General features: G+C 53.3%; 3 protein-coding genes and 1 pseudogene across 19 annotated transcripts; 2 read left to right on the top strand and 2 right to left on the bottom strand.

Moving 5' to 3' along the window:
* The first annotated feature begins 6,052 nt into the window (after window positions 1–6,052).
* On the top strand, window positions 6,053–21,847 carry LOC118603973. Of its 11 annotated transcripts, none has more exons than XM_036223512.1 (6): window positions 6,053–6,088; window positions 6,920–7,035; window positions 8,652–8,766; window positions 9,585–9,716; window positions 20,252–20,368; window positions 20,659–21,847. In XM_036223512.1, the coding sequence occupies exons 2-6, from the start codon at window positions 6,980–6,982 to the stop codon at window positions 20,707–20,709; spliced, it is 471 nt and encodes a 156-aa protein (XP_036079405.1). In that variant the 5' UTR covers window positions 6,053–6,088; window positions 6,920–6,979; the 3' UTR covers window positions 20,710–21,847. The 11 variants fall into 11 exon arrangements, 7 of the variants coding, with proteins under 7 accessions (XP_036079405.1, XP_036079403.1, XP_036079406.1 ...); XM_036223510.1 differs by having other exon boundaries at window positions 20,252–20,377; XM_036223513.1 differs by having other exon boundaries at window positions 6,055–6,088; window positions 20,662–21,847.
* Window positions 21,848–23,932: 2,085 nt separating this feature from the next.
* Window positions 23,933–60,760, bottom strand: BTBD16 (BTB domain containing 16). The gene is made up of 14 exons (XM_036223627.1): window positions 58,750–60,760; window positions 54,786–54,859; window positions 52,813–52,956; window positions 49,771–49,860; window positions 48,563–48,677; window positions 47,744–47,813; window positions 46,370–46,500; window positions 39,352–39,471; window positions 30,288–30,379; window positions 29,370–29,452; window positions 27,729–27,806; window positions 26,600–26,698; window positions 25,050–25,232; window positions 23,933–24,001 (listed from the first exon to the last, which is right to left on the bottom strand). The coding sequence occupies exons 1-14, from the start codon at window positions 58,920–58,922 to the stop codon at window positions 23,933–23,935; spliced, it is 1,521 nt and encodes a 506-aa protein (XP_036079520.1). The 5' UTR covers window positions 58,923–60,760.
* A 6,789-nt stretch (window positions 60,761–67,549) lies between these two features.
* TACC2 (transforming acidic coiled-coil containing protein 2) lies at window positions 67,550–243,832 on the bottom strand. Of its 7 annotated transcripts, none has more exons than XM_016149087.2 (24): window positions 243,720–243,832; window positions 227,006–227,084; window positions 220,860–220,919; window positions 213,455–213,564; window positions 192,546–197,828; window positions 191,897–192,010; window positions 160,138–160,263; window positions 148,830–148,964; window positions 111,568–111,704; window positions 104,793–106,104; window positions 100,996–101,056; window positions 99,663–99,864; window positions 93,338–93,399; window positions 92,177–92,292; window positions 90,797–90,968; window positions 89,365–89,505; window positions 88,434–88,523; window positions 82,030–82,173; window positions 81,542–81,618; window positions 78,076–78,119; window positions 72,432–72,592; window positions 72,123–72,229; window positions 71,644–71,764; window positions 67,554–68,106 (listed from the first exon to the last, which is right to left on the bottom strand). In XM_016149087.2, exons 2-24 carry the CDS (start codon window positions 227,036–227,038, stop codon window positions 68,041–68,043), a joined length of 8,874 nt encoding a protein of 2,957 aa, XP_016004573.2. In that variant the 5' UTR covers window positions 227,039–227,084; window positions 243,720–243,832; the 3' UTR covers window positions 67,554–68,040. The 7 variants fall into 7 exon arrangements, with proteins under 7 accessions (XP_036079807.1, XP_016004573.2, XP_036079802.1 ...); XM_036223909.1 differs by lacking the exon at window positions 243,720–243,832 and adding an exon at window positions 240,730–241,041; XM_036223910.1 differs by lacking the exon at window positions 220,860–220,919.
* On the top strand, window positions 188,001–188,120 carry LOC118604122 (annotated as a pseudogene).
* Window positions 243,833–248,271: the final 4,439 nt, after the last annotated feature.

Genomic DNA, 248,271 nt, shown 5'->3' with positions numbered 1-248,271 from the left:
TGACCTGGAGAAAAAGGCTTTACAGCGCTGTGCGCCAATTCTTCGCTCCTCACCATTTCTCTCTCCCTAGAGCTGTAGCTCCACCTCCTACTTAATAGGACAGAAGGCCAAGAGAAACTTAAAGGATTAGTTAAGATTCTTTTAAGAAGGATGGTGCATAAATATGCATTCTCATAAGGATTCTTAAGTATTTAACATACCTGTTGAGCACCTATTGTATGCCAAGTCCCGTGATAGGCACTAGGCATACATCTGGGAGGAAGACAGACGGTCGTGCTTTCATGGAACCTGCAACCTTTAAAGGGATCTAGTCTTTAAGCAAGAAAATCACAGATTTCAATGCAATGGAGACACTGAGCGAATTAAAGAGAAGGCGGTGGAGGAGGGGCTCTTTAGAGAGGGTGGTCAGGCAAGGCTCTCTGAGGAGCTGATATCTGAGCTGAAATCTGGAAAATGAGAATTATTCAGATATTCAAAGAGCTGGGAAAGAATGATATGCCGTACCTTTCACAATGCATGGCACACACTAGGCTCTCGATAAATATTTGTTTGTGTCCTTCCTTTCCTTCCCCTGCATAGCCTTGGGTCACATCCTTCCCCCTTCAAAATCTGTATCAACACCTTTCAGAACATCCTTCCCATGTGACGATGTACAGGAGACAAATTGATGTCGGGAGGTAGGACGAGCTGTACAGCTGCTAGGACAAAACACAAGGTAAATGCCAATGAGCCTGATGACATGGCGGGAACCTGGACCGCTTAACTCCTTTTTTGTGAACCAGGTTAAAAGTCTGTGATCTCAGCCTGGCCTCCTGACTGGATTCTGTTTATGAGGCACTAAATCGGATTTGGAGTTTGTCTCTGTTAGGATCCTGAAGGAAGCTTAGTCTTTATCTCACCCGAATCAGTGGTGAAGTGAAAGACAGGCTTAGACTTGTCTGTGGAGATTTACCTGTGTGACCTCAGGCATCGTGTGATACTGTGATGTTCTAGCCCTCAGTGACCTCAACTGCTCTCCTTACAGAATGTTCTCGGAAGCCCATAAGTTGGTGGAGGTGAAAACACTTTGCAAACTTCATAGAAAACACTTTGCAAACGTCCCAACTCTTTCAGGCTGTTCATCTTCAACATTTCCATGACTTTTCTGTTATCTTCTGAGAAACCTCATCTGTGTAACCTTGCTGACACCTGTCTTCCAGAGGCCCCTGGCTTCATCAGTAGTTTGGCTTCATCACAGTTTATGAACCAGCCAAAGTACTGTTTCCTCTGGTCCACAGTGGATTTCTGTTTTTGTAACTGAATGTTGCTAACATCTTGTTGTAGGGAGAGGTCACATAAAAATGCAGATGTCACCTGCCTGATCTCTCTAAACATTTGAGCTTGCTTTCCCTGGCTAGAAGGTCTGAAAGGTGGGGGTAGGGGGGGTCTCCAGGTCTGGACTCCTACAGGATTCTAGATAGGATATTTGGGACATACTTAAACTCGGGGAGGGGGGGTGGACGGGGAGGGAGGGAGGAAGACCCCTTACTTACCTAAAATTCAAATTCAAATTTAACGTCTGGTATTTGATCCAAAAACCCTAGCGGAGGGATCGACTGCAGAAGCGGAGCCTCTCACTCCCCCGGGGTAGGACCCAGAAGCAGTTTGTCCCCTATTGTTACTTCTTTCGATATTATTGACTGAGTGGTTTTAAATTATTCCTTTGCTTTTTTGTGTGTGTGTGCCTAACAAAGGTCATTTGACAGTGAGAGGCACTTTTACAGACACTGAGGGAAAGCAGAGATGTGACTCAAGATGCCCAAAGACACACAGCAAAGGAATCCCAGGGCTGCTTTGTAAACCAGACCCTGTTTACACCCTTCTGTGAGGAAAACTCAGGATCAGCCAATAAATGCGGTAACAAAAAAATATATTCTTTCTGCTTTTCCTCTAGCTTTTTTTTTTTTTTTTTTTTTTTTGGATGGAGAGCTTTATTATGTAATAGTTCTTTCAGTGTTATTCTTTTTAAAGTATGTGGAATATTCCCTTGTTAAAATTACAGTCTGAGAGAAAACCAAGAACATTCGGGACACACAGAGGGCACTGAAGAATGCTGGAATATTCCATGGATAATTGTCATCTGAAGAAAAGAGAGAGGAGGAATCTGGATTCCAGACTCTGCAATTTACCTTTAAAACATCGTTCTCATCCTCCTTATTCATGCCTTGCGTGTGTAAAGCCCTTCAAAGTTTTGTTCAAAAGTATCTATTGAGCTCCTTCTACATGCTTACACGCTGGGGCCTCCAGATAGACATTAACCCCTTTGACAACACGAAGCAGAGCAGTGCGGAGAGGTCGTGTGACTGATCCAGAGTCACACAGAACGTTTCTGAGCACCCGTCGCTCCTCTGATGTTTGACCTGCCCTTCCCTCATGGACGCTTCATGTCTCCCTTCCCTGCTTTGTTCTTCTCTCTTCAGCTGTAAAGATAAATATTTCACTTCTTTATCTGGCTTATTTTCTGCATGCCTCACTATAGTGCAACTCCCACACGGCCGGGATGTTATCTGTTTTGTTCATCACTGTATTCTCAGTGCCTAGAACGGCAATGTTATTTGTTCACTGATGAATGTCACCAGCCCCCTTTGTGGACTGAGTCAGATTCAGAAATCAACAGAAGGAGCAACTCCAGACTACTCCCCTGTTTTTGTTACTGGACCGAACCGGGTCCAGTTGCTCAGTGGTTGCGAGCCAAAAGACAACTCAAAGGTGATTTTATGAGAAGGAAATTTATCGAGAGCTGGCAAGCAAGGAACCCACTGGGGAATCACTCCTAGAGCAATGTGTCTTTGAAAGCAAAGGATTGAATTAGCCTCATTCAGAGAAATCCTGCTTCCTCATCACAGGTATAGGTGGGGACATTCCTGCACCTACGCAGTTAGCAAACATGCCTATACATATGTCACATGTTCAAAAATATTGGAAAACCCCCTCGGGGATATAATGAGAAAAGTTCATGAGGAGGTCAGCAGAGGGTCCTCCAGGCTGCTTGGGCCAGCCCTGAGCGTGTTGAACTAGATTCTCTCCCTGGTTCTGCAATTTATCTCATCTCCTTGAAAAGACAGGTCTGACAATCATCAAAGTTAGGGGTGGAGTAAGTACGGAAGAAAGTTTAAGTCTCAGCCCTTCTGTTAAAGTCTGAGCAAATCATAAGATGTAGTTAGCAAACCTTCTAATAATTAGGATGATCTAAGTGGGTTTACAGGTTAATCTAAGTAAAGTTATGAATTCTAAATAAGAGTCTGTGCTAGGCTACCTGTAAGGCTGTATATGTATCCCATATATATGTTAGGTTACATTCTCACTAGAAATCAGAACCAAAACAGAACGAGAATTAAACACGAACCACTTTCTGAATCCAGCTTTGTTCCTGTGATGTCCCCTTCAGAAATTGGGTAGCAGAGAGTTAAAAACAGCATTTCTCTATTTTTCGGTGTAAAATGAAACCTGGGGAAAGAGTCAGTGGGGCTGTTTTGTGGCCGAGAAGTCAGAAGGCTGGCCTTGCTGGCCCTCCCACATACCTGCCCTCGGCCAAGGCTAGAAAGGATGCTGCTCAGTATTTACCGCAGGTGGGGTGGAATTAAGTGACCTGCCCAGAATACAGATCAGGTGACTGGATTGTCCTTCTGAAACTAATTCTTGTGTCCCAGGGCTGAAGCACAATTCTTCAGGGAGGAACTATGCGGGACCATCCACGTGCCATAAACAGGATTTGTGAACAGGTCAGCAAACAACCAAAATTCCAGGCTCATAAAGGAAAAAAAAAAAAATCTGGGGTCAGGGGAGCTGAGTGCCTCCAAGATTTTTCGAGAGCAGAACCAGGTATTTCCTGCTTAGACTCAGCAGGCGACAAGGAAGAGGAACAGACACTGAATATCGCCTGATGCCACAGGAGCCCTAAAGATCTCTGGGGTCCGGTGCGTTTCCTGCCCCGGCGGACACCCCAGTCAGGTCATACGTTAACTGTCCTGACCACATAGGGCAGGTCGGGGATGCCGGTAAGCCCTAAAATGGTGCAGAACAGAATGCCTGCTCTTGCTCCAATGTGGTACAAAAACTTGAAAAGGAAGATTTTCTGAAGCTCAGATGCCTGTCCAGGGCCACAGCTGGGTTGCTAATTGCCGCACTACAGTGGTGGAACATTCTAGAAAGTGAACGTTCTAGACAAAGTTGAGAGGGGATCCAAGAATGAATTCACATGGGGCTTTACCAGATCTTCAGCCTGTGAGAATTTCCTGCTCAGACCCTTGCAATTTTCCTGTCCAACAAATCAAAGGCCACCAGTTCCTCTTATCCATCTTGCCGTTTGTCAGAGGAGTTTACTTCTGTTCGGCAATAAGAACCAATGCCTCAGGTGTCCGGGAGGGCTGCCATGCTGACTGACACCCAGAGCACGAGAAGCAGACGTCACAGCTTCCACCAGCAGACCCCGTGGACTTCACGGGCCCTGTCCCAGGAAAGGAGCGCAAGGAGCCTGGGCCCCAGAGTCTGTCGTCCATCAGCACCGACTACCCAGGACCGTGGGCTCCTTAACCTCAGCTCCCTGGGCCTCAACATTTCCTCATCTGTAAAATAGAGTTGATCGTAATTCCTCCTTCACAGCCTCATCATGAGCCTTAGAGGAAATAACGCATGTAAAGTTCTTAGCAGAGTGCCTGGCACATGTTGATGGCTCCACCAATGTCAGCGACTGTTTTATTTAGTTTAGCCCGACTCCTACGCTCACCTGGCCAAGGCGAATGACACAGTCCCTCATCTAAGCAGTGGGTAGGTTTTAGAATGACTCTGACTGCTGTGAACCTCACACATAATCTGGGGCGACTCGGATGGAAGTGCTCGTTGTAGACTGGGGAGTTTGGTGTGGCCGGAGAGATTGGCCATGTGGATATGGTGCTGGGAAGGCAGTAGGGGACTAACTCGGAAGGATCCCGGATGCCAGCGTAAGGGGGATGTGACGGCTAATTTTATGTGTGGACCTGACAGAGCTAAGGGATGCCCAGATAGCTGGGAAACATCATTTCTGAGTGTGTGTGTCAGGGAGTCTCTGGAAGAGAATGGCGTTCACATCAGGAGGCTCAGTGAAGAGCTCCCTCCCCAGTGCGGGTGGGCCTCACACGATCCTTTTAAGGCCTAAATAGAACCAAAAGGCAGGGGTAGGGGGACATTCGCTCTCTCCGCTAGAGCTGAGACATCTGTCTTCTGCCCTCAGACTTCGGGCCTCCTGGTTCTTGGGCCTTTAGACTCAAAGTGAATTATACCGCCAGCTTTCCTGGTTCTCAACTTTCAGGCAACAGATGGTGGGGCCTCTCGGCCCCCATAACCGCATGACACAACGCCCATAATAAACCTCCCATACACACCTAGATCTGTCTGTATGCACGTAACCTGCTTCTTTCTCTGGAGAACACTGACTAATACCAGCGACTTCGATTCCCTTTCCCAGGTATACCCTACCCTCTTCTCTTGGCCGCACACATAAATATAAATAAACTGACTTAGGTAAACTAGAGCAGGACTGCGATGTCTTCTTCAATCTTTTCAATCATCTCTGGCTCCTTTAGAAACATTTCACTTTCACCTAAGAGATGAAAGATTCCCCGCCATCCGCAACCCCCATCACCCTTCCCACTCCCCTTTTCCCTTCTGTCCCCCTCCCCTCCCCCTCCTCGTCCCCCATCCAGCAGATTAACAGCAGGGGCAGCTCTAAAAATAGCTTGCCTTCACCAACCCCCTAGCATGTAAATACATCTTTGTTCCCCGGCGGGCATTTAATAACTGTACTTTACAGAGAAACAAAGGCTGTAATCAGAGCCCAACAATAGAAGCTGCAGGCAGCTCTGAACAATACTCAGAATTCCCGTGGCGACTTCCACCCCCCAGCCGCAGCTGTGAGAACCAGAAGTCTCAGGCACACGAATTCCATTCACAATTATTCGTCTAGCCCCACTGCGGCTTATTGGAATCACGGCTTTCCTGCCTCCTTAGCTGGGTTTTCAAGATGCTGAGAGGGATGCCAAGCCTGGACCCCTACCGGGAGCAGGCCGTGCAGGTGTGCACGGGGTGGGGGTGGGGGGCTGGCGCTGAGAAGCCTGCAGAGTCGCACGGTGACAGAGCCAGACTGCCCGAGGCTAGAGACTTCAGCAGCCAGCGGTCTCTGCACCAGCGCTTCATGCAAGACTTCCTTCAGATAAAAGCGCTTTGCACTGACTTCCTTCTGGGCCCGGCAGTCTGTGCATTCCAGGATAAGGCCAGCAGCTGGCTTCTCCCAGCAGGTTCAACGCTTAGAACCTCAGAGAGGGTCGCTCTTTAAGGACAACTCCAGTAGGTCTCACTCGGGTTCTGTTACATGTCAGAGTCACTGGAATACTTAAAAAAAAAAAAAAAAACAAAAACAAAAACATTGAGCATGAGACTCCCACCCCAGACCAGGTGAATTAGAGTCTCTGGCAATGAGGAATCAACTTGGGTATTATTTTTCTCCTTTCTTTTCATTTTGAAGTATAACTGAAATATCAGGTTATGGATTGAATATTTGTGTCCCTCCCAAAATTCACATATTGAAGCTCTCACCCACAATGTAACTGTATTTGGAGATAGGGCCTTTTTGGAGATAATTAAGGCTAAATGAGGTCATAAGGGTGGGGCCCTAATCCAGTAGGATTAGTGTACTTATAAGAAGAGACACCAGAGAGCTCATTCTTCTCCTTCCCCACAAAACAATGGAAAGACTCAGCTAGAAGGCAGCTGTCCTCGGCTGAGAAACAGTTCCCACCAGGCACTGAATCAGCCAGTGCCTTGATCTTGGACTTCTCCAACTTTAGGAGTGTGAGCAATACATTTCTATTTAAGCTACCCAGTCCATGGCATTTTGTTTCGGCAGCCCAAGTTGACCAAGACATACAATAAAGTCTACACTCTGAAGTATAAAGCCTGATAAAGTATGCCACCACCATCCACCATCCTAACACCCTTGAAGTCTCCCTCTGCCAGCTCCAGGTAACCACTATTTTGATTTCTATCACCGCAGATGAGTTTTGCCTGTTCTTGAACTTCATGTGAATATAATTGCACGCTATGTTACCTACTCTTTGGGATCGAACTTCTTTTGCCCAACATTGTACCAGAGATTTATCGACGTTATTGTGTATTGTAATAGTTTGTTCTATTCTATTGCTGGGTAATGTTTTGTGTTACGAATAATGCACAATTTATCTATTCTCCCGTTGATAGACATTTGGTTGTTGCCACTGTGTCTTTTTTCGTGCTAGTTCCTCAGCCCAGAATGGCTTTCCCATCTAGCCCCTCCCCACCCCTAATCTGTACAAACAAAACCTTACCGCACTGAGAGGTCAGCTTTAAGAACCCAGTCACAACTCATCCTGAGCATCTTTCTGACCTTTCAAAGAGAAGTGGCCGTCTTTCCTCTGTGGCCCCACTGGTCCCAATTTTGAAAGTATAGGGGCATCTCTGCTAAGGGACCATGATTTCTTCAAGGTCAGGAACCATATCTGAATCATCTCTGTTGCCTCAGCCCCTAGCATGGTGCCCAGGAGACAGGAGGAGTCTAACTAGGGACAGTGGCCTGTTTGGAGAGGCAGGTCCACCGCCAGGGAGCGGACCTGAGGCAGCCTGGCTTTGGGAAGGGAGGCTCGCAGAAGCGATGCAGGTTCTAGGCCTAGAAAGGGCCTCAAGGCCCTGAAGGACAGCTCGGCAGGAAGTCCAGTGGGACAAACTGGGCATGAGCCTGATTTGTGGCTGTCCAGGGCTCGCTCCACGTGGCAGCCTGGGTGACCGAACTCTAAGCCCCCACGCTTAGCTCCTGATGCACAACCCCATGCACCTGAGGAGACGGGCTCAGGGCCCTGGGAGAAGGGGACCCTTAGGCAGGGCATCAGCGGGCCCGGGGCTTACGGGTCTTGGCACGGCCCAGAATTCTGTCTTGAGCACTGCAGCCTGGACCCGGTCCCCTCTGATTGCTGCCCACTTTCCAGGGGGGCATTTGGAGCCACCCAGAAAGCTGATCAGAGGAGCCCCGCGAGGTCCATTGCATTTCCTGCTGCAAGTTCCCTTTCCTCTGATCTCTGTCTCCTCCTTCATGTAAGTCACTTAAATAAGGCCATCGGTATGGTTCTCAGTCCACTGAGGCGACCCAACGGCAGGACTCAGGAAGCCAGTCTCTGGATCGATAGCTCTTAATCAGTTCGTGCTTTTTGTCAGAGAGAAGTGATCAGCATTGTTTAGACCATCTAAGCTTTTGGGCCCATGATGCTTTTGCAAGGAGAGGCTATTGGCAACAGACAGACCCGAGCCGAAACCTGTTGCTTGCTGGCTGCGTAACTCTGAGCCGCTCACTCCAGTGTTCTGAGCTTCGGTTTCCTCATTGGCCAAACGCTATCTCTATTGCACAGAGGTTATGAGGATAAGCAGGTGTTTAACGAGTGGCTGTTATGTCTCCTGAGCCATCGTGGGCGGCGAACGCCCCGATCCTATGCTCATCGTTCTTACTTCCCAACGACAGACAGGCTTTTCTCTGGACGCCGTCCTGGTTATCCTGAAATGCCCTCCCCCACCTCACCCGGGCGCCCACGCCAGACTGTTTGTTTTGGATGCAGGAGGCCAGCCAGGGAGTGGCGGGCCTGCCCATGCGGTTCCTTGAAACAGAAGTTGCTCCCTGACTCATTGTGGGAGAAGCCAGCACATCCAAGCACCTACACAGACATGTCGGAGGTAGGCTGCCCCGTGGGCAGGGCTGCCGGTGGGAGGGGGGTGCACAGACTGAGCGATGGCAGACAGAGGGCCTGCAAGCCAGGCGGGAGGCCGAGGCTGCGTCCTGGGGGGAAATAGAGCGGAGGCGCTCAAGGGTTTTAAACGAGAAAGGGACATGGTCAGATTTGTGGCTTAGAAAAGTCCTTCCGGACTCTTCGATGAGTCTTTCTGGAAGGGAAGGCCCCACCTACATTTCAGCATCATCTCCTTCCTCTGCCCGGCACAGGTTTTCTGCTCTCGCCAAATCCCTAAACGCTCTCTGCACCTCTGCCCTGCCGGGGCTCTCTCCATCCGTCCTTCCCTCCCCCAGAGATTCTCCCCTGGCCCCCCACGGCTGTTCCCTGCTCCCTTCCCAGAACCCAAGGTTCTCACCCACCCACCCAATGGGCAGAGCCACTCCGAACTTGCTGCCCCGTGTGGCTAATTCTCGGAGCACACAACGCGGTCGAAAGAACAAAACTTTTGCGATCGGAAGACCCTAGTTCAAGTGCACGTTCTGTCCGTAGCAACTTACAATCTTCGGCATCTCACTCGACCTCTCTGAGCCACTCTTTGCTCGTTTGCACAATAGGGCAACGTGACACATCTCCCAGGATTGTGGTAAGTATCAAAGGAATGTAAAAAAGCACTCTGTAAATAATGACTTTGAACACAAACTAGAAAAGCCATGGCTACGGAACCCAGAAAACCCAGGGTGGGACCTTGGCACTGTCTCCTACTGGATGACTATCTCTAGATGGGTCACCCAGTCTCTCTGGACTTGTTCTCCTCTTCTGTAGGTGGGGAGCTTAGGACCTGCCTCGGAGATTAACGCGAAGATCAAGCGGGTTAAGGCATTGGCACCATGCCTGGTAATGAATGTTGGTGCCCTGCCCTCCTCGCTGCCAAGCAACAGTGCTTTGGACATGGGAGTACGTATGTGTCTTTTGCTTGCCTGGCTAATTTAATTACGGACCCCCAAATAAAGGGATGGATGCACAGGTGGGTGGGTGGGTGGGTGGATAGGTGGTTGATGGATGGACGGACAAATGAATGTCTAACTGAACAGATGAATGAATGAATGAATGAATGAGGGTGACCAAACCGAAAGCTGAATAAAGTCAAGGAGCCAATGAAAGCCTCAATGAATGAGCATAGAATAGAGTGAGTGAATCGCTGGATGAGTGACAGGAGGGACAGGTAGTAGAGGCCTGACCTCCTTTGGCCCAGAGCTCCCCCACCCCCACCCCCGGCCTTTATGGTAGGAGTAAAGCCTTAGAGTAGTTACCTTCTAGGCTCTCCCTAGTGGCAGACAGATGTCCCTGCCAGGTAACCAGGGCAACCAGGTTCCTGAGGAGAAGCAGCACTTGGCTCCAGAAAGTGCATCCGGGCCTGCCTTGGCGACAGGGTCAACGTCCTGGGGCTGCGTGGACCCGAGGAAGCGCCCGCTCTGAGCAGTCGGCGGGCGCGCTCAGGCCAGGCGCCCTCTGCATCCCGGCTGGGGCTGTATCCTCGGCAGCCACAGATGCTCCCATTAGGGAAGGGGGGTCGTCTTTTGCTTCGTTAGAGAAGGTGCAACCGGCACGAGCAAACTAGGGGAGTGGGCCCGAGGAGGAAGACATCTGGAGAGAGGTGGGCCGTGGCCGCCGCCTGCTGACTGTGAGTCTGTGGGCCAGGAGATGGCTCCGTCAGTCACGGCAACCCCCTTGGGGCAAGGAACAAAGACCCACTGGCATAGGCGTCCCAACAGAGGAGCCAGTCACGGTGCTGGTTTCTTCCTCAGAATCGTGCTCGGAGGCAGCCAGGCAGCGCCCACCCACCCCTCTGCCGACCCTTACACAGATAAAGAGGCCCAGTGAGGGAAGAAGACTCGCCCAGGATTCAAGAGCGAAACAACGGAGCATGGAAAACCCCAGTCTCTCCACACCCCCACCCTTCTCTCCGGGCTCTCGTATGCAGCTGAGACCCACCTTCGGTTCAACGAAAGGTCCCCAGTTACATCCCGAAACAGTCCGGCCCAGCCTGCCAGCCGCTGCTATCCATTGCCGGATCCTCCCCTCCAGACTTTTTTGCACCCAGCCTTTCACCACGTCTTTAAGGCAACAAAAGAACTGCGGACTCGCGATCTCTTGCTGGGAACACAGATGAGTAGAGCAGAGCGAACTGCCTCGCAGACCAGGCGCTGCTTGGGGTTTAGATGCTGTTTTTCGTATGTTGTCTCACTTAGAGCTGACAACGGCCCTGTTGGGTATTTCTTTCTTCTACTTCACAGATGAGGAAACTAGACTGGCAGGTGAAAGAGTCTGGACTCGAGGCCTGAATTTCTTCCCACTCCAACCATGGCTAATGGACATAAACAAGGCCGGAGATTAATTGAAACACACGCGCACATGCGCACACTAGTTCGTTGTAATGTCATAACCCCTCATGCACAGCGCTCCGATGGGAAAAGCGAGTCCTTGCTCATCAAAACCAAGGATAATGTCGCCGGACACGCATGTGTTCGTCTAATTTACTTGCATGGAATGGGGCCTCCCACAATGTATTAAGAGCTGGTGATTTCATTGCCTAGCTCACAGGCTGTAGATTCATATATTAAAGAATAAAGAACACTTTTAAGATTCTCGTCTTAAACGAACTGCCCACCAATCTGCACCATGCCCTCTAAAGATGCTCTGTGGACGGGTACCAGCACACAAACATTTATTATCAATGGGACGTGTGCAGGCGCTGAGGGTCAGCATTTAGAAACATGCACAGCATTTTGTCGTTATGACGTACCAGTGCATGGTCGAGGAGGTTGTATTTTGAAGGTCTGTTTTTGCGGTCACTCCTCCTTCATTGTATTTTATGAAGAGTCAGTCTGAGATGGATTGGGGGGGAAAATAAAAAACTGGTCCCCACCACAGAAGCATTGCCTCTGAGGCCTGCAAGAGACTCAGATCAAGAACATTTGGGATTTTGAGGACTGGCTAGCAACTTCTAGGCGATGACCTTGAATAAACAGAGGCTTTCTGGCCCTCCCTCTCCCCTCTCCCATGCCCCCTTGTGGTACTACAAATTCGAAATTCTTGGATGACTCAGGACGCCCTGTTCTGAGAAAGGTTCAGAGGTACACTTACAGCGCTGCTAAGATCTTTTCGTGAAATGTTCCTAAATACAGGGTGACCAGGGGGAACCTTCCCAAATATCCTTAATGTCCCGCCCAGAGGTGCCAAGCTTGAGAAGGGAGAACAGGCGGGGGGTGGCGAGCGCGGGAAGACGCGCTCCGTAGCAACGCCGCAGAGTAAGGCCAAGGAGGAGAAGGGAGGCGGAGAAAGACCCCAAAGGAGAAGCACCTCTTGCTTCTTCCTCCCTCTCCCACCCCGAGTCTCTCCGGCACCCTCCGAGAAGAGTAAACTGAAATGTGTCAGGAGAGCCTGGCCGACTTTTCCAGAGCTTTCCACTGACCCTCGCTCGGGCCATCCCCATGGAAAACCACTTCACGGGCTCCCTGAGTCTTTTCCACTTGGCTGGTTTCTGGTGTTTTCCAGCCCAGCGAGCAGTGGACTCAGAGGCTGTGGATGTGAAGCGGGAAGAAAACAGGGCGGCAGGGCGGAGCGCACCTGGAGGGGTGCAGGGAAGCCGCCCCAGGGGGTGGCCCGGAGCTCAGCCCTGAGCGACGAGCAGAGGCCCGCCGCGTGAGGACGGGGAGGACGGGGACCGTTCCCGGCAGAGGGCCAGAGGGTGCAGGGGCTCCACGCGGGACAGGGCTTAATGTGTTAAAGCAACGGAAAGAAGCTTACTGTGCTGGGGCGTGTGGAGCAGGTGAGAACGCAATGTGAGGCCCACAAGGTGGCGAAGGTGGGACCCCAGCCCCTTGGTCAGGGTGAGGAGCTGAGGCGGCATGCGTCGTGTCCGGTAGAGTGGAAATAAGATCAAAACGGGACACTCAGTTAAATCCGAATTTCAGATAAGTTTGGGGTCATGTTATAAAAAAATTGTGTGTGTGTGTGTGGATTATCTGGAATTTGATTTTCACTGGGCATCCTGTACTGTTATTTGGTAAGTGTTATTTCTAACTCCTACTTGGAACACTTTAAAGGATAAAGCAACAGAGTGGCGATTTGATCTGGTTGATTCCCTCTTTGTGCTGTGCGGCTCACGGGCGGAAGTGGGGCGGGAGGAGAAGTGGGGACGGCAGCCGAGATCAGGAGAGAGAAGAGGCTGCTGGACCAGGCCGGTGGCCTGGGGGTGTGGCCAAGCAGGTGAGCGCACACTCACCGCCGACGACCTCAAAGCCTGTCCAGCGAGGGGCTGCCGACCGAGTGAGCACTTGAGCAGAGAGCACGTCAATTCTCCAACCAGCCCTTGATGGAAGGCATCCTTGCCACCAGCAGCAGCACTCCTGGGGTAACGAAATTCCGAGACACGAGAAGCCTTGTGACATGCAGCGTCTCACGCGGCCACCACAGGTGATGGCCCTCCAGGTGCACTCAGCCGGAGCGTGGCAGAGAGAAGGAGTTCCCAGAGAATCACGCATGAGCCCTAGTGAATAAGCCACGTTACAAATGTGAGGTGGTCGCAGCTGCTCCGGGGGCGGAGGGGGGTGCTGTGAACTAGGTCCGCGGAGCGTCTGGAGAACAGCTGTCCCGGAGAGAAACCTGGGTGGATGGCAACAGTCGGGCCGTGCAGTGACCTGAGGGTCCCCAGGCCTCGTCAGTGGGGCGGGGCACCATCCCGCATTCGCCTAAATGCCAGTGGCTTGTGTTTACTCCCCAGACTCACTGCATTATTTCTTTGGGGGAGTTTCTAGGACAACCTGGGTCCTTTACCTCTAATCTCTGGGTGATACCTGCTGCCTGCATGGCCCCAAGGATGGCATTTCTCCACTGCCCCCTGGGCAGTGACCCGGTTGAGGCAGGCCAGCAGTCTTGAGATGAAGCTCTTGGGGGCGAGAACATGCCAGGCAGTGTTTACTGAGCTGCAGCCAGGCCATGTTATGTGTAGAAATGGGGCAAACGCTCCCTACTGCCTTCTGTGTCCTGCCTTGTCACTGGGCCCCGAGGAAGCACAGCTTGGACTCACGAGGCCAGCAGAGTCCCTCGGAAAACGGTTTCCTCAGCTCTGCCTGGAGACGGTCCCCGCTGGACTGGGGCTCGAATCTGGGTGACCAGGCACAGAGCCACTCACTGCCCTCCTTGGCAGCAGCTTCCCTCATGCAAATAGACACCTGACACCTCGCTGGCTCATCAGGCACGCCCACTGTGTTTGGGCTCACCTGGCTCTGGCTACAGCACAGAAAATCCTTCCATTTGCACAGGATTTCATGTTTACATATCATCCTGTATTTGTTTCCTGTGCCTGCTGTAACAAATTACCACAACTGAGAGGCCTAAAATAACACACATTTATTGTCTTACAGTCTGGAGGCCAGAAGTCCTGTTTGTCGGGGCTAAAGTCGCTGTTCTTTTTTATTTTTTTTTTTGAACACCTAACGCACCTGGTCTTCCTAGGTGGTCTCCCATCCAAGTACTAACCAGGACTGACCCTGCTTAGCTTCCATGATCAGATGAGATCCAGCCCGTTCAGGGTATCATGGCCACAAATGAAAATTTGTTCCTTGCCTCCTCTAACTTCTAGAAACTGCTGGCCTTCTCTGGCTTGTGGCCACATCCCCCAATCTCCGTGTCCATAGACTCATCACCTTCTGCCTCTCGGGTCTGTTACCTTCCACTGATGAAGACCCCTGAAATAGGCCCACCTGGACGATCCAAGATAGTCTCCCCATCTCAAAACTCTCAAATGAATCACATCTACAAAGTCCCTTCCGCCATATAAGGTAACATTCCCCAGTTCCAGAATTAGGACATGGATATCTTTGGGGCCATCATCCCCGTTCATGACCTCATTTTATCATCATGATGGCTCTGAGAGGACGGGAAACCGTGGCTCAGAGAGGTTAGGCAACCCGCCGGGAGTCACACAGCCAGAGGCTGTAGGGAAGGTGGGGCGCGGAACCCAGGCCTGTGTGGTTCCACCTGAAGGGGACAGATTACGTAGCAGAGAGGACGACAATGCGTCTGCCACGCGGAAAACACCTGCGGCTTTTCTCCCCGTGATTCCTTCCCCTCCCCATGCCGGAGCAGGCCTTCGCCCCTCTTCGTTCTCGGGGAGGGGGGCGGTTAGAGTTGAGATTGCACAAAGAGGACACCTGCAGACTGTCCTAGTTTAAGGAGTGACCCACATTAGAAGAAAGAGCCAAGCAGGCCACAGCTGGGGCCCGGTCTTCATGGCAGTTCAGGAACTGGTCGCACAGCACGTGCAAATGTGGTTCGGTAAGTGATGTTCTCAATTAGCCCATGAGTTAATAAACCTCCCGTTACTTCCGGAGTGGCTTCATATCCCCAAAAACCTTCCACCTTGGTTCAACTGCCAGGAAAAGGGGAAAGAAACGGGACTCATCCCTTTGGCTCTGAACCAGCAGAAGAAATAAAAGACTTTAAAAGCAATATTATTTTGTTTTACAGCGGGCATCGTAGTGTTGATATCTAGTTGGTTGTTGGAGGAGGACAGCCAGCATAATTCACTCCCTGGGTATCTCAAGGGCACATAAAGGAACAGCCGCTCCTGCTCAGGCCGCAGTAAGACACCGAGTGACTCACGCTGAGCTTGTCGGGGGAGGCCAAGCAGTCGGCCGTGCTGTTCGGTGAGGCAGAGACTAAAGAAAAGTTAATCATTGTGCGTGGGACTCACGGAGCCCGTTCTGGTGAGCCGGGCGGACACGTGACAGCTCGCTGGCTGCCAGCTGCGGTCCCATGCATGCCTCCTGGCTTCCTGCTGCTGTTTTCTTCATGCTGCACCTGGACGATCCCTCGCCGTAAGGGCCTCTGAGGAGTAAATTGGGTCCCCTGAAATGGTTCAGGAGAAGATGTCTCTGGGCAGCCACGAAACCGGGAAAGCCCGTGCAGTGAATATAAAGGTGGAAGTTACCTTTGCTGCAGCTCACACCAGCTCTGAGGGTGGACTAACCCACCTCTCAAACTTCATTCTGCAGCCGGCTGGTGGGAAATGATTCGGACCTAGAGGAGCCGAGGATTGCGGGTGAGAAGAGAAATGAGGACGTCCAGTCCTAGGGAGCAATTTACCAATGTTGAAGTTGCCTATGCCTTCGGACTCATCAATTTCATATTAAAATAGATTTAAAATATGCGTATTTCAGTGGGATCATATGTACTTTTAGAAATTTCTTTGTTTTTCCAATTAACAGTATATTCTGGAAATATTGCCACTACAATGCTTCGGTAGTAACTCATTGATTGCACAGTATTCGTACTATGTGCTGTAGTCCGTCAAATTCCTGGTCCAACATCCGGGATCCTGCAGATGTTACGTATTATAAATAACACTGCAAGGAACACCTTTGTCGCCAAATCGCTGGCTATAGTCTGGATTTCATTCTTATTGGTATAAATACCTAAAGTGGATCTGTGTCATTAAGAGGGTATGTATTTCAACATCGATTGCTGGGGGCCACGCCTCTTCAAAACTTAGCGGCTTTTTCTTAAGATCCTAAGGGTCGACTGGAGAAATCCTTCACGGTGTGATCTCCTCTGGGGTGACTCACCTCGCTGCATTCCCACTGGGCTGGAAGGTTCCCGCTGGCCTGACTCATAATTCCGGGAATCGGCGTTGACACTCCGCTGAGGCCCTCAGTTCTCCACGTGGCCTCTCAGCCTCTAGCAGGCTCGTCTGGGCTGCCGCCCGGCTTGCTCCCCCAGTTCCCAGAGGGCAAGAGTGGAAGTTGCAAGGTCCCTTGAGTCCAGACTCTGGAACTCACACAATGTTGCTTCTGCTACCTCTATGGGCCAGCACAAGGCCCAGGGCCGGCCCAGATTCAAGAGAGCAGAGAAATAGACAGTCTCTTGATGAGGGGCGCAGCAAAGCCAAGGGGTACGGACACCAGCAGGTGGAAGTCACTGGGGCCATTACCGTACGATCTATCTCAGTGGTTTCCATCCTAAGCCCTTTGCTCATATGCTGCCAAATTGTCCTCGGAAAGGTGGCACCATTTCCACTGCCGCCTGCCAGTGCCCTCTGAAAACATTTTTAAAACAAACTGGTGCAGCCACGTCTGGAAGAGCGCACACTCTGCGCGATGGCAGAGGAGCCTTCTGTCCCCTGAGTAGCCACAGTCATGTCCCTGGGCGGTGACCTGGGACCTGGCGGCGGAGCCAACATTCACGCGGGCCCATCAAGGATGGTCGCTCTCTTTGGACAGAGTGGGGGCTGAGCTCTGTGCCTGTTTGGCAGGGTCGTCACCCCTGCCCAAGCCCCCTCACCTCTCCCTGGACCCTCGAAAGCCCCTCTAATGTGCTCCTTTCTGCTCCGCCAGGCCCCACTCCTTCTGACACAGGGCATCTAGAGTGACGTCTTCAAAACGCAAATTTCACCAGGGTAGGCCCAGGTTTAAAACTCTTCCATAATCTTGGCTGCATTCCCGAAAGAGACGGACGTCCGTCACGTGGCCTGCAGGTGCTGACGAGGTCCAAAGCGCCCACAGCTCCAGCCAGTATGCCTGCTCTGCCAGCTCCGGCCACGTGGCCTTCCTCCAGGCCTTCCGAAGGTGGCAGGCCCTCTTCTACCTACTGTCTGGGCTGAATCTTTGCTGGAATGCTCGGCTTCTCCTCTGTTTATTTTCGACAGCTTCATTGAGATATAATTCATATAGCGTGCAGTTCACCTGGTACGGTGTTCAGTGCAGTGGCTTGTAGCACATTCCCAGGGCTTGGTGTTCCTTTTTCAGGTCGCGTAATATTCCATCGGATGGCTAGAGCGCATTTTGTTTGTTCGTTCATCGGCTGATGGACCTTCCGGGTGTTTCCACCTTTTGGCTACTATGAGTAATGCCGCTATGAACGTCTATGTCCAAGTTGCTACGTGGACATATGTCTTCACTCCTCTTGGGCACGCACTTGCTGGACCTGCGGGATCAGACGGTTACTCTGCGTTTGTTGTCTGGGGACCTCCCGGCCTTTTCCCGAGCGGCCGTGACTGTTCGCGTTCCCGCCAGCAGTGTGTGAGAGGTTTCTCCAGCCAAACCCGTTTTGATTCCACTCCTGCCTCAGCTCTCAGACTAAGCATCGTGGCTTCCTTGGGGAGCCCCTCCCTGGGCCCCGACCGGCTTCCATGCTTTGTGCTGCCGAAGAGCTGGGCTCCCTCCGGCAGTTGCTGCACAATTATTCCATCCGCACTGTCTTTCCCCACGCGGTCGGCCCCGTGACGGTGAGGCCTGTCTCGTTCACCTTTAAAACCCTAACCCAAGCCTGTCCTACAGCAGCGGCCCGCCAGAAGTCTGTGGAATAAACGCATGAGCCAGAGGAGGAAGGCAGAGTCCCAGAGGGGTGATGGGGGAGCCTCCTGTCCTATAGCCACCTTGTCCCATACGGTAGCCACGTGTGGCCGCTGAGCACTGAAACGTGGTCAATGCTACTGAGAAATTAAGTTGTTTCTTTTAATTCATTTTAATGTATTTGGGTTTACAGAACCATCAGTGCAGGTAGGAGCAGCAAGGTGACATGAGGACCCCGGCTGCAGGGCTGAGTGTTCTCGCCTGGCGTTAGGACCTTCCCTGCTCCCTGGTGGCCGCGTGGGGTGGCCGCGGCCTGAGCCTCGGGCATGGCTGGCCACTGCTGCTTCACTGCTCCTGGCTTTGCGGCGAGGCCGAGAGGCCGGGTGTGCCGGAGGGTCTCCAGGGTCGGAAGGGTCGGCCCTCGGTCCACGGCGGGTTCCGTCGTTACTCTCTCCTTGCACTTATGGCTATTTACGTTCAAATGCATCAAGATGAACCAAAATTAAAAACTCGATTTCTCAGTCACACTAGCCACATTTCAGGTGCTCAATGGCCACACACGGCTAGTGGCTGCTCTGTGGGCTGGGGTGGATCTAGGACACGCCCACTGGTGCAGTCCTTCTGGACAGCACTGTCCCTGAGGTCCCCCTCACGGAGGTTTCTCCCCTCTCCATCTCCCCCAGGAGAATCTGCCCTCCCTGTCCCCAGCTCTCAAAGCCTCAGGGCCTGTGAGTCAGGCTCTACTGCCTTCTGTACCAGTCCCCTGTGTGCAAATGGGGTGAAGGACGTTCCCCACCCAGTCCCTGGGGAGTCCACCCCCGTGCCCAGCTCTCGCCCTTCTCATCCTAGGTTTATAAGGCCCAACACTTCCTCTCTCCTCTCTGGTCCTATAGACACACCAGTTGCCCGGATGCAAAACCTTCTAACGAGGAGAGGCGAAAAAAAAAGTGCCTCTCACTCTTCCCAATTCATTCTCATTCCGATGAGCCCATAGCAAGACAAGACAGTTCATGTTTCACCTCCGCCGTCTTCCCTCTGGCTCATACGTTTGACCGTTTGCTTCTGCTCTTCTCCACTCGTGGAGTTGGAGGACTCGATGACGGCAGCTAGAAAGTCTACGAAGAGTACCCGGGTGGGCCTGCCTGCTGTGCACAGGGCGCGGCATGCGCAGAGAAGGGAAGACTTCGCACGATCGCACAGCGTCTTTCCTCACCTCCAAGGACTAGAGGACGCCACGCAGCGAGGAGGAACACAAATAAATCGTGTAAAGCACCTACTATGCATCGGGTGCTTTATAATCGCACGTCGGCTGATTTACCACGTATCACAGGTTTTATTGCCAATTTCGGTTTAGACTCGGAGGCTCAAGAGGTTAGGTGCCTTGCCTAAGACCACACAGCCAGTAAGGAGCAGAGGGAGCTAGGACTCCAACCCTTGTCTGCCCCACTTCAGGAGCCAAGAGTCGCTGTGCAGAGAACGTGCTCTGGGCCCTCCGGGTTGGAGGGAGAGGCGGGCGATGGCACATAAAGTGTCCTGCTGACCAGCCCTCGTGGTCACCGCTTTGGGCATTGTTAACTACAGGGTTTTAAATTCTAGCCTAAGACCTTTTCACTTGTAAGAAGAGCTTGTTAGGATCTTAAGACTTTTCGTCCCGTAACTTATGCTCCCCAACTTCAGAGATCTTTGTGACGTCGACGCTGTGAATGTTCGAATAACTCAGCCTCACCTGGCAGGTACGAGAGCTCACTCTGAAACACTGAGCAGGGAGGAGGACCACCGCCTGCTGCAAGATGACCCTTTATGGCGCGCGTTTCTGCTGCTGAAACGCTGGCTCTGGTTTTCCGCGGCAGAGCTCGCCCCCTGGTGGGAAGGGCTGGCCTCCCCGCGTTACAGCGGACGGCTCGCCCCCAGGAGGGTGCCTCGTTGAGGTTCTATTTATTTTATAGTCTAGGAAATTTGTTTTCGAAAATAAAATCAGCCAGGGTGGTGAAATAGTCACCGGTTTTTGTGATCGTTGGATTTTTTTGTCACTAAGGAAGACAATCGGATGTGTGGGTTCAGTGGGGAGCCCTGCTGTGGGATGGCTGTTTTCAGATTGAGTCCTTTCTGGGTGCGATTACAGACTTTCTGCTTCAGATTTCCAGGTGTCTCCCAGACTGCGAATCGGCCCCTTACAGCTGGGACCCCGGGACCTGCCGCGGCACCAGCTCCCACGTGATTCCAGTGAACACAGTCCCAGAGCCTGGAGTGGAGGTGAGGGAGGTGAGCCTGCTCTCAGCGCTTTGAATCTCACCTGTGTGCCATTTGCCATCAGTCCTCCACCTGTGAGGACACTGTGCCTCCCCCAAGGCCCACGTATGCGCTCCCCCCTCAGTGAGACCACCCTCACCCCGTCCAATCCCCCCATCAGAATCTAATGATTTCACACTGCGCAGTGTGGCCCACTGCACCCCAGATGCTCAGTGCACAGTTCAGTTGAGTGTATACAGTAGGTGTTTGATGTATTTGAATTAAGCACCGTAAAACATTTCCCCTCTTCTCAGCAGGTCACAGAAGGAAACGGAGACACATGGGTTCTGGAGGCCAAGCCTTGACGCAGCCGGGTCGCTCCGGCCCCTACCTCATCCCCAGCTGTGGGCTTCTGGACCCTTGGAAGTTTAGTTCCGCTTCTGCTCTGCAAGCTTCCGCCTCTCCTGCAAACTCCAGGCGCACATTCCGAATCCCTAAGCTAGGCCTGGCTTTCCACTCAGAAGGAGCACAGCCAGTCACGTTCCAGAAGTGCTTCCCAACAGCCTCCTCTCTCTTGGATGTGTTCAAACTGGTTTTTCAGAAGTTTTTAGTCCTTATCTTCCCTGTCATCCCATAGGACTGGGGTGAATGTCACGAGGCTGCTCTTCTCCTAGAGCCAGTGACGTCACGCCCTGCATGTCTGCACAGCGGCTGGTCCGTCCAGGGGCTGTCCCACGCAGCAAGGCCTGCGGTACGCACGGCCCCGAGAGGGACAGACAGGAAGTGAAAACTCGCTCCTCGGACTCTGCACAATTTGTCAGTTTGGAGGCGAGACAAATGTATCAGCACTTTCTTCCCCAGATACCACACTCCTCTATTACAGAAGCCATCCCGGTTAACGCTTGAGAAAAGAAAAAAAAAAAAAGTCACCTTCCAAGGAAGCGAGCCCTGCACAATCCCGTTTCGAAGGGGAAGAAAGCCATGAATGCACCTGAAAACGATTCCCAAAAGTCGCCTGCCAAACTTCTGAGTAATGGGAATCCCGGCGGATCATATTTTCCTCTTTGTATTCTCTCGTTCTCCTTTGACGAGCCTGGGTCATTTTGCAGGAGCAACGTTTCGTTTTTAAAAAGGGAAACCAGCAGGCATGTTCGAAAACAAACTGCAGCTCCCTGTGAAAACATGGCTGGGTCCCTTCGACGTGACGTAGCATGAAAGAACACAGGCGTGAGAGTCCGAGCCGTTTGACTTCGCTTATGAAATATCCAAACCGAATGGCCAAACACGTTAAGGGCGATGGAAGTCCGGATAGAGCTGACCTTCGAGGGGTAGCGACTGGGGGGGCACAAAGTGGGGTGTCTGGGGTGGGGACTGTGCCATTTCTGACCCGAGTGCTGGTTATTTGAGTATGTTCGCCTTGCGGTAAGTCATTGAGCCGCATCATAGAGGTTTTGTGTTGCTCTTGATTTTTAAAAATATTTCATTAAAATCTTATTGTCTGGATTATTGAGTATTTTGACCCAAGGTGGGTGCTTCGCTTGCCTCACTCTAGTCCCCGCCCTTCGGATGGAATTACTGGGGCCACGTTTTCTAACGATCCACCCTAAAGGGCCACATGTGCAAGCTCATCAGAACCCCTTAGATCAGGAATAACTCTGGAAAGCGGAAACTACTCTAGGGATTTCGAACAAAGTAAATACAGAGAACCGATTGTGCGGATGAAAGAAGAACCAAGAAGGCCAACAGAGGAGAACGGGGCAGCCCAGGGACTGGCAGCCCCTGGGGCTGGAGGGACACAGGGACAAAACTCAGAAGCAGGCCCCTTCGACAGGTGCCGGGAACGTGGCAGGAAGCTACGGGGTAGAAGCGATGGCGGCGGAGAGATCCGGAGCCGTGAAGGAGACGCAGCCCCTGTTGGAACATGCCCTCCATGGCTGAGAGGGTGAAAAGTCCCTGCTTCTCCCGGCTTCCTGCCCTCCGAGTACTTGTCACCGCTTCCCATTGGCTGGACCAGGCCGGAAGCGGGCTGGGGAGCGAGACGGCACGGGGCTTGCAGGCGGGGGCAAGGACGCAGCTGAGAACAGACCCCCCCGCCCAGCTCCTCCGCTTCGGTTCTCCCACTGGGCTGCCTTCCCCCAGCCTCCCTCGCCCAGGTCACTCTGCACAGGGCATCGGTCCTCTGCTGGGAAGAGCGATGCTCCGTCGAATTCCCAATGACACTGGGTAACGCGCTGTGGTGGACACACCCCAAGGTGGCCCCTGGTATACGCCTCTCCCCTTGGGTGTGGGCGGAACATGTGACTGACTTCTAGCCCAGAGAGTACAGGTGACGGCATGTCGCTCTCATGATCATCTGCTTCACAAGGCTCTTTCATAACAGGCTGGAGTGAGAGAGACTGGTGCTGGCCTTCGGGATGAGCAGCCATGCTTCGAAATGTCGATCTAGAGGGCCATGGGGCAGGGAAGTGCAGGGGGCCTCCAGGACCTGGGCAGCTTCTCCCAACAGCCAGGAAGCGGCCAGGTCCTCAGCCAGACAGCTGCTGACAACCTTGTGAACTCAGACCTGGGTTCTCCCAGTCGCTTTTTCAGATGAGAACACAGCTTGGCTGCAGCTCGACTGTAGACTTGTGAGACCCTGAATGGGGGACTCCTGACCCACGACTATTACGAAATAATGAATATGTGTCGCTTTCAGCCACCAAACTGTGGTGCTCTGTCACGCTGCAATGGAAAATAAATCCACAAGGTAGAAAGAGAGACTCTTACCTTACTTTTCCCAAACCACGGGGTTCCATTTAAAAAGGGAGAACGGTAAGTAAAGTAAGTCACTCCGAACCTGATAACTGCTCCCTTCCCAGCTCTTGTTCTGGCTGAGCCTAACTGCCAGGGACAACGTCCAGGTGTGTCGTTCCGCGCAGCCGGCGGACGCGTCACGAGGAAGGAGAGTGCGTGATGCTCCCAGGAGAGCGTCGTTATTGCCCGTGCTGCCCTCGGAGGATCCCCAGGAGCGTGAAAAGTTAGGGCAGGACTCAAGGTGCTTCGGGGTCGGCGACGGCAAATGGACTCACGGCTCTGGCGCTTTCCATCCTCAGAAGGCACAGATGTGGGTTGCACGGTCTGAATGTGTCCCCCCCAGAATCCGCACATTGATCCTAACCCAGAAGGTGACTGTGTTTGGACATGGGCCCCTGGGAGGCATTTAGATTGGGAGGGCGGAGCTCTCACAAATGGGATTAGCGCCCTTGTAAAAGAGGGCTCAGAAAGCCCCCTGGCCCGTTCCACCGTGAGAGAGAACCCAGCAAGAAGACGGCCCCCACCAGACACCACACTGAATCCGCCAGCACCTTGACCTTGGACTTCCAGACCCCAGAACTGTAAGAGAACTGTAAGTAATACATTTCTGTTGTTTATAAGCCACCCAGTGGCTTAGTCCTGAACCGACTAGAACAATGGGCAAAATTTCTAATGAGATCATCGCTAACGAGGAAAGTCACCTGGATACTTGAGTAGTCCCCTTAATGCCATTTTATTTCCTTTTATATAGACCAGTAGAAGAAGAAAAAATGTCATAGATTCTTCTGGAAATAGTCAAGATCCTGGGAAGATGAACGAAAAACTCACATAGATGGGGTTGCCCACAGTTTGGATTTTCAAGACCTAAAAGATGAAACAAAACAAAACAAAATAGGACTTTTAGGATAAACACAATCGCCCTCTGGAAGAGGGTCGAGGGAGGCTAACAATTAGGTAGGGTGTTTGTTCTCAGCTCCAGCTGTACATCAGAATCAACGAGGGACGGTCTTTAAAATTAGATTTTTAAGCATAACTTAAATATAATAAAGTGCACACATCTTAAAGGCACCGCTTGATGAATTTTCACAAGTAAGCCCTCCTGCGTGACCCCCACCCCGGTCGTGACAAAGAGCACTTCAGGGACGTCAGACTTCTCCTTCGGATCCCATCCTGGTCCGTATCCCAGCCTTTCCTACTCCCGCCTCTACAAAGAAACCCGCTATTCTGATTTCTAACACTTTGAAGAATAACTTGAGAAGCTTTCAAAGAAAAAATACTGATACCTGGGCCCAACCACAGCAGACCCAGTCTCGCGTGATTGGCACGCAGGCCTGGGGACTTTGCAAAGGGCCTGGTGGTTCTGATGTGTGGCCAGGACTGAGAAGTACCCTCTGGTTGAAGGCCACGTCCCATTCCCCACGGGGCAGCACGGGAGGCCCCAGACCGCCTAGGAGTTCCAGACGGCTTCTCCGGCCATTTTTTGGATTGCAGCCATCAGGAGCCAGGCCGGGTACCGAATCCACCTGGATGCCGGCACGGCCCACGGAGGCAGGTGGATTGGGCCGTGGGCGTTGGCAGAAGTGACGGGTGACGTCCAGGCAAGAGTGGAGGTGATGGCGGCAAACACACTTCCCCAAACCTTTCTCCCTTCGGAGAAACACCCTGGTCGCACCCAGCATCTGGTGCGACCCACATCGGTCTGAGTTGGGGCACCTTTTCCAGTATCCCTGGCCTTCCATTCCAGGAGGCTTTTTCTCTTTAGCATCATTTGGGGCTGTGATAATCCTTAAGAAACTGAGCACACTTCTCCTGCAGGTCACCGGAGATGCGAAGCCAGGGATTCCCAAAAAGGGGTCCAGGAGAGAAAGAGCGACAACGCAAAGGAAGAGAAAAGGCAAAGACGAACACTCACGTGGCTCCTGCAGGACAGCTTGACCAGCCGAAACTTCTGCATGATTTCGTTTGTCCTGAACTCCTGCCACCGGCCGCCCACCAGGGTCTGCGCCGTGATCTCGTACTTGACCAAGCGCTCCGCCCGCAGGCTGATGAGACCGTGCTCGCAGAGCGAGGGGTCCGCGTCCGTGTGCCTCATTCTCTGCAAGGCAGACAATCCTACTCAGATGGGACCGACGCTGGGCCGGCCCAGAGGGAGCGGAACCCGGTTCCTGGCACGTCGACCCTCCCGTCTAAGTACGCAGGGAGCATTTCCCCAGGGCTCGTGTCCCGAGCGCCAGCCACTGCTGCGGAGTCAGTCGGTGTTAGAGCCCTGACCATAGGCAAACCCCATGGACTGGGGTGCGGCCAACCCAGAGAGACGCCATTACGCCAAGCTTACTGAACCGGAAGGTCTTCGCTATCACTTTGCCAGGATTTTAAAATTAACGTAGGATTCACACGAGCGTTTGGACTGGCGTCGTTACATAAAACATCTCTTTCGACCAGTAAGATCCATTGCGTAGGGAAATGTGTAGTCACTGAGGACCAAGGACTGACCCACGGAAGAGACGTGGCTCGCTCAAGGGCGCGTAATCGGGGGGCGGCCAAGTGGGGCCTGAGCGTCAGGTCTCGTCACTCACGCATTTATTCATTTACCCATTCATGATATGAACGTACCGCCTCTCTGTTCCAGGTACTGCGATTACTGGTGACAATAAAAAATCAATGATGATTTCTCAAGGAGCGTGAAGTCTTGAGACTTCCAAAGCAAACCTTCAGGGGAGCATGGTAGCCTGTTACCGTAGTCGTCACAGTCAATATCATCGCTATGGAGAGCTCTATGTGTCAGGCCCTGTTCCGAGCCCTTCCCGCAGATTAACTCGTGAATACTCCCCAGTGAGGTTGGTCCTATTACCGTCCTCAGCTTGAAGGTCAGGAAACCGGACACGGGGAGATTCATGGGCTTGCCAAGATCGTATGCCTCGCTGGGCAGTGTGACTTTAGACTCTCCGCTCTTGAACACAGCCCCATCCTGCCTCTCCTAAAAGTCCGGCAGGAGCATGGAGGCAGAGCCATTTAGCCTCCTGACTTCCCTGAGGTCCTGTCTGCCACCCCGCTTTGCCACTCGAAACGAGACCGTTCCTTCTCCCCTGTGGGCACTAGCGGCGGCCTCCATGAAGAGCGGCCATCCGCAAAGCATCACCCATCGTGTAGGAACTGAAGACGGACTGAGCCCCACACGTCGAGTCCGGGTCTCAACTGAACCCTGGCTTTGCCAACAGAGGCCGCGTGAACGAGAAGACACTGAGTTCTGAGATCCTCGTCTGATCGACGGGTTGACAAAAGCGACCTCACGACAATCCAGTGACATCACACGTATGAGCACGATTAGCACCAGCCGTACAACCCATTCCACGTTAGTCATTAACTAATGATTAACCGATTATTATGAATTCGGTGTGAATTGGCTCCGACCCTAAAAGGCTGCTCCAGAGGCACCCCTCTCCGGTGCCTTGTCCTGCTTACCTGCATGTAAAAACTATAAGAGGTAGTGTCATTTTTGATTCCCTTTATCTCAAAGAAGAATCCATATATAGCAATCATTTTTGAATGAGTCGTATATTCCTAAATTGGGAAAGATAAACGACAAAGTGACGGGGAAAATCATTGGCGTCGAAAAGCGGGAAGACACAGCAAAATAAATTCTAGTTACCACAGAAGCGACTAATTTGGCAACTGATTTAAAACAATTTTAGCCTAGGAAGCATAGGGAAAGCCAAATTGTAGTGACTTCACAAGTCCTACAGTTTAGGGCTCAGTGACAATATTGGGGGAACAATGAGTTAGGCATGATCTTACATGACCTGCCACCTGTAGACTTGGAAGGAAAGTATTTTGCTGCAACGTGATAGGCCTAAGAGACACTCCGCGCTCATGGCATTGCCAGGTGTCCTGCCCCTGTGGCCTGCAGTCTGTCTCTGCAAGCAAGTGGCGGACCCAGCCCATCCGGGCCTGACCCCGGCAGAGTCTCCGATGATAGATTCAGGGCCCCCCAGGGCCTTGAAACATGAATTCTTTTTGAAATCACTACCGGGCTGGCTTTAAAGACGTTGGAAATCAGTGATTTCTTGGCGAATCGTGCCCATCACAGGGAAGGCGGGGACGGCCACCGGCCCAGACGCTCCCATGGTGACTGAGCCACCAGACACCGTGCGGCCGAGCTCCCCGACCCACTGTTGATTTGGTTCTGGTGCTCGTCAGCACCACCGCCCAGAGGAGGAGGTTCAGTCTCGAAACCGCAAACCCGGGCTCGGAGTGGTTTCTCTCTTGATGTTTGTGGGGAAAAGAACGACTTGCTCACCCCAGTTTGCCCAGGCCTTTCCTGCTTTTAGAATGGGAAGTCTGGTGTCCCAGGGAAGTGCCCCCACCCCCGGGAAACCAGAACGGCGGGGAGGACGTGGGTGTGTGCAGCAGGTTTCTGCGCGGCCAGTCCTAGGCCCTGTCTTGATAATTTCTTAGGGTGGAGAAGAGACGCCTGTGGCTACCTCTTCTGCCCTGACCTTCCTGCCAGAGGTATGAAGTGACCCTACGAAGGTCCCTAGCCAAGTGCAGGTGGGGACAGCTCCTCCCCTTTCTCAGACCCCGTGATCAGTACCTGGTTGAACATCAGCCCGAATCTCATGGCCTGGGTGGCGAGGTCGCTCAGGTAGGTCATGTCACCCCCGTTCTCCAGCTGAAGGGAAACACACACAGCTTACTGGCAGCCTGACCCCCCACATCGTCCTCACACCGGGCCCCTGATCCACACGACACCCCTGCGCTCAAGAGACAGTCTGTCTGGGGACTCTGCTCTCAGCCACTCGGCCGGGCTGCGGGGCTCATTGAAATCCTCCTTGGTGCCAGGTGCCGTGCACGTTGCTCTCAGAGGACGCTTCTCAGAGAAGAGGAGACGTGCCCAGGGAAGCACAGTGACCAGGAGGCGGAGGACGATCACAGCCCTGCAGCCAAGGGCACGGGGCGCCCCGCATGGCTGGCTCCACGTGCGAGCTGAGATTTCGGGAGGCTGGCACTGGCGACCGGGGGCCAGAGGAAGGAAGCGGGCAGGGTCGGAAGGACGTGAAGAGGGCAGCGGGGTCTTCCCGAGGCGTCCGGCCCCGGAGCTCGGCCTCCCCTCCCGCGCTCTGTGTCACAGAGCAGTCCTGAGTTCCGTGGCAGAGAAGCCGGTTCCACGGAGCCCTTATCTGCTGCGGGGGCCCTGAGCTCCGTGCTCTGCCCATTACAATAGGTATTTGTTGAGCTGAAATGAATTTTAACTGGTGACTCATAAGTCGTCCCAACCCAAACACTGCCCCACTTCATCGCTAAAAATGCAAAGCTGGAAATATAAAAGCACGACAGTTTGCACCGACAATCCACAAAGGGAGAAATGCCCCATGGAAAAATGTTCCTGGTGAGCAGCAATAAAAGAAAAGCACGATAAAAAATGAGGCGCTGTTTTCGCCTCTCAATGAACAAGAGTGGTCTGAAACGAAAAGGCCACGTCGCTGGACACGTACTAAACGAGGCACACTCGGTTATCCCTGGGGGAGAGTATTTGGTCCCAAACTTGTTAACGTAAATCAAGACTAATTGGGGCCAGAATATTCTACTCTTGAAAATCTTCTATAAGAAAATAATTCCATGTGGAGTACAATAAACCATGATGTACAAATCTGTTCTCCATCCGGGTATTCATAATGGCTAACAATCAGAAACACTGTAAATTTTCTACAACGAAGTCAAAGTAGCATTGGTTATAGACTATCCTTCTGGCGGAAGAGTTTGCAGCCCCTAAAAAATGGTGTTAGGAAGCCCGTTTAATCAAGTACGTTTAAAAGAAAAGGGTGAAAGGCAATAAAATGCAATGAGATGTTAGCTGTGGTTGTCTTTGGGTGGTGGGTTCGAGGGTATGAGATTCTTTCAATTTCTCTGCATTAAAAACATTGTGTCAGTAATAAGCATGTGACATTTGTGTCTGACGGGGACTCGGTTGGGAGGGAGGTGTGGCTGGTGCTCCCCGACCCCATCTAACTCTCTAGGTCAACAGGACGGATGCTCTAAGCACTGGCCTTTCCAAGGCTGGGCCCCCTCCCACCTCCCCTTCCAGGCTTAGCTCACCCCGCTTCCCCTGGGGGAGAACCCAGATAGCTCCACCTCAAAGGCCCAGAGGTTTCAAATGCAAAACACATCTCTGGAAAAAGCAAAGTCAGAAAGGCGATAAGTTTTGCTAACTGTTTCCTTGCTGAGCCCCACTCACTGCGTGGTAATGGTTGGCTTTGACCCGGACCAGCCAGGACGTGGGGAAGAAGTTAATGTGCTTTAACTCCTCCAGATCCTTGCCTTGGAAGAAACACAAAGGGAACAGGTTTATGGATTTATTCCTAAGAGAATCGCAGAGGTCTCACTCACAGAGAGGAAGAGGGGGAAGTCAGAAGCTGAGAACGGTAGGCCCGGGGAGGCAGAGGTGTGTGGGGCCCAAAGGGGACATTATGAGCACCTCCCCCAAAGCTTCCCAGCCCCCGCCCCCACAATGCTGCCCCAGGAGGGCAGGTTGCAATCACATGATCAGTGTCTTTGGAGTGTCTAGGAGCAACTTGAACAAAGTTGCCTGGGCTCCATCATCTGTCCGTGGGTTTTAGAGCTACTAGGTTTATCTGGATAACTGGAAATGGCTTTGGAAAAGTTCTCGAATGTCCTTTTAGATGCAAAGATCTCACTGGGTGGCCTGCTGCGCTGCCCAAAACACACTCTCCAGTATTCCCCTCTTTTTTCCAAGTCACTTTCCCCCTGGGTCCAGAGTACTGAGGTTGGGGGAGGTCAGGTCTGGAACACAATTCCAGACTTTTCTCCCGAACCAGCAAACGAGTGACCGAGAGGAAGCAGAGGGGTCGCTGGTCTGAGAGGTGGGGTGCTTGATGAGACGACAAATCACGCAGCCTCTGGAGGCTGGAGCTCCTTCAGAACCGACAGCCCCTCCCGCCCATCACACTTCACAGACGCTCCGCTTAGAGCCATTTGACAGACAAATAAACTGAGACCGGGCAGTGACTTCCCCAAAGTCTCAGGGCTTGGAAGTGACAATATCCGACCTCAGCTGCTAATTCCCTGGGGGCATCGGGTGGGCCGGGGCCCCGACAGCCTTCCCGTGGGCGCACGCGCAGGGGCCGCCGCTTACCTTTGGTGACGCCGTGCAGGCGCAGGCAAAGGAAGAGCGACATCAGGCCGTGTCCCATGTCTCGCTCCAGGAAGGAACACTTCTTGGGGAAGCTTAGCAGAGGCACAAAGAGGAATAAAAGGCCTTCAGGACACTCCTTCCTAGAAGGAGCTAGGTAGGGCTAGTGGAAGCCACATCGGAAGGCGAGTGCTTCCACCAGCCAGGCGAAGACGGCGCCTGGTTCTCTCTGGAGGGGGGACAGGGATGGAAGGGGGAAGCGGCTGGATCACCTTTGCGAGGGGCGACTCTGGGGATCACAGTGAGACCCGTGGTTCTGCTCCCCTCGCCCGCTATTGCTGAGCCCTGTGCACAGCGGGCGCCCAGCAAGTGCTTATTAAATCCCCGATCAACGTTTGTTACTTTACAGATGATTTCGAGACACGGCGTCTCACTTGAATCTCATGAACTTCCCAACGGCAAGTATCATCGGCTTCATGTTACGGATGAAAAGCCAAGGGCTCAGGCAGGGCTTGATCCCGGGACTGCTGATGCCTCTTCTACACAGGCTGCCTTTTGAATAAGCGGCCAACTAAGGCACCGCGGAAGCCCTTTCTGGGGGAGTAAGTGGCCTCGGCGGTCGGTTTCACGACCGGGTCTGCCACAGTCGGTGTTGGTGCAGAGCCCCAGTGAGTTTCCACGTGGCCAAAGGTCAGGGCTGGGAGGAGACCCGGTTCCCCTCGAGCAGACACACGTCCCCGGCTCTGGGTGAGAAACAAGTTGCTTCTTAACATGGTCACTTTTCACATATGGGGACAACGGAGAATAATTTTTCCAAGTCCCTTTGGAAACTCAAAGTCATTCCCTCAAGGCAGATCCTGTGGGAGACCAGCCAAGGGCACTTTTAGATTATTTTTCCATGAATCAAGAGTGATGTCCACATCACACTCTGTCCCGGCCAGACTGGACACACTGCTGGCCCCGCGTGTGTGTCCCGCCTCTGCTGGGGGTGACTGTGGACCTGCCGCAGAGACCATTTGTTTTCAGAAGATCTGGGAATTCCTGGGCTTCTCCGATTCCTCTGCACATCAGTGGTCCCCAGAGACAGCTTTAGGGGTGCTTAGGAGTTACGGGAGGGAAGAGGGGTGCAGAGGCAAATGAGTTGATTTACATCAATGATTATTTATTAGAAGGACGGTCTCTGGTTTACTAGGTGCCTGTCTCTGGGAGGGGCCAGATCCAGCGTGAGTAAAGGAAGGCTGATGCTTTCAAGAGTGTAGTGCTGTTGATTCCGGGACCGGCCCTCCATTCGGCAGGGCAGGTGGGACAGGCTAGCGGGCTGCCCCTGAGGAGTGAGTTTGCGAAGCTGCAGCTCACACACAGTTTCAGCCCAGGAGAGAAAGGGTTTCTCCTCCAGCTCAGAAGTCCCCAGGCACCAGCTCTGCAGCTGGGTGGGGAGGCTGCTGGGTGAGCAGGAGAGAGCCTGTGAGAGGTACTCTGACCCCATGGAGCACCAGCCAGGGCCTCGCCAGATGGAACTCCTCTCCCCAAGGATTCAGGAAGAGCTCCGAGATGAGGGATTGGCCTTTACGAGCCCTCTGGGCCACCGCGAAGTGGCACTGATGGTGTCTGACTTGGAGAACTCACGGGTCAGCTCGTCTATCGTCCGGCCGTGCATGCTTCAGGTCCCTGAGCTTGGTCTCTGGAGTCAGACAGACCGAGCTCCAGTCCCGGGCCCTCTGACCATCAGTCATGGGACTGAGTCTCCGTCAACTTCGGTCTCCTCTGTCAGGTGGGGACAGTAGCCACATGTGCCTGCCCGGGTGTTTGAGAGGAGTCAAGGTGACGAGGCTCATAAGGAGCCTGGCGCAGCTGCTGGGACCCAGCGACTCCTCGGTACCCCGTGATGACCGCCACTGCCCTCTCATGCCAGGAAAAGTGATCTGGACTCAAGCCGGTCAAGGTCATGGATCGCCGTTGGGGGCATTCATTATCACTGCCCCTCTCTACACCGAGCCAAGGGCCACCTCAAAGGAAGAAAACGGTGGCCTCCACTGCTGATTTCCTAACATTTCCAAGCATCTGAGGCGCGTGGTCCACCCTCTTGAACCAGTCAGTGCAGCCCCGGCCCTAGAGCCCAGCAAGGTCGAGCAAGGTCGACGGTGATAAAGCCAGTCTCCACCCAGGTCTCCCGAGTCCAGCCCAGTCTGCTTGCCACCACACCTGGCTCCTCTCAGCTGTCTGGGTGCACAGACGTCTGCTCCACCCATGACGAGCGCATTCACCCAAAGTCACCTAAAGTGGGAGGGGGCCGGCTGCTAAGTCGGGGGAACTCTCTGCGTGGCTTTGCCAGCAGAATCAAAGGCTGGCCCCGCTTCCCCTGGCACCGAGCTCTGTCTGTAAAAATCCCCTTTGAGTTGAGCACTGACTTTTTTGGGACGAAATTCAGGCCATGGTTTCTGCCTCCTAAAGTTCACTGAGAAACCTTGGGGCATGGCCCCTGAAGGGAGGGAGGACTGTTCCCGGGTCCTTGATACTGAAAGACACATCCAGGTTGGCCCCGGGTCCTGCTGTCAGGCCCTGGGGACAAATTCCTCCTGAAAGGACAGAGGCCCTGAAAAGGCAGTGCCCAGGGCAAGACTCCTCCCACCGCTAGGACTGTAAGTTGAGGGATGCTCTGAGCCACGACCTTCTCGCTTCTTCCACTGTTCACCCTTTCTGCACAGTCTCAGACCCGGGCCTCCATCAGCCCCAGCCCTGCAAACGTTAGCCTTAAAACACGGATGCTCCCTGACACACGATGAGGCTATGTCCTGATAAGCCCATCAAAAGTCGAAAATACTGTTAAGTGGAAAATGCATTGAATCCACCTAACCCACTGTTAGCTTAGCCGAGACCACCGTAAACGGGCTCAGAACCCCCCCATTAGCTACGGCCGGACGAGATCATCTCCGGCTTCACTCAGCCCAACGAGAGCATCACATCGCACCGCACATCATTTGCCAGGGAGAGGGTCGAAATTCAAAGTTCAAAGGAAGGTTCCTCCTGAATGCGTGCCACCGTCACACTGTTGTAAAGTTGAAAAATCCTAAGTCGAAACCATCAAAAGTTGGAGGCCACACGTATACACCTCGGAATTCTGACACCTGCTACGACCTGGATCAAACGTGGGGGCTTTCTGCGAAGTGAAATAAGCCAGGCATGAAAGGACAAATACTGTGCGATTCCACTAACCTGAAGCACCTGGAGTAGTCGGAGTCATAGAGACAGAAAGTAAGGTGTTGGTTACCAGGGGCCGGGGGCGGGGCGCGGGGAGCTGTCATTTAAGGGGCATAGTGTTTCAGTTTAGGAAGACGGTTCTGGAGGTGGGTGGTGGCGAGGGTCACCAGCAATATGTAAAAATGGTCGAAATGGCCAATTTTATGTTATGGATCTTTTACCATGATAAAAAAGAATTAGGGTGAAAACTTACTTAGGGTTAAACATTTTATGTGAAAATATCTGAACTAATAAATTTTAAGGTGAAGTTTAAAAAAAAATACACATTTGAGGGGCAACAACTCGTGATAAGGAAGGAATACGGTTTTACTCAAAACGTAGCTCAGTATAGAAGACCCAGGCATCTCCTGAAACCCAAGAACCAGGAAACGGTCACCGCGTTCAAGAGCTGTGCTGGACTTTTCTCCGAGCCAGAGCGCACCGATGCACTGGTCCTGATAAGCAGGAGTTGTTAATCATCGTGCCGAAAGGTTAGGTTCTCGCCTGAAGTCTTCCAGCCGATAAGAGGCAGAGCTGGTCTCAGCCTCAGGGCCGTCAGCGTTGAACACACACACGCACGTGCGTGCACGCAGACCAGGCTGACCTTCCCGTGCTCGTGGGGTCCCGTCTGCTGCCCCAGGCTCATGTGTCAGGCCACACCCTATCAGACATTCTCAAGACCCAATTCGTTCCACGTCATCCTGACTATGAAATTGAAGACGGGCCCGCCCTCGCCCAAAGGCAGCGCTGGGCCTAGAAACCCGTCTCAGGGTGAGTGCCCTGCCCTCCGCAGCGTCTCCTGTATCCAGACACGTCAACTCCTGTGTTCCTCCCATGTCTCCACGTCCTGTGGACGCCAACCGCCTGGGGCTGCCCAGTATCGGTAGAAAGTCAAGAAGCCGCGTGAGGGAAGTGCCGAGTGCGTAAGGAATAGTAATTGATGATATTTGAAAACCTGGAAAAGAAGGGAGAATCGGATTCTAGGGAGCCAAACTAAAGGGGGGTCAGGGCGGTGCTGGTCAGAGCCAGAGAAGAAATGAGGCAGCAAGAAACCCAAAAGTCAAGCCACGAGAAACCCCACTGTCCTCAAATACATCAGCCTCCCCGCCTAGGGCTGGGGGAATGATCTGGAGAGAAAACAGTTTTATGGTCCTTCTGCCCATGACTCACGGGGTATTTCAAAATGAATGTTCTGGTAAAGAGATCAGAGTTGCCATGCCAAGGTGCCTAGTTTCATGATGGCTCCGTGGCCGCATCTGCAAATGCCATCCATGAATCGCAAGGGACACACGGCCTCTGCCCATCCTGGCACACAGCATCGTAGAGTGTTCCCCTCGAGGCATCAGTGGGTTCCAGGGCCAAGGGTGGCTCCCCTCGCACAGTATACGGGGGAAGGCGGGACTGGGTTTGTCGGGCCGGTGCACCCTACGCAGCCCACGCATGTTCTCATTCTCTCTGCAGAGAGAAGCTCGGAAGAGGAAAGCATTCCCTGTGCAAGTGAGATGCTGGAAGGCTTCCTGGAGGAGTCCTTGGCTGGCTCCGTAAAGGCTGGGTCAGACCTGGACAGGGCACAGGAAGGGGGAGACACCTGCAGGGGCCGGGGAAATCTAGACGTCGGCATTGCATGGAAATTGGCTCCACTACTTTCGATGACCGCCTTCCAGGGTGGCTGTGAGCCCATCGCGGGAACTCAGCTGTGCAGTGTCTGAGAGGGACCCACTTAATGACGAATAAATCAACCGGGGACCAGAACCGAAGGTCCGTGAAGGACTGGCTCTCACCTCCGAGATCTCTGAGACAGGCCATGGCTGAGATAGAGCATCTCGTTACGGGGCCGGTCAAGTTCTGCTCCTTGGTCAGGGTGCTGATTAAACAGGCGGGTGCACTCGTGGAAATTCACTGCTGTTTACGTAAGGCTGGTGTGCTTTTCTGTACATCCTTTATACTCTCGTTAAAAATACTCTTTAAAAAGCGAACATTTGCCTGCCTCTGGCTCTCTCTCCTCCAGCTGATGAGTCTTCATAGTGTTCCTGGACTTCTCAGACTGCTAAGTGGAGTCAAGTGATGACATTTCCTCCACGGACCAAGGCAACAGCTTTGCTTTTTTTTTTTTTTTTTTTCCCCTACAAGGAAATCTTAAATTTAATTCTGGACGGCCTGTTTGTTTTTCTAAAATAACCACTGCCAGGAAAACAGGCTGTGGGCGCCGAGGGGCGTGTGTATGTGTGTGTGCGTGTTTACTTCCTGTGCCGATATACTTGGACGGCAATGAAAATAAGCTCGAAGATGCTCCTGAACACCTGGCCAGGTAGAGAAACTGCCCCTTCGACTTTTCCCGGCACAAGGTACATGTTCAAAAACATTAATTGAATGCATGATTGGGGGGAAAAAAATCAATGAATAAAAGAGAATGGGAGAGTAGAAAAGGCCTGGGTTTATTCGCAGGAGGAGTCAACTCTTCAAAGCCTTAGTCCGTCTCTGGATGCCGCTAAGACAGCCAGGAAAAGGGGCATTTGATTCATTTTACTCAATTACTGCTCTAAACCCTTTTCGGATGCTGGGCCAGCCGGGGCCACACCCCTCATTCTTTGTGGGTCCCGGGGCTGGTTATCTAATATTCATGTGGCTTGTCCCTCTGCCTCCGCATTATGGAAATAAAGTCCCATTTTGGAAGTTCCCATATTGTTACGGCCTGAGAATGTCCACTCTGGACGTAGCTCGAAAACCACCCTGCCATTTAAATTATTTCATCACGAGAGGCAACTTCACACATGGGTCCAGACAGACGACTTCTCGTTTCTCATTCCCAAGCCTGTGCACCCTGTCTCCCACGGGGTCCACCCCTCCGCCCCAGCTTGAAATGCTCCTAGCATGTCCCCATCAGTGGCCACAGATTAGCCACCCTCGTTGGCTTCACTGAACTGTGAAGATCACCTTGTCCGGTGGCCCAATTCTGCCCCAGGCTGATCGTGACTTCCTGCAGGCTCCCTTCTCCATCCCTGGGATCTCAGGTGCCTTCTTGCAGCCCTGGCCTCGGGCCACCAGCCCCCCAACAGCTTCAAGGCCCTGCACTGCTGCTGATCAGCCCTGGGAATCCTCAGGAAGGAGAGGCAAACAGGGAGCACGGGGCGCCAGTGTCTGCTCCCGCATCCGGGCGGATGTCAGTAACCTACCCACCGAGACGTTCTTTCTCACCGAGCCTAGAGAAAGCCTTAGAACGCTTCCCAGTCTGGTGCACCAAACAGGCATCGCCTGTCAACAAGAACGGACATTTGTCTGTGGTCCCTATGACCTCTGGTCGCTGCAGACACACTGTTCTCCGAATCTCACACCAGCACACTGAGATCCGCTTCTCTGAGGGTAATCGGCCCACATGAAAATGTCTGATGAAATCTCATTACTTCACACGCTATCATGTGTCCCGCACAGTGCCAGGCGAGCTTCCTGTAAGCTGCTCATGATGTCCCTGGGGAGGCGGGGCACGGGCATGCACCGAGGGGTCCGGAAGGCCCTGGGTGGAGAGGCGGAGAAGAGCAGGCAGCACAGATGGTGGGGAAGCGGGAGCATCAGGCCGGGGAGCCTGGGGACTCCGGGACACCATTCGGGAGGTGGGGGCCATTGACGAGGGTGCCCGTGATCGGTGCCACCGGTCTGGGGCAGACGAGTGAGCTGGCATGGGAGGAGGATCACCCGCGATCCTACACAGAAGCCACGCGGTCCTCGAAGATGGGAGAGGACGGGCCGCCGCAGCACAAGGGCGTCCGAGGTCCAGACTGCCCCATCTTTCCTCCTGAAGGACACAAAACCTGCTGAAGGGAGGGGAGATGGAGCGAGGGAGGGGGCCGGGGTAGGCGCGCGGGCGCCACTCCCGCAGGGTGCTCACCGAACCTGGGGCCCGGGTAGGAGACACTGTCAGCATGCCTAGGTGGGGACAGCGAGGAGATCTGGAAATACACAGATGGTTTCCAGCATGGCGGTCGAAATAGAATTAGCGTACGTTTGAGAGGAATGGAGGAGCCGCCAGGTGAGAAACGCACACCTGTGAGGGGCGCCTTCGAGAGCCCAGCCCGGGAAGGCCGAGGAAACCCCACTTTCAGTGGAGGGGGCCAAACACTCCAGCCCTCTCCTTCCTGCCTGTTGCTCTCACCTTAACACGGTTCCCGCGCATTGCCGGCATTCTAGCTCACGTCCCACCTCCTGGTCCCCGCACGCTTTCGGTCTGGGAGCCAAGCTGCTGCGCGTGACCCGCAGGACAAAGTGTCTCCAGGGTGATTGAAAGCGTAGGGGGGGCGGGGAAGGATTAACACACTGGGGTTCGGAGCAAATTATATGGAAGCGAAGCAAAGGACCTCTCATTCTGGCACCGAATATCACTTTCCCCAAATAACGAGGCAGAAAAAAATGGCCTCTCTGGCTAACACGGCACACAGATGTTCCAGAAAAAGATCAAGTGCTTCGGAATGATGCAGGCAAAGCCTGGCTTACGCGGTCCGCGTGCCGATGAAGACGTGGAAGACGTGTTTATCCGCGAAACGCGCACGTGCAGAAGGAATGGAGCGTCTTGCTCCCTTGAACACCCTGTGCTGCTTGGGGGCCCCCATTCCTGCTGATGTGGGGGGCGGGAGCATCGACCCGACATTGAAGGCATGGCCACCGGTCACTTCCTGTCTACGGCAGAGCTTCCGAGGGCCATTTGGGACTGTCTTTGGCTACAGGGCCACCGCACTCCACAGCCAGCTTGGGGGACGTGAGCATATGTCACACAGTTTTAATAGAGGCTCAGGAGGCACCACGTGGAACCCATCAACTATTGCTTTCACACTCACCCCCACCCTGCTTCTGGCCCCATGCTGCCCCGGCTAATTCGGCTCATGGGGGCACTTTTGATAGACAGAAAGTGCTCACAGGCAGAGGGGGACACAGGGATGGGAAGACATGCACCCCAAGGCTGTAGCAGCCGTAATTGGCTAACGGCACCACCGAACCTAGAAGCCGGCTCAGGATCTTTCCGAACACCGTGCCCAGGGGGCTGCCCCCAAACCAGCTGGACCGGCAAGAGAGGGTCCTCTCTGTCATTCTAGGAATGGGCAGTAGAGCGTCCTGGGATTCAGAGGGTCTGGGTTCAAGTGAGACTCCACCCTGTATCAGTTGCATGACCTCTGCCAGCTCTGCCTTGGCTCCCTCATACGGAAAATGGGAACCATGGCACCGGCCCCTGGGTATTACGCAGATTCCATGAGATCGCAAACAGAAAGCGCGAGTCGGAATGACTACACTTAGTCAGCAGAATTAAAGGGAGCCCATTATGATATCGCGATTGTTATTTTTCACTTAAATGTTGAGATATACAACTTTCGGAATTTATAAGTTTAGAGTATAAGAAACGAGACAAAGTCTATGAAACCTTTGTATATTTAAATGCTTTTTCATTTGTCCAGAAAACTCAGCATTTCATATGTTGTCTAGTGACCTATCAATGAGAATGACCTGGTCTAATTCAGGTACATTTTAAATAGGAAGTTTTAAGCTCAATGCAGCATGGCATTTTCCTGCATAAAAGAAGCAACTTTTGTATCATGTCTTCAACTGGGCACGGAACATGACTATCTCATATTATTAACACCTACATATCATTCGCTTTTTCAAGCATCTAAGTTGGTCAACGGTATCGCACAGTCTTAGGCCCCATACAGAAAACTGCATTCTGTGCACTCCGAATGATGCTGTGAAAAATAATATCACTGACATTTTCTCCTGATAGTACAAGCAAAAAAAACCCCAAACCCAATAGTATATGTGCATGTCATCAATCAACAGTAAGTCGTGTTACCTGTTAAAAAATGCCATCACGGTCTCGTATGCTGGAAGCGTCTGAATTCTGTGGTTTAGTTGCAAGTAGACCCACAAAAGCAGTGTTTTCAGGAGGTGAAACTCGCTAAAAGTAAACAGCCTGGTCGAAAGGAAAGATGGAGAAAACCTTTTAGAAACAGTAAAAACCGAACCGTCGATAATAAAACGAACAGTTGAAAGTGAGATTAGGAAAGAGGCAGCACCACCCGAGTCTGTAAGGCAGCCGCACACACGTGTGCGCGCACATGCACACACACACACACACGCACACACACGGAGCGACGTCGCGTGACGTGCTGAAAGCCGCTCGGCTGGTGAAAGGCAGAGCGGGGGGTTGAACCTCCGCGGCTGCACGCCGAAGCCTGAGCTTTTCTCCGCCTGCCGCCGTCACCGAGTGGCAGACGGGCAGTCCCCAGGCGTTTTCGCCCATTTTTATTTCATTCCGTGCCACAGTCCTGCGAAGCCGGGATGGATAGCCCTTCCTCTTAGAGATGTGGACATCGAGGTGGATCCCACGTTTACCTAAAGCTCATATTTTGTCCACCACGGTCTTCCGTATTTTCATTTTGAAATATTCGACTGAGACACGCCTATTCTCGATGACGGAGGGCTTTCGATGCCCCCTTACATTCTGCACCTGCGCTGAGGGGCTCTCTTGTCATTTGGAGTTCCAGCCTGGACCGAGTGCTAAAACATGAGTAACTTACCCGAAGTCACACAAGCCTGGGGTCAGACCTGGGCAGAGGTGGGCTTTGCCCCAGACTGTCTGCGAACTCCGCCTCAGGAGGCTGAGCGGTCCTGCGGCCGCCAACACATCCATGAAACGGTGACGACAACGGCTGCTCAGAGGACGGTGGCGAAGGCTCCTCGAGGTGACACACTGTACGAGTCTCCCATTCCCGCTGCAACAAACTGCCGTGAACCCGGAGGCTTAATAATACCATAATATCAGCTTATAGCTCTGCAGGTCAGAAGTGCACAGCAGAGCTTGCCGGGCTGAGATCGAGGCGTGAACAGGGCCGCGTGCCTGCTGGGGGCTCGTACGGAGAACCGCCCCCTGCCCGGCCCAGCTCCCAGAGGCCGCCCGCATTCCCGGGCTTGTCCCCGCTTCCTCCATTTTCAAGCCAGCGGCACAGCGTCTCCAAACCTCCCTGTGATCCTGACCTTCGCTTCTCTCTTCCGCACTGAAGGAACTTTGTGATTCCATCGGGCCCACCTGATCATCCAGGATCACGGCTGCATCTTCAGGTCATCCTTACTTTCATCCGTGACTGTGATCCCCTTTGGCCACGCGACCTAACATGCTCACAGGTTCCGGGGGTTGGGATGGGGACATCTTCGGGCACCGTCACTGAGCTGACCGCACACATACGGATGGCACGGCGCGGTGCCTGCCACGCGTAACGTGCTCGGCGGGTGGCGGCTCTAACTCCCGAGTGGCAGGGCCGGGTCCTGGTCCACGCTTCGCCCGCAGCAGCGCGAGGCCTCTCATCAAGAAACGAGGGACGAGGAAGAGCGGCGACCGCTCTCCACGTGTGAAGTAGGGACGTGTCCCAGACGGCCCCTCGAACGGCCTCTGGAGACCCGTTATCCAAGAAGTCGTGTCAGTGTTTCTACCTCTGACCGTGGAGATGGCTGCCTGGCTTCAAAATACATCCCAGCCTTTTCACCCACCGCTAAGTGGCTGTGGTGGGCGGAAACCCAAGCTAAGTCATGACTCCGAAGGGCAATGGAAATGTCACCCACCCACCTCTCATTCTATTTCTGGACACCGTAGAACTGTCTCTTTCCTCTTAGTTGATTTCAGGCCACCTACAGATACATGGGCTCTGACCATGGCCAGACAGCATCGAATTTGTCACTGTCTGGGCAATAACGGTTAAGGCAGGGGGGCAATGTCACTTGGTGTGATGTCCCCACAACGAACTTTGACAGGACTTCAACCACCGCTGTGCTGGGGAGCAAGGTGACTTCTGGGGCAGAATCCATGCCGGAAGTCCCCGAGCCTCGAAGGTTCTTAGTGACCTTACCAAAGACAGGAGGGTAGCAGCCATGAGGGATGGGAGCATCACGAATCGGATCCCGGCTTTATGTTTATGTTGAAGGGTAATCGTGGAAATGAAGTCCTCTGTCGTTAGGCCCAGTACTAGGACCCTAGAGCATTCGTTTCTTCATGAAACAGCCACCCTGAGTACATCCAAACGCATTTTCATTTGCCGAGGAACTCTGCTGGCCTTAAGCGAGACGGAACGGGCAGAGACCCCAAAGTCCCCCCAACGGATGAACGCCCAGGCTGTTCTAAGTGTGTTTACCGGCGCTCGCTAGGAGCTCTTGGGGTGTAACTAGTGTCTGTTCTTTATAAGAAAAAATGTCCTCCACAAGACACTATTGTCCTTTTGTTTTTGTTTTTGAGAAAATTGTATAGACATAACAAAGGCCTCCTTTTGAATACAGACCCTAAAGAAAGCCACGAACAAGAAAATATGAATAAGGGTGCTCACCGCAGCACCGATCGTCATAGCGAAAAATGAATCCACGCAAAACAAAACAAAAGGTCGTTAGGAAGGGAACGAAACAACTCCACGGAATGTCTATCCATTCATGGGACGTCTGCACGATTCAATTAAAAATGCTACTCAGATATGTCAGCATCAACGTGGAGAGAACACATCGTGGGGTGTTAGTAACAAAGTTACAGAACATTACAATCACTGTGAGAACGTTTATTTGAAATTTAAACCTTTGCAAAACAATGACACATGCTTTGTGGACATACGTGTATGCAGTAAGGATGTAGTCACATGGATTGCGTTGTCTTTAGGGAGGGAGGCTGGAAGGACAAGGACTGTGGCTGGGAGGGGACGCAGGTGACTTCTGCTTTATCGGTAACACTTCATTTCTTAACTTACGACAAAATGTTACCATTTGCTCATTTGGGAGGTGGGTCTGATTGGGTTTCGTATTATCCTGCTACGTTTGTAATTTTTTCCAATGAAAAACATGAGCATTGATATCCTTAGTGATCTTGACCATCAATCAGGAAGAGAAGCCTGGAGCAGAGCGCGCCATGGGCTGGTAATGATGGGTCTGCAGGCCACTCAGGACTGAACCCCAACTCCCGTGCTGCTTGTGGGGAGCTCGGGCCAGTCCTGTATTTCCTGGTACCTCCATCGCACGGGTCAAAACGCAGGTAGCAAACAGACCACGCTCCCTGGGTTGCTGCAGGAGCCAGACCTGATAACCTACTCCGAGTGCTCCATACACAAGTGCTCAATACCTGGGGGGTGTTTCGTTATTAGCCAGAGAAGCATCAGCTTAAGGAACTACGATGTTCGAGGGACGCCCACAGGTGTTCCAGACACTAGAGGAAAAGCTGTGAGACAGGCAGGCCGTGGAGGACTGGGGTGGCTCTTCCAGGGGAGTCCTGAGCCCTCAAGGCTCTTGAATCACAGACGGGAGAGGTGCACACACAGAGAGGGACGCGGTCCCCTCCCGGTCATGCAAAGAGGAACTAGATGACCCTGCGAGTCCTCTAGCTTCCAGGAAAACAGAACTCAGCACGAAGCTTTCAAACATTACAGTTAGAGCAGGGGAACCTAGCGGTGACCTCTAAGAAGAAAGTTAACGGGAAACCAAAGGCCCGGGCAAATGAACGAAGACCAGAGGCCCAGGAGGGCGGGGAAACTGTGTGTATTTTATCCCAGGTTGTTTACAAGCTGGAAAGCGAAACCCGGAGGAAGATGAGGTCAAAGGGACTTCGGGAGGGGAAGGCGGACGGCACCCGAGGCCGAAGCATCTGCTGACAGATGGATATTGTTTGTCGAGGCCGAGAGACCAAACACCACGACCACGAGCCTAGGGGACGGGCCGCAGTCTACGCTCAGCTCAGCGGGACCGAGGGACATTCCGTCCCTGACCGGGGTGGGGGGTGCTGACGTTTCCACACAGCTGCTCTAAGGCCACGTGACTTCCCGGGACGCTCCAGCCCTGCCGGGAAACCCCAGCCCCCACCACGCGTGAGGGGTGACGCGTCGGTGTTGGTGGGAGCCTGGACCTTGGAGCGTGCGCCGGAGCCCAGCCCAGCCGTTTATCGTCCCTCTTATCTCAGGGACAGTAATTTCACCTACTGCCTGGGGTCGCGGGGACTGAACGAGACACCGCACGCTGCACGGCGCACCCCAGAAGTGGTCGATAAGTCTCGACCTGCCCAAAGGTCAGTTCTCAGTCACGTGGTCTGTGGGGCCCGAGCGTTAGGTAAATTCCCACACTTGCACCTGCCGCTGGGTGTGGCCCGAGCCCCTCCTCTGCGCCCTCTGCTGGCTCCCTCCCTCCGGCGCGGAGCAGGTGGCCCCTGCACACCCACGCGGCCGGGAGGTTTCGCTTCGGAAAGTGTGAGTCGGGGAGCCGTCGGCCTGGTCACTCCAGGGCACACGGACTGATGACATGTCCGGTCCACGCAGAGCTCTTGCCTGCTGGCACCGGGAGAGCCACGGGCGGTCTGTGCAGACAGCTCGTGGGGAGGGGCTCAGGGGCAGGACCCAGTTTCCACATCGGTCATGTTTCCCCAAACGTGTGAGTCTAGACGTCGGACACGTAATGTTCCTGATTTCTTTCCCTGCCCGGCGTGTTTTCTGACGCCTGGGCCATGCTAACGTCCTGGCTGTGGTCAGTTATTTTTTTCCCCTTTGCCAGGGAGGGGCAGCTCAGGCTCCCCGAGGGAGAGGCGGTGTTGTGAAAAGTCTGATGGATGAGGTGTTTCTCTTCTCTTCACCAGTCAGTTGTGTAACCCTCGCTCCGCTGGGGGGCGGGAGAACGGATCGGTGGGGGATGGACCCGGCGGCCCACCCAGGGCCCCGGGGCCGCTTCTAGGACCCGCACCCCCAAGGACTTCTCAAACACTGTTCCACTGACTTCATGTCTCTGTACTCTGAGGGCATCGCAAGCTGCTCAGTAAATCGGAACCAACGGGGGAAATAATTCTTTCTAGATCTAATTTCTGAAATCAGAAATTTTCTCACTACACAAGCATGAGTAAAGATTTCTTTTCTAATAGACCATTCAAATTTTTCGTAGAATTTAGTTCTCACTTTTGAAATCCACCCAAAAAGAATACAATTGTGGTAACCTGGCAGTTGGTATCAAAAGTCTTTCAGAGAATTCCAAAGAGACATGGCAAGGCAATGCAGCATATGACCCTAAATGGTCCCCCCCCCAAAAAAAAAGGTATAAAGAACAGTATCGGGTCAATGACATTAAGCCAATGTTAAATTTCCTGAAGTTAATAACTGCTTTGTGATTGTATTTTAAAATATTCTTTTTATTAAGCAATAATATTAAGCAATAAACACTGAGGTTCTGAACCCTTATAGGGCAAATAGTATATGTTTCTTGCCCTCTAAGGATTCGAAGAAAAATAAAAAAAGTGTGTGTAGATAAACAGGTGCAAATGACGGAGCAAACAGCAGCGTGAACAAAGCAGAGTGAAGGGTGTGCAGACGTTCTTTGTCCTATCCTTGTACTTTTTGTTTGTTTGAAATTATTTTTGTTTGAAATTATTTAAAAACACTAATAAAAGCAAACAGAACTTCCTTTTGACGTAGTCATTTCACTTCTAGGAATTTAATTTATATGGTCGAACACTGGAAATAATCTAAAAGGCTAAGCCAGGGAGGTGTCCGGGAGCACTGGAAGGCCGAGGAGGAGCCGGCTGGGAACAGCCGCTTCAGGCGGGAAGGGGCCAAGGCGCAGAGGACCCGTAGGTGGCAGGGAGCTCAATGGGGCCGGGGCCGCAGGAAGCGGCCCTGCTGCCCCGAGGCGTGTGAGGAGGAGGCAGTGCCAAAGGCCCTTTGGCCGGGGATGTGTGGGAGTCGAGAGTGGATGCAAGACCCTGGGTCAGAGGTCCCTGGGGATCCCGATGAGACGGGGTGGGGGGGGGGGGGGGGGGGTTTGGGCTCTAGCGGGCGTCCATGGAGAGAGAGGCCCCCGGTGGCTGGCGCCCTCTGGAAGTTGATCTCCCTGCACCGGGGGAGTGAGCATGAACTGGCGTCCAGGGCACTCCCAAGGTGCTCGCTTGAGAGGCCTCGACACTGGGGGGAGCGGAGGGGGCAGTAACAGGGCAGGGCCACCAGAGGTCGGGTTTTGGCCTTAACTGGCAGAGGTCACACAGGTCACTGGATGTCTGGGTCCAGAGCTGGTCACAAGAGGAGTCGGGGCTGGAGATAGAAACTAATTTAGGAAAATAAACTAATTTATTTTCCTTCTTCTGTTTTTCCCTGTTCCCCAAAGTTTCCATCATGAATGTATATTAATGTTGGCAGGATTTTAAAAAAATTACTTAGGCAATTATTTAATGAATTACCGGGTGAGTAATGAGACGGCGGCACCCAGAGGGACCTTACCGCGGTGAATGGCGTGAAGGGTGCCCCCGCCCTGTCCCCACACAAAGCACCCCAGTTTTGGCCCCGACTCAAGGCCCGGCTGTCCATGAGAGGAGGAGGTTTGGGGTGGAGGGGGCGCTGCACACTGGGCTCGTCCAGCAGGGGTGCGGGTGCTGCCTCTGCTGGAGCGTGGCAGCCCCGTGCCCCCAGACCCCACCAGGTCCGACGCTGAGCACATGCGTGCACACACACACACACACACACACACAAACTCACACACACGTGCGTACACATACACACGCAGGCACACACACACATGCACACACACCCCAGTCAGCACACACACATGCACACATGCGTGCACGCACACACACACCAACTCGCAAACACGCACATGCACACATGCACACACACACACATGCACACACACACACACTGCAGTCAGCACACACACAGGCATGCATGCATGCACGCACACATGCACACCTACCCACATGCACACACACGCACACACACACGCACACCCCCCACACATGCACAAACATGCACACGTGAACACACACATGTGTGCGCGCACACACACACACATGAACACACACACACCCCAGAACTGGCTCTGACCTGGGCGACCTTAGCACTTTGTGGAGCAGCTCCTTTGGGATTTTCCGGAGGTGGATCTGCGTCCCCATCACAGGGACCAAGTTCACTTCCAGCCACTTCTCGCAGGCGGTGATGAGCTGCTCCTCCTTGTACTGAGAAGGCAAGAAAAGCGGATGGGTAAAGGAATCCCTGACCTTCAAGCGCCCTCTGCTGGACTGCAATGAGATGGCAAGCGTGCTCTCAGGAGTGTCACGCTGTAGATGTGCTCAAACCTTTTTTCTTCAGGATACGTAAACTGCAGCAGATAATATTTCGCCCTGCTCAGGGTGCTGCACTAGTTGGATTTAAATCAATCCTCATTGCAACCCCGTGAGGTAGGTTCGTTATTATTCTTATTTTCTCAGGGAGAAACTGAGGCTCCAAGATTCCTGCTTTTACCTGAGGTCACACGAGTAAGTGGCAGAAGCCAGGTGCGAACCCCGGTGGTCTGACCAGAGGGCGTGCGCGCTGAAATCCCTGGCCTGCAGCCGGTGACTGATGACCATGCAGGGCGAACCCCACGTGGGGTTCTCAGGCATAGACCCCAAAACGACAGCTCAGCGGAGTGGCAAAGGTCTCCCAGGGCCAGGGAGCTTGACAGGGCCTAGCACACCTTCCTTGTCCTCAGGGCTACGGTCCTCTCCAGACCAGAGTGCCTGAGAAATGCTGGCCGGAATGCAGAGATGCCACCCACCGCGTGACTTTCTGATGACCAGTGGAGTGAAAGGAAGGACAGTGAGTGGTCTTTGGCAAAGCCGGCATTTAGAACATTCTTAGAAGCCAGTTCTAAGAGCATCGTGACACACTGATTGTGTGTGAACCAAAGGCGCGGCCAAGCGTGTCTGTTCCGGTGTGTGTGCCCATTCGGGACCACGGTGGCCTCACGGAGGAGGGCGGAATCAGGAGGCCTGCGGTTCGAGCCCAGCACAGCCACGCTACGCCACGTCGCCCTGGCGGGGAAGCTCCCTTCCTTGGGTCTTGGTTTTCTGAGTCAGAGTACATCGTTTATTCCCAGCACTGACATGCTGACTGGCCCCAGGTAGGACACATTTCACTCAACTCCAACAAGAATATCCCGGAAGGTTGTCTGCTATTTTGGCAAGAAAGGCTGTGACGTGCCCTCCCCCCGCCCCCCGACTCTAAGATCAAAGTTTTCTACTTTTTGAAGTCTTAAAATATCATTTTCGAAATGGTTTTTCAAACTCGTTCACTTGGCGAAACGAAACACTTCACCCTCATGTTGGTGCCTTTGGGTAGATTTTTTTGGGGAGCTGGGCCTGGTGTGTGAACGCCCAGAGTCTGGGTGCTCTCGCATGCCCCCCGGGTGCTACCTGCCCTGTCCGGGCTTGTCCTCACCTTGCGGCCGGTCAGGTAGAAGTCTTTGATGTTTCTTGGCTCGAGTCCCTTCATCATCATGGCCACACACCTGCAGGGACAGGACAGGAACTGCCCCCGAGGTCCCCCCTCCCCGCCAGGCTGCTTTCAGGGAGCAGGCGGCTCCCGGGGTCCACATTCGGCGCCAGGAGGCCGGCTGGCGGAAGGGGCGCCCTCTGAGGAACGGGGGCTCCTGTCGTTTCCCCCAGGTGGGCCAGTGGGACCCGCAGGCCTGGACGGAGGGGCAGTTTTGACTCTGATCTCTGCCCTTTTCTCTCTCCCGTAAGATCTGCAGTGCCCACGTGTCACGTGTGTAAAAACAAAGATGCTATTTATAAGGAAAAACAAGTCTCTATCGGAAATGAGTGGGGGGAATGAGCCCTGAAGGTGATGGGAAAAGTCGGCTTGTCTTCTCACGGACAGGTTTTGTGCGCGTGAACGAAATGAACAGACTTTTGCAGCCGAAGAGAAACACGGGTGGAGGTGGTAAGCACGGTTCGCGTGCCGAGGAGACACTTAGCGCTTGGGCGTCGAATCCCCCGCGTTTGGGTTTCATCCCTGTGAGTCAGGACTCATTGATCGGAACGAGCGTGCTGCTGGGCACGGGCTCCCCTATGTGCTGAGGACGTGTTCGTGTGAAACGGAGCTTGGTTCCTTCGCAGACGCAGAGCCGTGCTCTGCGCAAAGAAACCCCGGATGTCCTGGCCCCCAGAAGAGGAATGTTCCATGAAATGGATCGGGGGACCCCCTTCCGATCTCTCCCAGGGCTGGCCCTGGCTGCGCCCCGCCGAGACCCCTCACCTTTGAAACAGGCTGCTGAACCGGAGGGTGTGAGCGGAAGCCAGTACGCCCAGCACGTCCTCCAGGCTCACCTCCGCCTGGCTCACGTAGAGGTTCTTCAGGGCTGTGGCGAAGGCTGGGGGGCGGGGGGCAGCACCGAGACAGAGCCATCAGCGCGGGGCTCTGCACCCCACCTCCCTCACTCGCAGGCACCGGCCCCCGCCGCTGCTGGATGCTCTAGTGTCCGCTGGCTGGGCAGCCACAGGTGCATTACAGACACCGCACAGGCTCCCAGCCTTGCAGAAGAGACCGAGGATGGAGCCGCAGCATCGGGGTGCCTGCCGCAAGCACGCTCCCGCGAGCCCGTCCTTGGTGTCCGGGGCCACGGTTCTCTCTTAACCCGGGGCCCCGGCCCGTGCAGGGAGGTGATGCCCAATGCGCAGAACGCTGTGTGTGTGTAGGTGCAGTTTTTTTCCTCTGGAGATGACATATAACTTACAGGAGATTTTCCTCGCAGTCTGCAGCCTTTGAAAAGATCAAGGACTCCTGGGAGGAGCCAGGAGACTCGGGGACTTTAGGGTCTGAGCTCCTGTGAGTCGGGAGCAGAGGTGCGCGGCTCACTCCCAGCTCCGCCTCACCCCAAGCTGTGGAGGGGACTGGTGTACTCCGAGGACAACTGGCCTCACCAGGGCTTAAGGGGATCATTGCCTGACGCACTGATTTACAGACCGAAACGCATGTGACAACACGTATATCACATGAACACAGAAGCATGTCCCTAGGTGGCCAGGATGGGCCAGGGAGGGGGTAAGCCCAAGGGAGCCCCCCGAGAGAGGCCTCTGCTGTTGGAAGCCAGCCACTGAGGGGCCTGGGCAGGAAGCGGTGAGTCGAGTGCAGGTCAAGTGCTTGTGGGGGGCAAGGGTGGTCCCCCGTGACCCGGGAGGGCAGTTACATGTTCCCTGGGTCTGTCCGAGAAGCTCGTGACTCGCCTCCCCCTCTGCGTCCCCCATGTCTCTTTCCCGAGGACCAGGACGAGCGGCCATGTCAGCGGCATTCTCCCGAGTGGCCCCGCCGCCCCTCCCCCGCTCTGCGGACCGGGCAGAGCCGTCTGTGGGGAGAAGCCCTGAACGGCGTGCCCCGGGCTGGCCGGGTTCCGTTTGTCGTCGTTAGCGTCTGGGTGGCCATCTGTCCAGCGGCCTCCTCTGAGAGGGGGGAGAGGTGTACGTTACCAACTTTAGTGACCAGGGGATCGTTGATCTTCAAGGAAATGATCATCTTCTTGACGGGGGGTCTTTCTTTGGTCTTGCGGGGTGCGGGCCCTGGTGGAGGAGGCGGCGTAAGGGTGCGAGGCCGTGACGCCACCGCGAATCGCGGGCGACGCCGCGTCGGGCTCGCTGCCTTCGCCCGGCCTGGCCCCTGGCGCGCGCCCGTTCCGTTTGTTTGCTTGTTCGTTTAGTGGATGCATTGTTTGAAGCGATTATTCATTCTGAAGTAGTCGAAGACTCACACGAAGGGGCAAAAATGGTAGTGCTCCCGCGTGCCCCCCGGTCAGCTTCCCCAGCGACCTCGCGCGGTCGTGGGAACCAGGAAACAGATGCTCGCGCTGCATCGAGCAGCACCAGACCCGCCCCCTTCCTCTCCTCTGCTCCCCGCCTTCTCTCACTGGCCGTGAGCAGTGTGAGGAGAAGGGCTGGGACTCGGACTTCCCTTCGCCCCGGGCACCTGGCTCACGCCTGGCCCATACCTGGCTCGAGCAGGAGCACAGCGACCACCTGCTGAAGGACGAATGTGGGACGGAGGCGTCTACCCAGTGGCTCTAACACTTTGCCCCACAGGTCTCCAGAGAGGGGCGTCACCACCAAAGGCTTCCGGGAGGAGGGGAAGGTACGGCCTGCCCCGCCGCCATACCCCCCATCCACTCGGGGCCATTCTAGAGTGTGAGTCCCAACGCACATGACCCTCAGGTCCCCTGCAGCATCTCAGGCCTCAGGCCCAAAGCCAAAGCCCCTCTGGTGGCCCCAGGACCCTCCCGCTGGGCCCCAAACCTGCCCTCTCATACTTTGTTCCACGCGAGAGTCTTGGGGCTCCCTCTCTCCCCCATCAGGAGCCTGCCTGACCTCATAGGTCAGGGGGCACGCCCTACCCCCAAATGGGCTTTGGTTTACCTGCTGGACTAGCCCCTGCCGTTACCCCGCCTGCCGTTACCCCGCTTGCCGTTACCCCGCCTGCCATTCCCCCGCCTGCTGGGTTTATCTGTTGGGCAGACACACTGGACGGTTTACTTGCCACTCTGTCCCCGGAACGAGCCCAGTCCCGCACACACTAGTGCTCAGCGAATGTTTGCCGAATGAATAGGATGAATGGATTCCATTACCGGCATCGCAAAGCCCAGCAAGCTCGAGGTTCTGGGCCACGGAAAATGACATGAATCAGGAGCAAGAAAGTCTGTCACACTTTGCAACTGCAAAGACTGCAGAGGAAAAGAGAGAGAACGGAGATCCATTTTCTTCAGGCAAGCCAGGCCCCCGAGCCTTTCCTCAGCACGCGCACGGCACCTGGCTCCGCTCAGGCTCTCATTTGGCAAATACTTGTTGAGCACCTACTAAGTGCAGGGCCTGGCTCCTGGCTCTGTATTCCTCTCCTGGGTCACTGCACGGCCTCCCGTCCACATGTTCCATTCTCTCAGTCACCCGCACTGGGAGCGATTAATGAGATGACGCACGTGAGAGCCTGACACACAGTAGGCACTCAGGAGGTGGTGGTCAGTATCATCATGTGCCGTGCTATTGTCATGCTCTATCATCATTGCGAGTGACTAAGTTCCTAGCATAATGCATCAGTTAAGTACTCAACATTTGTGGAAGGAAGGAAGGAAGGAAGGAAGGAAGGAAGGAAGGAAGGAAGGAAGAAGAAGGAAGGAGGAAAGAAGGAAGGAGGAAGGACGAAAGAAGAAGGAGGAAGTAGGAAGAAGAAGGGAATGAAGTTAAGGAGGACATACTTTCGGAAGCCTTCCGTCACTCATGCCTCCTCCTGGATGTCCTGTTACTTCCTTACTGCCGCCTTTTCATTGCCTTCCTACTCATCCCTCCTTTCCGTCCTGCTTCCTTCTCCGTCCTTCCTTCCTTCCTTCTTCCTCCCTTGACTTTCTTCCTTCCTCTTCCTCCGTACCCTTCTTCCCTTCTTTCTTCCTTCTTCTTCCTTTCCTTCCTTTCTTCCTTCCTTCTTCCCCTATTCTTCCTTCTTAGGACCGCTATACCCTAGTCAGAGTAGGTAGAAGACAGAATTAACATTCCTCCATTTTAAATAAAAATTCAAAGCCTGTTAGGACGAGGCCTTGGCTTTCCCATGGCACCTGCTTATGAGTCGCGATACTCTGGCCACGTGCTTCTGAGGTGCTCAGAGGCCAGAGCGGTTCGATTTTGGTGGAAGAGTGCCCTTTCCTTCCCGGACATCCTCCTGGAGCGTAAGCGGGCCCTGCCGAACCACAGCTGACCCTGGACGCTTGGCGGAAGCCACGAGCAGCTGGGACAGCGTCGTGTGGCCTGCACGGGGGTGCTCGAGGGGGCTGCGTCTCCACAGGGCCCGCCGCCCCGGGCTTGGTCAGAAACGTCCCCTGCTGCTAACCCCAGGGCAGCAACGCAGATGCCGTCAAGAACACGAAAGCCGCGATTGTCCCGAGAGGTCGCCAATCTCTGTACCCAGAGAAGAGGCTGGTGAGGCTGCCGGAGAGGGACGGATGGGCAGATAACGGGAGGCTGAGGGTACGAGGGTCAAAAAAGGAAGGAAAGAAAGCAGGACGTGGCCCGAACACTTTTTTGGAGTGAGGTGGTGTGAAGAAAACAGGGAGGAAAAGAAAAATCAAGTCGATGACCACGCGTAAGCCTCTGAGCAGCAAACTCAGGGCCCGACGAGCCGCCGACGGCACAAGTGTGGCCATCGGGAGACTCCGCACAACCCACAACCTCCTCTCGCAGAAGCGGGCCGAGGGTGCGTCCTGGCTGGCGGACAGTGCCCGGTAGTTGTGGGGACAATAACGCGTTTGCCGAGAGCGCCGACGTGGGAGGCCCGTCGCGGGACCGTCCCAATCACCTCGGGTCTCCGGTAAGAACTATCACCTGCTTCATGGCTGGGGAGACCGAGGCAATGCCCTGAGTCACCGCGGAGTGACCGTGGTCCCCACATCGAGCCGAGCTGGAGTCTCTGAAAGTAGAGGGTGCCCGGGCTGCGTGCTGGGTGCCCGGGCTGCGTGCCGCCTGCCGGCGAGACCGTACCTTGCAGCAGCTTCTCGAGCTCCATCACGGGGTCTGAGGTCTCCTCTCCCTGGGCCGCCAGGTAAAGCTTGGTCAAGGTCTCGGACTGGAAAAGTTGGGGCAGGTGGAGCTCCCATTGGAGGCCCAGGCATTCGAGAATCACAACTGAGGAGAGAAGACGGCGCCGAGCGGGTGGCTCGGGAGCACGCGTCCTGGAGCCGCGGGCCCTCCTCCCACGCTCCTCCCGTCCCGCCACAGTGACTGAGCGGACAGCAGCGGGCAGGTGGCTGTGCTCAGCCTTCCGGAAATGAGGTGTTGGAGATGATGGCGAGGGCCTCAGGGAGCCTCCTGGCTCCCAGGGGCATGCGACGGGCAGACCCACAGGTAACACAGGACGCGATAAGAGGGTGGCCGGCCAAAGCCGCAGGACTTTGGGGGCTCATGGGCTGCCCCCCACCTGGGGGGTGCTGCCTGGCACACTTCGGAGGGCCTCGCCTTGCCTTTCCCCATTATAGCGTTTCTCAGCCTCGGCACTGTTGCCACTTCAGGCTGGATAGTCGTCCTTGGTGGGGACTGGCCTGTGTGCTGGGGGATGTTTGGCAGAACCCCTGGACTCTCCCCAGTAGCCCGGTCCCCCGGGAAGTGACAGTCAAATGAATGTGTCTCCTGACACTTCTCAAAGTCCCCAGGGGAGCAAAATCAGTGCCCAGCTCCCTGTGGAAAACTAATGGGCTATCGGTGCCTAATTATTACCGTCCTGAAAGGCAAGAGCCATCGAAAGGCCCATCGCCAGGGAGCAGAGTTCTGTGAGCCTCACTTCCCTTGAGGGAATGAAGACCGTTGAGAACCAGCTCACAGGTGTGGAAGGAGAGCAGGATGTGAGACGTGACGAGGCTCGTCGCAGGCCGGAAAGGGCTTTACGCGAGGGAGGGTCTCACCCACAAGCAGCGCAGACGGCCAAAAGGAAGAGGGACTGACAGGAGGGGCAGATGGCCTCCAGGGACGCCAGGCCAGGCGAGGCCTGAGGGCTGTGCTGGCCGGACTCCCCTCAGCACAGAGCTGGCGGTGCTCCGGGTGACCCCCAAACCCCGAAATCTCAGCGCCGGACGCGCCGGACGCGGACCTTGGGGGCCACCAGCCCCAGCTACTTCTTTCCTGTTTTGACTACGTGACCTTGGGGACCCGTTTCCTCTCCCGCTATTATTATTGTGGTTGTTGTCATTCGCCAGCTCTGCGACATCGTTTGGTGCCGGGATTCAGCACCTGGGTTCACGTCTCAGATCTTCGATCAGTCCCCTCAGGTGACGGTCCTGTTTTGCTGGGTTTGAAAGGATCCCACCCCGCTGGGGTGGTTTTAGCCAGGAGGAGAGACCTATGGATAAAGCGCGTGCCTCACTGGCCGTCCACTTCTGCTTACAGGACGGCAGATGCAGGCGGACATCGTGACCAGTCCCAGGCCTCTTCTCCGGGGCCAGGAAATGGCCTCAGGCTACTCAGGCCCCCGTCAGCCGGAGCTGACAGGCAACAAGGACTCGCTCAGCGCCTCCGGGGAAGAAGGCTGGCTCTGACCGTCCACCATCGCTCCTTTAAGGAACTGACCTGTCTAGGCTCCTGTGAGGCTCAATGAGCCTCTCTCAGCTGGACAGATCTAGTCTGGTTCTTGATTATAACTCAGGAAAGCCCTCTGGTCTCGTTAGAGCTGAGAGGAACACCTGGCCCGTGCTTGAAAGGGCTTCTGTTCGGTCTCCCGATTCAAAGCCTCCTTATCAAATCCACACCTCTGCCTGTCCCGTGACCATTATTAGCCCGTGAAAACGTGTTTGCTCAGCTTGGTGCTGTTCATCCTGCATCTGGCAAATATTTACAGGCATCTATAACAGGTCAGACTCGGTGCAGTGGGCAGCGACTGTGGTCTGGTGTCCTCCCATAGGAGACCACAAGATTCCCTGAGGTCAGCGACGTTCTGACCGAATCCCCTGGCGACAAGAACTCACCGGTGTCCCGCCTTTGGAGGGCCTTGTTCTTCAAATTCTCAGAGAAACCCTTCCGACTCTTCAAAATGCACAACCTCAAGGAAAAACACAAACGAAAGATCCAAGAGTCAATATGTTTTTCTCCAACCGCAACCTGTATCACCCCTGTCAGAGGAAGCGCCCCGAAAGCACCCGTCAATCAACGTGATCATATCTCGCCCTCGGGGGCAGGGTCCTCCGATTGCCATTTGTCTGCCGAGCTGGTAAACTGCAATCTCGGTCTGACGGCTGCATCGGAACGTTGTTCCCGTGTTCGGTTTGTGGGTCGGCCTCAGTGAGGTGTCTGAGGCCATGTGTGGCTGCCTGAATGGCACCTCTTTGAGTGAGTGTCTAAAACAACGTCTAGCACATAGTAGGTACTTGATAAATATCTACTAGAGTAAGGAAGAGAGGGTTCTGGCATTTCTGGGGATGTCTGGAACACGCTGTCCGGGGGTCACGCACTCCCCAGTCTCGATGTGACTGAAAACTCCACTTGGCATCTACCCCGGACCACGCCTGCTCCTTCGCCAGGGTTCCCTGTGTCAGGAGACGCCTCCACCAGCCCCCCGAGGCCCAGGACAGCACACTGAGCTGTCACATCTGATCTCCTGCCTAGATCTGATGAAAGATCATTTGCGTCCATCTCTCGTTGCCCTCGTTGCTTGGACCGTCCTCCGAGCCAGCATCTCTCCGCCAGCACTGGCCCTCTCCCGCCCCCCGCGGGCTCCCTTCTGATGCACACCCCACCCTGCAGCCCAAGGGACCACCCGAGATGCATATCTGGCCTGGCCTGTCTTTGGCTGAGGTCCTTCGGTGTCCCCCAGGGCTCCGGGGGGGAAGCTCCAGTTCCTTAGCATGGCCCCCAGGTCCCCGCGTGTGCCTGTGCTCTCGTCCCCTCCCCGCTCTGGCCCCCCTCAGCAGCCTACCCCGCCGTCTTGTTTCCCTTCCGCTGGACGCACAGCTCCCTCTGCCCAGAGGGCCCTTCTCGCCTTCTCCCACTCATCCGAATCAGCTGAATCATTGCTTTCTCGGGGCAGGCTGGGCTGGCGGCTCTCCCTGCTGCCCGCCCGGGCACTACCCCCATTAAAACTCTGTCTACAGTGTCTCGGAGTCACCTGTTTACTCATGCATCCTCTGCTTCCCATAAAGGCAGACGTGGGGTCTATTTACTGCTGTAAGCCTAGCACAGCTATGGTTCAAGGGCTCAAAAAAACACCTGTTCAATGACTGAACGATTTGTAAAGATAAGGTGCTTTTCCGTAAACACTGATTCATCCCGCCGAGCAAGGAAATGAAACAAAGTCTGAGCCACATATTCGCAGCTTGAAGACGGTCACCCCCAAAAAGCCAACCAGCCAAGGGCTACGTGATGACCTCAGCTGGTCAGTGTCATCCTTGCCATGCTGTTTCAACGACCCCAGGAGCCTCGTGGGCCAGGCTGCGTGGGGGAACCTGCGTCCAGAATAATATCGACCATGTGACATCCCTTCCGAGTGACTCAGCCCCAGGAAGGCGGTGAGAGCCTGAGCTGTTTACCCAGCAGGAGCAGGGGAGCTGACCTAAGCCAGACTCAATGGCCCTGGTGGTTGAGGTCACACGTCTGGGAAACGCTGGCCAAGGTCAGGAGTTCAGACCGTGATCTCAGAATGAGATCCTGGAAACTATGGGGCAATGCCCCTGAGCTCAGCTGCCCTCACAAACACCAGTGTCGTCAGCGGAGCTGGGCGGTGCCAGACGAGGAGAGAGCACATCGCCTCGGTCACTCCAGGTGTCATGGCTGCTGGCCCAGATGTGCCATTTATCACACAGGTGCTGCGGATTCTAAGGGCTGCGTTCAGGTTAAGACCGTTAACGAAATAAATGGCATCTGTGAGTTGTTCTCTTCACTGTTGGGGGCCAAACGGTCTGTGATATAGTGGCACGTGAGGATGCTGGGGATGCGGGGTGAGGCTGGGGGCTCGCTCTCCCCAGGAATGACCCGTGGTGGAGCAACGAGAGGGGAAGGGGGAGAATTCTGTGGGTTTCTTAAGGACGCATGGACGTCCTTCGGCAAACCATCCAAAGGGCGTTGGCTCGTTAACTGCAAACCTCCGCTTTGATTTCCTGCCCTCGACTTTGAGTTTGGCCATGCGACTTGCTCTGGCTAAGGGGATGTTCGTGGATGTGACACAGCTGAAGGTTGGAAGAGCATGCGTGCGGCTGAGCGATCGCCCTCGCCCTCTGCCATCCCCAGGACGAGGATACGCCCAGGCTAGCCCGCGGTCTCAGGAAGAAGGCAGAGCCTGAGATGCTTGCCGAGCTGAGCCCCGGTCAGCTGACTGCCAGACACACACGTGATGAGCCCACTCGGAGTGCCGACCTGCCTCAGCCTGCCTCTGGATCCACAGCATCCCAGCACCGCCAAGTGGGGAGGCAGGTCGGCCGTGCTGCAGGAAAGGTGCTTCCATCTGGGGAAGGCGCTAAGGGGCAGACTGGAATGTGCGGGTGGTTGGCCGGCCGGCCAAGCACAGGGATGACTCACCCCAAAACTCGGATCGATAGCTAAAACGGCTGCTAAGACGATCGCTCTATTTATGGAGCATCTACTATTTGCCAGAAGCAGGGCGAAGCATTTCCCATGTACTGCCTGATTTAATCCTCAAGATAACGCCTCCAGGGACGTGCTGCTATCACCGCGTCACGGATGAGGAAACTGAGGCTCAGCGTGGTTACACCACTGACTAAAGGTCACAGAGGAGAAGGAATTCTACTCCTGCCCGATGGACTGCTTTTAGTGGTCCTAAAGCCCAGCACAACTGCCATCATCGCCAGGCTTCCGCGCCACAGCCCTCGGCCACCTCCGCCAGCCCTGGCTTAGCTCAGTGATGCCACAGACCAGCCCCTGGAGACCTCTGCTCCCGCTGCCCAGCCACCCTCGTCAGTTTTCCGGATCAGTCTGCCTACGCTCCCGGGCCCAGCTCCCGCGCCCGCCTCCCCAGCCTGGCCCAGGCACCGAGGCAAAACCCTAAGTACTAAATAAACTCAGGATAGTTTAAGGCGATCAATAGCCAAGGCCAGAAATAGCAATTCACAGCAGGCAACTTTTCTAAGGCAGGGGCATCAGAGAATTTAGACCCCAAATGCGGATGGATTTTGATTTATTCGAATGTATGTACCACAGTCAGTCGTCTGTGGGGGCGGGAGGGGCCTTGGAGCAGGGCTGGCCAGTAGGTCTGGAAAGGGAAGAGCTGGCTGCTTGCTCAGCAAACACAGAGCCAGCGGCTTTTCTGCAGCAGGCGATGCCCGGGGACACTGGCCACGCTCAGGTAGACTGGACCGTGTGCTCATGAGGCGGGTGCTGCCAGTCCAGGGAGGGCAGTGGCATCAGGTCAGGTCTAAAGCACCAGGGAAGTGAGGTGGCCCTTCTGCAATAGAGTCCAGCTCTGGGTCCCCGGGAGAGGCAAGAAAGAACTCGTAATGCGGAGATGTGAGGCTCTAGGCCTGCTGCTCGGAGCCCTGCTCGGAGCCTTGGGAGTGCGGGGTGGGGCCAGCTTCCCACCGAAGGAAGCCGGTGACCGCGTGGACGTGTGGACGTGCGCGTTCACGATCATGCTGCAGGCACTGAGCCAGGACTAGCGAAGTTTTGTGTGTCAACAAATCAGTTGATAAACTTATAACAGAATCCTGTTAGGGGCCAAAATTCCCAATGCAAAGGAAAATCCAGGGAAAAATAAAATGGTCAGTCTCTCTCTGGACGTCTATCACCGCCCGCAGACATTCTCAGAGGAAGTGGTCACACTGACCCTGTGCATCCCTAAAGGATGAGCCCAGAGGCGGCCTTGCTCACAGATGTGCCCCGTGACGGGCCATCGGCCCAATCAGGGGGCCTGACCACGGGGCGTGGGCCGGAAACGCGATTCGCCCCCAGCAGGCGCCCCGCGCCGTGGGCCGTTGGTCTCCCCACCTGTCTGGGTCCTTCAGGGCCTCATCGAAGTCTATGCTCATGGCCTTGCACATCTGGGAGAGTGCCAGCAGGTCCTGGGAGAAAGGCTCTTTGGGAAAACGCCACCGGTTGGTTGAGCCGGCTAGCCGGCGTTCCAGCCGGATGCTGTGCTGTTTGGGAAGAAAGAGAGTCATTTTTTAACCTCACAAAAAGGCCGGGTTTCCCAAACTGCACAGCAGAAAGAAAATCAAGACGTCAGTTTTCACACATGGCCCATACGTCTCATGAGCCATCTTCTCAAAGCGAATACATTCAGTAGACAGAGGATTTCAAGCCACAAAGTAATTTGGGATTTAGGACCTAGGGTGGTCAGTGCAGAGGCCAAGGTCAGGGAGGAAGGTTGTTTCTTTGCAGTTAGCTCTGAAGCACCCACAAGCAGAGATGGGGTTACGCCTCGAGAAACTGTTCCCTAAGTCCTTGTCCTAATGTGTGACCCATTCGGAGAGATGCCAAGCTGGGGGGAACCTGGGTAGGGAATGGTTTTATTTTTATTGTGGCAAAATGCACAAAACACAAACCATAAGATTCACCATTTTATCCCTTTTGCAGTGTAAATCGAGTGGCATTTAGTATATACCGTCTCGCCACCTAGTTCAGAACATTTGCATTATCCCCAAAGGAAACCTCATCCCCATGAAGCTGTCACGCCCAAGTCTCCCACCCCAGCTCCTAAAAGCCATTGATCTGCTTTCTGTCTCTGTGGATTCGCTCTTGTGGATATTTTATAGAAATGGAATTACACGATGTGTGGGCCTCCAAGTATGGCTTCTTTCACTTAGCATCATGTCTTCAAGGTTCGCCCAAGTTGTAGCAGGTGTCGGATTTCATTCCCTTGTATGGCTGCATAATATTCCATTGTGTGGACGGGCCACGTTTTATCCTTCATCAGTTGGTGGACACTCGGGTCCTTTCCACCTTTTGGCTGTTTCCACCTAGAGCTGCTATGAGCACTCATGTTCGGGTTTCTGTTTGAACGTCTGTTCTCCATCGTTTTGGGTCTACGCCCACGCGTGGAACAGCTGGGTCCCTGGGCAAGGACTTTTGGATGTTTTTTCAGTGATTTCCTTAAGAGCGCAGTAGAATATGCAGCCTGGATGAGGATGAGGACTCAGACATGGTGGCTCAAGCAAAGCGAGCCAGGAAATGTGCACCATGAGGGACCCCGAGGAATGGGTGTGACTGATCCTAAGCCACGTGTGGGCGCCAGCGCCGTGGTGGGGAGACCAGGGGCCACGATAAGGAGGGTCTGAGTTCTAATCTCATTATTGCCAGTGACTAGGTGTGTGACCTTGGGCAAGCCATTTAATGTCGTTGAGCCTCCTGGTCCTCACGTGTGAAATGACAATGGTAATGAGGATCAGGATGCCGATGGCGGCGGTGCCATTCAAATGACAAAACGGGGAGCCACGCCTCCGTGCGGAATAGGGAGGGTGGTCGGAGACCGTGTGATGTGAACGAAGGTGGCTCAGGCAGCAGGACTCTGACTCCGCTTCCCAGCGGTCAGCCGGCAAAGCTTGAGGTCCCCGTGGAGCAGGACCCTCCCCGCCTGGAGACTCGGGGTGCACCTGCAACCAGGTGCTTCCGCTGCCCCTTGGGGAGCCGATCTGCTTACCGGGTTCAGCATTTTCATGAATGATAGTGGCGATTACACGGCAGGGTAAGAAGCACCTAGAAGACAAAACGGGTCAAGTTCGAATTTCCAAAACATTTCCAAAGGGTCTATTCAAAATATTATGGAGGAGACCGGCCTCAAGGATCTACGTTTAGCCACAAAAGTAACAACGAGCAAAGCCTTGAGTGCGTGTTATCCGATCAAGAGAATACTCAACTTTTAAAGCGCAGTAGTAGACTGGCCACTCTCTGCTTCTGTGCTGGGAACGTGGCTCAGACAAAGCGAAGAAGAGACAACCTGTGATTCTTCACCCTGTCCCGGGGGTCGGGGACCAGAGGGCTCTAGGTAGGCTGATCATACAATTTGCTACTCGCGATGGTCCCTGGACTCCCAGACCCCCATCGCCTCCCAGACTGGAACCCCGAAGCCCCTGCCCGCCAAGCCGGTCACTGCGGATGGAAAACGTTTCCAAGTGGATGAAAAGTACCCGCCACACTTACCACGCTGAAGCCCCCTCGCTCACCACCACGGGCGCTTACGGGGGCAGCTGGCCGAAGGGGGGCCCTCGCATTGCGGGGTCTCCGGATTGCGGAATCGCTGGGGGCCGTTCACCCCTGAGGCGGGCTCCTCAGAGCGCTCACGACATCTGGGGCTCGCTTTTTTCCTTTTAGGGGCCAAGGTGCTTTGGCAGGGGCGCGCGCCTCTGGTTTCCTCGGGGTGTTGTGGGCACCGTGGCAACGTCAGGGAAGGTTCTGAGCACTTCCTGTTCCGGGCGCAGGGCTGGGGGCTGCAGGAGATGCGGCATCTCGCGGACACCAGCCGCTGGGGTGCCACACGCTTCCTCCCCCCTCCGTAGGGGAGGAGCAGAGTCATTCTGGAAAAGGAGGAGACTGGCCTGGAGGGTTCTCGGGTCCCTCCCAGCTATGACACGGAGGAACGTGGTTCATCGAAGTCCTGGACCCCCGACCTATGGGGGCACCGAAGTCCCCGGAGTCAGTACAGCTCGACAGAGCGAGGACAGCCTCCCTCCGGGGCTTCACGTGCAGCTTCTCCCGTGAATCGTAGGGCGGAATGGGAAGGCGGCTGCTCGGCCCACCTGCAACCACGCTCCACAAACTATAAACACCCTGTGGATGGGAGGCGCCTCTGAACGCGCCCCCTCCTCACCCTCAGGTCTGGGGTTCTACTCTCCCGACACCCACGTCCTGCCTTGCAGAGGAGCTGGTTGCCGTGGGGTGGACTACGGCAGCTCAGCCACCGTGTGTCCCCACAGAGCCCACGACCAAATGCAGCCCTCGGGACTACGGGCTCAGCCGACGTCTCCTGACTTGGATAATCGGATGCCGCAGCACCTACCTGCTGCTCTGCTTTTGCCCGAGGATGAGCACCGCGCGTGTGCGTGTGTGTGTGCACACGTGGTCACGCATGCGTGCGTGCGTGCGTGTGTCTGCTTCTGTGTGGGCCACAGTCGCATCTCGGCAGATGTCTCGGCACAGACGGACCGATTCGCTCCCCCTTTGTTGCTCTGTCCCCTCCACCCCAACTTTGCCCAGCCACCTGCCCCTGGAACGTAGAGCCCCAATGTCAGATTTCACTCAATGGAAGGGTTTGAAATACATTGCCCTGGACCAACGTGTCCACTACGGGCCAGCCGGGGTCCCTCGGGGACCATTTCTGAGGCGCGTCTGGGAGCAGGCCCATGGGCGCCCTCTCGTGGCCACTCGAGGGACACAGTGCCACACTCCCGAGTTCCTAAGCCAGATGCCTGCCTGGCCTTGGCTCCATCCACCCCTCCCCACAGGGTCTGAGTGAGGCATGGGGCGAGGTGGAAGGTGAGGGCCTGAGAGATTTCATGCTCTCACTTGCCCTGCGATGTCATGTCCCCGACGCATCTCTTGAAGCACGGGCTTCCTTTTTCATTGACAATTTTTTGTTACTTGCAATGTTTTTAATGTAAATTTATTTGATCAATGAAATATATTTGCTGGTTGATTCTTAATAGTTATTATATTAACCACATAACTATTTTTAACAAGACACTCATGCGCTTCCCTAAAAAAGTCACCTTTTCTACTTTTTTTACTCTTGCCCCTCTGAGCTCACGGTGCACAGGGTGTTGGACCAGTGAGCTACGGAAACTCGTCGGAGGAACACCTGAGTGTATTAAGCATCTTTCGATTCCGATGCTTTGATGTCGCGGGGCCTTGCGGACTCCGAGGGACACGTCCCTCAGCGCTGGCCAGTTCGTAGAGATGGTAAAAAGGACCCGCATGCAGGTGAGGCTTCCATCTGCATACCAACCCATCCCAGGTCCACATCCCAACCTCCTCCTCTTTTATGGGGCTCTCTCCCTTGGGGCCACTATTCCTCTGTCCTCCTACCTGAATCACCCCAGGGCCAGGTGCCAAACTACGGTCAGCCCCTCTGCCCCAGAGCCTGCTGCAATGACCCCGTCCAGCCAACCCTAAGCCTGCTTACCTTGCCTCACCTGCGCCTTCCTGCAGAAACCCCCAAAGAGGCTTCTGCCCATCACTGGGGCTTCTTCGTGTGGCCCTGGGTGGCTCCTCCTCTTAGGAACTGTAACAAAATATCTTTTCAGTGGCAACTGTCTCCAGATCTGTTAGCCTTGCCCTATCTGAATAATACAAAAACCTACATTTTGAAACAATGCCCAGGCCTGGAGGTTTCAGGAGGGTCCCCTGGAGGAAGTAAAGCAAGGATGAGACCTACGGGAAGAGGAAGTAAGCTGAGATGGGGTGATGGGGTGACAGTGTGACTGTCCCAGGTAGAGGGCACAGCCTGTGCTGGACTGGACTGGAGAGGTCAGTGCCTACTGAAGAGATGACCATGCAGTCAGTCTGCTCCCTGGGGTGGGACATGGGGGGAAGGGAAGCCGGAAGGGGTTCAGGGGCCGATCTCCCAGTGCTCTTAGGGGCCGAGGAGTCTGGGTTTTGCCTGGTCCAACCCCTTTTGATCTCCAAGTTGCGTTTCCCAGGCACTAATAAACCTGTAAGACAGAACTGTGAATTCTCCAGATTCTGCCATTGCTGTTCCGGACCAGGGAACTCAAAAGCCTGGCTGGGTGCCACCAGCTTGGGGCAGTGCCATGGGACTGCTGACTACCTGACTATGAGCAATGCCACTCACTCACATCGGCCTAACAACGCTCACCTGGGCGAGCCCCTGCCGCTCCCAAGCTCTGAACAAAGAACAGGCTTTTCTCGTCCATAGAAACAACCCGGGAGCCGGCCAGACGCAAGGCAGGGCCCCAGTCAGACCAGCTCAGGAAGGGAGGCAGGGGCAGCAGGCACTGGGCCTTCCCGCCCGCCCGGGCCTTCCCTCCCCACCACCTGCTGCTTGGACTTCCGTGCAGAGGCAGCTGTCGGCCTGGGGAACGCAAGGCGCCTCGCAGTTGCTGAAGACCTGGGCCCCAACACTGGCTGCCTCATCGCCTGGCTGAGCAACACGGGCACGTACCCAGGTTTCTAACTTGTTTGAGCCTCCGTTTCCTTCTTGTAAAATGGAAATAAAAAAGTTCCCACTACCGGATTGCGAGCTAGCGCGCCAAGCCCGAGGGAGCCCCGGCGGGCGCTCGCATGTAGACACCCTTCTCCTGCCGGCAAGCCCTGGGTGCGTGAGCACCTCCACCCTGCCCACTGGAGCGCCCGGCATGCCCGGCTCAATTCTCCAAGTGGAATGTACTGGAAAGCAGCAGATGGGCTTCGCTAAGAAACCTCAGTATCCTACGTGGGCCACAGAGTAAACGAAAGGGACCCGGGCGCAAGGCCGGGCGGTCCTCACTCGGGTCCCGTCACCTCCTTCGCCTGCCCCATGCAAAGCCCTGACCGCTCCCCCGAGTCAGGAGCCTGGAACGGACAGGTGGCCTCAGGCCCTTCGGATCTCACGCCTAAGGCGCTGAGCCCCAAACGTGAAAACAAAGAAACCCCCCAGGTGCCCCCGTGTGTCCCCCACGGCCATCGGTGCCTATCACCCTCTTCTCTGTCTCCCTCTCCGTCCCGCCTACTGTCCCCCTGAGGCAATCTTGGTATGGAGATAAAAGCACCTTTACCTTGAGAGCCCCAAGGAAATGCTGAGCCGAAAAAAAAAGTTAGTAGAAGTTCGAAATTTCAATGGACCTGGCAAACCCAAGTTCACTTCTAAGAGACGCTAAGAATCTCGCAGTTGATGGTGCCGCTGCCAGGGGAGCTCTGGGTGACCAGTCAGGGGCTGGTGTTCTGTGCTCGGCCCACTCAGCAAAGCCAAGTAACTAGACTAGTCCTTAGCAGCCATCACAAGGGTGGACGTTTACGAGGGTATGTGGCATTACACAAAGTGAATGGAGGAGAAAAGGTGGCTGACCCCAACCCGCAGGGGGCTTGGAGGCCAGACACACTGCACAGCGGCCCCAGGGGCAGATGTAGTGAGGTGGCCAGGCATGTAGGTGGGACTGAGGCCAGGCTCGGGGTCAGCGTGTCCCAAGCTAGGCTGGGCTGATAGGCAGCAGACAGTGACCGAAGCTGAGGGACCAGTTCCTATGCCCCAAAGGGTATGTGTGTGTGTGTGTGTTGGCGGGGGGGAGACTAGATAAACGATAGATTAGATGGCATGCGCGCGCGCGCACACACACACACACACAAATATATAAACACATCCAGCTTTACCTTAGTCTAGTCTTCTCCTTCCAGGTGGGATTTACTGAGATACGCAACCTGAGAACTGTCTCCATGCCCACAGCTTCCAGTACAGAGCAGAGCTTGGTACTGCTTCCTTAAGCCCTCCCCAGAGTCATCTGACCCAAGCCGGAATTTCGTACAAGCCTCTTCAGAACCCCCCTTACCGACACACCCCCGGCGCCCCCTAGTGGCATCACCCACCACTGCAATGAGCAGTAACCGCACCTTGTTCAATCACAGGTGTGCTCCCAGTGGCCTTCGGCTGGAGTCAATACAGTGACCCCGTCCACCTGGGTTACCCACTTTAGGATTTTAGCCTACGGAGAGACTCATGTTCATAAACATCCATGCAAAAGGGTACTCATTTCCTCGCCCATGAATAATGATAGCAAAACGCTGGACGTGATATAAATGTCCGCCGGCGGGCCAGTGGTTAAACACATTTGGTGCCACAGAACACATGCAACCATTCAACATGATGGCTGAGAGCTAGATCTGTCAATATAAATGTTAACCACGACACAATGGCCACGTTAGAGTATTAGGCTAAGAAAAGCTTACAACACAGCACACAGGGCCACCCCAGATGGCCGTAACTAGTGGCCACACAACTCCAAATAATTCCACTTTTATAAAGAAAAATTTCAGACTGTTGTGGTTCACTCAAAGCTAAGACCCACGGAGCCAATTGAGATGCATTGTGAGCCTTTATTAGCCGGCCAGCGACTGACTCTACTGCTCAGGGTTAGAGGAGATCAGTCCTGAGCTTCCAGAGGAGGCAGCTTATAAAGCCTAAAACGACATCAAACAAGCAAGCAGGTTTACAGAAGCAGAAGTTGGCCATTAGCATATCTTTGCACAGGATAGCTCCTAGAACCACACCCTGGTTAACATTAGCAGAAGTTGGCCATTTGAAAAATTTTCCCCCTTCACAAGACGTCAACAGAAAAGTATAGAAAAAGAAACACAAAAGCATTGACGGTTATCATCTCTTGGTCTGAGGATTAAGGGTGGGTTTTCAGTCTTACCTACATTTTAGATTATCACGTGAGTGATCGTAAGCTTCCGGGAGACGGGAGCCGGGCTGCCGAGAGGACGGGGGTGAGGAGAGACGCCCGGATGAGGGGGCAGGAGCCCCTGGATGGTCCCTGAGGTGCACCAGGAGGCTGCACGGAGCAGATGTTGCTGGGCAATGGGACCGAGCAGGCCCCTGTCCCGGCTTAGAGTGCTGGCCGTGAGGCGAAGGAGGCAGTGGCCCTAGAGGCTGAGTTCCTCTCCTGCAGAGGCAGCTCTGCCTGATGGAGCCCAAGAGTACACGGTGGACGACTGCCTTTCTCTCCTGGTGCTGCCCGGTACCGCCGAGCTTCGCCTGCCTTGTAAGTTACAGAAGAGACCTTCTTACCCTCCCCGCCCCTCCACACACAGCGAAGCCTGCCCAGGCCTACCCCGCTTGGGGCCGCGGGTGGCCCTATGCGAGGGCAGCAGCCCATAGCCACTGTGCCTGGGTTATCAAAGTCTCAGTCTGCTTTCTAAGCTTATTCCGCACACCACACATGGTCCCCCAAAAGGTACGTCCACATCCTAACTTCCGCTACCTATGAACGTGACCTGATTTGGAAAGAGGGTCTTTGCAGATGTAACCGAGATCATCCTGGATTCGGGGTGGGCCCTAAATCCTGTGACTGGTGTCCTGATGAGAAAGGAGAGCAATCTGAGACACAGAGAGGAGAAGGGCAGGTGACAGAGGCAGAGACCGGAGTGACGCAGCCACAGGCCGAGGAGCGCCGGCCACCACCAGGAGCTGGGAGGGATGTCGGCACGGGCTCCCTCGGAGCCTCCAGAGGGAACGAACCCCACCGACACTTTGATCTTGGACTTCAGGCCTCCGGAAGCATGAGAGGATAAATTCACGGTGCTTGACGCTGGTAAGTCTGCAGTGATTTGTTATGGCAGTCCTGAGAGGCAGAGACACCTTCTCAGCCCCTCCCCCCCCCATATGCCCACCCTGCAGCTGGGGTCCCTGAGGATCAGGGGCAATTAAGAGATCTAACTAACGGCAGGCACATATACCTCGTTTAATATCAAAAGTGGCTTAACAACCTGTCTCCCACCGGTCATTGATCACCCTTTCCCGTTCCTTTAGAGGGAGATGGATATTTCGGGGTTGGTCTGCACACAGTGAGGGAAGAGGCCAATAAAGGAAACTAGATTTTGCCCCCTAAAGGTCAAAGAGACTTCTTAAAAACAAAATCCGAGCTAATTCAATACATTCACTTAATTATTTACGTAGCAAGTCAATATTTCCCATTAGTTGTTACTTATAAACACAGCCATGATGACGAAGGAAATGTTATTCAGGTCTGTGGACAAAGGAGTGAGCCCAGGCAGAGAAGAGTAAAAAGCCAAATCTGATAGGATTTAACAAAGGCAAGAAAAGACTCAACCCTTCCCAGAAAATAAATCACAGCCACACATATTGCCAAGATCCAAAGAAAAAAATTTATTTACAATAGAGAATTTTATTTGAAACATGCATTTTCTTTTTTTTTTTTTTTTAAACAAATCAGCAAATGCAGATCAAGTTTACACTCCTTAAGGCAAGAGTCCCTGTGTAAGCTGTACATGGTCATATTAAACCCAAAAGCCGCTCACCCTGGGAACTCATGTACAAAGGGCAAGGCCAAGGTCAGCGATTTGTCTTTTATTAGAGAATCAGACAATCTCCCTGATACAGGAACTCTGAGGTCAACTTGCTATGAAGGATACTAGGAAAAATGCAAACCAATAGCAAGAAATCCTGATAGTCTCCTTAGTACTGCATACAATCGAATCAACGTCATTTAGAAAGGAAATACAGCAGTGCATACGAAAACGTGAAAACGGGGCCTGTCCCTCGAGCCGGAGGGACAGCAGTGTGCCAACGCTCATATTGCACGCAACGGTCGAGGCCAGACGTCTGGTTCCGAGTTAGCTTTTCCCCATTTTGGCAATCAGTTCGTCACAAATCTTGGTGAGTTCTTCTATCTCTTTATTCTGCAGGCGAAGACAAAAAAAAAAAAGAGAGAGGTTGCCGAAATCTCTTGGTTGTCTGAAGTCGAGTCAATCAGGATGGCCATTGGATTTTCAGGGGCACGGGGGTCTCCAGACCTCTTGGTTCCCCTGGGAAATGACTTGGAGCCGAACGATCTATACACAGCCCAGCTCTAGCTGCGCAATGTAGGGCAAATTACACAACCCCTCTGAGCCTTGGCGGCCTTATCTCTACAATGTGGATAATGGCGTCTGTCTGAGGATTAACGTAAAGCTCCACGGGGACCAGCACACGAGAAAGGCCTAACGAGTACTGGTTCTCTTCCTCTGATTTGCCTCTGAAGGATGCGGACACTAAGGGGTGGGCTGGTGTGAGCTCTTCGGGGCCTTTTTGAGACATGCCACCAGGAGGGGTTGAGCCAGTCTACCCGAACAGGGGTCGCTGGCATTACTCGGAGGATGCCTGATGAGGCAGTGCCCTGACACAAGGGGTCGCGGGGAGGGCGGGGGACAGAAAGAGATGGCTTCGGGTGTTCCTCGTGCCACGCCTCGCCTGTCCTCTGAAGCCCCGTCCAGGGGAGCCACACGTGCGTCCCACTCCGATGGTCCGACAACACCGTCCACCCTCTAGGAACAGGGATCCAGGGGGTCGACGCCTCCAACTCGGCCGTGGGGCTCGGCTCTCCAATGGGCTAGATGCTGACCTGACGCTGAGCCGGCTCAAACGCCCACCCCGAATGGCCCTCTCTACGGGGGCTAGATCTTTCGGGTATCCTGGGAACGTTTTGCGGCCGGCTTTCCCTCTGAGTCCCCCTGGAAGGTGAATCTGCATCTTCACCTCAAGCCTGTCCCCTGAGGCTATACCGAGGCCCCCTCCTCAGAAACTCAGAACCGCCTGTGACAGGTTCCAGCCTGGAGCCACCTGTCCTGTTTCTGGGTGGGGCTCCTGCGGCCGCTCAGCACTGTGCCAGTGCCTGGGAAGAATCTGGGCTCCTCAGTGGAGAGGAAATTCAGTGCTCACTGCAGTCCTGCGGCCCCCGGCCCCCCGCCAGCAGAGAGCCCCGCCTGGAACACCACCTCAGCCTGCCTCCTGTGGGGAGTTCATGGCCCGCTGGAAGGCGGGGCTCTGCAGAGAACGCAGCGCGGACCCCTAAGCCTGAAGCTGCTGCCCCTGCCGCTCCTGCCGCTGCCGGGCTGCTAACGGTGATATTCCCGCCACTCGGAGGGCCTTCCATGTGCTGGTCACCATGCTCAGCACACCCCGTTCTCACGACAGCCCCTCCATGGAAGCCCTGGACGTCACCACCGTTCAGCGAGAAGACTGTGAGGCTCAGGGGCGTTAAGCCTCGTGCTGGCCAGATGTGGCGAGCACAGGACGCAAACCCAGGCCGGCCTGGCTCCCACACGGCTCGGCTGTTTTACTCATCAACCTAACGTCTGGTGACTGATGGCTGCTGAGAGGCACTAGCGGACCCACTAGCTGCCGACTCCTGGAGGTTCTCCGCGCTCGGTCTTGGCACCACCAGCCCCACTGCAAGGCGAACCGGCCCATGACAGAGCTCAGCTCACTGGGCAAAACCCCGTAGGAAGTGCTGAGTGGGCAAAGCGCCCAACACCTTCCTGCAAGAACGGCCTGGGGAAATCGCGCCTCTGGATCTTTTAAAAATAGAGACTGTCCCCTCTCTATCGCTTTAGGGAAGAACCGTCATTCCTCTCGAGTTTTCTTTTAGGACAAAATCACATTTCCACATACGTTTGTATCTTTTCTGTCATCCAGCACTGTGCGACCCAATTTCTTCCTTGTCTTTTAGTTTCCCAAAACACCTAGCATCATCTTCATTTTGCACCTGCACAGTCTGAACAGTCCGGGTGCCTTGAAAACATCTATCCTGGTTCACGTTTGACCTCTGCTTACTTAGATTGCATCAAATTGATGCAACTTAAACACCATCACATCCTGATGGAAAGGGGAGGGAATAATCTCAGACAACCAAACTGTTACATTTCTCCCCAGAAACATTTACTCTACGACTCCTTTAACACTCAAAATAACTGGGGAACACGGTCTTTCATTTAAAGGAATATTCCACTTTTCAAGAGTCACCGAATGTGCTATGTGTGGATTATCGACATTCAAAGAATAAAAATAAACACCCACTCAACACTAAGACTGCAGCGACGCCGGGTGAGGACTGTGTGCGTGAGCGAGCGCTGGCGTCTGATGGCTCTGAGCGCCCTGCTCGTCCCTGTGGCCACGCACAGAGCCACCGCTGGAGCCTGGAGGACAGGCGGTTAAGCACACACAGCATCGTCCAGGCTCCTTGGACGTGAAAATGCCGGTCTCTACGATTAAACCTCTGTCTGTCTTTTTCACCCCAAGAGGAAAAGGTGAAGGATGTGAAATGACCTGGTGGACGTGAGCATCCTGGGTAACCAGGACCCAGCCGACTGTGGGGCAGAGGCAGCTGGAGGCCGAGTGAGCACGTAGCCTCGAACCTCGGGGAAATTCATTCGGTTACTAGAGCCACGTAACCCTCAGTGCGAGAGGGGATCGTCTAGCATCTGGTTTAGTCCCCCGGCATTACAAACCCGGACACCGAGTGAGGCGTGAGGCCTGCCCTGGGCCATGAGGAACGGCAGGGCAGGGGAAGGACCTGGGGCTCCTGTCCCAGAGGTCTTTCCTGACCCCGCACAGGTGAAGAGAGAGGCCGTATCTGCCATTGCAGGGATTAGCACTGCTTGGCCCAGACGTCCTTGGGGGGCCCTAGCCAGCCCCACTGGAACCTGGCTGGGTGTGGGCACCGGAGCGGGCCCCATCTGAGGCCATGTGGGAGACGTGCCAGATTCCCGATGCCACCTGCCCACAAAGGACCCCCCACAACTGCCCATCGAGGCCCCAGTACATGAGAAGTGCTGCTCGCCCAGGCACCTGGGCTCTCTGATGACTATCCTGGGGAACCCTAAGGCCCAAGTTTGAAAACGCACCCGGGGAGGGGGCCTGCCTGGCCCACGCTCACCCCGACTCAGACTTGGACGGGCTCCTCGGCAAAAGGGGCTTCTCATGTGGACACCCAGGGAGACACTGCATACGGCTGACCGAGCACCACATGGGAAATCAGAAAACCCGGGGACAAGCTGAGGGACTTCAGAAGGAGCCTCCACCCGTCCATGGAAAGACGAGCACGCGGCCAGTCGCTTCTGCGTCTGCCCACTCGCCAGCACGCACGCTGAATGCTGGCGTTGACGTACCACGCCCGGCCCACCGCGGGGGCTTAACAAACACTTGACAAACAAACGAATGCTAAGAAGGAATGAAAAACGGCAATAAACACCCCAGTGAGCAGCTATTCCCCCCGCAAAGGCAGAAAGGGGGCCAGTCTAGGGCTGGCGTTAAGCTTGCTCTTCAGAGGGAGGGCAAGGCTGTGCTCACGAAGCAAGGACTCGTCCCCGGAGGGCCGCTGCGGAAGCCCAGCCTCAGGTCGCCGGAGCGTCCGGCCAGCCCTGCCTGCCTGTCTGGAAGCCACCGCCCGGGCCTCTTACCTTCTGCTCCAGCGTCCTTTCCAGAGCGTCCACTCGCAGCTGCTCCTTCCGCAGGCTGGCCTGGTAGGCAGCCTGCTCCTGCTGGGCCTTGCCCCGGACCTGGGCGATCTCAGCGTTGGCCCTGCGGGAATGGGGGCGAGGGGAGGATTCGGAAATTATCCTCCACCTCTGCGGATGCCCCCCATCTTCTCCCTGCCAGCTCTGTGCTGGGGGACCCGTCGGGCTCCAGCTCCCACCAACAAAGGCCCAGCACCGGAGCGCGCGAGAGCCCCTATTCCGAACCCTCACTGTCATGATGCCGAGGTGCTTTGAGTGGGTGCCCTGGAAATTACAACGTGCACCCTTCGCTTATCGACGTGCATGATCACGGAGCGTGCACTCGTCACAGACTGTGCTGAATTGTGCTGAAGAAGCGACTCAATGCCACGGGTGCTGCTGGAGCCCCCAGCCTGCCGTGGGAGCGGCCCCGGCCGCGTTACCTGTCCAGCTTCTCCTCCGCGTGCACCTTCAGGGCCTGGTACCTCTGCTCCTCCTTCTTCACCCGGGACAGGTACTCCTGCGCACACTTCTTCAGCACCTCTTCATTCTGACACGACAGAGGACAGGGGTGGAGCCCACGGAAGGCATGCCGACGAGTGCTGGGGACCCCAAGAGCTCTGTGGTGAGGGTGTGACCTCAGACGACCACGTCCGACTCCCCGGCCTGCAAGGACGGCCTTCCGGAAACCCCGCCACCTCTCCCCGCCGGATCCGCCGTCTCCCGCCCCACCCATCCCGAGCACAACGCACCTTGCGGAAGCCCTCCAGGACCTCCTTCATCTTCTCATATCTCCTGAAGAGGTCGGCCAGAGACTTCTCCACGGAGTTCAGGTCCGCCAGGGCTTGCTCCTTCTCCAGCACCAGCTGCTGGACCGTCTGGTGCGAGACCGACTTCTCTCTCTGCTCGTCCTCTGGCAGAAGAGACAGGAACAAAGCCATGGAGCCCATAGAACCTGGGCCTGGACTCAGGGGCTGGCAAGGCCTCAGTCTAACCAGTGGGCATCTCAGACTTGGGAGACCCTCGCCCGAAGCCCACCCGGACTCCGCCTCTAAAGGAACAGACTCCGCAGCCCCTGCATCTCAAACCCGGACCTGTGCAGTAGCAGATGGGATGGGTGATAGCTACTATTCTTTGGTCTGATCAGTGCAGCCCCGTAAAAGTCTACACTGCGGACCCCAGAGAGCCCATCTGGTTGTTGACAGCAAACAGAGAGATCTACAGGTGAAAAAGAAAACATCGCTACTGAGCTTTGCATTGGGCAAGGTTAAAAGGTCCTGTAGCCTGGCCTGTGAGGGGCTGGCCTTCCTAATTGTCACCAAAGGGATGGCCATTGGAAAAGAAAACGGTTTCTTCATCGTTAAAACACCCCATTAACCCGAAGTCCACGTCATTGTCACCCCCAAAACTCTGCTCCACACGGAAAGGGGTATTTTCTCTGATAGAGCAGGTGTCTTAATTCTGAGAAAAGTGGAGCTATTTCTGTCCAGGTGAGTTTCTCGGTTATGTACAAAAGGATCAAATTCTGGCCCCGTTCAGAGTGGCTGGTCCTGGGGTCAGGGACTGCTCTGTCCTCAACCCACCTCTGGGCCATCAGGTGCTAACACTCTGCCCAAAGGCCTTGAACACGTTTACGGGTAAGGCTTTCTCTGAGCACGCTGTGTACCACGGCCCCTTGCCTGCACGGGGCCGGCTCCTGTATGCCGACCTGGTGCTGCCGCAGGTGGGTGACGGACCTCTTGTCGTGGTGTCTGGGAGTCTGGTGACAGCAGGGAATGGGGAGGAGAGACGTCCCTACTCTGAGCTCCCGCGGGAAGGGCCTCCGCGCGCCCGCCGCTCCGATGGCCCCAGGTCGCCGGGGAGGGGGCCGCCCGCTGCCCGGAACGGCCTCCGAGGGCGGCTGCCACAGGATGGGCTTCCGGAATCCGGAAATGACGACGGTCACGACAGCACGGCGGCGAGCATGCCGCGCCGCCCGGAAGTCTACACCGGTCGCCTCCCTCCTGCTCGGAGCCCCCCAGGCGCCTGGGAGTGCAACCCCCAACCCCCGCACCTCTGTCCTCTGGCCCCGGGGCTCGGCGCGGCTGTGCCCTCTGCCGGGAGCGCGGGCCCCAGGTGACCTCCCCAGAGGCGCCTTCTCTGAGCATCCGCGGGAGACACCTCCTCTCCTCTCCCTATCCTCAGATCAGACGTGGGTGTGCACGTGTGTGCACGCACACATGTCTGCTGGCGGCCCATCTCCCCCGGGACGCACGCCCCGCAAGGGCAGGGTTCTCAGTCAGTTTTGTCACTGCTCTGCCCTAGGGCCCATGGCAGTGGCTGGCTCACGGGACACTCAACACGAGGGGCGCCTGGAAACAACCCGAGGCAGGTCTCTGATCTGCATTTCGCGGCAGGCGCCAGGGTTGGAGAAGCTAAGTCGCTTGTCCGCTGAGGAAGCGGCAGAGCCAGACCCGAACCCATGGGCGTGCTCAGAGCTACGTCTCTGCTCGGGCTTCTGAGTAACAGACCTAGAAGGAAGCAGCTCCCTCAAAGGCAGGGAGAGGCTGCTTTGGGCGCCTTCCCCCAGGTCGGCATCTTGCTGTGCCCCGCAGTCGGGCACCTTTGTGTGTGCCCTGTGGAGGGAAGAGGGTGCACAGGGGCCCCACCCTGGTGTCGGCTCTGGCCCTGACATAAACTCGCTCACAGGTCCTGACTCTAGGAGTCCTAAGGTCTCATTTACAAAATAAGGGGTCTTCCCACGTGAGCATGCATCCAAACCAGAGGGCTTTGTTCAAGCACAGACTGCTGCACCCCAATTCAGTAAGTCTGGGTGGGGCCAAGAATTTGTGTCCATGACACGTTCCCCAGAGATGCTGAGGCAGCTGGTCCACGGGCCATGCCCGGGGAACCGCAGGCCTCAAAACTGCCCGCTGTCCCTCCATGCCTGCCCCTCAGAGCCCCACAGCAGGGCAGAGCTGAAGGCCCCAGAGCCACAGTCCAAGTGCCCGGGCTCAAGTCCTCGCTCTGCTGTTCCCGGCTGGGTGGCCTGGGACAGGGTGTCTAACCCCTGAGCCTCAGCCTCCTCATCTGAACGGGGGATCACAGCACTTGTCTCATGGCCTTTTGGGGAAGAGTGAACAAGAAAATGTATAGAAAGCCTTTAACGCACAGTGAGAACCCAGTTCGGTGACCCGTCATCGACGGCACCGCTAGCACCCCCAAGCTGGCGAGCCGCCGCGTCGCGGTGACCCATGAAGGGGGAGCGTAACGTGCAGCAAGCACAGAGCCGCCAGCGGCCTGCGCGCCCCATCCCGACTCCTGACGGGAGGGGCGCCCCCACGTCTCGCCAGCGGTCGGATGCCCCTCATCCTCTGGGTTTTAGCTGCTTTCTCAGTTCTCAGCACGTCGTACAACGCACGTTCCGGGCTGGTGTGAGGTCATGTACACATCCTGCCTGGCTTGGAAAGGGGTCATTTATCAAACGGCGTTCATCTGATTTCCTGGATCCAAGGCTCGGTCCGCCTCAGAGGTTCCCATTCCTCCCCCACACAACCCTCGTGACAACGGAATTTCCCCGCTCCCAAGAGGCCGAGAAGGCGACAGTGCCGCTCACAAATCTTGTTGTAAATTACAAATGCAGTTAGGTTCCTCAAATCAGGAAATCAGCCCCAAACCCAAGATGTTTCAGACTCAACCACAAAATGATATCGTGAAGATTTTCTGGCTTTTCCAGGCAAAACATATTAAACCATGTGGGGATGCAGCCAATACACAAAAGCAAAAGTAACGAAAAAAGAAAAGTAAACAAACAAACAAAGGTTGCAATGGGCAGGTGTCAAATTAGGTGAAAAGCATTTACTTACCGGGCTTGCCTGTTTGTTTTGCAAGCAAAGGGCAAGAAGCAACAGAAAATGGAAGCAAAACAGATAATCAGGGCAGTTGTTAGAAAGCAGGAAAAAAAAAAAATCAATTCGCACCGACCCGCAATGCAGAAAGCACAGAGGTCTCTTTCTGATCTGAATTCTAAACATTCACGACTTGAACATAAAACCACCTCTTTAGGAGCACGGGACGAGAACGGACCGCGACGGCAATACAGATGTGGCGCGGACGCGAAGCCCGTGCGGTGGTTAAGCGGAGGCCGCCACGCCGGGAAGGGCTGCGGGCGGGTGGGCGGGACCCACTCTGGTCCTGAACTGCCCAGCTCTCTGGGCCTCGGGTTCCCCTTCCACAAGGAATGCTGGTTAGGTGAGTGAAAATGAATCCAGATGAGAAACATGGTAGTTTCTTCCACACGCGGAGAGACGCGTGGGTCACCCGCACGGAAGGCGCATCCCGCCCACAGCCACCGCGGGTCCCGGCTGTGCTGCAGCCTGCAGTCAACCTCCTACGAGGACACGAGGACCTCGTCGTCTACGGTGGCCCCGACCCGTGACCTGCAGTAACGATGGACGGATGACAACCACAGATGCGCCCCTTTCCGCTGAGAACCAACTCTGGAAAAGCAGACGGTGAGCGAGGACAGGGAATGAGGGGTGGACACACGGCGAGGCGCCGCCCTGAGGGGCCACGCTGCTCCCCGCTAGGGACACTGCAGGGGTCTCGCGGAGCAAACTGCGAGACCTGCAAACACCCTAAAATGAAGACATCCAAAAGGGGCAGGTTCCCAGCTCTTAAAGCGAGGGACCCTCTCAGCCCGATACCAGCTCCCTGGGGTGGGGGGTGGGGGAGGAGAGGCTTGGAGTGCTGGGGGGCAGCGGTGGGCGTGTGCGGCCGTCGGGGGGCTCCTTCCACACAGACCGTCTAGAACTGAAGCTGCTCTTCTCGCTACTCTCGCCAGCTACCAGGCTGCAAGGAAAGCGTCAGAGTCGAATAAGCTTTCTCCCGCGTCGAGGACAGGCCACTCGTGCAACGAGAGAGATTCTTCACTCTCTTGGTTTTCAAGAGGCGACGTCTTGTATCAAAATTGCCAGCCAAGCAATGAAAGATGCCTCTGGGCAACCTTCTCTGAGTAGCACGGGCTCCTGGCCTGTTACCCCCATTTCGACACTGGCCTAAACGTCATCACCAAGAGCGAAAATGAAAACATATGACTCTGAGACATGGAAGGACGTCTCCAGACGAGCCACCGGAGGTCTGAGTGGCGTTTCCACAACCCGAGGCTCCAGGAGGCCAGAAGGCTGTGCTCAGCTTGCCAAACGCTGTATATTGGAAGACATAAATCCTTCACCCTGGCCACGTTCACCAGCAGTTTCAATTCCAAGAGCTTTTTTTTTTTTTTTTATCTTATCCATACGTATTCATAAATTCTTACACCAATTTAATAAAGAGGTTTCATTTGATAGAAAGCAGACACTGTGAGGCTAATCCTTAGAAACACCCAAATGGGCTTCCCCCTGAGCCTTTATTATATGGCCTTTATTATAATAAATCAAATTTAAGGGTGCTTTGAATGGAAAACAATTGTCAGCCTCTTCAGCATTCCCAAGGCTGCTCTCATATTTACCTTGGGAGAAGCCAGAGGTGCGGTACGACACACATCTACACGTTTGAAAGAGACGGGTCATCTGCTAGCACAGTTTCAAACTTGGACACAGAAACCATGGTTCGCAGAGAGCTGGGGTTTTACTTCATATATTTGTAGGAACACGAGATTTTTATTAAAAACTGGTGTCACGGACCTAAGCGAATAAATAAGCAGGAAAGCAAAAACCCTGCCTCCCCTTAGAGTCATAACATCATTTTTGCATCATGATCATTAGTATAAAAAAAATTTGAGCTTGGGACTTCTGCAAAATCCTTTTCATTACAAAAAAAAAAAAAAAGGCTCAGGGGTGTGTAACTCGGCACTCGAGGCCTTGTTTCATTGAGAGCCAAAGCGGCCTCCGGTCTTGCTGCCAGGACGCTGTGTCGAGACGGGTTCCGAGGCCGTGCCCCACCTCGGGGAGAGAGCACTGTGATCAGGTGACAGGGACTGCCACGTCACAGGGGAAGCAGGGGGGCGGCAGCTGGACGGCCACACGCTCTACGACCTTTGCCCTGGACCAGGTATGAAGGCTGAGGCGGGTATTGTGTCACTTGAGTTTAAACTACTTTAGAGTTTAGGGGTTTGATTCCTAGTCTCTCCCCCAATCATTCCAGGAACGAACACAATCTCTTTCTTCAGGAGGTGGGCAGTCCTGGCCGGGTCACGTGATGCCCACTGAGGTGACTCCCATGGGCATGGAGGATGCTGAGGGACCTTCTAGCAGATGTTTCCAGAAGGCCCCAGGCTCTCTGCTCTAGACGGCTGCCTCCCCCCGCCCCAGAGGGACCTCACGCTCTAAGGGGAGCGTGCCCTGAGTCTACCTTCCAGGCCCCCCGTAGCTGAGAACCCTCAGGCGGGCCTGAGCCCCCGACGGGCAGGACACTCACCTATCATCTGAGCGATGGTCTTCTCGTACTCGGCCACTATTTTCCTGCAAGAGAAGCGAAAATGTGTTGGAACCGCGACCACAAAACGGTTTTTAATTTCACACGCGGCCCACGTGCTGGGCATCGTCGCCCTGCCTAACGCGCAGGGGACAAACAAGTCCTATTTGTCACGGTCACCCCACTTCCGCATCCGGATAGGTTCATTTTCCTAGTGGATCACCCTGGACGCCACGCCCTGGTGCCGACCCTCAGTGTCACCCCCCCATTGCCCACTGATAAGAAACAGGAGGCCAAACCGTAAGCCGGACAAACGAGGCCCTCTGCCACCCGGGCCCGGTGTCCCTCAGCCAACCCACGAACACAGTGGCTCAGTGACAACAAACGAGCTCCTGTCTGCTCGGGGCTTTCTCACCGCCAGGCCCCTGCCCGTGCCGTTCACGTCCCCTCTCTATTTCCTCCCACAGTCTATCTGATTCTCAAGGTCCAATTCAGATGTTATGTCCTCCAGGAAGCCTCCCCTGATTTCTCCTTACAACTCCGTAACATTTTATCTGAATCCTCTTCCGAAACAACTCATTCATCAGGCATCGGAGTACATGACTGGAAGCTTCTCAAGGACCAGGGCCACCCCTCAGTCACCTGTGTTTGATGGGGTCAGGACGGGGAAGCGGGTTAGAAAGAATAGCACGTCCTGGGTAGCCGCAATAAACCGTAGCTGCACAAAAGCACTAAGGTCCCCTGCTTGTGTGAATGCCTCACTGCTGCCCCCAGGTGGGAGAAAAGGCCTCCCCCTGCAACCCCGTCAATCTTCTGGAAAGAACCTTTTGAAGAAGACTTGGATAATGGAGGTTTCACCTACATTATCCACTAATTATTCTCTGCAAGAGAACCAGGAGCTGCTAACCACCAACACACCCAGTGCCCTGAGTTACAGCTGACCTTGCCTCTCCTGGCTGCGTGACTTGGACTATGTCAGTAATGAACCCTGAGGGCTCAGCTTACTCCCCAGTACAGCGAGGATGACCCTAGACCCTGACTTTCAGGGCTGTGGGGGAAGTTACATGAGGCTAAAAGGGATAATAAAAGCAGAGTGCGTCCTGCAAAGTCTGAAGGCCTCGCAGCTGCGGGGCATCTGTGCCTGGCTTCTCGATGGTGGCCCCGGTCAGTGCCTCGCCCCAGCGCAGACCCACAGTAAGAAAGGTGACCATGACAGGAGCCCACTGGGTTCTTTCTGAACCTTACACAGAAGAACTCCAGGTTTTCTGGGAATAAACACCTCCCAGTGACCCAGAACCAGCAATTGGAGATGGATCTTTGTGGCTGCCCTGTCCGAACCCATCACCACTGAGGACAGAGGCTGGACCACAGCAGGCAAGGGCCGTGCCCTCTCAGACGTGCTGGGAGGCCGGAAGCCGCAAGCTGCTTCCGGTGAGCTGTATTTTCATCTCATCCTCACGATGACCCCAAGAGGCGGTGCCCTCTCTGTCCCCAGAATGGCTGATGGAAATATCGGGGCACAAGGCCATTCAGGAACCTTCCCAGGACCCCAGGACCCCTAAGTGGCAGGGCTAGGCTTCGAGTCCAGACACTGGACTCAGGAGCCTTGTTCAGAGCCTTTATGCTCTGCCGCCTCTGGGCACTGGGATTTACTCCTCTTTCACAGATGACAAGTCAGGCATAGAGTTAAGTGACAGGCCCAGATGCAGCTGGGAAGCAGAGCTTGAGTCTTCCCCAGTCTGGCTCCAGAGAGTGACCAGGGCTGCCATCTGGGCCCTCACTACACCAGTACAGCCTGCTGGTGACCCTGAAACCCTCCCATACCAGCGAGTGAAGAGCACCCCCTGGGGCCTTCGTTTTCAGTGCGGGGAACAACTAAAGCCACCCTGTTCCTTCTCCCGTCCCCTCATTTAAACAGACAGATGGATGACAGACAGATAGATCGATTGATCTGAAAATGCAATGGCAGGACCTCAGTTTGAATGCGAAATATGACAGTACGATACCCTCCAGCAGTGATCCCAGAGTGCATCAGCAGGAAGAAGGAGCAGGAGGATTTTCAGGAAAAACTACTTAACTGAGAAAACAGGAGCTGTGATTACCTAAACTGTCTGCCTGCTGCTTAAAACGGTAGTCAGGAACGCATTTGATTTTGGTAATAACCTAGCTCCTGTCATTGCAATTAAGTGCACTATAAAGGTACGAATTCTTCAACCACTAAAAAAAAAAATCACCCATTCCTTTACTCTCAAGCTTTGAGACTTAAAAATGAAGCCAATTATGGACTTTCAACATAGCGCCCGATCTTCCGCCTTGTTGAAATGATGGTGCTCTGATCCACATCGTCTCCCGCAACTGGAAAACCCGAGTCCGTCCAGCTCGTGCTGCCGAAAGGCAGGGGTGTGAGGATCGGAACCGTGTTCCTCCCTGATCCCCGCAGCGGTTCTCAGACCTGGCTGCAGCCAGAATCCGGACCGTGCCGACTCAGCCAGGATGGTCAGGGCAAAGGCGTGGGCAGAAGTGGCTTTAAAAACGCCACTGGCGTTACAGCTTTAAAAACCACATCCCAAGGGTAAGTTCTGGCCCCAAAGACAGTTTCTTAGTTTCTAAGACTATGATAAAAGGAAAAGGGAAATATAGGGAAAAAGAGACATTGGAAGTGAGAACGAGGGAGCCAGGCCGCTGGGTACGGTAGGAAGAGTTTGGGTTTTGGAGTCGGAAAAATTCACGTTCTTCTAACCAGAAGCTCCGGGACCGTGGGCAAGTCGCCTAACCTCTCTGAACCTGCTGCTGTCACATGGAGCTGACAGTCCCTTCTAGAGGTCCAGGGAGGAGGGGAGGGGACAGGCAGAGACTGTGTGTCTCAGGCCAAAAGCACAGCACCTGCCATGGGGCAGGCACTTAATCCACGGCGGCGACCGTACGCCTGTTACAAATGCAGCGAATGAAAATAAATGTTTCAAGCGAAATTCAGGAGACTACACGTTTGTCCACTGAGATCGGAGAAATTAATTACGTTATAACCCTATGAGGACTCTTGAGCAATAAATAACGAGGCAGAGATAGTTTATGAAAAATCCGTCCATGCTAAGTTAGAAAAGAGTTTAGGACCATGGATATTTCCGCTTTCCATTCCTGAGGATAAAGGAGCCTATAGATACATTCATGCATTCGCCATCAGAAATAGAAAATTCTGGAAGGATTCACGAGAAACAGTACACAGAGGCCAACTGAGGGATACGGAACTGAAGGCTGAGGAGAAAGGAGATTCGATTTTCACCGTACGTTTATTTATTGCATTATTTAACTCATGCGCATGTTTAATCACAGCAACAGATTAAAAACACTTGCGAAAACATGAACCTTGGCGATAAAGCACAGATTACTGTCAAGAAGGCACTGAGCGCGGCCGCACCAGGCCCAGCTGGTACGAACCACAGGTACCCGAAGCCCCAGCTCCACCACTGACCTCATTTCCATCACTTCCCGCCGGCTTTCTTCGTATTTGTCTTTCCACTCGGAGACCTCTCTCTCCTTGGTTATAATCTAGTATCAAGGAGAAGAAGAGAAAGGTCAGCCCCGAACGAGGGAATTCGGATCTGAGCCATTCACGGCCCGAGACCAGAAGACACTGAATCAAGGTGGAATTAAAACTTCCTCCGCCAAACAATAACTGCATTCAGAGCACCACCCCGGGCAGGACACAGAAGCCAGCCGGATATCAGCCCTTCGTGATGCCCACGGGGGAATGACTCCGAGGCGTGTGCTTTTTGTTACAAATCAAATAACGCCATAAAGGCTCGTGCGACACCGTGCCTCAACACCGTGCCTCGGAAGATCAAAACACACAGTCTGCTACCCCGTCTGAGTCCGAAGACGGGCGTGGTGCGATCTCTGTACTCCCATGCGGCAGAAGCCGCAGCTGGCCTCCCCCGGGGCGCACGCCCGCCACGGTACCTCTGCTCTGGCGATCTGCAGCGCCGAGTCCAGGTCGGGCTGCGGGAGCAGAAGGCCTGTGGGTTTCTCCACTTCCGCCGTCCCGATGCGGGAGTACAAGGCTGTTTTGGAGCTGGAGACATCTGCTGGGTGGGCAGCTTCTCTCTGTGGAAGGGTTAATTAAAAAAAAAAAAAGAGTCGCCATCCATGGTACAACAGAGAGGATTGTATTCATCCTCGCATGAATGGGTCGGTTGTATGGTTTTGAAACGGAGAACATCCAAAAGTATGAGAAAATGCTAAGACTCGAGAATGGGAGGATGGCGGATACGATCTATGGAAATCGATCATTTTGCACCTGCAGAGGCAAACAAAGGGGCTAATGGCACAGGGCTCCCCAAACCCCGGCCCTTGGAGTCGAGTGTGTCTGGTGCCAGCTTATCACTGCCATTTATCAGACGCGGAGGCGTGTAGGCACAGCATGGGAGAACCAAGGTCCTTCTCTGGCAGGCTCCACTTCCAAAACAAACACCTGACGTGAACGATGTTGCCTCCTAGTCGACACTGGCTTCGTTTTGACTAATGGCAGGTGTGATCTTTTTCTAAGATTGTCCACATTTCAATCTGGAGGGGGGGCATTTGTTCTGCTCCATTTGATAGGGTACGAGTCACAATGCTCACGGCTCACCGTAGCTGTCGACCAACCTAGTTTCTGGATGCCTAAGGAGGTATGAGTTATGCTGGAGCTGCCACCTTCAGTGTGTTGTGTCAAGGGAAAAACCGAACACTGGATCAATGACAATATCTGCATTTGCTGATAGGACCCTCAAGTGGTATGATTCCCCATGCCCCGCAACTGACACTGGTTTGAGTGCAGACAACAGTCACGAGCCTGCTGGGAAGGGAGGAGAAGTCTGTGGCTCCTCTTCCTCCCTTTGCACAAAATGCGCAGCAATTTCCAACACACTTGGAATGCGGTCGGTGTTAGAAGCATCATCAACCAGCGCAGCCAGGGGTGTCAGTCTATCTCTACTGAGAAAGAAACGCCAAACCGATCACACTCTCAGTCCTATTCATCAACCTCCTGGAGCTGTGGTGGTTGCCACGGCCAACCTGCACCCTGGTCACTAGGGCCCAACTGGCCGAGATACAATGGTGGCCTGCTTCTTGCGTGTGGGAAATTTATGAGCAGAAACTGAGCAGTGAACAGATCTCCATGGCGTGGTAGCAAGATCTGGGCCAGGAATGGTGAGGGCTCATCTTGGCAGCACAAACGATTTAAGAACTGACAGTGCCCGAGAGGCGGGTGCGCCTGAAGGTTGGTAGTTGAGCAGGATTTCTCTCTCCAGTCACGGAACAGGCACGCTCCCTCCACCACAGTGTCAAGGAAAAGGAACTTGAGACAGCTTAGAAAACTCAGGTGCAAGTTTAATGGATAGGACTGGAGGTTCCCGAGTTAGGACCAGTTAGTTGGTGGTTCACATGCGGGGTGAGCGTGATGGTTAGGTTGTCCTAGAAGTGAGCCTCTGTTGCTTGGGTTTCCTTACCCCCTGCCTGGCTTTGAGTACTTGGGCTACCTGTGACGTGGGGCCCGGACGACCACCACTGGTCCGAGAGGGGAGTAACCAGACCCTACAGACGTGCTGACATGCCAAACAGGATGCAATGATCTTTCCAAGTCCTAAAGAAGCCTCTTTTCCAGAACACAGTTGGCAGCCCACAGGCGTGAGCAGACTGACCTCTCAGAAGAAAGACGCCACCGACCGCAGGAGAAAGCTTCTCCCACGTACGGGTCAATCTCTGCAGTTTGAAATGGGTTTTTTTTTTTTTCCCCCCAAGGTCATAACTGTCATGTGGGAAACTTCTCAGGGAGTAAATGGAAAATTACACTCAGGCGTCGACTCAATATCTATACTTATGGATAAAGTTCCTAAACACAAAATTCTAAAGAGGATTTAAACAGAAAACGGCTCCTGTCGCTTTTCAAGTAAAATAATCTGTTCTTTGAAAATAAACTAGAATAGAATTTGAAAATGGAAAGAATAGTAGATACTATCTAACTCGTCCTAGTGCTTCCGAAGATGGAAAAAAAAAAAAAAGAGGATCTGAGCGATTTGCCAACGGTTTCCCAGGCTGAGATTCAGTTTGGACCCAAAATAAACCAGCTCTCTGAAGCACAAGAGAAAACGAATTAAAACTAACTTTTTATCATACTGGGCAGAAACTAAACACGGGTGATGCAGGAGGAATGAACGATCCTGAAGCTGCCCAAAGTCCTTTGTAAAACAAGGGAATGAAAAATGAACACGATAACGAGCTTTCTGAGCACACGCGAAGGGTGACTACCACACACAGTGATCCCACACCGCTTTTCATTCCGGCCACCTGCTGTTTCCAATAAAGGAGCAGATGACTTCGGAATCCCGTTGAATGATGACCCCAAGGATCTGCGTGGTAGGACAACTCGCTGTACGTGCCCGGGTTTTCTCCTCGCAGCCAGGACTTGCTTTTATCTGAAATTAATAGGTTTGTCTCTTGCTGCTATTTTAAGATCAGATTTGGATTAAGCTTTGTTTCTGTCACATAATCCTCCACTTGCTACTTGAGAGGAGCCAAAAAGCCACTGGAATCACGAATTAAAACGTGAAATGGCCAGGACTCAGAGAGCAGGGGGGCCTTTGGGCCCAGTTTCCAACCCCTCAACCCATGGCCTCAAATCTTGGCTCCTGAGAGGAACCCTGGGGACTGTCACCCCAGGTCAGATCGACAGACCTCACGCCTGGGGTCCCCCTGGCACTCGCCCAGGCCGACAGTCCTCCTTGCGGCCAATTCCATGGTGCCAACCCTTAGGGAAAGCTGCTGCTTCTAGGATTGAGGCAGGATCCCTGTCCCCAGGAGCCGGGCCAGGAAGAGCAGTCCAAGAGGAAGACATAAGTGTGGGGACTTGAGTCGAGGTCGGGCGGGGAGACCCCAGCAAGCTGAGCCAAGGTCACGAAGGGAGGACAGCGGCTGGGCCCCTGGGGGGCGTCCGGGCCACATGGAACCAAGATTGGGCAAGACAGCACCTCAGGCCAGTGCCGCCCCATCCAAACTTGACAACAGGCAGTTCTCAAGCTCAGGACAGATCGAGGAAGGCATCCCGCAGGAGGCGCCTCCAGCCTCCGACTGGCCGCTCCTTCCCACCGAGTCACGGCGTGGCCTCAGTCCTCAACACAGGCTGCAGGCAACGAACGACCACACGGTCTCAAAACTGGCAAGCCAGCCGAAACCCACACGCCAGCCCTCGTCACCGCCCTGCAGACTGTCCTGTGGCTTTCGGGCATCGTGTTGCTCAACGCTGGGGACAGGTGGTGGTTTCTGGACATGGTGTGAGACAAGGCGCCTGTGATGTGGGCCGCTGACCAAGAGGACAGGTCGCCCAGACCCGAGGGCTTCTCCCATGCCGCGAGGCCCAGGCACCCGCCCTCATGGGCCAGGCCTCAGGGGGATCAGCACCGGGGATTAGCACCCCTTCCCTCGCAGTGGGCCTGTTTCTAGGACTTCTCCCGCCCCGCCCTCGAGCTGGCCACTTACATGCGCCTGTTCCCAAGTCACCCCAACAACTCCTTCATTCTTTATATTAGGTCCCTATCACCCAAAGTGGGGCAATGGCTTTAGGCATCACAACCAGTATGTCACATTCACACATTAAATTGACCCCCATGCGCACCGCACCCCTGCGCAAGCTGTGCAGATGGGACATTTAGGTCCTGCCTCCCCTGGTTCAGGGTTAAATTCAGGGCTGGCACACCGCACAGCCTGCGGTCCTGCTGGGACTCCCCCCCCGGAGGACGCGACCTGTTGCGGTCCGGCCAGGAGCGTGTGGGAGGGACGCAGGAAAGAGCTCCAGCCAGACACCCCAGACCGAAGGTCTTTCCTCATCGGTCCTGTTTTCTGACCGAGGCAGAGGGGACCCCGCTGCCACCCCACAAAGGCTGGGCTGGCTCCCGGTCCGAAGGGCAACGCAGGCTGAGGGCCACCAGGAGTCACCCCCGGCACAATCCATGCTTCTTTTCCTCCCCTTGGGAGGACTCTGTTTTCATTCCAAAGATTTTGATTTCACTTCAGTGTTGGTGACAGTGACCGTTTAAGCCCCTGCTGCCGAAATGGCGCGGCTACGGCACCTGCGGCCGAAACACACAGGCAGAGAAAAGAGCGAACTGGAGATTCGGCTGCTGTTTTCCTTCTGTACGTCAGCGGTTCCCAGCGGTGTCACGTGTGTCTACGTGAACAAGGGCCAGCTACAGGCAAGAACATCTACTTCCTTGGGCCAAGGTCGCCAGACGACAGACGCCTTACAAAAGCGGTACAGATAGATCACTGGGGCAGGGAAAGCCGGTCCTTACGCCCCAAGGTGACCCGCCCCACGGGATGTTTCTTTAGCTCCTCTGAAACCCAGGAGGCTGCGGCTGGGCTGCCTCTCCCACCCACGCTCAGCAGATGCGTGGGACAGTATCTTCTACATCAAAATCAGGACACATGGCCTGAGAACAGTCTGTAACTGACAGGAAGCCAGCCACCGGCCGGTGTTCGGCAGTCGCCATCTCTGACGCGTTTGCGGGGAGCAGGCGGTGGGGCACCCTGGAACCCTTCGTGCTCAGTCTGAACGAAACGAAACTGCTTATGGGGCACGTGCTCCATGCTGCCTCAAGTTTCTGGACAGGACTATATGCTGGATTTTTAGTAGCCAAACTTTAAGCAATTCATTCTGCCTTTAAGCTACAGCCCGAGAATATCAAGAAATAAATCTAACAGGGGTGGGGGCGGGGGGCAGGGTGGGGGGCGATCCTCACTGGTAATGCTTTCCAAAGACCTCACTTTCATGGAAATTCCACCCAAGTTTATGGGTTGGCAGCAAGAACAAGGAGACCAGCAATCTAAATGTCCTCTCGTCCTTGTCCTGGGTCCCGGCACGCCTAGTCTGGACACCCAGAGTGACAAGCTTCTCTCCCTAGGTGGTGTCTCCAGGACCCCCTCCCCCCAGCTCCAGCTCCAGAGAAACCACATGTGGGGGGCCCCCAGGGCAGGAGCGGCACACCAACTCCTGATCACGTACTGAGGCCAAGAGACAGGAGCCACCGCCGGCCCCTCTGCTGAGAGCTGTCACTCGAGACAGAAGGCAGGGGCTCCATTGGAGATTTGAAATCTAGCTCCCACCAAGCTAGGGAATCACCGTCTGGCCTCGGGCTGGTTCCGTGGCTCCGTTTCCCCGTCGGGAACACGGGACCTGGTCCCGCTTACCGAGCAGGGATGCCGTGAGCGTCTAATCAGGTAACGGACGCAAAGGCGAGAGTTGGTTAACCACCTTTACTGCACACCTGCCGTGTGCCAGGCTCGGCGCTGCTTTCCACACATCGGGGGCAGTGTTGACGCTCGCTCGGCACCTGTGAGCCTGCCACCGGCAGCTTCCTCTCGCAGGCGGAGAAACAGGCTCAGGCTGGCGCGCCGACCCGCTCAGGGTCACAGAGAACGCCCGCTCTGGTCTGACGCACCAGGCTCCCCGGGCTGCCCACCTTCGGGTGGGGTGTGGAGGGTGGGGATGACATGCCCCCCCGGAAACCCTGGTTCACCTGTCAGCCCCGAGGGGTGAGCTGAACCTCACAGGGCCACACACCGTTTCACACATCATCGGCAACTCATTCCGATTGTTAGGGAAAAAAAATATCCAAACTTGGAAGCCAGGCAAAAACATTTTCTGCACGTCCTGTCAGAATCATGCTCCCCTCCAGCTGTGGGGTTGGCAAATTGTGGTGTCGGGCGAATGGCCTGCAGTCCTTTGCTGGAAAAAGGGTTTTACTGGAACACTGCCATGGCCACTCACTCATGCACTGTCTGCGGCTGCTTCTGAGCTAAGGCGACAGAACTAAGTAGTTGTCACAAAGACCAGATGGCCCACACATCTAAAATATTTACTATCTGCCCTTTAAAAGATGGCTTTGCTGTGATCCTTCGGCTACGGCCTAAGGGTCACTTGACATCTCAGGAAGGTCTTGCTTTCGCTTCCTGTTTATTTTGGATTAGGGTCCAGTCTTAGCACAGTTAGATATTAACTTGTAAAAATGGAAAAGTTACAAATTATTATTGTTCAGTAGAAAAGCACACTGTAGAAATGAATGCACCACCTCAAAGGTGGTGACGATTTGTTGGTCCTGCTTAGCCAGTATTAACTGGCTTGACGGCTAACCCTCGTTACTGAGTTCAACAGATCCCAGACCCAGACGTGCGCTCAGTGTGCGTGTATGTGAGCGAGAGTTACGCTTTTAGCTTTTTGGAAGATTATGCTGTGCCCAACACGGACGATGCCCGCCTGGCCGATGGTTAGCAAAGAAGCTTCCGGACCACACAACATTCTGGAGAGGCGGGGCACGGCAGCAGCAAACCGGTACCTTGGCGTCCTGGCGGCCGCGGGAGGCCAGGGCGATATGCCTGGCCAGCTCCAGGGCTTCTATCCGCATGATGGCAAACTCTAGCTCCTCCTGCCAGGGGGATGGGTGTGAGCAGCCGCGGGGTGGGAGATGCCCCAAGACAGGACGTGGAACTTTCCACATCCGAGAGATGAATGGCCCCATGAACGTGTCATGACAGATGCTCGGGGGTGGGGGGGCAGTGGGGACACACGCTCTGGCTTTCTCTCACAAGTGACACCTCAGCAGATCATGAAGCCATTTATTTAATTTCCTTTTTTCCCCCCTGCTCCCCGCCCCCAATAAAATCGCCCTCAGGAAATGGTACGCCTTGGAATACTGAACTGCTTGCCGTCCCGCCTTTTGTTTGTTTGCTGGCGGGCGGTTTCCACGAGTGGATTGCGCCTCCCATCTCTCTAGGTCTGCTCCGAATGTCCCCGTCGAGAGGATATCAAATTAAGTTGTCAAATTTAAAGCATGGCGTAGGTAATTGTTTTGGTTCCAGATGCGAGGCCCGAGTCCAGATGTTATCTCAGTGGGAGTCTGAGAGACTCGGATTCATAAATAGCTTGGCTCGATGGTGATCTAATTAATATCCTCGGTTTCGTGAATAAATCACAGAAACTGCTTTTGGGGCTATCAAAACTTCTGAAAAATGACCGAGCCCCATTTCCAAATTGAAGTACAAATGGTCTATTCCATATACAATCACACGCTTTATATCATTTATATCATTTTGGCGTCTTGGATAAAGAACGCCACATATATCAGCCTTTGAGGGGGAAAGTTATTTCATCTGGAACATTCTCGGCAATTCTTCATGAAATCCTGCCTCATTGCATTTGGGGTTCAGAGGTTCATTCTCTACTGAGGTTTCGACAAACTCCCCAAAGGTCACACGTGGGCTACAAACCTGAAGTTTCTGAGCAAATACTGGGGGGTTCTTTTCTGCTAAGTCGGGTTCCAGATAGTCAAGTGCACCGCGGAGAGAGGCGGGATGGGCCAGCCTGCTGAGCAGGGCGTCAGCAGCGGCAAAGGAGCCCTCGGGAGCTGTCTGAAGGCCGGCGGGAGAGCACGCGGAGGGAAAACAGAGGAGAACAGAGTGATATCGGCTCCAAGCGAGGACCGCGCATCTATCTGCTGGACAGTGCTACCGTAAGGCTAAAGAGAGGACCAATTAGGGGTCAACACTGTCCCTCCCTTTCCTTCGGACTGATTCCCACCTGCGGACAACGGACATCTTGAGAGTGGTAGGCCCGACCCCCTCCCTGAAAGCGATCTGGGGTGCCCTCCCCACCCCCACCCCCACTCTCAGCCCCTCGCCAGTTGGTGGGAGGAGAGTTACCACTTGCTTGTTTATTTCAAAATCTCGGTGGGTGGGAGATGAGCTAGTTGATGGGTTTTGCAAACGTAAGTCATCGAAAAAATACCTCCGAGTATAAATATCAAAGGAAGTCAGGTTTTGGTAAAGTTGTTTTCTAAATAATGGAAAGATGATTTGTAACAAAAAAGGGTCTCCTAAGAGATCAGAAGGCTTCAAAATCAAGAGCCAACTTTGTAGAAGGTACACCATGAACAAGTCTTTCATAGTATCTATTTGAGACTGTTTGAGTCACATCTAGACTCTTTTTGAGCACTATTATTTTTCCAGTCTCCAAATGGCAGACACACAATAGGTGCTCAATAAATATCTGATACATAAGGAAAATGGTTAACTAATATGGGACAAAAAAGAAACACACTAAATCAACAGTCTACCAAGCCCCCTGAGGGATTGGTAGGAGAGAGGAAAAAGAAATGAAAACAAAATCCACCTAGAAGGATGGTCCATTTTAAACGTGCGAGGGGTTGGAGATGGTGGGCGAGGCCTTCGGCCTGGGTCTATTTGCTCTGAGGTGAGAGGTGTCCATCCTGGTCCATAAGCAGGAGGGATTTCCCATCACCAAGGCCCAGGAAAACCAACTGCTCCCCGAAAAGGAGAGTGTCCCCTGCTCTGTCTTTCTCTGCCCTTGAGGCAGGAGAAGCAAGGGACAGACTGATGACAGCTCTACTGATAGCTCCAAAGCAACTGTCCAGCCCTAAGGGGCTAAACGTGGACAGAAACTAAATCACCCTGAAGGCAAATGAAGCGCTTAGGTGAGAGTTCCGCTGCCGTGCTGGTGAGAACGGAGCCTTTCTCTCATCATCGCAGTGATGGCGGGGATGCTTCCTAGGCTGGCGTCTGTGGTCTGGGGCGTGGGGTGCCAGGTGGCTGTTGCTTTCAAGGCCTGGCTCCCTTGATGAGGGGACCCAGCTGGCCAGGGGCCCCGGCCCCAGTGACTGTGGGCCCTTCCGATCCCACTTACAATTTCGATCGCCTCTGAAGCAGCGCCCAAGGCCATGGCCTCCAGCTCCTTCTGGGAGGACTTCTCTGGCACCTGCAAGTGTGGCTCTTGGCTGGGGGCCAGCCCTCGTGCGACAGGATGCTGGATCTTTGCTCCAGCATTCACAAGGGCTTCCGTCTCCTCAAAACTTGACCTGACGAAGCAAAGGGCATTTTTAGTCTTCTCACTGGAAATCCCACTGGAATGGGCCTCGATGACCCAACTCATCCCAAGGGATCCTGGACTTGCAGGGCTGCATTCCTAGAGGGAAACTGGGTAGGTCTTGGGTGGCCATGGGGCATGCAGGCTGGGCAGCCTGAGGGGGGAGGTCAGCCCCATCCCAAGGCCTGATGGCAAAGGGAGGGTCAGAAGCACAGATGTCACTGGCCAAGAGGCAAGAGCTGTGGAGTTGAGCAAACTGCCAGTTGCTTGGTTGAGTGCCGTAGGGTTCTGTGTCTCGGTGGCCTTTTCTGCAACATGGAGACAACATACCTCTCTGCAAAGGTCAAGTGAGATGCTGCCTGCACGTGAAGCACTTAGCACGGGGCCTATCGCATGGCCCCACCACTGTTGTGAGGACATCACTGTCATCCTTGCCACTTGCGGCAGGTTCTGGAGTGACTCTGGGACATCAGAGTGAGAGCTTTCACTTGCGCCCAGTGCCAGGGGCAGGGAGGAGCGGACGTGAAGGCCCCAGTCTCAGAGCGATGGCCCGCCCACACCCGGCCCAGCAGCACACAGCTCGGAACACGGCTGACAAATGCTCACACTCACATCGATACTAATGATCAACATTTATCGGGCACTTCGTGTGCGCCAGGCCCCGTGACAAGCGCGTTTCTTATCGATCCTCCTGATGGCTTTGGAGGACAGGTACCCCATCCCCTTCACACAGCCGGGGGAGCCTGCGAGACCGAGGGCCTCGTTCTGCCTTCATACAACCCCAGCAGGACCAGCTTGATCATCACCCTTGGTTTACACGTGAGGAAACGGCACCACGGGGGTTGGGGGTCACGTGACTTGCATCATGTCACAAAACCAGCCCGGCTCGGGGGTGGGACGCAGGCTCTGACTGCTTTGGCACACTGCCTCCCCATGGGATAAATTCAAAAACAAGGCTGTGTGCCATGGGGGCGATGGGGGCAGGGCTCACGCATGGAGCTGTTCGAAGATTTCACCCGGGTCCTAAGGACGGCGAGGAACAAGCCCTCTGCCTTGACATCCGTGTGGGCATCGGAGAGAGAACGGAGCGGCCTGACGTATGCAAACGAAGCAAAGTCAGGACCGCAGCGCCAAGGCGCTCAGGGGCTCGGGGGCCCGTGGCCTGCTCCTCAGCCCCTCTCGTCAGCATCAAAGGCGTACCCTGAACACGGCGTCGGCGACTCCGACGTCCGGGCCGGGAGCGACTTGACCGGGCTCTCCTGAGAAGTGTCGAACATGAGGTACAAGGCCTGCTTCTTCGGGGTGTCGTCGTCCTGCTGCAGGGATCAGAGTCACACGTCAGCTCGGCTACGCCTGCCCTGAACGAGCTACGCAGATGACAACCAGGGCACTTTCAAGAGAAGCGAGCGGCTTGCCAGGGAAAAGCCTTCGTTTTCCTCGAGCCACCCGGAAGAGAGGAGGGGACCGGAGCTGGCCGGGAGGGAGGCAGGTGGACGGGGAAGGGGGGGGTGGGGGCGAGGGGGGGGAGGAGGGGGCAGGGAGCACGCACAGCTGCGTGCAGCCGGAGCGAGGGGTGCTGCTGGCCGCCCTCTCTGGGGGAGCAGTCACGCCGACCGCTGAGGGCAAAGAGGGGCAGGCAAGAGCTCAGTCCGGGCAGCACCGTCGAGGCGGGCTGACGGAGCCGCGACCCCAGCGCCCGCAACGGTACGGAGGAAGACCAATACGAGGGCAACACGTGCGGGCCGTCCCGTGTCACGGCAAGGCCTGCCGGCACCTCCACGCCCCTAGGGGCACGGCCGGACGACAGCGCAGCCTGGACGCCACGCTCGGGACCAAATGCCCCATGGCAGCAGGTACGAAGCCAGGGAGACAGGTGACCGTCACAACCACTTAAAATGCAATGGTGGGGGGCGGGGGCGGGTTGCCTCTTGCATGGCGACAACCTTCAGTTACACGAAGCGATTAATTTAAAGACGACAAGGAAGAGCACACCTTGAAAACAAGCAAAGCACCCCCCAAACTTTTTTTTTTTTCCTATGGTGTCTCTCCCACCTTTTAAAAGAAATCTGACTAGATCTTTCTCAGTCTAGGGAAATGATTCTGCGTGAAACCTGTGTTCTATCATTTTGTCCAGGAAAATGCCATCTGAAGTGGACTGAGTACCGCCCTCGCACACCCCAGCCCCCACTCAGCCTCACTGTGCACCCAGGATGCTGTGGGCACAGAGGGCCCTTGATCTGAGGTCTGATTTCCCAGGGACACTTTGACCATGGGAGGAGGCGTGTGCTGCGTTTCCACAACAAAGGGCGGGGTGGGAAAGCCAGCCAGCCAGTCCCCTGACTGGCGAGGGACAGAACTTACAGGTAAGGGGGGGCTGATTTTCTCCATATATTCAATTTCATAGGAGTTCCTGTAATCCAACTCTGCAAGAGAAACAAAAGGAGAGGTGTTAGTCCCAGAGAAACGCACGGGGAGGTCTGGTCTGGGGAGGGTGGGGCCCGGAATAGGACTTAGCTTTTTGAGAATGTCCACTGACTAGAGATTTCCAACAGGACTGAAGGGGGAGGCTCGGCTCGACTCGACTGTCTGCAGACCACTGGCAAACCTCGTGCTGCAAAGATGCTTCTGACAAGAGTCCCAAGGCAATTAAGCGTGAAGACCAGGTTTGACTGGGGACCAATCTGAGCACGTGGCATCGAGTTTTCAAATCAGAGTGTATACGCTTTGGGCGTTACTTTTCTCTGGAAGTTTCACGTGCAACACGTGGAACCTTGTTGCGTCCCAGTGACATTTTGGAACTGGGTCCTCAGTTGTCCCTCTCTGGGGATTTAACTGCAGTCGCACCCTGAGGCGAGGGAAGAACAGACACGATTCCTCCCGCGTCGCTTGAAAGAGAAGCTTGCAAGGCACCTGGAACAGCTTCCCCAACTCTGCCGGTGCCTTACAGGGCTGGTCCCAATCCATTTTCCAGATGCAAAGACTGATGAAAGTCCAACTGGGTACGGAAATGACCTATTTCAAACTAAGACTTCAGGCCGCAAAGAAAACTCCAGATGCTCTCGCTGGAGACTAGAAACCCACTGCCCGCCTCAGTGACTCGGGCAGTTCCGTGTAGAAACCCAGCTCTGCCACTCGACTGAGCCCCCTGCCCAGTGGGTGGTTCTGAGCACCTACTATGTGCCTCAAACCGTGCTGGGTATGGTGAATGCGGTGCACGAGATCACAGAAGGCACAGTCTGCAGCTGCCACGCTGCCTCTTTTCTGCTTAAAAAGAAACCAAGAGGTGACATGTGACTGGCTGGGAAACCAGCTAGGCATGAGTCGGTGGCAATCCGAAAAGCCTACGGCCTTAATTCTTTGTTTTGTATTTTTTTTTTTTTTACATAAAAATAAACATAAATAGCAGCTCTGGTTTAAAGCATCGTCTTTCTTTCTATGTATCGTTGAAGCCATCACTTAAAAATTGATTCCTTAATCAGAGCTTTAAAATGAGACACTCCACACAAGACTCTCTCAAAACCTGCAAGTGTGAGTGGTCGTGGCTGAACGCACTCCAGCACTTCGAGACGGGGACACGTTTTCGAGGGTCCCTGTACCGTCCCGGTGAGATGAACGCATCCTCCGAGGGGGCTCGCCCTGCTGGGGGCCGTGAGCACGGTTTCGTGCATCAGTGGCCAGGAAGAGCTCGTGCGTCCCGAAGGCCGATGCCCCGACTTATGCGTCACTCGGGAAGAACAGGGACTCGAGGCAACCCACAGCTGCCGGGCGGGAGCTTGGAGCCTGTGGCCGGAACGTGAACCGGTACCGGGGTCTGCCCGGCCCGACACACCGCTCCCCTTCCTGAAGACTTCTGGCCCCCCTCGACTTACACAGGAGAGGAGGCAGGGGACAGCGAAGAACACGGTGTTCTCAGAGCCTGTTCTTGATTTCTCGCTTTCCGGGTGTAGGACCCCAGGACGATCATTTTATTGCCATATTGATGACTGTTTAAGTTAACAGTGAATCAGCTGTCTCCTTCTCCAAGGCAGCATTATTATTGCCGAGGCATGATTTAACCCTAAATTATTTAACATAACCCCCCCCCAGCACACCCTGTGGCAGCACAGAGCTCCCAGGATGCACCCCAAAAGCTCAGGGCCACCACAGAGATCCCCCAGGATGTGTGGCCCTAGGGCAGTGCCTGGCTCTGGTTACCAGCTCGCTGCAATCAAGTGTCCCGCCCAGAACCTTAGCCATTTTCCTGGAAGCTGATCCGGGTGAGTTTTAGGTCACCAAGCTCATCTATCTGCCTTCGGTCTTACCTTTCCCACTGCCCAGTGTCCCCCACGCCCCACTTCAGAGGCAGCACAGGACAGAATGATAGTGGGGGGGGGCAGTCCTCTCCATCTGTGCCCCTCGTGGTTACAGGAGGCATGAGAACGTCGACCCCGGTGAGTGAGGGACCCGTGGAGGTATCCCCAGAACATGCCCTGACACTCCTAACCTTTCATAACTCACAAAACAGTCAGGACCAGTCGTGAAGGAAAATACACACCTCTTCTTGCCGTCAGGGTGACCTCTGATATTTTGAAAAAATATTTTACTGAACAGGATTTTCAAAATCTACTCATCTGCTTTACATGCTAGGCCTCAAAGGGTGGGCTCGGAGGGGGAGACACGTCCACTTTCAGCCCATTTCACACCATGCCACACACAGCTGGCCGGCCAGCAAGGGTAAGGCCCGTTCTGCCAAGTGGCACAGCGTCTTCACATCTAAGAAGAGGCCGCTCCCTAAAGCCTGCGTCGCGTCAAGCCGAGGAGACCCAGAGCTAAGTTTAATGGGTCTCGTCATACCCGAACCTTTTCTGGTAACTATTTCAGACGGGGCAAAGCACGGCGAGAGGACCTGACCGCTGTTTTCCACCTGGGCGAACTGCCGCGGCTTTGCCGGGGGACTGGGGAGAGCCCTGGGCAGAGGCCAGAAGGACGCCGTGGTCCAGATCATCACTGTCAGGATCGGGGAAGCCAGTTCACTGACTTCTCCCCACCTACAGACTTGACTATAAAGTGGAGCTCAAAGTGCCTACATTTTGCAAGATAATGTGAAATAAACGATGTCAGATCGAGCCCTGTAACAGGTTATGCATATGCACCAGGTTGGGACCAGGTATATTACTGCTCATTGCTATGCCTTTCCAGAAGTTTTAACCTAAGTGACTACGGGAGAAGAGCCCTCTGGAAGGCGACGAAGATACTGCTTCCGGCTCCCTTGCCATCCCTCTTCTAAATGTCTACAGTGTGATGACAACGGTGCCTGCCCCTGCAGGAGGCGGCGAGGAGGGGCAGATGTAGCTGTGTTTTAGGGGAGCCAGGGGGAACTGGGCGACCATCAAAGGCCATCGAGACTTGTGACTCTAAAACAACTGCTCCCACAGGTTCTCCTGGACCAGAGCGAGGAGGGGTCTCGGAGACTATGTCGCACAGTGGTCCCTACTCTCTTCATCCCGAGAGACCACATGGATTAGGTTTTCTCCCACGGCACGTTTCAAAAGACTGTGCTGGGAAAGAACATTTACTAAGCAAGCACTCAAAGACAAAGGTGTACACCTGCCCACCTGAGTTCTTAATCAGGTGGGACATCAGTGTCTCCACAGTGAGCTGATGTAGTTACAACCCAAACGTGCAACTTTAATAAGCTGGGCATCTTTCTAAACTAGTTCTGCTCAGGTTTTTCAAAATACTGAGACAACCTGAAGGTCTTGTGGACGCAGGAAGGAATGCATAATCAGTTCAACACTCTAGTCCTACAGATGACGAAAGGAAGCCGGGACCACGCTCCCATGAAGAGTGGGTGGGACAGAGTCGGGCAGACCCGGTTCTCTACGGGTCAGGCCGGTAGGGACTCAGCAAGTCTTACCAGCTCAAAGCCTCCGCTCCCTCGCTCTTAAGTGGGGACGTGTAGAAATCCACTCTCCAGAGCTGGCGGGGTGAAATGAAATCATGTATATAAATCACTCAGCGGGGCCGGGACAGCTCCTGCCTCACTACCGTGAGCTGGGAGAATTCGGGTAATAGTGACCACGTGTTCAAACGGTAACCAGTAATTCTTTCCTGTGATCTGTGACTTCAGCCTGAGTCCCAGTCACCGCTGTGGCCCTGGCCAATTCCTTCCTGGTGATCCCATCAGCACCCTGGGTGTGTGTCTGCTGATGTTGGACTTGACCTCACTAAGAGGAAGGAAGGTCTGAAAAGGGCGCTCTGCATCCGGTTTCCACATCCAGTGGCCGGAGGGAGCCGGGCGCGTTGGAGAGTGAACGCGAGATCACCACCTCCCAAAACGGCCACACGGAGGATGGATTTCCAGTCTCCTGCAGCCTGTGATCATGTTCGGGGCTTCCCAAATCTTCACAGCCGTTTTCTAAGGAGGCAGGTTCAACAGAGTTTTGTTCCAAACGTGTAGATTTACCTACTCATTGAATTTTTGCAGAAGACAATTATGAAATATCGCTGAGCTAGCGAGCTGTCTGTTTCAGCTCAAAGTTAAAGATGAAGAAACAGATGTTACCACTGAATGAGATGCCAACTAGCGTTGAAGATTCTATTAAAATCCTATTTTCTATAAAAAAAAAAAATGCATGTCTTGGTTCCTGATGATACAACCGAATACGCACATGCCCCAGAGCGCACACCTTTTGATTTTTATCTACGATGCCAAGCCCAGGCTGGATTCCAAATGTCTCTCTGCCATTTACAAGGCTCTTGTCAAGCTTCAAGAGATGTGAACTAGCAGAAACCACGGGTGCTATCGAAACGTCAGGTCAGGTCCACTGCGGGTGCTCGAGCCCCCTGCAGCCCCTGGGACGCCGAACCCCTCCCACCCCCCAAAGCCCCCTCGCACAGGCGGAGCCTGCTAGAAAGAGCAGACGGGCCGTGTCGGCACCATGCTCTGCGCCTGCCTGGCCTGGCATCTCCTTCCTCTCACGAGCTTGTCTTTACCCCCTACTGCGTTCAGGAAGCTGCAGGGACACCAAGAAGGATTGGATGGAGGTCTCACCTGTAGGAATCACACAGTCTAGCAAGGAAGCAAGAGACCCACATGCGCCAACATTACGGTGTTAAGGGACCTCAGAGCAGCCCAGATGAAGCACTCACGGCGGAAAGAGCAAAGCGGACATCCCGGGAGAGGCTGGGAGGGTGCAGGACAAGCGTGGGAGACAGGGAAGGGGTGCGTTCCAGCCTGGGGCCAGCGGCAGAGGCAGCTGGGTGTGGGTGCCCCCCGGGAAAGTGGCAGGACCCGTGGCTCGGGTGTGTGTGCAGAGGAAAACCAGGAGTGAAGAGAGGCTGAGGCCAGGTCTCCGTTCTCTGGGGTCGGGCTGAAGTGAGATGCTCACTGTTAAGCCTCCCAAACCCTAAGCCAGAGGGTCAACCAGACAGCCAACCAAAAGGCTCCAGTCTGCCAGAAACACAACGCCCCAAAGTCCAAGGACACCTAATTTAGATCGTCTTTTCATCTTTAAACTGGAGTGAGAAGACGAGCATCCAAAATCCCCCGGCACGTGAACCGGATCTCACTGGTACCATTCGGAGACCTCACGGGCCCAGAGCGAACCACCGAGAGTCCCCGATGACAGAAGAGGCTCCAGAGGAGGCATCGGAGCGACAGTGAAAAAATCACCCGCACCCCCGGCACGCGCCCACCGCGCCCGGATTACCGCGGACCAAGCTCCGCGTCAGCAGTGCAGCAGAGGTGAGGCTTTCCCGTGTGATCATCCTCGTACGGACAGCCACTCAGTTTTCAAAAAGTTTTGGAAACCAACGTCTTGAAAGGGAACCTTAGAATCGCCACACGGTTCCCATCGGGCTGGAACAATGGCCCGATGCTGGCCCCGGGCCTCGCGCACTGGCGGGGGGCGGGTTGGGAACGCAGTGGGGGGACCATCGAATCAGGGAAACGATTCACCCCTCGGATGAAAAGCTCTCGGTGTGCCTCCATCTGCTTTCTTAACGAGAAAGGAAGCGCGAGAGCCGACATACAAATTCGGAAAAATCGGTGTTGGTGGAATCGTGGCTCTAAAAACTCTTGATTCGCCTGGTCGCAGGGCGCTGACTGAAGGCACGCGGGATTTCCCGAGCCGCAGAGGCAGGCAGGAAGTGCAAGGTGCACACACGTGAGGGGGTGGGAGATGTTCGCGAGCCGAGCACCCTGCCTGCGGGCCTACTCCGAGGGCGGACGCGGCCCTCCTGTTAGCCAGCCTGGGCGAACCCCGGGTTTGGGGCTGGAGAAGGCGGGGCCCCGCCGTGAGGGCCGCGCTGCGAGCCCCGCACACGGTGGTGGTGGTACCCGGCCGCCCCCGAGGAGGCTGACCCGCACTGAGCGTCTGCCTCGGATGAGGCTCCCTGGAGCTGTGCGTTTCACGATCGCCAAGGAACATAAGCCATACAGCCTGGAACGCGCCAAGCTCGAGTGGGCTTGGGCCGGGAGTCGGGGGGCGCAGGGCTGGCTCTGAGCGGGGGTCGTGGGGCCACGGTGCCGCTGCTTTCGGGCCTCAGACTATTTTCAAACGCAGCCTCAGCGCACAGCACGCTGCGAGTCGGCAGCCGACGGCACCGTTACCCGGCTTAGACGCTCCTGTCCTGGCCTTTTGCTTCCCAGGGGCAGGAGTCTCCGAGGCGGGTTGGGGGTGTGGCTGGCCACCGAGCTGCTTACCCTCTGTGGGTGAGTTGAATTTGGTCTCGTTTACAAAGGTGGACAGGTCGGAGGGCTGCGGGTAGTCCTGCTTGTCAGACTCCAGGTCCACTGTCATGCACGTCCACTTCTGGTTGGTGACCGCCAGCTTCTCCTCATCGGTGGCGTGGACCACGGCAGAGATCACCGGCGGCGTCTCTGGTGTAGCCGCCGGAGTGGGGTCCTGTGAGGAAAAGAGGAGCAGTCTCCCTTCTCACCTAGTCCCCGCGTCCGAAATGCCGCCCACCCGCGAGTCTGGGGCCCGCGCGTCAGGACGGGGCCCTGTCCGAACCCCCACACGTCCCCACGTTGCTCAAAACGGTCCCGAGGAAACATAAATTACTTCCTCTACAAATTGCCTTTTTCTGATGGCTTGTTTCAGGGGCATGACGATGGGTTTAAAAAATGGCAGTTTCGCGTCTCGGTTATTTGAGACGTTCCTGCTCGTTCATTTTGAGAAAAAGAAGGAAACTTACTACCAGCACTTTTATTTCTGCAAATGCTGTTATGTCCACACAGTGCCCCCAAGCCACCACCATCACCTGACAGTCCTCACGCTTGTCAGACACAGAGGCAGGGGGTCGTATCTCCATCTAAGCAGGGCAGGGTACGCACCCAGAAACATCAGGGCGGAGCAGAACTGGGACCCAATGCCCCTCTCCTGGGTCTGGGTACCCCTTCCTGCAGCACCCTCCCTGGCCAGGGTTGGCTGGCTGGGGCTTCACTACTCAGGCAGTGGATGGAAGGTTGGTTTGTTTTATGACCCTGAATGGCCAGACACACACCAAAGGGTAACCTGCCCTGGTCTGTTAACAGGGCAGCAGAAACGGTTTACGGTTGGTAGCGAAACTGGCATGAAGAAGACAAGAACTCTCGTGGAGGAGGGAGAGGCCACGCTCCGCTTCTTGGGGGACGCACAGCCTGCATCTCCCCACTTTGACTTGGATTACAGAACCCAGTGCTCTGGACATATATTCCGTTTTTTTCTGACTCCATATTCATTAATCCCGACAGACTTCCTCAACTTCACATCCATATGTGTTCTCGGCAAGCTAACTGGTCAGGAGGGACTGGCACAATTCCCACCGATTCCTCCGGAAATGTCCAACTGACATTCTTCCTGAAACACCTTCCTACTCTCGGGACACATGCTGATCTCCCCCAAAATGCAGGGATCAAAGCGGTGTCTCGCACACACCGAGGGACGGTCCTCCGTGTAGGAGGCAACGCCCTGCTGACCAGTGGGGAACAAGACCACATCAGCCGTAACTCCCGGGGGAGGAATAAAGCCATAAATATCAAGGGAACGGTATACCTGAGAAGGTGGATCAGAGAGAGGAGACCGTTTTGGCGACTTTTTCACCCTAAATGTGTCACTGGAAACAAAATGGAAAATGTGAACACAACGGACAGAGGCACCGAACGCCGCACAGCACCCGGAGCAGACCGAAGCCACCGCCTCTGCTGCGGATCTGCCCGGGCCACACCGTCCCCCCCGCCCCACGCCAACACCAGGCAGACGGCCAGGCCGGCGAGCCATTCGGACTCTTAACAAGGATCATCGTTGCCCCCAAGGGAAAGAACCATCAAGCGGGAAATCTTCAAAGAGATGCCATTTTGGAGAGCTGACCCAGAAAACGTAGCTAAATTTAACCAGATGTTCCGATTTTACTTATTTTAAAAAGTAAATTTGGGGTGAGCAGATTCAGGTACCCTGATTCTAGTCAAGGAATGTCTGACCCAATCGAGGTGGAGGGAGGGGACCTAGGTGCATGATTTACAGACAGGGAAGCGGACACCTTGTTTCATAAACAACTCTTGGACCTGTGCAGAGAAAGAAGGAAGGTTCTGGGTCTTCAGAGAGTTGGAGGACTCCTTCCTACTCACAGGAACTCTGCGCTTAAGGAATTCCTGCACTTCTGGGCTTCTGGGGGTGCGGGGCAGGTGTGTGGGGGGTGCGGGCTCTGACTAAAGGCAGGGCCAGAGGTGACGTACGACTTACCGTCTTGAACCCTGACAATAAATCTCTAGAACGCTTTTCAGAGATAAGATGATTTTTTGTTGCTTTTTAAAGTCTTTTCCTAACCATGGTTAATAGGCAAGATTCACGACTCTTTTCTTCCTTCCTTTCTCCTTCATGTAAATAACTGGGGGCAGCGAGGATATGAGGCCCAGGCAACAGCAGACCAGGCTCCCGAAGGCGCCAAAAGGCACTTTTAGCGTGGGTGGTTCCACTGAGTCCACTGGGAGGTCAGGGGTCGTGTCCACGGTCAGAATGGAGGTTCTCCACCTGCAGACTGGCCCCGGCCTTCTGGTCTCAGGCCCCTCTGCGGTATGGTCCTGTCCTCAGCAAAACAAGGGTTTGTGGCAAGGGGAGTCCTTCACCTCAGACCCTACTGCCCGCCCCTGCTCTAAAAGGTACTGCGAGGACAGAGCAATGTGGCACTCAAGTTCCGTCCTTGTGTCCGCTCAAATAAAACACTCCAACAATGGCATTGTCATGAAAAAAGTACCACAGATGGTTACCTACAGCATTCACGGCATTTGCCCTATGGACAGTGCGACCGCAGCTGGGAACATATATTTATTCATGCATATAAATATATTTTTATATATAGGCTCTGAAACGTTAAAGAAATCCCTTGGGCAGAAGAGAGAGCCCGAGAGACTCGACCCTCCGCCGGGGCTGCTGGACGCCTAGGACCAGGCCAGCGTCCCCTGTGAGAAAAGGGAGACGGAGCAGGTGCTTGTCCTTGGGCCCCTGGGCGCCACCCACGAGATCCTTCCTGGCTGGGGAGGCAAAGCAGCAGAGGCAGAGGTGGTCTGCTCCGCCCCTGCCGACGTCTGGCGGGGTGACTCACAGACAGCATGCAGACACCCACAGTCAGTCTGGTCCTGGGTGACCAAGGACGCAGGCCGGAGCAGCCTGGTGATGGCTCTCACAGCCGTGCGCTCCACTCTGAGCCACCCGTACATTTCCGGGGGGCTCCTGCAAGAGTCTCACTTTGGGACAGTTCTCACACGTTTGCAAGAGCCAGTGACGGCGGCCACTGCCTGTGGGCGGATTGGAGGGTTATTTTCCCGTGAGACCACAGAACTTAGAAAGCGATCGCCCAGGAGGAGTCCGAGGTAAACGGAAGAACAGAATGAAAGTTAAAGAAAAAAAAAAAGAGTATGGGTTTCTGATGAAGAGACAGCCACTGTGCAAGGGAGAAAAAAGTTCCATTCCTGACAAGCAGGCAGATGTCGGATGATCACGTGTTCACAGCCAAGCAGTTTCACGTAACACTCGTCACCACGAAACAAAAACCACCTCTGCTACGAGGACGCCCCGTGCCCCACCATTTCCAGGCCCGCCACAGAAACGTGTAAGCAGCAGCCACGGAGAGAAAAGAAAAAGAGCTTGGAAGCAAAAATAAAAGGCAGGGGGAAAAAAAAATAGACACATTGAGCGTAGCAGGCAGATTCCTTTAAATTTACTTACAACAGAGAACATACAGACATCACATCTTCAACCATCCTAAGACAAGAAGACAAAAGAAAAAGAGAGACAGACAGAAGGAACTGACAAAAAAGATAAATCTGTGGACGGCTGGCTGGCTCGTCACGGCTTAGGCTGCAGCCACCAAGCTGCCCCTGCAGGTTCCGCTCGGGAGTGTGGGCCGTCCCCCACGGCTTTCTGGAGAGGGCCGCTGGAGAAAGCCTTCCTCCCTCGGTCCCAATTATGCCTTACAGCGTAGGTGCCCACAGAGCTCTGCCACCGGCACTGGAAGCGAGGCTGCGGGACGGACTAGCTCCCTCGACTTCTGCTGGCTGCGAGGCCAGCACAGAGCACAGGCGAGCTGCCTGGAGGAGGAGGTGGCGGCTGCGTGCCGGCCCTTATTTCAGTGAAGGGAGAACACGGCTTTGCAGCCTGAGCATTTCAGACGTCTCTGGTTTGAGGCTTAAAATAAAGTTTCCATCGCAGGTTCTATGGAGTGTCTGGGAAAAGCCTGGCTGGGTAACCGATCTAAGAAAAGCCCACATTTTTGGCCAGGACTGCCCGCTGCCCACCACCAGGCGAGGTGTTCTACAGCCAAACCCTGCTTAGAGAACCTCTTTGCAGGAAGCCCTGACATTCTTCTTGAACGTCAGATGCTCGAGGGAGCCAGAAATGGGAGGTAAACAGGCCACCCTGTCCTAATCCATCAGTGCCAGGCAGACTCGGTTCGGCTCAGCGGCCATCAGCTGTGGTCTGCTCTGCTGAGCTGCTGCTGGAAGACTGGTCTCCACGGCCTTGTGAAATTATTGACAATGCTTCACAAGGGAGCAAGGGCAAAGGCTCCAAGTACCAAACCACACCGAGTTCGGGCCAAAGTCCTGGGAATGGACCTACAGCCATCCAAGCTCGGGCTGGGCCTTGGAATGAATGCTGGCGTCAAGGACATGTAGCATTCAAGGGTGATCCACCTGGCAACTGTTTGTGGACAACAGGGCAGATTACTGATGGCCTCATGGGGACCCGGGGGATGGCCTCTCGCTTTCAGGTCCCGGTGCTTCTGGACCTACAGGACCTTTGGACCCTACTCTGCCAAAGACAGCTACAGAGAGGGATGGAGACCAACGGGGGTGTGTCTTCTGGGCTGGTTGGGGTGCAGGGAAGGGACCAGCCCTCCCAGAGCCTACCGAGTTTGCCTCCTGGACTAATCTCATTAACGGACAGAAACAAAAACTACAAATTTCAACAATATTTTAAAGGGTCTACCTCCTAGCTTCTAGGCCCCTCCCCAAAGCAATTCACGTGCTAAAGAGAAAAGGGTAAGGCCCCCCAGCAGGGACGGCGACCAGGTCTCTGCGGGGCTGCTCCCTCTCTACAGGATGTCCCACACGGCCCTGGAGCTGAAGGTCAGCTCTTCGACTACGAGTAACGCTTCGGACCACTGACTCGGTAAGGCGAATGATCCAGGGCTCTAGACGCAAAGGGATGTGTGGATGGGGAAGGGTCACCGCTGGGGGGGGGGGGTGCAGAGAAGGAAAAAGGTGTCCCTCCACACACACACGCACACACACGGCGCCACCACAGGTGGCCAAGGGCGCCGCCGACGCCCGGCCCGCCCGCTCCCCGGGACTTACGTCTTCAGCGGCGTCTTCTTCTTCTTGGCGGGCTTGGTCAGCCCGTCCCCGTCCACTCCGTTGGCGTCCATGGCACTGGCCGGGATCTCAAAGGAGGCTGGGGATTTAGAAGGTGAGCTGGGGGTCTTAGAGGACGTCTTAAAGGGGTCAATGGACTCGTCACAGGCGTCCGGGTCAAAGTTGTATGATTGTTGGGGCAGTTTGGGGGACTCCTGCATTTTCGAGGTGGAAGAGAAAGGGTTAAAATTGGGGTCATCCCACTTGTCAATGTCAAAGGTGTAGGTGCCTTTGGCGATGGGGATGTCACTGGGCTCAGCGGGGGACCTGGTAGGTGAGGCAGGAGTGTTGTCGAGTTTTTCAGGTGTTTTTTTCATCTTTGGCCTCCTGAGGGGCATTTTGGCAACCGGCTTTTTGCCTATCTTTTTGGTGGGAGGGGGGTTTTCCTGCTGGCTGTCCCAACTACCCCTGTCCTCAGAATAGTCAAACTCCAGCCTCACTGAGAGCCCTTTGGCCGGGGAGTCCTCCTGCCCCCCGCTTTCTGATGCAGTCACCTCCACCGCCTCCGGGGCCGGGACAGGAGGCAGCGTCTCCCTCCTCACGGGGGGTGAGTTCTGTAATCTGCCACCTCCGGAGGATGGGGGGATGGCCCCGTCCGCACCCTCTGAGTCCAGAGGGCAGGCGGCCTTGGGCACGGCAGCAGGTTCTAGGGGTGCCTCCTCCGATAAGGCTGGTCCAGAGCCTTCGGGCTCGGCTGATTCCGTTTTCGTCTCGGGTCCCAGAGTCTCCTCACTGGAGACAACGCCCTCGTCGACTGGCTCGTGCTGCGTCTCCTTCACTGGGGGCGTGTCACAGGGCTTCTTCGTGGTCTGTTTCTTTTTTAAGGAAGGAGGCCTCGGTTTTTTAGTTCGCTTGAGGGTGTTGGAGGCGCTGCCGGAGCCCGTGCTGTACGCGTCGGGGGCCGGGGCCACGGCCTCGCTGCCGCCCGAGCAGGACGCACCATTGAAGTCACCGGCCTGCAGGCTGAGCGAGCGGGACAGCGTGGACTTAGACACGGGCACCGAGTCGGTGGACTTCCTCCGGGCGTTCGCTTTGCATTCCTGGTGCTTAGGGTCCGAGGCGCGAGGCTCCGAGGCCTGGAAGCCGTCGACCAGCTCGATGCTGTCGAAGTCCAGGTTGTAGGCCCCGCTGCTGGCTATCGGCTTATCTTCGTCGAAGACGGCGGAGGCGGAGTGCGCGGGAGGACGGGAAGGGCTGCCCTCCGCCGAGCCGCAGCGCGGGCCATCGGGCACGGGCGCCGCCTCAGCCGTGCATCCTGGAAACGGAGGCAAATCGGTCACTGGGGCGCAGGACGCTCTGGGGTGTTCCTCGGGCCGGGCCGGACTGTTACGCTCTGAGCAGAGCCCGCTGGCCAGCCCGGCCCGCCAGAGCCGGAACCCTGCCTGGGCACAAGCCCTGCTCCAGCCCAGGACGAGCTCCAAACCCTGGACGGGCTTGCCCTCCGTTCCTTCATCCACAAAGTGGGAGTGACGGCGGCGGCGGAGGGGCAGCTCGGCCATCAAGAACACCGACCGAGTGCCCGATCAGGACCGGGCACCGCTCCGGGTGCTGGGGATTCGACACTCAACGAAACTGACAAAATCCGTTCCCTCCTGCAAGTCATAGTCTTCGGGGACATGACAGCCGAGGCGCCAACAAACAAGGAAAACAGACGACCAGATGTGAGCTACGGAGAAAAACAAAGCCAGGCCAGGGGCGTCGCGATTTTCAAACAAGGTCCTTGGGCAAAGCCCTCGTAGGAGGAGAGCCTTAAACAAAGACAGGACACCAGGTAAACGTGTGAACCAGGAGGCCGGCCCGGGAAGCATCCTAGACAAAGGGAGCAGTAGCGCGAAGGCCCTGGGGTAGGAGCGTGCCCGGCACGTCGCGGAAATATCCGAGGCCGCGGAGGCTAAAGGAAGGAAGAGGAGCAGCCGGGGAGGCGGGACTAAGGCCCGCGAGGGGCCGAGGCCTTCCGAAAACATCAGCCGCTACCGTCACCAAGCCCGTGTCCCCTGCTCAGAGCCACCGTGAGGAACGGGGTGTGGGAACGGCCCCCAGGCGATCACAACGGAACTGAGCTTGTCCCGCCTGGAGCTGAGCTTGCCCCGCCTGCCACCCGTCCTGTCCCAGGCACCCCCTGTAGCGCCTCCCCCCAGTTCCGTCCGCTGCGCCTCCCTCCCCAGCCCTTCCCCTGGTCGGTGAACCCCGTCACTTTGCCGCTTCCTCTCAGCTCCGCCCCCCTCCCAGCCATTGCCGGCCAAGGAGGCTGCCCCCCGCTTTCCGACAAGCTGCGGAGACTCCAAATGCTGGTCCAGAGATGCTCTGTCACCTCGTGGCCGCACTGCCCCATGGGGACCTGACCAGCCCTGGCCTTGGCTTGGCGACTCTGGGCGCTGCTGGAACCAGGTGGAGCTTCTCCTGCATTTCTGGGCTCATAACTGTCTTGGGTGGTCGAGGAAGCCAGACAATGATCGACCAGGAAACCACGAGTGTGTCACTAAACAAAGGAGGCACACGGCAGAGGGGTCTGTGGGAGAAGGAATGGGGGGGGGGGCGGGCACACACGACACTTCCCAGAGGGCAGGCCCTACGCACCCAGTGCCCGCCCGCTGTCCACTGGCGTGGCTGCGGATGGAACAGAGGATGCCCGGTTAAAATTTGACTCTCAGAGAAATGAATCCATTTTTTTAGTATAACTATGTCCCCCATCCCGATTCTTTGTTTGTCTGAGATTCCAATTTAGCCAGGTATCCTATATTTTTATTGGCTACATCTGGCAGCCCTGTCCCTCATCCCGACAAACAAACAAGGTTTGGGAAAGGCTCCCTTAAACCAGAACTGGCTTCTCACTGTGGACTTTCTCAGAGCGGCTCTTGCTCACGACGGCAGTCCTCCAGGTGGCGAGGACTTCGCGCGGTGTTTACCCAACTCTGCTCGCAAGCAAATCTTTCTCTTGGAGCACTTGGCGGAGGACCCAGTAGATGAAGTGCTGCCTGAGAGATGACGGCTCAAGGGAAAAGGTCGAGCTTCTGGAGTTCGGGAGCTGTTCTGATTTACCTTTGTTTTCCTTCAGACTGGCTGCACTATCTCTTGTAGGCTCAATAAATATCTCTGGAATTGAAAGCACCTTCCAGAAGCACATCTATCAGCTAGCGGCAGTTTCAAACCTTCCCCTCAATTCTGCACCCAATGCCACCCCAGGCCCTAGTTGGAGCAGACGTCATACAAGATGGAGCATTTGACTAAAGCCTCTTAGCTCTGCTGAGTCTGCCAAGTAATTCCTCCAACACCCGGAAACACTCTTGCTTCCTGCTCTTTTCAAAAGGAGGGGTGTCTCCACCCTTCTTCATTCTAAAATCAACCTCCTCCCTATCTCCTCCAGGACTCGCCACCCTCAAGCACCCCATCCTCCCATCGGCAGTTGCCTGGTCTTCCTTCCCTGGTCACGCATTACAGAGGGCACAAAGGACAGGGGACCTAGAGGACCAGGTGCCTCCCGCCAGGCTGCGAAGGAGTGAGGAAGAGCCTCGGCCCACCCCCGGCAGCCCGAGGACGGCCTTGAGGCCCTTCGGATGTCAGGCGCGCTCCCCGATCATGCAACAGTCAGCGGAGTCAGCCTAACCGTCTGCTCGCTCTCTTCCCCAGAAGAAAAGCCGCCAGTCTGCTTAACACAGCTTTCCCGGTTAGAGCTGACGTGCCCTGATTAAATCATCACGGCCCAGGAAACCTCGGCACCGTGGTCACTTTGGGACGGTTAGTTCTTTGACATGGGGCTGTCCTGATTGTCATAGGATATTTAGTAGCGTGCTTGGCCTCTACCCGCTGGATGCCAGGAGCACCCCCTACCCCAGCTGTGACATCCAAAAATGTCTTTGGAAATTGTCAAGTGTCTTCTTAGAGGGCAAAACTGTCCCTGGTTGGGAACTGCAGTCTTACTGTGGGGCGACCAGAGCGGATCGTTCCCGGGGCCCATCACAGGGCCGGGAGGCCCTTCCACACGCTCTTCACAGGACCCTGGGGTCAGGCAGTTCTTAGAGAAAAAAGGTCACTGGCACGTGCAGGCCGTGATTTGCTAAAGCAGGTGTGGTCCGGCGGGGTTCCCGGGATACCCACTGGGCTTCCGAATGTCCACATCTGCAGGAAGACAATTCACTCGTGCATTCCGCAGATAATCTGGGTGCCCCCTACATGTCAGCCGCAGTGGGGTATGCCGTGGACAGAGGTAAGGACGTCCCTCGCCTCGTGCACCCCAGCAGGGTCAACCCGGGCACGTCCCACTCTGTCTGCAGAACAGAGCAGCGGACGTTCCTAACAAGGGCTGCTTCGCAAACGGATGTTGGTGCAGCCCGAGACAGAAGAGGGCTGTAAGCAAAGCATCCCAACCGGAAGAGTCCTAACTGTGTCACGGGCAGGCATTTAGCCTCACTGCAGTTTTCAAAGACTCCAGCCCAGAGTCATCACGGTCTCCGTGGGGCTGGGCCTCAGGGCGATTAACTTCTCCAGCCCCTTCATGGCGGGGCCTCTGTGATGCTCATTCTTCTGCAAACTGCCATCCAAGAAAGAGGCGAGTGCTGGGCCAGCGCTCGTTTTTAAAAAGGGAGGCTCTTCTTTGCTTTGCTGAAAAACAAGTCGGGCAGAAGGAGCGAGGACAGGCCAAAGGAAGGAGCGGAAGTGGCAAAACATTTCCAGGGCAGTCGGACACGTGACTGGACGTCCCAGGGGTCCTGGCAGGGGACTTCCTGTGCACACTCGTCGGCGCTTGCGGATGGACCACACACGGAAACGTGCCGCCGTGAGTCTTCCAAATTCCCTTCTAAAGTATCCCACACATTTGTAGGCATGAACTAACTATACCCACAAAAAAAGACGGCTGACTCTTGGTCGCCCGTTTAGGGGTTACAATCTGTTTGCCATTCACCTTCCATTAAACTTAAGGGTGATTTTTTAAAAATATAATATTATAAGAAATAAATTTTTAGATGCTCTAATACAGGGGTCCCCAACCCCTGGGCCGTGGACCGGTACCGGTCCGCGGCCTGTCAGGAACCGGGCCGCACAGCAGGACGTGAGCGGTGAGGAGCGAAGCTTCCTCCACTCCCTAGCGCAAGCATCACCGCCTCAGCTCCACCGCAGGTCATCGGGCATCAGACTCTCACAGAAGCGCAGGTCCCTGGGGCCGAAAAGGTTGGGGACCGCTGCTCTGATACATCGAAGAAAGTGAGGATGCCAAAGGCTCAGAAGTGTAAGCAGCCCCTGGCTGCTCTTGCACCTCGAAATCAAATAAATTCCAACAGCTGTATCCTCACATCCCACAGCTTAGATCGGCTGTGCATAATCAGATATGACTAACTGATGAGCTGTCAAAAAGGGAAGAATATGAAAACTGCATTTATCGGATGCCAGCAGAGACGTCTGCTCCCCCTCGTCCCCCGGCACCAGGGGACCTGTTTCCTTAGGAATAAAGCCCAGAGTGTCTACTCTTTCTAAAACAGCCTGCTTGAAGCCAGGGCAGGTGAAAAGAATTCCACCCATTTCTTTCTTTAAAAAAAACAAAAATCAAGGTCAAAAGGTTATTCTCTTTTACAGTCCACCTGGCTCCTGGTCAGGACGGGAGTACAAATGGAGGCCTGGCCCTCGGCCTGCTCCTCCTCCTCCCACCCATGCTCCATCCCTCACCTGGGGTGGCCTCGGGCACAGGTGTGTCAACGCCCCACCTGCAGGCCCCTTGGTTATGCCGCAGCTGAGGTGTGCAGACATGGGCAGACAGCCCTAGGAAGACAGCCAGGAGACGGGGACAGGGCGGGCCCAGGAAGTGGCTGCCTCCAGGTGCCCACAGTGTGGTCCAGGAGTCTGGCCCTGCAGATCCCTCACACAGAGAGGGCTGAGGCTGGAGGATGGCCAGAGGGCGTGTCTCTACAGTGCATGGCCCAGGGCTGGCTGCCCAGGGCTGAGGACAGTGTCGGCCTGGCCTCCTGACCAGCCCGTGGGGCCATTTCTGGCAGTCCCCATCTCCCTGGAGGCCTCACGGTTACTCTGTCATGCTAGAGGTGGCCCCACCCACGCTGGGGTAACCAGAGGGGGCAGGCGGAGAGAGAGCACCAGCCAGGTGGACAGGCTGGTGGCTGGGAAATGAAATCTGTCCCATCCCCCACCCAACCCCTTGTCCCCAGCACCTCTGAAAGGTGCAGAAAGGTCTGCATTTTAAGTCACACTGGGTACGTGGTAAGAAAGCAGGTAAGCGGAGGTCAATGAGGAATGCACGGGCCAGCCACGTGTGCACTCAGCTGTCCGCCATGTCCTCGTCTTTCCAATTTAATAAATATCTTCATTCCCTGAGTCCCTGGGAGCCATGCTTTATAATAAAAATGCAGATGCACAGGTGCCTTCCGGAACCGGTGTCCTTACAGGAGGAGCAAGGGGCCAAATATCAGATTGTAAGAAGGCACCAGGAACTCCCGAGACCCACGTGCCCCGCTCAAACCCAATTCCGGGTGCCAAGCAAAAGGGACTCAGAGCTACATGAGTGGTTTTCCCAGAAGCCTCCCCTAAACTCTTGCAAAGTAAACACAGCCACCCGCTGTATCCGCTCACCCTCAGCTCTCACTCACGTAAGACACCGCTCAGAGCCACGAGGCCCCAGCAACAGGGGACGAAAAAGGAGCTCCAGCGACAGCGCCCCGGGGTGGGCGCCCCCCGCCAGCTGCGTCTCCCCGGGGGCTGCCCGACCTTTGCTTACCTGGTTCTTCGGGGGGAGGCGGTGCGCTGACCTCCGGCTCAGGAGTGACCTCTGGGGGTGGTGGGGGCGGGGCTGGTGGAGCTTTGACTGGGGTCGTGGACTCCGGGGTCTCAAAAGCTTCTTCAGAGTCAGAACTCCTGACGGAGAGAGAGGGGGGGGGGGAGAAACAGGGGTCAGGCAGGGGCGGGGGGCGGACGCTGCTGAGTAGCACTTGCCCTCCCTCCCGACCCCCCAGGGGGCTCGGGCTTGCTGCCCACTTAAACCCTCCCAGGAGAGAGGCGAGGAAAGTCGTTTCAGAGCAAATCTCATTACCAGCTTTGTGCCCAAGTGATATATTCTTTGAACTCGACTCTACTTGAAATATGTATTTCCGGCCTTAGTGGCAAATACGGACGCAGTGGAATCTTCTGACCAACACTGGCACGTGGTCCCTGGCACCGCCTCGGGCAAACCGGTGCGGAGGCGTTCCCAGGAACACGCTTCCACGCCGTGGTCCCACACCCCGCAGAATCCCCACGCGGTGACGCTCAACCTCATGCGGCGTCTCCCCGCCCCGCCCCACCCCACCATCCTCTCCACCGCTCCCCCTTCCCAGGGCTTCTCATCCCTGGGACTACAGATTTATTCTCTCTCTTCTACTGAACTGAAAAGGCCATGACGGCAGCCGGGGAGCCACAGCACCCCTGAGCCTATGCCAGGATGCAGTGAATAAACAACTGTTGAATGAATGAATGAATGAATGAATGAATGCAGGCAGGCCAGTCAGCTGGAGCGTGTACCAGAGCGAGACGCAAAGCACAGCCCACTGACCATGACAGTGTGAAAATGGCCCTCTCCGGTCTGCAGGAAAGTCTGCTCTCTCTCAAGGAAGACTCTCCACTCAGAGAAATGGACCCAAATCCCACCCAGAGGACGTCCCACCCAGGAATAAGGGTAGGCCACCCATCAAACTAAAGCCTTGTCCTGAGATCACAAAAACCCAGAGCCGACGGCCCTTCTCCATCACACTGCTGCCACTGGGGACTCAATTTAAGACAGAGAGAATGAGGCCTCGCCAAATTGCTGAGCTGGGCATGTGTCCTTTGGCTGCAGGGCAGCTCCTCACTTGCTCAGGAGGCCCAGCTGGCCACGGTCCTGGCCCCACCTCGCTCTAAGGACACAGGAGTGCAAAAAGCATCACCCAGGCTGATTTCCATCTCTCAGAATGTTTTAAGTGGACCAAAATGCCATTTATTCATTTGTGACAAGGGAGGTAGTTATCAAGAGGGTAGATACTTGGGATTGCTGCTGGCACAAGTGACCCAGTGGGCAAATCTGGGTGAAAATGTATAATCAGGGGTGACGTGTCAGATGAGTATGGAGCATGAACTGCTCAGGCTGCTGAGCTCCCATAGAGGTCAAAGGACCGGTAACCTCTGCAGAGGCCAGCATCTTATAAAGACCACCTGCCAGCCAGCAGAGAGACCAGGAACCAATCAATTCTTCCAGTCAGCCAGGGCTGAAAAAAGGAGCCACTGGCGAGTCTGCCTTCAGAAGAAGCTGCATTGCTGTTTTTACAGCCTGTTTGTCAACGGTTCACTTCATTCATGCCAGAGGACAGCCCCCCCCGCCCCCGCCCCACTCCCACACCTCCAGGGCCCCTGGCTCCTCCAACCAGCCACAGAGCCCTCCAGGGACCCAAAGAGATGAACAGAAACATGAGAGCTGCTTGCAATGGGATCCCATGAGCCGAAGCCTGCACACGGTCAACTTTCATGAGTAAAGACTTAATTTACGCAAACTCGACAGGGGCTTACTGACTTTTCACAAACACACAATAATAAAGGGCTTAGGTTCTGTCTAGGGGGAGAATTTAAGATCCGCATGTGGATGACAACAGATCAAGGTACCTGAAGTTTCGCAGTGTGTGTACTAGTAAGAAAAAAACACGAGGAAGTTACACGACTGAACATCAAAGAGAAACGAGAGTCTGAATGAATCTGCCTGGTGAGGCCCTGGCCTCCAGCGCTGCTCGCATCAGGTGCCACACTGCACCGCCGAAACACACAGAGCCAACTTGCCTCTTTCCAGGGCTTCCTTGAAGGACCAGCAGACTGGAATCCCCACCGCTGGTCACTGCCGTCCACATCCACTGGGCCCATTCAACCGGGGCCCACATCCTCCAGGAGGTAAAAGCCATCTCTGCTGAAGAATAAGTCTCTGTCCTCCAAATTCCCCTCCTGATCCCCTTGCTGGCCTCGCTGGGATCTAAATCTCGTCAAGATGGCACAAAAAAAGTCAGCTAGCTGCACCACCAGCCACGGATGCTGCGAGAGTCTCCGGAGTCCGGCAAGAATGTACGGAGGAGAGAGAGGCTGCGAGCTCTTCCCGTGGTTCCTGCATCCCTGGGCCCTGGTGGTGTGTGGCTTTCGAGCACAAAGGGCCCCTGCTCTTTCCCGGCAGCACGAGCAGGCAACAGGGAGGGCCGGATGCTCCTGGGTTCACGCTGCTGAATTCCAATGAGGTCCCCCGGCTGCAGCCGGCCAGCCCGCACACCTGCTCGGAAGGGACCCCCATTCGCCACTGCCCTGCACGGGAGGCAGTGCGTGCGGAGGCCGAGGGCACGCCACGTCCCTTTGTGGTTCCCTGCCTGTTTACTATGAGCTATTCCGCGTCAAATGTCAGGGCTGCCAGGGGCGGCGAGAACGGCACTCACTTCCGGCGCTGCCCGCGCTGTTTTCGTATTTCCACGCCCTCTCCCAGGAGCGCGGAGCAAGTTAATTAGAGGAGGCGGATGGCAGCTTTTTTAATTAGCTCTCTTCTCCCTCTTCAGTTTCCCAGGGGGCTCAAAAACATTTCCAAGAGCAGGGATTTCTGCAGTCCACCCACAAAGAGCCTGTACATAAAATAAGGCAGCATTTCACAGTCCCGATGCATAAAAAGCAGTTCCCACCAGCTGTCTGATTTTTTTTTTCCTATAACGAAAAACTAAAGTACAAGAAATTATCCTATTAAGGCCCCGTGCGCTTTCGAAAATCAAAGAAAAGGAAACTAATTTGCCACAAAGATGAAGCAGAAAGAGAACCAGGACATGCTATGTTCTCCGTATAAGTAAAGATGCAAATACATGCAAATACGATGAAGTGCGTGTATCGCTGTAAGGTACAGTGATTGCTCTCAATGGTCAGATATGAAATATGCTGACTTTAATTCCCAGCATGAAAAGCATTCTCACCGCTATCAGATGTTAGACTCTTTGTTACGTGTCAGGCACTGGATTAAGCCCATTTTACAGATGACACAACTACAGTCTAAGAAGCCATCTGGCTGGTGAGCAGTGGGAGCTCAAATCTGAAACTGCCTGACTCTGAAATCTGAGCCTTTTTAACTATAGCAGTGGCTTCCAAACATTTTTAGCAACAGAACTATTTTTCCAAATGAATCTTACATGAACATTCCTATGCACAGAGAAAAGTAGTATTTCATTTATTTCATAAGCTCGCTTTATAATATATTCTTATTATGAAGTTTATCATTGAGAACAGTTAGGGTATTTTAATGAACTTGGGAATGTGACACTGAGGGCTGGGGATGCCAACTGCAGCATTACACCTGCTGACTTCCCTCCTGGGAGCACGTTACCAAGGAAGTCCTGATACGCACAGGTGAGTAATGCAAACAGCACCTGCTTTAAACAGCCCGCCCTCTGATCGTGGGATAGTCTTTAATAAGGCAGACAGAGCAGGAGAGCTACACCACCGTGCAAATCCAAATTAACCTATCGGCACAAGGCAATATGCTGGTGACACTGACCGCCACACTGTGGGAAGTGGTGGAAGAGAAGGAGAGATGGGAACGTGTGATTCCACGTGCGGACCGGCTGGTCAGCCACCGAAGCCCGAACCTGCCACGCCCCCCAGATGGGTGTCGGTCAAGCTTTACATTTTTTTTTTTTTCCCAAATATTTTCTTGGACTTCAGAGAAGGAACTCTGAAATCCCACCGAGCACAATTTGAAAACCACACAGTGGGGAACTGAGTCCCCCCCTTCCATGGGTGACACTCTGTGTCAAGACGGAGCGCTTTATGGAAATTGTGTCTCAAGCTTGTTAAGCTGTGGTTTTGGTTTGGTTTGGCCATGTTCATGTTTTACTTCTGTGAACTAGGACAACAAAATAGTAAGATCAGCCCCACATAGATACGTTAATGTTATGTAGTATAACATAATAAACTTAGCATAACATTTAGTATAATATATATAGTGTAATGTAGTAACGTTAGTACGATGTAATATATATGTACATACATATACATGCAAATGCATATGTGAATGTGCACACATAAATAAAACATGGGTATCTTTTAATAGAGATACTATCAATATACTTTTAAAGCGTATCATTAAATGCTTACACTTGCTCAAGTTTTACTGGAGGTAATTCAAGGGCTTGGGATAAGAAATTTCAGAAATCACAGAATTTCCCAACTTTGAAGCTGGACGAAAATTTAGAGATCATTTCTGATTCTAACACGCTCATCCCGTCTTTTTAAACGGCCGAGGACACTGAGGCTGGGCGTGCTCGAGTGACTTCCCAAGGTCACTGGCCCGTGTGTAGCAGAGCGTCCACAGAACCAGGCCTCCCTGCATACGCTGCCTCCAAGTAAAACACAGTGCCCCTCCCACCCCAGCAATACAAAGTCACCTACACTGAAATGTTACCCAGTTGGCAAGAAGCAGCTGTTCTTGCGCACTGCTAAAGGGGCGGGGCCCCTTCCACCTGCGGATCGATGTCTAGATCCCGTCCTCGGAACTGCAATTCGCAGCTCCCCACATGAAGCTGATCCTGGGGACAGAAGCTCTTGTGGTAGGACACAATGCAGACCCTCTAGAGGTGGGGGAGGGGCTTCTGGTGTTCTAAGCCCCACCTTGCAAGCTCCTCGTGGAGGGTACCCCCCACCCCCACCTGAGCAAGAAGAGCGAGTACACTGCCCATGTCAGAATGGAGGCTCTCCTCCCACCTCCCTCCCTTGAAGGTGCAACCCAGAGAAAGGCAACCGTGCTGGCCCAATGCCCTGCATCGGCCCAGAAGGCCATCTGCCATCCCTGAAGAGAGACAGACCTTCCCGAAAGGAAAGTGAGCGCTCAGCAGATCACGCGGTCTCATTCATCTCTTCACCTCACCTGAGTACGAGTTGTGAGCGGATAATTTTTGAACGAAATTCTATTCATCAAAATATCCCACTTTAGATACAGCCTTGTCAAGAAAGTCTGTCCCTGCTCTCTCTCTCTCTCTCTCTCTCTCACACACACACACACACACACACACACACACACACACACACACACGCACCTCTTCCCTCCTGCCTAAAACAAATGACCAGACAGGCGATTTTTTTCAGGCTAACTGCAATGGGTCTTTGTCTTTAACTCGCCCGTCCTGCATACAGAGAAGGAGTTTGCTCTGCAATATTATTCCTCAATATTTAGGTAAAGGATGAACATGATTTTAATACACCCAAAGGCCAAGGTCCTTCCTGGACTATTGGGTGACTGAGGAGCCCATGGTCACAGGCTGTATCTTCCATGAACAAAAGCTACTAGCTCTGGCAAGCCGGGCTGCTAGAATTTTCCAGGCTGACACCCTAGGGACAATCCAAGCAGATGATGTCACATTATCACAAGACTCCCAGCACCTAGCGTCTGTCAGGTTTACGAGGCAAGTTCCATTTTCGGATTCCAGTAGCTGTCACTTGGTGGCTACCTTGAAATGTCAGCAGGGTTCAAAGGGGCAGTGGCCATCGGCTCGCTGACCGCCTCCAGGTCAGGCTGCGCCCCCAGCGAGAGGTGGCATGAAGGAGAAAGAGCGCAGACTGCGGGGACCACAGACCTGGCAACAGCCCGCTGTGCGTGGAATACCACTGCGAGACGTGGGAACCGACTCTGGGTAACTAGAGCAAAAATGGACTGTACCGGAAGGCTACGGCGGCTGAGGGAACAGGTGTGAAGAGGTAAGGAGGCGCGTCTAATCGGGTCATCTTGGGTCATGCGCCCGTCTCTCACGGGGCATATGGGGGAGACGGAACTCCCCCAAAAGTCAGCCGGAAGGTGGGACGAACGGCAGTTACTCCACAAGCGACAAACGCCGCCCACGGAATTCCTCCCGGATTCATCCCTCGCGCAGCTGTGAGGCCTTAGACGCGTCGCCTGGCCTCCCGGGTTCTTGGACTGTTTGTCCAATAAGCAGGGATGATAACTGTGCGCATAAAGCCCCCGTTCCTGCAGGTCCCACTGTGCCCTTGGCCTCCGAGAGTCACACATTTTAAGGAAATGTCATTTGCTAGCAAACTAAGTCTTCTCTTTCGGGCAGGAAAGCGAATCCGGAGGCTACGCACAGTACGTCCTGTCCCTCCAGGCCGTCCACGGACGGAAGTGCGTCCTGGAGCACGTGAGTCTCACTGAGCTCCACTCCCTCGCTCCGTCCAGCGGTGCTCGGCCCGCAGACTCCAGGGAGGGGAGGCCACGTTTCACTCGGTGCACCGAGCACACTGAGAGGTCGCCGTTTTTCACAAACCCACACACGGCTCGCGTGTGGACTTCCACCGGCTTGCTGATACCTGAGCGGGCCAGGAAGCATCGTGAGCATCTTGTGAGACCCAAACAGCTGGGTTTTAATGTCGGCCTCGCGCCCTCTAGCAGAGAACGCTGACCTTGGGGGACGCCTTCGGTAACCCTGAAGCTGTGGCCCGCGGAGGGGGGAACATGCTTTCTGAGTGACTTTAGTTTCTGTCCTATTTCACTCATCTGAAAACGAGTTACTCCCGGAGTCAATGCTACACCACACCTCCCACGGCTGCGATCCTAATCAAAGACGCACCCTCCAGAAAACATCTTCCCCGACTCTGCTGAATAAATGACGGCCATCGTGTGTCCCCGGGAGTCCCTGTCGTGATTTTGCACATGGAAATAAAGCATGCAACCCTGAACCTGGGAGGGCTGGCCAGAAACTTTAGTAAAAAGCCTGAAGTTTAGAAGTTTAGAAGCTCGTTTTCTACCGCCATCTGCAAACAGTGCTTCTGTACGTGAAGGGGGTCTTAAATCTGTGTCCCTTCCCTTTCAACCTCTCTACATTACGTGACAGGAAGGAACGGAAAGACTTGGGAACGGTTGGCTCCCGGAGGGGAGACGTGCCATGCCACGCCCTGGGCACCGCCTGCCTCTGTCCTCAGGCCCGCCTGGATTCTCACGCTGTCCTCTCACATACGACGCTGTGACCCACTCATCAAAAACTCTGAACCGACAGTTTGAATTCGAGCACCTTCTCCGCGTATGATGCTGGAACCACACGATTCCGGTAAGTCTTGTAGAAGAAAACAGCGCAGCATTCACCGAGTCCAAAAGCGAGCATCCACAGGTGCGGGCCCCAAGCCCCCTCCCCCGGTCTCGGCCGCCTCGTCTGCGCACTGGCACGGGCAGCAGCGACGGCATCGCGGGGCCGCTCCGGGAACCGACTCGACACCTGTCAGGAGCGGGCGCGGCGCCTGGCGCTGGTAAGGCGTGCGCCCCCTCCAGTCCCTCACGCACCCCACACAGCCCAGGGCGTTGTGACTGTCCTTCACCTTGACGCCACCGGAGAAATACAAAGCACACGCCTATTTTCTTTCAAGTCCCTCAGTCAGGGGACAGCTGGACCAACGATTCACGCGTTTACGGAGCAAAGCGAAAAGAATGTGATTTTCTTGTTCTTCCCAGGCACCCAACCCCCATGACAGACACAGACACACACAGATGGGTCCTGCTAAAATGGCTGTGGGCGAGGACTTGTAAATAAGCGATAAACTTCACTCGACTGTTTACTGAATTAAGTCACAGCCACTCACAGAGACATCGCAGTCGGCAAGAAAGGGGGAGTGCTCCCATGGCTTGTCTGAGGTTCCGAGATGCACTTGGAGTTTGTCTCCCTCGTGTTCCCTGGAAGGAAGGCTTCTTGGGGACAAGCCGCGAGGAAGGAGCCAGTCGTCACGGCCACAGAGAGGCGGCTCCAGGCGGACAGAACCGCGTGCCGCGGAGCCCGGAGGTAGGCAGGAGCTGGCCGAGGGCACGGGCGTCGGGCCCCAGGGAGAGTGAAGCGGATGAGGAGGAAAAGTCTGCAGGAGGAGCTGGGGTGCCAGTGGGGGCTCTGAGTCCGGGTGAGGATTCACCCTGAGTTCGGCAGTTACAAGGTCGTCTGACCTGAGAACAGCGGTGGGGCTGGCAGTGGGCAGCGGGGGCGGGGGGGGGGGGGTCATTGCATCAGTGAGGAGATTGTAGAGTCCGGATGAAATAAGACGAACCTCGGACTTGAGCAGCAGCATCTGAGAAGGTGAGAAGTGGCCCGATCTGAGACACGTGTGGGAGGCTAAGGAGTCAGGTTGTCCGGGAGAGAGATGAGAGTCCCAGTGTGCTTTCAGAGAGTTTTGGCTGAAAGAAGCATCTATTTTTACTTGCACGATAACTGATACAAGGAGGAAAATAGTTTTTCTTGACTCTGAGAGACTCTGAATCACCTTTTCCGCCGGACAATTTAGTAACAACACAAATATCAGAGCCATGATCAGTGGTTTAAAAACGAGAAGGCTGATAAGTAACCCCAGATTTCAGTTACACATAACAAAGCTCCAGCGAACGGATAGAGTTTCCCACATGAAAAAGGGAAACCGAATCAAGGTTAAGGGGCATGGGACGGTCCCCGAACCCAATCCGAATGAAAATACTCAGATTGACCTTCTTGCCAACAAACTGCTCGATTCTATGATGAAGGAAGCAGAACAGATATAAATCTGACAATTTCGATTTGTCACCCTTTCGAGCCCTCTGACTTACAAACATGCTCGAGCCTTCTCGCTCATTTTGGCAGCAGGATGTGAAAGGCCAGCTTTTGTGATTTGTTTCTCAAATCTCTTGCATCGGAAGCTCGAAGTTTTCCATCTCCTTCAGGTTTCTAATGTTTAAAAGTCTTGCTTCTGGTTTCAGCTGGAATCTTAACGTTTAAGCTCAATTAAATAATTAGGGGCTTATCTCTTCTTTATTTGTCCCAGCTTGTTGCTGGATGGAGCATCAGGAATAAGAAAAGGATAGAACCAAGGATTTCACCTAAGTTTTAACGTATGCTGGTACTGGTAAGCACATGTGCTCTGGCACGAATGGAGAATCCAATAAGTTTTGCCCAAAACTCAAGAAAAAAAAAGCTCTGACTCTTGACATTTCCGCACTGCACTTCCTTCCACAGCCCACACCAGAGGAGGACATTTGCTTGGCTCTGGTAACAGTGACCTATCCCCAGGACCACTGAGAGAACTGGCCTACTGAAGATCGAAGTCAATGAAAATCCATCAGCCGCATCCTCATTCCACAGCCTGTAAACTGTAGTCAGTAGAAACCTTACAACAAAGACACCAGTGATGGTAAAAGAGCATTCCAGAAATATTTCCAACTATTTTTGCCAATGGATGCAAACATGCTCAGATACAGAAGAACGCTCAGACACTTCTAAGCACCGTTTCGAGACAGAGGCCCACGACTCTGGATTTCCCTCAGACACCAGTTTCATCCCACGACGTGGAAGCAATGCCTCGGCACGGAAGGGCAGGAGAGAGAGAAGGGGAGGTACGCATCACCCAGAGCAAGGGCCTCCCCGGGCACCAACCCCCGACTCGGCCGACAGCGGACGCCCGTCTGAGGGACGTCCAGACGTGAGCGCGCCCACCCCGCCACTGTGCACGCCACTCTCCTCCTCAGCTCCGTCTGGGTCCCAGACAGGAGCAAATGCGGACCTGCTCCCTGAGAGGGGGACCCACAGTAAGCACCGGGCTTGGGGGCCTCTCAAACACTGCGCCTTCGTCTCCCCGGAGAAGCCACAGTACCCTGGCTGCCCCCGGCATCTGGAGCTTTCGAGGAACCCTGGGGGAGCTGGAAGAGCCATGCCCGACGTTGGCACCCGGTCAGTCCCCCACTCCCTTCTTCCTGCAGCGGAAGGGTCCCATCTGCATGCAGTCGCACCCCGGGACAGGCCTGGGCCCCCTCTGCTCCCAGTTCCATCGTCCTTGCTGCTTAGAACCCCTTTCACCTGGGGGCCATCCGCTCCCCGGGCCGTCGTGACAATATCCGTGGCCCTGTGCACAGGCATCTCGTTGCACCTTGAATCGATCGCGTCTCCGAAGCGCGGTTGCCTTTCTCTCTGCTCCGGCCCGCTCCACGGCTCCTTCCAAAACAAGAACGCTTCTCCTGAGGTGTTCTCATTCCTGCTGCCCTGCTGTGTGCTGACTCGCCGCAGCCGATCCCACGCACATCCGGCCCTTCCGGCAGCTCTGATCGGCGCGGCCGTCTACGAGGCCACACGTGTCCAGCAAAAATAATAATCCACTTTTGTCTGCACGCACAACGGGATAGTAAGTAAAAGGACGTGTATTTCCCCTAGGGTAAGACGAGCTGTGGACACAGGGCACGTGTCACCTCGTCCCTTACGGAGCAGCCTCTTCCAAACCACGCCCCTGCTGAGCAGCCTCTCAGGCCCCAAACCGTTCTCCACGCGGGGAGGGGAAACTGGAGCTCTTTACCAAACGGGGAGACATTGTCAGGAAAGCTGATTTCCAAACAACACTAAAACAAGAAGCTAAGCTTTTACTTCGGACGAGGACCCACGCGCTAAAGGCGCGAGGCCGCCCCATCTCGCAGGCTGCGAATCTGGAAACCCGGAATGAGAGGAAGTCAACTCGTGTGGCACAGAGCGAGACAAAAGGAAACAAAGGACAGAGATGGGCTTTTCCCTGCTGGAACACAAACTCGAACCTGATCACAGGGCTCCCCTGTTAATTCCATCGAGGCCCCCGCTACTGTCCAAACTCCTGGGCAGAGGGCCTTCCAAGATCGGGCCCCCGCTCCTTCCCTGGGCCCCCCTCCCACTCCGGACCCCTGTGTGCCCAGAACCGAAGCCAGACTCCATGCCCTGCCCTGCGCCGCCGGCCCCCGGGCCCCTCCGGCCCCCTCTGCACGTGCTTTTGCCGTTCCCTCCGCCTGGTGTGCCTTCCTGCCTAGCAGATACCTGCTTGCTTGCCTTTCTAGGCTTGACAGAAGTGCTGCTTCCTCCAGGCAGCCCTCCTGTCCTGCTGTCTCCATTGCTTCACCCCCACTGAATGCTCAAATCTTCGTCCCAGTGCCCCCAACACCCCCACGTGCCTGGTTTCGGTGCCCGGTATCAGCTCCCCCAGTAGACTGTAAGCTCCCTGCAGGCTGGGGTGCACCCGCGGCATCGCCTCAGCCCCCAAGGTGCACAGGGCCGAGCCCCCAATTCTCCATGTGCAGCCACCATTCTGCTACTTTGGCCCGGTCTACCTGATGACTCAACTGCTCCGAATCGTCTAATATTTTTTACCAAAAAATTTTTATACCAAAAAAAGATTACATCTGGGTGTGGGAGAGGTGTTCTCCAGGGCCCCTAAAGTTTGGGCAGGTCATACGGTCTCCAAGAAAGCCTGTAACCAACCACCCCCACACTTCCGGGGTTCCCTTCCGCACACCGGGCCAGGCGCCTAAGCCCTGAGTCGGGAGAGGTGGGAAATTACATAAATAACATAACGTAACAACATAACATAATACAACATGACACAATATAAATATTTTGCGCACAGATTGGAAATATAACCTGTAAGTCCGGGAGAGTGAGCACAAAGAACAGAAACCGCCTTATTAAGGGAGCCCGTCCGGGCGGGCTGGCTGCTGAGGTTTAGCACCTCCTTTCCTACTCTGAGGGATTTTCTTGCTCTTAGAAACAATTCCGAGGGACAGTGATATATCCTTCTGCACAGTGTGTCAGCATTTCAGGGTTTTCTTCACCAGTTACCTAGGAATTATGCTACATTAAAAAAAAAAAAAAAAAAAAAAGCAAAGCAAAGCATAGTCCTCCCCGAATATTTTATGTATCTTTTCTTCTCCAGAGTCCCCCAAACCAGCATGCATTCTCTTCCCTGGGTGCAGAATCCTTCTGCAACAGAGGGGGGGGGGGATGGGGTTTCACGAGGCCATAACTGAGGCTCCGAAAGCCGGTGGTGCTGACGCAGGGTGAGCCGGCAACGCCATGGGCCACGGGCCCCGAGCCAGGGCCGCGGCCTCTGGCGTCTCCTGAGACGGTGTTTGCCAACCCTACACTGTTTTTCTTTTCGCGGTGGAGATGAGCTGGGTCGTGCTGATTGGGGCACCCTGTCCCCTCTTCATCGCGGGAACGGTGGGACCAGGTCACTGGGCACACCCTCGATCTCGAATGCCACCAGCTTCTCTAGTCCATGTAAAACACGCAGGTCACAGACATGGACCCGTCTCACCCGTCGGAAAGACAATGGGGAGACGGAGGGCTTCCAGTCAGGGGGAAGAACGTGTGTGCCGGGCACAGGGACGCACTCGCGCGGGGACGGCAGACCCGGGCGCGGGGGCGGGGGCGGGGGCTCAGCCCGCTGCACCTCCGCTCGGCCCCTCGCCCACTGTCCTGTGTCTGGGAGCAGGCGGCTGGTGACCACAGGGCCGAGCCTCGATCCCGTGGTGGCCCTGGAGTCTGGGGACAGCCCCGGGACCGGGCAATCGGGCTGGGTGATGAGCACTGCGCCTGGCAGAGGCGTGTGGTCCACAGAGCGGGCTCAGACGCTTTCTTCCCTCGTCCGTTACGAGACCGGCCGGACACGGGACACGAGGGGCGTGGAGAACAAACGCGCCTTCATTTCCGGAGTCCTGCTGCGCGCGCCCCCCCTGCCCGGCACTCCTCCCCGCCGACCCCACCGCTGTCTGCCGTCCAGAGCCACGTCCAGAGCCACAGGCCACGAGGCTCCTGGCGAAATGCTGCCGGAAGCTTCCGGGACGCCTGACTGCACTCCTCCCGCCCCTGTCCTGCCCTGTGCCCCGGTCTCTTCTCTCCGGCTCTGCCCTGGTACCTACAGATACTGACTACAGGTGCCAAACGCCTCAGGGGCTGACCCCGTGGACGGCTCGCCTCCCACGACACCTCCGTCAGGGCAGGTGGCACAGGCTGAGCTGCTGGAAGGCAGGCCGCGGACCAACTAAAGACCAGGGCCCGGACCGCCGCTCTCACCTCTGTCCTGTCACGTCCCCGGCCTGGCTCCAGGTCCGTGCAGACGGCACTCGAGGCTGCACACGAAACTCCCCAGCAGGTAAATGAAAGCCCGCTGGAGGCCGCAGGTTAGAGAAAGGCAGTCCCTGGGAGCCGGGAGTGAGTCACCTGTTGTAGATCAAAGGTGACTCTAAAAGCCACAAACTCTCCTGCGTTAGGTTTCACAGGCACACCCCCAAGTTTTCTTTTTTTTTGGGGGGGGGTTCCTTTTTCTAAAGCCACCTCACAATTACCCCTGGAAAAATCCTCCCTGTCAGTCATAGGAAACATTATTTCCTCTTTTCTTTAAGTCGGTTTGAATTTTTTTCACTGGCAACAGCAGGTGCCTAGCTCGGGCCACCGGCAAAGCCCTAAGGAAGAGACCTACTCAGGCAGGGACGCCACAGGGATGGCCTGACCCCTGCCCACCCCCCGCCCCCACCCGCCACACACCAGCTGCCTCTCACACACCCTCTGGGCACCTCTGCCTTTTCCTTCTCCCCCGAGAGCAGAGTGCCCTACAGACTGATGCTGAGCGGTGACTCTCTGTCCCCCAGCTCTGCCCCATGCCCTCTGGGAAACTGTCCTCAAGGCCATTTTTTTCTCTCCTGGGGCATGAAAGAAGACGACCAGTCACAGGATCCTCAAGGGTGGGCCTGGAAATTCTGCGCAGGACCTACATGTGCTCAGATGTTTTTCCTAAAGTAAAACTGGCCTCCCGCCTTCTTCCTGGAGGGAAATACTTCCAGACCCCTCCAGGCCGTTCCTCTAATGTAGAACAGTGAACTTCTTCGGCTGGCAACTTCTAACCAGGACCCTGAGGAGTGACAAAAAGGAGTCTCGCTTGGAAGCTGGAGCCCCCTGGGGTGCCGATTGCTTCTTTGAAGTCCCAGAGAGCCCCAGACCTGGTCCCCACTCAAGCCGCAGAAAACACAGCTCCTTCCCAGGTGGGCCGCCCCAAAAGAGTCGGCGGCTCTTGCGTGGGCCCCTCTGCCAGCCCGTGAGTGGAACAAGCGTTGACCCAGACGAATGGTGTGTCTTTGGCCACTTCCCACTCGGGGACAAACGGTGTCAACAGCCACCTCCCGGGAAACTGACCTCTGGAGCCTCCGAGGAGACGAGAGGAATCAGAAAAGACGACGACACTTCAGGGCGAAGACACAGGCTAAGACCCACGGGAGGACCCGGACCAAGGACCCACTACGGGTCATTTCTGTCCCCAAATGAACCATCTGCTCTATTTCCTCGGGGGAGAGGGAGTTTGCAGTCTAAGCTATTTCACTGCCCTGGGAGAACGCCTCCGATTTTAGCTTACGAAATGACGGAGTCCATATAAAAATATAATTTTCAGCAAATTGAAATTTAAAGAGAAAAGATAAAATGACTACCTGACTCACTCTGAATAATGACTAGCGGGAAGAGGCCTGGATAGTATTTGACAAATGATGTGCTTATGGGATTTAAAACAACTTTCTGTTAAGAAGAAGGCCCGTGTGTGATTTTCGGAGGTCCTGATGTTTCCAGCTCTAACAACTCAGGCTCTGAAACCCCATGAACACCTTGGTGTAAGTGAAACCGAGGTGCTGACGGCAAAGGGGCCCAGCAGCCGGCCTGGGCTGTCAGCACCCCAAGGACATACAGCTACTACCATCTGCCCCTCAGGACACAGCCTACTTCCAGCTGCCTCTTAGCAGGGCTGGAGCACACAGAACCCTGGGCAGAGGGGCGGCCCCCACCCCTGCCTCCACTCGCCCGCCCCCGCCCTCAGCCCAGGGCCAGTAGCTGCTGCTGCTTCCATTTAAGGAGAAAGCAGAAGAAACACGGAAGCAGCAGACCCAGAGGGAACGTGCTCTTCCCGGCGAGGCGTGTGGGCAGGTACAGAGCCTGCGAGAAGTCCAGCACACCAGCGCTCGCTCTGCACAGCCAGGGAGACTGTGCCCGAGGCCCGCCTTCCTAGTCTCAGAGCTCAGCAGAGCAAACGGTCCGGGAGGGGAGAAGGGGAGAGGGCAGGGCTGCGGTGTGTGAGAAGGCGCGAGGCTCCAACTGTCGCCCGAGAGACCTGCTCGTCAGCTGCAGCCTGCGATGCAGTCTTTCTTGGGAAGCTCCCAAGAGCACCTAGGCAGGGTCGGCTTCCTTTAACCAGGGGCACCAGCAACACCGGCAGGAGCCTGTGACACCACACAGTGGCAACGAGCAGGTGGAGCGCCGAAGCGGTGGCCTTGAGTCAGGCCCCAGCATCTGAATGCCCGAGATCCAGCCCAGCCTCTCCCCGCCCCTCCGAGTCCTCAACTGCAGGGCTTCAGCACAGCCCGCCCAGCATGGGGAACGTGCCTATGACCCTTCTGGCTGGTAAGACAGTCATTCACTTGTCCACACACGTGTTCAGCCAATGCACTATTTACTGAGTACCTACTACATGCCAGGCACTGTGCTAGGCGCTAGGACACAAGCAGAAACAGGCAGAATGCCCGCCTGTTGCTTACACTCCAACAATAACCGTTGAAAGAGACCAAGCAAACAATTCCAGATTGCGCTGAGCATTACGAAGAAGAACGCAAGCAAGAAAATGACCGCAACGTCCAAGACAATTGCCACTTGTCATACACGGCCGTTTTAACTAAAATTCAGCAACATTTAAAATTAGGTTTCCTGGATGCACAACCCACACTTCAAGCGCTCAACAGGCACACGTGACTAGCAGCTCCCACAATGGACGGTACAGATTAGAGAGAACCTCCCCATCCTCGCAGGAGGTTCTGCTGGCCGACGGCAAGTGCAAAGGCTCCGAGGCAGGTGAGCATTACATCTTCCAAGAACGGACAGGTACCAGTGTGGTCAGAGAGCCGCGGACGAGGGGACGAGGGGGCAGAGATGCAGGCCCCGGCCGAGGCTGCGTTTCGGACTAACAGCAATGGAAGGATCATGACCTGCACTGTTTTAGGGAAAAGGGAGGCGACGGAAAAGGAGAAGACAGCATTTAACTAAAAGGTTTCCGGCGGGAGCAGCTGGGTGGATGAGGGATCACGTGCCGAGACAGGGAACGGTGGCGGGGACCGGCTTAGTTCGCACGCACGTTGTTTTGTTTTTGAGAGGGGAAGGGTCATCGGTTCCCCTGTTTTGGAGACATTAAGCCTGAGCTCCCCTCAGAAACCCAGGAGGAGACAGGAAGGAGGCAGCTGGATTAGCACGGGGCTCAGATGAGAGCAAAAGAAAAAAGGGGGGCCGTTCTGCGTAATAAATGATACGCGTGAAAACCCCGAGCGCGGGCGAGACGACTCAGAGAAAGGTAGCAGAGAAACAAAGACGGGGGCTCAAGCCAAAGACTTGGGGTCCCACGCGTTGAGGAACGGCCGTGGGGTCGCGAGGGAAGGGGGCGCCAGCCGTGGGACCAGGGCTCCGCAGACTGCAGCCCGCCACCCACTTTTGTAAATGGAGTCTCACTAGGACACCGGTTTACTAATGGTCTGTGGCACCTTTCGTTCCCTAAAAGCAGAGTCAAGCGGTTGTGACCAAGACCGCATGGGCTCCAGAGTCTAAAACATGTGCCACCCAGGCCTTCATAGAGAAAACGCACTGCCCTCTTGGTTTGAGCCATCAGGAGCCTCAGTTTCCGTATCTATAAGATGGGGGCAGAAGCGCCTGCTTCATAGGATTGACGGACATAACATTTCTACAATGCAAAGCATCGCGGTCTACTCAGCAAGGCAGGGACGAGGGCTTTCTCCTCCCGGCGTGGACGCTGAGCATTGAGCAGCTCCCACGTGTGGGGATGCACACGGCACACACCTGCTCCCCAGAAACAACTGCTGAAGGGAATCTGTAAATATGAACAGAACCAGCGTCATGCTGGTTACTGCCTGCAGCTCAGGATGGACGTGTATGAGCAGTTCTAAGTCAGTTCTTTGTGGCCAGCCAGTCTCCCCCAGACTCCTGTCCAACCGCAAACAAAAGCATCGGTCCACGCACAATTGGTTTTCATGGAACAACTGTTTACAATACCTAAGTCCTCATCATTCATCTTAGAGGGAGCGGATGGAATTGTTCGACATCCTTTGCTTACTCTGGCACGCTGGCCGGCTCAGGCAATCCATCTGTCAAGAACAGCCAATCACATTTCGGGCTAAAGTGGTTCCTAGGCAACCAAAACTACAGACACAGAAACAGGCTTTAGACAGTAGAAAGAAACATGAGGATGGGGCAGAAGGGTCACTGGGAAAAGACTGGCCCAGAAGCCACTGACCTGCACGTAACACTTGCCCACGGTCACTCGATCAGCACCCCGGTCCCAGCTGCTCCCCCTACCGTCAGCAATGTCCCACCCCAGTGCCCCAGCAGAGATGGCAGGACCCCTTGGACAACCGGTAGCTACCTGAGCGCCTCGAATGTTCTTGCCTTCAGCCCGCCTTAGAGAAAACCTTCAGATAAGTCACGTAGAGCAGGGAGTAAAGGCCAGGATCCTCTGGACACGGGCACCTGGTCACAGGGGCCGTGTCGGACGCAGCTAGGAATGGCAGCCAAGAAAAAAGCACCTGCTATGGACTCTACGCTTGTGTCCCCTCGAAATCTGTACGTTGAAAGTCTGACCTGCAATGTAATTAGGTCACGAGAGTGGAGCCCTCCTAATGGGATGAGCAGGAAAGACCTTGTCTCTCTCCCTCTCTCTCCCCCCGCCCCCACCCCCCATGCAAGGACATAAGAAGATATGGCCACCTACACACCAGGAAGTGGGCGGTCACCAGACACCAGACCTGCCAACACAGTGACCTTGGACTTCCCAGCCTCCAGAACTATGAGAGAGAAATGTCTGTCGTTTAAGCCATGTTAAACGCTACGGTATGTTGTTAGAGCAGCCTAAACGAAGACAGCCCCCCAAATAGTCCCTTTGAGACCCGGGCAACTTCCATTCTACAGAAAACTTTATAGCTGATTCCGTATATTATTAGCACTATCATATTTGATGGGGGGGGGCGGGGGGACAGCTCTACTAATTTTGTCCAACGACGACGTCCAGTGTGAAACCTGCTTCCAGGAACCGAGCCGCTAGCTGTCTGCAGCCCACGTCCGGAACAGCGCCACCGAAGCGAAATGACTTGGCCAGGAGCTGCCTCCAGAAACAAGGCCTAAAGAGCGAGCCCTGCCAGCAGCCCCAGAGGCCCTTCCTGGCCTTCCGAGGGACCCAAACCCCGGTCACGCTCAGGCGCGGCGCCCCGACTTCTGCTGCCGGCGGGAGCATTCGCCTCCTCGCAGTCTTCACAGGTGTGGCGGCTCGCCCCTGAGAAATCCTATGCGGCAGGTGGGGCACATCGGTCACCGGAACCTCTCAGTAGCCCCCGGACCGAGAGACGGAGTCAGGAGCCACGCGTGGATGAAAGCGACCAAACCGCCACGTTCCCGCCTGCGACCTCGGACGGTCGGGGGCGCCCCTGCCCCCATGGAACCACCTCGTCCAGTGAGGTGGGGCTCCGGATTCTTCCCCGGTCCTGGCCCCTCAGCTACAACTCCGATCCCACCTGCTTCTCAAACATAAACTTCCCCGCAAACGCGCTCCGCATCCAGTGTGCTTGTCTTGGCAAATGCCCCATCCTTCTGCTATAGTCATCCAAGTGTTTAACCACTGTGTTCGGCCGGCCCTCGCTGGTCTCATCCATCACCAGGGTCTGCTGCTCCATCCTTCCTTTCTCCCGAACCCCCGGCCATCCTGTCTTGATCCGCGCGGGTCTCCAGGGGTGTGGGTTTCCCTATCTGCGGCTGCTTTGCCAGAGCCCAGAACGTGAACGCTGCCAGAGCTGAGGGAGGCTGAACTCGTCAACAGAGCAACCCCTTCTACTCAGATGACAGCGGCCCCCCCGCTGCCTCTCGGTGGCTGGGAAGCTGAGGGAGCCCCTGGAACAAGGGTCTCCACCGCCACAAGGACGAAGTACCCGACACCGCTTCGCTCAGCAGAAACTGAGCCACAGCGGGCTGTGGCGGAAGGTGGGAACAGAGGGACTAATCCACAGATGAGGCCGCATTTACTTGAGCACTTCCTGTCCCTTTCCTGCGGGTAGCTCCCATTCGCCCACGCCGAGGAGTGTATTCTGCATGGGAATGCTTCTCTGCCTGCTATGTCTCTCCTCTAGCTGGGAACAATGGCTACTGTCACTCCCAGAACTCCTTTCTCAGGCAGCAAAGCAGCAGCTCGAGAGGTGGCCAGTGGTTTCTCACGGACCAGGACAGAGAGACTGAACTAGCTCAGGGCTTCGCGAACTTTTCTTCCTATAAAGCACGTGGGCATCTTTACAAGTCACTGGCTGAAAATGATGATTCTGATTCAGCTGGTCTGGGCTGGAGCCTGAGAATCTGGGTTTCTAATCGGGGCCCCCAGGGGAAGCTGATGCTGTCTGTGGGCCACCCTGGGAGTTGCGAGGGACTGATCAGTGCTCGAACCTCCATCCCCTGTCCCAACTCCTAATCCCATATGCCTCCCAGCTGCTACTCCCCAAAGAGGAGACCCAGGACTCCCCATCTTTCTCCCTCTCTACCCTACCACACACCACGTACGGAACAGAGCTATCAGCCGGGGCTACCAAAGCTGCTGAAACGAAAGCACCCCAACCCTGAGATCTTAAGGAAGGAAATCCTAGAACTAAAAAAATAAAATAAAATTCCTACAGGCATTCCCAAATCATCGCTGTCCTCTGGTTTCACTCTAAGGCAAGGGCCCGGGCCCTCCTTATCCACCTTTCACAGGGGACCAATGGGGAAAATGAATCGTTCCCTCTGGACTGCAGCTGTCACGGGCTGCGCCTCGCAGCAGGTGTGCACGGAGCTGGTCTCCCCGTCCCCCGGCCCGGGCCGCATCGTCCTTCCTGACACAGACCACGCTACACTCTCTTGTGTATCATTCACGTGCGTGCGTTTTCAGGCGCATGGAAACACGAACTGCTCGTAAAGACTCGAGCCCGTGCGGACAAGGGGTGCTCTTTTAAGACACTTTTCTTAAACCTCCAAACTGGAAACGAGCAGGTCTGTAGTAGAACAGCAAGCCCCAGTTATTCAGAGAGCAGAAATGAGATTTTAGAGAAGAATGGTTGTGAGGAAAGGCACCGGCCTCAAGCACTTCCTCTCTCTCCAGTTTTTTAAAAACAAAAACGTTGGGGGAGGGAGGGTGGGATTTTGTGAATGAGTAAATACACTACCTTAATGAAAGTGTATTTATTTAGAGACGTTTCTGAAGTAATGCTTGCAGGGAGAGAGGCCTTCCCACGGGTACATAAGGACCAACTCAGCCCTGCAACATTTGATAAGCTCCTTCTATCACCTTGTGGCCATCAGCCTGGGGTTTTATTTAAATGCTACTACTCCCACAGGGCAGAATCTTAGGAGACTTTATCCAAAAAGGCAGTGTCCCTAACAGAACTTCTCCAAACTCAGGCTTCATCCAAAAGAATACTGTTCATTTATTAACTCCACTGGGCAAGAGGGCAAGTATGTTGAGGGCTGGTGAGCTGAATTTCCACCAGCTGAGAAGCATTATTTTCCCAAACATACGGTCACATTATCTTTCCAAAGTCTCTTGAGCTCTTTGACAGGTATGAGCCCTGATAGCTAACTAACCAGTGCCTGATTAACTGATTTCCCTTTTAGGGACTTAAAAAAAAACAACAAAAAAAAACCAGGTTGAAACGGTCCTTTTCTGCTAAGGTGTGAATCCTGCCTGATAGTACGTATTTCCACGCATCTAACAATACTACACGTGGATGACAACCAGGGCAAGCATAGGCTCACGGCGCTAAAAAAAAAAAAAAATCCTCCAAGATGCCCTGCCTCCGGCGTGTGTGATGCTCTCTGGAGCTACCGGGATGCAGACAAATGGTGAGTGCGCACCTGCTCCTGAGTGAGGTTTGCTGCTGAAGAGCCGGAGCCCTGAAAGCCATGAGGCTCAGCCTAGCATTACATCACCACGCTGAGCCAGCTCCCCATTGAAGCCCAGGCGTGGGGGGACGAGGGAGGGAGCCCCACATGGCACCTCGTCCCGACTACAGCGCGCAGCCCGGCCAGTCCCTGCTACCTTTTAATCTACACCACAAGAGCTCTCCTGAACTGACCGGTTGACCACCTCCACCTCCTCCTCACCTAAATCCCCGGAAAATGCTCTTCTCTGAAACATGTTCTTCTCTTTGGGAAAGGAGAGTCAGAGTGGACTGTGGACGCTCACTGTGCACACGAGCCTGACCAGCTGGACCACGGCCCGCCAGATCTAGTCACCAAGTCCCCCCTCCAGACATGCCTGGGTGAGTAGGTAACGGAGATGCCCGTAGAGGAACGGCGATTCTCGTGAACACCCATCCAGGGTAAAGACCATTCCTGAGCACGTTAGCTCTGTGGTTTAGAGAAAAGAGAGGATTCCTGGATCGATGCACAGTCGAATCCTGCCTTGACCAACGGACCAATGACAAAGCTGTTCCACTGGCTTTACTAAGAATAGCAAGCGGCCTTGTCCTCGACAGTGCTCGCCAGAGTGAGTACATGGATGCCTGGGCGACCCCAGCTGCATGTCCCCCGGCCATGCTGCACGCCAGCTGCCCAGCCCTGTGAGTGGCGGCCCCTGAACCTGTCTGTCTCTGGGGCCACGAGCTGCCTGCCACACTCCAGGGTTCTTCTCAAGAGGCTTTTGCAGATGCCCAGCCGTTTCCTTGCAGGAAATACCGCTGTGCGCGCGGAGGGGGGCAGGGGTGCCTAGCTAAGACGCTGGTGGCAGGAGCAGCCCCCACCCTGCACTGGACTGCTGAGCACCAGAAACGGAATTCCAGGGGATCGTTCTGCCCCTGGGAAGTGTCCTGGAGCTGCCGGATGTCCATTCCAGAGAGGAAACCAAAATGCCAGGAGCGGCCGCCAGGTAAAGCCATGCAAGGCTGCGGAGACGCGGGGCCAGCCCCAGCTCCAGGCTGCACAAGGCGCCAGGAGCCGCGACACTAACAAAGCCCAAGCAGCCGCTCCTCCCCGGGGGGAGCTCAGGGTGACCGCGGGCGCACTTACATTGCCTCGGAAGCCTCCTGGCTCAGGTCACAGGCTGGGGCTGGCGGCAGGGACTGCGACCCTCCCATCCTCGCTGCGCGCCGGCGAGCAGGCCAGCCGCGAGCAGGGCCAGCGGTCCTGGCGCGCTTCCTGCAGCCGGGAGCCCGGGGCGGGCCGGCCGGCGGCCGCGGCTGCTGCACTGCAGAGCGGAGCAGCCGCTGGCATCCGTGGTGGCGGCCGCGGCGGCAGTGAGCGGCGGCTCGGGGCCCGATCCGGAGCCCCGGGAGCGAGCTCCGCGGAAGTGCGCGCGCGAACGGGGCCGGCGCGCGCCCAACGTGTGCGCGACTGTGGCAGGCGCACGCGAGGGCGAGGGAGCGCGAGCGCCGGTGTGGTCTGAAAGGCTCGGCTCGGAGCCCGGCCCCCCCCCCCCGCCCCCGCCCCCCACAGCCCGGCTCCTGTGTGTGACATGGTGATGTCATCATCACCGAGCAGCCCCGACGCCAGCATCTTCACAAAGCTCCATCTCTGGCTCCGGAAATGGGGGGGAGGGAGAGCGAAGACCCTCCCTCTGCACCCACACCGCCTCCCCCAGCCGCGCCCCGACCGCCGGCATTGTGTGGCTTTGAAATGCAAATGTCTGCGGGCCGGGGAGCCTGGGGCCCCCGGAGGGAGGGGCGTGGCGGTCTGGCCCGGCTGACCGAGTAGTGGGGGCTCTTCTCAGGCTCACCCCGCGGATTGTCCCTCCAGGAGGAAGGAAACGAACTCTCCCGCCCCGGGGTCAGGGGCATGGCAGGCGCCTGCAGGAGGCGCAGGTAAACAGTGGAACGCGGTGGGAAACATGCAAGATGTTCACGGGCTCCCACTGCGGCCAGGTCAGTGGCCAAGCCCTGGAAACAGCTGAGGCCTGAACCAGGGGTCGCCGGGGCCACAGTGGCCCCAGGCCGGGCCTCCAAGGACACCTTTGCTCACGCAACTGGGGAGCTAAAGGGGGTTTGGGGCAAGCTGGGGAGAAAGGGGCACAGGGCCCGCTTCAGGGTCTGCAACCCCACCTCAAGCCACCAGATGGGTTCCCCACAGAGAGGGAGGCCAAGCAAGCTGAGAGACCTACCTCAGGGCCCTAATGATTCAACAGGGGTGTACCGGAAAAGGCAGCTTGTGGTCACATGCAATCAAAGGGCCCATCTCCGTGATTCTGAACACAGCCTGAGCTTGTAGGAATGTCCCTGACACCCTCCTCTCAGGGCACCCACCCCCATTCCCCTGCTGGGGCAACAAGCCGAGCTAGCCTGACACCCCCCACCCCCACCCCACCCGGCTTCTGGCTGGCTCAGACACCCTCCGGGCTTGGGCTCCTGGGCCTTCTCATGGAGGCTGGAGGACTTCATCCTCTCCTAGGTTCAGGAGGTCTGGGGCACACCTGGAAATTTGAGCATCCTCTCCCGCTTTCTGAGCTCCGAACACAGAGTCACGACCAAATTAAAGTGGATCCTCTCGTGGGGAAGTCGAAAACGTCTACATTTGCCCGACCTTCCTCCACCCTATCGTGTAGTAGGCCTGAGTGTGTCTAAACTGTGGCCAAAAGAGAAATAACATGAAAACTAAAATGCTCAAAACATTTTGAAATTTCCACCGACACACTGTTTTCCAAAGCTGTGGGCCAGGATGCCTGGACAGGTACTTCTGAGGTTATGGCTACTGTCAGGATTGTTCTAGAGCTTCAGGTGTGCCCACTCTCCTCTGCTGAATCGAAGATGAGCGTCGAACAGGAAGTCAGCAAACCGAAATGGTTTCCCAGGGCACAACACGAAATCTCCAGGAAACACTGGGAAGGTTTACTTTTGCATTTATTTGTAAATAGTTAATGACAGTGTCACTTTCGCTGGGAAGGTAACTATCAAGGGGCGGCCAGATGAGACTTCCTCCAGGGAAGCCATCACTCACCATCAGCTCTGGCTGTCATCTGGTGGCACGGATCCCATGGCCTGGTCACCCTGTCATTATTCTCGGCACCCCGAGGGTTCATTTCTCTGTCAGAAGGCAGACCTCTGGGGCCCCATGGGCGGCTGGGAGTCCAAAGCACCTTACTGAATTGAGCCGAAAATTTCAGAAGCACTCACCTAGACTTAATTTTTTTGAGAAAAGTGACCCCCTTCCCTGGGTGCCAAAGACAGGGCCCACGGCCAGGCTTGTCCCTAGGAAACTACATGGTGGGGGTGAGGGGAGGAATCACGGCTGGAACATTTTGTTCATGCAAAAGCACAGACTCTCCCTTAATAGGTAAGGGTTTGCTGCAATAACGAGCGAGGACTTTGGAATGAGATGGGAGTTCGAGTCCCGGCTCCGCCCCCGTTTGCTGTGTGAGATAACCACGTAAGCAGAATGAGCCTCTGCTTCCTGAGCCGACGGGGAGAGAAAGCATCTACTTCGCAGGGCACTGGGAAAATCAAATAACACCCGTGAAAGCCCGCGGCCAGGACCCTAATCGGCGCTCAGGCGGGACGGAGTTTCTTTCCTTCTTTGTAAGAAACGTTTTCTTCTTAGGACCACAAAGAAATAAGGAGACGCTGATGTGACGTGCTCTTGTTTAGAGTCCCTCGGACCACTCCGGAATGGCATAGTATCACTTCCTGTGGCAGGCTGGCGCCATCTCATCAATACCAAAAACAGGACCAAGAACCAGGGAAGCGACAAGTGCAGTCGGTACCACCGAAGTGGACACAGCTGAAACCCACACATCCCTAGTCTGCGCCTGTGTCCCGATGAAAGAGCCTCTCAGACCCCCGCTCAACCTCCCGGTACTTCCTTTGCCCATAATGTCAAACGAGCTGGGTCACCTAGTAATTCAGCCCGCTGTGAAACTAAAGTGTGTGTGTGTGTGTGTGTGTGGGGGGTGATGGGAGAGGAAAAGGGCCTTGCTGCGGGCTGAATGTGCCCCCCCCAATTCATATGTTGATGCCCTAACACCAGACGTGATGCTGCTGTTTGGAGGTGGGACTTTGGGGAGGTAACTACGGGTTAGCTTAGGTCACGCGGGTCCTCTCAGGAGGAGATTAATGTCCTTTTAAAGGAGAGACATGTAACACCCCTCCCTGCCATGCGAGGACACGGCAAGAAGGTGGCCATCTGCAAAGCAGGATGACGGCGCTCGCCAGGAACCCAGCCCCGCCGGTGCCCCGATCTCGGACGTCCAGCCTCTGGCCCTGGGAGAAATAAATGCTTTTGTTTGAGCCACCCAGTCCATGCCATTCTCGTTACAGCAGCCCCAGCCGGCCAAGACAGCCTGCTTAAGGTATAAGACCAAGAAAAGCAGCTAACAAAAAGGGCAAAGATAGAAAAACCATTAAAGTCGGACCGAGGGAAAGCAAAAGGAGCAGATGAGATGCACTGCCCCCCCCCACCCGTGCTAATCAGCACTGCAGATGAGACGAGGCCGCCCCACACTGTGCCTGCCTGCTGACCGCCTCCTCCCCCTCCTGCCTCCCTCTCCCCGCCCCAAATCATTCCACAAAGGTTAAATCGCGAGGGTGTACACAATGAGAAAGCACGGGCTCCTTCTAAGATTATTAACGTGGAAGCAGGTAGCACTGCAAGCACTCCCTCGTGCACTGCGACCCGCGACGGGCACCCTCTGGGGCCAGCCTTTGACCGGAGCCGAGACCACAGACTGTTCTGTCGCTCCGCCTGCTTACTGAGACCTTCGCGAAGCCAGCCGCTCCCCTCTTCATTCCTACCCCACCTCCAGCCCCCACCCTGGCCGCCTGGTGAGGGGCCGCTACAGCACTTGCTTCCTAGATCAACCGGTGACGCCCCTGCTTCTAACCATGGCCCTCACGAGACCCCGAATTCAAACAGCCCCTCTGACCACTGCACGCACATTCTAGAACCCTGAAGGTAGGCTAAGCCCACTGCCAAAGCTCCACTGAATGTCCCCAGGACACCCTAGAAACCTGGATAAATCAAGGAAGGCACCATCGGGTCTCAAAAACACTCAGCAATTCAACATATATTAATGCGCTTACCATGTGCCTGGCCTATAAATACGGAATAAGCTAAGTCTATTCTCAAGTTACTTACTGACACACACCAGACAGATCAGCAAACCTGCCAAGTCCCTGTAACCAAAAGATAAACTATGTGCTACAGACTCTTAAATCCCACTGAAGTCCAAGGGACTGAGGCACGGTCAAGAAGGGTGAGTAATCTGAAGAACCTCTGACACCCCCGGAAAAACAAATCTGAGCGGCTCTATCTTTGCCTCCCGCCTCGGGGAGGCTCCGGTTGCCATAGCAGCGTTGCTCACCAAACACAAGCGATAGACCCCTGCATTGCTAATTAGCCCAGGCGCACAAGCTAAAAGAAAGTAGGTCAGATCACAGAAAAATCCATCTGGAGAGCATGAAGAAAGTAAATACAGATGGAGAACAGACCTGGGCAGGGTCCTGCTTCCAGTCAAAGGCCTTTGCCACCGTCCAACACACCGCGGCGCGAGTGGGGGGGGGGGGGTGGACAAAGCCACGCGGACCTTGTCTTTAGGGACCCGAACTTGAGGCAGGCTCCAGGCTGGGAGGGTGCTATCGCTGCCCTCTTGCAACTTGCTCCGCCATCGAAGGCCCCCAAAGTGCAGCCCCACGCCGCACGACTCCATACCGAGCGCTTCCTGAATATCCGCACACTGAGAGGCTGGCTCCCCACCTTTCCTAAGATGCAAAGAGTGGGAGCTGTTTGATTTCGGGCCTCACGTGTGGCCTGGATTCAGCAACCACATGTAAACATGAGCTTCAGACCGGCAAAGCCAACCGGCAAACAGGCCCTGGCTGAGGGTCAAGAAGAACGGCCCAGACCTGGGACCCTCTTTCAGATCTGGGATTCTGAAGACGTGGCTTTCAGGTCACTCAACCTGGCTCCCAAAGCTGTCCCTGCCTTCGGGAAAAAGTCCCAATTCTGTGTCCGGCCGTGGTCCTGCCTGTCACTCCTTCCTGCACTCACGCCGGGCCGGGGGACTCTCTGTGACCTCGTGCTCAGGGGGCCCCTCCTCCCGCCAGCATCTCCAGCGATCTCATTTCCTCCCCTGGGCCCAGTCCCGGCTCCGGGGCACAGTCAGTCTCTCCCGGCCCGCAGACCTCTTCCCGTGCTCTGAACCACTGGCAGGCTCCGGTCTTGGCACTTCCTCGCCTCATCCGAGTCTTGCTGTATCTGTGTGTCTGTGCCCAGCATCTCAGCTCTCCCGCCATGCCATGTGCCCTCCACGCAGCCAAACACAGGTGCACACGAGACCCGAGGGCACGAAAACAGGTTCTGGCAATTTTTCAATCTTATGATGAATAGAGGTAGAAGAAAAGAAGAAGATTTGCCAGATCCCTTCATTTCCTGGGCCTCAGGTATTCTGCTCATCTCCTACGCTCCAACCCCAAATCCCGGGTGCTCACCCTTGGGAGTCTCAGTGGTTTTCCTGAGCTGAAGCACAAGCTCAGGTAAAACCCCATCTTTTCCAGAAGGTTCTCTTGCTCTCTCCTTGAAAAGGGCTGCTATATGTCTTCCTCCCTCCCACCTTCACCATATTTACAGAAGACCTTCCGAAGTTCCTTTCGAGCAACAACAGCTCCAAAGGCCACTCTTCACGGGGAAAGATCCCTTCAATGCAGTCATGACAGAAGCTGAGGGTGGAGAATTTTACTGTTAGACCCAGGCAGGCAACCCAAAATGATCTAGTAATAAGTCAGTAAAGAGAGATGAGACTTCCTTTTATTTTTAAAATTAAGAATTCAGGATAAAATTTTCACCTTTGATTTCTAAGGGAGGGAAAGAGGGAGGGAGGGAGGGAGGGAGAGAGGGAAAGAGGGAGGGAGGGAGGGAGGGAGGGAAGCAGGGCAGCTGACTCTGAAAACCCCAAGGTTGTGCAAAAGTTACATTAGTGTCGAGCGCCTCATCACATGCGAAAAGGAAATCAGTACTACAAACACCACATCCAAGGCAGAGCCTCAAAATCTCTTTCTTCACCAAATTAATCCATCTCATCTGAGGTGGAAATCGTAGGAGATATTCTTGAGAAAACTTAAAAAAAAAAATTTTTTTTACATAACACACACACACATATACATATATCCATCTAATTTCAAAAACGATGTAAGCTGCAATTCAAGCGAGCAAAGAAGAAACTCAGGTAGAAAATGTGGGTAAAATTCCAAAAGGATGACGTTAGCCTGGAAATACCCACCTAGGCCCTTACTGGAGTAGGCTCTAAGTTTCCCAAAAAACAAAGCAAAAAGGGAAATAATCATGATTCACTATACAATTCATAAAACCCAGTAGAGTAAAAAAAAAGAAAAGGCCATCCCATGGGTGAGCAGGTCTTTTCGTGACTGATTGTCTCAACACATTCATTCTCTTCTGTGTCCTCCACCAGGACACAGTGTATGTGGTCGGTGACGCCTTTGACAACTTCCTTCCACCCATGCGACGCTTCGTTTCACACGGCACTTCCCAGAGTCGACTTGGCGCCCCCTCAGCAATCAACACAATCAGGAAACAACGAAGTTCCCAGAGGATATATTTCTAGTTGCCCCATCCGGCAGCGATGGTCCCCACCATCCACGTCCCCATGGTAACAGGATCACTCTGGGGAAGCAGAGGTCAGCATTAGGAAGAGGTTCTTTAACGAAACAACCACTTACAGACTGGTCCTCCCTCAAGCAAGGACGCCTCCTGGCTTCACAAGCCCTTGCCAGTTGTATTTTGTTGACCGTTGGGGCAGATATAGCAACGCCGGTAACTAACTACAGAGCAAGATGACAAACCTAAAGGAGATGCAGGCCGCCATGACGTCAGCTGATCCCGGGGAGCTGCTCAAGGGCCGACCGAAGCCCTTGAGAAATGGCCACCTGTGAGCCACCGAAGGAGAGAAATTCGCGAGGAGGAGGAGGAGGAGGAGGAGGGAGAGAGGACCTGAGGACAGAAGAATCAAGGAGCCTTCAGGAAACTGATTAAGCCCTCATTTATATCTTTAGGGAAACGTGACTCCGCCTGGGCTGCAAGAGCCAACGTGAAGTGGAGAATACGCGACTCCGAAAATTTGGCAGAAATTCTTTGCTTATTCTAAGCATTAACATGTGGTTATCGTTAAAGTCTACATTTTGTTAAATTCGAAGCAAATCCTCTTCGTAAGTATCATTTCTTTTTTTTTTTTTTATTCAAGGTAAAGTTCCAGTTAAACATTTTTCCCACTAGGGACCATAACATTCTGATTCATTAAGTGACTTTGTTTTAAATGGCCTTTCTCAGGTCACAATTTTCTTCACATAATCCCAGATCTCCTTCTTGTAACTAGTTGTATTAACTAGCTTTAAGACCATAGGTAAAAACCAAACAGGGTGGCCCAAGGTAGACATTTAGCCACATAAAACTCTGACCTCCAAAGTTCAAGCTCGTACTTAGAAAAAAAAAGTCAAGAGTCATTCAAACCTGGGAAGACAGAACCGACTGACTCACCTGGGCCAGGTAACTGCTTCTGTTCGGGCTCGAAAAAACATAACCAGTGTTATTCGCTGTTCTTCTTGGGGAATCATTTCCAAGAAGTACAGAAAACTCCGTAAGCACTAGAAAAATGTTTCAGTCTTTGTTGAAAGAACTTAAGTGTTGCACTGGGCTTGAATGCTGATGTCTTAATCCACTGAGTCCCTGTAGAGCTTAAGCTTACTGGGTTTAAAGGCTATTTTGTATGAGGAATAGGACCTTTTAAGGAATACTTGCAGATATAAACAGAGATGGGGTCCCCCAGCTGCCTAGCTGGTTTCTGAAGCCAGACTGGACAAAGAGATTGAGAACTATAGGTTCTGCCCGTCTGTAGTGGGAGAGGTCCCCCTCAGCGGCCCCGAGGGGGCCGTTCAGGGTAGAACTGCCCAAGCTCCAAACCTCTGGTCCTTGCGTGTTGCACGCGGAGGGACTGGGTCCCCAGGAGCAGCATCCTGTTCGTGCAGGCAAGCCGGCTGTCGGCCTGTCTGGAACGAACCACCTGCCGTGCCCAGCCGGCAGCGGCACCGCCTGACGTGGGGCTGCCCTACTCGCGAGCGGAGCCGTGAGAGCCAGGCGCTGAGGCCCGGGACTGCTGACTCGAGGCTCGGGATAGAACAGAAATCCAGAGCGGTCGGGCCAGAAATAGCTCCCGTGAGCATCTAGTGACAGCGTAATTAGCATGACGCCCGAGGGCAGAGCGAGTGAAGGGGTGTGCACGTGCATGTGTTGGCGTGTGTGCACTTGTGCACTACTGAGCCCTCGAAGTATTCCCCTCCTTTCGTAACCATCCCAGGGTCCCTGCTCCGTGAAACTCCCTGTGCACCCTGCCCACTCATCACGGGATGCGATTAGCTTATAATTGTATCTGAGGCAAGGGATTATTTTCCCTAAATACTCAGATTTTTAGGAATTTATTTGTCCATGTGAAAACAATCAATCTCTCTCTCCCAAGGGCCTGTTCTGACCCCTTCAAAGTAAGGCAGCTCCCCCCGCCCCGACCCCCACTGCCGCCGCCCCAGCACCTCCAGCAACCAATTTCGCCTAAGAAAGCAGAGGTTTGGGTCTGGTCAGTGCCTGGAAGGCTGAAGCCATGCCTCCTTCATGCCCCAAAGAATGCCCGACGCTTCGCCCAGTGCCAGCCATGTAGACATATGTGGACATATGGATGGACAGACGTGTGGACAGACCTGTACTCAAGAGACACCGAGGAGAGAGGCAGAAACCCAAATTCTTTCCAAATGAGGCCAGAGCTTCGGGAGAACCGGCGAAGTAGTCCCCAGGCCCCGGGCTCCCCACCGGCATCGCGGCCGGAGCCCAGGGCCGTGTTCTCCCGCGCCCCTGCCCTCCGCGGCCCCCCAGCGGCAGGCACGGTTTTCCTGTGTGTCATGCCGTGCGGGGAGGGGCAGGCTGGGTTCCCAGGAACAAAGTTTGAATTAAACCCCCTTCTTCAGACACCTGAGTCGCAAAGATTATTGGACAATAGGGGAAATTTTTCGCTAACCTGAGCTATCGAACTGACCCTGAGAAGTTCCCTGACCCCGCCACGCCTCGGTTTTCTCGTCTGTGCCATGGACATGACCACAGAGCCTCCCCGCCAGCAAGCTGCACGGCTCAGACGAGGCCCCGCACGAAGGCCCTGGCCCTGCACCATATCACCCCTGGGATGTGGCACCGAAGAAACCCAGGACGTGTGTGCAGAGCGGGCGGACGGACCGACGGAAACCGCGTGACCGGCTCAGTCCGACCGGAGCGGGTCGCACTCCCCCACGGCGGCTGGCGCAGCTTCTAAGCTCAGGTCTAACAGAAACGGGGCGCAACAAAGGAGCCGGACCTTCGGCAGCGGGGGGCCCGGGCCGGGCGCGCTCTGACGGGAAGCCCCTCTCCCACCCCACCTCCCCGGGGCCTGCCCCTGTCCCCGCTCCCCCCTTGGTCTGGGGTTCTATTTCCCATCTGTGACCACGCCTGCTCCTGACGCCAGCTGGGTCTGAGGGCTCGAAGGCACACACCTGTTTGGAAGGAAAGCACCCTCCTGAAGCGCAAAATCTAAAATTATAAAGTGGCAGCCAGGAATGGAGGGTGAACTCCAGGGCCTCAGGGCTCTGGAACCTTCCACCACTGGGTGCTGTGCCGGGCACTTCCAGCCGTGCCTTCGCTGGCTCCTCAAATCTCCACGGCACCCTCTGCGCCTCCCTGAACCCCACTGCAGGTCGGATTCCCGGGACTGCAGCCCAGGCAGGGTTACATGCCGGAGGCCTGCAGCTTCTCCCAGCCGGGCCCGGGCCTGGCCTCCCCGCTCCTCCCTCCTCCTCCTAGAGAAGGCCCCGCCCTCTCCATGCCTTCTCCGCCCAGGCCGAGGAGGCCACCTTCTGTGGACTTCGGAGACTACAGTAACAGCCTCCCCCCACTCCTCAGGCTGAAGCTGGCAAGGAGAAGCTTCCAGACACGCCCAGCCAGCAGCACACATCGGACGCTCAGCAGATGCCCAACACCGCTTCCCATTCCTGAGACTGACCAAGGGCAGGAGACCCAGCCCGGGTGACCTCTGCTTGAACGGCCAGGATGGTGACAGCCTGCACCACGTCCAGCCCCGGTCTGCCCTGTAGGAAGTGGGCCTTACAGGCAGGGGAATGACTGAGATGGGGCATGGCCGCTGTCAATAAGAAGCCGGATTAGACCCGTCTTCTCAGAGTAGCGTGTCAGCATCGGCAACCCCAGTGTCTTTATGACAGAAAGGATGGTCCCAGCTCCACCTACAAATTTAACCGCTGAGCTGTGAGTGGCAGAGAGCGAGGCTGTGCAGGACTTTTCGGGGGCAGGCGAAAGGGCGCCATCGGCCTGGACAGAGGTCGCCGCACGCCTGCTCCTGCCCGGGAAAGGTCCTCAAGTCTGGGAGGAGTGTTGGGAGAGAGATGGGGGCAATTCTGGGCTGCCCACAGCGGACGAGGGCCAGGGGACGCTCGCCCAAACCCTGGAGGGCCAAGGCCAGCCGCCTCCGCCCCACCCCCACACCGCATTCAGGGTGCAGTTTCTCAGGGCTGTGTCCCCTGGGCCTCCTGCTTCAGCACCATGGAGCCAGCTCCCGCCCCCGGCACAAGCTCAGCTGCTTCTCATTTTTTCCTCCATCTCATTTCTTCCAGGTCGATCCAAGCAGCCCTTGGCCAGGTTTCCAAGTTATCAATTCCTAAGGGACAATGTCCCCAGCTGGCTGAGTGGGGTGTCCCCTCTGAACAGGGATGACAGCTGCCCAGGTTCACGTCCCGCCCGACCCACGGGCCAACACCCCAGACTCTTTGCCACGAGCCCTGCCTCTGACCCCCGGGATCCAGCACCCCGTGGTCAGCTGAGGCTGCCTTGGCCTGAGTGAGGGCTTTCGACTTGTGTTCCTGGAAATGCCTTATCATCAGATTTCCTGCCTGGCTTCAGCCTCTTAGAGTTCACACGGTCGCTGCACGATGCTGGCCCAACAGCCCCGGCAGGCCGGGGAGGAGCGCGGGGGCCGTAGGACTGTGCTGGAGGGACGGGCGGCCTGTGGGAAGCGTGGCCACTGCGGTGGACAGTGTCTCTCCCAGGATAAGCTCTTTGCTTCGCGCAGGGCTGGGAAGCAGAGGAAGTGCTCTTGGCTCCCCACGGCCTCTCTCAAAGTCACATCTGTTCTCCCCAAGGCTGCGGCCTAATGATTACCGATGGCCACAGGGGAGAGGAGGGGGTGTGAAAACTCCTGGAGGAAAGCCGTTTGCACTAGCGACATGGGATTGTGGCATCATTTCCACAGCAGCCATTAGAAGCAGGAGAAGGCAGCAGGAAGTCGGCCGGCTTGTTCGCAAGAACAGAACATCTGTCGATTCCGATTCCGTAATAAGATGTTGCCCCTGGCTTTCTTTGTTGAGACACCGGGTCCGCCCCGCTGCTCTTCTCCAAAGCCACAGGGGACGACAGAGCCACAGATGTGACAGGGACCACAGCCCCCGCTGTGCACGGGGAAAACACACAGAAGGCGGGCGGCTCCCACAGGAGAAACCCGGCTGGAGGTGCGGGCGGATGGGCCTCCGGACTCTGCCCCGGCCTGGCGATAACCATTCTCTCTCGGCGTGATGAACCTGTCATCTGAGTAGTTTTGAAACTTGCTTTGAAAACCTCCAGGGAACCACTGGAGTGGGGAAGACAAGACCGATTTGGATCCCTGGATCCAAGCCGTGGCCCGCGGAGCTGACGATACCCAGAGGTGCAGCGGAGGGTGTACCCAAGGTCCTAAAACCACAGCTGTCCCTCCCGAGGCTCCGCGTCCTGGCGTGGGGGCCCCGCTCAGTCCCGGAACCACTCCTGAACTGCCGGGCAGTCAGAGAGATCCTTTGCAAACGCGAATATGACCACAGCTCTGTCCTGCCTCTGGGCTTCTGGGCTCTTAAACTAAAGCCCTAAAGTCAACAGCCGATGGCCAAAGCTGGAGCAATTTAAGCGACAAAATAAAGTAGCGTCGGATTATACTCCGAAGCATGAAAGACACCCACTGATATACACGAGCAAATTAATTAATAAAGGGGGGAGAGGACCAATCTCCTGTGCAGAAGAATTACAAATAACTCACGTCGATGCTTCGCCCCTCCAGAGGGAGCACAGCTCCCTACTGCGTAGGCGGGGGCTGGACACAGTGAGGCCTTCGGGAGGAGATGCGGAGAAGGGGCCAAGCCAGCAGGCTGACGGGGAGGCGCCTGACGAACAGGGCCTCGGCCAAGCAATCAAGGACAATGTCGACAGGCACTGACCACGTCAACAGGATGGACCTTTGATACGATGTGATGAAAATGGCACTTAACATCTGCGATCTTCCTCCCCAAGCCCATAATTCCAGTCGAATCAGGAGAAAAACATCAGATAAATCCCAGTCGAGGGACATTCCACGGCATACCTCCTTAAAACTATCCAGGTCATCAAAAGTAAGGAAAGTCTCAGAAACTGTCAGAGCCGAGAGAAGCCTACGGAAACATGATGACTAAACGTAAGGTGGTGTCCTTGATGGCGTCCCGGGACAGAAGAAGGACATAAAAGGAACAATAAGGAAATCCGAATAAACTGTAGACTTCCGTTAATCATCAGGTATCGACACTGATTCATCAATTATTGTACCAAATGCACCACAGAGTCGCTAAGATGTCAATACTCAGGGAGACTATACGCTTGGGTAAGTGGGAACGTCTTATACTATCGTCTCAATGTTTGGGTAAAGCTAAAAGTGTCCTTAAAAGAAATCTATTAATAAAACAAATTCTACCAAGGGGAACAAACAATCCTTAACGGGACTGTGTGCCCCGCCCTGGGCGCTGGTCCTGGCCCCGCCCACCCTGCCTCCCCCCACCCCCTCTCCAGGCTCCGGGCCCCTGGGCTTTCGTTCCCTTCTCTTTCCTCCGGGTTTCTACACACTCTGAGCCCACTCAGCCCTCAGCTCCCGGCTTCCCCGGGAACCCGTCCCCAGCCACCCGGACTGGTGGGGTGCCAGGCTCCATCCACTCCCGTGCTGCACCCCTCTTCCGTCCCACGCACGACTGTCGCTCTGTGTCTGTTTTCTACGGTGAGCTGTCCAACCCACAAGGGCGGGGCGGGGCCTGTCTCTGGCACAGTGTCTGGCCCAGAGTAACCCCAAGTTCATGCCACTGACCGTTTCAATGCGTAAATAAACGTGATTCACAAGCAACGCCAACAGAGTTGGCTCCAGGGAACAAACAGCATGCACAAGGCGATCGGATGCACCTGTGTGGGAAGTTTATCACCTGCAGCCCAGGTGACCTCAGGAAAGAAGCACGCTGAGCAGACGGGCGTCACTTGCAACTCCTGGTGCCAGGGAGTATCAGAGAAGCTCTCCGACCCCCCAGACTATCTGCCTCAGGGAAAGGTCTGGAGGGCTGTGTGTGTGTGTGTGTGTGTGTGTGTGTGTGTGTGAGTGAGAGAGAGAAATAGAGATTAATTTCATCAAAAATCTATTTTAGCCCTTGGATAAGCTTGGTTCTCTTTTGCAAAATTAAGATATAACGTACGTACAGTAAAATTCATCCTTCATAGGTATATAGTTTCACGAATTTTGACACACACAATCATGTCACCACCACCATCGAAACACATTGCGCCTTAAAGAGCCTCATGGGCCTCTGTAGTCAAGTCCCACTCATGACAACCAGCCCCCGGAAACCACTGGTATGTTTTCCGTTCCTTATAGTTTTTTGCTTTTCCCAGAATATCATATAAATGAAATCATGCAGATTGCCGCTTGCCGAGCCTGGCCTTTGTCACGTAGCACAATGCATCTAAGCCTAAGAGTCGTCTATTTCGTTGCATAAACCTGTAGTTTGTTCCTCGTTCATTACTGAGCAGTCTTCGATAGGATGGATCACCACGATTTGTTTATTCGTTCACCAGTTGGTGGGCATTTGGGTGCTTTCGATTTGGGGAAAATTATAAATAAAGCTGCTATCAACACAGAGGGTTTTTTAGGTGACTATATCTTTTCATTTTTCACCGGTAAATACCTGAAAGTGGGGGTTCTCAGTCTTACGGTAATTGTATGTTTCACTTACGTGAAACTAAAAGGCAGAATGTTTATTTAAGAGTAATTTTTAAAGTTTCTTCGATGACCCCGGCCTTGGGCCAAGGGTGGAAACCCATGGGAGGGACCCTGCCTCCCCGTGCGGAGACGGCGCGAGCACTCTGGGAGCGGGAGCATCCACGGGTGTTCGGGGAGACACCATGGTTGGCCCGAGACACAGCGCGCATTTAACAAACGTGCCTCGTCCCCCACGTCGCCCCTCCCCCACCCCCTCGCCGTCTCGCCCTCGCCCACCGCTCGGCTTCGGCACCCCTGTGCCTCCCCTGCTCGCCGGGGCCACCGGCTTGCCCTTCTCGACACACCCCGGTGTATTTAGGCTCTTCACATCAAAACGGCCAAGACGGCTCTTTAGGGGACTCAAACAGCTAAGCAGAATGATTTCTAATCGGAACCACCTCTTCACGTAGGAGTTCCGCATACTTGCCGTGATGGTTAATTTTATGTGTCGGCTTGGCTAGGCCACTGTGCCCAACGCCAGGGTAGATGCTGCCGTGAGGGTCTTTTTTGCAGATGCGATTAACACCTACATCAGTAGACTGAGCAAAGCAGATCGCCCTCCGCAGCGTGGGTGGGCCACATGCGATCCGCAGAGGACGGAAAAGTCTGAAGTTCCCCGAGGAAGAGGAGACCCCGCCCGCAGCAGACGGCGGTCACGCCCCACCCGCAGCATCGCCCCTTCCTGGGTCTGCGGCCTGTCGTCGGCCAGCCCTGTGGATTTTGCACTTGCCCGTCCCCATATGTGCACGAGCCAGTTTCTTAGAACATTCCTCTCTCTCTCTCTGTATATATACATCCATACAAACAACCCACTGGCTCTGTTTCTCTGGAGAACCCTGCTGCCAAACTTGCCCACACAGGGCATCCCATCGTTACTCGGCAAGCTTGCGAGCAAGAGAAACTTCAGATCACAGACACGGCAGAACGGGTCCAAATGTCAACGCCTTGTGGGCGCCATCCCACAGTCAGCTCACCCCGAGGCCTACAAGGCAGACACCAGCGGGCCCCTCCTCTCCAGGGGCGGTGGCCGTGGAGAAAGACAGCTGTGCACGATACCTGTTCAAGCCCTTGGCCGGAGCCCGGCGGGAGCGGGCGGGAGCTTCTCCTGCATCACCAGCTGAGGCCGAAGGCAGAGACGCGTGTTCTGGGGCTGGGGCAGGGCGATCGGCATGGGCAGCAGCTGGGGAGGTGCTGGGGACACAAAGGGAGAATTATTCTCAGGGGAACTGAGCTCATTAATGGCACGTTCATGAGGCCCCCACGCCGCACCCAAGCCACCCACCCGCATGGAATGGCTATTTAAAGACCCAGCGCACTGCCTCCCTGGGCCCCCACCGGCTCCCGGGGGGCCTCCGCTGAGACGCAGAGGGAGGTACGCCCCACACTGCAGCAGCCCCCAGGCCAGGCGGGGAACTCCCACCCGGGAGGCTCCCGCGAACCTGGGGGTTCTTTGACAGAGGCAGCTGGGTATTCAGGAGTCTCTGTGGGGCGTCCTGTTTGATTTTCCTTCGGGGAGGGGGCTTTCGTATAATCATGTCCAATAATTCTCTTACAGGCAATGACACTATGAGTTAGGAACTGAACGACAACTTTGTAAACTCCCTGAGGTGTGCCCCGAAAATCCCAGGGTGAGAAAAGTCAAGGCGAAAAGGCTGATGGGTAATCAAGGAACCTTCTCCCTCCCTGGTGGAGAAGGGTTTCTAGGGCGGAGGGCGGGCCTTCATTCGGTGGGTGAGCGCCGCCTGCTGGACAGCCAGGGAAACGCCCGGCGAGCAGGGAGGCCCTGCAGGATGTAGGTAGGGCAGGAAGGACAGCCACCTGCACACACACCCTCAGAGGCCAAAAGGCACAAGGCACAAGGCACGAAACTCCCAATAGGTTGCCATTTTCCCCCTTTGGCAAAAAGCAAGGCTAGCAATGCCCCCCACACAATAAAGTCTGGGAGCGGTTCTCAGGGTGGGCTGCCCCCCGCCCCGGCTCTCTCCTGCTGTCCATGCTGCTGTCCAGAGGGGAGCTGGCAGGGCTGAAGGTGGCCGAAGCCGGGCCGGAGCTTCCAGAGCCCGCCCTCCCAGGTGAACAGCTGCAGGAAGCCCCCAGACGGCGGAAATGCAGGACGCCGGGGCGTCTGTGTCAACGAGGCTCTGCTGATGTCCGTGTTCTCTGACTCCGCCTCCAAGGTCATCCGCCTGGCCTGGGGGACAGCTGCCAAGGGCGCCCCACACGCGGCACGCTGGAAGGCTCCTCGGTCTCGCCCCAAATCCCTGTCTCCGCTCGCATGTCCTGCAGGGCTCCCCTCGGACTCGACCCCCCTTTGACGCCCTTGCCTGTGTTGCCACAGCCTGACTGACCTCCCTCAGCACCCAACAGCTACGGAAACAGCAGCAGCTCGTCCCGATGGGGTGCCAGGTCCTGGGTGCCCAGCGCTGGGTGCCCGGTCCCGTACTAAGCGCTTTACACATATGGCCTCGGGTCACTAACTCTCCCAACCACACTTTGAGGTGAATGTCATCATCCTCACTTTCCAGATAAGGAAACTGAGGCTCGCAGAGGTAAGGTCACTCGGCCAAGGTCACGAAGCCAGCAGGTGGCAGAGCCAGAACGTGAACTGAGGCACCAGATCCTTTGCCGCCTACGCGTCCACTTGCTAACGGACTCCCCCAGTCCACACCTGCAAGCCCCACACTCACCCTCGGTGGCACGGACCACTGAGGACCTGAAGATGACTAGGGAGACTGGGCCGCGAGTCCCACGAGGACAGGGCTGCGTGCATCCTCCTCACCCCGCCATCCCGACATCCGGCCGGCCCCCCGCCCCCCGCCCCGCCACAGTGAGCCCTCAAAACAGAGGCCGAGGGAGCGGTGGGGTGTCCGGACTGGCCACGATCGAGCTGGGTGCTGGGCGCAGAGGCCCGGCTGGAACCCATGCTGCCTTCTGCCCGGGGCGCCACAGAAACGGGGAGGAAAACGGAAATCAGAGAATAATGACCCCGAGTAAGCCCGGAGCAAGGCCAGTCTGCAAGGGAACAGAACTGACCAGTGCTTGGGCGGAACCAGCAAAAGGGCAAAGTGGGTTCACAGACGGACGGACACCTTGGTCGTTCGAACCGTTACCTGTGATAACCTGGACAGTAGCTACGATAATATTTTTTTGTAAAGGAATGACTTAAAAGGATGATGCGAGCGATCGGGGGCTTTTAAGCTGCTTGAAAGAACCATTTTCACACGCTGGGATTCTACCTTTATTCACATTCGTAAGGCGTGAATGCGCTGCTCACGAACCCGGCTACCAGCCTAACACTTAGCTTCCTACAGAAACGACACAGGCCGGGCCCCTTGCTCTGCACGCCCCGGGAAGACTTTATTTCATTAATGCGAGCTGCAGGAGGGCGGTCTGGTTGGTGGTTCCCTGACTTTCAGGGCACTGTCAACGTGCAAGGACAGATTTCTGTCTCTGAACGCCCTGGCAGAGGGGAGGGAACGCTGCCTTGGATCCGGGGCCTCCGGACAAGGCCAGCTCTGCAGGCTGGAGCACCGCGACAATCATACTCCACCGAAGAGGACGCCCCCATGTCGCACGCAGCCCCCCATCCCTGAGAACGCCCTCGGGCTCCCCTGGGCTCCGCAGCCTCCTCCCGTCCAGAGACCATGACGCCTGCTCCCTCCACCCTTCCACTGTTGGCCGGGCCCCCAGGGCCCCACCCTTCCCGCACTGGGCTGCTCCCTCAGCCAACAGCACCAAACAAATGACTCAACGGCTCTGTGAAGAATGATGCTCCCCTCCCTCCTGACCTCCAGCCTGCTGCGAGCCCCTCCCCAGCGGCTGGGCAGGCCAGGTCCCCACAGGGCTCAGTGACTCCCGACTGAAGCCCTGACACGCGGACCCCCAGAGACACCTCCTGGCTCCGACTTCCTTCTCGTCCCTCCTAGCCCCCTGCGCCCCAGGTTTCCTCGGTGCAGTGCCACCACCAGCGGGCCAGGCCCCGGCACCGGAAGTCAGGACCGTCCTCGATTCTCCCGGTTCTGTCTCATGCTGAGTCACCGCCCTCCGCCTTCCGGGATCCTCTCTGTGTGGCCACCTCTGCTGGCCCGAGCCTGCGGCCTCTCCGAGCAAGACACCTGCACATCCTGTGCTGACGGGCCACCTCCCCTCTTGTCCCTGCACCTCCAATCCACACGGACACCCAATGACCCAGCTTGGGTTCTAATCACGTCCTGCCTTTGGAATGCAGGTGAAGCTCCCCAGCCCGTGGGCTCCCACACCCCACGTCTGTCCCCTCCCAGGCTTGCCTTCTCTCTCCTCGCCCAGTTCACACCCCACCAAGCCAGTCCCTCCCCCTGCCCACCACCACCATGCTCCTGACAATTTCCTGCCTCTAGGTCTCTGTGCAAGCAGACCCCGCCCTGAAGCCCGCCTGTCTCTCTCAGCCCTGCCCTGCTCCTGAAGCGCCACTCAAACCAGGGAGCCCCCCACCCAGTGGGGGAACGATGTCCACCTGCACGGGCTGGACTGGGTCTGACCTCTGAGTATCTCGTTTTCTGCTAATGCGTCCTTCTCTCCATCACTGTGGTCTCTCCAGCCCCCAACACAGAGCCTGGCACATGCAAAGTGCTCAGCCCATGGGAGCCCCTTCCCTTCCGCCACTGGCCTCCCGAGCATGCCACCATCAGGACAGTGGGACAACTGTCCTGCCTTCTGAGGCAGGACCAGCCATGTAATTTGCAGACAACATGGAATGCAAAGTAAACTCGCAGAGCCCCATATTCCCAAAGTGTCAAGAATGTCACCACGGTGACAGCAGAGCATCGAGCCCAGCACAGGACCCTTGTGAGCGCGGGGCCCTGGGTGACTGCCTGAGCTGCGCACCCATGAAGCCAGCTCCGGTCCTAGACCCCTCTGAGGCCCCTGAGCTGCCGGAGCAGATGTGAGAAGCAGGGAAGGACAGCTGACTCCCGTCTCGGCTCGGGCCTCTGCTCGAGCCTCCCATGACCGGCAGTGACTCGCCTTAAAGACATTGTTTTCAGGGAGAGAGGTGGGCCCCTTCCGATGCCCAGCACCACCCCCGGCCCTCACGGGGACTCGTGACAGCTGCCAACCCTGACATAGAGGTGCGCAGAGCACCGAGATGGAGTTCCACATGTCTGTCCTCTTCCCCTTGATCTCCTCCCCTAGAAAGTGGGCCGGGGGGAGGGCAGGATGATTTCCTAGTTATAGTCCAGATCCCTTTTCCCATTTAAGGAGTTCATCAATGTTTTCCAAGCCTTCCTGAAATAACAAGAAGGCCGAATACAAATTCACATAGAGTGTCTATATTTTTGGAAGATGAAGAAAATGATTTAACTTAAGCCTGTTATTTATTTTTTTACAAGTAGAGTTGACCAAGAAGGCACATCAGCCACCAAGGCGGGCAGTCTTTCCTGCTGGGCCCAGCTGGCCAAGATCTCAGAAGCCTTCTAGACATAGATCCCTAAGGCACCGCCGCTCAGGGGTCAGAGGTTACCGTTCCCGATTCAGCACCTCGCCAATGTCCTCACAAATGACAACGAGTCCCACTAACCATTACGGCGCTGTTTCCAGCCACACAGGACCTGAGAGGCAGGGCGCGTCCCTTCAGGGCCTGCCTGCCTTCGGCCCCGCGGCCCGGCTCGCCCGGCTGCCGCGAGACGTTGTCAGGGACTGTTGTCTTTTGATTCCCCGTTCGGGGCTTTCGAGTGCTTCTTGGCAGAGCCCCCGCTGAACTCAGGGCGAATTTCATTTCAGAGATCGGCCGGAGGTGCCAAATGAAGCCCTTGTCCAAGGACAAACACCAAAGTGACCCTGGCTGTCACGGAAGGGTGATAACGGCCCTCGAGATACAGGCTGAACACGTCGCGTCCTGTCGGGCCAGATGGGCGACAGCGTCTTATCTCTCGTTTCGTATCACCATCTGGAAGGTATCAGCACAATAGCCTCCCTCACAGGCCTCTCGATTTTTTCTCCTTGAATCCCCAAGTGCACACGATCACGTCATAGGCCAAGTGCCGAGGCCAGAGACAGCTCAGATGGAAAGCGCTGTGAAATTACTGGTTTGGAGAGCGAAAGCTTGGTCGATCAGAGCACTGGACAATCAGCGCAACGGAGGCCTGGGATCTGATCGAATGAGCCTAGCGATGGTTGACAGGTACCGCCTGCACCTCTGAGACGCCCAGCCACTGGACAGCAACAAAGCCAAAATCGGAAGGTGCCCAGAGGGGCTTGCAAATTGGCTGGAAACTCCAAGGCAGACACATCGAGCTATTTCTAGTGGCCAGTGAGATAAACCAGCATGTGAACTTCGGCCCACGTGAGAATTTGAACAGCCCCCAAACGGGCTTCGCACGGTTAACCCTGAACTGGCCTGTTAGTCTTTCCTCAGAATGCTGTGACCCCTCCTTCCCCTCACAGAGTCGGCCCAAGCAAAACAATCAGAAAGGAAAATGTTTGCTAAACGGAAAGCCATAAACACCTGCCTGAACTACACAAGAGGCTTTGATCTGGATGGACGAGCCAGGTCACTAACTCCCCCCACCGTCCCGGCACCAGCAGCTCTTTGGGTCCTCCAGGTGCAAGATTCCTGACGGGCCCTGGTGACAGAGAATGCAGAGAAGGGAGGACAGACGGCTAAAAAAACTGATCTCAGTCAGACAGACAAGATTTATCTCTTTACTCGGAAAGTCAAAATCTACCTACACAGATAAGGCAGTTCAGGAACCAAGAAAAACCAAAAGGAAAACAAAATCCTGTGTTAATGTGACCACACGAAATCGTCAATATTTTGACAGCTGCATGTATAGCAACTCCTGTGCTTCAACCTAATGGTAGCCAGGTAGACATTGGAAACTCGAAGGTTCTGACCAGATATATAGGTGCACCCCAATTTACTCAGCGGGCTGGGTACTGGTTACATACATTTGTCTCATGAACGTGTACCTTTTAAATGGGACAAAGGAATTCTGTTGCTCAGAGAAGACTGGTGGGTGATCCCTCTCCTAAATTAAAACCATAACAACTCCCATAATGGTTCAGTTTTTAATAGGCGCTTGCTCAAAGGAAGGTGCACCTAACCTTCGCGAGATGGTTTGAACGCACCCATAGCTGAAAGACGAAAATCGTCCTGTGCAAACGGATGAAACCAGAATAAACCGCAGGATCTGGAGCAAGAGGGGAAAACGAAAGCTGTAAGTCAGGACGAAGCCCCCGTGCTTTCAGCTTCGAAAGATTCCAAAACTCCGTTCCTGAATGCGGAAACTCTCGCAAGGCTGTGCGGCTGAGCAGGAGCTAGCCCTCCGCCACCAGCTGCTGGGACAGGTGTCTCCGACCCCGAGGGGCTGTTAATAGTCAGACAGGTGAGGAGAAAAGCAGGTGGACGAGACCTCCTTACCCAGCGGTTCCCCGAGTGTGGACCCCAGACCAACAGCAGCCGCGTCACCTGGGAACCGGTCAGCAATGCCAAGTCTCGGGACCTCCTGAGTCAGACACTCCGAGGTGGCAGGGAGCAGCCATCTAAGCTGTAACCGCGTTATTCTGATGTTTGCTAAAGTCTGACTCTGACAGATGTGAGTCAGGCAAGCAGTTTTCCAGCTGTGTCTGTGGGGTCCTCCAGGTCTGCAGAGACCCGTTTGGATTCCCAACTGTGGAAAAGGCACAGGAGGTTCCCAGATGTACCCAGAGTGTCCCTGATTCACTGTTTAATAAATGGTGGTACAACTGGAAAGTTTCATTTGAAAAACAATTCTGTTGCTTAAAAAAAAAAAAAAAAAAAAAGGAAATATTGAACAGATGCATGTACAAGCAGCCATGGGCAATCTAGTCATTTGTAGAATGTTCTCGAAGGTGTGGGCTCAGCTCTCTGCACCATCCAGGAATGCCAAAAGCAAAACAGAAGCTCAACCACTTAAAGTGGGTTCGGGGGCCCTTCCCGAGGAGGAAGCAAGTTTTGATGTCCTACAGGGCTTTAGTAAAAGCGGAGTGGCGGTCAAAATTCCTTCCACTTTGTTTGAGAAGTGCCTCGGAGACAGGGGCCTTCTCTCTTCTTTCCTATCCCGAAAGAGTTCTCGAAAGGGAAGGAGACAGCGTCAGAGAATTAGCAGACGGCAGGGAAGGAGAGCGAGAAGCCTGCTCTGCTCTGCTTTCCTCTAGGGTGGCTTAAAGCGAATGCTCCAGTCCCACTTTTTATTTTTACTAATATTTTAAACACGTTTTAAAAAATTTAATTTCAGTTTAATGTACCAACGCTGTTTCTGCAGAGAGGACTGTTACAGCCTCCTCCCTGTCCAGTTTCCTTCCCCTCCCCTCCCCTTAATCTCACGCTCTCCTGTCTTTAAACAGGAAGTGGAGGGGGACCCTTGGGTGGTGCTGCAGTCTGAATGTGGCCCCCTCAAATTCATAAGTTGGAGTCATAACATTCAAGGCAATGGTGTTAGGAGGCGGGGCATCTGGGGGTGATTAGGTCATGAGGGTGGAGCCCTCATGAATGGGATTAGTGCCCTTCTAAGAGAGACTCCCCACAGAGCTCGGGCAGGGGTGGGGGGGGGTTGGGGGGGGCCTTCTTCCATATGAGGACACAGCAAGACATCTGCAACCGGAAGAGGGCCCTCACCTGACCACCCTGGCACCTTGATCGCAGACTTCCAGCTTCTAGAACTATGACCAACAAATCTCTGTTTAAAAACCACCCGGTCTGGAGCACAAATGGATGAAGGCTGGTGGAATGGGGAGAGGGCCTTGCTGAGGTTTGAAAGGCCACTGCTACACACTCCCAACGCCCTCCTCTGTTACTCCAACTGAGCTGCAAGGTTAAGTACAGCTGATTCTCGTTACAATGTAACGACACCACAGACATTGAATTAGCAAATACTGAACCATCGGCTCCCAAGGGAAATACCGGGCTAGGTTCCTGCCAGCCTCTGGTCACCATTTTCATCAACCAATCAGGACATAACCTGGTTTTATTGTGTTTCTGTTTTAAGACACCTTATCTAACACAGTAGTCCGCCTTATCCATGGGGGATGCATTCCTAGGCCCCTAGTGGATGCCTAAAACCACAGATAGCACCGAACCCTACACATTCTGTGTTTTTTCCCATGCATACAGACACTTTACGGTTTCTCTTTGGCACAGCCAAACTGCCAGCATCACTTCTCTCACGCTTAAGTAAAGTAAGAGTTAATAACACTAAGATACATCAAGAGTCATCCTGTAACCAAGATGGTTACCAAGTAACTAATGGGCAGGAAGCGTAAACAGCATGGGGAAATGGACAAATGGATGATTCATGTCCTGGGCAATTTAAAGCTTACTGTTTATTTCTGGAATTTTCCATTTCATATTTTCAGACTGCAGTTGACTGCAGGTAACCGAAGGTGTGGAAAGAGAAACCAAGGATAACAGGGGACTACTGTGCATACTGTTGATTCGTTAACATCGAATTCGTGGCCAACATCACGACTATGGCTGAACGAAGCTTACCCCACCCAAGTATCTTCCCCCGAAGGCACATCCCAGCCTTCTGATGCTTAGAAACACCAGACAGCACTTCAACATTACACTTGGGGGCCATCTTAAACGGCAAAATCGACAAAACGCACAAAATTACAAAAAAAGAAACGTGGCACGAAATATACCTTGACGGGCCTTGCGTACAGTATGAGAGCTGCCACAAGAAGACAGAGCCTGGCCTCGCACCATCTCAGGCGGGAGCATGCCGGTCGGGTGACCCATATTTTCTGCTCTTCTGTACGTGTCCATGAATAACCACGGAAAAGCCACGAGTACCGATCTTGGGCTCACAAAGAAATCCTGGTGAGTGGGCAATTTCACAAATACGGAATCTGTATAAGGGAGACGGCCTGTGGCAGCAGTCGGTAACCAAGGCCAGACCATCCCCTGTTCCTGTCAGAACTGCTTCTTTTCTACCAATTCCAGCAAAGACAAAACAGTACAACTCCGTACAGTTGTTCATTAACGCTGGCAAGGTGCCAAAATTGCATGGTTGGCACCGAGATCTACTTGAATCTTTCTACTAGGAAAAAAAAGCCAGAGAGCTGGCCAAGTTCTTGGCCCCGATATAATCTGTATTTAGCCACTGGTGCCTTCCTGCACCTCATGATCACACTTGGTCATGGTCACAGGTGACACAACTTCTTCATTCACTGTCTTTCTTGGTCATGAGAGAGGCCAGTGATGTAGGCGGGACCCCGGAGGGCCGGCATGAGGAAGCCTGGCTCTAGGCCCGGCCAGGGGAGATGTTCAGAGGACAGGCGTGGCGGCCCCTGGACCGGCTCTGGTCCCAGCCCCACCGCTGACCAGATCCGTGCCCCTAAGCATGTTAACGTCTCTGAGCCTCCATCAGCTCACCTCTAAAACGGCCATCACAACAGAACCCTGCCCCTCTAGGGGTGCTGTGAGGATTCACGGAGAAGCACTCAGCCGCCGTCTGGAGCACAGGAAGTGCCATCAACAGGAGCGTTAAGAGCAGGCACCACCGGCCTGCTGTGAACAGCAACAAGTCATCTAAAACACAGTCTCGGGTCTGCGAGGGGGCTTTAAAGGCATCAATGACACCACCAACTGGACTTCGGGTCTCCTGAGAGCCACCCATCCAAGTCGCCCTGCGTCCCCTGGCCCTCTGTGTCCCTTGCCTATAAAATGGGAGCATGGATGAACGTGGTCTCAGTCCCCTTCCCAGACTTCACCAAGGAGCACGTGCCCCGCCAGCTACAGCCAGCGGTCCCGAGGCCTTGCTAAAACGGGGGTCAGGGAGCCAAATGGGCGTGCTCGACTTCTCACTAGCATCTTCTGCACCCTCCTTGGGTGCTGAGGGCCTTGTTCCCCAACGAGGAGACCTCCTTGAAAAAGCCAAACTCGCACAGAGTAAGAATGATGGCTGACTCCCACCTGCAAAGGCGGCATGCAGAACTCCACGTTGATGCACAGCTGTCTTAAAGGGTCTGTCTCTCGCCTGGAGCTTCCTCCTGTGTCGAGCCCACCCTCATATTTCTCCTCCAGGGAAACCTCCTCCCAGCCAATGAAGAGGCCCCTGGATGCCATCCCAGCTTGGCTGTCACTGCCCACCTGTGCCCTAAGAGGGCACCTGGAGGCGGGTGGGGGTCAGCACACACTGGCCGCAGGCAGGAGGAGATGGAGGCCAGCCCCACCCCTCCTCGCTAGTGCAGTTCAAGTCCGTGGACATTCCCCAGGGGCTGGCCCCATGCCAGGCTGGGTGCTGTGGGTCCAGAGGTTGCAACTGATCCAGCTCCTCCCCCAGAGGAGATGGACTTAAAGTGGATAATTTCTTGGTATCTGTGAAGGGCAGTGGCACAGGGGGACACGGGTGGCTGCGGGAACTCAGAGAGAGGGTCTTTTTTTCAGCGTGCGGGGAAGGCTTCCTGGAGGAGGGGATGCTGGGCTGTGAGCCCCAGAAGGGAAGGGACGCGTCTGCCCTATTCACCATGATTTCCCCAAGGCCATGCGCTGTCTGGCAAAGTTGCTGTCCACCGATAAAATTAAATTGTGTGAATGGATGGACGGACGGACAGACAGACAGATGGTAGGAAGGTAGAGAGATAGGTAGATAGGTAGGTAGATAGGTAGTAGATCGAGAGATCGATCGATAGACGTGTGGTTGTGTGTGCAGAGGCGTCTGAGCTGAGCCCTGAGGCTGACTGTGAGCAAGCCTGATTTAAATAAAGTAAGTGCCGCTATAGTCCACGTACAGCTGAAACTTATTGGATTTCGTTACCCAACGTCACCATAAAAAATTTTGTTTAAAAATAAAATAAATAAACAAGTAAATAAAGTGCCGAGGCTGCGTGGAGAGGGCGACCCCTGGATCGGGGCCACACACGACGCACACGGGCCGGCGTGGGGCAGGTGGGGCGTGGAGTCCAGCGTGAGGGAGGGCAGGCTGGTGGCAGAGGAGGCAGGAGAAGCCGGCCTCTCCGGCAAGGCCGGTTTCCCAGAGAGGGGCCCCTCTCCCCACTGCGCTCCTGGCTCCTCTCCTCGACCACCACCCAGGACAGAGGCAACAAGCAGCTGACCAGCTCGTGTCCCGGAGGCCAGAGGCAGCCCACTGAGCCATTCCCCGGGAGGGTATAAATAGCACGCTCTCTCTCCTGGGGGCCTGCTGCTGTACAGAGGAGCTCCTGAAGACAGCAAGGGAGCAAACCTCTAAAATGGGGGGTTTCAGATCATTCCTAAGGCCGGAAGAAGCCGCCCAGCCCTGTGAGGGAGATGCCTGCAGACCCTGTGCGGGTGAGTAGAGCTGCCCACAATTAAAGCAGGGCCGGCAGCCTCAGAGATTGGGTCCTGGGATCCCAGCACCGGCCCCAGGCCCAGCCCCCACCATACCTCTGGGCTGTCAGATCCGTGGAGACCTGGCTGAGGACATCACCATGGTGGGAAGAGGCAGCTAAGACTGGGTTCCTCAGGTCTCCAAGGGCAGCTGGCTGGATGACGTCATCTCCTACAGGTGAACTGGAGAAAGAAGAAAAAAAAAAAAACCAAGGCTCAGAAATGTTCTTTAAAGCATGTTTTAACGGCACGTTTCATCTGGACCCTAAGCGGGGCCTCAGTTTCCCTTTCTATAAATGAAGGGTCTGGCGCTGCCCCAAGTGTAGTCCATGGACAGTGCCGGCCCAGGAGGGGTTTGTCACCACTCCACGGTGAGAAAGCACAGGAACCTGGAGGAAGAGTTCAGGAAGCTTTAGAGCAGTTTGATAGAGCGATTTTATGTCTGCTGAATCTAACACTAAAAATCAGGCTTGTGTTTTGTAGTCTTCATCAATGGTTCTCGACCAGAGGCGATTTTTCCCTTCAGGGGCCACATGGCGATGTTTGGAGACAGTCTTGGTTGTCACAACAGGACGGGAAGGGTGCTCCGGGCATCTAGCGAGCAGGTAGAAGCCAGGGATGCTGCTAACCACCCCACAATGCACAGGACAGCCCCCCAACAAAATATCACCTGGCCCAAAATGTCAACAGTGCCAAGGTCAAGAAACCCTGGCCCTGAGTTTTGGTCTAGGAATCTTCCAAATTCAATCGTATTTTCCAAAGTTTTGAGCTACACTAAGTTAGAACTACAAACAACACTGGCCCCTCACTGAGTAGGAAGGTCTGCCCTAGACTGCCACCTCCGAGGGCAGGCTGCCCGTGGAAGCTGAGACACGGGTCACTGGCCACTGGCCACGTGCATCAGCTCACCTTGCGGGAAACCCCTCTCATCATCGGTTACGTCTCATTCACCTGGGAGGGCCATGAACTTCATTCTTTCTGACGGCCTCAGCTCTGTAGCAACAAGTAACAGGGCAGTTATAGTCACTTCCTGAGCGGAGACTGACTGACTCCCGGCTCTGTGTTCTGATCCAGAAAGAGGGGAGGACAAGTCGGTGGCTGACAACACAGTCACGGGGATGCGAAGCGCGGCACAGGGGACACGGCGAATACTATCGTGCTAACCGGGCGTGGTGCCAGGTGGGCACCAGACTAACCGGGCAGATCGCTTCATAAATTACATAAGTGTCTCACCTCTATGCCGTACGCCTGAAATCAACATAAAGTAATATTAAATGTCAACTCTAACTGAAAAATAAAAATTTTTAAAAAGGGGGTGGTCCGTGCCCTCATGGAGCTCACGGTCATAGGCGAGGCTCAGACATTTTTTAAAATCCATGTTCACGTAGTGACAATTGTAGTAACTGCTCAGAAGGGAAGGTACCGACGGCTACGAGAGCATAAATGAGGAGACCCCGGCCCAGAGTGCGGTCAGGGGGAGCTTCCTTGTGAAGCGGTACCTGGAGCCCCGCTGGCCCGCTCAACGCAGCAAATGTTTCCTGCGAGGAGCTGGTAGTCCACGTGCTTACAGACATCACCAAACATGACCCTCACAGCAACGCTGTGGGGTGGGTACTATCATTATCCCGATTTTACAGATGTGGAACGTAAGGCACAGAGAGGCTGAGTGACTTGTCCGAAGTTGCACAGCAGGTAAGAGGCAGAACCAGGACACGAACCAAAGCCTGAGTCCAGGAGACATGTTCTTAACCACCGCATGAGGCTGTGACTCAGAGGCCGAAGAGTAAGAAAAAGGGAGTGTGCCCTCTGGTACAGGGAGCCACATCCCCGAGAGCCCTGAATCAGCAAGGAGTTTGGCATTCTGGAAAAAGGCAGCAAGCTCACTGTGGCCAGACCACACGTAAAGAAGACTCGAAAGGGGAGAGGTAGACAGGAGCGATCTCAAGACCAGGTTGAGGGAGGTCCTGGGACTTGTTAGCTGAAGAATGAGCCCAAGGCTACTAGCAAATGCTCAGCCACAAAGAACTGCCCTTGGCCTTGAGAAGAATGAGAGGCAGGGAGGCCCAGCCTGAATATTCCAGAGCTATAGTCTCAGTACGACTGGCCTAGCCCATGTGTGTGCCCACACTTCACCGCTGATTCCCCTGCAACTTCAGCTGTTTCCTTCCTCCTCCAGTTCCCACCCAGCATCCCAAACCCCACCGAACATGATCCTACAGCCCTACGACCACACCCAAGGAGAGGCGCAATGAAGGAAGGAAGGAGCAAGCTGGGAGGGAGGAGAGATGGCAGGGGTTTTGGATGTCTTCATTGGATCGCAGTTCGGAGAATTCTAAACTACACGCAGTATCGATTTTCCAGTCATAAAGCCTGAGTGGAAAAACATCACCCACGAGTTTGGCAACACACGTTAAAAGCCATAAAAGACTTCGTTTCCTTTGACACAGCCATTCCACGTCCAAGAATTTATTCTAAGGAGGTGATTAAAGGTGTGAGCGAAAATGTTGATCACAACCGTGATCGTAACAGCAAAAAGACAAAAAAAAATCAAAAGCTAGAAACAACGCAGATGTCCAACAATAGGGGACAGTTAATCAAATCGAGGCACTGCCACAGAATGGACTCATTTGCAGTTATTTAAAAAATAATAATAATAAGGTAGATCTCTATGCCTCTCAAGGAAAATATGTCCCTTATTAACCAAAAACGGGTCGAAAAACCACTGGCAGTGTGATGCAGATTATATGTGCTGTGTGTGTCGATACACACACATGTGTGTGCACACGTATCTGTAAGTACACGCATGTGTAAGTACACACAGGAGGGGAGCAGCGAAGCGCCCCAGGTGGCTCGGAGGGCATGCCCCAAGCCGTTCGCGACGGTCACCTTTCAGGAGTGACAACACGAGTGCTTTTTTTCTTCACCGACTCTCTATTTTCTAGTTCTGTGTCGAACGCGTACTGGTTTTATAAGCAAAATAAACAGGAAAATGCATTTAAGGAAACGCTTAAGAGCCAGTTAACAACTTCAGTCCATAGCTCAGTGAGCTTTAAGAGATAAGATCAGTCAGAAATGCTGTTCCCACCTCCCCACCCCCCAACTTCTGTATTCAGAATTTCCCCACTGTGCAGACCTCGGCTGGTCAGCCTCGCCCCGGACAGAACTCAGCCACGCCTCGCTCATGGAGCAGGCCGGGGACCATGGAGGTCCCAGCAGAGAACTTTTAGGGTAACAGGTATCTGCCCGCATACTCCATGCGATGGCATTGTTAACTCTTTGGGATGGAATTATTTTTCCAAGCATTACTGGGCCGCCCCTGATTTTTTTGAACAGGGCATCTTGGGAGATAATTAAAATGTCTTCAATGACAACTGATCAGCAACTTGAGCGACGGTGCTGCAAGTGAGGACATCCGCTGTGGCACTAAAAAAACGAAACAAAACAACGATGATCCCTGAAGAGGCCTGGATCCTAGACCGGCCCCACCTTGGGACCTCGGCCAGGGGGCTTCTCGGAGCTTTTCAGCTTTTCCATCTGCAGAAGCGATGGCGCAGGGCTGCGCGATCACCGAGGACCCTTCCAACTCGGCCTCGCCCCTCCCTCGCGGGCAGGCGGCCAGCGCCGCTGCTCACCGACCCATCCGGCTCCTACTTTACGCCCTCCAAGTGCTCGGCTTCCCCTGCGCTGCGGGCTAAGGAACATGGCTGAGGGTGTAAGAACAGCATCGGAACCACGCGTCGACGAGCTCTGATAAAGCTTTATAAACCTCCCGTACGACGTAAGCATAATAATTAAAATAAATAAATAAACGTCATAGGTGCACATGGATACATCGGCTTGAATGACACAGAATTGCTAATAATAATAATAATAATAATAATTTGTCAAATTCGCATTGGACCCTCCGCCTGGGGCCTTTCTGTCTTACTTCCTCGTGACTCAGCTCCGCTCCAGAACCCCAGGGCAGAGCGAACTCCTGGGCACGTGGGCACGTGGAAGGGCTCATAAGAGAAAACTGCTCTTCTTGGACCAACTGTTAGAGGCTAAAAATGGCTTCTAAATTCTACTAGCAGTGGCATTGGGGCCAGAGTGACTGAAATATTTTTCAGAGGGCAAAAAAAAAAAAAAATCCGTCAGAAATTTTAACCACCAGCTGCCGCCACCAGCTGCTGGGGCCAGCCCACTGTAGACACAGGCAGGCCAGCAAAGGGTTGATTTTCCGCTGGAATGTGTCAGGCGGGGAAGCAGCCTGCATCAACAAGTGCTTCTCCAAAGGGCCATGAGTCACCCCCCTCCAGAGACTGAGGCAGAGAGGAAGCCATTCACATTCCAGTCTAAAAAGCCAACACCTTCGGCTCTACACACAGGGCCCACGCCATAGGAAGAGCTCCAGGCCAGGCCCAGGAAGAACAAAATGGGATCAAAAGTAATGATGGTGATGATGATGATGATGATGGGGAGGAGGGGGCAGGAGGAAACTTTGGAAGGTGAGAGGTGTTTTATAACCTTGATGGTGGTAATGATTTCACAGGTATATTTACTCATGCCCAAACTCATCGAATTGCATACATTAAATATTACAGCTTTTATATGTCAATCATACATCAGTAGTTAGTTGTTGTTTCTTTTTTTAATGGAATCACACATTCCAGGGCTGACTAACCAAGAACTAGGCAAGCTCAAAGTTTAAAAAGCAAGAACTTTGAAGGGTGGGAATAAGAGAAACTGCCATAGGACAGTGGGCTTCTTTCAAGCTGGGGTGACCTGGGAAGGCCCCTGGTCTGGTGGGGATCTGGGGGGCAGGGAGGGCAAGCCAAGTGCTTCAACAGACCGATGTGTGCGAGGGTCTTCCAGAAAAAAAAAAAAAAAAAAGGCTGCCCCAGATGGTTTGGTGGGAAAGTTACCAGCTTCCTCTCCCTCCCTCAGACAGGGCAAGGAAGGCGCACAGGACAAGGGCGGGGGCTGCAGAGGCACCGAGCAGGCGAGCAGGCCGGTGTCCCAGGGAAATCATCAGCTACAGGGAGATTAGCAGAAAAACGACCACATCAAAGGTAACGGGAGCCAGGGTCTCTCACAGAAGGATTGGGCTCCAAAGGGCTCTCAGGGCTGGGTTGCAATTAGAGGTATCAGATAAACACAGAACTCAATACAGAGTGTGTGTGTGTGTGTGTGTGTACACATATTTATTTCCTAGCTATGTCTGCTGAGAAGAGTCATGTCAAAAAGGATACAAGAACCCCACCAAAAGAGGCTGCCATTGCCAAATCTGGGACTTAATTGGGCATAAAAATATACCAGATACTAATGGATTATAACCCATTGAGAAAAGCAATGATCCATGAGTTTAGATATAAACACATGACCAAATGCATAAATAAGGGAGAAGCGAAAGCTCCTTCTTACATGTAGTACGATGCCAACTAGTCTATGTAGGAGTGATGAAAACAGAAAATCACCATGTGAGAGCCATCGGGGTGGTGGTGAATTCAGGCAGGAGCCACCGAAGGGCGCTAAAAAGTACATGAAAAAGGTTTAAAGAAGCAAAGGACCCCGGTGTGGAGTGTCTTCCCAGCCAACACTGATGGATTACAAAGGGAAAATGATGACTTCACGATGGAGGATCAACTTGGCCAGGTGTTGACCACGATGATCATCTCCCGAGGTGGGACGGGCCTCACCCTGCGCTCCAGGAGGTGACCGCTGGGAAGCGTGCGGCGTCACTTCTGTGGGACTCCCGACCAACACAGACGGCCAGAGTCTGGTCGAGAGGAAACTTCAGAGGGACACAGGTTGAGGATTCTTCCAGAGTGAACGAGCTGTACCCTTAAAGGTTACGAAAGGAAGAGGGAGACGGAGGAGCCACTTCCAGACTGGGGAGTCTGCAGGTGTGTACACAGAGAGTGTGACATGTGCTTTCGAACTGGATCCCGAATCAGATAGAACAAGAGACGGTGCTGGTAATTCTGAATGGGCTCTGGAGACCGGGTGGAGCAGCGATATATCATACAGATTTTCCCAGCGGATGGCCGTACTGGCGTGGGGCTGTGTCCTCGTTTGGGGAAATGGAGTGTTTTGTCTTGTTTTGTTTGGAGGGACACAGCTTCCTGTCTGCAACTTGCTCTCAGATGATTCATAAAAAAGAGTAACGAGAATGGATATATATGTATATATACAGAGAGGATGACAACGCATATATAGTAAGATGTGAACAATTGAGGAATTTGTGCAAGGGGAATAAGGGAATTCTTCGTACTGCTCCTGCAACTCTTCTGGAAGCTGAAAATTCTTTTCAGGAACAAATGAAAAATTCTTGGGTGAAGGCATGCCGGTACCTACAGAGCTCGGTTGGGGTTCTCCATGACGGAACAGAGGATCTGGGGTCAGGCATGCAAGAGTGCCGGTGTGGGAGGGAAGGGACATGGGGAACAATCAAAGATGATCTGGGGTCTGAACATCTAATTTTTTGGAAAGCCATATTAACTACATACCTCAAGCCTCCTGTGCTATTATTTACTTAATGCTGATCTTTCAATGAACTCAGTTCAATTTAAATGAACTTACATAGTTCTAAGTAATAACATCTGTGAGTCTGTGGTTTTGACGTGCTACTTCTACTTTTTTCTAATACAGACTGAGTAATACCATATTACTCTTAAAATGAGCAGGCGGGCCCCAAGCTCAGGGCAGGCGCCCAGCTCACCACACTGCAGAAACACTGGCACAGCGCTCAGCAACACGGCTGAAACCGAGCCCCACGCTGCTCACTCCTGGTTTGTTTTTTAAAAAGGCGAAGCCTGCGATAACTCAGCAGAATAAAATCTTCTGGGATCTTGCATCTTCGGGAGTTGCTGGCTGGTTACGAGCTGGGCATGACCCAGCTGGCAAAGATCAGAAGCCATAGCACACGTGTGCATCCTTCTCGGATACCCCTCAAAACCTACGTACGTCCTCTGACGTGGGGAGCAGATACACACGAGCTCTACTTCTACCTGCCAAGGTGTGCTCACCAGGTATCCGGCTCTGTGGCCCTGGCACCTCCTCAAAAATGCTTTGCTTTTCCAGTCACTACGGAGGAAAACTCATCCTTTCTTGATCCGGCACATGATGAGTGGGACAAGCGGGCCAGGTATGGGGGTCGGGCCAGGTGGATAAACAGATTCCTAGCAGCAGAGACATCCACTGCTCCCGGAAGTGGAGGAGGAAGTCGAGATCCTGCACAGGGAGGGGACCCACTGACCAAGGTCTCGAGCATGCTGATTTTATTACTGATGGTAATAGTTAACACATACTAAATACTGGAACAAATCTGAATCTTTACAATAAAAGTACTAATAATGGCCATAAATGATAATCACAAGAGCAGCTAACATTGTTGGGTGCTTGTATCTACCAGGCGTTGTGTGAAGAGCTTTGCACACCCTTGCCCACCCAGCCCTTAGGGAGAGGTGAAGGGCGGCAGAGTTTGAATGCAGGTCCGAGCATGGGATCCAGGCAACCCCCCGGCCTGTGTGCCCTGGCCCTGGCTGGAGCCAAGAACAGGAAGACGGCTCCCACGGCACTCTGGGTAAAGTGGCCTGAGAGATCCGTGCCAGGGAGAACAGAGAGAGATTTTCCACTCCCAGGTAAGAAAGCCCGGCAATTTAAAGATTTAGGCTTTGGTTTAGGGAAAAAAAGGAATTAAAAAATACATAGCTACTTATATTTGTATAGTATCCTAGAGTTTTGCCAAATGCTGCCTTTCATGCTCCCCTATCCCCCCCATGTAGATGGCAGACAACTTATTTTACAGGATAGGAGACTGAGACGTGAGGAATTCAGAAACTCGGCAAAGAAACACAGTGGCAAGGACCCGGGCCTCTGCCACAGACCCTGTCCTCATTACAGAAACTCACGCTGTCTCCCCGGGCCCCTCCTCCAATGGGCCCTGTCCCCCGTTCAGCCCTATGAGGGGTGGAGGCCCCCAGGGAAAAGGAAGAGGCAACAGAATCGTGTGCCCCGCAAAGGGGTCCTTTTCCACCTTGTTCCCTGCTGCAGCCTCAGCCCAGAGTCAGTGAGGCTGGGAGTGGGGGCAGGCTTCCCTGGGATGCGGGAGCTGGAAGGGGCAGAGCCACAGAGAGGCAAGCCGCTGGCGCCAAAGAGGTGTCCGAGTTCTGACAAGGAGGGCGACATGTGAGGTTTTACGGACCCTTGAAACTGAACGTTTGTCCGTTTCAATTAGGAGCTGTGCTTTTCATGTTTTGGAGCCAATTTTTTTAGACCTCACACAAGGAGCACAGGCTTGTGCCCGCCCGCAGTTCCTGGGGGGGCCGGAACCGATGCAGACAGTCGCTGACCCAAGGAGGGACTTCTGGGGACAGGTTCTGCCAAGCACGGCACCGGGCGCAAGGATGCCGGGAGAAATGAGGCGGAGCCTCGTCGGCCCTCGCGGAGAGCACCTGGCCCATGGCTGGCCACAAGGTGACCCGGGAGCTGCCCAATACGGGGTCCTGGACCAGGTAACTCGCAGGTGCGCCAGCTCAGTAAAAGGGGTGCAAGGGAACACGGGACCTTTTCCTGTCTCATGTGAAGCAGGCGACCAGACAACAGGCGGCCATGGGGAGCCTGAGGTTGGAGGGAGGGCGGTCCTAGCAAGAAAAGCAGGGGACGCATGCTCCCGACGCCAACACGAGCCACCTTCTCACCGCCCCTTCCCGGCTCAGAACGTGCCCCCATGACTGTCATGATGAGAAACCAAACCAGAGAATGCTGGCCAGGAGCTGTGCGCGCGACGTGACACGGACCTGGGGACAGCTCCTGGACCTCAGAGGGTCCACGTGGACCCAACCGCACAACGAACAGAACCAGAGGGACCGAAACTAGCCAAACCTGTAGGGACAGGAGCCGGGGAAGCAACGGCTTTCTCTTTCTGCTTTCTCCCCGACATCTGCTCCGTGAGCAGGACTGCTGTGGGTTTCCTGTTCAGTTTTACTTGTTTTCTGGGGAAGGATATATGACCAATAAAAAGGGAGGGTGACAAAACGAGGAAGGACGGACACTGGACACCCAGCTTCTAAATCAAAGAGAACGGCACCGACTGGCACACCTCCCGCTTCCATTTAGAAATAACCATAAGAAGCGACAGGAAGCGTCGGAAAGTCTACGTCCCCTAAATAAACCCCTCTAATCGTAACGAGGTGAAAAATGTGGATGCGACGTTCCATTTGCACAGCCCTTCGCAGTTTGCCAAGTCTGTTCACGTGGACCTTTCTCCACATGGCCTCTCCCCAGCCCAGGGAAATCGGTCTCGGGAACTTTGCTTTTTCTTAACTGGCAGTGCTGGGCACATTTGCTAAATAACAGACTGAGACCACAAACTGGAGTGGACTGGGGGCGGGGGGGGGTCGTGCAGCTGATCAACAAATCTGAAACGAAGCCTCTGCTGCGGATAATTGCTCTGCGGTTCCCCCGAACCCTCTACCTGCCCCTCTATACTTAGAGGCGTCTCCCTACGAACTCGTGCTTGCCCAGGCCTTTTACATGCCTTTGGTTTTTCCCAAATGATTTCATAATCCTGGGGCTGTTCTGTCATCACAGGGAGTTGCTGTGGAAATGATTATTGAGGTTATAAACAAAGGACTGTGACCTCAGTGGGCGAGAGGCACACAAACCCCAGACAGCAAGACAGATTTCACATGCTTCTGCCGCAGGCCGCGACGGGAGGGAACAGGGCACCCGGCCCTTCGGCCTTCTTCTTAGGTTTGCTCCCCTGGCCAAGACTAGTCCGTGACTCCGTCACCAGCTTCCTAAACCTTCTTCTGATCGTCTGCACAAGGTTCCATGGTCTGCAAATCCCAAACCACAGCTACTCCAGAATCATTTGCTTTTGACTGTGCAATTGAGTCCCAGCAGAAAACACACACACACACACACACACACACACACACACACACACACAAATGGGCTCTTGACCCAGCCCTCAGTCCTCCCAGGCTCACCCATACCTATGGCCTGGGGCCTGGCAAGCCCATAAACCCCCATGTCTCATCCTTTCCGTTGGCACTGGTCTCTTTCAGTTCCTCGAACCCTTTCAGTCCTCTCCTGGGGGTGCATTTGGCATTTGGGGTGAGGCAGTTCTTGGTTGTGCGGGACTGTCCAATGCTCAGCATCTCTGATTCTCTCCAGCTAGATGCCAACTGTGCCCTCTCCGGTCATTGGGACAACCAAAACGTCCTTGTACATCTCTAGATGTACCCTGCTGAGGCATTCTCCTCACCATAAAGACTGCCCAATGTAGGTGCAGTTATATTACACAGAAACACACACGTGTGCATGCACACACACACACACACACAGACACACACACACACCCCTACTTGAAAGCAGGCGCTGTGTCTTATTCACGTCGACCACCACGTATCTACCTCCCCACGTCACTCCCGTGGAGTGGCATTGCAGACCATACAAGTCCTCCCCCAGCAGTGTCTGTCTCCATGGAAACAACAAACGTAAACAACCACCAAAGCAGGATGGAGCCAAAAAGGCCGCTTAGTCTCAGGACTTAACCAAGAGAACGCCAGGCGACATGTATGGGGTCCTGGGTTTGAGTCCCGCCTTCCTGTCACGCTGGCCAAGACCCTGGACTTCTCTGAGTCTCCCTTTTCACATCTGTAAAAGGAAACCCTGGTCTTTAAGTTTCCTCCCGGCTAAAATATTTTAAGCACCCAAGCCTAGCAGGACAGAGGGCCCAGGGGCTAATTCCTCCGGGGATTTCCACAGGCGGGAAACCTGAGCATGGGTCACACTCCACAGTGCCTGTCCTACCTGAGGCTCAGGAAGTAACTTCTGACGAGTGGCTAGCGACAATAAAGAGCCCAAGAGGCTCTGGAGAGCTGACAGGTGGCCATGACGTCTGCACAAGGAGAGCAGTCCCTGACCTACTTCCTGCTCCAGCTCTGGGGACAGAAGTGTCCACGCCCAGGTGGCGCTTGTGAGAAGGGGCCCTGCGGGACTCCACTCGCCCGTCCAGCACGACTGGCCCCATTCTCCCAGGAGCTCGCAGCCTGACCTCAGAGTGGGAGAGCTGAGCGCTCTGGGACACACCGCACTGCACAGCCCCCAGCAAAATCCTTCCTGTTCCAACGACTGTCAAAATGCACCCCTACCCAGAGACTCTGAAGGGCAGAAACATTGACAACCCAGCCTCAGAACGTGGCCCCAGACACTTCCAAAGCCATTTTCAAATACAATGAAAATGGCTTTGGAAATGTGGCCTCAATAGGGAATCCCAGAGACACAGAACAGTTCTCCACCCTCGCAGAGCTCACCTTCCTTCCTGCCCCCCCCCCAAAAAAAAGAATAGACAGGAAACTGTACGAGGACCCTTGATTTTCCATGCACTATGACGGACGGGGCTTGGGACAGTCCTGCCTGCACATGCACACACACGTGTGAAGACGCGTGCGCGCTCCCGGCACTACCTGAGCCCCTCGGCCGCCCTTCCCTGAACCCCTCTTCCATGTGCACCTGCCCAGTCCCTCCAAGCCTGGGAGACACACTTTTCTCAGGTCTGTTTCTGTTGTGTTTTAGCCCGCGACCACATTTTCCTGTCCTAGCATGTGACAGAGGTGGAAGAGAACAATGACGTGAGGACGACGATGACGACGATGATGAGGAGGACGCCGCCGTTTTAAGGAAAGCCCGTCACTGGGGAGGTCGCTGGCACACCCCGAAACGGCTCCCTGCAGGAAGCGCGCCGCGCCGAGCCGTGCGGTGGGTCACAGCGCGCCTGCGGTGGCGTTTCCAGGACGTCCGAAGACGGCTCCTCCCGGGGCTCCTCCTGGGGAGCGGGAGCCAAGGACGCCACAGGGACGCTCGGGCGAGTCACGTGGGGCGCCGCAGCCCCGAAGGGCGCCCGGCCCCGCTGACTGACGTAACTACTGGAGAATTTAAAAGTCCTAAACTCGAAGGCTATCCAGCGCAGTTTTATGGCTGGTCCACGCGCCGCTGGGGCCCACCCGGGGTGCCCCCACGCGACCGGGCGGGACCACACGAGTTCGGAAGGAGCCCAGCGTGGGTGGCGTGGAGCCGGGGCACAGGCACCGCTCCCGTCACGGGCGAGGACCCCCGACGGGGGGTGGGACCCCAGCCACAGGCAGGGACCTCGACCGTGGACGCGGATCTCCGCCGCGGGCGGGCATGCACCCCGACCCCCGGGCAGACCCCCACCCGTCTCACCCCACAGGACGAGCCTCCGGGACAGACAGACACGCTCCTCTGCCAGCAGGGGACACGAATGTGCAGTTAGCCACTTTTCTGTCCCTAACAGTCCCGGGGGGAGATGAACCGAGCTCGGGCTTCCACTCCCAGCACGCCTTTGTGCGGCGGCCGAGGTCCTGGGGGGCGCCCCCCCCCGCCCCCCCGCCTGAGCCGCGCTGCCCAGCACTTACCGGCCCGCGGCGATCGGGCACGGCCCGCACGGAGCCGCCTTCCTTCGGGACGCAGCTGCCAAAGACCCCCGGGGCGGCTGACTTTTCCGAGCCAGACAGCCGCACGCGCAGTCCGCACGGCCGGGTCCGCACCCGGGACGCACGCTTTCCCGGGGCGCCGGGGGCGCGGGGCGGGCGCGGGGGCGGCGCGGCTCCCTGGAGGGCTCGGGCAAAGTTGCAGCACAAAAGGCCAATGGCTGGGAGCGCGCGGCGGCCGGGCCAGGCTCCTCCCCCGCTCCCGGCGCTCGGGGCGCCGCCAGCTGCGCTCTCCGCCCGGCCCAGGAATGCGCACCCCGGCGCGCCCAGGGGCCCACGCGGCCGCGGCGCGAGCAGGGGACGCGCGGCCCGCCGCCGCCGGCCCGCGCTCCCCAGCGCGCCGCACACTTCCTGCGGGAGTCTGAGTCATGACAACTTGTTACAGGTCTTAGCTTTTCCATGGTGCTGTCTGCTCCGCACGGCAACGCTGGGAAGGCACTGGCGCGCGGAGCGAGCGAGGAGGCCAAGTTCAGGCCGGGAGCCCCAGCTCTGCGGTCCGCGGGGCCGTGGGGGTGGGGGAGCAGAGGCCGGCCCCGTAAAGGTGGGGATGAAATGAGGCCTCACTTTTCGTGGAACCATCTTCTTCACCTGTCGAGACCCAACGCTGTTGAACCCCAGATTTTTTGAGTGCTCTGTGCTCTGTATTTCCCCAAACTTGTTGACGTGCCTTCTCCTGCGCTGTGGCAGCCTCCTAAGTAGGCAGAGACTAAATGCAAACCACTTCCCACTGCCCTGTTTCCAGCCAGGATGTGTTTCTTATTTGTGAGTTGTCTTGCATTGTTTTTGTTGTTTTTGTATTGTTTTCTACACCACCCCCCTCCCCCCTTGCATGGCTCAGAATCAACTCATTCGCTAACATCCTACCTCATCACATCCAGAAGTGGTGCTTACCTGCCCACAGCATTGCAACGTACCGCCTTTTCTCTGGAAATTTCTGCCAGGGCCCAATCAGAAAGAGTCTGTGCCTATCTATATGTGGACACTGGCTTCCTATTTTAAGTTGAGTCAAGAACGCATCGCTATGTTTTATGTACATGGGACCAAAGGGCAAGAGGCTCTCACAAATGACTCAACGCTTCCTTTCCTCCCCTTAAAGAAACAGATCCCCAAGGCTTCATGTCCCCAACTGAGAATTCTCTACAATAAAGTAGACTTTTATTGCCTTCTAAAAACAAAAACAAAAACAAAAAACGCTATGCTTCTAAGAGTCACATTTCTGATGGCTGATAAGTACGTTTCTTAATGTACTTATTCCAAAAAGCTAATAGGTGCCATTCAAACTGGCTAATTTGTTTACCCGTATACCAGCAGCTAGTGTGAAAAACATACCCCACTCACCACCTTTTAAGCTCAAGCATTCCAATTAGGCAAAGAGCTAAGAAGAATTCAAGGAGCTGTTTCATATGAAAGAGCCCCTCCCCATTGCACATCGTCCGAGACACGGGAAGGCACCACTGTGCTTTGAAACCAATTGGTGTGGTCAGCAGATCGATGCCCACCACCCCCCACCCCTGAAAATCCACATCTTAATCCCCGATGGCAAAGGGGAATTAAGATTATAGACGAAATGAAGGCTGCTAATCACCTGACTTTAAAAACAGGGGGATTATCCTAGATTATGCAGGTGGGCCCCACATAATCACAGGAATCCTGAGAAAGGAAAGAGGAAAAAGTCGGAGAAAGAGCAATGACAGTGGAAGCAGAGTCAGAGAGATTCGAGGATGCCGTGTTGCTGGCTTTGAAGATGGTGGACGGGACCATGCGCCAACAGACGTGGGCAGCCTCTAGCAGCTGGAAAAGCAAGGAAACGGATTGTTCCCTCGGGCTTCCAGAAAGGAACGTAGCCCTAATGACAGCTTGAATTTAGCTCCGTGAGACCCATGTCAGACATTTTACCCACAGAACTGTAAGCAAATAAATTTGTATTGTCTTAAGCCACTAATTGTGTGGTCGTTTGTTACAATAGCAATAGGAAACTAACACAGCTTATTACTGTGATTTAATCTCCCCTTTGAAGGATTTAATGAAAACTATCTTGATTGCCACGAATGTCTCCAGAGCCTATGACAATTCGCTGTAGGAGAAATGCTCTGGCTGAGGAAGGCTTAATCCCAGCACCTCTCCAAGGTTTCCTCAAGTGCAAACAATGCAGTGATATTGGGCAGCCAGTATACACAGTCATGGCCCAGTGCAGAACACACTGGTTAGAAGACGAAGTTGAGGGCTCCCAACTTCACAGGGGATGAGATTCAAATCCCACAATACGACAGGGACACATTCACACCAAAAACTCTCAGCCGGCCCACACAGGAAGCCTGAAGCTCTAACCAATGTTCATTGCCCTTCTGCTCCAGATCAGGGGGACGATACGATGCTCGTACAGAGGAAGACAGTTTGTACCTTCTGTCTTGGGATACCTGAAATCTACAGAAAAAGACTGAATCACAGGCAGGAAGGACGTGCCTTAGTAACTGCATCCATGGCTGAATCTTTAATGACGTCTTGGGTCTCAGTGCAAGGCCAAGGCCTCTGCAGAAATGTAGTCTGTATGAGTGTTTTCAGCAAGGCCCTAGCACGATAGCTGTTAAACTGTCTTCTCCAGAGGCGGAAGGCTTCCGAAGTCATCGGAAAGGCTGCCTGGGAAGCACGCAGAGAACCTGCAACCAGAGCTGCTCCACCTTTACCTGTCACACCTTTGGGTTCCACAGGAGATTTTGTTTGGAGAAAAGGTCCATTTGGAGGGAAAGGGAAAACAACATGCGAACGCCACTTTATGGAAAAGAATTTGTGCCGCTGCAACCCTAGAATTGAGACCCAAAGAGGAGGAGAGACATACTCAAGGTCAAAGGCTGCACGGTCCCAGGGCGGGCGTCTGGGAGGAGATTTTTAAAACCTTAAGTAGAGAGAACAGTATAATGAACCCTGCTATGTTGCTCAGTTTCGATATTGTCAAATCATGGCCAATTCTCTTTTATCCACCTTCTCACTTACCTCTGCTACCCGGGTTATTTTGAAGCAAATCCCAGATATCATCATTGCAACAGTTAATATTTCTGTTTGAACCGCCCAAAGGACTGGGAAGGGCGCTTCTGAAGGAGAACTCCTGCCATTTCAGCCCAGCGAGGCCCATGTCAGATGCTTTACCTATAGAACTGTAAGAAAAGAAATGGGCTGATTCCTTTTGCTCCCTCGGCCTCAAAAGGATCCCTCGACAGCATCAGCCCTGCCTGCGGAAAGCTCACCTACAACCTGCGAGTACGAAGAGAAACGACCACAAACTCCAGACCCAGGGGTCTGGAACTCGGTGCACCTAAGATTCACTGGGTTACCGTCGCAATGCTCCCAGAGGTGCTGGCTCGGGTCAGGGAAGGGGCTCGGGAACAAGCCCTTTAGCAAGCACATTTAGCAACGACGATTCTGATGGAGACGCTTTCCAACCCGCACTTGAAGAAACTGTGAACTTGAACTTTTGTAGCTAGAGTCACTGGTTGTCTACAAAACTGCCGTTCTCGCTCCTGACCCACTTCCTGCTTACGTTCGAATAATGAGCTTGATTATGGTCTTGTGACGCACTCTTAGCCAATGAAACAGAAAAGGACGTCAGCTGGGCTTCTGGAGACATTTGCGTCCCTCTTTAGGGGACAAGACAGCATCTCTCCCGTCAGCTTGAACTGATGAAGAGGACATCGACGGACACACTCAATATGGGCAGAGGGGGAGATGAATTATCAGCCTCGGAAGTGTCCAATGAGATGATGGACTTATTTTTGAATTTTTTTGTTTGTTTGTTTGTTTCTGTTACTTTCCCCCAAAAACAACCTGAAAAGACTGTCGACTGTGATGGCCCATTCTAGACCTACGGCTCCAGAAGGGAATGAAAAACCACAAAGCTAATGAAATATTGTTTGCCAAGAAAGTCTTCTGGAATACAAAAGGAAAATCAGCGCCTGCAAAATGCCCTTGGCCTTGCCCACCAAGCCGCACTTGGCTGTGTGTCTGCAGCTTCCTTTACTATTGTGGCAATAATACTTTGGTCTGGCCGAGAAGTGACAAGCCACATGAAAATGGGAAGCCAGGCCAGAGACCTGCGCCCAAGCCTTCTTGACACATAAAGAACCGTGAACTAATCAAATATTCACTGAGCAACCGACATCGCTACTCCAAATGCCCATGGGGGTATAAAAACGTGTAAGACAGGACCCTGCCTGGAAAGGCAAACTACGCTCGAGAGGCAGGAAGCAGGAGTATGGAACCAAGAACGCCAGCAGACACCGGGCGCGGGGGACATTCAGGGCAGCAAGAACCGCCCCGTACGGCGTACGTGTTGGTAGAAGTTATTTCAGGACGCCGAGTGGAAACCTTGATTCCAGCCAACTCTGTTCAGTCTCTTTGACATGCTTCTGCCCCACAGACCAAGGGCCCCTCCCTGGACTGTCGATGCCACAGTATGATACATGAAGAAATCTGGGGAACAAGGTCAGCAACTGGAAATCTGAAAGGCGGATCGCGAACTGATGGGGAGCGTGTGATGCTGAAGGACAGAGGCCAGACGCTCCCGAGACGAAGAACACGCTGGCACCTCGCTGGGAGGAGGAGCCTGAACGAAAGTTCGCATCTCCGACTGCTCGATGGGCACCCGAGTGGAAGCTTAGGAACACTGGGGCCCTAAATGATGACATGCTGTCCTCGGAGAATCCTAAGACACCCAGTCAGGGCCCCCGCGCGTGGCCAGACAGCATAAACTCCCCTAGGCTCAAGGGGTTTCATTCAGTCATTCAGAATCACTGCTTGAGCACCTACTGTGTCGCTGGCCCTGGGCAACGTCGGATGCCTGGTGATCCCCGTGCCCGGCCCTGTCATCGGATGAGGGACTAGCTGACACATGACAGCAGTAGAAAGGGAACGTTTAATCAGCCTGGGAAGAGGGAGTTAAATGGTTTCTCATCTTAGGGCATTTTAGTAGTGATGTGTTACAAGTATATTAGGAAAAATACATAATTAGCACACTAAACCCATAACTTCACAGACATGACCTAGGCCAAAACTAAAGTAATACACGGAAATAAAAATGAAGCAATGTAAAGGAGGGTGCTGCGTAGACAATAACACAAGCGGTGTACGGATACGGAAAAAGCCTTCTAGGTGGTACAGGAGTAACTGACATTAGCGGAACACTGAGGAGAGGGGTGGGGGGAGAGGGAGGGAGGGAGGGAGGGAGGGAGGGAGAAGTGAACCCGAACAAGAGAAATAGAATGTTCCAGGCAGTGGGAGTTAAATCTCTTCCTGAATATACCTAGGAACATGTTGTAACAAGGAGGTATATGGTTAAATAATTCAAGAACTATTTCTTGAGCGCCTACAACACGTCCGGCACTCCCAGGTGCTTGGAGACGGGAGTGAACAGGAGATAAAACCCTGACCTCACAGAGAACACCCTCTGCATAAATACTAGTGGCTACCCACTCGAAGAGCAATCGAGGGCCATTAGCTGTTTGGATCTTTTAATGCCTGTGCGCTGTCTCTTGAAACAAAGTGTGTTTTCCTCAAGGGCAGAAGGCCATGCCTTGCCCCGTGCCCACCTCGGCGGCTGTGTGGCCGGCGTCTGCACTGTGCCGACTCTCAGCCCAGTGCTCGTCCCCAGTCGTCCTTTCCCTCTCCTGGCAGGAGAGTTTCCTCCCCTGGAGCCAGCCACCCCCAGCCCAGCCTACCACCCCGGCCCTCCCACCTCCTCGAGGCCCTTGATCTCCAGCAAGGCAGCATCTTGGGGCTTCACCCAACCACCAGAAACCCAAGTCGAAAGGGCATCTTCACCTGGAAAACTATTCTGCCCTCTGCCATGCTTTGAAGCATTGAAGCATTGCAAAATACCATCCACACGACAGCTTGCTCTCTACCTTCCCCACTTAATAATCAGATTTAAAAAAAAAAAAAGCGATTGAAACACTTTTTTAAATGACCACTCTGATACTAGCTGACAGTCGTGAGCATTTACTACCGAGTTGGTACTCTGCTAAGTGGATATAACATCTCTTCTCTCACCTAATCCTCATCTGAGCCTACATGGTGGGCACTGCTATTGTCCTTAGCTGACTAAGGAGGACACAGACTTCGGGTGGGGACGTCTTTGGCTCAGCATCATACCAGGAAGAGCCATGTTTGCACACAGGCTGTGTGACTATGGACGAAACTCTCAGCCAGTCCACAGTGACCAAGGGCTACACTCTGGGTTATTTTTATGTACTGTGAACACGTCAGCAGAGAAATATGCCATGAGGAGCCCAGGGCCAGTGCCTGGCGCTCACATGGGAATTCAGCCCTCGTACTCATAAGACCTACTTCACTAGTGAAATTCTAGGAAGTTGTGTGTTTTTTTGTTTTTTTTTGTTTTTTTTGTTTTTTTTTGTTTTTTTTTCTAGAAGGAATCACTGCTTTGGGCTTCTGAGCTAAGTCCTCACATTCTGTGAAGGGCTATCCAGGCTGAGAGGTCCATTCCCCAACTACAGCCCAGCAAAGCTTAGTTGTAAGGGAAGAGAGAAAGATGTAGGTGGGATTCAGGCCTTCAAAAAATCCAGCCATTACTTCCACCCATTCTAAGATGAATTGTCCGCCTGAACCCCAAACACACGCAGGAAATGTGTGGGAGCAGATGTCCACACGACTGCTCAGCCTCAGCCAGAATTTCTAGACGTGGCCTCGGGGTTTTCCTTGAGTGCACACAAGCCCACTCCGCGCACTGGCCTGCATCACTCAGACACGTGCTGGCTGGGCCTGTATTTGAACTTGGCCCAATCCTAGTGTTAAGTCTTGGACGATACAGGAGGCAAAGCTCTGCCTGCCGTGCCCTTTCCTGGGCTGAAAGACAATCTTCTCCAGGGGTCAGAGTCAAATGCCTGCCATGACATCAGGGCGGTGGTCGAAAAACAAAACATTTGCTGAAACGGCCAGAGAAGTTTTATGTTCTGGGGGGGGTGGGGTGGGTTGTGGGGTAGAGGCTGGTCGCGGGCTCAGTTCTACACAACGATAACGAGCACACGGACATCTCGTCTCCCCCACCGGACACATCGCCGTCTAAAGGCCGAGTCTTCGTTTGACATGCTTCTGCATTCCTCAGACCGGCGGTTCTCAAACTCTGCTGCACGACAGGGAATTTTTAAAGTTCCCAATGCCCAGGCCATACCCCGTATCGATTCAACCAGAACCTCTAGGACGGGCACCCAGGCATCACTATTTTGGGGGGATCCCTCGGGGATTTCAGTGTGCACTCACAGGTGGGAACGGTGCCCCAGATCCTTGCCGCTCTACGGGCGGCCTGAGAACGTCGCAGCTTCGGCACGCTGGCACGTGAACAAGTCAGTGAGCATCTCGTTTAGATGCTGACTTCGACTTGGCCAGTCTGGGGTGAGGCCCAGGATTCTGCCTGTTCACCGGGCTTCCCGGTGGTGCTGCGGCTGCTGCCTAAGCAACCACATCTGGGCTAGCATGGCCCTAGCGTAGTGGCTCTCCAGGGGCAGTCTGGCCCGGCAGAGGGCATACGGCAGTATCTGGGGACATTTTTGATTGTTGATGATTTGGGGTACGCTACTGGCATCTGGTACTGCTAAATACCCTACTATGTGCAGAACAGCCCTTCCAACAATTACCCAAAATGTCACTAGTGCTCAGGATGAAAATCCCTGCCCGGAGCACCCAGCACAGCGCCTTGATGTTAGAGGCCCTCGGTTTGAGTGAATGAATAAATGAATAAATAAATGTATGAATGATTTTTAACCAGAAGGATGTTGTTGTGTTCTTAAATTTACCTGGCCAACAGATTGTTTCCCCTTTAAGGGAAATACCAAATAGACACACACTCCATCCACTGGACAAGACACAATCATTCTACAAACAGCTGTTGAGGTCCTACTATGTGCAGCCCGTCGTGCTAAGAAAGAGGACCAGGTACAGGCCCTGCCCTCAGAGGGCTCACTCTCAAACAGCAATAGACATGCATTGATCACGTGCCCATGCGCTTCCCACCCACTACCACAGTAAATTCTCACCGGGTAAGTACTAATTCCACACTCACTTTACAGATGAGGAAACTGAGGCCTCAAGCAATTAAGTAACGTGACTGACGTCCTAGCGTGAATAAGTCACAGATTTGAACGCAGATCTAGCCAGCTCAAACACCCAAACTCTTCTGCAAAGGATGAAATCCTATATGACAAAGAAATACATCTGCCTCTGTCTTAAAATTGTGGTCAGTTTACAGACAGTCCTCTGGATACTTGAGCAGGGTTGAGGGTCTCCTGGGGACTGGAGGGTTGAGAAAGCCTCACAGGCACGTTTGCCTGAGCCGTTATGGTCTCTTGAACAAGAATGTGGTCTCTGAGAGGGCCAGCAAATGGGGGCGGGATGGGCCAGGCGGGCAGAGGGGTCAGGGACAAGGGCGTGTGAGCGTGGTCAGCACCCCTCAGCCACATGGAAGCTCCTGCCTCCAATGCCTTTACGGTCTGGACTTGCTTCTGCGCTTAAGACCTTTTTCCACATTTTTATACCAAAGGAAAAGGGATTTCAAAGAAAAGACACAGAATGCCCTTCGCTGGACTTATGAGCCAGTGGCTTTTCAGGACCCCAGGAAGAAGCGGGAAAGCTTGACAATTCTCATAGTCAGGTCAGTTTTAGTCCCCGAATGCAAAATTCAAGGGAGGTTCCTGGAAAGAAAATTTTTCCCCTACGTAGGGCCATAATTACTCTCCACTGAAAATAAAACACAAAGCACATAAGAGCTATAAACATCATTTCGACAGGGGGCCTGGTGGTTTCCAACAGATAAACTTCCTATCTTCATGCAAAAACAAAACTAAGCTCTGTTTTATCTTCCAAGGATTCATGGCCCGACTGTTTGGAAAGAAACTTGAAACAGATTGTTGTATCCTCTGAGAGTTTCCTCAATAAATAGCTCAGAGAGACACACTCAGCTAGATGGAGATAAAACCCAAGTTTTAGCAGAACTTCCTCCTGGGTTAACTCTCATCTGAGACTATTCTCCCCATCCAGATCCACACACTCCCCAAATCATGCTGAATTAGATCATCTGCTTGCCCAACTTGCTTTTCACAGCGCTTTTCCTACAATCCTACTGCACATGCTGTCGGCCGCAAGCAAGGGAAAGCCAGGGCTAGCTGGGCCCAGAGGCTGCAGCTTCATTCGCTTTGCAAAAAAAAAAAAAAAAAAAAAAGCTGGAGCAGGCCTGCATACGCCACTTCCTCAGACACAACTCAAAGACCATATTACCTCCAACCACGACCACCACCGCCAATCTGTAACTTCAGTTCATACCAGGCTCACCTGGCGTGCCTGCAGTGCGCAGCAAAGGTGATGCTTGCTCGCTCACCAGAGGGCCAGTGGGTTCGCTGGAAAGAGCGCTGGTCTTGAGGCCAGAAGAAACGCATCGATATGACTCAGACCAGTTGCCGCGACAAGCTGTGGGGCCTTACGGAAGCCGCGCAGCCTCTCTGGGTCTCAGGTTTCTCATCTGCAGAATGAGGAGGTTCCGAAGGCCCTTCTGGTTCTGATATTTTAAGGCTGTGAGTGCCTGGGCGAGGCAGGAGGTGGGACCCGTCTCAGAGGGATGAGCACCCAGGAGCCAGAGGCACGTCTGCCCCAGACATCCCTCACCAGTGGCCCGGACAGGCCGGCTCGCCTGAGCTGAGGCTTCAAGCCCGGCCTTGGCACGCGCTCCCCTCCTGAAATTCACACGTTCTGCCAACTCTGGCCATGTGCGTTTAACTACTAGCTGCTAGGTCACTTGCCAGAAAGGGTCTCCTCCTCCAGCTATTGGGCCATGGTGTCCGGCTGCCAGGCAGGCCAGACAACTTTCAGCCCTGCCCCTTCCTCTAGGAGCTTTGGGATGGTCTAGCAGCTCAAAACGTCATGCCAAGAGAGCCAGGGCAGTTTGTCCCAAGATGCGCTCAGAGCTTGCGTTCCGCTGCGGCAGCCCAGCTGGGCTCACCCACACAGGCGTTTCCTTTTTCCCACAAATGTTAGGTTTCAGCCTCTTTGCAGCCACTCTCGACAAGAGGTTAACCCCAAAGCCCTAGCTTTCCCAAGGGAGGGAATGCATTCCCCATGTGTGCTGGATGGTTTGACCTTGTATCAAATACAATATTGTAACACCGAGGCCACCCCTGTGGGGTAGGCTGGTGGCTATGGGATAGGAGGTAGCTTTAGAGGTTAGCGATAAAGTCGAAAGAACCCAGGGCAGATGCAGAAGAACTTCAGCAAATTTCAACAAGTCCATGTGTCAAAGCCCACATGTTTACCAGTAATTTACCTTAATAACAGCATTCGCATAATTCGAATGATGGTAGTACTGATAATAATGATAGTAACAATAAAAACAATTACCCCTGATATTAAGTATTTACTGCATGCCAGGCAGGCATGAGGCTAAGTTTTACACATACTATTTTTATATCACCTCCATAATACCTCCACGTGGTGGATCTCAGCATTTACAGGCAAGAGAACGGAAGCTTAGCATGTCTAAGGCGTTTGCTTGAAGCTGAAACGTCTACTGGCAGAGCTGAAAGTTAGACCAGGCCGTCCGCCTCCGAAGTCCTGTCTGACCTAGTTCTCTAGGACAGGAAGCCTCCCACTCACCTGATAGTGCGTTCGGTTGAATTATTCAACAAGCGCCTATGGGGTGCCCACTGGGCGTCACACAGGGTATCGGGTGCCGGGTAACCAAGAGCCATCCCCTCAAGTCTAACATTCCCAGAGAAACAAGATCCTGACTTTACCTCTTGGCCAGAGGCTGAGACCCACTCTCTGTAGAGACGGCCACCAAGATGTATCTCAGCACACGTTTCTAGATAGAGAATTCAGTATCGTGAGCCCCAACTCTTGACTCTGCAGCAGAAGATACTGAGGCCCCGGAAGGGAAAGGACATGCAGCCCTTGGAGAAGGCACAGAGTGAGTGGACAGGAGCTGGTGAGCCACCTGACCCCTCGGGAGTGTGTGAGCACGAGGCTGGGGGGCGACAAACCACCCGTGTTACTTACCTGCAGCGTGTCAACCCACCTGCCAGCCCACCTACCAATTTACCCACCCCTCTTTCCACTGGAAGAGCCTATGCTGAGTGTCCTGGATGCTGGGTCTCAGCCCCGCCCTAACGGGAGAGACCTTGGCTTCTGGCGGAAGCACCGGCCAAGGTGCACACTTGCTAGGCGTGGTGGGGACCCAGCTGCCTGCAGGGCTCACCTAGCTCAGAGCCCTTGCCCAAGGGCTAAGGGCTGACAGCCCTCAACTCTGTAACAGTCACAATTACGGGGCCACTGAAGACTGGCTTTGCGCACACTATGCTATATCTTGCCTCCTCTAATCCCCTTTAAACCCCAGGAGACATCGGTGGCCCATTTACCTGTGAAGAAGCCAAGGGTTGGAGCAGCTACGTGATCACCCAACATGGCCCTAGGAGTTGCGGGTGGGATTTGAACGTCAGCCTCCTAACTCGCCCTTCGTGCGGCCTGATTGCATCCTCAGCCTCACTTCCGGTCCCTCCTCTTCCAGCCGTCCTTGCTCACCTGGGGCTGCGTCAGGAGCCCTGCGGCCCTCCCTCCACCTGCGGGCCCCCCTGGCCTGAGAACTCAGCGCTGACCCGAGCCCACTGCACCCTGGTCCTCTCTCGGCCCACCCTGCACCCCTCCCTTGGGCTTCTTCCCAAACACCCTCCGGAAGCCTCGCGAAGAGAGAGGACATTCAAAGTATCAGTAATCAGACCTGTGCCGGCGCCTTTCCTGGAAACAGAGCAACACTTCGCAGCCCAGTCTGAATCCGCTGGCTGCTAAAATATTTAACGCCGGACAACTTACCAGGCCGGGAGAAGAAAGAGGGGACCGAGAGGCAGTTAGCTGAAGCCTGCTGACACCCCACGCCCCGCCTAAGCCTCGTCCCCAACCCCCCCACCCAGTTCCTCAGAACAAGAACCGCAGGTGCAGAGATGGCAATGAGAAAACCATTCTCTGCGGGGGACCAATACAAACTTCCACCCAGGGTGGGCGGGGCCTCCTCATAGGTGTGGCCAGAAGGATGTGTTTGCAGGGAGGGTTCTTCAGTAAGTGCAGCTGTTTGGAGCCGATTGACTGGGTTAGCCGCGGGCTGGGGTTTTGGGCAGAGGCCTCTTCACCAGGCCTGAATATGAGGTTGCACCAGCTAAGCCAAGGCCTCCAGTGGCCAATGCTGAGCCTCCCTGGCCCGGGTGCTGGAGAGACGCCCCCTGCTGACCAGTGCTGCTTGGCACTTGGGCCGTGGATTCGCTTGTCTCCGTCGCGTGGGCACAGCTACCTGGCTCTCCCACAAGCAGGGCCAGGGGCGTGAGCAGGAACCTCACACTCTGTGAGCACCAGGTGCCTGAGCCCTTCCTTGCAAGGCGTCACACACAGAACCTCAAAGCTAGCGGCAACCATTAATCTCTCAGGTACGTGCGAAGAAACTCTGTCTTGGAGTCGGGCTGTCCCACGCACAAGCTACTAGCTCCCTGTGACTATTTCTATTTCAATTAATCAGAGTTAAATAAAATTCACAGTTCAGTTCCTCGGAGGGCGGGGGGGGGCACTAAAACCACCTTGCCTTGAAACTGACCCTGGATTTCCAAGTGGCCTCATTTCAGGGGCTCAGTGGACACGTGCGGCTAGTGGGTCCCACTAGATAACAGAGGTACAGAACCTTTCCAACACTATAGAAGTTCTTGAGGCCAGTACTGTCTTAGAGAGTACCTTCCCCAAGATTCCACCTGGCTAATCAGTCAATGATCAGGGACCCAAACATGACTTTGATATCTGGAAATCTTTCCAGAAAAAGGTTCTAGTGCCAGCTCCAGCTCTTACTGCTCTCTGACCTTGAGAAGACTCGCCACCTGTCTGAGCCTCCATTTTTCTCCTCTGCAAACAGTACCTACTAAGGTGAGAGGAGAATGAGACAAGATGTTGGATGTGGAAGTACTTTGGCCCAGAAGAAGGAGTGAGTGCAAGGGGACTTATTTTGTGTCAGATGTTCTAAAAAAATGCTACTTGAATTCTAGGTACTATGTGTCCCCGTTTTACAGGTGAGAAAGCCAGTTCAGAAGGTGATGTCCCAAGGTCACAGAGCTAGAACTTGGGCTGGAACTTGAGGTCTGTCGACTCTGAGGCCTGCGCTTGTCCCTCAGGAGAACTCAGGATTCTGTGGCTTTCTCTCAAAGGCCTAAAGCAGGTTTGGAGTGACTGGCGTTGCTGGGAAGAACGGCCCTCTCCCCTGTGGCAGGGTCTTCAGCTCAGCTCAGGCACCAGGGGGACGGTATGCCATCAGGGGCTGTCGGGGGCCGTCGGGGGCCGGAACTCAGTTCGAGCTCTGCTGCCAGTTACACACCACATACCTTCCCTATTCTGAGACTTAAAACAAGAAGGCCCAGGTTCCTTCCACCGCCAGCCAGCTAGAGTTGAAAATATCCATTTCTCAAACCTTGCTGGTGAAACGAACCTGAAGCCAGGTCTAACACAGTGGCTTCGGCCAGTGGCAGTAATAAGAGGTTCCAGAAAGGGAAGCCAGGTCAGTTCGGACACATTCATTTGGAAAATCACCACCTTGCCGCGACGCTGGCCCTGTGTCCAGATGCACTGTGCGAGAGGCCGTGGGGCACAGTGCTCAGAAACCCAACGGAGCCAGAAGCCGAGGCCAGGCATGCCCCGTGCAGGCACCTGGAGACAGGCACTCAGCCCCCTGCCTCCAAGCAGGGTGCCACCCTTTGTGTGGGTGCCTCATCGACCAGCTTTCTGAAGTGACCAGGTGCTTTCCCCAAGGACAGAGTCACCTCTTAAGAAAATTCTGGAACACAAAATCTTCAGAATATAAGGGCTACATTTTAAAAGTTCCTTTGACTTCTGTATCTGATGGGTCACAATGATTGAAGCTGTCGCTAATGATACAATTCGAAGTCATTTGTATTTAGTTCCTAAGTAGCTTTGAACCATGTAACAAACTCCTTCCTAGCCAAGCAGCCTTAGTGGGGACCTCCCTCCCCCCCCCCCCCCCCCGCCCAATGACAGCGGAAATCGGCAGGGAGGTCAAACGGCTGGAATCACTCCCATCCAGGCTCACGTCACTCTATTCTCACAGGGTCTGTGACCACTTCATTTGGGGCCTTGGGCATTTTCTCCGTTTGCTTAGTTGCCGGGATGCTTTTGAATCAATATGTTTAAAATTGTATTAGTAGTTACCATTTTTATCATGCACTTACCACACACCAGGCATTATACCAGATGCTTTGGAAACTTTCCAATTTTATCCTAGCTCCAACCCTAATAGGGAGTCATTATTGGTCCCATTTTATAGATATGGAAACTAATGATTGGAAAGTTAAGCAGTTTATTGGAGGCCACTGGGGTATGAACGGGTCTGTCTTACTCTGCTGCCTGCCATTTGGGAAGAAAATTACTCCAAATGGATGTCAGAATCATAGCTCTGCAATAACCAGTATTTCTCAAAAGGGAGTTTAAAATACGAGAAGCAATGAAATATAAAAATCAGACCCAGAAGGATCTCGAGGGTGGGGGCGGGGGGACGGTTGCGTGGGGGGAGGGGCGGAATCTGTTGTCCTGGCTTTATCTGCTAAGAGAACTACGCTTGAACGCTTTTTTCCTTTTCTTTAGTTTGTACAGCTGTAGCCATCTTCAGAACCTTATTCTTAAACTTGAAAACATGGTGTCACAGCTGGTAATTTTGGAAGGCGGAGGAGGAGAGAAGGAAGCAGCAGAGACCGAGTGGGAAGAACCCGTGGGAGGCAGGGCGCTGTTTGCGGCCCGTCCAGGGCTCCCTCGGCCGGATGCCGGCCGTCCCTCCGTCCTCCCTCCCCGAACTCCCTCAACTTTTCAACCCAACCGTCCTTCATGACTTAGCTCAGGTCCACACAAAGACCATAAGCATCTGGGAATCATTGACTTCTCTCAAAATGCACTAATAATTGAAAATGATACCTTCCCAACCATCTTTCCAAATGGAACAGAAAAAGGCCGTTAAATAAATATTCAGCAAACACCAGCTCGGCGATGCCCGAGGTGGACCCAGAGCTACATGCCTGAGCATCCGTGGTGTGTAAGCACTGTGCTAAGCTCCAAACTTCCCATCCACGTAGAAGAGAGTCATATGTACAAAGTCAAAATCAATCCATCACCTCTGTAGAACAATATGAAAATAAAGTGAGTCTGTGGGTCCCAGACTCTTCCCCAGGGAGAGACCGCACAATGTACAGAAACCCAGAGCCAAGCCATTTATCAACCCCTGCTTTTCAGAGATGGGTGCCCCTCGCATGTGGGGTGGCGGCCAGAAGTAAACAAAGCCACAAGATCACCACGGCACATCCACCAGCAGGGCCGAATTGACTTCGAAAGTTGAGAAATACAGTCTACGGCCATGCCACCCCCAAACAAGCCTGATCCTGTCTGATCTAGGAAGCTAACTACGGTCGGGCCTGGTTAGTACCTGGATGGGAGACCACCTAGGAAGACCAGGTGCTGTAGGCATAAAAAATTTAAAAATAAGGAATTGTAAGCTGACAGGGTCTTTGCAATCTGTGAGGTCCACCAAGGGTTGCCTCACCTAAAAAAAAAAAAGTGTTGAGAAATAAAGCAGTAAACATATGTGTGCTCACTGCATCAACATGTGTATGAGACTGAGTTATCAAACTATCCTGTCAGCAAGACAGAAAAGAGACGTGTTTAGATATTGAATCTGATCCGTGGTATCAGCCCTACTCACATCAGCAGATTCTGCAAAATTCAATAGATTCAGCAGAACCAACCAAGGGCGCAGGAAATTTGGTTTTGATTTGCTTCGCTCTTCTCATGGCAGCTCAAAGCATTATTTTTATGTTGAAATACAATACACTACACTACACAATGAAAGATACCCACGAGGTTTTACAGTAAAACACAGCCTCAGGACGTTTTAAGTTGGAGCAGATCACTGCGGGCTACACAGTAGTGGGTAAGAAAGGGTCCACTCTCCTCTCGCGTGAAGGTACCTCAGCAGACGGAGAATTCAGTACTGGGAGAGAAAGATGGCCACGTTGGAAGCTCAGGAGAAAGGGTGGCCAATCAGTTCCACGTGGGCCAAGTCCCCCGCAGAATCGTCATCGGGAACCCGAGACCCTCTGAGCCCAGAACCTGTGGGCATTGCACTTGAGTCAGTTATCTCGGTGAGACCTCGCAGTGACCCAGTGAGGCAGGTACAGTTGTCATCCCCATTCTACAGACGGACAAACGGAGGTTCTGTATGTAAGCGTGAGGAGCCAAGCCGGGGTGGGACTCAGAGCCCCTGCTATGACCTCCGGCACCACCCCAGCTCCTGGCAGCGTCTGCTGAAGTGAGGCCACCCACCTTCTCCCACACAGCTGCTGAATATCACCTTTCCATGCGACGCCGCTGTTCCCAGGACACTCACCCCCTGGTCTCGGCCAGACCTTCTCAGACCCGCCAGCCCATGGCAGCTCTGTCCTGGTAAACCAATTCACCAGAGGTACCGAGCCTCTCTTCAAGGCAAAAAAGAATTCCCAACGTTTGTGTCCAACCAATAGGGGTGAGGTTACTGGGCAGAGAGACGTGGGTCTTTGGGGTCCCCATGGGAAGGCTTGCCCTTCTGGGTCACTGTCCGTCATGGTTACAGCTCTGCGAGGGCCTGGGGTGTCCAACATGGCAGCCACTTGCCACATACAGCTGCTGGTGCTTGGAATGAGGCTGGTCCCAACTGAGATGTGCTGTGAGCACAAAACACACACCAGACGTCAAAGACTCATATGAAAACCAGAATGTAGGATACCACCTTGGTGATTTCTGCGTAATTACATGTTGAAGAGATAGCATTTGTGATATACTGGTTAAATAAAATATAGCATCAAAATTAATTTTATATTTTAATTTTCTATTTAGTTTTTCTTTTTGCTTTTTTTCTTTGTTTTTCTTTTTTCTTTTTTCTTTTTTTTTTTAACGTGGCTACTAGAAGATTCCAGACCACATCTGTGGTTCCTACTCACATCAGCAGAGATGGTCTGAATCCTTCTGGAGACCTTTGATTATCTACTAAGTGTAAGCTGGAACCTGCTGCAGCCCACTGGCTCAGACGTTGCCAACTCCTTAATTCCCCCCAAAGGAGGGGAGGCAGAAGTCACTCCTCCTGGCCAGCTGGACGGAGGGGCCAATCAGAATCCTTCCCAGAAATCCTTGACCAATGGGAGGGGAGGAAAACTTTTTCCCCAAGAGCCCCAAGGGCAGGAAAGGCCAGCCCTCTTCATCCTCCTTCCCTTCAAAGACCAGGGCAAAGCGGGTCGTGGAGCCGAGTGATCCAAACGGAAACAGACCTCGTGCCACAAATGCAAGCCACGTACGCGAAAGCCCCATGTGTAATTTAAAATGTTTTGGTAGTCACATTGAAAACAGGAACAAGAAATGTCAAATACATTTCAATAATATACTCCCACTCGATACATGCAAAATATTATTTTAACCTACAGTCAACATAGAAATTATTGATGATGTATTTTATATTCTTTTTTTCATACTGAATCTTCAACGTGTGGTGTGTATTTTAAACTTAGGGCGCCTCCCCACTCACGTGACAAGTGGCTGCCTGCTGGGACATCCCAGCTCTGGAGAGTCTGCAACCTGCCACCCGAAGGACCCTCGACCGGAGCAAAGCGAACAGGAATGCTGGTCACAATGTGAATGTCCACTGCTCGGTAGACTGATAAGTCACACCACTTGAGCCACTCAGATTTGTTTGCAAAGAGTTCTTGTGGCGGGGGCGGGGAAAGACAACTCTGTGACTCTTTAAAGAGGGAAAACAGGAGGTAAAAATACACAAAAACGATAAATAACAGTCATCGTTAGGTGGTGAGGTCATGAATCTTTCTCTTTTCCTTTATACTTTTCTGCATCTTACAGATTCCCTGTTAATTTAGAAACCGTAATTTTAAATTTTAAAGTGATTAAAATAACATGCTACGAAACACTTCTGAAGCTACTACATGTCTGGCCGTGAGATTTCCGAGAAGGCGATGAAACATCCAGCGGCGTTAAAGGCGCTCATGTGTCATTCATGGGGAGAGGGAGTTTCTCCTGGTTAGACAGATATTTTTCCTACACTTCAACTGGCAATGTCAAAATACATCCCGGCACGGGCTGTAGGGAATTATGTGCTAAGTCAGCAGCAGAGACGAGCGTCCAGTGCAGATTAAAACTGCATCTGTCTCAGCAGAAGGCGCCTGCCTCTCACCGGCCCAGACTTAGGAGCGCGGCCTTCCTAGGGCAGGAAAGGCAGCTGGGTGGCCGAGGACGAGCTCAGACTGGACAAACAGGTGATCGCGCATTCTTTCAGCATATGCGAAACATGCCTCGAGTCATTTATAAAATGCCTGCAGCTGTTTGGGAGGATGCACTGGCCGGCTGGCCGGCCACAGGTACCAATTTAAAGTCCACCCCTGCTCTGCTCATACATGCAGCATGTGTGCGCACACGCGCGTGCGCACACACGCCCACCGAGTGCCGGAACAGCCAAAGGTCTAAGGATGCTGCAAAGCCTGTTCACAACAAGTCTGTCCACAATATCTCCATTTCTCCGAAAGGATAAAACTTCTGGGCACCAGCTTCTGCGTAACTATCGGTGGCATTTCGCTTAGAAAGAACAGGCAGACCCCCTGCAAGTGCGAAGGTCTGGGGTTCACAGCTACCTCTGTCATCTGTCCCCCTCTTGTCGCGAGACCCCTACGTAGTGGGACTGCTGCTGGCGATTAGACATTTCTGCTTCAGAGGCTAAATCTGTGTTGAGCTCATTCGCCTCGAAAGGCAATAAACTACATCAGTGGTTGCCAAGGGCTCAGGAGGCTGGGGAGTTGGGTGCGATCTCTAAGGGGTGCAGGACTTCCTTGGCGGGGATAACAATGCTCTAAAATTGATCGTGGTGATGGTTGCACATATCTGTGAATATACCAAAAAGCCATTGAATCGTATACTTTAAACAAGCGTATTATACAGTATGTGAATTACATCTCAAGAAAGCTGTTTGTTTGGGTTTTTCATAAGCTCAGATATGAAAGTAACTCCATTCAATGCCTTTTACCACCATGGAGCCTTCGGTCACCGCAGGCCCTTCTTGGCCCGTATGAAGAGTCGGGAGTGGCCATTTGCCACTTTCTGGCATAAGGACTCATGTGTGAGCAGTACTCTCCTTTGCAAAACGTCCAGTGTGTCTCTCTGCTGAGGGAGGCCCTCGTGGCTCTCCAAAGCCTGTTTACCTTTTCACTTACCTTTCTGCTCCTCCCGCACTTCTGGCCTCATCAGAAATGACCTCACTGGTGACATTTGGAGCATCCTCCTCAGGAACTGAAGGTAAGGTGGATGGGCCAGGCCCGGGGCACTTTCTGGGAGAATGTAAAGAAGGCAGTAGATGCTAAGACTGGCACTTCTCTTGATATCCTATGTGAAAAGCCCGCTTCCCAATTAAAGGTTTACATGACGACTATGCCGAAATCCCTAGGAAACCCTTAGTTTCAGGCAGTCGGTGGCTTTGAGATGCTTTTGAACCATTTAGGTCAAAAGCAGATGTATCTGGACTCCAGAAAAACATATGATTGACTATAACCTCTAACTCGACAGAGTGCTGCCAGCCAGTAAACACTCTGGGTTTTTCAAACGGGTTAGGATGAGTTAAAGAACACAAGAAAAGGTGTAAGGCACGTTAAACGGGCGGCTCCCACGCCTCCACCCATTACCCTCACATTTTTCCGATTCTCAGCACATCCAGAGATTACAAGCCGGTAAATGTAAACAACCGGAGATGGAGAACGTAGCTTCTTAACAACCGCCCTCCTGTTTGAGCGACTTAACAGAAACGGGGGTGAGAATCGCTTTTGAAGCTGGCCCCCACATTCCCACAGAATTTATTCTTGTAAGTACCTTTCCGCGTGGGGCGCTTCTGCAGCCGGGTTCTGAGGCTTCGGGTCCCGAGTTCCATCAGGTTCCAGAGGTGAGGAGACACACGCCTTCCCGTCCCCAGCAGGCGTGGGGAACTCAGGCGGGGGCTGCTGCTCAGGCTGCAGGTCCCCAGCTGGGCTGTCTCCGCACAGGGCGGCTGTGGCCTCCATCCCCAGAGCCCCCTGAGAGCAGCCTGGATCCCCACAGGTCCCTGGCAGTGCGGGGGCAGGAGCCGGGGCAGCGAACATCCTCGTAGCACCTGTTTCCGGCAGGTCACCGGACAGATGTGTCCCCGTCTCAGCTGGGTTCAAAGCGACGTCACTTTCTATTTCCCTGGCGGCACCTGCCACCAGGCTGGGCTCCGGAGGAGTGTCGGCCGCTTCTCCAGCTGCTGGCTCAGGGGTGCTCTGGATGCCCAGGATATTTTGTGATTCCAAGATCCCAGCAGCACCTCCGGGCCTCCCCTCACCCCCAAGTGTATCGGGAGCCCGGGGCACACTGACAGCCTCAGCCACAATCGGAGCCTCCCCATGGGGAGAAGATGCTCCCGGGGCAGAGGTAGACACCGGCATGTCACCTGGAGCCTCTGGAGGACTGTCGCTGGGGGATGTTCCCTGGTGCTGTCTTTCAGAAGGAAGTCTGTTACCTTGAACCAAGTCCCCTTCCTCGTGGCTCGGGGGAGCCACCTGCAAGCCAGCGGCTTTCTCCACGAGAGTCTCTGGAGAAGCGGCCTGTGGAGGAAGACTGGGCGCTGGTTCCGGCCGGCCACCTCCCCGCGGTGCGTGGGCCTGGCCTCCGCCCCCCACCCCAGCTTCTCCCGCCTCCTCCGGCTCCTCGCTGTCCTTCAGCACCTGCAGGACGCCGGTCACCTCCTTCCCCACGCCGGCACCTGGCAGGTTCTGCTCTGGGACCAGGCCCGCCAGCCCCGGCAGCTTCTCTGGAGCGGGGCCCCGGGAACCCAGATGGGAAATCTCAGCCTCTCCAGCCAGCTCCCAGTTCTTCTCCTCTGAGTCCACGCAGAGTCCAGCGGGAGGGGCAGCGAGTGGGGCGGCGGCCACTCCTTGAGCCCCATCTGGAAGCTTCTCTGGGCTTGACAGCACCGCGGGGTCCTCGCCGGCCACTCTCCTCCCGGCTCCTGCCTTTTCTCCCGGCGCATGCTGGGGCCGGTCCCCAGTGAGTGCTCCGAGCACAGACTTCTCGAAGATCTTGGTGATGTGCTCCCTGAAGTCAGGGAGCCCGGCGATCACGCTGGCCGGCCGGGCGCCGGCGTCTGCGCCGTGTGATGTGCCCTGGCCCGGGGCCTGGGGGGGCCCCGCCATCCTCTGCCCGCTGCTCTCCACCTCCCGGGCATCCTCGTCCGCCGTGAGCTCCTCACCGGCCAGGCATGCGGTGATCTCACAGGCCTGGGCATCTGCCCCGGCAGCTCTCGCCACCTTCTGCTCCCCTGTCGTCTGCTTACCGCTGGCCAGAAGCGGCGTCCTGTCCAGGTAGGGCTCGGAGTCCACGGGCCCCTCGAAGTTCCCAGCATTGGGGCTTCCGCTGCTGGCTCGCACCGCAGAGACGTCCCTGCCTGCGGGTCCTGGCTCCAGGGGGCCGCCAGCAGGCAGCTTCCTGGAGGCGGCATCTTCCAAGCCAAGCAGGGGCTCCCCCGTGGAACAAGTGCTTTCAGCAGGACCCCTGGGGCCCTGAGAGGAAACCTCCTTCGCCCCACAGTCTCCTGCCCCTCTCCTGGCCGCACCATCGATGTGCAGGTAAGGAGTGTCGGAAGCGTCAGGAGCAGCCTCTTCTGGTGGCCCAGACGGCAAGAGCCTCTTTGGGTCAGGGGCTACCTGGGCTGCAGAAATATTGGCCGTGCTCCTGGGGACCCCGCCCAGCTCTCCTGCTTGTGGCAAGGCATCCTGGCAGCTGGCCGAAGGCTGGTCAGCTTGGCCGGGCTCACCGGGGACAGAGGCGGGAGCCGGCTCCCCAGGGGAGGGGCCCTGATCAGCCTGAAGGAAGCCACCCCTCAAGGCGGCTTCTCCCGGCCCCTCTGGAGCCCGCCGCACCCCCAGGTTGCCTTCGGCAGCGTCCCCACGAGTGTCGGCAGCCACGTCTTCCTCTTCTTGCTTCTCGGCTGGTGGGAAACGTCCAAGAAGCTTCTGGGCCTCTACGTCCGAGGCGGCCGGGCGCTCCATTCCCTTCTGCGGGGCCGGCACGGGCTGCTGCCTGCCTTCCTGGGTTTCATCACACGCTTCTCTCCCCGGAGCATCCTGAGTGGGTGTGACGCCGGGCCTGGCAGGCGCTGGGGCCGGCAGGCAGCGAGCTGCATCCAGGAGAGCTACTGAGTCAGGCCGGCAAGGTGGGGCCACCCCTGTGCCCCCACTTGCCTTTTTTGTCTTACCCAAGCCCTGGAGTGGGGGCCGGGCGTCAGCTGCTTCAGAAACACCTGCTTCCCCAAGACATGCTTCTTCACGCTGGCTGCCGGCTTTCGGCACGCCGGCCGGCTCCTGTCCGGGCTTGTTCGGCCCCTGCCCGGCGCAGCAGCTCTTTCTGCCCGAGTCTTGTAAGGCGCCTGCCGCAGGAGGCGAGACCGCGGAGGGCTGGCGGCCAGGGCGTGCCCCCTTCTGCCCCTTCTCCCCCAGCGCAGGCAGCTCCAGTCTTACGGGCGCTGACGCCTCCGACTGCTGTGTCACGGGGCTCTCCAGAGCTGCGACCTTGGGAGCTGAACTCGGAGCACCAGACAGATCGCCTGCGCGGCTCTCGCCCTGAGGTTCCGATCCCGAAGCCTGCTCCTCACCTCCACGAGCGGGCAAGCGCACGCCCTCTCGAGGTTCCACGGGGACGTGGATGTGGCGAGGATCCGTACCTGGGTTCTTCGCACCTGGAGCGGCCTCTTTCTCATTCTCACGTGGCTGGCCCTTCTCCCTGAGCGTATCGAGGACCAAGGCCTCTGGGTCCGACTGGGAAGGCTGGAGATGGTTCTCAGAAGATATTGAGGGCCCCTCGGGGGCAGCTACGCGTATCCGGCTGTCCCCTGGGCAGGACAGGTTTCCCTGCTGATCTTGCTCTGGGCTGAGTGTCGTGAGCCCACAGTCCACTGCCAAGCTCTCCCCCTCCGGGGGGTGCGGCCCCTCGGCTTGGACTTCCTGTCCAGCTGCATCATGCCCCAGCCCACGGGGGCGGGGGGAGGTCAGCGAGCCCTCCCCATCACAGCTGCCGGACCTCTCCCCAGACAGGTGGCTCCTCGTCTTTATTTCAGACGCGCTCTCCACCTCCTGGGCTTCGGGGACGGCCTCTGCGGCAGGAGTTGACAGGAAGTCTGATTTCTCAGATTCTAAAGCAGGAAGGGAGGCCATTCTTCCCAGTCCCCCCACGTCCTGAAGGGTGTCGAGACATGTGGACGGAGGGCCTGGCCCCTCCCAGACAGCTCCTGCAGGAACAGTGTGTCCGCCAGCTCCGTCCGGCCCAGAGGTCAGGGCAGGATCCTGATCACGGAGCTGATGCAGTGAGCCTGACGCGGGGACCTCACGGTCCTGTCCCAGCACCCCGCAGGCCGCTGGGCTCTGAGCTGCAGCTTCTGACGGAGCCCCAGGCCTGTCAGTCTGCCCAGGAGTCCCGGCTCTGAGAAGCTGTGCCGAGGCCGTGCTTGGAAGGACTTTGCTCCCCACGTCGCTGTCACTGGTTACCTCTGACACCTCGCCTTTCTTCGTCTCTGGGTTGGGCTTACGGCCGAAGGCCTGGTGCTGCTCTCCCCACGGCCCCCCCATCTCTGCACCCTCAAGTGGCTCCGGGGCTTCTTCCTGTCGTGTGGGGTCAGCCCCAGGTAGTCTGCTTTCCTCCTGAGCCGCAGCTGGACTGTCAGGGGCCTTCGCTTCGTCCTTTGGCCCTGGTGACCTTCTGGCACTTTCGTCTGATGTCCTGGGAGGTTGGGGCAGCTCCCCTTGCTGGACTCCGTGGCTTTGCCCCCTGTCCCAGAGCTCTGCCCTCTCCTCCTGGGGCAAACAGGCAGAATGCTCTCCGGGGCTCCCTTCTGCACGCTGTTCCTCGCCTCCGACGTCAGGTGCACGGTCCTCCTGTGCCGTCAGCCCTGCGTCTGCCAGCTCCGCGACCGGAGCTTTAAGAACGGGCATCTCAGCCCCAGAAACCGCCTCTCCGATCAGCCTGCTGGGTTCTTCTGCAGCAGCCGAGGCCTGAGCGACTGGCCATGAAGAGGGGCTGGAATCTGGACGCAGTGTCCCGGTGCTCACAAGCGAAGCCCCTGCAGGCTGGCAGTCTCTTGCCTCGCAGACGGCTTTACCGTGCTCGGTTCCTCGTGTCCCTGCCTGCGAGGGACACTGAGCATCGCTGGTGTCCGGAGTCTCCGTCCAAAAGCCCCTGCCCCCCAGCACCGGGGCAGGATGTGGGGGGTCCGGGGGCAGCTCTGCGAGTGGCAGCTGAGCCCCCTTTTGCTCTGGGCAGCTCTCCCAGGAAGCAGCGATTGCCTCAGCTCTGTGGGGAGCCCCTGAATCGCTCCCAGTCGTACAGCAGGCCCCAAGGAATTCCGAGTCAGGGGCTAAATGCTGAATTGGCATCTCTATGGGGCAACTTCCTCTGTCTGAGGCTCTAGTTGCTGTATCATGTGGGGTTGGGGTCTCTGGCTTCGGGAGGGACTCCTCCAGGCCAGCCGAATGCTCCTTGCCTGACTGGGCTGCAGGAGGGCTCCTAGGGGTCACTTGTACAGAAGCCGCTTCCTGTCCAGACTCTGGCGGGGGGAGGCCAGCTGCAGCCTCCTTCCCCTGGGGCGTGAAACCACCAGGCGGGCCGTCCTCCCCACACAGCTGCCCCTTCATCGGCATTCTGGGAGGTGCTGGGGAAGCTCCTGGCGCCTGGTCAGTGGGGGTGGAGGAAGCAGATTCCTGTCCCTCTTCCTTCAGGTCTTTCTGTCTTCCGGCACTGGGGACGATGGCAGCCGCACTGTCCCCCTGAGGCACAAACGCTGTCAGAGTGTCCCCCGGCGCTTCTGGAGAAAGTTTCCTCCTGAGGTGCTGAGTGGGGGGCTGAATAGGGGGCCAGGCTTCGGGTGCTGCTGCTGGGCTTGCTGAGCAAGCTTCCGGGGGGCCCTCAGCGAAGGGCGGGGAGGCTGAGGGGCGCTCTGCCCAGGGCGCTGGTGGGCTGGGCAGTGGAGGGCCTTCTGGGCCCCCGGCTTTGTCTGGGTGCTTCCTTGGCTCAGTCACCTCTGGGGACACGATGCGTGGATCCGAGCGGGCAGCAGCGTCAGAAGTGGAGCAGGAGCCCTCGTGCCCAGCGCTGCCAACAATGAGAACATGGAATGCGTCATCAGTCCTCATGGGCGCCAAGGACAGAGCCACATCGCAGGCAGAGTCACCCCAACCCTCCCCCACGAAGGCCACTGAACACGCCATCCCCATGCAGCTCACTCCCCCCGTGAAAAGACCCCTCGCCCACTCCAGGCCCATCCCTCCCCTAACATTACACATCATTTTCTCCAAAAAATCAACACAGGGAATCTCAAACATTCATGCTGGTCAGTACTGAATAGGGAAATAAGAAACTCAAAGTTTTAAAACGAGTTTAATATAATTATACAGGGTTTGAACCAGTTCTGTGCCATTTACAAGGCGGTCCCAAACACTCCTGGGGATCCTTAGGGAAAAGGTACAAATGATCCTTCGGCGTTTGTGCTTTGAAATAAAGAGAGATTATCGATAATAGCTAACTTGATTCTTCACATTCACCAGGTGGTACCATGAGAGGCATAACCCAAAAGTCAATTCTATTTGGCTGTGGAATTTCTGCGTGCAACCTATATACACCTCTTGGGAGCTGAATTATCCCCATATTTGTCTTGGAAACACATTAGCTGGACAACGTGGGAAGAAAAACTCGGAAGTGTGCAGGAAACGTGGGGGAACTGGGCTCAGAATTATGGATCCACTACAGACAACAACTATCCAGTGACTGCAAAATAGCTTATCACATACTCTACGTGGACTGTATTTCTCAGTTCTATATAGTTTTAATTACGTGCATTTTTAAAATTTAAAAATAATCCGTTTCCAATACAAAATTTTGAAAATGTAGAAAGGTAACAGAAGTATTGTTTTTTTTTTTAAATGTTTTTACCATTTTCTTTAAAGTTACCATAGAGAGGAAAACAGCAAAGGAAAATGTGTGGGATCGTCTCGTGACTGTTTGCTACATGCACGCACTTTCACGCATGCACAGACCTGTGTGTTTTGGATGTGAGCAGCGGGAAGAAATCCCTACACGGTCAGCAGCAAGGTTATGGCTTTCCATGCAAGGCAATGCATAGGCATTCATATATGAGGGATGCGCACAGTGGGAAAGTGGAGTACAGGCCTGCTAAAGTGTAGAAATATACATTATGGACCGAACTGGGTCCCCCTCGCTCCCCTAACACCCAATGTGACTGCATCTGGAGACAGGGCCTTTAAGGAGGTGATTAAGATTAAACGAGGTTGTACAGAGTCCTAGTTCCACAGGACGGGTGTGCCTATAAGAGGAAGAGACACAAAAAGCCCTTTACCATGAAAGGACACAGTGAGACGTTGCTGTCTACAAGCCGAGGAGGAAGGTCTCACCGGAAGCCAGCCCTGCCGTAGCCTGAGCTTGGAATTCCAGCCTCTGGAACTGTGGGAGAATAAGTTTCCACTGCTGAAGCCCCCAAGCTCTGGCATTCTCTCACGGCAGCCGAGCAGACCAATACAATAGGTATAAGGATGCTTCTTGTAACTATCCTTGCAACGTTTTTGACGTTTCAGATTGCCAAAATGCAAAGTTGGGAAGATGACAGTGGATGCAATTCATTGGACCTCAAGGCTCTGTGTGTTGCCTCGTTTACATCTGCTGCTGGGGAGTACGCTGCCATTTTACAGGTGAGAACGTGGAGAACAGAGAGGCTAAACTTGGACCTGATGGGCCACGGTCTTCTTATTCACTCCATGCTGCCCCCAAGAACAAAAACTTTGGAAGAGGGAGTCTGAATGTTCGTGTCCTCAAATTCATAGGCTGAACCCTAATCCCCAAAGCAATGGTTTTAGGAGGTGGGGCATTTGGGAGGTGATTTGCTCACGAGGGTGGGGCCCTCGTGAATGGGATTAGTGTCCTCATAAAAGGGACCCCAGAGAGACCCTCGCCCCTTCTACCATGTGAGGACACAGGAGAAGATAACCATCTGCGAACCAGGACGCTGGCTCTCACCAGACATGGAACCTGCTGGTGCCTCGATGTTGAACTTCCAGCCTCTAGAACTGTGAGAAATGTGCGTTGTTTAAGCCCCGGTGGTGTTTTTGTGACAGCAGCCGGAACGGACTGAGACAGAAGGCAAGGGGCTCTTTCGTTCCAGCCTTCCACGAAGCCCCTCGCCTATGATGTGCATGCGACGTCCTTGAAGGAGGTGTGTATGCAACATTGCCACGTCAGTCAGTCATCCTCGTTCAGTGCCTGCCCCTAAACACAGACACGAGACGGGCATGCTGGAGGCGCGGAAAGATTTCAGGTGGACCCAAGAGAGAGCTGGCTACTGTCTCAGCCGGATTATCGTTTTCTGACCCCAAAGTACAGCTGCCAAGGGCAAAGAAGAGAAGGTAAGAGGGTAAGTTACATGAATCCCTCTAATTCCCAAGTGGTCACAAAGGCGGAAGTGTCCATGAAGGGCCCTGGGCCCTGACGCAGCACTGGCCGGTGTGTGGGGACCACTGGCCTTCTGGAAAGCACGAAGCTCCAGAGGGATCAAAAGCTGCAAGGATTGTTGGCTCAATAGACTGTTTCAGAACCAGCAACTCTGTACTCCACATCAGGCCATTTTCCTTTAAATGAACACTTGACATTTAATTGTGTCCCATCCATTAACTAGGGGTCAAACCCTTTAGTAGTTAACAAGATTAATGGTGTGTAATTCTGAAACGAAGCACTCCTGCTTAGGTCGGCTTGCTCTAGGAGCTCAGAACACTGCTCCCTCCCCGCTCAACCAAACAAAGCCACTTCCTGGTCCCCACCTCAAGCAGGAGATGCCAGTTTAGGGGGAGTGTGCGTCTTTGCTTCAGGCTAACTGAAGTCATTATCATCCGCGGACAAGATGGTAGATTCACTTGATTTGGTCACCTTAAAAGCTCGTGGGTCTTATCACAGAGCGACCGAGAACAAACGTCAAACGGAGTGTGGGGCGCTCGCTTCCCCCCCAAAACAAGAATCCGGCCTTTGGTTTATTCAGCATAAGCCGAGCATCAGCAATCTCTTTGATTACCTATCAGAAGCGATTTTTAAAGCCAGATTAAAGCCACTCGCTGGGAGCAGATTTGCCCAAGGGCAGGGAAACTCTTAAGAACTGATCTGTAGAGGGCTCTGCATTAATCTCAGCTTACATAATGTCCTTTTATGCCTCCAGATTTGAGTTGAAGTGTGTGGGACGGAGGTTCTGTACAGAATTCAAAGGCGAGCTCCCGTGGGCTGGGCTCTCAATGGAAAGCTTTCAGACCGAAGGGGGTGCTGCCTTCGTGTTGAGGTTGGGAGGCACCCGACCTCCTAGGGGGCGGACCAGATACCCCCAGCACAGGGAAGGGAGAGGCATGGGGCATGGGGCGTGGACCTGGAAGGAGGGGTGATCAGCTGCAGCAAAGATTTGGGTAGACAATGGAGACAAAAAAGGCCCTCCCCACTCTCCTTGCAGGAAACGATTGATTGACCCACAGGGGTTCCTGAATTCATGTTTAAGACACACACCAGCTGACTGGGAATGCTCAGAGGAAGGAGGCCAGCTGAGGAAAAAACGAGCATGGCCCTGCACCGCCGGGCTTTAAGATGAGCAAACCCGGAAAGGAAGATTGTCTAGACAGAGAGGTGCCACGTACCAAGCATGTTCTAAGGTCAGGCCCACGCTCAGTACTTTTCAGTTAATTTAATTCAGTTAATCGCATTAACTCCACACAGTTGTCTGGCCTTTGGTTTATGCGGCGTAAGCTGAACACTAGCAATCTCTTTGATCACATACATGAAGAAATATTCCCAGAGAGGTTCAGGACTGAAGCCTGGGTCACAGAGCCCCTGGGAACCGGGGTCCTAGCAGATTAGGTCCCACCCAGACGCACGGCCCTAACCAGTCCCAACAATGCCCCCTGCACAGACGCCCGCTGACCTTGGCGGCCAGTCACACTTAGCTTTGTATTTTTAATCCAGTTATAGCTCTTTTCTGCCTTCATTCGAAGATAGAAAAGGCAAAGGCCACGATGCCTGAACAAGCCGAGCAATAGATGAAAGGAAAAGAGTGGGAGCCCCTCGAGAATACTGGGGAGAAGGGTGCGCGCGCGCGCGCGTGTGTGTGTGTACTGGACGAAACCCCGAAGTATCCTTAACATTCGGCCTACACTTTGCCACATGAGCTTTTACTTGACTTGAGGGTCAAGGTGTCGGTCCACTCATGAGAATCCATTATCCAGCGTAATGCGGGGAAGAGAACAGGCACCTGGAATCCACAGAAAACTTAAAAACTGTCTTCTAAACAGTCGTTCAGCAACCCTCCTGCGGGGTCCTCGAAGGCAGCAGAATGGCCCAGTTCCGTGCTTCCCAGACTGGTTGCTGGAAGGTGCTTCTGGGCAGTGTCTGCCAGTGTCCTCAGAATGTATGTGGACACCGTCCCCAACAGGACACCAGCTCGGTCAAATGCACATCTAACATAATTACTTCTGATCATGTGGATGCTTCTTAATGATCAAATACCAAATATAAAACTACTGTTCCGTTAGAGAAGGCATCCCTCTTTGTTCTAAAGAAAGATCTTTAAAACTCTAGTAAGGCCGAATCGAGGAATTCGATAGAATGTTTACCTGAGTATTACTATTTCCTTAATTTTAAGTTAAATCCTACTAGTTATCCATGGGAAAATGCAAATGACAGCTTCTTTGCTTGTGTGCTTGGATTATAGGAGCATTTTTCTTTCATTCTGATGCCAAGAAATAAGAAATAGTGATAAACTTATATTTGTTATACCCTTTTTTTAAAAAAAAAATTTGTATGGCTCCCTTTTTTTCCCTGGCTTTACTGAAATATAATAGACAACTTGCTGCTCATATTTACATTGTACAATTTAATGCGTTTTCCCATTACAGTTGGCATACTTGTTATCTCCTTCTTGATGAGACTCCTAGCCTGTATTAAAACCGTTTTCCTGCCCTAGTCAACACAGTGCAATATGGGGAACTTAATGGAATCTTCCCTCGATGACGAAAAAATCTTCCAGAAAATTTGGTCTATTGTCCGATCAGTAAGATGTCACCAATGTTACCTGTGTGAGACTGAGCAGATGTGTCCTGAGCTAGTAAATGTGATTAAGGGTTTCTTTTCAGAATAAGTCCCAGTCACCAGTCTATTTCCCTGAGACATGCCTTTCTTTAATCCCACTGACCTAAATGGGAGGGGGGGGGATGCGGAGGGGGAGTAAATGAGTCAACATTGCCAGGGGCCGAGTGGGTTCAACATTAAAGACATAAAAAACATAAAAAACGATCCCAACCTCCCTCCCAGCGCTAACACGGCTGCAGGGACGAGTAGGGGAAGATTAACTGCTGTCAAGGCTGGCATTTGAGCTCCTAAAAGACAAGAGACTGCAAGTGTCTGTGATACGAGATGCTCTTGAAAAGGAAAACAACCCTTGCCTATGGCATCTTCTCTCGTATTATTATTATTTTTTTCTAGAAGGGTCTTCTCACCTGTCCCAAAATAAAGGCCAGATGTTTTGCAGCATTTCCATTGAAAACCAGCAATAGAAATTTGATATGCCGGCTTTTGGACGTTTTCAGACAGCCTGGTTGAAAAGTGTCATATAAAAAATTAAGAACTGCACCAGGGGTGGAACTTAGGGGGGACCGGCTTCTGCAGGGGACCTGGGAAATAAAGGCCAGCGATCCCCGGAGACAGAAAGCGGCGGAGTGGGCCCTGCTATGGCCCAGTGCAAAGCCTGGAAGAAGTGGCTCAGGGAGGGAGGACCCAGGCGGAACCTTGAGGAGATGGAGCTGGGCATCCAGGGAGACCCGGGCAGCTAGAGCCCCCAAGGAAGAGGCGAAGAGAAGAGAAACCTGGATGAAGAGAGAACTCAAAGTGGTGCCAAGTACTGGTCGGCGTGAGTTTGCATGGAAAACACCCGAGTCTAGGAGCAAACCACCAAAAGCAGTTTATAGGGAAGAATTCCCGAAGCTGGCACAGGGTTAGGAGCCATTCCCATCCCCACCAGCCAGACCTCATAATTCATGGGACATTTGTAAGAGAACCAAGAAGAGTCTGGCCTCAGGAGTGGAGGAGATTAACCCTCGACTACGCGCTGCTCTGGCTCCACCTCGCAACGCTTAAAAGCAAAACCCAGAAGGACTAAGCTGTTCCAAATAACTTAACTGCATCCCAGAACAAAGTTCGAGAATATTTATAGAAATTCAAAAATATCCAGAGTCCAAAAGCATAAAGTCCAGTGTCTGGCATGTGAAGAAGCAGGAAAATACAACCCACAATGAAAAAAAAACTCAATTATTCAAAACCGATCCAAAAATTATGCAGATGATATTATTAGTACACAAGGACTTTTTAAAAAAGCTGTTGCTTAACTGTATTCCACATGTTCAGGGGGCTGGAGAACGACTGAGCATGTTAAGCACAAACATGGAAGGTATAAAAAAAGACCCCAATCCAATGTCTAGAGATGAAAACGTCAATGTCTAAAATGAAAAATACACTGGGTGATATTAATAATAGATTACTCATGACAGAGAAAAAAGATTAGTGAACTTAAAGACATCGCAACAGAAACACTCCAAAATGAAACACAGAGGGAAAAAAAAGACTGAAAAAAAAAAAAACCAAACAGAGCATTAGTGAACTGTGGGACAACTTCAGGCAACTGAATATATGTGTCATTACAGTCCCCAAAGGAGGAAGGGATTAAAAAACTATTTGAGAAAATAATGGCTGAAAAATTTCCAAATATGATGTAAACTAGAAACCCACAGATCCAAGAATCTAAATCTAAGCACAAGAAACCAGAAGAAACTTACATCAAGGCCTGTCGTAAACCAAATTGTTTAAAACCAGTAAGAAAAAAAGAAAAAGAGAAATATTGAAAGCAGTCAAAGTAAAAGACAAAAGAATGAAAATCAGGGCAACATCAGATTTTTTTGTGTGTGTGGTTGGAAAAATGTAAGCTAGAAATACAGTGGGGCAATATCTTCAAAACCGTAAAAGAAAAACAAAACCCACCTATCGAGAACCTTTGCCCAGTGAAGATGTCTTTCCAAAACACAGGCGAAATAAAAGATTTTTTTCAGATATTCACAAAGAACCAATCACCAGCAGACTTATACTTCAAGAAATGTGGAAGGAAACCCTTCAAGCCGAAAGACAATAATACCAGATGGCAATCAGAATTGACGCACACACAAAAATAAATAAAGAACACCAGAAATAGTAATTATGCAGGTAAATATCAAGCTTTTTTCCCTTATTATTTAACTCTTTTAAGAGGTAATTGGCTACGTAAAGCAAAAATAATATAAACTATGAGATTTCTAACACATGTAGAGAAAAAATGTGTGACAACAATTGCACAAAGTCCAAATGGGGAGTAATGTTGGTACACTGTTGCACGACACTTCTATTATAAATGAAATGATATACTATCACTTGACAATAGATTGTGATACAGTAAAGATGTACATTATTGATTCTAAAGCGACCACCTAAAATAACACAAATAGTTGTAGCTAGTAAGTCAAAAGGGAGATAAAATAAAATCATAAATACGATGAATTTTTCCAAAAGGTAAAAAAAAAAAAAAAGAGGAAATAGGGAATAAAAAAGAGGTGAACAGAGAAAACAAACAAGCTGTAGATTTAATCCAACCATATTAATAATCACATTAAATGTAGATGTTATAAAAAGTCCAGTTAAAATGCAGAGATGTTCAGAATAGATTGAAAAAGCAACATCCAACCATATACTATCTGCAAGAAAAGTGCTTCGAATTATGCTTAGAAAGCACAAACCAGTTCAAAGTAAAAGACTGAGGGGGTGCAGGGAATAAACCATGAAAACACTGATCAAAAGAAAGCTGTTGTGTCATGTTATATGATATCAGAGGAAGTAGACTTCAGAACAAAGAACAGTACCAGGCATAAAGAAGGTCATTACAATAAGGGTATGATTCATCACAAGGACATGAATAGCCGGAAAGTTTATCTCATAACAGGGTCTCAAAATAGATGAAGAAAAATGGACAAAAGGGGAAATGAACAAATCCACAATTATAACCTGATATAGTTCCACATCCCTTTCTCAATAATCATCTGAACACATTGATAGAGTATCAGAACAGATACAGAAGACTGAAATGCTATCAACTAACGTGACCTAATTGACATTTATTAAACACTATCCAGGAGCGGCAGAAGATATGTTCTTTCTGAGTACAGATAGAACACATACAAAACACATAACTAAGCCTCGATAACTTCAAAAAGATTCAAATTATTCAAAGTGTATTACCTGAAAACAACAGAATTAAATTAGATATCAATAATAGAAAGATACCTGGAAAATCTCCAACTATTTGGAAACTAGATAATATACTTCTAAATAGCCCATGAGTCAAAGAAGATATTAAAAAGAAAATTAGAAAGTATTTGAACCAAGTGAAATGAAGACACAAGTATCAAAATGTGTCAGATGCAGGACTTAGAGGGACTTTTAAGAAGCTAAAACATCTATATTTAAAAAGATTTAAAAATAAGGTCTCAAGTTGATGACCTCAGCTGACCTCAGCAACTACAGAAATATTGGTTGTGCAACGATGTGAATATACTTAACACTACTAAACTGTACTTAGAATTGGTTAAGATGGTATATTTTATACTATGTAGTTTTTTACCTTAATAAAAAATAATTTTAAAAAATCAACAAGGAGCAATGTATAAAAGAAATCGGATAGCAAAGTATATATACTGTTTAATCCCAATTATATGAAGTTCGGGAAACTGACAAAACCACTCCATGGCAGTAGAAGACAGAATATTTATTATTCTCAGGCGGGGCCATTGACCCGGAGAGGCGTGAGAGTACAGTCTGCAATGCGGGAAATGCTCCCCGTCTAGATCTGAGTGTGATTACACAGGTGTACGGAAGTGTAAACATACCTCAAGCTCTCGGATTTATAATCTTACGGTCTGTATTGTATATCAATAAAAAAAAAAAAAACAGGTAATAGAAAAAAAGAAAGAAACCATGGAGAGTAAAAAGATCAGCAGTTACCATGCGTTGGTAGGGGCGGCGGGGAGGGGGAGGCACCAACAGGTAAAGCACAGGAGAGCTGTAAGACAGTGAAACTACCTGTGTGGGATTGTAATGACGCACAACACGAAGTGGAAACCTTAATGCAAACTATAACTTTTAGTTAATAATAATGTATCAGTACTGGATCATTAGTTGTAACAAATGCATCTCACGGATGCAAAATCTTAATAATACGGGAAGCTGTGTTTGGAGGAGGGAGGACTATGTGGCAACTCTCTGGACTGTTCATTTTTCTGTAAACCTGAACCTGCTCTAAAAAATAGTCTATTAATTATTTAAAGCCTATTCATTATTTAATAGTCTATTCATCATATACATTTTACATATAACATCATATAGTACAATATGTATTACTGGAATGTTTTATAAAGATATATATATATATAGACACGAATAGCTTATCTCACAAGAAAGAAAGAACTAGAAAAAAGAAAAGTCTGAGGGAAACACATTACTATGTAAGAGCGATTGTCTGTAGATGGTGGGAGGATTGGTCATTCTTTCCCCCTCTACTTTCCTTTTTTCCTCTCTTTTCCAAGCTGTTACGGTAAGTGGGTATTGTCTCATTTAATGGAAAATGACTCCTCTTCTTAAATGCTTTGTTGAAAGCAGATGGGCAGAAAGCAGGCACACACCTCATTCGGCACATGACCTTCTTCCCCAGCCCCTGTCACAGCCTGGGAGCTCACTCCTCCACGCCCTCCTGCTCTCCTCTCAGTGTTTACTTCCTGCCACAGATAAATAATGAGTCAGAAGCAGGACAGGACAGGGAGGCCGGGAGCCCAGTTCTGGGGACACACCCTGCCTTGGCAGGAGCTTGTGAATAGATCCGGGTCTTCACAAAAGTTTCTGTGGGAGGAGGCGAATGGCTTAGAACACTCAGGGCTCAGGTCATCAAGAGCTGGCCCCAGCTGCTCGCTGCTTCTAAAACACACCAGATCTTTCTGGTTTTTCTTTTTTCTGGGTCTCAGATCTGACCTTGTTTAGAGGGAAATTAAATTTTCAGGACTGGGGGTGGTGGTGGTGGTGGTGGTGGGGTGCTTTCCAGTTATGGAGACCATGACACAGGTATTTTCAGACACCTGTGAAAGCTCCGGATGACTCTAAACCTGACCTTGGGTGGCATCAAACCAAGCTGGATTCTAGCTGCACTGTGGCATGTCCGGCCTGTGTGACCTGGGGCAGGTTCCTTGACCTCTCTGGGCCTGGGTTCCCTGCCATAGCCAGCCCCTCAGGTCACCATATTAATGCACACCGAGCTGCTGAGAGAAGGGATGGTTTCTGTCCTGGGTTCGGTGCCCAGCGTCAGGCAGATTTAGCCCGCAAATGACAGGGGAGGCGAGGCACATGAACACCTTGCCTTTCATTTAAAGTCCACGATTTCATGTTTGTTTGCTTTTTTAACCATCTCACTTCCTTCCCTCTGCTGCTGCTACCTAAACACCATGGATTTTTTGTTCTAAGTAAGTTTGTATTTTTGAAGAAGCCAAGAGGTTGAGCTTAATAAATAGCCTACATCTCCTAGCACCCAAATTTGGAGAAGTTCTGAAATTTCCTCTTTGGGAGGCTGGGTAAGTCTAATCCTTCCTAAATTCTTTTTCCTGCAGATCTATAATCTTTAAAGCTGTTCCCTCTGCCTGGAACAGTCTTCTTTCCCCCACAAGCCCTGACTTCTGCTCAGTTTTGAAGATGCAGCTGCAAGGTTAACCAGCCTGGAGAATGCTTCGTCCTTCAGCGGGGCCGGCCACCCTCCTGCCCTGTGCTCCCATAGAACCTGCCTATAGCGTTTAGCTTATTCTAGAATTATTTGTTTACTTGCCTGTCTCTACAGCTGGGTCGACGCGTCCCCTTCACCTTTGTACCTCTGGCCTAAAAGCTCAGAGCGTGGCCTGTTTCTTCGATGGGTCCATGTTTTTTAAATGGATTAAGATGCCTCTCCCCCTCGCCCTCACAAAAAGGATGAGTGGTCAGACGTTCAAGGTGTTGGGTGCTGAGATTCTGTACCAACAACTCCGATGTGTGGGCATTTTTGTCCCCACACCGAGCAATTCTGTCACCAGCTGGGTGTCCTATAATTCGACTCTGACACTATCTACCTGGAGAATAGTGTCAGATCCCACAGGTTGAGGGCTCAGTCCCACAAGATTGCACCCCAAACACACATACACACACACTTCAGATGTCAATCATGAGTTCAGGTTGTCACCTGTACCATTGACAAACTGGCTAAAAATCAGAGGTTCCCACAGACCGCTCCTTGGGTTCAGTAAATTTGCTAGAGTGGCTCACAGAACTCAGGGAAATGTTTTGCTTCTGAGATTGCCAGCTCGTTATAAAAAGATATAAATAAGGAACAGCCAGACGGAAGAGATGCACAGGGCAGGGTCTGGAAAAAGGGCATAGAGCTTAACGCCCTTTCCGAAGCCACGCCCTTTCCGAAGCCACGCCCTCCTGGAACCGCCACCTGCTCACCAACCTGGAAGCTCTCCAAACCCTCCTCTTTGGGGTTTTTATGGAGGCTTCGTGAAATAGGCCTGATTAAAATCACTGGCCATCAGTAACCAATTCAACCTCCGAACCCCTATTCTCAGCCCAGAGGTCTGGGGATGGGGCCGAAGGTTCCAACCCTCCGATCACAAGATCAAGATCGGCTGCCCCAGCAAACAGCCTTAGGTGATTCCCAAGAGTCAGCTCATTAACATAACAAAAGGTGCTTCTACTGCTCTCACCAGTTGGATAAGTCCAAGGGTTTTAGGAGCTCTGTGCCAGGAACAGACACAAAGACCAAATACTTATTTCTTACGAATCACAATATCACAGGTGTATAGCAGGAAACGAGCTGTCCCCTACACTTTGAGAGAACCCCGCTTTTCTATCAAAGATGGCGGCCACCCTAAGTTTCCCGCAGTGAGACAGGTTTTGTGATGTTTGGCACAGTCTTGCCACATTCACCTGGTACCAATAGGATTTCCTCCCGGGTGCTGGGTCTGTGACTCTGGAACTCAGCAAATATACCTAACTAGTTTTTCACACCTCAGCAAATAACCCATTTACGCAATTGCTCAAGCCAAAATTTTCGGAATCTCTCTCGATTCTTCTTTCCTTCCTTCTAAACCATCATCTAAGGAAAGGTCACAGGATAAGATTCATTGGGTTTGGGGGTTTTTCAAAGGACAAGGCTGCCCGGTTGTCAGTACCCCTGTAAGAAAAGGGGGTCCCCACGGGCAGTGGACCTGGAACCAGTCCAGACGCAGGTATCCAGGGCCGCTGTACGCGCGGGTGCACGATGCTCGGCAGCTGGAGGTACATCCTGGCGGGTGAGCGTCGCCCCAGGAGGGCGGGATCACGCGCACAGATAGGCACGGGAGGCACCGCCCAGGCTCTACCCGGCTTCGGCCAATGCAGGGCTAAGTTACAACAGCGACACCGTGTGGCAACCAGAAAGCAAGGCAGGTGAACCGATGGGACGCCCTATCCGGATGAAGAATTCACCCCTCTTTGGGGAGTCGTAAACAAACCCCATTCTTGTGCAGTTCAGAAGGAGGCGCCTCTGAGGGGGGAACAATGGACTTCCTACCAGCAGGGCACAGGCAAAGGCACCCCAAGCCTGGGATGCCCCTCTGTGGAGTGGCGATCGCGCCCGTGCGGAGGGACAGCCCTCGGCAATGTTGACACCAGCCTTTCTGCCTACATTCTCCCCCCGACCCCAGGTTCAGCGGGAGCCACTGCAGTCCTTTCTGTGTGTTCTCTCTCGAGTTTTCACAAGTAAAAACAGAAACATTTTGAGATCAACGGCTCCTCCCACCTTCTGCAAAAGCCTGTAACCTATTCTTTGAAAAGAAAATGCTGGTTGTACCACGAGGCAAAAGGAGAATGCAAATGTAATTTGAGGATGAGGAGAACAGAGCAGGAAAAAAGTCTTAGAAAGTGGGGACCGGCTGAGAGTCCCTCCCACTTCCTGACCGCGTCCCCGGGCTGGGGGTGGGGGTGGGGCGCGGGAAATGCGCACAGAGGCGGAGTGAGCGTCCAGCAGCCAAGGGAATGGCCGTAGGGTTCCTGGCCCTACCGAAGAGTCCCATGTGCCATGTGCGGCCGGAGGGCAGCGCAGTCACAGGGCCTGATGGCCGGCGTGGCCTGGACAGTGGGCATCTCAGTGGTGACGGGGAGATGGGTGGTGGCCCTAACACACCAACCGGGTCAAGAGACGGGGGCTCGAGGATGGCTGACGTGGGCATGCCTGCTAGCCCGGCGGAGTAAGGACTCAGAATCCGAAATGAATTGATTGAACGAAAGGAATATTTCATTTTGAGCACATAGAGCATTGGGCATAGTATCTGGTGCCCGTCTGCAAAATAAACGTTAAATGCTATTGTTGTCATTAGCGTGGATGCGAGGGTGGCATGCCCCCCCCTGAAATAGCTCACGGGGGAACCCCGTGTTCATCCTCTCTTCCTAAAAACCTCCTGACTCCCCAACAGACGCATCCTCACCCTGGAGAGCCGGAGCCTCAACACCTCCTCACAGTTTCTGAGTTGCTTAGCCCAGGGCCGGGCCCGATACACATTCTCACATTTGTGGAGGAGAACTGTGTTTTTAATTGTGAACAGGAAGTTGCTCCTTTGGGCTCACTCTAGGAAGGCACCGCTTTTATGCTTAATTTGCATGCTGGCGAGAGGCAGTTCTTGAGGGAAAAATAATAATTGACTAAAGCTGAGGAACAAGAAACAAAAGACCTTTGAGCTGCCCTTACTCTTCAGGCCAGCTGTGACACACAGGCCCCAAACAACTTCCAAGCCTCTTAGGAGACCCCGGAACCTCACAAAGATGGGGAGGGAGCAGCCGGACCTCGGGTCTCAGCCGGCGGCGGCTTCCCTCGTGTAGAATTAATTCCAGAAGAGGCGAATCCACCCATCGGTTTCATGATCGATTCGCACCAGTCGTCCGGTCTCGTCAGAGCTAAATATTAAAACCTCCGTCCAGTTACCCGACATAAAGTTTGTGAAAGTGGAACAGAGGTCGAAGGTGCTGCTCAAGGCACACCCCGCGATCCTTCCCATCCGATCCCCAGTTCCCTAAAGAAATCTGACGTTCGTTCCGAGAGGCTCTGGAACCGGCACAGTCAGATATGGAAATTCCTGCCACGAGGGGTAGCTCTTACTTACCCATGATCTTCCATAGTGAAAAGTCAAAGTAGCAAATGTTGCTTAAACTCTTAAGATGAGAAGCTATTGCAAAGCACTGGGACTCAAAGTTCCACGGTCTGTTGTTCCTTGGAGCTCCTAGTCATTCACCCCTTGAAGGCCTGTAACTCTGCCCTCCCGGAAGCTGGGCTACAATAGATCAGGAGGGTTTGTCCAACCAGAGCATGTGCTCAACACGCTGGCAATTAATTGCCTCCAGTATTCCTGGCCCATGTCCTTTCTGGGGACTGGACGTTCGTATCTGTGGGCCCTCTGCTGTGAATGCCCCCAAACCCGTGGGTGCTGAACGCAGGGGAAGAATCTATGGGGCATCTTCCCAACAGCCACAGCGGGGAAATCCAGACCTGACCGCGGGTCAGTGCGGAGGCACCGACCGGTTCCACTGCAACAGTGCGGCCTCATTGATGTCTGGAATCCATCCACCAGCCTCCCTGGGACTAAGGGCGTTGGTCACTTTCGTAAGTTTTATGAATCCTGTCTGATCATGTGGTGCCTACCGTGAAGGGGTTCAGAACAGGCCTCCTCAAGATGAGCTGGTTTGGCATGTGGATTATTTTGAGCTAAAGGCAATCAAGACCCTTCAGGCTAAAGAGAAACATCTGCCCCCCCCCCCCTTAACAACCTAGAAGAATTTAAATTGAGGGCTTTGCCCATAACAAGAGTTATTACCAGGGATAACTTTTTATGGCCGATCTAGAGGGCAGAGCAAACATCTAATTACCAAACATCTGCTCTTCTTATCATCCTGCGATGACCTTCTTCCCCTCAGAAGCCCAGGCCTCTCACCTCATTCCTAAGCTCAGCATGCCATCTCTGTAACTCATTCTACCCTTCTATCTTTGAACCTCTCAGGGATGTGGGGGTCTCTGATTCTCTTGTGTGTGTGTGTGGGGGGGTTCTGTGTGTGTACATCTGTAATTCAGTTTGGTTATCTTCTCTTGTGAACCTGTCTCACAATGATTTAATTGTTAGACCAGCCGAAAGAACCTAGAAGGGGAGAGAAAAGTCTCTTCCTTCCCCACGACAGACCCCAGCTTGGCCACGGATGAGACGCCCCGATGGGCCCCTTGGTAGCCTTGATCTTTTTAAAAGTTCTGACGATGAAGATAAACAACCCGGAGTGTTGCCGGAATGGAAGTCTATAATTACTAATTTCATCTTTGGGCAGAAAAACATTAATTTTCCAATCATGCAGATCTGGGCAAAAGGTCTATGAACCACTGTTTGGAACCTCTCACCACTGAAGAACATGTTGCAGGTGTTCGGGTAAAATTTTCAAAGCGAATGAAGCAAAGCCAACACCGAGCAGGCAGTGAGCTCTGGCCATGCCGTGGGCTGTGTCAGGCCTCTGAACTTGGCACCTACCTGGGCGAGTCCCCATGGTCAGTGCTCCCAGCCTCCTCCGGCTTCTTTTTTGTATTCTCACTGTTCCCAAGTGGTGGCAGGGATCCTGGACTCTGAGCTGACGGAGTCCTCTGAGTCAGAAGAAAGAGAAATTGGAAAGAAAATCAAATAGGAGAAAACACAAAGGTATTTATCAACGGGCCACTGATTGCAGCATTTCAAGGAGCAAGATGTTCATTTGCCTTAGCATCCGACCGAGCCCATGCCACGTGCTGGCGCGGAGCTGCGCCTGGAGGCCGAATGATGCGCAAAGCAAGCGCGACCCCTGCTCTCACGTGATGGGGAAGAAACGCGGTTGCACTGGTGGTTCCAGTGGGGCGGGATTACTGTTGCGGGAAGAAACCAGGACTGGGGACACCGCGGTTTGGGGTCGTCTGCCCCCTGGTGAAAGCGGGGACATGGAATCTAAGATCTCGAGGTATCCAGTGTGTTTGTGGCCACGCCTAGCGGAAAACACGTGTTCCTCCCCCTGCCCCCGATCATGGTTTTCACACCAGAATTCAGCTGGAAACTAGAGAGAGAGAGAGAGAGAGAGAGAGAAGGAAGGAAAAGAAAAAAGGGAAGAAAGGAAACCGAGAAATGGGGGGCCCTTGGAGACTTAGGGCCACCCATCGGAGGTCCTAACTACTCCGAGAGTTGGGGACCTACTCTTTTTTAACCCCCACAATGAGCTTGTCTGCTGTTGAGCTGATTTTTAAAACCAAGATACAAAAAATACTGAAGTGCAGTCAAAACTTCAGATCACAGGACAGAAAGGGATGTTTCAAAAGCGAAATTTGAATGACGCTCATTTAAATGTGATACGCAGATTGGAAACGAAGGAATGGACTTTGTACACTGCAAGCGTGTTTTCCAAAGCCGTGGTTGTCTTTTATTTTGTCTTCCCAAAGGCGCTGGCCCTTAACCAGAAACAGATCCCTCCCAGAAACAGCACACGCTTCCTCATTCGAAAGAATTCTTCCACCCAAATCTTCATCTCTGAGGTTCTCACGGAAATGCCAGTCATGGTACCCTATACTCCTGCTCATCGGGGTTCACGTAAGACGTGGGTCAAGCCAGGTCCTTCCACAGGACTCCCCAGAGAACCGGAGGGTTGAAGATCTGGTGGGCGGGTCTGTGGAGTATGAATGCAGAGTTACCGGCAGCCTGTTTCTAGCTATCGTGGAAGAGGGCAGCCAGCGGGTAGAAAAATGCCCAGAGGAGATCTTTCCCCATCTGGTGCATTTCTCTGAGCGGCTGGCCGCTCTCTTCACTCCGTTGTGCCCAGAGGTAAAATACAAAAGAGGCCTCCGCTCTCAGCGGCCCAAACATCTCGGTTGGAAAATCTCCACTCACTTTTGCTAGAACAGAATGTGGAGGTAAATAACAACAACAACAACAAAATAATAATAACAACAACAACACTAGCCTCTGTTTATTGAGCACTTACTAAGTGCCGGGCACTGGGCCAGCAGCTTTCCATAAGCCATACCACCAAATGTTCACAACAACCTTATTTATGTCCTTGCCTAGAGCTGAGGCTTTGAGAGGTTCAGTATTTTGGTCAAGATCACGCAGCAGTAGAGTCTGGATGGATCCAGGGCCAGGAAAAGGCACCTCCGTTCGACCCCTGCAATGCGCAAGTGTCAAAGGAGGCAGAGAGAGCTGGGGCTGAGCGTCGCCTAGGAGGGACCGCTGAGCCAGGCCGGCTTGACCTCCCTGCTGTCGGAACCACGCCTTGTAACGGAAGCCCCGTCCCTGTCCTCTGGGCCTCAGTCTCCTGATCTGTGAATCCAGGATGACAATCACCTGCATAGGACGCTACCAAGACAGTACAAACTTTAAATCACCGTAACTTCAAACTCCAAAGTGTTCCTGACCAGTCTGAGGATGGTTCTTCATCTATATAATATCGCTCGCTACCTTTGATTTAAAATGTTTGCTGTGGTAACTCAAGAATCACATACAGAGTGAGTGACAGTTTCATATCCAGGTCCTGCGTTTTTAAATCATAACCCAATTCCTATGTGACTAACTATCTTGCAAGCGTCAGCTCCAAATACCTTCTACAGCCAGCCTTCCCTTTCAATCACCACGGTATCTGCAGTGAGTTATTCTGCAGATTTAACAGATAAATCCCCAGCCCTTTATTCCACGATCAAGGTTACTTTAAAGTAATTCTAAAAAGACATCGACACGTCTCACAACCCAGACAGATGCAGACAAGATGGAGTGAGGAGAAAGATCTCTGCTTAACTAACGGGGGAAAAAGGGACCACATGCGAAACTCCCTCAGTCAAAGGAACCGTGACAAGGGCCTGGGATTCATCTCTGAAGAAGAAAAAAGGGCAGACCTTTCTCCCCTTTTAGCCCCGCCCCTCCTCCTAATAGAAAGCTAATCTGCAAGAATACCAGCCCCCTCCAACACAAACATATGCAGATGAGTTAGAATAAAGCTTAAAGGGAGAGCACTATTCAAGCACTATTCACAAGGGGGGAGGGGGATGGGGACAGGGGTCAAGGGGCAGGGGGTGACACACTGCCCTCTTCAAAGCGCTCTGACATCCAGCAAACCCCTGTGAGCTGAACAGGCGGGTGAAATAACGTTTCCCATTTTCCAGATGAGAAACAGGGCGAAGTCGCCGGGGTCGCCTGCCTCCGAGTCCAGCGCTCTCTCCACAATAACAACAGCACTCACACCTTAAATAGCGCTTCTCCCGCTGTGACAATAGCAGCAAACATGACTACAAATCATCCTTGGTTGCCGAGTGCTGTGCTTTTCTGTGCTTTACATATTTAGACTCATTCAATCCTTGCAACAGCCCTTCTTTGCTTCGCGCGCGCGCACACACACACACACACACACACACACACACTCTCTCTCGCTTAGCACAGAGAGGTTAAGCCACTTGGCCAAGGCCACACAGCTTGGGAGTGGTGCTGGACCCAGAGTTCGGGTCTGGAGCCTACGCGTCGGACGTCTGTCTATGCTGCCTCGCCAGACGGTGGGAACAGCTGCCCGTGATCCCTGCCATCTCCCTGCCGCGCTCCAAATAACTAAAACAACTGGACATTTATGAATAATGTGCAACGGGCGCCTAGAGTCGAGGCCGAGAATAGCACTTGGCGGAGGGAGGCACTTTATAAATATCTGTCGAATGTTTGAGAAGCAGATTATTCCCCCATTCGTGAGGCAGCCATTTCTGCGAGTGGGGAGAAGCGCCTTCCGCGCTCGCCGCCCTCGCCCCGGGCCGTATGGCCCCCAGGGTCTTCATGTTCCCCACCCCAGCAACGGTACTGAGCCCTGCTGCTTACGGGAGCCCTAGGGGTCCGTTGCGTCAACAGGCATCACTGCGAGACAGCATGCATTTCTAAAATTACCCCTTTCGCTCCCAAAGAGCAGGCTGGGAAAAAAAAAAATTGGCAATCCTCCATAGGACGAGCTGACTTGTCAGGCTGCTTCTTCCCATCTTCCCTTTGCTGCCAGTTGCTCGAGTAAACACACAGCCTTTCTCTGGCTCTGGAATACTCTGAGCCCCGTGTCTATGTTAAAGCGATCTTCAAACAGTCCCAGCGACTTGCCAGTTCTGGAAAAGAGACTTCATCAAAAGCCAAAGTGTTTCACCACTAAAAAAACAAAAACAAAAAAATTCCTGACATCACCTCTTAAATGTACTGCATCTCTCCAGACGGGCCATGCCAATAGGGAGGCTTAACGAACATGGTTGAATCATGGCCAGATCATCTTGCCCGCTCTTTGAACGAGCTTCTTGGTAGCTGCGTGACCGCAGGTGAACGCTGGGAAGTAGACCAAAGGTCATCCCCATGGCGTCAGAATCAGATTTCAGAAGCAACTGCCAGGCCTCCAAATATGGAGGAGGGACACAGGTCCTATGCGGGCGCCCGTCTTCCCTGTTGCGGGAAGGCAAAAGCTCAGACCAGTTCTGCTAGATTGCCCCAACCATTTCTGCACCTTCGTTGCGGAAATGAAAGATGGAAGCGACTCATCGCCCTGGCGGGCCAGCAAGGGGGAGGCCACAAGGGTGACCTTGTAGGCTTCCCCCAACGGGACGTTTTCTGATGCGGTATGGTTGAAAAAATGAACAAGCTTTGGAGTCGGAGAGAGCTGGGTTTGAATCGCCGCACTTCCATTTAAAAACGGAAGAACCGAGATTGCAGTGGGGTTTTGAAGATTCTGCCTCATGTCGAGGAAGGGCTGAGTCTGGGTCTTGGGTGGCATGGAAGATTAAAAAGACACAGTGGAAGATGTCGGCTTTGGGGGAAGCTGGGGGAAGAGCAAGTACTATCTTTGCGAGCTCTCTGTAAACCTGAGAATATTCTCGAATAAAAACTAAATTAGAAAAATAAGACATGATTCCCATCCTCATGTAACTTACAGTATAGCGAATGCACAAGAGACACACATTCAGTAAATGATCTCTTCTCCCCTTCCCCACAAACATCTGGGTTGGATGGTAGGAGTTGTCCTAAAAGGACCCAGGAACCTCGCCAGGCCAGAGTGGACGTGGTCTGACGTCCTCAGTCTGCGTGAAAAGGGAAACTTCTGAGGCTTCAAAAAACGGCTTGAGGTTAATGTCTGTGTTTAATGTTTTAGAAGAATGTAATTCACAGAGGGTTGGACCAGTTCAGAAAACCCAAGTCACTTCACCTTTCGGAGACTGTTTCTCCATCTATAAAACAGGGACCACAATCCCTGGCCTGCCTGCCTCGGTGGGTGACAGGATCACCTTTTGTCGGTATGGCAAAAAACAAACAAACAAACAAACAAACACAAAAACCAAAAAAGCTGTATAAATGGAAGAGCCCCTGCATTCGAAGAGTCGGGTTTATCAGACTGGCCTGTAATGTCCTGTGATTCTTACTTGGTCATACCTGAAATGGCCCCTCTAGAATCCCTATAGCCACTCATGCCGCACAGCTTGAGGATTGGCTCAAGAATTAGGGCACAGGAACCAGGCGTATTGGTTAGGAGGCAAGCTTCGCCACTTATTTCGCAAGAAGCCTTCCGGCTCTACCCCTCCAGGACCATGTCTGGAAAATAAGGGTCGCGATGACAGCATTGCTTGGAAAGTTAAGTAAAATAACACGCGAGAAGCGCGTGGCGCCTGGCGAGACCGTGGCAGACGCTCGTATCTGCCAGTTGTTATTAACGCAAAGAAGAAACGGATTCAAAACCTATCGCCTAAGAGCCCCAATGGCCATCTCAGATTAAAGCCAGAGAAGGTAACCAGACTCTTCAGTAGACGCATCTGGCCAAAACCTGGAGCCACACAGTCAGTGCACACACAAACTTCATCATCGTTCTCGTGAAAATCAGCACCAAACCTCTGGGCTGGGAGACCCGACATCACAACAAAGGAGGCCTCCATCCTTCCGAACATCCGCGGTCCTGCTGGTTCATTGCTTCTTCCCTCTATTTCTTTCTCGTTTGGCAGCACTAGTCTAACGCTGTTGTCATGTTGGGTTCCTCAGAAACTCAGACACGACCCCACGTCAAACTCGGTGCCCCCAGCGTGTAAGCAATACGTGCCGGTACTTATGCGTGTCATCGAAATAGCGATCACACGGGGCCGGAGCCACAACCGGCCTCAGCCTGCGGAAACGTGCTCAGTCACACTTCTGGGTGATCTACATTCCAGAGACAGCCCAGGTAGCACAGGGTCTCCTGTCCTTGGCACTCTGTTCCTTGGATGTCAACCAACTCCACAACCTGAGGCCACCAGTGCTGAGGTCACCTTCAGGAACGAACCTCAGCCCCTGGCTGCTTCTCAGACACTGAGCCAGGATGAGGGAGGCCACCCCTGCGAGGCCTGGGCTGGGGGAGGTGTGCACAGTGACGGTGACCTGCTCATTCCTCCTGGCCCCATTCATGTCCCGCTCAGCCTGCAGCTCCTGGGGACAGCCTTCCCTGACACCCAGGGCCAGCTCAGGAGTCTCTGCACCTGTCTTCTTGCTTTATAGCACTGACCATAGTTTCTATCCTTGAAAACGTCCGCCCGCCCCACCCCACCCCGGAATCTAACTACAGAAACATCCGGACAATGGGTTGCTTTTCAGAAGTTGTTGTTGTTGTTTTAGAATAACCACAAAGGGCTCCATAACTCTTCACCAAGTACATGAAACCCCGCAGCCACCTCAGGACGTGGAAGCCTGTCACTGAGACCTCGAGCTCTGCTGCAAAGTGCTGTGAAGAGCCCCAGGCTGGACAAAAGAACCCGGTTTGAAAACAGCTGGCCCGGCCACTCGTGGTGACCCTCCAGACACCAAGGTCATCATGCTCGCTCCTCCAAATGACCTGTGATTAATCTTCTAAGCCTGTCTCTTGTCTAGAAAACCAGAGCGATAAGCCTGGGCCTGCCTACGTCCCAGGAGAATAATGAGAAGCCGATGAAAACTCATGGGTAGGAGGCTTCCCCAGGCTCAAACATCTCCGCTTGGTGTGATATGCAGAGACACAAGCCCCGAGCAGACCTACCTGGCAGCCACCCTTGGGGACAAAGTGGCTTTTGTTTTTCAATTACAGCTGACACTCAGTATTATTTTATGTTAGTTTCAGGCATACAGCACAGTGGTTAGACGTTTATATAATTTATGACGTGATCCCCCGGTTAGTCTAGTCACCACCCCCCCCACCCCCGCCGGCACGACACACAGTTATGGTGAGGGGCTCTTTTCATAGAGCGAGGCACGGGGCCCTGGGTGGCCAACGCTGCGGCCCGGCTGGGTGCGACAGGGTTTCAGGGCCGGCAGCGGCTCACTGCCTCGCCCTGACCCCTCCGCGAGCACACACTGACCTCGGCGACCTCTTCGGGATGGAGAGGGCGCACGGCCCCCAGTCTGCCTTCCTCCCCGGTCGACGGGGAACACTTCGGGCAGAGCTCAAGCTATGGGACTCCTCCAGCCGCGCTACTCCGTAACGACACTCACAATTGATCCCGAATTCGATCTTTTTTTATGACAAATCGGTTTGCCCACCAGCAAAGATGGGGCCGCCACTCGATACCCAGGCTCACCCCGGGACAAAGGAAACCAAAGCAGCAGAGTTCGGAAGGGTCAGCGCTGGCCCCTGGGCTCCCGCGTCTGCTTTACGTTGAGCAAAGCCTCGCTCAGCATCCCGCAGCATATCGACCTGGCCGGTTCTTGGGTCGGCACACCAAAATGTCATTTTTGTAAACCTGGACGCGTACTGCAGATTCGACTGCATTTTTCAACGTATTTAAGGTGGACGGGAGGAGGTAACGAAAGGAGGAGGAGGGAAACCCTAAAAATACAAACGAACACGCCACCCCAAAAGTCTGCCACCGTCTGGGCGTTGGGAAGGCGGCTGAAAAGCAGACCATGCAGGGCAGAGCACACTTCCCAGTACCTGCGGAGGCCCAGGGTTCGGAGGCCACAGGACGACGTTGTGCAGGCCGGAGTCCTCTTGCTGAAAGCAAAGGGGTCTCGCCGTTAGGACAGGCCGCAGTGAGCAGGGTCCTAGGAACACGGTGACAGTTTTGGCAGTTTCTGTTCCCAGGCCTAAGCTGCTGGGTGTGCTCCCTCCCTGCCCAAGGCCACCGGGGCGATCGGACAACAGAGGAGGCTGCACAGAGAAGGCAAGAGCCCGGCCTGGGCGGGCCCGTCCCTCATCCTTTGCCCTGGCAACAGGCTGGACCTTAGTGCCTGGTCCTCAGTCTATGAAAATATGAGTCCTTCAGACTCATATTTCTAAGAGATGACCTGTAAGCAGCATGCGGGGACCCCCGGAAGTGTGTCTTCACAGAGACAGAGCTTCAGAGAGAGGACTGGGGGTTCGGATGCGGTGTGGCGGAGTGTGGAGACAGGGAAACGAGTTTGGAGGTGTCTGCCATGATCCGGGGGTGGGGTGATAGGGTTGTGGCAGTAGGAATGGAGAGGGGGAAACTATTAGACAAAAACAGCATAATGAATACGTGCTACATTTTTGTCTTTCGAGAAAGGGTTTCGTGACGTTATTGATGGGCAGTTATCAGTCCGGGCCCCTTTCTCCTGCACGGGGGTGTGTGTGTGTGTGACTCAGACTGGCTGATCTCTGTGTTCCATATTCCAGGACGTGGTGACTGATCCCAGGGAAGGCACAGGACACAATCGCGGCCAGTCTGATTCCTCAGAGGAGGCTGACCGGGAGGCTGGATCGTGGGCTGGAAGGAGCGTGGAAGGTAGGAGCTGCCGGCAGGGCTGGGGGCCCCCCCCCCGCGCACTAAGGCGTTGTGGGGGAAGCAGGACACGCTCCGGAGAAGAGAAACCTCCAGCGTCATCTTTGGAACCCCTGGACTCAGTGACTCTGGGCGCTTGACCTTCTCTGTGGGCTTTTTAATTCTACAAGCCTTTTCTGCTTACTGTCGTTGGAGATGGGCTTCTGTCTCTCCCAACCTAAACATAGTCCTAATTAAACAGAAAGTCAGAAGGCTAAATGGCCATGTCATTCATTAATTTATTAATTACTAAATCGCAGAGTGATGTATCCAATGTGGAGAATGGGGGTAGGGGGAGTCGTTGGTAAGCCCAGATTTCTGTCTTGGATGGTGGGGTAGATCATGGCTCCCCAGAAGGCGGGACACAGGAGGAGGAGAGGGTCAGGGAACGAAGCTGAGTTCAGGTTTGAGGAACCTGGGATGACTGTGGGTCATCAAGGTAGAGATCCATGATACAGTGAAAAGATGGTTCTAGAGCCCCAGCCCCATGGGACACCCCTGAGTCCTTAGCCAAACATACCCGTGCTCCATCCCACTCATTTCTCTGTGGAAGGCAGACCTTGTTCTGAACCTGGGATCCTAAAGGCAACCCCGTAATGCCCAGCAAGTCATGTCTGCTGAGGTCGGGGGTGTGCAAACGTGGAATGCTGAGTAAACCTCTCGTCTGCACCAGGAAGGCAGGGACGAGGGGGGTGAATGAGGCTGGGAGCTGGCAGGAGGTAAGAAGTGGGGACATAGGTGAAAAGCGAGGGTTTTTAAGGCTTTGAGCATTTCTACTTTTCTAATCAGCACATATTGGAAACACTAAAATATTCATTGCTTGCAAGGATGTAGGGAGAAGGGCCCTCGTACCCTCATGAAATTAGCAGCGCCGTTTTGAAAAGCATTTGAGGTATAGGTATAGGTTTAGGAACAGGTATAGAGCAAGAGCCTTTCAAAAATATTTACCCTTCATTTGAGGCAGCAATTCCATTTCTATGAGTCTACCCTAAATAAACCAGGTTTCAATTCTAGACAGCATGATTTAATAAATAGAGAGACAAATGTAAGCTACTTTAAACGTTGTCTGTATTCAGGTAGAAATTTATCTTAGGTTAGAGAAATTTACCCACTGCCCCTAGGAGTTCTAAAGCAGGTAAGAAAAATGTTCCTCTATTCTGGAGTTTCTTAATCTGAGCGCCTTGACATTTAAGTATTGTGCAGTGAGAACTTTAGCAGCATCCCTGACCTTGACCAACTAGGTACCAGTAACATCTCCACCCTGGAGCTATGACACAAAAATATCTTCGGAAATCGCCAAATGTTCTCTGGGAAGTCAAAATCCGTGCTCTCCCCTGTTTGTAGCCAACAGTGGGGCCTGCAGAGGGTTTGAGGCCCAAACATATCTGTAAGTCCTTAGGGAAGGTGTTGAACTTGAGCTGCTTGGTTTGTTAATGAGCAGGAATAAAGGCTGGAATATGAGTCTAGCGCCCTGTACTGTGTCTGCACATGGAAGGCACTCAACCAATGGCCACGCCCTTCTCCACTCTAAAACGCGAGATGGAACATTCCTTTACGGAGAAGTTACAAAGAAGCAGGACATGAGCCAACCCCAGCCAGCAGGAATATATATATATATATTTTGCCCACAGAGTATTTAGAAATTATTTAAATCGCTGGGATTTTTAAAGTTGTAAGATTTCTTTATACGATCTCTTCTAGAAGAAATAGAAGAGGAGAGAGCATTTCCTATCTCATTTTATGAGACCAGTATCACCCTGATACCAGCACCAGACAAAAAAATAAAACCACAGAGCAACGTTTCTCATGAATTTAAACACAAAAATTCTCAACAAATTTTTAACAAATCAAATCTAACAATGTTTAAAAATAATTTTGCACCAAGTGGGATTTACTCCAGGTATGCAAGACTAGTTCACATTCAAAAATTAATCAGCGTAATCTATCATGTCGACAGGCCAAAGGATCGTATGATTACATCAATTGATAAAGAAAAAGCATTTGAAAATACCTAGTGCACATTCATGATAAAGCTCCTTGGCAAACCAGAAATAGAGAGGAACTTCCTCAAATTGATAAAGAGAATTTACAAAAAATCTGCAGCTGATATCTTACTTAAAAGTGAAAAAGTGAATGTGTCCTCCCCAAGACTGGGAACAAGACAATGATGCCCACTCTGACAACCCTTAAGTAACATAGTCTCAGAATTCCTAGCCACCGTGATTAGGCAAGAAAAATAAATAGAAGGCATATGGAATTGAGGAGAAGAAATATAACTCTCCCTATTTGCAAATACCATGACTGTCTACATAGAAAATCCCAAGGAATCTATTTTTTAAGAAAGGTTTGGAACTAACAAGTGAGTTCAGCGAGGTCATAGGATACACGATCAACACACAAAAATCAATACATTAACAATGAACTGGTGGAAACCAAAATTAAAAACATAATACCGTTTATAACCACCGCAGAGAAAAGAAATACTGAAGCGTAAACTTAAAACATATGCAGGATACATATACTCAAAATTACAAAATGATGACAAGAGAAATCAAAGAGTACCTAAATAAATGGAGAGATACGCTATGTGTTCATGGGCTGGATGACTCAACATGGTGAAGACATCGGTGCTCCCCAAATTGATCGATAGGTTTAGTACAATTCCTATCAAAATCCCTGGAAGGAATTTTGTAGACATAGACAAGCTTCTTCTAAAATTTATATGTACAGCCAGCCATAGCTCTCAGAATAGCTAAAGCGATGTTGAAAAATAATCATGTGGAAGGAAATCAACCTACCTGATTTTAAGACTTATTATATAGCAGCAGTAATCGAAACCGCATGGCATCAGCAGAAGAATAGACGCATAGATCAATGGAATGAAAAACGAGAATCCAGAAATAGACTCACACAAATATAACCAACTAATTTTTGATAAAGGCAGAAAAGCTGTTCAATGGAAGAAGGATAGTGTTTTCAACACATGATCTGGAGAGATGGATGTTCATAGGCAAAGCAAAACCAAACACGAACACGATAAAATGGACCTTGACTGAAATCTCACAGCTCACACACACACAAATTAACTCAAAATGGATTATGGATTTAAATATAAAATGTAAAACTATAAAATGTTTAGGAAAAAAAAAACCACAGGAGAAAAATTTTAGGCTGTAGGACTAGACAAAGAACTCTTAGATTTGACACCAAAAGCACTATCTATAAAAGGAAAAACCGACAAACTGTACCTCATAAAAATTTTGTTCTGTAAAAGACCCTTTTAAGAGGATGAAGAGACCAGCGAGGATGGGAGAATTGGAGAATCCGACAAGAGAGAAGTATCTAGACTACATCGAGAACTCTAAAAACTCAACAGTAAAAAAAAAAGTAAAATTAGAAAATGTGGGGGAAAAAAGAAAACGGGCAAAAACATGAACAGATATTTCACCAAAGAGAATATACGGATGAAAATATACGTACGCGGATGGCAATAAGCACGTTAAAGATGTTCAACATCATCTCTTATCGGGAAATGCAAATTAAAATAACCACGATGAGCTGTCATGACACACACATCGGAATGGCAGTACCGAGTATTGACAGCACCAAACGACGGCCAGAGAGAAATTGGATCACTCACACACCGAGGGTGGGAGTGTAAAACGGTACCGCGGTTCTAGAAAACAGCTTGGCCGTTCCTTATAAAACTAAGCAGCCAACTACCATATGACCCAGCAATTGCACTCTTGGGCATTTATCTCAGAGAAATGAAAACACATGTTCATAAAAAAAAAAATCTATATATGAGTGTTCATCGCAACTTGATTTGTAATAGCCCCGAACTGGAAACGACCCAGATGTCCCTCGACGAGTGAAGAGCTACATGAAGTGTAGTGCGTCTCCAGCGTGAATACCACTCAGCAATACAGAGGGATGGACTATCGACGCACACCGCGACCTGGATGGATCCCAAGGAAATTAGGCTGAGTGAGAAAAGCCAGTTCCCAAAGGTCACATACCATACGATTCCATGTATGCGACATTCTCAGAACGTTGATGTTATAGAGATAGAGAACAGATCAGAAGTTGCTGGGGACTAGGAGTGGGGGCTGAGAGGGAGGTGGGCGTGGCCAAGAGGACAACAGGAGGACCCCTCCCAGTGATGGAAATGTTCCATGTCTTACCCTCATTAATGTCAGTATCTGGGTTATGGTCCTACAGTTTACAGGATGTAACCTTTAGGGGGAAATAGGCAAACGGGGAGGGGGAAAGGTATGATTTCTTATAACATCATGTACATCTACCGTTACCTCAAAATAAAAAGTTTACTTATAAACACTTAGAGGTTTCATAGAAACAAATATGGGTTTCTGACTTCCCTTGAAGAACTGGGAAGATCTGGGGACAGGGGACCCTCATTCCCACCTGGAGGCAGCAGGAGTGGACGGTGGCTGCGTCCTTGACACAGGACCCCACCTGTCTGCCACGTTACCCCCCTCGCCCTACTGTGTCACACCCATTTAACACGATCACCGTTCCTCCCCTGCCCCTAAAGACTGGAGCTTGCCAACTTTTCTTTCAATGCTCCTGTTTTCCTGCTGGAGAAAGGGTTGTAGGGAAGACAAAGGCAGAGGGAGAGTGAACTGCATTATGCTGGATTTTACATCCAATTTTCTCATTCCAAGAACTCAATACCACTAATCCACAATTTCCACCGTATGCGACATAAATGGGAAAGTATCTCCTTGATTTTGTTCATCAGGACATTGGATTAAAACTCTCAAACTTAAAATGGATAATGATAAAATTTAAATATATGTTAATATCCCAGCCTTATGCACCATTAAGCAGTTAAAAGTACACTCCTCAATCGTGAAAACCTATGAAAACGATAGTTCACCTTGAGCTCAACGCTGGTAGATTTCGAAATCACTTTTAAAAGCGCCATAATTCGTTTTGGGGAGGAGCGTGGAAAAGGTTTTATTTTTATCTCCTGTGCTGCACCCATGTAAGTTGATTGTGGGGCAGGAGGCCCAGGAAAATGTGCCAGACTCTCAAAATTATGTCAATTTTGAAAGCACAGAACAAAAATAAAAAACAGGTTTTACAAATCATAAAATTAGGGCTAGATTTAATAAGGTCATCCTGAAAATGAAATTTAGAATGCCCACACAGATACCCATACGCCCGCAGGTGTGGAGGCACGATTTGTGTTTTAGCTTCCGCTCCTGGTTGGAGAGGAGATTCTGGAAAGTCTAGATTGCCCAGCATGTTGAGAGAGAAGCTCCCTGACACCCACCTGGTTGTCCGGGGTGCTGTTCTCGTTGCCCATGGTGATTCGGAGTGCCCAGCGTCCCTTGGGATTTTACCAGAGGCAACTGGAAGAGACAGAAGGGTATTCACATCTGTAAAACTGACGGTCTGAGGCTTTTTCCGTCTGCTCGGCTCCCCAGACCCGACAGCCAGATGAGGGGGAATGTTTATCTCGGCAGGGACTTCATGGAAAATTGCTTTTGAAGGGTTCTCTTTCACGATGTACCACCCAGACTCTTTCCCAGTCACAGGCTGGTGTTTTTATTCCCCACCCCGGGGTTGGCAGACACTTCTGAAAAACGAGTTTGTTACGGCGTCCCTGGGTTCGCGCCAATGTACACAGACACGTGTATACACAAACGAGTGACGAGGGGGTCCGTTGGCCCAGGCGCGCCGGTGGAGGGCCGCCGCGGGGACGTCTTCTGCTTCTGATCGTGTGCGGTTTGGAGGAGCAGGGCGGCTGGTGTCCCACTGCCGGCGACAGCAGGGCTCGGTGTCAAACGTTGGGAGGCGAGAAATCCACTTCTCTTCAACAACATATGGCTTTTATATTTCTTACTCTAAACACTTGTTTCATCGAATCAGTTTCACTTCTGTACATATTTTTGCGGAGGCGAGATGGTTTTGCCGCTGAGGAATACGGGGAGTGGGGGCCAGACGAGGAATAAGTTGTCATGTGAAGCAGCATGCGGCCGGGAACTAGAATCGTGTCACTGGGCTCAGTCAGGGACAGTGTGTATCAATCATCACCATCATGAGGATGCTTCGTACACAGTTCAGAGAAACGCAGGACACCTGCTAGCTTTATCCAGCGACTTCCATGAGACCCCATAACGTAAGGCGGACTGGAACTATTATTACCTCCGCTTCCCCTAGGTGGAGAAACGAAGTCACAGAAAACTTTAAAAGCCATAGACTTTTAGACCTTAGAGGTTACCGGTCTAACCCACTGGGGAAGCAGGCTGGAGAAGGCAGGGGCTGGCCCAAGGCCAGTTTAAGAGGACCGAAAGGGACACAGAACTGTCCTGCCTTCTCATTCGAGGTTTCTCCACGTCAATTTCACTGTCATCGCCGTATTTCCTCGGAAATCGTCTACGTTAGATGACTGGCTAAAGGAGCCGTGGTACATGTACACAATGGAATATTACTCAGCCATAAGAAGAGATGAAATACTGCCATTTGCAACGACATGGATAGAACTCGAGATAATCGTGCTCAGCGAAATAAGCCAGATAGAAAAAGTTGAAAATCCCATGATATCACTTATATGTGGGATATAAACCTAAAAGCAACGAACTAACAGAACAAACAGAGACTCATGGACATGGACTATAGACTAGTTGTAGGGGGCGGGGGGGGGGGAAGTAGACAGGGGAAAAAAATTTAAATCACTTCTTCAATTAAAAATAAATAGAATAGCATCCTCAAAAAATAAAATAAAATAAATATGTCCATTGATTTGCGTATCCATTCCACTAACCTTAACTGAGTAGCTGCCATGTGCTATGTCAACAAGAAAAACCAAAATATAAGTATTTTGATTGGGGAAACTTAAAATATCCCCAAGCTGGGAAAATTGAATGACATCACTGTAGTAACCAATTCTCTCACTTCAGACCCTTTAATCAAAAGGACACGTACAATTCCTTAATTCCTTCTTGCCATTTGCTGTTTATCAGATGAACAGAAAGAATTATATGCTCACTGATAGAATGTAAAAATCATCATTTGTGTTCATTCGGAAAATTATGCCTCATTAGGAAATAAAATTGAATGTTACAACCATTACACCCCCATGAATTACAGTAACTCACTTGTACCAACCAGGTTAAACCGCTGGCAGCTGGAAATTCGTATGGTTCAATGTAATGTTAATTTTTGAAACTCACTCACCAAATTGAATTCAACAATTTTATTGACCATCAGACCATCTGAACCACCTTTTAAAACAGGTCAATAGACTAAAGAATATAACAAAATGACTCCTGGTTCAACGTGACTTTCAGAACCACAGAGGGAAGGCCTGGCTGTGTCTGTAACTCCCTCCTGGTGACCTCGAGAACGGCCACCCCCTCGGGCTGTCCCAGCAGCAGAAGGCAAGGACAGACAGCTCTGCTGTCTACTTACGTCCGGGAAGGTCCGTGAGTGTGGAGGCTGCGGCCCACGGAAACGTCTGCTTCCCGGCAGGGGAACTTTCGCTGCTTCCCCATGCAGAAGCAGGTGAGGTCTGAGCAGAGGCGCTGACCCACCTGGGCCAGCCCAGCCGAGCGAGCAGCTGTCTCCACCCCCCGCACTGACACAAACCAGCTGTGCTTCATACCTGGGCAGCGGCCGGCTGAGCAGAGCCGCTGTGATTACACAAACGAGCCATCAGCATTTGCCGGCCCACTGCGTCCAGGGCCTTTCACAGAGAGGATTTTCTCTATTATTACAGGAGCTGGCTCCTTTCAGAGAGGGCTTACCCCAACTAAAACTGGCCCTGTGATCTGATTGGCCACACCTCAGGAAACAGGACTGTCCCGCACTGGCAGCAGGGCACAGTAGAGCAGGGGACAAATCTTTCTTTCTAGAAAGGACCCAGATGCTCAGAGGGTTTCCATTGGGACCTGGGAAAATTCCACTGTAAATAATGCGGAAAGACAGAGAAAACTTGTGGAAGGTGACGCCCACAGTCGGGCACCTGTTTATGGCACGGAGCGTGCAGAACGTACTTTACAGAGGCGTGGCTGCAGTTTCAGCAAGTGAAGTCATAAAAGCAGCAGGCTCGGTCTCCTTGCTGTTGGGCAGACCTGCCCACCCCCCCGGAGAATGCCCTGAGGCTCTTGGGCAGGACCCAAGGGCAGTGGCTCAAAGACTCTTTGCCCAGCAGCCTCTGGCCTCCCATGATTCCTATTACGTCAGGCACTCTTTTGCATGAATGCAGTTTCTTTCTTTCCTTTTCTTTTCTCTTTTTGTAGTGGCATTGCCTTTCTTTCAAATGGAAGCTTCTACAAGCCCCTTACCTGAGCCTCCCAGGAAACAAATTAGCATTTCATCAAAGGGCTTCTCACCAAGCCCAGGGGAGTGTCAGGAGCTCCTTGGAGGTGGAAGCTGGGTGTGAAGGGGGGACTCAGTGTCCCACTTCTGGTTCTGAACAGAGCAGAAATGTGCATGTTTCAACAGATGAATGGATAAGCAAATTGTGTCTAACCGCACCATGGAATATTATTCAGCCCTAAAAAGGAGTAAAGCTCTGACACGTGCTACAACTCACGTGAACCTCAAAAATGTCTTGCTAAGTGAAGGAAACCAGACACAAAAGGTCAACCAGCGTGTAATTCCATCGATATGGAATGTCCAGAATAGGCAAATCCAGAGACAGAAACCAGACCGATGGCTGCCGAGGGCCAGGGAAACGGGGAGCGACTTCCTGATGGGCTCGGGGTTTTATTCACAGGCGGCAGCTGCACGACGTTGTGAGTCTATTAAACGCCACTGGATTGCTCGCTTCAGGATAGACAATTTTACACTATGTGAATTTCATTTCAAGTTTTAAAATTTAAAAATGTTTCACACCTTCGGGATCTGCATGGAGATATTTGTGAAGAAAAAAAAAAGAGTTCTACTAGCGAAGAAAAAACGTTTGAAAACTGTCGCTTTTGTGTTTATTCAGACCACCTTTCGGAACAATTAAGGATGGGAAGGAGCAGAAACAGGAGCATTTGCTTCCCCTCCCCCGCTCCCAGCCTCACCCCCCGCCCCCACACTCCCAAACGACAGGAGAACTTTTCTAGGGAAGAGAATCTTTAAGCAGAATATCTTGGATGAGCCATTCGAGAATGGAAAGAGGCCCCAGGCGAGTCCGTAACAGGTGGGCGAACATAGCGAAGGCCCCGACAGAGAGGGCTGTACTGGGGGCTCGCTCCTGAGGGGAGAGGAGAAGGGGGAGAGAGAGAGGGTGGCCAGCCAGACTGGCACAGACCCACAGGCCTTCGAAGGTGGGGAATGTTCGATGTTCAGCTTTCCCTCGCGGGCGTTTTGGCTGAGTGAATTCCCTCCGCGAACCACCCTGCCAACTCACAGCCTCGCTGCTACTGCCACTGCTGGGCCCTGGCCCACGACCGTGCTACTGGGGGCTGTGGACGTCACCGCTGACACCTACCCTGCCACTGCTGCCCCGGCCACCGCCGGCCACCAGAGAGGCTGTCGCTTCCGCCGGAGGAGGCAGCACATGAACATCCGGGCTTTTCGGCCCCCGTTCCAGGAGCTCTGTCTCTCATGGTCGTAGGCTGCCCAGGTCTGGGCTCTGTATTCACAGCACCCACCACCTTCCTTAGCCACGGCCCCCTCTCCGCCCGGCCCCGACACTCGCCTCCACGACTCACCGCGGTCGACACATGTCGGCGGCCGATCAGCTTCCCGTCTTTGTGCGGCCTTCCTCCCAGCCGGACACCGAGCCACTGACCAGGCTTCTATTCCCCGCCCCCCACAGGTGGCAAAACACACCTGTACGTGGCTCACCTGTACGTGTCCTTCAGAGGACAGGGCCGTGATTATGCACCAGACCCCAGGGCCAGACTGCCACAGTGCGGGCGCCGACTCCACCGGCCTGATGCATAACCTGAGGATTTCTTTAACTTCTCTGTGCTCAATTTTGTTATCTCTTAAGTGGCTGTGGTGAGTTAACTTCCATAAAGCTCTTGGAAGAGATTAAGCACTAGATAAACTGTTGACTATTACAGTATTATTGGCAGTGGGTTTTTAGGGAAATGAACCTGCTCTTCTTCAAAAATGATTCACGCTTTAGGCTTCTAATTAACTCAGGCTACCTCGCCACAAACAAGACTGAATTCACCAAGATTTCTTTTACCCACTTTTCTACGTACCGAGTCTAAACAGCCAGCTAAACCTCAACCTCGTCTCCTGTAGATTAAAATATAAAATTCACTTTGAAAGACAGTCGTTTGAGAGAACGTTTCTTTTCAGCTGGTGGACAGGGTCACATCATCATAGCCACGAAAGGTCCTGCATATAAACCAGATGGTCCTTGACGTATGAATTCACATGTTCGTCCATTCTATAAATATCGAGCTCTTTTTCTATGTTCTTTTTAATACTTACGGCAGAGCTATGGGGTAGCTAGTTTCTTTTTTTTTATGAATGAACAACCGAAGCCCAGTGAGAGTAAGTAGTGCGGCCGCAGACCAGCAGAGAGTCAGAGGAAAGACAGAGCCGGGCGCCCCGCAGGGCCTGCAGGGGACGACAGGTGCTACGCGGCCGCCTTGGAAGGTGTTCGTACGGGGTTCAGAGATAACCGACTGCCTTTGTCTCTGGTGCATCTAGAGCTATCAAAGAGCATGGGTTTTCTGGCTGTCGGCAAGGAAAGATGGTTCAGAGGGTACCGGATGCCACGCGCCCCCTCACACAGATGGGAATCGGGTCGCGGGTCTATTCTGGGACGGGCGATTGACCGTCGCGGCTGGGGCGGCCCAGGCGACCTGGGCAGCCGGAAGCACGGCTGGAAGGAGCCGAGGGCATAACTGAGGAAAAGGGGCCTAGGACCAAGTCTGAAAGTGCAGGGGACATGGAAACGTGACAATCGGCTAAACTGCGCAGAGGCCGCACGTGGGTGGAGGACACGGCTCAGCCCTGACTTTGATCCCCAGGCCGGGCTAATGCCCTGTGTTACGTGCCGGGTGTCGGGGTGGGGGCGGGGGTGCAGGGAGCTGGGGAAGCGGAGGCAAGATCCCACAGGCCCTGCTTCATCGATGACACGGAGCCTCCGAGGTTTTGCTACTCACCTTCCCCCGTCCCGTGAGAACAGCCTCCGGGGATTTGTAATGATTTATCAGTCACACCAAGTTTTCTATTTGGGGTTTTCTTTTCTCGATTGCAAAAACTTTCTCGTGTATGATAGAAATGTATCTATCTGTTTTAAAGACTTAACAAATTTTGATTTTTCTCCCACATTGAGTAATTCGGATCATGAATGCTCGGGGGATCTTGGAGATCATCTTTCTAACCCTCCTTTTTGCAGATGAGGAAACTGAGGCCTAGAGGGGGGAAATGATTTGCCCATCGTCTCACCGTGAGCAAGGGCTGGGACCAGAACTAGCCTCAGACGGGCTTGCTTCCAGCGGTCGGGCTCCCCCGACCAGGCCTCCACAGCCTCCAGAGTGGCCTCCAGACAAGACCAGACCAGCAGGGTCAGATGACAGAGACCCACCTGTCCTGCCGTGACATCGCCCTCCGGCCAAAGCAGGTGCCAGCCAGTCAGGTCCCACATCAGCCAAGGATGTGGGAGGCACCGAGCAGAGGAGTCCAGGTAATGATGGCTCATTGAGGGTGAGCTCAGGGTCACCTGAGTCTGCTGCTCCTTTGGGTCCTTGACAAAGTGACCTAAGCCAGTTGCTGTTCTGGACACGGCCCCAGCCCTCGTCCTGGGCAGGCGGAGACCTCAGCTTCTCCCCCCAGTGGCGGGTTCAGTTCTCGCCACTTCGCACAGCTGAGCACAGAGCTACTTATAGCTCTGTTATCATGTTCTTGTTTTTAACACAAACAAACAGCCGTAGCCTGGGAAAGGGATTAATTAAGAGACGTTGCCTGCTCTCTGCTCTGACGGGACGTCCACGAGTGCCGAGGGCCTGGCTGCGTTTGGGGGAAATGGCAGCTCGTCCCTCACAGTCTCCCCTTCGCCTCCCATCCTCTTCCCTCCCCCACCTCTGAGGCCACCTAGAAATGCTGATGTGACCCGTCCAGTCTTGTCGAATGTGAAGAACTTAGGAGGAACTTAGAGGTCACCGGCTCTCATGCCCCAGAGGTCAGAGGCAAGACTGGCATGCCCAGCCCCTCTGCTGGCATGAGGCCGGGCCGGCCTCGGTCTCTCAGCCCCTTGCCCAGGACAGTCAGCTGCTGGGGGGCTCTGCAGCCCCCCTTTCTGCTTTGCCAGCTGCTCCTCGTGAGGCTGCGCCCTGGGGGACAGAGGCTGGAGGAAGAAGCAGGAAGGACCACTCACCCCTCCCCACCTGTTTCCTGTTTCTGGGAGCGTCTCCCCCTGACCCTGTCCCCGCTTCTGCCGGGCAGCAGCCGTGGAGTCCAGTTGCAGTTTTCCCATCTCTTACAGAGCTAGCCCCGGGGACACCGGCCCCAGGGACACCAGCCCTGGGGAGCCCCTCCTATAGAGCCCCGTGGTTCCTTCTGTGAGGCTCCCCTTCCAAGCCCCTCAGTGTTAAGAATTCCACCATCTTTTCTGTGCCCCGCCCCCCAACCCACCTTAAGGGTAATAACGGCCTCCTGCAGTGGCTACTTCATTGCTTTATGTTAAATTCTCTTTGTTAAAATAACTGGGAGGTTCCCGTCTCCTGACTCCACTCTGACTGCTGCACCGGCAGAGCTGGGGTCCAAACCCAAATTCTTTCCCCTGCTTCAGGACTCTCTGCGTTTGGACCCAAATAAGTGTTCAAATAAAGGAGTAAAGTGAGCTCACTCCATCAGTTCTAACTTCAACAAGATGTTGTTTAGGATTCGGCACCCCCACCAATAACAAATTAACGCCTACTCACAAACTAGGCTTCCTGTCACTCAAGTGTCAATCTCTGTCACGGGGCTGTCACAACTGGGAGGGATTATAGCTCTCGATCTAGCACAGCCTCCCACGCTTTTCACATCTCGGCACACGCGTGATCACATTCAGACAGCCTCTGACTTGGGACGTGGACAAGGCTGCTGTGGTCTCATTCCCTGCCCCGGCCCCAGCTGGCCACCTCGAGAGCTGAGGGAATCAAAAGCCTGGCACACCTGTAGCCGGTCTGGACGCCAGGGAGCTACTGGCCTCCTGTGGAGGAGCGCGAGCTAACCTCACACCCTCGTTTCACAGATGATGAACGTCATGCCAGAGAGCCCGAACAACGTGCCCACACTGAGCACTCCAGCCGTTGGCTGGAGGATCTCTGCAATCCTTCATCCTGCAACAGACAAGCCCGGGCTTATCACGAGACGGGCACCAGGATTCCTTTGGGGAAGGAGCGGTTCTTGCTTGGGCAAAGGACTTGGTATAATCTGTGTAGGTGTCGAGTGTTGGCAGGAGCTGAAGCTCCGTGAACTGAGATGTCACATTGCTCCCCACGTGACATGAGCGTCATTACAGTTTGGTTTTTGAGGCGGAAGGTCAGAGAAGAGGACATGAGAGCAGAGAAAGGAAGGGGGTGGGGAGGGGTCGGGGGATGAACCCGGGCACTGCTGTGGGGCGGAGAATGACAGCGGCGAAGGGTCAGTGGGACTTCCCCCTGAAATGGGTGACCGAGGACATTTGAGTAACGAGAGTGTCTAATGTCGTTTCAAAGTTGTTTTCTTCTGTTGTCGTGTAAAGCCTCCTTACCCCTCCCCCACCCCTCCACATCTCCACACGACATTCGCAAATGCTTTGTGAGCAGTCGTTTTCAGCAGGAGTCGGGGGATCGGGACTTGGAGAAGGAGCTATGCTTTATTTATATCTGGGTCTCTACAAAATGGAACGGACACAACAGGAAGTAGAAACCCGAAGGAGAGGAGCCCAGACATATAAGCCCCGGGGGATTCCCAGAAACCTTGGGGTGGACTTTGAGACCCACTGGGCATGGACTTGGGCTTGAGTCTAAAGGGGCAGGGAGACCCCAGTTGACATCTGGGTAAGCATCTTTACAATCTTAAGTAAAACCCACAGAAACGAAATTGGGGATCACGTGTACTCTTTGTCGGTTTTTTGAAACTGCTTGTCTTTTTCATTTAATAGTAACACACCAAGAACACTTCCCCATGTTCACAACATATTTAACAGCTGCAGCGGATTCTAAATTGTTTCCAAGTTTCAGCTGTTTAAAAACATGTATCTCATTTTTTGCAGCTTGTCTCTGTCTGGGATGGTGAAGAAGGGTGCAGGGTGAGGTGGGCGAGGACCAGGCTAGACCCGCCCTAGGTGAGATCAAGCAGGACGTATTGAAACCAATACGGGGGATGTCCTTAGGGGCATGGTCAGGTTGGCAGGATCAGAAGCGGGGTCAGGGACTGCGCCGGCACAAGCAGTCAGAGTGGAGAGCAGGCGGAGGGCTGTGTGAGCAAGGGCGCGGTGTGGTGGGGGGCGGGGGGAGGGCCGGAGGAAGCACAGAGGCTTCCCGTGTCAGGAGAGCCGTTCAGCTCCGTGTGGCCTGGCCTCTCCATCATCGGTCACGTCCTCGGGTGTTTGAGACAGGTCTGAAAGGGTCTAGTTCATCAGCCGGAATCTGGTGCTTTGGGAACAGAGTCCAGATGCCTCTGGTGGCGATGCTTTCCTTGTTTTGAACCTCTGCTAGAACCTGGGGACAATCATGGGATCTCGAGGTCTGCTCGAATGCTTTCAGTGATGGGAAACTCACTACTTTCCAAGGCTTCTCCTCTGGAGAGAGCTGTATTGGCTCACTGGAGAATTATTTCTGTGGCTCCATAATCAGACCCACCCCTGAGTCTGTGAGATGCCACACCAGGGCTCTGGACAACGATGATACCGCTAGGCACGGGCTGGGCGATGGTCAGTGGTGAGGCCCGAGGTCCAACAGGGGTGACCGAACTGACTTTATGCAGCATGATTTTCGACTGGGCCATAGACCTTTACTCAAGCCCCAACCTAAACTTGTCTTGTTCTGGGACTACATTGAATCAACGTGCTTTCTCATCTACATGGCCGATGAGTGGGAGCCAGCAGCTAGCCAGCCCGCGGCGGACCACAGACGCAGGAGGGATCCCGCTGAGACCATGAGCCCACCCAGAGGAGCAGCTGAGCCCAGCCCAACTGCCAATCCACAGAGTCAAAAGCTAAATAAAGGGTTGTTGCTTTAAACCACCAAGTTTTGAGGTGGTTCGTTATATGGCAAAAGCTAATCGATAAGAGTCTCCCCAGAGGGTCCATTTAACTTTCCTTCCTACCAGCCTATACCCCACTCTGGCCGGCCATCTTGAAGATCTGTTCATTGGATCGTAAAGGATGTCACATGAGGGAGGACAGATGGGTGGATCACATCCCTCTCCGGTGGCGGAATGACAATTTACAGGCACAACTCCTTGACTGGTGGCCACTGGTGTCATCTTGGTCTATGCCAGACTGAGTGTCACTGCCCTATAGCTCTCTGAGAACGAGGCTCTGAGCACCCCATGTTATAGCCTCTTAGCACGAAACGGGAACATAAAGCTGTATGTTGATTTGTAATGAAGGGTCTCTTATTCTCCTGCTAAAACAGATACTTGACGACATAGTCAAATATGAGGTTCCCCTTACTCAAAATTTCCATAAAGTGCTTCTCCGCAGACGGGAGATTAGCAAAACCATATTCCTTATGAAAACAAGCTGCCGAAACCCACAAAAATTCAGACACCGGATTGAATCCAAAAGCTGAACTGTGCTGTCCTTTTTGGAAATCAAATACAGTATCAATATAATTGGGGACTGTGGGCTAAGGGGAGGTCCAAGGGAGGATGTAATGAGGGGTGGGGCAGCTGTTTCAATGAAGACATATGACAGAGCCCTTGAGGGGAGATGGGCTCTCAGTGCCAATTACACCAGAGCCAAAGGTATCAATGCGCATGAGCCACATGCAGAGCTGAACAAAGAAACTAAAGATATTCGCCTTCCATGTGACATAATAAGGCTTTGCAAATGCAATTATTAGGCCTTAGGGAAAGTTTCGGCTAACATCAGGCAATTTTATTATGTAGAATAGAAAACAGCTTTTTAAAACCTCTGTTCTTCACACAAGTTCATTTAAAATTTTTCTTTTAAAAATCAAGGAAGTAGGAGGGGAAATCTCATAAAGAACCACAAAGGGGAGCCCAAGCTCTGTGCACAGTTCCCCCCAAGTCCCTGGGTGATTCTAAACATGCACCCACTCAGCGCGAGCACCAAGGACCCGAGGGAAATGCAACAGCTTGAAGCTGAAATATCTGAGGGGCAGTTTCCAAGAATGCAGGTTGGAGCTCAAGTCCAATCAAGTGAGAGGGCTTGGTAAATACCCCACGCTTCTCATTGAAACCGTAGAATAAGGACTGAATCCCAGGACTAAGGATTATGCTCTAGGTATGGGGCTAAATCAAAACAGACCTACTTCAGCAAGTTCTAACATGAAGCTTTCATAGGATCAAGGCAATCCGCCAGTAACTTAACTAACTGCCTGATAGAAAAAGTACAATACTATTCAAAGGAAGAGAGCAGAATCCAGTATCTACAATGTATCACTATACAACATCTAGGATACAATAACAACTAGATATGTAAAGAAGCAGGAAAGTGTGACCAGTAGGCAAGAGGAAGAACGATCAATATAAACAGATATGCAGATGACCCAGAAGTTGGAATTAGCAGACAAGGACTTAAAAAATTATTCTTATAACCATGACAAAAAGAATTTACAGGAAAAGTAGATACATATATGGTGGAAGACAAAGGAAATTTCTGAAGGGTGTATATATGTATAGATATACAGATAGATAGATAGATAGATAGATAGATAGATAGATAGACATAGATAAATAGATGATATAAATATAGATAGATATAGATATAGATATAGATATAGATATAGATATAGATATAGGAGAGAGAGAGAGAAACTCTGGCGAGGGGAATGGAAAAGCGCCTTAAGAGATACAACAATTCAAAGCCACTTGTGGTTTTTGTTTGGACGCTGATTGAAATAAACCAACTTAAAAACATATATATATATAAGACAATCAGGGATACTTGAATACTGACAGGATTTTTAATATTAAGGAATTATTCCGTGTGCGTGTGTGTGTGTGTGTTAGGAATGATCATAGTATTATGGTTGTACACATGTAAAGAGAGTCCTCATTTTTTGGAGATATATACTTCAATATTACTGAGTGAATGATAAAATGATTTGCTTTAACACCATATGGCAGTTGGGGGAGGGGGCAGACAGGAATGGAAAGTGAAGCAATAAACGAAATGAGATTGGCTGTATGTAAATAATTGTTAAAACCAGTACAGACAAGTAAAGAATGTTGTAATATTCTACCTTTGTGCAAGCCTGAAAATTCCATGATAGAAAGTTAAGGAAGGAAAGGAGAGAGACTGACAAGGAGGAGAAGAGGTCTTCGTCCTTCATTTGTGACCGGGTGCCCGCCAGTGCCCTAGCTAACCCTGGCTGAGCCCATCTCTGCCTGTCAGCGGTGTGTTTGGAATTAGGTCATCTCTTCCTAACATGCCTCAAGGCAATAATTCAGGCTCCTTTTGATTTGCATTTTCCAAACCGAATGCCCTTGTTCAACTTCAGGTGTGGGACCCAGTGCCTCCAATGCACCTCTGAAGTCCGAATGCTGCTTCCCAAGTCCTAGTTCAGACCTTCTCTCCCATCTGTCTTGGTTTGGGTTCCTAGTACTGTGTGTCTGACCGCTACTACCTGGCTTCCAGAAAGGCGACCTGAGGAATAATCTCACCATGTATGAACACATCTCCCAAAGGATAACTTCCAGGTCAGCGTTAGCTCAAGCGGTTACTTCATCATGGCGGACTAATAATCATCTATAGGATGACTTCCCGAATTCGCTTCTACTACCATCTGCCCATCTGACAAGCAGCTCTGGTACGCATGGCTGATTGCCTGTGGGCATTGTTTCTTCTCTACCTAGTTGCTTCTCCAAGGTTGGCATCTATAATTGGATCATTTCTCCCTACACCTGTTGACCGATGTAAGTCAACATGGATCTTTGTCTTAATGCTAAATGAGGAGGAAGCATTTGTAAAAGCACTGCAGTCCCGGGCAGTAAAGGAAAGCGCTCCAACAAATGCCAGAAGTGAAACTTCCACCAGGCGAAGCAAACGATATCGCCAAGTGCTCTTCAAAGACCTGGAACCCATGAGAGGATGGTCTTGTGACCGACCCGGGATGCAAGGCTTGGTTGTCTCATCTGTTTGCTATGAAATTTGAGACGCAAAATAACTTTGTCAGATCCTAACTTGAACCTCGTTATGAGTTTCGGCAGAAGCACGTTCACAGGAATGGTTTTTTTTTTTTTTTGCGTGAGCAAAAGCAAATACGGAACCATATTTTTTAAGCTCACAGAGTCGCCGACGAAAATATGTCCCCTCAAAAAGGAAACTCGGCCCCACTTAGAAATGATCACTCACTCTAGCTTCACGGTCCTTTCCCACGTAACAAACACAACCAGAAAGAAAAACTCTTTCATCGCCAAAATCTTGCAACTCAGGATTTGATAAGAATCACAGACAGCTGCTCTGAGGAGGGCCAGTCCTTGGAAGAGGCTGGCTCTTTCTTTGGAGCTCCCAGAACACCGAGGCAAAACTAATCCTAGCCATTCCTGAACTTTATTCAGACGTAAGCAGCTTGACTCCAAAGAGTTAGCTAGGTCTCTTTGCTCGAACAACATCAGCTGTTGTTGCTGGGTTTAATCTCTTTATAATTCTTTTGGCACTGAGTCTGGCACTGGGCTCTGCCCTGGCTGTTGCCCGACTGGAGCGTGGAGCAGAATTTCCCCTTTTTAGGTCACAAACGCAGAACGCTCACTCATCACTGTGACTCTCCCCACCACGTCAATTTCGAGCGCTCTCGATCACAACATCTGTGAAACACTGGCAAGGGGGTGACTGTCTCGAGCTGCTCCTGACATACACAGCGTTTCACGGGGTTGAAACACACACAGAACTTGCCACAGCGGGCTGGGGTCATAAAACACGTCAATACGCACCTCTTCCGAACACAGCTGAATTAAGAGCCCTGGGACGAGGTAAGCCCACCAGGAGTAGTCTTCCTATGCTGGCTTCTTGGGCAGTGTTGGGCTGTTCCCTTGCTGGCTCACCAAAGAGCAGGAAATTCTACTGAAGAGCATCTTTTTTTCCCAGCCTCTGGGCTGGGACTTCCTGCAGTGAGATGGATAAATCTCGCCTGGGCTTGTGGTCCCCTTAAAAGTCAGGGCATTAGACCATGGTCAGCATCACAGTGAGCTGGGCTTTCATCTGGCCAGTGCTCCACACTCTAGTCAACTGCACTTGTGCTGGCTCTCTCTCCCTTCCGTATTAGCCACCCAGAGCTGTCCCCAACCCCCCAGCCCCACCCCAGGGCATCGATGGCTAATTAAATACACACCCTCGCATGCGGTTAGTAGCACCCATTATTGTGACCCAGCTTTCACACTTGAGCAGGTAACTTTCGAGGGCCTGCCCTTGTCCTCTCCTCTGAAAACCGTCCATCCTTTATTCTCCCCCCACCGCCCACTGTCCCAACTGAGAGGTCTTGGCTCACCACAACAACCCGCCTTCTAGACCCTGCTAATTGGATTAGGGGTCGACTCTGGCTTAAGCTGGGCCAATCGGATTCTCTCTCTTGATGTTGGCTTGAGGCCCTGGGAGTCAATCAAGGGAGGTCACAAGGCAAAGCGGAATGGGGTCCAGGATCAGTGCCAGAGAAACCGGAGCCTGTGCAGGCCGCCCTGAGGGCGGAGCAGGACTAGGAGCCCAGCTGAGGAGACCGGTCCACCCTCAGACCAGAGCAAAGCAGGAGTGAGCTGAGATGCAGGCTGAGAAGTTGGTACAGCCCAGGGCTACGTCTTCTCAACTGTTGCCCCCCTTTTGAGTGGATTCCCGTCTCTTTTAATACAACATTCCCTGACAGAGAACACCCTCGAAAGTTGCGCCAGACCCCGGCCTGCGCTCAGCCCTCATCCTCCTTCAGCATCTGACACTGTGGCCCCCACTTCCCGCAAACCGCGATCTGCCTAATGAGGTGCCACAAAATCCCGCTCTCTTCCTCCTTCTCCGGTTGCTCCTCCCGCCCTCTGAGGCCACTTAACGGGATCCAGGGTTTGGTCTTCCAGTCTGGTCTTCTCCTAAGAAGCTTCCCTCGGGTCTCGTAACTTTCTCTGATGAGTCCAGGCAGAAGGCTGTAAACCTAAGGGCCGGCCCTGACGTCTCCCTCCAAACCCAACCGCATTTCTAACTCTCCGATGGACCTCTCTCCTTAGATAACTCACAGCCACTCGACCTCTTGACATGGAAATTTGTGATCTCTCCTCCTCAGGCCAACCCCTCTCTTGACTTTCCTATTTCTTTAGAGTGGGGCTGTGTTATCTCAGTCAGTACTCTGGGACCCTCAGGGTAATTCTGCATGGCTTGGTGCTAGCGTGTGGTAGCCAGCTCCGCACTGGCCAGGAGCTCCATGAGGGCCCGGATTCCGGGAGCGTGCTGAACAGCTAAGCCTTCGTTCCCAGGGTCTGGTGCACGGGGCTGCTTAAATGTTTGCTGCAGGATCTGAAGGAATGAACGGTTATCTCCCCCCAGCCCTCTGTTTCGCTCCTCTTGTCTCTCCAATATACACTCGCCGAGACCTCTGGACGCTTCCTTCCTAATGTCCCTTTGGCTGTCCCCTTCCTCCCCATTCCCTTTGCCTCTGGGCCAGTCCCTGATCACGGCCCATTAGAGCTATGCAGAAGGGAGCTGGTTTTCCTGATTGCAATGAAAAACCTGACAAGCGGAATTCTGGGAAGGTGGTGGTAGCAGAGTTCTTACATCCGCCCAGATCCCCTCATGTAAACAGACAGAGTGACCAGAAAGAAAAACTGAAAACCTAGGCACAGTTACAGCAAAACTAGATAATATGATTTCCCTGGAACCTCAGCCGCCAACAGCCATAGATCCATTTGGTATTGGCCTCTGTGCAGGAAGAAGCCGAGGGAAGCAACAGGGACTCTCGGCCGGTTCCAGGAGCAGGAAAACCCCAAATAACCAACAGGTAGGTATTCACGAGGAAGGGCTCCGGGCTAATCTGGAAGCCGCGGCTAAAGCCAGGTGGAGTTTTTGCCCCCAACACACACACACACACACACACACACACACACACACACACACACGCAGAGGTTACACGCTGGATTGTAAGGGCGTATGTGGCATAAAGAATTTCAGCCCGTGCGTTTCCGTTTCACTGAGCATGCTGTGAAACAGGGCACACGCACAGAAACAACTCGCCCTCCGGCGCATGTGGCGGGACTGCAGGACTCTCTCAGGAGGCTTAGGATCCGGCCTTCCTTCCTTCACTGAGACCTGACGATTCGGCCATAACTGACACCAAGTCCAACTCAGAAACACACGGTTTTTGTTGAGCTCCCATCGGCAGCTCAAGTTGGCAGCCACGGCTTCGGAAACAGTCCGAAAAGGTACCTGTGTGATTCTAGAGAAACGCTGTGCAAACAGGTCAAAGTCAGCACCATCGGGGGATCAAAAATAACTGTGTCCCATAAAGTCTCGGTGAATTAGCGTCTTAGGGGTGGCCTTAAATCATCATTTCATGGAATCACAAATACTTGAAAATCTAATTTGCAATGTGCAGAATCATAACAGAGGCTAGAGAAATTTCAGTGATCGTCTAGCCAAACCTTTATTTTACAAACGAACAAACCAAGGTCTACATCGATGGGGCCATATCCTACCAAAGTAGCTGGTAACTTATAGGAAAGAAAAAAGATAATTATATACATATATGTGTGTGTATATATATATATATATATATATATAATTAATTTAGGAGGCATTGTGGGGGGATTAAGAAGCACAGACAGGCCTTTAATTTCCCTTTATAAAGAAAAAAAGAAAGAAATGCATTTATCCCTCCAATCTCAGTAGCCAAACCAGTTCAAAGCCACGCATAGCTCAAAGGGAAAAAGCCACCAATCTGAGACTGACTTACCCAGTATTCTGTGAGCGTGGGGAGCAGAGAGGGGGGAAAGGCCCTCTCCTCCCGATGTTTCGACTTTCGGCTCTGCCCTCTGCCCGCGGCCTGCCTTCCCCCGGGATCACATGGAAGTGTTCTATAAATGTGCACTGGCTTAAGATTGGGAACGCTGGCCTGGGAGGCAGCGGCGTGTAAGCAATCTGACCCAGGCCAGGCGGCAGCTTTCCAGAAGGCTCTGCAGCCCAGAGGGAGGATTCCAGAGGGCGGAGAGCTTGCAGGTACCCAGAGCCTGCAGCTCTGTTTTTTCACTCCGAGTTTATGTGGGATATGGAGCCAGTCTCAGCTGCCTTGGGCTGCAATTTACTAGGGGAAAGTTCTAAATTTCGGGGAGGACCAGCTACTTTTCAAAACAAAGCAGCCTTAAAAAAATTAAAAAGCTGTAAAATTAGAAGTGCGTCTGATAAACAGGGACAGGTCGTTGTCGGCTTCTACCAACCTCTTAAAATCAAGTTGTCCTTTTTGAAAATGTCACTATGTTCCCTTGAGAAAGGGAGAATGAGCAATTATTGTTAGGCTAATTTTAAATGGCAAAGCTGCCTAAAATTCCATCGGTATTTAATGGATCAAATGTGCAACCATAAATTTGAAAACTAAGCAACTATTTGAAAGGACGTTGGGCTCTTTATGTGTCAATGCTGAAAACTCTCCAAGATACATCATTAAGTGAAAAAAAAATTAAGGTACAGAACAGTGTGTATCATACGCTACCATTTTGTGTAAGAAAAAAAAGCATAAATTCACGTGTGTGTACTACATTATGTGTAATACATCAATCTTATGCTCTAAAAAGTCATGTTATGATATACAAATTAAAGACTCTTACTGGAAATGTACAGAAGAACTGGCGACAATGGCTGCCTCCTGGGAGAGGTGGAGACTAGGGGACAGGGAAAGAGGGAGGTTGTCTTCTCACGAATTTTTTTTTTTTCTGTTCTAGAAGTTTCATCTCGCATGAATAGTAATTGTTCAAAGAAAACTTAAAAGGTAATCTATTTTCAAAATTCGTTTTCAGAGCACTGAATTCCATTAATCACAACTTATTATTATTATTATTATTATTATTATTATTATTTTTACATATTTAAGATTTTTAACTGGGTTGGAAAAGAGATTCTTTAAGGAGACAGAGTTTTGCAATAATTGAAATGCTGTCGTAGCAAAGGACCTACCCACGAGTTTTGAATCGAAAAGTCTGGATCTTCAGTTCTGGTTCACCTCCTTTCCAGCCGTGACTTGAGTCAACCGCACCTCGATTTCATCCGGTAAAATGGTTCCACACCCCACCGGCCCCACAGACCCAGCATGGCCTAAACAAGACGATATCCATAAAGACCCTTTAAAAGCAGACAACCCTTATTCACAAATAGAATTTTTCAAGGCAATCACATTTTATTATGTTTTTCTGAAGTTCCTGCATAGTTCAATGCTCGAATAATTTAAGTCAAGTTTTCTCATGGGAACGAGCCTCAGAGCAAGAGAACACTTGCAGGGGGGCCTGTACCTGCAGCCAGGGCGGCTTACTTCCCCCTTCGGGCTATTTTTCACCTTCTCAGAGTCCCTCCTTCTAAACGAACCGTCTGGCACGTCATGGCGCTCTGTTTTGGTCCCCTTCAAGGCTTTCTACCACATCTAACGTCTTCTCTCAGTTTATTAATCCAGAAGTATTTTTGTTGTTGTTTTCTCATGAGCATCAATGCATAACGCCCGGGTGGCATTGCCTTGAGATATAAAAATCTTTTTACGCTGAAATCACAGGCCTAAATTTCAATGCCTACACACAGTGTGGTTCCCACAACCCTGACAAAAGCTGCTGACGTGTGTGTTTATCAGCTGAAGGGGCGTCGCCAGGGGACAGCAGAGTAAGGGCAGCTTTTGTCACACATGCGTCCAGCCAGCCTTGAAATGAGTCTTGACCAAAACGCTGATTAATTAACAAGAGCAATTTTTTTTTCATTTGAGAAGCTTTGAAATATTTCAAAATTTGCTCGCGAGGTGAGGTTTGATTTAATACTTCTATTCCGTATTATGTATTTGCCCAATTCAATTTACATAAATAGAACCTCGCTGAAAATCACTAGCATGTGACAGAGAACACAAAGAACGCAAAACATATGCCAGGTAATGCTGAGAACTGACGATTATGTAACAGTTCTGGGAGGAAAATAGTAATGTTTAGCAGGACAACAAACAGGTAGGTTTCTAAAAATAAAAAGATAACATTTTTGGTTCTTTCTGTACACAGTGAAAAAGAAACTCCCATAAAGAAGGCTAACAAAATATAAATTCAACACCTTTTTTAAAGAGACTTTATGAAAATGCTAGCGAGGGGAAGTTGATTTATGTTGTTGTTGTTGTTTTAAGTTTACTGAGACAATAACAAAGCAAACTCAGGGTAGCACATCATCCGACAAAAGATTGATGCAGTTTTGCTGGATAACGGGCGCGGATGGAGGTCTGGTCATGAGGGAGTCAGAGCCAAAGAGCCTCGGCCCAGGGCCCGGGTGGGAGGGGGCCGGTGGCCTTCAGCTCCCGGGAGAGGCTCCGTCTCCCCTGCAGACCTCGGACAGGCTCTGAAACGCCTGAGCAGCAGAGGGAGCAGAACTGGGCCTGAAAATTAAAACTCGGGTACAAGCAGAGCCTAACCCTTCACCTTGTCCCACCCACCCCCAGGCCTACTAACCAGGGGAGAAGCAAAATCACAAACGGAAACCAAACCTCCTACATATTCTGAAATTAAAAGTTCAATAGAAGTTTGAAGGCAAACAATAAAATATCTCAAAAAAAAAAAAGAATTGAATAAAGATTTAAAATATGGAAAGATATTAGAGGCTTGGAGAATTGATCTATGAGGTCCCACATCTGATTAATGCGAGATGCAGACATGGACCCAAAAAGCGGAAGGAAGAAGTAATATGAGAATGTTTCCCAGTGTTTAAGGAGGTGACAAGGCCCAGTGGGCACCTGGCACAGTAACTTAAAAATCTCTCTCTCAGTTCTATGGGTGAGCTGGGCTCAACGAGGCCATTTTATTGTGGGGAGGGCCCTCATGTGGCTGTAGTCACCTAAAGGCTCAGTGGGGAGGCCGAATGAGGCCAGGCTCTGAGGGCTGGCTGCTGATACAGACTTTGGCTGGAAGCTCATCTGTGGCCTACACATGGCCTCTCCATGTGTCTTGGAGCTTCCTGACAGCGTGGCGAATGGGTTCCCAGAGTAAATATTTCCACAGGTAGTAAGTAGAATACGCCAATCTCTTCAGGTCTGTGCGTAAAAACGGGCACCGCGTCACTTCCTCTGCGTGCTATTGGTCAGAGAGACGCCGGGCCCAGGTCAAAGAGGAGGAGACGTAGATCCCCCACCTCAGGGGGAGGAGTGGCAAAGGATTCACAGCGCTCTTCAATCCACCACCGTTCCCAAATGTTTCTAGAAACAGAACATAGTAACGAGACTCAGAATCCAGCACTCTTTCCCTCACGCACCACACTCCAGCTACCTGTGCCTTCTGGAAGGTTCTTGAATGCGCCAGACGCATTATACCCTCAAAGGCTTTTCTTGGTCATTGCCTCTGACTGGAATACCATTTCCCTGTATCCTCGGATGACTCATTACTTCTCGCGATTCAAGTCTCACCTCGAATGTCACCTCCTCAGAGGAAGCGTCCCCGCTCCTCCCATCTGAAATAGCACTTCCCAGTCAGCATTTCTACCCTGCGCCTTATTTAAAATCTTCACAGCACTCATCGTTACCAAGTCTTATTCCTTGTTCTTGTTTTCGTTTATTCTCTGCCTCCCCCATGAGAGCAGAGGCCTGGTCTTATTTAACATCGTATTTTCCGTGTCTCGCAGGACCTGAAATGTCGGTCGAGTGACTGTTGAATCAGAATCCATTTCGAGCAGACAATGGAACAATGCCTTTTAGCTCCTGATGAGAAAATTATTTCCAACTTAAAATTCTATATCCGACTTCTCCCTCTGCCCAACCCTGCTTCCTTCCCTTCGGCTGGTGAAATCTGAATGGAGAGTGAGGCCTGGGAGACAGTGTTGTAGGGTGTTCGGCTCCCGTGAGGGGTGTTGTGCCGTGGTGACGTAGGAAGGAGCCCTCGGGGTGGACGGGCATGTTGAGGGAAGACGGGCATCACGTCTGCAACTCGATCTCAAATAAAGGATAGTGATGGAGATCCGCGGCCAGAGCGGGAGGAGGGCCAGAGGGAACATTGACCACGGGAAGATGGGAGCTGTTTGTGTTCTGCTGGCCTCTTCTCTAAGTGTTACAATTCTTTTAAAATAAATAGTTGTTTTTTTTCTTAAGGCGATAGTACTGCTTGCTGTTAGACCACCTGACCCACTTGTAAACTAAACGTGGTGAGGAGTCAGAAATCGGCATTGGGAGAACATGTAACTAAAGGCTGGTGGCTTCGCTGGGCAGACACAGCCCCTTCTCAGACACCACCGCCCTTCCCTTCCCAGTCTGGACTCAGTGTGGGACCTGCCCCGGCACCGCTCTCAACTCT

This window comes from Rousettus aegyptiacus, unplaced genomic scaffold (genome assembly GCF_014176215.1).
Source record: "Rousettus aegyptiacus isolate mRouAeg1 unplaced genomic scaffold, mRouAeg1.p scaffold_m13_p_6, whole genome shotgun sequence".
Classification (NCBI taxonomy): Eukaryota; Metazoa; Chordata; class Mammalia; order Chiroptera; family Pteropodidae; genus Rousettus; species Rousettus aegyptiacus.
Note: the sequence above shows the minus strand (reverse complement) of the source record. Positions and strands in the feature narration are given on the sequence as shown.

Excerpts from the sequence above, each read along its gene's own strand:
- LOC118603973 (XM_036223508.1), top strand. The coding sequence starts at position 6,980 with ATGCCACCACCATCCACCATCCTAACACCCTTGAAGTCTCCCTCTGCC. Across the intron at positions 8,767-9,584 it reads CCTACACAGACATGTCGGAG|GTGGGGAGCTTAGGACCTGC; the intron begins GTAGGCTGCCCC and ends CCTCTTCTGTAG. Across the intron at positions 9,721-10,567 it reads TGCTTTGGACATGGGAGTAC|AATCGTGCTCGGAGGCAGCC; the intron begins GTATGTGTCTTT and ends TTTCTTCCTCAG.
- TACC2 (XM_016149087.2), bottom strand. The coding sequence starts at position 227,038 with ATGGGCAACGAGAACAGCACCCCGGACAACCAG. Across the intron at positions 197,829-213,454 it reads GACCATGGGGACTCGCCCAG|CGCTGGGCACGAGGGCTCCT; the intron begins GTAGGTGCCAAG and ends CATTGTTGGCAG. Across the intron at positions 81,619-82,029 it reads TGCAGATCGCCAGAGCAGAG|ATTATAACCAAGGAGAGAGA; the intron begins GTACCGTGGCGG and ends CCTTGATACTAG.
- BTBD16 (XM_036223627.1), bottom strand. The coding sequence starts at position 58,922 with ATGACTCTCTTTCTTCCCAAACAGCACAGCATCCGGCTGGAACGCCGG. Across the intron at positions 27,807-29,369 it reads AAGCCAACCATTACCACGCA|CTGGAGAACGGGGGTGACAT; the intron begins GTGAGTGGGGCT and ends GTTTCCCTTCAG. Across the intron at positions 25,233-26,599 it reads CTTATAGTTTTTACATGCAG|AGAATGAGGCACACGGACGC; the intron begins GTAAGCAGGACA and ends TCTGCCTTGCAG.